This window comes from Cimex lectularius, unplaced genomic scaffold (assembly GCF_000648675.2).
Source record: "Cimex lectularius strain Harlan isolate CLEC.00 unplaced genomic scaffold, Clec_2.1 scaffold167, whole genome shotgun sequence".
NCBI classification, from domain to species: domain Eukaryota; kingdom Metazoa; phylum Arthropoda; class Insecta; order Hemiptera; family Cimicidae; genus Cimex; species Cimex lectularius.
The window spans coordinates 28,963-296,327 of record NW_019392811.1 but is presented as its reverse complement, the minus strand read 5'-3'; the positions used below and the strand labels follow the sequence as shown (position 1 = coordinate 296,327).

The 267,365-nt window shown below is 32.8% G+C and overlaps 16 protein-coding genes and 1 long non-coding RNA gene across 33 annotated transcripts; 9 read left to right on the top strand and 8 right to left on the bottom strand.

The window, feature by feature from the left end:
* Positions 1 to 2,215: 2,215 nt before the first annotated feature.
* On the top strand, positions 2,216 to 12,439 carry LOC106672410 (glycogen phosphorylase). Of its 2 annotated transcripts, XM_024228241.1 has the most exons (15): positions 2,222 to 2,680; positions 7,904 to 8,005; positions 8,066 to 8,248; positions 8,311 to 8,442; positions 8,592 to 8,703; positions 8,759 to 8,904; positions 8,968 to 9,141; positions 10,368 to 10,678; positions 10,741 to 10,855; positions 10,963 to 11,145; positions 11,205 to 11,330; positions 11,393 to 11,614; positions 11,679 to 11,941; positions 12,007 to 12,073; positions 12,162 to 12,439. In XM_024228241.1, exons 1-15 carry the CDS (start codon positions 2,438 to 2,440, stop codon positions 12,306 to 12,308), a joined length of 2,526 nt encoding a protein of 841 aa, XP_024084009.1. In that variant the 5' UTR covers positions 2,222 to 2,437; the 3' UTR covers positions 12,309 to 12,439. The 2 variants fall into 2 exon arrangements, with proteins under 2 accessions (XP_024084008.1, XP_024084009.1); XM_024228240.1 differs by having other exon boundaries at positions 2,216 to 2,680; positions 7,904 to 8,248.
* A 5,387-nt stretch (positions 12,440 to 17,826) lies between these two features.
* Positions 17,827 to 23,969, top strand: LOC106672442 (glycogen phosphorylase-like). Of its 2 annotated transcripts, none has more exons than XM_024228243.1 (15): positions 17,827 to 18,169; positions 19,355 to 19,456; positions 19,520 to 19,702; positions 19,767 to 19,898; positions 20,054 to 20,165; positions 20,249 to 20,394; positions 20,460 to 20,633; positions 20,722 to 21,032; positions 21,088 to 21,202; positions 21,298 to 21,488; positions 21,553 to 21,670; positions 21,750 to 21,971; positions 22,036 to 22,298; positions 22,364 to 22,430; positions 22,513 to 23,969. In XM_024228243.1, the coding sequence occupies exons 1-15, from the start codon at positions 17,897 to 17,899 to the stop codon at positions 22,657 to 22,659; spliced, it is 2,556 nt and encodes an 851-aa protein (XP_024084011.1). In that variant the 5' UTR covers positions 17,827 to 17,896; the 3' UTR covers positions 22,660 to 23,969. The 2 variants fall into 2 exon arrangements, with proteins under 2 accessions (XP_024084011.1, XP_024084010.1); XM_024228242.1 differs by having other exon boundaries at positions 17,828 to 18,169; positions 21,298 to 21,480; positions 21,545 to 21,670.
* Positions 23,970 to 24,714: 745 nt separating this feature from the next.
* LOC106672438 (galectin-5-like) lies at positions 24,715 to 34,633 on the bottom strand. Of its 4 annotated transcripts, XM_024228244.1 has the most exons (6): positions 32,195 to 32,528; positions 32,022 to 32,126; positions 31,712 to 31,800; positions 25,645 to 25,852; positions 25,285 to 25,482; positions 24,715 to 25,212 (listed from the first exon to the last, which is right to left on the bottom strand). In XM_024228244.1, the coding sequence occupies exons 2-6, from the start codon at positions 32,121 to 32,123 to the stop codon at positions 24,745 to 24,747; spliced, it is 1,065 nt and encodes a 354-aa protein (XP_024084012.1). In that variant the 5' UTR covers positions 32,124 to 32,126; positions 32,195 to 32,528; the 3' UTR covers positions 24,715 to 24,744. The 4 variants fall into 4 exon arrangements, with proteins under 4 accessions (XP_024084012.1, XP_024084013.1, XP_014259365.2 ...); XM_024228245.1 differs by lacking the exons at positions 32,022 to 32,126; positions 32,195 to 32,528 and adding an exon at positions 34,522 to 34,633; XM_014403879.2 differs by lacking the exons at positions 32,022 to 32,126; positions 32,195 to 32,528 and adding an exon at positions 31,867 to 31,973.
* A 791-nt stretch (positions 34,634 to 35,424) lies between these two features.
* On the bottom strand, positions 35,425 to 41,247 carry LOC106672465 (UDP-GalNAc:beta-1,3-N-acetylgalactosaminyltransferase 2-like). 2 transcript variants are annotated; one of them, XM_014403924.2, is made up of 7 exons: positions 40,819 to 41,247; positions 40,604 to 40,731; positions 37,085 to 37,303; positions 36,550 to 36,786; positions 36,271 to 36,489; positions 36,014 to 36,197; positions 35,425 to 35,953 (listed from the first exon to the last, which is right to left on the bottom strand). In XM_014403924.2, the coding sequence occupies exons 2-7, from the start codon at positions 40,728 to 40,730 to the stop codon at positions 35,491 to 35,493; spliced, it is 1,449 nt and encodes a 482-aa protein (XP_014259410.1). In that variant the 5' UTR covers position 40,731; positions 40,819 to 41,247; the 3' UTR covers positions 35,425 to 35,490. The 2 variants fall into 2 exon arrangements, with proteins under 2 accessions (XP_014259410.1, XP_014259411.1); XM_014403925.2 differs by lacking the exon at positions 37,085 to 37,303.
* Positions 41,248 to 41,344: 97 nt separating this feature from the next.
* On the top strand, positions 41,345 to 44,704 carry LOC106672466 (splicing factor U2af 38 kDa subunit). Its single transcript, XM_014403926.2, has 8 exons — positions 41,345 to 41,489; positions 41,551 to 41,638; positions 42,805 to 42,871; positions 43,668 to 43,750; positions 43,978 to 44,049; positions 44,129 to 44,262; positions 44,361 to 44,468; positions 44,531 to 44,704. The coding sequence occupies exons 1-8, from the start codon at positions 41,446 to 41,448 to the stop codon at positions 44,601 to 44,603; spliced, it is 669 nt and encodes a 222-aa protein (XP_014259412.1). The 5' UTR covers positions 41,345 to 41,445; the 3' UTR covers positions 44,604 to 44,704.
* Positions 44,705 to 45,203: 499 nt separating this feature from the next.
* LOC106672413 lies at positions 45,204 to 54,328 on the top strand. Of its 2 annotated transcripts, none has more exons than XM_024228235.1 (2): positions 45,204 to 45,493; positions 53,973 to 54,328. In XM_024228235.1, exons 1-2 carry the CDS (start codon positions 45,288 to 45,290, stop codon positions 54,001 to 54,003), a joined length of 237 nt encoding a protein of 78 aa, XP_024084003.1. In that variant the 5' UTR covers positions 45,204 to 45,287; the 3' UTR covers positions 54,004 to 54,328. The 2 variants fall into 2 exon arrangements, with proteins under 2 accessions (XP_024084003.1, XP_014259305.1); XM_014403819.2 differs by lacking the exon at positions 53,973 to 54,328 and adding an exon at positions 45,906 to 46,169 and having other exon boundaries at positions 45,215 to 45,842.
* On the bottom strand, positions 49,451 to 66,629 carry LOC106672449 (potential E3 ubiquitin-protein ligase ariadne-1). 6 transcript variants are annotated; one of them, XM_024228231.1, is made up of 12 exons: positions 66,310 to 66,629; positions 66,019 to 66,139; positions 60,322 to 60,533; positions 56,180 to 56,335; positions 56,012 to 56,077; positions 54,156 to 54,371; positions 53,523 to 53,744; positions 53,329 to 53,459; positions 53,059 to 53,263; positions 52,882 to 52,995; positions 52,693 to 52,805; positions 49,451 to 49,979 (listed from the first exon to the last, which is right to left on the bottom strand). In XM_024228231.1, exons 2-12 carry the CDS (start codon positions 66,035 to 66,037, stop codon positions 49,895 to 49,897), a joined length of 1,539 nt encoding a protein of 512 aa, XP_024083999.1. In that variant the 5' UTR covers positions 66,038 to 66,139; positions 66,310 to 66,629; the 3' UTR covers positions 49,451 to 49,894. The 6 variants fall into 6 exon arrangements, with proteins under 6 accessions (XP_024083999.1, XP_024084001.1, XP_014259379.1 ...); XM_024228233.1 differs by having other exon boundaries at positions 60,322 to 60,521; XM_014403893.2 differs by having other exon boundaries at positions 66,019 to 66,144; positions 66,310 to 66,403.
* Positions 60,878 to 69,873, top strand: LOC106672450 (serine/threonine-protein kinase ULK3). 3 transcript variants are annotated; one of them, XM_024228234.1, is made up of 10 exons: positions 61,032 to 61,116; positions 63,347 to 63,389; positions 64,880 to 65,031; positions 66,425 to 66,639; positions 68,287 to 68,513; positions 68,568 to 68,823; positions 68,896 to 69,087; positions 69,240 to 69,424; positions 69,484 to 69,562; positions 69,717 to 69,873. In XM_024228234.1, the coding sequence occupies exons 3-10, from the start codon at positions 64,970 to 64,972 to the stop codon at positions 69,734 to 69,736; spliced, it is 1,236 nt and encodes a 411-aa protein (XP_024084002.1). In that variant the 5' UTR covers positions 61,032 to 61,116; positions 63,347 to 63,389; positions 64,880 to 64,969; the 3' UTR covers positions 69,737 to 69,873. The 3 variants fall into 3 exon arrangements, with proteins under 3 accessions (XP_014259383.1, XP_024084002.1, XP_014259386.1); XM_014403897.2 differs by lacking the exon at positions 63,347 to 63,389 and having other exon boundaries at positions 60,878 to 61,116; XM_014403900.2 differs by lacking the exons at positions 61,032 to 61,116; positions 63,347 to 63,389; positions 64,880 to 65,031 and adding an exon at positions 66,255 to 66,332.
* Positions 69,874 to 72,719: 2,846 nt separating this feature from the next.
* Positions 72,720 to 81,050, top strand: LOC106672467 (ER membrane protein complex subunit 1). The gene is made up of 16 exons (XM_014403927.2): positions 72,720 to 72,900; positions 72,988 to 73,106; positions 75,490 to 75,670; positions 75,730 to 75,879; positions 75,938 to 76,226; positions 76,371 to 76,557; positions 76,621 to 76,737; positions 78,955 to 79,133; positions 79,197 to 79,361; positions 79,424 to 79,478; positions 79,538 to 79,767; positions 79,832 to 80,021; positions 80,080 to 80,277; positions 80,388 to 80,513; positions 80,574 to 80,807; positions 80,874 to 81,050. Exons 1-16 carry the CDS (start codon positions 72,758 to 72,760, stop codon positions 81,032 to 81,034), a joined length of 2,724 nt encoding a protein of 907 aa, XP_014259413.1. The 5' UTR covers positions 72,720 to 72,757; the 3' UTR covers positions 81,035 to 81,050.
* A 2,547-nt stretch (positions 81,051 to 83,597) lies between these two features.
* Positions 83,598 to 93,828, top strand: LOC106672463 (lipase member I-like). Of its 3 annotated transcripts, none has more exons than XM_014403922.2 (7): positions 83,598 to 83,758; positions 85,866 to 85,959; positions 86,021 to 86,169; positions 86,592 to 86,858; positions 86,914 to 87,096; positions 87,168 to 87,333; positions 93,521 to 93,828. In XM_014403922.2, exons 3-7 carry the CDS (start codon positions 86,154 to 86,156, stop codon positions 93,675 to 93,677), a joined length of 789 nt encoding a protein of 262 aa, XP_014259408.1. In that variant the 5' UTR covers positions 83,598 to 83,758; positions 85,866 to 85,959; positions 86,021 to 86,153; the 3' UTR covers positions 93,678 to 93,828. The 3 variants fall into 3 exon arrangements, with proteins under 3 accessions (XP_014259408.1, XP_014259405.1, XP_014259407.1); XM_014403919.2 differs by lacking the exon at positions 83,598 to 83,758 and adding an exon at positions 85,641 to 85,766; XM_014403921.2 differs by lacking the exons at positions 83,598 to 83,758; positions 93,521 to 93,828 and adding exons at positions 85,650 to 85,766; positions 87,756 to 87,986.
* Positions 91,374 to 99,201, bottom strand: LOC106672462 (ubiquilin-1). Its single transcript, XM_014403918.2, has 10 exons — positions 98,718 to 99,201; positions 95,029 to 95,227; positions 94,710 to 94,954; positions 94,512 to 94,650; positions 94,329 to 94,445; positions 93,837 to 94,198; positions 92,685 to 92,839; positions 92,502 to 92,616; positions 92,327 to 92,438; positions 91,374 to 92,245 (listed from the first exon to the last, which is right to left on the bottom strand). Exons 1-10 carry the CDS (start codon positions 98,820 to 98,822, stop codon positions 92,166 to 92,168), a joined length of 1,629 nt encoding a protein of 542 aa, XP_014259404.1. The 5' UTR covers positions 98,823 to 99,201; the 3' UTR covers positions 91,374 to 92,165.
* A 1,745-nt stretch (positions 99,202 to 100,946) lies between these two features.
* On the top strand, positions 100,947 to 115,442 carry LOC106672464 (ras GTPase-activating protein 1). Its single transcript, XM_014403923.2, has 18 exons — positions 100,947 to 101,607; positions 107,144 to 107,293; positions 107,355 to 107,561; positions 107,621 to 107,823; positions 107,901 to 108,121; positions 108,192 to 108,303; positions 108,361 to 108,482; positions 108,586 to 108,747; positions 108,830 to 108,942; positions 109,000 to 109,119; positions 109,176 to 109,296; positions 109,356 to 109,576; positions 109,635 to 109,839; positions 112,292 to 112,407; positions 112,511 to 112,665; positions 112,735 to 112,901; positions 113,878 to 114,003; positions 114,065 to 115,442. The coding sequence occupies exons 1-18, from the start codon at positions 101,417 to 101,419 to the stop codon at positions 114,140 to 114,142; spliced, it is 2,790 nt and encodes a 929-aa protein (XP_014259409.1). The 5' UTR covers positions 100,947 to 101,416; the 3' UTR covers positions 114,143 to 115,442.
* Positions 115,443 to 119,933: 4,491 nt separating this feature from the next.
* On the bottom strand, positions 119,934 to 120,577 carry LOC106672415 (protein kish-A). Its single transcript, XM_014403822.2, has 3 exons — positions 120,402 to 120,577; positions 120,159 to 120,268; positions 119,934 to 120,095 (listed from the first exon to the last, which is right to left on the bottom strand). The coding sequence occupies exons 1-3, from the start codon at positions 120,402 to 120,404 to the stop codon at positions 119,990 to 119,992; spliced, it is 219 nt and encodes a 72-aa protein (XP_014259308.1). The 5' UTR covers positions 120,405 to 120,577; the 3' UTR covers positions 119,934 to 119,989.
* A 2,248-nt stretch (positions 120,578 to 122,825) lies between these two features.
* On the top strand, positions 122,826 to 137,612 carry LOC106672458 (DNA-directed RNA polymerase, mitochondrial). Its single transcript, XM_014403916.2, has 24 exons — positions 122,826 to 123,134; positions 125,474 to 125,596; positions 125,673 to 125,958; positions 126,036 to 126,147; positions 126,215 to 126,334; positions 126,400 to 126,561; positions 126,617 to 126,781; positions 126,857 to 127,009; positions 127,078 to 127,257; positions 127,317 to 127,405; positions 127,471 to 127,633; positions 127,693 to 127,814; positions 127,885 to 128,100; positions 128,164 to 128,284; positions 134,157 to 134,375; positions 134,454 to 134,615; positions 134,671 to 134,784; positions 134,840 to 135,088; positions 135,225 to 135,384; positions 135,443 to 135,549; positions 135,620 to 135,795; positions 136,782 to 136,953; positions 137,012 to 137,103; positions 137,166 to 137,612. Exons 1-24 carry the CDS (start codon positions 123,023 to 123,025, stop codon positions 137,296 to 137,298), a joined length of 3,708 nt encoding a protein of 1,235 aa, XP_014259402.1. The 5' UTR covers positions 122,826 to 123,022; the 3' UTR covers positions 137,299 to 137,612.
* LOC106672459 lies at positions 130,492 to 131,963 on the bottom strand. The gene has a single exon (XM_014403917.2). The coding sequence runs from the start codon at positions 131,843 to 131,845 to the stop codon at positions 130,565 to 130,567; it is 1,281 nt and encodes a 426-aa protein (XP_014259403.1). The 5' UTR covers positions 131,846 to 131,963; the 3' UTR covers positions 130,492 to 130,564.
* LOC106672461 lies at positions 135,806 to 138,450 on the bottom strand. Its single transcript, XR_001341263.2, has 3 exons — positions 137,978 to 138,450; positions 136,423 to 136,639; positions 135,806 to 135,887 (listed from the first exon to the last, which is right to left on the bottom strand). It is a non-coding gene; the product is annotated as an uncharacterized LOC106672461 (long non-coding RNA).
* A 2,302-nt stretch (positions 138,451 to 140,752) lies between these two features.
* LOC106672412 (lachesin-like) lies at positions 140,753 to 243,598 on the bottom strand. Its single transcript, XM_014403817.2, has 10 exons — positions 243,445 to 243,598; positions 212,097 to 212,197; positions 201,463 to 201,670; positions 171,722 to 171,871; positions 160,792 to 160,920; positions 160,545 to 160,680; positions 148,762 to 148,913; positions 142,448 to 142,519; positions 141,614 to 141,661; positions 140,753 to 141,537 (listed from the first exon to the last, which is right to left on the bottom strand). The coding sequence occupies exons 1-10, from the start codon at positions 243,596 to 243,598 to the stop codon at positions 141,389 to 141,391; spliced, it is 1,299 nt and encodes a 432-aa protein (XP_014259303.2). The 3' UTR covers positions 140,753 to 141,388.
* Positions 243,599 to 267,365: the final 23,767 nt, after the last annotated feature.

Below are 267,365 nucleotides of genomic sequence, written 5' to 3'. Positions count from 1 at the left end.
ACTAAAATCATTTCATCAAAACCATTATTGTTGTAATCAAATCAATTATTTACTTGTTATTTCATAAAGTTGTGTAAAGTGAAAAACAATATGACAAAAGCTAAAGAAGAAATGAGTCAATTTGAAATTGTAATCTTGCTAGCCTTTCTCCATCGGTGCAAATTAACTTGTTGGCTACCAAAAAGAACGCATAATGTTCCAAACAACTATGAAAATAATTCCTCTTACGTTAAAAACATACAGCCTTGATTTTTTGTTTTACTTAAATGGTTGTTTCTTTTAAAGATCTTGTGTGATGCTTCACTTTTTGGAAAAGTTCTACTGGCAAAAGTGAATTGTCTACAGTATGCCTATATTAATCATATGTTTAGCAGTCATAATTGACCGTACTAATTATTTCAATCGATTATACTTTCTATCTAAGGTCTTGGTTGAGATAAAAAGTTAGTGTCATGAGCGGGATTCGAACCCACGACCTTCAGCTCAATACGTCACTGCTCTAACCACTTGAGCTATAGTGACTTGGGGTGTGCCTATATACATCTTATAAAAAAAGACAACCAGTTGTTACTGTTCTAAACAAAAAGTAATCTACAAAATACAATATTCATTGATCATATAACAATATGTGATTTTAACAAAATAAAACAAAATCAAGAATTTAAATTTTGTAATGCATGACAGTGTGCCGGTTTATTTTCTTTGAACCTTCTTACTGAAGGAAATCAAAACATTTCAGACTTGTCAGATATCCTGTCTCATTTAGTGCTGTGGTTTCATAGAGCCTGATGACGGGTGGATCTATCGTCTCACTCATTTGTAGATCTAAGACAACCTTGTCCTAGACTTCTAGAGTGAAGCCATGTTTCTCTGAAGTGCAGAAGAACCCTTCCTATTTTAGAGTGATTTACACTTTCTCCTGTCAATTCGTGCTTGCTGTATCCTTCCTCTAATTATTGTTATGCCCTATTACTATTATGACCCTGACATTAACTCAAATGACTGACTGGAGCCATTGAAAAACTTTAAGAATAAGAATAATATCAAAAGAAATCAATGAAGGAAAAAGAAAGAGATCCTTTGGATGTAGCAGAATGGAAGGGTATAATGCTACTTTTTATGCAAATGGTTTTAGTCAGTACAGAAGTAAACAAAGCATCATTTACTGTTTATTTCAACTACGATAGCTCTTAATTACCTGCAACTAATATAGAAAGATAATGGATTTAATTTTAAACTACATAAATTGAGTGGTGCATTAAATTTGTCCATCAGTGTATATTGAACAAGAAAAACAAGCGTAACACAAAATACTTAGACTAGTATGAGTACACAAATTTTGAACAATATTTGGGCATAATGGATATCAAAACACTGGCTTGAGATTTAAACCTGTAAATGGGCTTAATATCAAAATGCATCTAACTGACCTATACAGATGGGTCAGTCAGTATGAGAGCACAAATGAGCACTAGTATTTTTTGAAACGTACAAAAAACCACAAGCCACAAAGTTGTCTCGATGCAAAAATAACTCTAACGAACAGACTAAATATTTTGACCTACGTGAGCAAAAAGGGTTGGACAACTTTGTAAATTTTTGAAACATTGGGAAAGAAAAGCATCATTATTATGCTTCGAACTTATTTCAATACAAAAATAGCTCTAATGGACAGACACAAATGAAATACTTTGACCTTTGTGAGCAAGCGAAGGTTGAACCATTTTTGGGCGTATTGGACATTAAAAGGCTTGCCATTTAAACCAATAAGTGTAATTAATATCAAAATTCTCTAGCTTACCTACAAAGTTGAAAAGTGTGGGCCAGTATGAGAGGACAAATCAGTACTAATATTTTTTTATACATATTGGACAAGAAAAACTTCATAATTAAACCAAAAACTTAAATCAATACCAAACTAGATCTAAAAGAACACAAAAAATGTATCTAGCTGGCCAATACAGATGAAAAGGTGGGCTAGTGTGTGGGAGAAACGGCATACTTTTGAACATACACTTATAATTATTTACTTATAATTTATTTACTTATAATTCACTTATAATTAAATAAATAGTTTAACTCAATACATTTAGCAGCATATGGTGGTTCAGTATAAGTTGAAAAGGGTACTTTTCAACAAAAAAGAACACAAATTAACCGGAAAATAAGTTCTGAGTTAAATAAAGCATTTTCAGGCCGGAAGTTGTTGAATAACAGGTATAAACACCAGAAAAGATAACTTTAATAAATTCCACGCGTGCTAAGGACGTGATTGCCTGGTCTTTGAATGTGCCACGAGAGGGAGGCTCACTGGAGTATTTGTCCTCATAAATGAACTAGGTAGTAGCCAGTAGGTCGGTTGAAAGTGAAAGCCGGTGCAACCAAACCCTCTTCAGTCGTCGACGAGTGTCCGGTACGTCCGCGTCGTCTAAAAGTCATGTCTTCGCCGATAAACCCCAACGAGAAGAGGAAGCAGATCAGCGTCCGGGCCATCACAGATGTCGAGGATGTCACATCTATCAAAAAATCTTTCAACAGGCACGTCCACTACACGCTCGTCAAAGACAGAAACATAGCTACAACTAGGGACTACTACATTGCACTGGCACACACCGTTAGGGACAACCTTGTCTCGAGGTGGATAAAAACCCAGCAACACTACTACGAAAAAGATCCTAAGGTGAAACAAATAAATTATGTATATATTAAATATTTAGTAAATGATTGTACAGCGCAGAAATCTAGAATTAAAGAAAATAATTTCTTTTAATAAATTACTTTCAGAAAAACTTTTAAAAAGAATGTTCGTTGTTGCCACACAGGCTGAGGTAAAATGAGTTATGCAACCAAGACAAGATTTGTTAAACTTGAAGTCTCGTTTATGCAGATTACACTTTGTTTTTATGCTGCCGTCTCCTGCCGGAACAAAACAAAAAATAAAACTCGAGACAAAACTGTTGGGAAGGGACTTTTTGTAAAAATTTCAGAAAAAGAACGTTGTTTTTTTCCGAGGGCCGCGTTCTTTTCAAAATGGCTTCTGTACAGCATCCTTTCCCACTTTAACTTGTCACTATTTTAATTCGACCAAACATTCAATATATTTACAATATTTAACGTAGACTTTATATAATTTTATTATACGTAAATATTATTTAATCATCGAAGCAGCATTAAACAAAAGAAGAGGTTTAAAACAGGTTTTTACAATGAACACTTGACAAGGGTCAGACAGTGAAATATCACATCAAATCAAATTTAATAACGTACTTCATATATTAAATGAAACAATATTAAATAGATCTTCTCGACCGTAAATAGAAAAGAAGAAAGATAACACACGCAGATAAATGAAAAACACTTAACTGCCGAGCTTTCTGTGATTATACCACCTATCATCAATGCGTAATATAACCAAAATACGAAAAGTTGATCATTTATTTGAAATTTTTGGGTAGTTCGTATTCGAATTGTATTAACGTGTTAGAATGTTTATCACAGCCTTGATGTATTCAAGGAACCCAGTTCACTTTCTGTTTAGTCTATTAATAAATTCTCAAAACAAGTTTTTGATTATAAGTTATTAGCCCTCCAGACAACAAAATTATTTTTTCCTTGACCCTACCTTGTTTCAATTTTTGGTGGATAAAACTAGGCCTCCCCTTCTCTTGGTTGGTTGTGTGCATGTGTGTGTGTGTGAATGTATTTATTAGCATGAGTTGTAAAATGGATGGCTGAATGTTAATCAAGTACCCCACTGGCATTTAATTACGTAAGTCACTTATTAGCTGCACAGAGTCCTACATCGCCACTCTGAATTAATTAAGTATGCTTAGCTTTTAATTTAACCAGCAAGACAAGCATAACCTAAGTTTAATTAACCCATCCATAACTGCCAACACCATAGTATTTTCATTTCAACCAAAACCTTACATAAAAAGATTAATTAATTGAAAGAAGTAATTTAATCGATAGAACACTAAATATAATGGATTTAATAAGTATTAATAAAGTTGAATTTATAATTTCTTGACTCAACTCCATGTCCATGTTATGGAATGTGTTCTTTAATGATAAGGTGCGTCATTCATTTTTGTAAGAAGCTTTTTCCAGGCTACTTTATGCTTGCATGCCTTTTTTTGGTGGTTGTGGTTTTTCTTAAAGTTTAGAGTTGAAATCCCATTTACGAGTCTACACTAAGCAGGTTGTTCCCCTCTTATACAGAGGAGTGCTGCAAGTTCATTGGCTTGGAAGTCGGAAGCAATGCTGAAACAGTGATGACAGCTAGTGGAAAATAGTTAACTACAGGCAGTCATCACAAGATAAAAGTTTTCAGGTTTGAGCCAGTCAAAACTGTGTCTTGTGTTTCTTGTCCTCTGTGCTATGTGCTCTGCAACTTCATTTACATGTTTGTTTCTTTCAATCCACCTGGACTCCCTTTTTTTCTCACCCTTGAAGGTATATTAAGCATTGCCAGGACTCTAGACTATCTGAGATCTGTTCACCTTTTAGCCCCTTTCTAATCACATTGACCTCCATTGTACGAAGGACAGAATGTTTCATAAGGGTTTTGGTAAGGAAATATTAAGTTTAGGGTTGTAACTTGTGTAATTTCAAAAAGTCAAAGTTGATGGTGGTTGTTGGTCAGAGAGTCGGTGAACACATGTTGAACCGGCAGTTGGTTAATTGTAAGGTGTTACTCTTAGCACCATCTTCATTGAGGAACTGAGGCAAGAAAGTTACAACCCAAACTTAAATTAGGTTTTTAAATGTATAATGGACAAAACGTAGAGTGAAGTTGGCATTTCCAAATCCCTTAAGTACTTCAACATTCATTAACAAAAAATGCATTGACTTTTGCAAATTTGTACTGCAATCTAAAAATTGAAGATAGTGTTTGAACAATAAACTTACAAGTAATTGTATCGCCTCTTGTTAAAAAGAATTTTTTTTTACAATCTTTGCATTGCACAATACTGGCAGAAAGTGCATGTATTACAATGGTTTTGGATGTATAATATTTTTTTATATTCTGAAGATGAAGAAATGCTTTAATTTTCTATTGCTGATTTAATTTTTAACCTGGGTCATTTAGTGATTTATTTTAATTTATACTCTCCAAGGAAATACATGGAAGGTCATTACCATCAGTATAAGCTAGAAATAAGTGTGTCCTCACAATCATTACAAAATTCTCAAGTAATTTATAAAAATTATTAATACTTCTTGCTAAAGAAAAAAAAATCAATAAGATAAGATAGCCTGGATCCAAGATTAACATTGTCAACAAATCAATACAAAACATGTGGAAGAACGGGCGGAAAACGATCCCTGACTTAAAAAATCAAGTCCTGACTTGGTAGCAGGGAGAAATGAAAAACCAATAACATTGTACAAATCAAGACCAGAACCTGTATTGAACATTGGGAAATCTATGAAACAAATTGGGCGAGATATCACAAATACATAAATAAAAGGCAGGGGTTATAAAAAATTATCAAGTATCATTCCAAACTACTTTCAGTTAGTAGTAACTACAAATAGCGAATGTATTGCAGCTTTTGTTAAAAAATTAATCAATTTAAAAAAAACTTGTATAAATTAGGATCAGTTGGAATAAACAAATCTGAGTGGAATAACTAAAGAATCGTTTCATGAAACTATGAAGCATCAACTTATAATGTTCTTCTAGACTTTATAAAAAGATACAATTTAGAAAATTTCTGAAAACAAGAATTCTAGATATATAAGCTTGAAAGGCTGCTTTATCTGTGGTACTTGAAACCTATATAAACCCCCATGGTTAAATAAATAAACGTAATTAAAAACATGAAAACAGAAGACTATGATACTGACTTTTTGACCACTTAACTGAAATTAAAATGGGGAATCAAGGCTTACAATTGTTAGAAAGATCAATTGTAATTAAAGAGAATCTTTTAGTGATATTCAAAAATAACACAATTGGTTATTTTTTTTAACAGTTAGTCATCAGTTAACAGATGTAATTGAATATGAATTTAATCCAGTTTTATATTTTGCGTTAATAGAACGACTTGGTACTCTGAAATCATTTAGGGATTATCTCATTTTTTGTATTTATAATTGTGCAAGCTGGATATTATGAATTTATGGATTAGGTCTTATTTATATCGGATTTTAGCTAGAACAGTGCAGATGCAAGGTCCTCACAGAGCAGGAAGGATGCCCTCCTTCCTGGGTCATTTTCACTTTGATTTTAATTTGGAGATTTTTTCTTGGTAAACAGGCATCTAAAAAAAACTGTTATTAAATATGCAAAAAAAAATTGTACTGATTTAATTTCTATTAGAAAAAAATACAATGATTTTTTTATATTATACTATAAAATCATTACTATTGTGCATATTAAGCGTATATTTCGTTTCTCATTTTCATAAAGTACAAAAGTAGAAAATGAGCGAGGGTAAAAATTCTCAACTCATCCTTAACAGAATAGAATTAAGAGATGCCTAATTTAAAAAAAAAACTTGTAATTTTAGAAAGTCATTTAGCATAACCAAAGTTATAATTAATTAATCTATTCGAGGTACTAAATAGGGATAAATTCACTATGTTTCACATTCAGATCCGAAAGGAAACCGCGAACCAAATCTTGTCTGAACAACCTGAAACAATAACCTGGAGCTCCTCAAACTTATTTACTGCTTATAATGATTAAAAAAATTGAAAATCTTTTATTAACAAGTGCAAACAACGATAGTCATTAATATTCAGTTTCTTGATTTTTAGTATTTTACCAGAATTGAAATCCATCAGCCTCAAAACTTATAAGTATAAAGTTAAGAAAAGTACCATACACTGTACTCAATCTTTACTCTTAATCAATTTACCTTTTATTATAATAAAACCTTAATTTAGCTTTCTTAAATTGCAATATTTTAAATTTAATGAATCCGACATTTGGTTTTCTTTCAGTATCATTTTATGTTCCATTAACATCCATTTCTATACGTAACATCATGCAGATGCAACACTATTTTTTACAGCACAAAAATATTATATTAATAAGTAGGTTTTATAATTTTTAGCTCAATCATCAATCAAATCAATGTTTTGGAAAAATTAGTTCATTAATGAATTATGGTGGCATTTCTGTGTGGTATGATGTACCTAAAATTTGGTCGTTATGATGGCAAAATGCAGACCAAAATGATCCATTTATTTCATTTATTACGGCCAAATTTCATTTATTATATACTCAAAGACAAAAAACCAGACATTCATGTTTTGTTATTTATTGCAATCTATGTATTTTTATCGTTATATTAATTACAGCATACTTTAATGTAAACCAGGTTAAATGAGATCAGAAATTATGTGTTTTTTAATAAAAATTATTTAATAATAATTTAATTATGAATGTTTGAAAGAAAATTCACCAAAATACTGAAAATCATTTAGTGATAGAGTAAATTTAACTAACAATTTATTACCTGGTTTTGCTCTTAATAACGCATTTATAAATTTAAATTAAATTAATTCATTAAAATATTAAAATTAGTTTTCTTTAAAATAAAATTAATCATATGGCATGATTAGTTTTTTAATTACATTCTCTTTTAATTAATTATTTAGCTTATTAACAATAAAGTAAGAAAAATTTGGCCATTTAGCTTTTTAACAATAAAATAAGAAAAAAATTGGCCACTATTGGACTATAAGACAAAAGTATGCTTATAATTTTCACACATTGGTAAGAAAAAATATATAATTTAAAAAAATAATAATTCTGTTGCATAAATTTATAATCTGAATTAACCCATTCATTTTTGAATAATTCTTTTTACTATTTCATTACATTTCAATATTAAACCATCATTATTTTATTGAAAAAATGATTATAAATCATTGATTTTGTTTTCAGAGAGTATATTATTTATCTCTCGAATACTACATGGGTAGGTCATTGACCAATACAATGATCAATTTGGGTATACAAGGAACTTGTGACGAAGCTCTGTATCAAGTAAGAAGTATTAAATTGAAAAATTGGATGATTTTAAATCAAGAATTTTTCTATGTGCAGTTAGGTTTGGATATCGAACACCTAGAAAGCGTAGAAGAGGATGCAGGTCTTGGAAATGGAGGTTTGGGCAGATTAGCAGCATGTTTTCTTGATTCAATGGCAACTCTTGGCCTTGCTGCATACGGATATGGCATCAGATATGAATATGGAATCTTCGCACAAAGAATTATCAACGGTGAACAAGTAAGTCACAAGAATTTGCTTTATTTGTTTGACTAATAATTTTACAATTTTTTTTTTCTAAGGTTGAAGAACCCGATGATTGGTTGAGATTTGGCAATCCATGGGAAAAAGCGAGGCCTGAATACATGATACCAGTCAATTTCTATGGAAAAGTTGTTGATACACCTCAAGGGAAACAATGGGTCAATACACAGGTATAAATAAATCTATCACAGTAATTGTTTTGCTGTTTTTATTTAGCTTATGCTATATAAACTATATTTTAAAGCTAAATGGATTTAACTTTTCTTCGGAAGAAATCATTACAATAGCAAATTATTTTTTTTTATTTTTTTACTCTTAGGTAATACTGGCAATGCCATATGATACCCCAATACCAGGATATAGGAATAATGTCGTAAACACATTGAGGCTGTGGTCTGCCAAGTCACCGGTTGAGTTTAATCTCAAGTTTTGTAAGCATTCTTTTTTTCTTCTTCTTTTAGAAGTTTAAGACCAATATTTTTTTAGTCAATGATGGTGACTACATTCAAGCAGTAATTGACCGTAATTTGGCAGAGAACATTTCCAGGGTTCTTTATCCGAATGATAATTTTTTTGAAGGAAAAGAATTACGACTTAAACAAGAGTATTTCATGTGTGCGGCAACGTTAAAAGTAAATAATTAATAATCTTATTAAATAACTTTAATTTTTCTAATTTGTAAATTTTTCTTATAGGACATAATAAGAAGATTCAAAATGTCCAAATTTGGATCAAGAGAACCGGATAGGATGTCCTTTGATACATTTCCCGAAAAAGTAGCAATTCAACTGAATGACACCCATCCATCCCTTGCCATACCAGAATTGATGAGAATTCTGTTGGATGAAGAGCATCTCAGTTGGGATAAAGTATTAAATCCTTTCTACATTTCTTTAAAAAATGCAAGGCTATATTTTTTTGTCTCTTTCTATGGTTATAGAAGGGGCCTTTAATAACATGTTACACAGTTCTTTCACAAGATCATATTCAAGTGGGGATGTCTCTAGCTCAAATTGCCAATGGATCAGTGAAAGTCTAGAAAAAGGGTTATTGTATCCTTTCTGGACAACACGGTCAGGCAGAGGTAGCAAGGGGCTGACCATAGGGAGGTGACCTATCACCCATGTTATGGATGGTTGTAGTAGATGACTAGCTTGACTTGTCCAAAAAGAATTTCAATGCATTGGATACTCAGAATACGTTGTAATAATAATAATAAGAGATAAGTTTACTGCGTAATTTTGGAATGGGAATAACTAGCAACTTTATATGACTAGCAAGCAGAAAGAGCTGTCTATAAGACCACATTGTCCCACTTACAAAGAAAAGAAAAGTTGATGGTAAGTTAGGTATTCTTTTAGCAAAAGGTAAATACCTCTTTGACCAAATCAATGCCTAGGAAAAGGCTATACTCAAAGCCTAAATCGAACCTAGGCAAAAGGTTATGGCTGGGGTCTAAACCCAAAAGTGACCCTCTGGCTTTACCAAAGATTTGCCAGGACAGTAATAACAGAAGGCTAACAAAGAGGCTGATAGTGAAACTAGAGAAGTTTATTTAACAAAAGAAGAATGGAAAAATGTGCAGTAGCCTAATGAAAGTTAACAACTCATACCTAATGGATTATGGAACATCAGGACTGAGGTAGGCAAAAGACTTTTACATGCAATCTTGGCTAAACTTACAACAGACCAGTAAAGCCAGACAAAACTTAGTATCATTGCCAACTCAATAGGCATTTTAGAATTTTGAGATTGGCATAAGATAATGAAAGTTTTGCCAAGAAAAATAGGGGACCAAAGTACATATTACTGAGTAGGCTGTGGGGGCCCCAAAATGGGAAAGGTTTCTACTCATGGGCAAATAAAAATTCAGTCCAGCAAATGCTGAGCCAATATTGAGTCTATAAGGGCTAATAAAAAGCCCAAAGCTAGATAGTGAGCTACAACCTATTTGTTGGTCTCAATGCAAAGGCTTTGTAGCTACCTCAAACAAAACAAATTTATCACGTTTCTTCTTTCATTTTTTTGGTCATATTTTCCTTTTTATTTTATGAAAAACTAATTTAATCTAATCTAATCTACAATATATTTTCAGGCTTGGGATATTACAGTAAAAACTTGTGCTTATACTAATCATACAGTACTACCTGAAGCACTGGAAAGATGGCCTGTTCAAATGTTAGAATATATCCTTCCACGTCATTTGGAGATAATTTATCAAATAAACTTCTTACATCTTGAAAAAATAAAAAATCTCTATCCAACTGACATGGACCGACTGAGAAGGATGTCATTAATAGAGGAGGGACATGAGAAAAAAGTAAACATGGCTCATCTCTCAATTGTCGGATCACATGTAGTTAACGGTGTGGCTTGGCTTCATTCTGAAATTTTAAAAAAGGATATGTAGGTTTTTTTAGTTTTCTTCTAGTCTTACTATTTTAGCATTAAGTTATGTTTGATTTTAGTTTTAAAGACTTCCATGAAATTTGGCCTGAAAAATTTCAGAATAAGACTAACGGAATTACTCCTAGGAGATGGCTCATCCTTTGTAACCCATCTCTATCCGATTTGATTTCTGAGGTAATCCAATTTTATTATAACATATTACATTATAACATTTCCATGTTTTTTTGTTTTGTTTTTTTAACTAATAATTTAATTTATCTTTCCTTTATTCATGTTTTAAGAAACTTGGTGAAGATTGGACTGTACATTTAGACCAACTTGTGAAATTGAAACAATATTCAAAAGACCAACTGTTTCAAAATGCAGTTATGAAAGTAAAACAAGATAATAAAATGCGTTTGGCTCAATTTTTGGAAAAAGAATACAATGTCCCAATAAATGTAGCGTCCATGTTTGATATACAGGTAAAAATTATTAATTACATACGGTTAATTTTATTTATCTAACTGTATTTCACATTTAGGTAAAAAGAATACATGAGTACAAGCGTCAATTATTGAACTGCCTCCATATAATTACGATGTACAACAGAATAAAAAGGAATCCATCTGGAAACTTTGTACCTAGGACAGTGATGATTGGGGGGAAAGTATGTAAAATTATTAAAACAAAAAATTTATTTAATGACACATTAATTTTTAATATTTTCAGGCAGCGCCAGGATACTACATGGCTAAAAAAATAATTAAACTCATAAATTCGGTTGCATATGTTGTGAATAGTGATCCTGATGTTGGTGACCGACTAAAGGTCATTTATTTAGAGAATTACAGGGTTACACTTGCTGAACGGATTATTCCAGCTGCAGATCTCAGTGAACAAATATCAACGGCAGGTACTGAAGCATCTGGAACTGGAAACATGAAATTTATGGTATTTATTAGTAACAATGAAACAAAAATCAAGAGTAGTATGTATTAAAAAATATATATTCTAGCTGAACGGAGCACTTACAATTGGTACTATGGACGGTGCAAATGTTGAAATGGCTGAGGAAATGGGCGAAGAAAATATCTTCATATTTGGTATGAGAGTTGAAGACGTCGAAGCTCTTAAAATGAATGGATATGATGCTGAACGATACTACAACAGCAACAAAGAGCTCAAACAGTGTATCGATCAGATAAAAGATGGATATTTCAGTCCAAGTAATGTTGACGAGTTTAAAGATGTCGTCGACGTACTTTTGAAATATGACAGGTAAATCTAATCTCTAATAAATCGACTATCCACAAGTATTATAAAGTTTCTTCTTCTCCCATCAGATTTTATTTACTAGCTGACTATGAAGATTATATAAAATGCCAAGATAATGTCAACGAAGTTTATCTAGTGAGTTTATCAATTAGAAAATATTGTTATAACTACATTAAACTTCATTTTGATACAAAATTAACATAAATGTATTATTTATTTGTAGGATAATAAAAAATGGGCTGAGATGGCGATCAATAATATTGCCTCATCAGGAAAATTCTCTTCTGACAGGACTATTGCCGAGTATGCCAGTGAAATTTGGGGGATCGAACCCTCATGGGAAAAACTGCCCTCTCCACATGTCAAATAAATGGTTATATTTATTTTAATAATTTTACGCTGATTTCAAAGTATACATTTAAAATCCTGCTACATATAAATTTCGTTTTGTAAAATCATGTTTACAAAGAAATACATAAAGTGTATGTGTGTTTTTAAATATCTATTTTTTATATACCAATTTTTAAACATTTTTTTATGTTATTCATATCGATTTCTAGAAAACTAGTTTTATTTAAACTGAATTTTATTTAGATCAGAATTTGAACAAAATGAACATTTTATAATAAGTTTGTCAGTTTTTTCAAGAGTGGTACCATGATTTTTATCAAACTACTCAATTAAATTACTAGCACCACAAACAAATTTAAATTAATTACTTGAAGTTGAAATTGTTACCTTCTTTTGCGATAAAAGATTGTAGTAGATTTCTCAGGCCTGGAGTTACACCATTTAAATTTTGGAGGTGGCAAAAAAAAATGGCATGTGGTAATCCACTTCAGAAATTTAAAGAATAAAACTATAGATGATAAATTTGTAATGGCAAATATATTAAAGGTAATAAACAATGAAATACGTTTATGTCATCTATATAACATCATTGTTTTTAGTACTAAAGTGGCTAAAATAAGGACTTTATTTTGAAAATGAAATTTATGAACAATTCACAAGAACAATGTTGAAAAATTTTCATCCAAAAGAAAATTGACCATTAGAAAAAGATTTCATCGTACTCTTATAGCACACTTAAGATTATTAAACAATCAAGAAATTTACACAAATTCAATTAGATCAAAGGTAAAATATGCACTCATTGCATATAATAATAATATTCGCTCTGCTACAAAGTTACCCCATTTCAAATATTGAGCGGACACATTGAAAATGACCCATTGTTGGAAATAGACAAAGCACAATTAATAAACATTTATGTTATTGCCCACAAAGATAAGTTAAAAATATATTCCCAAATTAATAAATGGAGCAAAGTAAGTAAAGCCAAAATAATTCAAAATTTAAGTAAAAATAAGGAAGATTTAACAGAAATTCTATCAGTTATTTATGAAAAATAAACAAATACAAACAAAAAATACAAAAAGGAAATTTAAGGAAAATACATAAAGTCTATAAACAAATATTTAAAACTGCTGAAATCACCATAACACAGTAGAAAAAATCTTTTATCAAACATTAAAAGGTCAAGGAAACTAAAGGATGTTCATAACATAACAAGTTCTTTCACACTTGTCATCAACCATAGCATATTTGATATCATAAATGGTATTGGAATAATTCCGGTGAATTTGGGTTTGACAAAATTGGAAATTTCACAATACATATATCCACTATTTTAGATTAAGAGAATTTAACCAAGTAGATTATTTAGAAGAATTTTATAATTGTATATCAAAATTTGTTTACTCTAAAAATGATTTGTTAATCAGCAAAAACGTAGATTATACGACTGATAATGGTAGTAAAAGAGGATATATTGTAAATACTTTAAGATTAATTAATCACGCTGAACAAGTGATTACTGAAAATTTAGAAATAGTTTTTGCAGAAAATAAGAATGATATTAGAAATAAGAGTGATTTGTTTAATGGAGTAGGGCCTGTTGTAAAGATGCTAACTAGATACTTATATTCTTTCCATGGCAAAAAGTTCAAACAGTTGAGACAACGTCAAGAAAACATTGAGGCTCGATGTCAGATAGGATTGCACTACTCATTTAATATAAAAATTATAGAAGAATTTAATAAAACAATGTCCATAATTAATAAAATCTATATTGAATTAAAAACAAAAATTTTCACAATAAACGAAAAATTAAATAATTTTGCTGAATTAGTCATTACACATCATTTGAAATCACACATTAACTTGTACGAACAGCATTGAGCTTATGTAAATTAGTAAGAACTTGTAGTTAACATTATACTTTATTGTTTTTAATTTCATGGAATACGATACGGTTATTAAAAAACTTTTTGGTTAATACATGAAGTAAAAAAAATATTTTTCAAATTAGAAATTTTAATATTTATTATTCTTTTAACTTTTAAGAATTAGCTGGTCCATGTTATTTTTACTTGTTTTTCTTAGTTTCAAGTTCAAGTTAGTTTCAAGCTTTCAAGTTCGATAAAAGTGAATATTGTCATGTTTCATTCCTTTTTATGGACAATGTTCAAAAATTAATTCTGTAACGAGAAGAAAAAGAAACTGGCCTGCACCAGGCCATGTTTTTGATCAATCTATAATTTAATCAATCTATCTAACTTATTTGAGTAGTGATTTGCAAATATTTTATGGATAAAGTATCTTTTCCAACAAAGGATCTTTTTTTGGACAGATTTTATTCTTATAGTTAATCTCATTTCGAAATTCCAAAGCCCAAGATTTTGACTCAAACACTAGTAAAATACTAAATAAATAAATTCCATATTTTGGATGGAACAGTTTCCATAAATTGACATGGATTAATTATGGATACTCTTTGCTTATTGAATAATTACTCATGGATACTTATTGTAGAAAGTATAGGAAACATTTTTAAGGATCATGGGGCCCCATTCAAACAAGATTTGGTTTGCGACTTCTTGATGTCCAAGATAAATTGTTTTAAAAAATAGCAATTTCTTTTCTTTTGTGTAATTATATTTTGTGTTCAATTTAGCTTAATTATTTTAAAAATGTACTAATTTAAGTAGTAAAAAGATAGAAAAAATTTATATTGAAAGCAATTACATTTTCCTATTTGTATAGATTACAAAAACTGAATGAATGAAATGTATATGTCTCAAAGAAAATAGTACAATTTAAGTCCCAACATGAGAAAATTTATATAAAATTCTGTATTGTTTGTTCACTGCTTCGTAGTCACAAGTTTATGCAATACAATAATTTGTGGATTCAATAGGAAATTTTATAGAGTAATTTTGCATTTATATTTAGACCAGATTTCACTAAAGGTCATGATCAGTTTGGGCAAAATACAAAATTTTAATTAGGATAGATATGGATGAAATTGTTATTGACTTTAGATGTGTTTCAGAGATTGACTGCAAAAACAAGTGTATAATTATAAATATAATTATATGTTAATATAAATTGAAAAATAAGCATTTCAATTTTTTTTATAAATGTATATTTGTAGGACATTCTTGCAATTCAGTTGTATGAAAAGTGCTCATGTTTTTTGCCCCATGCCTCGAATTTGTATTGAGAAATAAAGGAATAATCAAAAATTAATTTGTTTAATATTAACCAAGGAGAAAATTTTATTGAAATGTTGATGCAATAAAAACGATTTATAAAATTGTTTAACAAATTTGAAAATTCGATTAAAAAACAAATTAAGGGACGTCGGTGCCGCAACGGTTCAGGCGTTGACACGGCGCTCATCACTATAAGGTAAAGGTCCTGGGTTCGAATCCAGCGGCACTGCATTCGAACCCGACATACTTACAAAAACACCGGGTTGATATGACCTCTGCTGTTGCGAACCCTCGTAAAAAAAAATCAAATTAAATCATTACAAACTTTTAATATTAATTGTATAATTTTGTTCTAAGAAATTAAAGAACAGGCTTTATAAAAAAAACGTGTGCTCACCTGTACTCGTGCTGCCCAGGAAAAAAAGAATTTTTCTCCTGTCTTTTAATAATTTCATTGAAATGATCTAAAATGTTAACAATGAGATATCCACGATAGAATGGACAGAATGTAATAAAATACGGCGGAGACCGAGAAAAACTTAAATACTGTCGCGATCCACACAAGTTTCAGTAATTAGCGGTATTCATAAAAATAAGTAAATAAATATTATTGGTCTATTAGCGTCCAAAACGTAAATGTCAACAAGGCAGAAAAATTACAATAATTTATTATAACTGATAGAAGATAGAATTTAAGGTACATGCAAGTAGGAGAAATAACATTTGGTACATTTTAGGACGAAAATTGTATCCAATTTATTTTATTGTACAATTTTTTAATACGTTTTAAATTTCCCAATAACATTGTAAATTTTAAAAAAGTCTTCGTAAAATATAATAAACATCTCTCTCTCTCTCTCTCTCTCTCTCTCTCTCTCTCTCTCTCACACACACACACACACACACACACACACACACATTCTCTCTCTCCTTTCTAGTTCGTTCTTTATTGATTTCCCACTCTATCTGTTTCTGCAGGCTTTATATGCTTTATTCTATAATTTCTGTTTTTATTTCTCTTCTTTTTACAACTTTCGCATTTGTTAATCGCTATTTGGGAAATTCCACTGCGCTTCACTTTTTATTTATTCTATTAATAGTCCATTGTGAAAATAACTTTCAATAAAATTATTTTCATTTCACTTTGGAAAGCCGTTTTATTTTTAAAATCGGGCACGATCTCAACTGGTAAAGATCTTGCAAGGGTCAGATCGAAAATCTATCAACCACCTTAGTGAAATTGTGCTTGTGTTAATGTTGTTGGCTAGCCTCGAATTTGGATTTTTGTATTCAGTAGAAATAGAATGGAGTGAAATCGATCATCTTCCCGGTGCGGAAGTTAAATCAAAATTTTCCTCTCATAATCAAATCAGACGGAAATGTACGCACAAAATTCGAAGAGACGTACAAATTTGTATTTAAATCTGAAAGTCTAATGTACGAGAGATATTTCGAAAATCAAACTTTTTTTTACTTATCTCTAAATTCATAACTAGGGACAAGTACAATTATCAAGAGAAAGTTATAAAAGTGCAGTCAAATACAAATCAACAGATACAGATAAAGTTTAACTTCTAAAACTTATCTGATACTTTCTTTCCATTGACTGTCAGAGTGAATAGTCTTCAAAATGACAAATATTTGTAGATTGTTAGTTCGTTGACTGTTTCAAACGATTTTTTTTTTTGTAGTTGTGTTAATAAATAAACATATATAATAGTACCTAGTAGTAGTAGTTTTATTATTTATTTGTTATATGTACTTGATAAAGTAAAAAATCAATTTTTATTTGATTTTCTCAGACTCCTCATTTTGTAATCAGCGTTCATTAATATTACGTCGAACGATGTAATAAATTTGTTCCAACGGTTAATTAATTTAATTATTTATACTGAAATTAACATTTGAATGTTTTAAACATAAAGTTATTTGACTTTTACGTAATTTTATTTTAGTTAACGAAATAAATTAGGTTTCATATAAATTTAAAGTGTATTCGTACTACCAAAGATGTGTATTATGTAGTCTTTGTAAACTTGACTAAGAAAAATGTGTTTTTATTGTTTTTTTTTTTTTTTTTCAATTAAAATTAATTTAAATCTATCGAAATTCAGTGTGCGTTATAATTAATTTAGTGGCAATCTGATGTCCTTTGAGATAAAAACGTGACAGAGTGTGGGGTTCACAATCAGTACTTCTCTGTTGTTCTAATCTCTTGAAAATAGGTGAATGACTATATTTTTGTTGAGGCACTAGATAAATTTACTATTCCACACGTGCAGAGAACGTGAACCCTTAGTCTCCGAATGTGCCACGAGAGGGAGACCCACTTGACTCGAACTCAATCAACGGAATAGATATAAATTGACCTGTCCTGTGCCGGCCTTCTTCAGTCGTTCTTATGATCCTTCTTAGTTTGTTGCTCAGAATCATGTCTTCTTTTAAAAATCATAACGAAAAGAGTAAGCAGATCAGCGTCCGGGCCATCACAGATGTCGAGGATGTCACATCTATCAAAAAATCTTTCAACAGGCACGTCCACTACACGCTCGTCAAAGACAGAAACATAGCTACAACTAGGGACTATTACATTGCACTGGCGCATACTGTCAGGGACAATCTTGTCTCAAGATGGATAAAAACCCAGCAACACTACTACGAAAAAGATCCTAAGGTAATTTGCTAAAAGCATTTTTCTTCTGTAACCCGAGAAAAACAAATTTTATACATAAATCAACGAAGAAATTTTTTTTAAATTAACAAATTCACTATTTGATTATAAACTAAACCATTAGAGATTATAATAGGAATTGGTTTTTAATAGTCTTTCGAATTAACTTTATAACGAAGCCTCCTTTTTTTATTTTTAACAATCTCAAAAATGCCACTTGTGGTCTGTAAAAGGGCAAATCTGATACCTGAAACCAGATTCTTGAACTGTCCTTTGTCAATATGTCAAACTATCGTACCTGACTTCCTTTTACATACTTTTCCATACTTTTCCAGTACTTGAGACGAAATAGCTAAAATAATTTATGTCGGATCTTTTCAAAATGGCCGTCCAGTAGTTCTGCTCTTTTTCAATAAAAAAGGAGTTGATTATAGTTTTATCGTTATACTTAAATTTTTAACATACATTTAATAAACTTAGTATATTTACAATGATTTACGATAGACGGCTTTAGGGCCTAATTTAGTTTTTTTTTCACTTTTTTTTCTTCTTTCTATTACATAGTCAAAGGGAACTAAACGTTTTTGTACCTTTTTAAGCCTGGAATTTTTTCTGGAATGTTAATTTTTAATCATTAATTTTTAAATTTTGTCTTCTTTTGTGACCTGGTTCCAATGCAACAAGTATTTTTGCTTTTGTACCTTTAATGGACGGCCATTTTTGGAATGTTCTAACATTACATCGGATTTCTTCCATGTACTATTTATATTTTATTTTTGAGAAAATTCCATAAGTTTTTATAAAATTCCCTCAGGAATCAACTTGACAATATATTCACAATATACGTTGCAAGCTTACAATTTTTCGTTTGCCAAAAATTAAACAGCAAAAATACTTGTTGCATTGGAACCAGGTCACAAAAGAAGACAAAATTTAAAAATTAATGATTAATCAACAAATATAATTAGTGATTTTAATAACAAAAGCCTTTTATTGGCCTGAGCCCTAAAGGAATTGAGGAAAATTATGCCACTACAAAATTGGTTTGACAATTTAAATGATTTTACAAAACTTTAATTTCAAGTTTAAACAGAAAATCAATTGATAGCGTGGATTCGTCCACAATATCCATTTTTGTGACTGTTTTAAATTTTGTCATAGACAAAAATTGATTTTTTTTTTTTACAGAGAGTATATTATTTATCTCTCGAATACTACATGGGCAGGTCATTAACTAACACGATGATCAATTTGGGTATACAAGGAACTTGTGACGAAGCTCTGTATCAGGTAAGAATCGTTAAATTTTAAAATGGACTACATACTTTAAACCAACTATTTTTCTATACGCAGTTAGGTTTAGATATCGAAAACTTAGAAAACGTAGAAGAGGATGCAGGTCTTGGAAACGGAGGTTTGGGCAGATTAGCAGCGTGTTTTCTTGATTCGATGGCAACTCTCGGCCTTGCTGCATATGGATACGGCATCAGATATGAGTATGGAATCTTTGTACAAAAAATTGTCAATGGTGAGCAAGTAAGTCACAAGAAAATTTTTTTGTTTGACTAATAGTTTTACTTATCTACTTTCTTCTCTAAAGGTTGAAGAACCCGATGACTGGTTGAGATTTGGCAACCCTTGGGAAAAGGCAAGGCCTGAATATACAATACCAGTCAATTTTTATGGAAGAGTTGAGGAAACCCCTCAAGGGAAAAAATGGGTCAACACAAAGGTATGGAAAAATAAAAACAATCACTGTAGTATCATTATTTTATTTATTTATTTTTATTTGATTTGATGCATTCATAAACGTTTTTATAGCTAAAACTACTATTTTCTTCAGAAAAAATTATTATAATAGTAGATAATAAATTTTTTTGGTCTTAGGTAATACTTGCAATGCCATATGATACCCCAATACCAGGATATGGGAATAATGTGGTAAACACATTGAGACTGTGGTCTGCCAAGTCACCAGTTCAATTTAATCTCAAGTTTTGTAAGTCTTTTTTAAATATATTTATTTTATTATTTATTTATTTTTTAAAGGAACTATTGTATAAGATCAATATTTTTTTGCAGTCAACAACGGAGACTACATTCAAGCCGTAATTGATGGTAATTTGGCAGAGAATATTTCCAGGGTTCTTTATCCAAATGATAATTTTTTTGAAGGAAAAGAACTACGTCTGAAACAAGAATATTTTTTGTGTGCTGCAACATTAAAAGTAAATAATTGGAATGGAATTTTTACATACAATTCTTACTAACTGTGTATCAACTTTTTCTTCAGGACATAATTAGGAGATTTAAAACATCGAAGTTCGGCTCAAGGGAACCAGACAGGTTGTCCTTTGATACCTTTCCTGAAAAGGTTGCTCTACAATTAAATGACACCCATCCATCCCTTGCCATACCAGAATTGATGAGAATTCTGTTGGATGAAGAGCATCTCACTTGGGAAAAAGTAAAAATGATAAACTTTTTTCCTTTAAATAAAAAAATAAATAAATAGTATAAATAGCTATGTTTCTAATTTTACTTTAATTTTACAGGCTTGGGATATTACAACACGCACATGTGCTTATACAAACCATACCATCCTACCCGAAGCACTAGAAAGATGGCCTGTATCTATGTTGGAATACATACTACCACGCCATTTACAGATTATTTATCAAATAAACTTCCTACATCTTGAACAAGTAAAAAATTTTTATCCAAATGATACAGACAGATTGCGTAGGATGTCACTAATTGAGGAGGATGGTGAGAAAAAAGTGAACATGGCTCATCTCTCGATTGTTGGATCTCATACAGTCAATGGCGTCGCCCAGCTTCACTCTGAAATTATAAAAACTGATATGTAGGTTTAAAGTTTTCTTGTAATGTATCTGTTATTAATTTGTTTTTGGTTTCAGTTTTAAAGACTTCTACGAAATTTGGCCTGAAAAATTCCAGAATAAGACTAATGGAATTACTCCAAGGCGATGGCTCGTCCTTTGTAATCCATCTCTATCCGATTTAATTTCTGAAGTAATTCATCCACTTTTATCCTACATTACATTATCACATAACACTTCATAAATTTACGTGAAATTTCTTTATCTTTGTTTTATTTTTGTTTTAAGGAAATTGGAGAAGATTGGATTGTTCATTTAGAAGAACTTTCCCAATTGAAACAGTATGCAAAAAATAGATCGTTTCAAAATGCTGTCATGAAAGTGAAGCAGGATAACAAAATGCGCTTGGCTCAATTTTTGGAAAAGGAATATAATGTTCCAATAAATGTTGCTTCTATATTTGACATACAGGTAAAAAGTTATTTTTATTAATAATAGAGTTAATTTGACTTATTTAATTGTATTTTACATTTAGGTAAAAAGAATACACGAGTACAAGCGCCAATTATTGAACTGTCTACACATCATCACAATGTACAACCGAATAAAAAAGAACCCAAATGGAGACTTTGTACCAAGAACGGTGATGATTGGAGGGAAAGTGTGTACAAATTTATGAAAGCAAATTTATCAATATGTACATATTTTAATATTTAATAATTAATTTTTAACATTTTCAGGCAGCGCCAGGATATTACATGGCTAAAAAAATAATTAAACTCATAAATTCGGTTGCATATGTTGTGAATAGTGATCCTGATGTTGGTGACCGACTAAAGGTCATTTATTTAGAGAATTACAGGGTTACACTTGCTGAACGGATTATTCCAGCTGCAGATCTCAGTGAACAAATATCAACGGCAGGTACTGAAGCATCTGGAACTGGAAACATGAAATTTATGGTATTTATTAGTAACAATGAAACAAAAATCAAGAGTAGTATGTATTAAAAAATATATATTCTAGCTGAACGGAGCACTTACAATTGGTACTATGGACGGTGCAAATGTTGAAATGGCTGAGGAAATGGGCGAAGAAAATATCTTCATATTTGGTATGAGAGTTGAAGACGTCGAAGCTCTTAAAATGAATGGATATGATGCTGAACGATACTACAACAGCAACAAAGAGCTCAAACAGTGTATCGATCAGATAAAAGATGGATACTTCAGTCCAAGTAATGTTGATGAGTTTAAAGATATCGTCAACGTACTTTTGAAATATGACAGGTAAATCTAATCTCTAATAAATCGACTATCCACAAGTATTATAAAGTTTCTTCTTCTCCCATCAGATTTTATTTACTAGCTGACTATGAAGATTATATAAAATGCCAAGATAATGTCAACACAGTTTATCTTGTAAGTGTAAATCCTCTTTAATTATAAAATACTTGGGGTTGTTATACAGTAATATTCATATATGTAAATTTTCTAATCTTAGAATAAGGAAAAATGGGCTCAGATGGCGATCAATAATATTGCCTCGTCAGGAAAATTCTCTTCCGACAGGACCATTGCAGAGTATGCCAGGGAAATTTGGGGGATTGAACCTTCATGGGAAAAATTGCCTTCCCCACACATTAAATGATTGATTGTTATTTGTAAATCATTTTATGCTTATTTTCCATGTAAAATAATATTGTAACGTCATGTAAAAAGTGTACCTGAATTTTTGTAAATTTTACTGTACTTTTGTATGTGTTTGTAGTAAGAAATACTTTCATTTTTAAATATGTATCATATTTTTTCCATCTACATAAACGCATAGTATTTGTTAATCACATATAAAATAGCATTATCAAATAAGAAAAATCATGTAATTTGATCCATACAAATATTATTCACTGAAGGTCGTGTTTGGAGTACAAAAGTTGTACGTTAACTATTGTTAGTTTGTGTATTTGAGTTTTTTAGTGTTGTGTTTGTATATTTTCAATGATTTAGAAATGTTCATTTACCAAATCTCATCTAACAGACCGATTTAACTAGGATTAGTAGACCAAGATGATTGGTAAGGGCCTGAGGATCTTGACCACCTTTAGCTGTAGGTAATGTCCATTAAACCATATCATGGGGTCTAATAATCACTGTGGAACATTTTAATTTGGAACATGAAATGTGAAATATATTGTTAATCGCAAAACAAAACACAATTATAGAAAAACAATTTATTGCAGCTGAATAAAATGGCTTAAAATCTGAACTACAATGGTACAAACGTTGAAATGACTAAGGAAATAGACCAAGGAAACATTGTATGAAAGGTTAAGAACTCTTAAAATTAAAGGGTAGATGTTGAGCAGTACAACAAAAGCAATAGAGCTCAAATTGTATTTATCAGATAAAATCTAGATACTTCTAAGTAATGTCGATGAGTTTAATAACATTATTATGTACTTTTGTTATAAGACAGGTAAATCTACTTACCAATAAATTAAATATAAAAAATTTAATATTGTCTTTTTTCTTAAATTGGTTCTATCTTGCTGAGTATGAAAATTGTGTAAAATACAGTAATCTCAATGAAGTTTGACATTTAACTTAAATGCATGCAGAAAAATATTAAAATAATTGATATCAGCCTTATATTATAATTTTGGATTAAAGAGGAATAAAGCCAATTTGAAAGAAAATCACTGTTCTTCACTCTTACAAAATAATAGCCTTTTTTAAATATTAGCCGGAGGGTGCTGATTGAATTGTATTTTTTGGGGGAAAGATAGCATGAAAGACAATGACATCGGAATCTACGAGACAAGTGATTGACACGCTACCATTTGGTTACCGAGATCCCCAATATTCTTTGATTTCAAATTGGTCTTATCCCTGATTTTATAATACAAAATTATGACATAATATTTCTTTTAGCAATAATAGTTTACATATTTCATTGGGCTATGTTGAATAATTTTCTAACAGGACTATTGGCATGATTATGCCAGGAATATATAAGGGACACTTCCTGGTAACAACTTCCTTCTCCTCTCGTCAAACAATTGATTGTATTTATAGAACACTTGTAAAATAATTTGATACTAATTTAAAAATATTCAAGTAGATTTTTTATAACATGAATTTGTATAATTATACAAAATTGACAATGCATATTTTTTATCAATGCATTGATTGCATTGCATTTGTCAATCAGAAGGAAGTTCTTTTTAAAATTTACATATTGCAATGATAATAATTATAAATATACATACATATAAAATCACATATTTTCATGACTAACATAACTGAATTTGGTAAATTGTCATGTTATCTAAATCTTGCAATTAAACATTATTATTCAAAAAACTTAATATCTACAAGTGTTTATGATTAATTTAATTAATTGTTTGTATCAGTGCTACAAAAACGGCTTTTTTTAAATATATTTTTTTATTCAAGACCAATCTAACAGAATTTTTTCAAGTTTATGTGCAAGCTTTAGATATAAAATTTAATTAAATTAAAGATATAATATATATTCAATATATTATACATATATTACATTCAATATATAATCAAACAAAAGTGTTAAAAACAAGAATGTTTTTAAATCTCTAAAACTATACAAAACAATTCTTACAAATATGACTATATTGTTTGTAATGTAATTAAAAGTTAAACAATTTATAAAAATTATATTTAAACTATATAAAATGAAAATAAATATTTATATTAATCATTATAAAAATTGTTGTCCATTATGTTCTGGTCTTACAGATTTTATATTGAAAATCTCTGCATCTCCTTCAATGTACAAAGTGTTTAAAAAATTTAAAACCGGTACATATTTAGACGTTAGCCTACATGGATAAAATGGTAAAGGAGTTGAATCGACTTTCAATTTAAAATACTCGCTTTTGATTGAAATCTGTAACTCAAATTTCCTCCCTGGACAAAACAAGAGTTCCATTGGTGTAACTATTTCTTGATTCCAGTTTTCATCTTTCGTATTAAATACAATTGTGTCATCACCCTTTCCATTCCACCTGACACTTAGGTGAAGTCCCACCAAAGGGCTTGGATAGACATGCGGACCTGACTGTAAGTTGAAGTTAATTCGGTGTGGTAACAGTTTCACTCTGCCATTAATCACTATCTTCCAACCAGGGCTTAAAATATCTTCAAATTTATAGTTCAAAGGTGTTAACTAAAGGAAAAAATATGTTTACATTATTATTAATAAATACATACAATATTGTTAATAATTAATTAAATTTACCCATGCAGTATTTGTAGAGTTTCTTAAATGTGTTCCCAATAAATTGTAATCATGAAATGATAAAATTGTAGGATATACGTCTCTTTTGGACAGCTCAACCCTTCTGAGCTTGACATCACCATAAATTTCTAATGAATCAATGTACAGGGGAGGCACTCTATGTACATACCTACAAAAATGAGTGCTGTTTACACTAATCTGAAAAAAAAAAAAAAAAACAATGATTCAAGACAAATTTATCTATTAATACAGGAAACCAACTATTGAAATCAGCTATCTAATTTTATTTCTACACTGGCATTTTAAAATATGGTTTAAAGTTTTGTTATTCATTATAAAATAAAATAATGTAATACTTGCAAGGAAATGTTCTTTAATGAGGAAAATTTCTATTATGAATCTCTCTCCTTTTTTAAAAGGGATCTTGCCCATGGAATACCCTTCTTCGGGTCCCCATAATCCTTTTAATAATGTATTCCTGGCTACATAATTCAAATTCAGTCTAACAGAGAAATGAAGTGCTACATTTTTTCCAGAGTCAGTGCTTTGGCAAAGATCTATATTAAATCTGCAATTCACAAGGAAACCACATTAAACAAAGTATACGTATGCATAAACAAATGTAATAGTGTAAAAGCATTTTTTCATATTGTTTATTCTGTACAATTTTGTAAAGATTAAGATAAAATGTAAATATTTATTAGCTCTTTGACAGTCATAACCAACAAAACATATGTCAAAAAGTATATTTTACAAAAAATTTAAGCAATTAATACATTACTTATTTTTTCAATTAATGGGAGTTTCAAGAGCAAAGCAGGAATTCAAACTTGAGTTCACTATATGAAAAATGTAAAAATCTCTCAAAAAAATTTTAAATGAGGGAAAATTGATGGAGTACAGAATTTTTTAGCAAGATTAAATTCATGCTATGCTTTATATCCAACTTCTTATTGAGTATAATGGGTATTTTGGACAAGTCATAAAAATTAATATGAATAGTTACAGTGTTAGATTCATATTTGCAATGTTAGTAGCCATTGTTAGGTTTAAATCACAGCATAACCTATTGAATTTTTATTGAGAATAATGTGCAAAAAGTGTTGTAAATAGATTTATCCCTCGTCCACAACATCTAGCCCCTCCTGTATGACTGGAATATTTGACCCTGTGATACAAGGCCATCCAAGTCACTTGTGTCCTTTTCCCTTCAATTGTATTTTTCCATTTTAAATGGGTAAACCTTCAGCAGCGTATGAATAAGTTTCTATACAAAACAATTGGTAAAAATAATAATTGACAATGTGTCACATATGAATGCCAGTTCGTTTTGTGGAAATCAGATGACCAGGACTGTGTGTGAAGACATGGAGAACGCTTTGCTTCATGTGCCATGTGTGAGTGCCTTTTCAAAGACAGTCAGTTATGCTATGGGGTGAAATCAACGTCCATACTCGAATCGAACTGATTTTTCATACAGAATGGATCTGTGACTGCACTAAGGTACATTGAGCTGTATCTGTGATTCTGGAAGCTGTACTCCCAGCTGTTCCATTAATGTTTAATGCATTACATGAAATGATATTTATTGCATACAATTTTTGATGTACAGTAGTTTACATAGTAGTATTGTTGCACCTTTTTCACTAGTCTGCATAAAATGTAAGAAACATTTTATCTCCAAATATAAATAAAGCGAAAAAAACAGGGAATACTGAAGAATATAGTAAAACCATAACAGAATACAATAGGGAGATTAAAAAGGAGAAACAGGAATCGTGGAGGAAATATTGCAAGGAAATTGAGGCAAGTAGACTCCACAAAATCCTTGCCAAAGACCCTATAAACCCCATCAGAACACTAAAAAAACCAGATGGAAAACACACACAAACCGGAAAGGAGACATTAGAAATCCTAATAAGTACAACTATTGCCAACCTGGAGATAAAGGAGAGCGCTGAACCCGCCAAAGGCCACAAAGCCAGAAGGGAAGATTGGCAAATAGCCAAAACAGTAATCACCTATGATAAAATTGAATGGGCTATAGGTAATTTTAGCCCATTCAAATCTCCAGGAACAGACGGAATATATCCAGTACTACTACAAAAGGGAAAAACTATACTAATCCCCCTACTTGTAAAAATATACAGAAGCTGCCTAGCAATGGGATACATCCCAAGCATATGGAGAACTGTAAAAGTAGTTTTCATTCCTAAAGCGGCTCGGAATAACTACACAGATGCAAAATCGTATAGACCGATTAGTCTAACATCCTTTCTACTCAAAACACTTGAAAGGCTAGTTGAAAAACATATAATGGGCAGTTCTTTAAAAGAAAAACCCCTTCACAAATATCAGCATGCCTATTAGAAAGGAAAATCATGTGAATCAGCACTACATCAATTGATGATACAAATAGAGGATTCACTGAACGACCAAGAAATAGCATTGGGAACCTTCTTGGACATTGAAGGAGCATTTGACAACACTCCTTTCGAATCAATGGTTACATCACTTAAACAGCAAGGAACAGACAAAACCTGCTGTAGATGGATAGAATCAATGCTAAAAAGCACGAAAGTACAGGCCTCCATGTTCCACAAAAAAGTAGAAGCAGTGGTGGCAAGGGGGTGTCCGCAAGGAGGAATACTCTCGCCTCTGCTGTGGAATGTGGTAATGGACGACCTCATATGCAAACTAAATGAAAGTGGAATTACACTCAAGGCTATGCAGATAACGTCATACTAGTCTGGGGAAAATTCGATCCAACATTAAAAGAGCTCACCCAAAGAGCACTAAACCTGGTGGAACAATGGTGTTTAAAACGGGGACTTAAAGTAAACCCCTCAAAAACCACCTTAATTGCTTTCATCAAGAAAAGAAATATAGAAATACAAGGATTCTATAACGAAATGCTGCTATTAAAAAATGAGGTCAAATATCTAGGAATAATCTTTGATAAGAAACTAACCTGGAATCCTCACCTGCAACATACTATAGCAAAAAGTAAAATATCTCTAATGACCACACAAAGGACCTTAGGATAATCTTGGGGACTAAAACCGAAAATGGCCTATTGGATATACACGGCAGTAATAAGACCCAGAATAACCTATGGATCACTAATCTGGTGGAACAAAGCTCAACAAAAAGTAACTACCCAAACATTAGGCAGCATACAAAGACTAGCAAACCTATATATCACAGGGGCAATGAGAACAACCCCTACAAATGCATTAGCAACTTTGCTAAACCTTCCTCCACTGGAAATATTCATAAAAAGAGAGGCTAGGAAAAGCTCACTTAGGCTCCAGAAACAATTAAATTGGAAAGGAACTAAACAATTCGGGCATACAACCATAATCAACAAAATCAGACACCCATTATTAGAAATGGGGACTAATTATATGATCCTGGAAACAATCTTCCTATAAAGTTTCAATGGACTATAAAGGAGAGGAAGAACACAGGAGAGCATCAGATCAATGATATGGTACACAGATGGCTCCAAAACAAATGAAGGAACCGGATCAGTCGTTTTCTGTACAAGGCCAAAACATGAGCAATCAAACTCATTAGGGAAGTACACTTCCGTCTTTCAAGCAGAAATACATGCCATCAATGCTTGTGCCCTGGAAAATCTTATAAGAGGTTACACTGACAAAAAAATCCTCATAAGATCAGATAGCTAAGCAGCCATTAAAGCATTAGCATGTAAAAGAATCACATCAAAATTAGTCAGTGAATGCATCCAAAATCTCCAAAACCTGGGGAAACACAACAATCTGATGATATCTTTGGTGCCAGGGCACAGGGGAATTCTGGGTAACGAGAAAGCAGACAGACTGGCCAGAGGAGGATCTGCAAGACCATACATAGGCCCCGAACCTATTCTTGGGATAACAAGAACAAATACAGAATCTTCCATTGCAGAATGGATCCAAGCAAAACAAAAGGAGAAGTGGACAAACTCTAGCGGTGCTAGACATAGTAAACTTATGATGAAACAACCCTCACCGAGACTGGCAAAAGCCCTGCTGCAATTGGAGAGGGCCAAACACAGAGGAGTGGTAGGACTACTAACCGGTCACTGCCATCTGAGAAAACATCTACACAACATGGGTATATACAGCGATGATGCCATTTGCAGATTACGTAATGAGGAGGAGGAAACAGACACTTACATCATATTCGAATGCGAAGCAACAGCTCAATGGAATTTAACGTACGGAAAAAACTTAGGAGAATTGCAGCAGTGACAGTCAATGACCTAATACTTCTAAGAAGAAGGATTGAGTCTATGTACTGAACTAAGGAACTAGGAAGGTACAATAAGTCAGAAGGCTGCAGTGCCTGGGGAGTGCAAACCCTGCTTCCTAGGATCCTTTTCTACCATACCATACTATCTCAAAATATAAATTAAGCATTAAGTTTAGGGGAAAAATATAAACAAAACCCTATACATTACACAAAACAATAAAATCATTGGTGATTGATCAGCCTTCTCAGTTTAAATATTTTTCTTTCTAAAAGGTAGATTGGGGATGAGGCCAGGAAGACAGAAACAACATTTATTTTCTTGTCGAGCTATCGGCAGAATATATTGCCTTCATCAGGACTTCAAAAAAATTGGTATACTATATGAACAGGTACATGTGTGGATAACGGAGAGCTGTAATCCACACATGTACCTGTTCATATAGTATAACGATTTTTTCAAAGTCCTGATGAACGCCTGTCCCAATCTACCTTTTGGAAAGAAAAATATTCAAAACAATAAAGGTATTAAACATAACATTAGATGCAGGTACATGAGTTCAATAAATTAATAAGACAATGTATACTCAAGTACATTCTATACACAATACATCAATCGACAGAGACTTAATATCTATTTACACATTATTTATTATTGCAAATAGTTCAACTCTATTGTTGGTGTTTTTTTGTTTTTTTATTTTATTTGTTTTGTTTTTTTGTTATTATTCAAATCTTTTTGTGCTTTATTATTAATTTAAAGTTGGGAAATAAATTTTGTGCAGGACAAAAAGTTGAATTACTAGATTAACCCCATTCTCCTTTTTCAGACCGTTACTAACCTTCTGAATTTTGGTTCAGCATAATTAAAGAAAAGAATAAGGAAGAAATTGTTATGAAATTTGCTCAGCTCTACCGTGACTTTTTCCTTCAAGATTGCAAATTTAGTTTTTTTTCTTCTTTTTTTTTACAAATTTTAAATTTAGTAGTTTTTGAAAGATTTGTTGTTTTGATTTTTACCAAAAATTAAATTAAAATTTCTAGAACGGTGACTTCTTAAAGGAAATTTAATGCTCTTTTCAATGCTATTTTTTGGACTTCCATAAAAATGAAGAGTTCAGAAGCTATGAGTAGATTTATGAAGAAAACCGTAGATAGTTGAAAAAAAGAAATAAAAGAAAGCTAAATAACTACAAAAGGATTGAGAATTGGACCATGGTTCCTACAAACTTTTATGCCATTCTGGAGGTGTGAAATTCACTCGCAAAGCTTGGGACTTGATTACCCTTATACCTCGTTTAATTACCCTATATAAGGAGGTAACATAAACAAACCATAAAACAAAAAGTTGAATTACTAGATTTGTCCCATTCCCCTTTTTCACACCATTTTTTTCCCATTTAACATAAAATTTCTGCACTTTGGTTCGACGTAATTAAAGAAAAGGGTACACTGCTAGAAAGCTTATTAAAGGAAGAAATTGTTATGTAATTTGCAAATTCAGTTTTCATTTACAAATTTTAAATTTAGTAGTTTTTGAAATATTTAGTTTTTTACCAAAAATTAATGTGTGGTGATTAGTGACCGTTAATCGATATTTATTTAGAAATCGTGAGGTGCGGTCTGGTGTGATATAGGTTTCAGAAAAACATTTTCTTTATCGTGCCAACGTTTTGATCTTCAGGGCTCAAAGTGTTTGTCTTCTGTGTAATTGTGCCATTCTTGCGTGTCGTCGGGCACTCTCGACTTTGACTTTGAGCCGACTTCGAGCCCTGAAGATGATCTCAATAAAGATCGAAACGTTGGCACAATAAAGAAAATGTTTTTCTGAAACCTACATCACACCAGACCGCACCTCACAATTTCTAAATAAATACCAAAAATTAAATTGAAAGTTCTAGAAGGAGGAATTTTAATGCTCTTTTCAATGCTTTTTTTTTGGATTTCCACAAATATGAATAGTTCAGCAGCTATGAGTAGATTTATGAAGAAAACTGTAGATAGTTTGAAAAATAAAAAAAGCTAAATAACTATGAAGGGGGTGAGAATCGGACCATGGTTCATACGAACTTTTTTTGTCACTGGAGGCATGAAATTTAATGCCAAAGTTTGGGCCACGAGTAGCCTGATACCCGGCATACTGAAATAAGTATATTGATATAAAATATACCTATCAGCATTATCAAGAATTTCCCCTTCGACCAACAAATCGCTCTTCAGTCCAAGAGGATATTTGAAGTGATGCAGGAATGGGACAACCTGAAACAATTGAAGCAAATATTAGATGAAAAAAAGAAAAACTGTTCTGGTTTAATGTACGATTACAGCACAAGATGTATTTCTTTCTTTGAATTTTCTTTGAATCTTATTCGATGTGAATCGAGACATCAATTTTGGTAATTATTATAATGTCCTAACTATTGCACTAATGGGGAAAATAAAACATATGATTTTTAAACGTGAAAAACATAATTCCTTACAGGATCGTCCAAATTAACAACATCCTCCTCGGACTCGAATAATTCGAAATCAAAGTCATAATTCAAAGCTTCCTCCGCACATTCGACCTCCTCTTCCGACATATCCTGAATTCAGAAAAAAAAATTATTTGACAGTTTGTTTCTGATGACGTGGGGAAACATAACGGACTCACTTCTAGGTATTTTTAATGAGATAAATCTCGGCAGCTTTGCCCCTGATTGGGTTAGAGGAAAACATTTTCTCCGGACGGAGGACAACGATTATAAGTACTATCAACGTTTGTTATTCCTATTTTCAATATCACGGGGATTATCAGTTATTCAATAAACACTAATACCTTACTAACTCAGGTTTGACAACAGATTTTATACGGTTGATTTTCCCGTTTATTTACACTATAAGTATACAAACCCTTTTACAAGACGTTGTATAGTTTTATATTTAATTTATTCCAGGATTTCAAGTGATTTCTAGAAGTAAAAAGAGCCAAATAAATTTTAAAGTTTCCAATGATATTAACAATTTCCTTTTATTTAAATATATGCGTTTCAGATCAAATTTTGTAAATTAAGTTGATAAAATACAGTCATCTTCCTCACCTATCTTTAAACAGTATACTTCATATCCTTTTTTCAAAGACCGGCAACGATTGATCCCTACAATGTTTAGACCTTTTCCTATAGACCACTGGAGAATAGTACAACCCATGACATATTCTCATCCTTTGAACTAAAGAGTACTGTATGGGTACTGCAGCAACTGCTACAGTATACCTCCAGTGATGTCAAGGAAATAAACTTTGGGTTTCACCATAACACTTGAATTCAGAAGATCCAGCTTTGTACAGTTGGTTTCTATAATAGTTTCAGAACTGTCCTGTAGTAGGTGTTCCTCCAGTAGGTGTGCTGGTTTAATTCTATCCACAGAGATTAACTTTTTGACCAAAAATTTGCAATTGGAGTGTTCTTTATTTCCTCTCAGCACCTGATACACACTGTTGAAAGGTGGAATCGTCATATCTCATCGTATGGTCCTGGAAAAATACAGGTTTCCAGATCCCTTGGTACAAAAACACTTTTCTGAAACTTGCAGTTTTGTTTGCTCATGGTTAACTGTAAACTTTGCATTAATGCTACATGGCTTAATGGTTTCTACAAATATACCATCTTAGCTACACTGACTTAGTCTCTTGCACGTGAACAAAGGCCTAGGAGTACTGTAAGCAACAAACAGCCAATTCTCAGTTGATAGGTGGGCCATGAGTACCGCTTTCAAACTCCAATGCCACCTTTCAACATACCCGTTAGATTGTGGGTGGTAATCTGAAGAGAATCTGTTAATTCATAGAAAATTGTCAGCCAGATGAAGTGGTTTACCTCAAATTGCCCACCTTGGTCTGTGGTAATGCGTGAAAGAATCCTCATATCCTTGTAATCATCGAGGTTTCCACTACTGATTCACGCGTGATCTCTTCAAGTGGATAAGCTTCCAGGCACCTGATGAACCTGTCAATGACTGTTAGGCAGTAGCACTTGCCATGTGATAGTGGTTATGACTCTACAGGATTCTTCATCATTTCCTGTATTGTTGCATCACATATTTGTTTTCCCCAAATGTTCGAAATTATATGTGCAACCTATTTCTTCTTTACTTGAAAGGTCACCAGTGACAATGCTGCCCATACAAATGCAATAAATCGGTAGAAAATTAGCTTATATAATCCACCCAACGAATATGTGGTTGACGTTCACTGCTTCTGCTAGAAGGAGAGTGGCTTGTGATTGAGATGCAAAAAGTCTTTCTTCAATTATTGGTCTGTAATGGTGTACAGACAAGTAAATAGCCAGAAGCGATTCCTGGATGGGTCAGAAGTGTTCAGTTGTTTGTGGCACGAGGGGCTCCTATACAAACTAAAGCATATCCTCCTTACCTAATCCTTTGCTCCAACCTCATAGATGAATTTTCAAGTTCACCTAGGTTTGGACTACTTCGACTATCGTCTTGTGGTCACAAGGCAGTGTGCTCAGACCAATCCTGCACTATTCTATTACTTTTTCTGAATTATTCTAGCACAGCATGTTTTCTCTTCTTAATAAAAACATTAATGGACAAAATATTGCGAAAGTATGTGATTTATTACACAATTTTTGCAAAAAACTTCAAATCCAGGAATGTGCGTCAATGTTTGAGAGGAGGTTCTTCTACTTCTGTGCTTAAATCGGCTGGACTGAACTGAAAAACACTAGTAACAATGTGAATGAATACTTGTGTGAATTGTGAATTTTGTATGCTATTTAGGGAATTCATTTTGTTGACAGATGCAGAGCGTTACACATTGGATCCATAATCACTTTTGGATCTAATCAGACTTCTATACAGGAAGGATATTCGACCCTTTGCAAAATAAATAAATATGTGAATAAAAAATGCACAATAATAATAATAGAACAAATAAAAAATGATATAAAATGTTTTTCATATTGCAAAATGAGAACTTACAGTTTTTTGGCACAGATGGGACAAACTTTTATACTCCCTCGTCATTTACATCTCATTGGGTTTATTTATCGGTTTTCATGCACAAATAAAATGTTTGATAGCTTTCAATGGGCTCTTTACTTTCGTTAATAAAGTGTGTTATCTGTATTTGTATTTGAACACTTGTGATAAAAGAATAGTATGACCTGACTCATTGTAAGGAAATTGGTAGAAGATTATTTACAATTTCGCTTCAATACAATTATACACCATGCTATATGTGGATGTTAATAAAATATGAATGAATCAGTTAAATGAAACTATTAAAATAGAACACAACAAATTTTCCATACTGTTTATACTATAAAAATCCCGTTTACGATAAGAATAATTTATTGAAAACAATTTTTACATATTTAAAGTAGATTACAATAATTTTTAAAAAACAACTTACAATTATCCTCAATGAAAATGATGATATGTACTGGCATTCACCAAATTTTCTAGAACATCTCATTTTAAAAACAACATTTAGGACAAGAATAATTTATTGAATATAATTTCACATAAAGATCACAGCCAGATTAAAAAACAAAAACTATATTTAAAGACATAAGACTTATAATAATAAAAAGACATAATTGGGAATGTATGAAGACACACAATTTTCCAAAATATTTCCCGTTAAAAATCCACATCAGGATAAGAAGAATTTCTTTCATACAAGATCACAGCCACATTAAACATAAGAAATACACTACAAAAAAGCAAATTTCAAAAAATATAAAATAGATTTACAATAATATAGTCATAATATCACTTATTCTTGATGGACATCAGTTTGGACTTTTGTAAGATGTTACTAGTTTAGGGACATATGGAAAATTATGTTACTTTTTTTCATTATAAAGTTATTCTTTGATATTTTATAACTTTGGTTACATTTATGTATAATTTTTTTCTGTCAGTTTAAGTTCTATGTTCAAACTATTAAGGAGAACAATTGCAAATTTCCCCGCATTTGTTGTAGTCTTTCCAAACGGTATACATTTCATCCACCTTGAGCTCTGGCATGTTACAAGGGTTCTTGTTACACTTACTGCTACATGCCCAGAAACACTGGGATTCAATGAGATCGAGCGGCGACTGTTCCAAAATCCAGAATCCCATCGATACGTCCTCTCCTACATTCATCGGCGGTTTGTTCAACACCTTCTTGGCAATGGAATTTTTCAAAACGTACCCAGAACCGGACGGGAATTTAGGGTATACGCTCTCATCGGTCAGTCGATCCCTCCACTTTCCGGAGTTAGGTGGTGGCCAACCGACTTTGAAACAACTCCACCAATCCCAGTCAGAGAGGCGACTGAACTGCAATTGTATCTTTTTAATATCTAAAAACACATCATCATCTGTTTTGATAATGTATTTGAATTTGTCTCCTGTTGTCGCCCTGCATATGAATATAACAATTATTATATAAAATTACAACTTACATTTTTTTTGCATTTACCATTGCATGAAATTACTTAATTTTATAGGTAAATTGGTGTAAACATCAATCGTATCAATTATTAACAAGTCAGAATACTTATTTTTTTCCTCCTTTAAACTATTTTCAATCCTGCCAACCTCTTCATCCCACAAAATTTGCCTCACTGAAGTTTCATTTATATGGTTTTGTAGTTTATCCACATCTGAAAGGCTTACATTTTAACATATATATGTTTCAATTAATATTTTTAAAACAAACAGATGAAAATGGCATACCCATTATTTGGTAAAGAAAACTTGCTATAGGACAATTGGGTGGTTCAAATTTGTAAAAAAATCCTTTAGTGTCCACAACTTCAAAAATGGTTACTATCCCATTTGTTAGAAATTTATGAGTACAGTTCAAGTTTGTATAGTCGTCATCAGAAATTATTTTGATCTCCCCTTCAAAACCTTCATTGAACACAATTTTTGGAACTTTTTTCCAAGTGAAACCTGTAAATTGATGTTATGGTTAAAGTACAGCACAGTTTGTGATAGATGTGTTAAATGTACCTGAAGGAGAGTCTGAACCAGATATTATAAAAGTCGCTGATACAACTTTTTCACCTCTCTGAGAGTCATGCAGCTCTACACGATACATCCTTTCCTTTCTCACTCTCCGAAGTGATGAGGATATTCCGAGCATCTCCAGTGACATGGTGTGTCTAACCATGAATGTAAATCCAACACAGATCCTGTGCCTTGAGCTTGTCTGTTCTGTCAAAGACAGTATTGTATTTGAATTTACACCTGGAACAATTTTTTTTTTATAAGATTTATAAATTTTCAGTTATGCACACAATTTAATGTAATTACACCAAGCAACACATATTACAAAAACAAACACAAATGAAAATGCGAACTTCATGAAATTAAAAAAAAAATTATACAGTGCAAACAAGATAAGATAAAACATTACAAATTAGTGATGTGGAGTATAATTTTATATATTAACTTTTACGAAGGAGAGAATAAAACTCACATTCCTATGGAAAACCATTGCTGCATGCAAAACTTCTAATTTTAACATAGGTGGACAATAACCCACTTGATGGCAACTGAGGAGACCAACGATGGCACGAATACGGCGATACCCTGTCATTTTTTGGCACATTGCATGAATGGGAGCCGATTAAAAATTTCACTTCTCCTGCGTTTGGGCTGACTAGTTTCATCCAAGTGTTACGTATTGATTGTCTCTCTTCGAAATTCTCCCTTGCGCTCATCACTCCGATGACAAACAATTTTTGACCGAAGAAAACTTGTCCTGAATAAAAGATTTTTTTAAATTGTAGTTTTTGCTGATGACAATCTACAAGATATATATGTATGATTTTTTTTTTTTTTTGTAAATTCATTGGGATTTTATTGTTCAAAATGTTCTATTTTTTTAACTGATCCTCAATTGATATAAATGAAAATTAATGAAACATGTATCTTGATCGTTTCCAATAATTTTGTCCCTTTACACTTCTGTCAGAAAGTGGTATCAGTTGTGCTCTTTTTTTAAATGAAATCAATTATTAAATATTGTGAAATGTGGCGGCAATGTTCTGCCAGGCAAAACCAAAATTATCAATGTAAATGATTATGAACATAGAATGAGCCTAACATATACAGTTTTCAATTTTAAATTTTGAAATTTCTCCATGTGGTCTGCAGACTGATATTTTGTTCTGCCTATCCTTGATGGTTTGGCCTGTCAGACCAACATTGAAAATGGTGCAATGCCAGTTCAGGATGTTCTAACCAACACTCAGCACCAACTCACAGACCAACACCCAGTACCCACCATTTTTTCTAGCTATGTGGGGCAATAGCATAAGACACATTCTGATGTGTCTCTTCTAGATATGATTGAAAATATATTAATAGACCCATTTTTTTAAAGAGGTACTTTACTGGTAGATTCATATATATTTTTCTCCTCTAAAACATTATTTAAAATAGAAACTTTTGAACTGCTTATAATTGGTAAATTGTTATAATAAACTGCTCAAAAATGAATAGGGATATTGCCAATTTTGTAGTATTTACTTTCCCTAGCATGTTTATTTTATTTTTACTATGAATTGCATAAATTTATTAGAAATTATTGTTTTTTACTGAAGGAAAATTTAATTAAAGGATTTTGAAAATAAGAATCTAAAAGGTTTTAATTCCATTATTTCACACATGATTTTTTAAGCAATTAATAATGTGTATAATGACCTCTGTTAGTAAAACCTATGTGCACCTGTTAGGCATGTTGTTAGTAAGGTCGTCACTAATTTCATAAGAAATTTCACTCCGTAGATGTTGCAACACTGCACTCAGTTGTTTCAGGTCAACTAGCTGCGGATGGCGATCGAAAAGCCTTTTATGCAATGCATCCCACATGTGCTCAATGGGATTGTGTTCTGGGGACAATTGGGGAAGGGGAACATGGGAAATTCCCAGGTTTTCTAAACATTGATGGACAACTCTGCCTCTATGTTACCTGGCATTGTCATCCAGAAATCGAAAATCCCTGCCAATGAGATCCCTAGTTTGAGGGATGTATTCCTCAACAAATTCTCGGACAGAACGTACTGTGGGGAGGTTGCCTTCAACAATACAGAGTCCAGTTCGCCCTCCAGTGTAAATCCCACCCCAGACCATTACACTGCCTACTCCAAACTGTACTGAAAGGAGTGCGAACTGGGGCATTGTACGCATCCTCTGTTCTTAATAAACTCTTTGACACCTGCTCTCACTATTCAGACAGAGACGGGACTCATCAATACATATAAAATCATTTCAAATGGTATTCCCTATGGTGGGCCTATTATATTATAATAGTATAATTTTATAATTCTCCTGAGTTGCATATAATGTGAGGCCAACTTCCCTTGCCAAAAGTTCTTGTACTTCATTTAGGATCTGGCCAGCACTATGGAAAGGATTCCATCTTACAGCACAGAAAAGACAATATTTCTGACCACCCTTAGTGTTGTAATGCGCTGATATCCACCACCAAGCCTCCTATTGGAACTTCCAGTCTCTCTGAATTGGGCTAAAGCCTGGGAGACCACACTCTTAGAGACACCAACTGCCGAAATGTGTTTGGAAGACCAAATAAATGAGGATACGCAAATCAAAATGATGAGAAAGACCAAACACAAGTATGCCACCCTGTCATTCAACAAAGAATTGTGTCAAGGGGTATTTTCATCAAGAGAATTTTCCTATTTCTGCTAATGAATTTCCTGGAAGTTTTTTGTTTCGTTAATGAAATACACGGGTTCTTCTCAGGGGAATGGTATCTAGTATATAGAACAGGAATGCCTTTGCCAAGTACCATAGTCTTTTCCGAACTATTGCAGGGCAGTGGCACTGAAAATGATCTGTTAGACATAGTCAACATCAATATCAATCAAAGTCAACATAGTCATCCAATGATAGCCCAATTTTTTTAGTATGATATTTTATTAGAGCATGTCCCATAAATATACTTGTTAGTGTTTTTAATTCCTTTCTGCTGAGTAGGATTTCTTCTTTCTCCCGTTAGGTCCTTATTGCAACTAGCTTTTTGCTTGCCTTATGTCTAGTTTGTGCTCCCAATATTTTTTTTTTTTTTTTTTTTTTGTACCCAAGGTTCCACGTCTTTTTTAATGCAGCTATATAGTTTAGACCACAAAATGGATTTGGACCTATATGTGGTTTCAAAGCTCCCTTTTTAGCAAATATATCTTCTGTCCCATTCCTCATGACCTGGGACCCACCTTATCACTAAACTATTTGTAGATCCCAGATTGTTAGGGCATTTAGGCAATCCAGGCAAGTTTTGAGTTGATCTCATAGACTTGGAGAGCCTTTAGACCTGCCGGGCTATCTGATATTATTATTGTTGAACCCTTAATTAATTATTCTAATGTGAGTTAGCACAATAGTTTTAGTATATACATTCAGATAATATTTTAAGTACGTTTTTATAAGCATAATTGAAAATTTGTCTATATTGTGTGATCTTGATATCTGATCAACCTCACTGGCCAATCTTTGCTGCGTTGGTTTTGCCATCGTCAGTGGCAACTAAATTATATGTTTTATTATCTAACACAAAAGCCAACTTTTAAAATACAAACAGCTAGGCAGTTACCTCAGTGTGTTGTCTGTTTGTATGGTATTGTTTGTTAAATAGTCAACCAGTCTTTTTATAAACAAGAAAAAAGGTAGATACACATCTAAAAGAAAGGAATATTTTAATTTCTAAGCTTTCAGTGATTAGATCACGATCATTACAGCTATACTACAATTATGCATAGCGATAATGTTTTAATTTAAAAAAAGTTGCTTCTGGCATTGTTTCAGACCAACCAACCTTAGTGCATTATTAACATCTTATAAATCCATCTATCCATACACAGTATTAAATAATAATTTTTATCTATTTATATACTCCTTAAATTCATTACCCTAAAGACACGAGAAATCCCACAATTTAAATAATAACTGCTTATTGGAAGTTCCCTCGCTTGCTGTTTAATAATGAAGAATTATTGTTATAATAATTAGTATTATTTAAAAAATATTTTTCTATACTTACTCGCCAAGTCCACAGTGAAACATACCAGAACTTTGAGGTTGTCCAAGTTCAAAATAATTGGCAGAACTAATAGAAGAATGAAAAATATTCTCAGCTTTTTTCTTATTTTGTATCTTCCAGAGTCCATGCTAAATTTTAAAAATAATTAACATAGTCAATTTTTGTTTTAAGACAACAGAGGGCGTTTTTTGTTCTCATAAATAATTTCTGGTTACCTTTGTCCTTTTGATTTATTTTTGTGAATAAATATTTCATTTTATGCTTTTAAAATAACAGGGAGCTTTCCGTGAGGGAAATTCCATTTTCCGGATTGTCTGCAAGAAAACATCCTTCAGGACGATGTACGCCATAGCACATATGGATTATGGAATAGGTTGGGGCTTTGAGCTTAAGTGCTTCAGAAGCAAAAGCCATATCGAAAACAGATTATCGATTGCTGAATAAATTAAAAAATCGGCAACAAATTTACTTTTATGTAGAACACAATTTACAGAGTGAGAGATATAAATTTACTCATCAAAACGGTTATTTTCCCTTGGTAGAATTATACCATATTTATTCAACCTAAGAAAGAAATTCAATTTTTTTAAAAATATGTGGTGTCATACACAGTTGAACAATTTTGTTTTAAATGATTAAACAGTGGAATATTATTATAAGCTATTATTATATAAAAATAATAATAAAGAAAGTTGTGCTTGTAATTGATGAGTAATCGACAGATCGGACTCGCTGCATCGATTCAGTGCGTCGGCGACATAGTGAAGCTTTCTTGTTTTGTACTTTTGTGAAACAGGGTGAGAATTCTGTGAGCGGACTGAATTGTCGTTGAGTTTTCGACGATGGCTGAGTACCTTGCTTCGATTTTCGGCACCGAAAAGGACAAGTAAGTTTATCGTTATTTGTTTGAAAAAAATCCTTCCCCTATCTTGGTGTTTTATTTTCAGGGTTAACTGTTCTTTTTACTTCAAAATCGGTGCTTGCCGGCACGGAGACCGATGCTCCAGGATTCACAACAAGCCGACTTTCAGTCAGGTAAAAGAATTTTACAATTTTTCATAACTGTGTGTGTAATATTTTGTAAAGAAATGCCCTTAGTACGAACTGACCTATTCCGTTTAATCTAATGATCTTGCACCCTTCAAATATGAAGACTTCAGATTTAAACCAAAATAACACATGTTTGATATACTGCATCTTCAATTCTTCTAAAATTTGAAAACTGCTGAGCAGTATGCTTTAAAGTGGCTATAGTTGATTGCCTGACCATTTTAACACAAATGAGATGCTATCAAAAATAAAGGAAAGGCTCAATTTCGGCCATGCCCTTCCATACAAGTTCAGATACAAATCGCTTTTAAAAATATTAAAATATACGGATATAAAATGGAATGGGAGTAATGGGTTTAGGGACCAAATTTTTCAGCATAAAGGCATGTCCTCATGATTCAACTTGAAAATTGCGGTTCACTTGTCTCTGTGGTTTATCTCCCTCTATAGGCACATATGCACTAAGTAAATCTCAGGCAACGAATACATCGGGCTGAATGTTAGTCACCAACGCCTGTACCATCCTCATCAAATCAAGGGGTTGGGGCCAAAGGATCTGGCCAGGTGGAATCACAGTCAACTACATCAACCTTTTGGTGTTACTGCCAAAGTTTGAATCACTGCCAACAAATCGGTTGGTTGTCTTTTGCTGGCCAAGATTTACTTAGTGTGCCTTATGGCATGGCTCACATAAGATTAAGAATAAACTTGAAAATTGAAATTAATTTAATGTTCACTAATTTCGTGGTTCGCTTGACCAATTAATATATTACAATTAATTAAAGTTTTTAGTTGAGATAAAAAGTCAATGGCATGAGCGGGATTCGAACCCACGATCTTCGGCTTGATACGCCGCTGCTCTACCACTTGAGCTATCGTGACTTCGATCCACTCGGACACCAACTTCCCATCTACAACCGCACCTTTTTGAATTTTCCCTCCTTTTTGCCATTTTCAAATGTCATGTAATCAGATTGGATTCTCGGCGACAAATGAAATGGCATTGCAAATCAGTAATTCACTTCTAAATTTACAAATGTCAAAAGTTAGCAGAAGACCACGTTAGGTGCATGTTCTTTCTAGCTGAAGAAAAGAATTGTTTTATTTATTTTAGAAATAAAATCCAAAAATAATACAAAGTTATTTTACAGACCGTTCTTCTACAGAACTTATATGTCAACCCTCAGAATTCAGCCAAATCTGCGGACGGTTCTCATTGTAAGTATTATTATTATTATTATTTTTTAATAAGTTAAACAATATTACCTTACCATGTAACATAAATTTCACTGATGTTCCTCTTGTATGTACAATGCATAAAATGAAACATAAGTTCACTCTTCATTATAGTCTGCCATTGACTCTGACACACTGTGTTTTAACTAATAAATATATTCACACACATTAAGCACAATATAGTTGAACTCCTATTTGTACTATGCCCAAAAAGTAAATAGAAGACAGAAAAACTTTCTTTCAAGTACATGCTGGATGCTTGCCTATTTGCTCCCTATACAGAGCTAAGGTTTGACACATTGACAGATTATGCAGAGGTAAGAAAGGTATATCTGGGCATATCAAAAATTACTATTGTTGGTGTGGTGGAATGCAAATTATAAAGCCAAATATTGATTTTTCATTGTTCTTAATTTTTAAACATTTTTATTTGTTCGTACATACTTTTCAGTCCTATACTGCAATTATTGATTATACTGCTTTATGGTGCCATATATATTCTATTATTAACCTTCTCAAATCATCCTTGCTATTAAATACATTCATTAACTCGAGCAGCTAGGCAGCAAGAAACTATTTTGCTTGTATTTTCTCACTAATGATTTGAGAAACTTCTTGCTTCTGTGCTTCTAAAGCAATTTTAATAATGTTCTTGGCTCCAAATAGGGAGTGTGCAGGCAGGCACCTTCCATTTTGTGAAACAATACAATTAAGATTGTTAACCATAGCAAATATACTTTCAGCACATAACTAATTTAAAAAAAAAACTGTATTTTAGTGGTCAGCAATGTATCAGATGAAGAAATGCAAGAGCACTATGACAACTTTTTTGAAGATGTCTTTGTCGAGTGTGAAGATAAGGTATATATGTATTTGTATTTTGTTATTTAATAGTACAGTTTATTTTTGTTAATAATAAATTATAAAAATTGGTACTGCTTTTCAATCCCTCAACTTGGTAGATTTTCTGGTTATTTCTCCAACAGAAATTTTTGATCGAGGAAAGATTGCAAAAATTGTAACTCATTGATTAGGTTTACTGATTTTTATCTTTAAATTTTTTATGCATAGCAATTTTTTTTTTCTAGTATGGAGAAATAGAAGAGATGAATGTTTGTGACAACCTTGGAGATCACCTTGTCGGAAATGTTTACATCAAAGTATGCACAAGATAAGATGTTTTATCAATGTTTGTTTTGGAAATTATAGCCTCTTTTTTTTCCAATTGTATTGAAATAGTTTCGCCGGGAAGAGGATGCCGAGAGGGCTGTTAACGATTTGAACAATAGATGGTTTGGAGGAAGGCCAGTTTATGCGGAGTTAAGCCCCGTCACTGACTTCAGAGAAGCTTGCTGTCGGCAGTACGAAATGGGGTAAGAAAACAGACCATCCTGAGCTGTTAGGGCATTTTTTTTCTTTTATTTATTCCAACACATAAATGTACTATAACTACTCCTGTACATAATTTCAGAGAATGTACTCGAAGTGGTTTTTGCAATTTTATGCATTTGAAACCAATTTCAAGGGAGCTCAGAAGGTACTTGTACAGCAGGAGGAGGAAAGGAAGCGGTGGCCGAAGGTAATTATTTTGAACGAATGAATTGTTTCTCGATTATTTTCTTTAAAATATTTATATTTCAGATCAAAAAGTAGAAGTAGAGGAAGATCCCGTTCACCAAGGAGATCTAGAGATAAAAGAAGATCAAGATATTAAATCAGAAAAACACAAAAAACATTCTCATCTTCAAGTTTATTCATTTTAATTATTTGTATTTGTATCTCTGAGAATTAAATATATGTGTATCAATCATTTTAGTTAAAGACTAATCAGTTGCTTTCATCTTAGCAACATTGTGTTTTTTATTGTATAAAAAAAATTTAAATCTTAACTTGATGATGGCACAGAACTTGTTTAATGAGAAAATGTCATGTTTGTTAGTATTTAAATTACATTTTCCCCTTCAAATTTACAGTATAAATTATGTGCTTTTTCATTCTTAACGTTTTAAATATCTGTTAATGTATTAATTACAAATATATATACCCCATCATTTAATTAAGAAGTTGGATTTTTGTCTTATTTACATGTCATTCCAATAATACATGATTTTATTCAATTATGATTGGCAGTGGGTCATTAAAATTTTGCCAAAACTAGTCACAACTCTGAAAATTTTGAAATTCATTTGTACTGTCATATAAATAAAAAATGTCTGTATATTGATATTTATCCTTTATTTTATTTATTTAATTTTTTATATAACTTTAATATATGATTTTATNTGACTTTGGTTGTTGAAAAAGTTTTTTGTTTTTGTTTGCACAGTATCTGTTTAATATTGCCATATGTTAACAAACAGTTATAAGTTATACTTTGTTGCTTGTTAAAAAAAGGAAAATGCATTTAAAAATTCCACAAATGTGTTATGCTGATAAGAAGAGTGAAGCGAAACGACGTGTAAACGCTCTAAATTGGAATTATTTGCTGACTGCTTTAAATGCCAAACATTCACAAAGCAAGGCTAAACAGATAACTTGGGATTTAACAGAACTGAAAAATTCGCTTGTCACCGATAGCAACATCCTGACAGATCAAGTGATCAGGTATTATTTTTACGATAAAACTGTTATGTCTGACAATTTCTTAAAGATCAATGAAGCAATCGAACAATACATTGCGAAAAGTAACGGTTTTCTTGATCGGATCGTCAAAAATGTTTGCGAACAAAATAACTTCACGTATCAGAGTTTTGTTAAAATTGCCAACAATCTTGTTTTTGACAAGGTAACATGGATCAAAATTTCCGGTTTGTTTGCATTTTATGCTAAACTTTCTGAATACTGTTACACCGTCGGTAAGAAAACCCTGGTAGCCTCGGCTGCAACCTACATTGGAAAATTCCTTTCACAAAATACAGACACTCTTAAATTTTTCTTGGAAAACGCCACAAAGGTAATTAGTAAAGCAAAACTACATTTTTTAAGGATTATCATTTCCCCTTCTTTTTTCTTTTAGGAAAATGTTTTCACAAACATGCTACCTGTCAAAAATGGTGATGTCATAATAAGAAAAACTAAAAAAAATTTAATCGGACTTTTCATGCTTGTCACGAGTTTCTCTTGGACTTACATATAGATTGCCAAGACGAGCTGGAGGATAAGGAAAATATGAGTACAAAACCATTTTTGCGAACTTAACGCATTAATTTGTTTTGTGAAGTAAAACACTGAAATATTATAATTGTTAAAATGTTGGTAGATATTGTTTATTACAAAATAAATACATTAAACTAATTGCAATTTATTGCCTAATGGTATTAAGGTAATAAGGGGCAACATTTAGAATATATTTCTTTTTCATGGCTTAGATTTTAATTTTTAACATTAAACTATGTATCTACGTTTATGTGGTTATTTACACATTAATAGTACAATTTTTAATTGTAGTTTTACTTTTCTATGATATCAATAGAATTATTGTAACAATCTTTTAAATTGCATTTTATTAATTTTGCTTGTTAATAAAATGTATCAGATGTTGAAAATGTTAACTGATGTTCCGTCATGACATAGTTTTTACTCAAATGTGTCAAACAAATGCAAAATCAAGGAATTTAATTTGCATGGGGGACCATGGTAGTTGAGTGGTTAGTGTGAAAGATTCAGCTTGTATACCCTACAGTTGTGGGTTCGGTTCCCTCTGTCACTCCTGCATTTTTTTTCAAGCTCTGCCCCCCCCCCCCCAATAAAGATTCATCAATATTTTTCCCTCTATGGAGGAAGTTATAAATAAAGAAATAAGTAAAAATTTTTTTTTTTAGGAGGGTATTTTATTATAGTATATACTATGAGGCTATATGAATCCTCGAAGTTTGATGTTTTTGAAAAAAAGCCCATTTGTATGTTGGGTTCAAATGCAGGGCTATTGGGTTTGGACCCGGGACCTTTACCTTACAGTTATGAGTGCCGTGTCAACCCCTAGAAAGGGGCTACCGACACCCCCAAAAAATGCTCAATATATGTATAAACGTGTGGTGTTTAGTGACTGTTATACCACATCTCATTATCTCCAAATAATATATGTATATTTACAATCGTTTATGATCCACGTCATTTTCCTTATAATCAAATAAATTGATAAAATAATCCAAAATTAATAATTTTATTGTTGATTTTCTTGCAATGAAGGTTGATTGATATCCAAGTATGATGGGGGCATTCCATCTCCATACCAATCCATCTCTGACAAACTAAAGCTGATATCGTGACTCAATTCTTTGTTTTCTGGAGTCACATGGGTGTCAACAGAAGGTCCCTCAGACATCGTCGATTCCTTAGATGATTCCTCACTGCATGATGAAAACAACGAACTTTCTGTGTAAGATGACAGTTCTTCAGCGACAAATTTTTCTTCTCCCGGCTTCCAACCCGATCTCATAAAATTTTCATAAGTGTATTTATCATGAGGCAGTTCTAAAGATGCTCTTCTTCTGTCATAGATTATCGGACATACATATTCATGGAACAAACAGTTTCTTTTTGTTTTGACGTAGAAATCACAAGGAAAGAGAGAAATTTCTTCAGGGGATATGACATTATTATGGATAGTGATTTCTTGTAGCATGCATTTTTTGTTTTGGATAAATTTCTTAAAATCTCTTTTGAATTCAGCACTGAGCTTCGGTGCCGGTTGTGATCCGAGCATTATTAAAGAGGATAAGCCTAATTTTTTTTTAAGCAACGATTTTATTTGGGACTTTGTTATTTTATCGTTATTGCATGGAATTAATCTCTCATCAGATCCTTCAAGGAAATATCTTACTGCACATTCTGAATTAGGGTCTACAAGCTTGTTTACTCCAAAGACGAAATAAATTGAAAATGTAGCCTGAACAACCGGATATGATATACGTGCCGGCCCATAGCAAATTTCAAAAATATGATATGAAATGTACTCACATAGTACGACTTCATTAATATATCTTAAAGAGTGGGGCCAAGATTCAAGCCAATTGTATTGTTTTGCCATGAAATCATCGATTTTAGGCATGGCGTTAAAAATTGTGAATTCACACATATTTGGCCAAAATTGCTTAAAAATATCCATGGAAGATAAGTGTCTTATATTGTAGTGTAAATTATTTTCTTCAATGTAATGCATCCTTGCTATTGCAATGGTTGTTGCTATGAACTTTGTAGCCGCTTGTTTTGCATCGGTACTACACACATCATCATTGTACTCATATAAATAAATACAATTTTTCAAAGCTTTACTTTGTGGATAAAAAACCATTTTTGATTGTGGTACTAAAACAAAATTTGGGCAATAAATTAAAAAATTGAAGTTGACAAAAAATTAAAACAGTTCTTCATTAAATGTTCTATCTACACTACACATGTTGCATTTTGTTCATCTGTTTTGCAACATTTTTTTTTTTTTTTCAGTGAAAACTGTAACTTTTAAGGACAAAATTGGAATGAAGTACATACTAATTATTTTATTGTAAAAAAACAAAAAATTTGTAAAATGTTACTTAACTTGCTTGGAAAAATTATGTAACATTTGAATTTAAAAGAAATATGTAATTTATTTAAAAAAAGTTAATTGGCTTTAACAATGATATTTTACACCATTGTTTTCCCTTTTTTTGCACCACAACCTTTTTTAAAATTAAAGACATAAAATAAATTAACATTCACAAACATTATAACAATAAAATACACAAGAAGAGATTTTCTATTGACAGAATCAGTTAGCAAATTTATTTTTTAATATGCCAGGAGTGTAGTGACAAAAATTAACAAAACAAATGAGACGAGCACACTTAAAGAAATTAATTTATTCAGAAAAATGAAGGCAAGTTTCTTGATAATTTCGTTAGTTTAACTAAATCAATAACAACATAAGAAATATACTAAAAACATTTATGACTAGTCAATAAAATAAATCTTTTTAAACCAACAATATTGTTTAGTGGCAATTTCAAATTTCCTTGCCAATGCCATTCAATTTCAGTTGTATTTTATATGAACAAAAAAAAAGTAATAAAAAATGAAAGAAAGTAAAATAAAATAAATTGTCCTCTACTTTTTATATCATTATTTTCAATAGCAATTGTGTCTTTTACTAAAGTTTTATTAAAAAATAAATTTCCTTTACAAAGCAAAATAAACGTAATTTTATCAGATCTTTTTTATTTATTATTATTTATTCTTAATATTAAAGGAAGAAAAAATGCAACAAGGCGATTCTTAATAATTATTTTAAAGGGTTACACAAGTGATAGCTAAATACTGAAAGAAAACATTGTATACATAATAATATATTATGTATTTTTTAAATCTGTAATACCCTGAGAATTAGAAAAATTAATAAAATAAAACTTGAATTCAATCAAATTATAACAATAACGACTCATTATTTTAAATTTAATAAAAAAATTGTATTCAGTTCAATAAAATTTGTTTTCTAACTACAACAGTACATAACCATTTTTATTTTACATACATCATTATATACAATTTTTTTTCTTTATTTCATCGATCATAAAATAATAACCGTCATTACCGCCAGTACAATTGCATACTGGTGACTACAATTTACATGAAGCGTGCTTTATTTATATTTATTTTTGTTAAATCGGCACTTTGAAAATATATGAGGAATTTCTGACTAACCATATAAAAAAAAAATTAATAATAATAAAATAATAATATATATAAATAAAAGGAAAAATGATCACAAGTTGTTATTAAAACACAATTACTTACATAGGTTTTAAAAATTTTCCAATTATTACATATAAAATATTTATATCTACTATACATGTATATTCAACATTATTTGTATGGAATATATATGTATATGTTATATAATATATAAATATATTCTTTTTAAACAGTTCTGTACACTTATTTTCTATCGGTAGGTATATATTTTAAATTAATGCTAAGTGTGTTAACGTCCACACTAGAATATCACACTTGTCTTTTAAAAACCTATAATCACTGTTCAGTGTAGTCCCACCAATCTTTCTCGTATCCTTCATGAACGTGCTCTAGTAATACTTTACGCCGACTTTCACAGTACCTGCAAAGATGAACAATGATAAAAGAAAAGTTATTTTCTTTATTACAACATTAACTAATTAATTAAATTTAAAAAATCTTATATTTTATTCAATATAAAAAGCCGAGGTCTGGTAAAGCAGAAAGGGATCCAGTGGTCATATTGGAGGTCTGTGATATAGAGCAGTCACATATACAGTGGAAACCTGTTTATCCGGACCCGTTTGTTAAAATATTATTTACAAATTTTTCATAATTATTCAGAACTCGTGAGATGCGGTCTGGTGTGATGTAGGTTTTAGAAAAACATTTTCTTTATCGTGCCAACGTTCGATCTTTATTGAGATCATCTTCAGGGCCTGGGATTTACAAACATTGTTTAAATTTAACAAAAACATGTAGGATGTGGAAAAAAGTGAATTTATACAATGCATATAAATATTTTTTTATATTCAATCATAGTGTTTCTACTCAGACAGTCAGCTTCACTCCTTATACAAAAATGTCTTTCTAAACCGACTTCCTTCCCCACCCCATCAAAATCCAATGTATATAAACATAAAACAGCAATATCTCACTGGCACTCTCAACACGACACACAAGAATGGCACAATTACACAGAAAACAAACACTTTGATTGAGTATAAAAAATATTTATTTGCATTGTATAAATTCACTTTTTTCCACATCCTACATGTTTTTGTTAAATTTAAACAATGTTTGTAAATCCCAGGCCCTGAAGATGATCTCGATAAAGATCGAAACGTTGGCACGATAAAGAAAATGTTTTTCTGAAACTTATATCACACCAGACAGCATATCACTTATCTTAATAATCATCGACAAACGGTCACTAACCACCACACATTTTTCATAATTCTTTATGTATGTATATTAATTTTTAAAAAAATCATAATTCAACTATGGGACCTTTAATTCGTTGTTCGAAATTCGTAAAGGCCACCAAATCGCCCTTCCACAAGTCACACAATTAGAAAGACCAATGTTCACGTTTTTGTTAAAAAATAAGATTTAAAAAAATATATTAAAAATAAAAAAAAGGTTTATCCTATTTTAAAAGACTAGAAATTGCTGTCATGTTGTTCATATGTTGGTTACTATCGAAGAGTTTTTTTTATTACATGTATTTTTATCAGGTATTTTTTTACATAGAAATTTTTTACGAAACGCGAGTCCGGACATAAACAACAATAAAAGACTATCTATTACTTTATTAAATGCAACTGATATATGTATGAATAAAAGAGTACACTTTTGTATGTTTTGTATGTTGTAAGTCCGATTTTATGACATCCTAATAAAATCTCAAATTTTTGGATTATCCAAACTTTTGATGCTGACAAGTCCCGGTCCCTTCAAGTCCAGATAAACGGACTTCTACTGTAGTAATTTTCACAACAGTATTTAACAAAAAAATGTATAATGTTGTTGAGTGTAAGTTGAACAAAAAATGGCCTCTATAAAATGTTTGTGAATTGCAACACAATTATTTTTCTAGAAAACGATTCAGTCACATCTACCTCTCATTGGGAATGTACTACTTTGTCTACCTCTTGCCCCTGCCCATCCCAATCCTCTTCCCTTCCCGACCATCTACCCTTTTGTCTTTCTGATTTTTTGCCTCTTGTCTGCCAAGTGAAATTTTGAATGGAATTGGTGCACTTCAAAAATGCTGAGAGCGATTTGATGTAAGTGCTTAATTTCAATGCAAAATGTAAAATAAGTTAGGCTAGGGGTCATATAGTGACCAAGAATAGGCAGGGGAATGCATTTTAGCATCTTAAAATCAGTCCTGAAAAGGTTACACATGCAACAGACAAAAATGTTGGGGGGAAAAAACATGCCATGAATGTGCACACAAGTAAATATGCACAGACACTCACACAAAAGGATGTGAAAGGCATGACCGGCGACTATAGTGTTGGGAGCTGTTAGTTCACCACCAGAGTAGAGATCGCATGGCAAATATCTGTTGTCGACGTTAAGCAACTAAATAGTTGCATGGCCACTGTCACTTCACAGTCTCTGATAAACTACTTATTTACTTAACTCTAAATGTACCTAAAGAGAACCAAAGGCAGTAAGATCGGTGCTATTGTACAGGCAATCTGTGATTTTATACAATCAGATTGCTTATCGTCACGACAAAATAAGAACAGAAACGATTGTGATCTGTCTGACAGGGTTTAAATGGGGGGGGGGGTAGAACAACTAGATTACCAGATCACATAGTTCAGAAATCGCTTTCCACCATGACTAATTTCATTCAGTTTCTACAAACATTTACTTCAAATAAATTATTGAATATAAACATTTTGATCACTGTGCTGATGACAGTTGTTCATTCATTATTGAATTGTCATTAAATATTTTTGGTTCAACAACAGAGTAAACTAAGAAGACTGTAGTGGCCGAGAGGTTAGGACCAGCAGTTTTGGGTTCAATTCCTGTCATAACCCATGACTTTTTAATTGATCTAATATTTAAAAAAAATGTGATTTTTGATTGTAAATAATGTGAAAAAGTATTGTGAAGTATACTCTTCGTTCACGACACTCAACAGTTATCTGAACATAAAGCTCCCCTGTTTGGCAGGAATTTCTTTACAATAGAGTGAACTAATAAATCAGTAAAAACTTCAACGCAATTTTCTTTTTAGGATTTTCAAAAATATCAATAAACAATAGAAAAAATAGTTACTTCAAGTTACATACCTGTATTTGTCTTGCACTTTTTGTTTAATATCAGCTAAATTTTCAGAAGTAATGTCCCTTTCTAAATATTCTGATAATGTTTCTGTTGCACTTTCCAAGTCTTTTTGGTTGTCCTGAAAGTATGGAATAAAGTAGAATTTTTTTAAAATTTTATAACAACAAAACATAATCAATTTTTATATTATTTACCTCAAAGAGAACTGACTGATTATTTTTCCTTAAGTAATAGGCAAACACGTAAGTGTACATAAGGGTTTGTCTACATTGGCATAATATATCGACAGCCCGTTTCAGAAACTGAACCTGAAGAAGGAAAACAAAAATTAAAACCTATCTCTTAACACTGTAAGAGAAGTGGAATCTCACTTCTATCCAGGACATATTGTGCTGTTGCATCTCTTCCATTTTTTCCTTAACGGATGCGTACAGCTTATGTTCAAATTTTAACGATTGCATATGGTTCATATAGCGATTGCAGTAAAATAGATACCGTTGAAGAGCGGCTCTAGATTTTTCTTGGGCATCCCTAGCAGCCTTGGCTTCCTCTTCATCATATCGATTGCAATTGTACCTTGAAAAAGGTAAAACAAATTGACGATGTTATCATTGTAGGGGTTTACATTTCAAAACATTTACCAGGAAGAACCGTGTGGCTCCCAGGGACCAAGGCAGACCCAACAGAAATCAGCCTTACAGTTCTGATTTTTGCACACCATATGGTTGCAACCTCCATCTTTCTCAATCGTGACATTGCATTTTGGACATTCCTAGAAAGACAAGAAAAATGAAAAACCCAGATTTATACCAAACCGTAAACATATATTCATTACTTTAGTATTGGCTGCAATCCAGTTTGAAGTTTCCGAGTCATCATCACACTTCTTAATCCATCTCTTCAAGAGATGGCATTTGACAGGATCGTGCCAGTTCTCTCCACATGCAAAGCAAAAAGTGTGCAAGCATTTGCACATTACCGGTCGTGCCTCAACGTAAGACACCTTTACTGCATTATTGCAGTCTGGTGATGGGCACCATCTCAATAACCTATTACACTAAAACAAAACAAAACAATACATTTAAGGACCAGCAGTCAAAAGATATGGGATAGGATAAATTTGTGAAGTTTTGAGGGTAATGAACATGAAGCTTGACCTTCCTTGATCAGTCTAGAATACTAGTTACGGTATTTCTCCACTTTTTTTTTTTTTGTCAGAAAAATACAATATTTAAGCTTAGTATTAATTTTTAAAATTTCATTTTTGTCATTTGTTTATATCTAGGAATCCGCCACAAGGGACTCAATTGAGGTAACACACAGCTCAGCAATTAAGATGCAGAAACACACCTGACAGACTAAAACTGTGAGAACTGGCAGAGCACAATGATCAAGGATTATCAAGTCAATAAACACATTTTAAATAAGTGATATTATAATCTGATTATTAAAAAAAATAAATATATACTTCAACAAAGCTGTTTGTGATGAGATGCTGGTATTTGAGCCTGACTTTGGAGTCTCGTACAAGGCGCATTACGGTGGCATCGTCAACAAGGATGTTGCAAGCATGAGCTGCGCAGGCAATAGTTTGGCCTACGCCCTCTTCCATGATCTTCGTGGTGAGGTATTCGCCCCAGCACTGAGTACAAAACCTGTGGCCACACTCCAGCCCAGTCATCATCTTGAAAGTTTAAACCTCTCAATTAGGGAACAATATGCCTTTTACTTCCATATTATAAAACTTTTTAAGAAAATTATTCAATATAGACTAATGATTATTCGATTTACTTGATATAATTGTATAAATTCTAAAAGATAAAAATGTTATATTTTGTATATCATATATAATATAACTGAATATCAGTATAAAAATGTTTTCACCAAATTGAAAAATAAACAATTGCTTTATAGGAATCATGCTTTTTGAAGATAGTGTATAATTTACACAAGTTACAAACCAAATTACAGATTTGTTTGTTTAATTTTTTTAAAACAATTACTGACTTTTCCCTGTAATTAGTTCAAAATTCACATTCTTTTTGTAAATTAACTTGCTTGATAACAGAGGCAATTTCTACAAGTCAGTAGATCTCTCGATTATTGCAAATGTAATCAATTGAAGGCTGTACATTGTAAAGTTTGACATATTTTAAGAAATCCAGGTCAAGGCTTTGATTGTTATTTTATTTTTAAATAATGTGATTTCACAATTAAAATTAGTAATTATTGTTAATTAGATTAAAAATAAGTTCATAAATGTATCTAGTAAATGTCAGCAGCAAGAACTTGGATTATAATTTCTATCCAATTATTACAGTGTAACTTCATCCCAACTTTTTGAGATAAAAGTGAAAAAAAATTAATATTACAAGATGGGCCACAATGGAGATTACAAGATATTGACACCTTCAATTTTTTAGATTTTTAGACCTGAAAATGCTTTAAAATCTATTTGCCTGAAATGTTTTGCAGCTTCTGAGACTTTTTCATGGATAAATGGAACAGACAGTGGCATTTTACAAGCATGGCAAGACCATTCAAATATACCCTTGTCCAGGCCAAACCAGATATTTTTGGGAAAAGACCAGTGGGATTGATCATTTCCACATTTATATAATTTATCTAAAAGTTCCTTTTTATTCTTTAGATTTTCACTGGCCTGGATCTTTCTGTTGGAAAACTTCTCAACCAAGTCTTGCACACTTAGTTTTTTTTTTTTTACTTTAATTATATTAATTTTTTTCTTAGTGTCAAACATGTTGAAGAAATACCTAACCATGTTTTTGGTATAATCTAAATATAGGAATATTAGGAAAATATTGGATGGCAAACAAAACACATAGGGCAAACAGCACCTTTATTTTCTGGAGGCTGTCGTCTGCTTTTGGGAGAGTTTTAAAGACAGATTGCAGATGTAAATAAACTGTCCAGGATTGGGAGTATCTACTTTTTAGAAGATTATATATAAAGAAACTAATGGAAAGACACCGAGGAATAAGAATTTGTCTGTTCAAGGGAGGTGTCAAAATGGAAGTTTCACTGCATATTGAATAACAGACATTTATTATTTTCTATTATGCAAATAATAATTAATATCATATAAATAATAAATTTATTAATTTGAACACTTGATAATTTATTTTCTTTCATCCTATTAATTTTGAAAATGTTGTTTTAATAAAATGCTATAGCACCTAGTGTTTATAATATATTAGTGGTTTAGTGATAATTAATATCCTTGTACATCTTTTCAGTTGTATATTTTTCAACTGAATCATCAAAGGATAGAGAAAAGTGACGAACTAAATTTAGAGAACTCACCGGAGCAGGCAGCACCATATAACATATTTCACAGTCTTCGGTTCCAGAGTTTGACTGTTTCAATACCTGAAAAAGTTAGGAACTTGAGTTCTTAATAACCAGCTTCAGCATTTCAAACGAAATGACTTTCAAAAATCGGTCAATGTCTAACAATCCTAAAAACATTACCTTTGGTTTTGTGATGACGGGTGGCTTTGTGAAAGGATTGACTACCCTCGCTTCGGAGAAAAGCTGTTCCTGGTTTCCATCATAGAATCTTTCCATCAGCTTTTCTTTGTCCCATTTGAAGTGATTTAGGAGAATGCGAGTAGTTGTTGCCGGGATCTTTGACAACAATAAAAAAGAAATAAATGTATACTCATAAAATTAAAATATCGACACAAATCTCTATTAAAAAAACAATAATAAATAAAATAATGAAGACATCGCTTTAAACTGTTACTTTAAAATATGCACATATTAATACACAAAAAGTAATATACTTTTATTAATTAACTTTTCTTAAACTATGACTGTTATTTTTTAATACTGAAAATTGACAAATAGCTATGTCCGTTGATCCTGGGTAAAAAGTGTTGTTTGGCCTAATTGTTTTACATATTAAAATGTGACTCAGTCAAGTTCCATTAGTATTTAGCATTACATGAGCAATAACTTTCAACCAAGATCTGGCAATCGTGATGAAAACAGGGGCTGTGTTAAACCAGGCAACAAGGGAACTAACAATAAATTTTGCATTTTTTCTGTTTTTTAAATTCTTGAGGGTATCAATGATGAACCCTTAACATTTAACTTCCATCTGACAATGAGACCAAACATTTCAGCCTACTGAATATAAGATGCTCCACATATAGCATTTTTTAATCTGTCAATCCAGACAGTTGTTAACTTTTTCAAGCACTATTTGAACATGTTTGACTGGGACTGAAATTAAATCGATTTCCAAACAAATTACTTCTATAGTGGTTGAAATATGTCTATATAACATACATATGTCAATATCCTAACCATCCCTAACCATATGTCAATATAAAATTCTGAACAACATAAAATGGACAGCATGAATCCTTCATTGATACACAAACGGAAAGAAAATGTTCTTCTGATTAACAAAAAGTCCTGAGAGTTAAAAAAATTACAAGAAAATGAAAGACCAGAGAGGTCAAAGTTGTCAAAGATCGTGAGAACATCTTTCACATTCCATTTGTCCAATTCCAGTCTTCAGCATACTTTGCAGTTTTCATCCTGTGAGCCAATTCCTCATACACATTAGATAAACATTCTATGATATGTGTCATGCATTCCCAGACGACTGTCAAACACATTATTTCTTAAGTGGTAACCTGTAACATTTCTCAACATTCTAAGTATATGACAATTAATTAAGGCTTTTAGTTGAGATGAAAAAAAGTTAATGGCACGAGCGGGATTCGAACCCACGATCTTATACGCCGCTGCTCTACCACTTGAGCTATCGTGACCTCGATCCACTCAGACATCAACTTCCTATCTCAACCCCACCTTATGAGTTTGATAGGTAGTTGATGTCTGAGTGGATCGAGGTCACGATAGCTCAAGTGGTAGAGCAGCGGCGTATCTAGCTGAAGATCGTGGGTTCGAATTCCGCTCGTGCCATTAACTTTTTTTCATCTCAACTAAAAGCCTTAATTAATTGTCATGTATTAATTGGTCACGCGGACCACGAAAGTAGTGAATTAATTCTAAGTATATTTGACAGTTTTAAAACATTTGTCGATCCTGACAATTTTCGCTAACTCTATTAAACAAGTTCAGCTGTGATTGAAATTGAACTGACCAATGAATGGAACAATGTTGATTGTTTTTAAAGATCTGTGAATCCTGGCAGTTTTCGATTTTTGCCAACCCTTTTTGAGCAAGTTTGGCTTTGACTGAAATTGAATGGATTACAAACTAAATTATATCATGAAGGGAAGGAATGTAAGAAAATTTTGGAAAATATGACAGAGAATTTTGTCATTCAAAAGGAAAGGAATGTATGAAGCTAAATTAATAAAATCTTCAAATTGACATATTAAATTTCAGCATGATGCCTCAGAAATTTAGAAAATGGTCCACAAAAAGAAATTGAATGGTCAATGTGTTGTCATAGCTTGTGCTTTCATCTTTCACAACCCATTTACCCATTCCCCCCATTCAGCATCCACTACAGTTTGGCTTTATAAGTTAGCTTAACTGAGTTGTTGTCTGGGAGTTTGGCTCATTGTTTTATTTGTTCCTTTCTTTTTAAAACCATCATTAGGATAACATGTTTTGGTAAACTACTATTGATGTGTTGTGCATTCCCAGACCTGCATGAAGCTAAAGACTGACCTACCTATTTCTTTACTTGAAGAGGAAGGGTAACATGGTTCAATACATAAAACTTCAAAAGCAAAACATCACAGAAATAATAGAACAAATCCACTGTGGTGACGCAAATGGATCCAAATTATTCACCCCATCCAAACGTAAACTGCTTATTCAGTCTTTTCTAAGTAAAAAATGGGAAAATGTCAACAACAATAAAGTGTAAATGGTCAGTGAATATCGAATTATGAGATATTCAACATTTGATATTTTTAAAACATCCATTGATTCTGGAAGATTTTAATTTTTGACCCCCTCCCTTTTTAATAAAAGGCAGCTAGGCATTGACTGAAACTGGATGGATTGCAAACCAAATTATATCTTGATTGGAAGGAATATTAAAAAACAAAGAAAAATGGACAATATGACCTATAATTTATTTAGATGAAGGGATGGTTACAAGTTTTAATACATAAACATCAAGAACAATACGCCACAAAAAACATAGCATGACTAAACCGTTCTGACACAACAAATTGTTCACCCCCATGAAAAAATATCCTGTTTATAGTCTCTTCTAAATAAAAATTTGGGAAAAGGTCTATAAAAACAGTGGAGGGTCAATGTTTTAATGTTTTTATTGTTAATGCTTAACTCTTTTACAACCCATTTGCCTATTTCCTCATTCAGCAAACATTGAGTTTGCTTTATACGGGTTTAATTGAGTTTCGGACCCTACGAGTATGTCTGGCACTGAGGAATATAAGAAAACATCGGAAAACCTGACCTAGAATTTCTTTAAATGAAGGGGAGGGGGTTACAAGTTTTAATATATAAACTTCATGACATTCAACTTCAGCATGACATTGTGACAAAAAATTGTTCGCCCCATGAAAAATTCCATAAATAAAATGGAGGGTCAATGTTTTTATAGTTCATACTTACATATTTCACAACCTATTTGCCCATTTCCACATTCAGCGTACAATGCAGTTTGCTTTATAAGGGCTTAATTGAGTTTTGAGCCCTGTGAGAGTATGTCTGGCACTTGGATGGAAGAAATATAAGAAAACATTGGAAAACCTGACATAGAATTTCTTTAATTGAAGGGAGAGGGGGGTACAAGTTTTAATACATAAACTTCAAGAGCAAAACACCACAGAAAACATAGCATGACTAAACCGTTCTGACACAACAAATTGTTCACCCCCATGAAAAAATATCCTGTTTATAGTCTCTTCTAAATAAAAATTTGGGAAAAGGTCTATAAAAACAGTGGAGGGTCAATGTTTTAATGTTTTTATTGTTAATGCTTAACTCTTTTACAACCCATTTGCCTATTTCCTCATTCAGCAAACATTGAGTTTGCTTTATACGGGTTTAATTGAGTTTCGGACCCTACGAGTATGTCTGGCACTGAGGAATATAAGAAAACATCGGAAAACCTGACCTAGAATTTCTTTAAATGAAGGGGAGGGGGTTACAAGTTTTAATATATAAACTTCCAAGAGCAAAACATCACAGAAAACATAGCATGACTACACCGTTCTGACACAACAAATTGTTCACCCCCATGAAAAAATAACCTGTTTACAGTCTCTTCTAAATAAAAATTTGGGAAAACGTCCAGAAAAGGAAAGACCAGAGGGGTCAGTGATGTCACAGGCTGTGTGTACATCTTTACTATGCATAACCTAATGCCTTGAATGAATCGGTTATCGCTTTAATCATATGTACACCTACCGATAGTGATATTTTATCATTTTTTATAAACAAAACATGATTAATAATAACAAAGGATTATAACACGAGGGAATCTGTAATAGAAAGTATATGAGGAGTCAAGGACTGTTTAGTCCCAATAATCAACCTTGGTGATCAAAATATAAAAATAGTATTATTAGCACTAGAAATAAAACTTGGATATGAGGAAGGTAACCTAGGAGGCGGTTGAAATTATAATAAATGAAAAAAGTGCTCACCTCGACGACCGTGTTGACTTCCTTAATGCAATCAATCATATGCTGGACGATCTCTTCCGTCGAGAGGACTTCAAACGGGTAGTCGTCGATCTCCGGCTGCCTCTCTCTCGCGTTATTGCTCTCTACTTCCATGGCAAAGTCAACGTCGTCTCCGCTGGATTCGTTCCCAGAGTCGACATCGTCGTAAAGAGTCTCCTCCTCTGAATCCATCACTTAAAATTAGAGCAGTTATATATTACGGGTATCGGTTTATAAAAACGCTAGACGGGGCTGCCTCGGGTGTTTTTGCACTCGGGGAGGGCGATTGACTTTCCGTCGACGTTCCTTGAAAAGTTTCCGTCGCACTCAAATAACATCAGAGGCACCTGTCTTAATCTCGACTGAATCCGACCCTTCTGCACCCCCACCACGGAGCGAGGCGCCCTTGACGTCACCCACGGACGCGGACCCCCTGCAGAAGGCACCGGCGGAAAATGTCATTTTTACCAGGATGAAAAAAAACTCGGAAGAAATCGGACAAAGTCGACGGATAAAACGGTCCGAATGAGATTTCTGTGAGATCCTCTTCGACGGACGCGAACCGTTTTCGGATAAAGGAGGTCGCGAGTCTAACAGTCGGGGAGGGTTTCAACTTTTGTCGACAACGGACAATTCCCTCTCGGGGCGACTCACAAACAAATGTCATTTAACTCTTCGAAAAGCATTTCCAGCTTCCGATTGGAACTCGATGGCTACAAGTACGTCGGTGAAATAGGCTACGGGAGCTACGCTCAAGTCGTTAAAGCCATCGATTTGGTAAATTTTCAACATACTTTACAACAAATTCAATCCTGTCAAATCAACCTTGATTAAAGTTGCTGTTGCGAAGGATGGAAAACTTTCACAACAATAACTTACAGTTTCTACAAACATTCGTAAAAAAAAAAAAAAAAAAAAAAAAACAGTTCAGCCTTCCCCGGACGAAATTTTTATCAGCTGTTTTATCATAGCTCCTAATCATTTCTTTTGTTGTACTTTCTTAAAAATAAAAATACAATATTTCCTTATCTCAATGTTCAGAGATTTTTAATATTTCAAGAAAGTAAATGACCAAGCTCATTGTATGACTTGTTTTTCTGAACACAAACAAAACACTCATCATCTGGGTACTTTTGGACGTTCCATTTATGGAGAAATGCTGTTAGGCATGACCAAAACTAATATGACATGATCTTTGATCATCTGAATACTCTTTGGATATTGCATTCATTAGAACAATGCTGAGTTTTCCATGACCAAAATGTGCATGAAGTAGACTGACATGATCAAACATTCACTAAAACAAAAATAATGAAAATCTGATACTTAAAAAAAAATCCTTCATCAACTAGGTATATCTGGATGTTCCATTTATTGTTGGAAAAATACTGCGTTGTGCATGACCAAAACTAATGTGATAAGATTAAAAAAAATTATAGGACATTTTAAAGACATGCTTATTTTTCTATTTTGATCTTCTTTGATCATCTGAGTATGTTTGGATGCTGTTTCAATGCTCAATCAATGCAGTGCTGTGCATGACCAAAATGTTTAACAAAAATTCAATAAAAAAAGGAATGAATAGATTTTGGAAGATGAGTCATGACTGTGATACTAATGTGACGATCTGATAGGTAAAAAAAATTTCTTCATTATCTGGATACTTTTGGACGTTCCATTCATTGTTGTAAAAATGCTGAGTTGTGCATGACCAAAACTAATGTGATATGATCTGATATTAAAAAAAAAAAATAATAATAATTCTAAAGTTGTACTTATTTTTCTATTTTCATCTTTGCTCATCTGAGTATTATTGGATGTTGTTTCTTATGATGAAGCAATGCAATGCTGTGCGTGACCAAAATGTCTAACTAAAGTTCAATAAAAAAAGGAATGAATAAATTTTGTAGAATGAATAATTTCATTTGACAATAATGACTGTGGTGCTAACTTTCCTTTGGATCCTATCCATTTCGACATAACATTCATTGATGTAAAAATGCTGAGCTGTGCATGACTAAAGCTGATGTAATATTATCTGACAGTTTAAAAAAATCTAAGGACATACTTTTTTTTTGTTTTGATCTTTTTTAATCACCTGAGTACTGTTAGATGCTGCATTTGTGTGTTAGATCAATGCTGAGTATGGCCAATATGCATTTCAAGGGGAGATTGAGATTACCAGAAATTCAATAAAATAAAATTAATGAATAAATTTAGTAATATCAAACTCTCCTTTGACTTGAACGACCACTGACTAACGTGACATAACACCTAAGTAATGTACATATATATTCGTTCATCGCCTGGGTACTTTTGAACATTCCTTTCAATGATTCTGCATGACCAAAATTAATGTGATATGAACTGACATAAAAAAAAATTGTTCAGAACATTTTAAGAGCATGAAAATGTTTCGATATCCATTGCTTACTTTAGCTTGAGTGACTGAACCGCTCAGAAATCTGACATGATTTGACAACTCAAAAAAAAAGTTAATTTTGTATGTTTAGTTTTTATTTACTTATTTTCCTTTTTCATTATCTACAATCATCTGAGTACTGTTGGATGCTGCAACTATATAATGGTGGAATGCTGAGTTGTGCATGAGCAAAATGTGCATGACAACTGTGGTAATCAAAATTTCAGTAAAATAAAATTAAAGTTAAAGCAAGAAAATTTTCACAACAGCAACTTCCAGTACAGACTGTATTTAAAAAAAAAAAGTTAAGTTAAAAAGTTAAAAGTTAAGCCTTCCTCAGACCAACTTTTTATCAGCTGTTTTACCAATGTTGATAATTATTTGTTTTGTTGTCTTTCGCTAATAGTATAAATCCAGTCGACATTAACTTACGATATTCAAAGAAGTTTAATGTTTCAAGAAAGTCAGACATTTTTCTGAACACAAGCAAAACACTCATCATCTGGGTACTTTTGGACTTTCCATTGATGGAGGAATGCTATTATCATGACCAAAACTAATATTATATGATCTTTGATCATCTAGGTACTTTTGGACATTCCATTCATTGAAGGAGAAAAGCTGAGATGTGAGTAACCAAAACTAATGTGACATGATATAACAGTTAATAAAAATATTATTCCTTCATCATCTGGGTACTTTTATACATTCCCTCCATTGATGGAGAAATGATGAGTTAGTATTATTTTCCTATTTCATCATCCTTGATCATCTTTATACCATGGATGGATTCCAGTGGTAAAATACCTAGTTGCACATGACCAAAATGTGATGATCAAAAGATTCAATAAAATAGTAACCAAGTTTATGAGTAAAATTAGAAGAAATTTAAGAATAACTAAATATAAATTTAAATTATTTGTTTCTCATTACTTATGTTTCTGAACCTAAGTGAACAAAGTATTTCATCCTCTTTGATCATCCTGTGTGTATATTTTGACATATTTGACATTTATGAAGAAATGTTAAGATGTGTATGACAAAAACACACAAGCAGACTGGAAATGTTCAATAAATAACCAACAAAATAAAATTAATGAATAAAATACGTGAGCATTGATAATTTACTTTGACTTGAATAACTGAACTGCTAACAAAAGTGACCCTGCTGATGGCTCAAAAAACCGAACATTTTTATTATATTATTTATTTTATTATAAACTCATTCTCATGAAATTTAGCTCCAACAGCTAGATTAGTTTTTAACCTAGGCACACTCATTTATTCTTAAATATTTATGTACTATTTACTCAATAGTTGGTTGTGAAGTAATTAATATTCCTCTGCCACCCCTACAGAACATTTTAATGACAATATCTTTGATTTTTTTGTACTTATTATCCTGAGCCCAAACAAAATATTTTTCTTTATCATCTGCGTCATAATAATCACTATTTATTTTGGCTTATTTGTCAGTATAAGAAGAAAGAAATGCATATTAGATAAACATCCAATGTGACTTGGATAGCCATTGGTTTATAGGAAAGATAAAAATTACTGGGAAAAATAATAAAGCATAAGCTACTCTTAGATCTTGATTTGAAATGCTGACAAATTGAAAAGAAGTTTCCCATGTAAAAAAATCTTTTCAAAACATTTTAATCCTTCTAAACAAGCAATAAGAATACAGTTGTTTAATTTACCTTTGCTTATCTAACATTGATAACAGAATTTTTCATTGTTACATTATCATCCAGTTAATTGTTGTCAGTCACAGTAACAAAGAAAAATATTTCCTTACAGAGCGCACATGCCGAAAGTAAATAAACTCAAGATAGTCAGTAATGACAATGTTCATTATTACTGCCAAAGTATTTACTTTGATTTGGAAATTGATTTTTGAAAATGGCTGGTTCAAATTTTTATTTAACTTTTCATGCACAAATATAAAAAATACAACTATGATTTTTTTCTTATTGTACTGTATCTGTCATATTAAAAAAAAATCACAAATAAAAACTAAAATAAGGTAACTGAGTTATTTTGTATTTTTACCTATAATAACCCTCCCCCAAATCAATTTTTTTTTCAACATGTCAATTAGTTTTTCTCTTTTAGAAATCCAACGAATACGTGGCAGTAAAATGCATAGAGAGAAGCAGGCTGTCGCAGTCAGGGAAAGAAAATGTTGTCAAGGAGATCAAGCTCATGAAGGAAGTTCTTCATAATGAATACATTGTTGAAATGAAAGATTTCCAATGGGATGAAAAGTATGTTTATTCTAGTTTATACCTTATACTCACACTCACAAAATAACAGCTTTTGAATAGAACGACAAATGGGTATTTCATGAAAGCAGAAATTTTATTTACTGTGAGTATTGTTCTTTGGCTAGCTTTTTAACTTGCAAGTTAGGGATGGTAAATTGATTAGAGAATTTGATTAATTTTTCAAGGAGTTAAGATGTCCGATCATATTTGCTGCACTTGATATTATGGGTTCGAATCCCGACGTAGCCCATGGCTTTGTAATTGATCATAATACAAAAGTATTATAAAATTTGACCCCTTGCCTACACCCTATTAAACCCTCATATGACAGGAATTACTTTTACATAATTTTTTCACAGTACAGCATGACATTAAAATAAAAATAATGTAATGGTCTTTGCCGTGTACAGTTTTTGCACAGCTCTCATTTATTTCATTATTATTATTTTAATTTTTAGTAATAAATCAATCTTATCCTAAACATTTTGAAAGTGTAAAGTAAATAATAAAATGTTATAATAAAAATCTATTGCTTTTTACCAATGATAAATAAATGTATAATATAAAAGGGAAGGTATAAAAAGAAACAATTTTACCTTTAATTTCTAAAAAATGAATTTTCATTTAATAAAGTAAATAAATTCTGTAACTGGTACTGAATTTATTATTCAATTAAATCTAGCCTTTTTTTTGAATTTTAACAAAACCAATCTAGGTTAATCAGTAATTAAACACACTGTGCACAGTAAATATAATTTGTATCAAATCATATTATTAGATGGGAAAAAAGACATATGTTATCATGGTAGATGAATAATTATAGAGTAATAAAAAAATTGATAAGGAAATGTTGAAAAGTACAAATTCCCATGAAAAGGTCCTTGACAATAAACGAAATTCAGTCGAGATCAAGTAACACCTCAAGGTGTCCCTGCGATGCAGGAAAGAGTCGTAGTAGAGGGAGGAAAACACATATTCTTACATTACCTTCATGGTGACGCTTCATTCCAGTAAGGGTTATGTGGGAAACCTCAGTAGACGCCAGGATGAACCAACAGTGTCGACCTTGTGTTTGACTCTGCCATATGTCCAATTTTTTTCTTCAAACCTAAACTGAAAATCATTGGAACTATCTTCCGGTGTTTTTTTAACGATCTCATTTAGTATGTTTTGGTTCTGCTTGTTTAGGGTCGAAATGTTATTGTGTAATTCATTGTTTCAGATTTGTATTGTTTATGTTGTGCTTGTTTAATGTGTTAAATCAATGTATTTACTTACCCCTATTTTTATAACAGACATATGTAATAATTTGTCATTTTTTCAATTTTTGTTGTTTTCTATCTTTACTTCCACTCTTCAATTTCAAAAGTTATAAAAAAAATTTTCATTCCAGGTACATCTATATTATACTAGAATTTTGTGATGGCGGCGACCTTTCCCAGTTCATACAAAAACGCCAGAGACTCCCGGAAAAAGTCTGTAAAAGATTTATGCAGCAACTGGCGTTGGGCCTTGAATTTCTTAGGTCAAAAAATGTTTGTCACTTTGATTTGAAACCATCTAACCTACTTTTGGTCACAAAACCAAACTTGAAACTCAAAATAGCAGGTTATAATAAATTATATTGAGACATTTATTTGTTTTCCAAAAAAAAGTTATTTTTAAAATTTTTATTTATATTTTGTAACATATGATCTTTTCAATGAAATTCAGTTCGTTTACTTGAACACTTGTCTTGGATCTACTGAATGATAATGCAGTTACATAGTTTATAATATAATCTTTGTTATTTATTAATATGACTTAAATTGACCAAAAATAGTGATTTGATACATTGATTCTAATCATACAAAATTGTTCAAAGTTCAAAATCAATACTCCAATCAAATATTTTTCAATTATTTTCAAATTTTATGAAACATATATGATTCAAAACTGCAAATAAACGTGAAAACATTGTTCAAGTTGCAACAATTGTTTATTATTTTATTACAATATTATTATTTTACACAATTCTTACAATCAATAGGGAAAAATGTTTTTACTCTCTCTACATATTTTTTTCATAATTATAAAAGTTTGACATAGTGAAATATTAAGCATTGGATATGATGAGCTGGCATGATAATCTTAGATCATCCTAGTGGTACATATTATCAAAACTTTCACATTTCGCCATCCAGTGAATGAAGTTTTTACCTCTTTTTTTTAAAATAAAGCATAAGAACTAACGAAACCTACTTTTGAATTTAAGCATAAAAACTAATAAAATCAACAAATACAATAATAAAACTTGTGAGGTGTCCAAACCTCTGAATATAACCACCATAATCCAATCCTCTTGCACTAACAGCACAATAACAAATATGATTAAAAGAGTGTCAGTGTAAGTGGGTTGGATCAACACAGGAGCTCTCACATATCATGATAGTAGTCCTCGGAGGATCTGACCATAAAAAAAGGGCCATCCTCACCTGATTAATGACACACAGACACTTTTGTCCAGCATGTAGAGAAAGGTTGCTCGATGTGTCCCATTTAATTGAACTTGCCACTCTTTGGCTCCATATAAAGAGTATTGGGTCTTCTGCTCCAAAGCAGAACTATTTTACTATATATAGTACTTCATAGATGTACACATTTCATCTTAAGTTTCTTGATGTATATTGAGAATGAATGTATTTATTAGCTTGAATTTGTAGTATGGAAGGGTTGACGAAAGAATATCAAGGATTCCACCACTCTGAGTGAACGGTATGTAAATAGGAAAGAATGTATTTAAGAGAAGTGAGAGTTGAATGGGTTTGCATTGAGAGACTGATTGCATTGGGGGCTGGAATGACAAGCGAGAAGTGATAGGCTCAGCTCTGTACACGTATGTATGTAAGTACATGCATATGTGTAGGAGTTTATATAAATCAGTAACTAACTAAAATTCATGAGTCAAAAGATTAATTTTAGATTTGTTGGCATTTTTCTATAAAAACAATAATATTAATAAAATTATGTCAGTGCTGACACACCTCTTTACTTTTAACCAATTTAAAAAAGGACACAATTGTCAAAACAATGAAATGCCTCACCAGGATGATTGAAAATTATCTATCTAAACAATGTCAAATTTGGTCAATCAGAACACTAAACATAATGGATTGTCAAATTTGTTATAATGATTACAGTTATCTTTGTTGGATGCTTATGTTTCAATAGTTTATTTATTTTTTTAATTTACATTTCGTTAAAACAATTTTACAGATTTCGGCTTTGCTGATTTTCTATCCGAAGAAACTTTGAAATGGACTTTAAGAGGATCACCTTTGTATATGGCACCAGAAATTCTCATATATCGATATTTTAACGAGAAATCTGATTTATGGTCTGTTGGTATAATTATGTATGAATGTTTGCTAGGGAGTGCACCTTTTGTCACGTTAACATGCAAGCAGCTAATAATTGACATAAAAAACCAAGTGCCGATCGAGGTAACTTCATTAAGAGTTTATTTCTTAACTAGTAATTAATGCATTAGAATTTAGGTGCGTCCTGGTTTATTGTCATCTGATTGCGAAGATCTTTTGAGGAGACTTCTGACTTATGATCACGAAAAAAGAATATCTTATGAACAGTTTTTCAAGCATCCATTTATAGATTTGAAGCACTTTCCTCATCAAGAGTCTTATCTAATAGCAGTCAAATTGGCCCGTGAAGCTGTGAAATTAGATTATGAGAAAAAATACATGGACGCCTTTAATAAATATTGTGAAGTTTTGAAATACTTATTGCCATTTTTAAGTGCGGAAATGAATTAAATTAATTTATATCTTCTATTTGTGGAATGATTATAATTTAAGAATTATTATTTAGATGAGTTCAATGTGGTTAAAAGAGAACAAATTCGCTTGAAGATATTTGAATACACCAAACGAGCAGATGCCCTCAAAGTCATACTTTACAGAGCTAAAGAGGCTTTTGTAGCAAGACCAAATACAAATGATGAATCTGCTGAAAAAGATCTAGCTCAGGGAGATAACCCACTCATGGATGTTAGATATCTCAGTTAGTATTTTATTTATTTTATATATTTTTTATAATTTAAAAACTTTTGTGTTAAGAACAGTAAGCAATTCATCAAACATTTAGCAAAGTTTTGTTCTTTTTCTATCTCAGCCCTTTACATATTTAAGTTTTAACTATAACTTTGATTGCAGAGACACTTTGCAGTTCTACACCTAAAATGTTAGACGGGATTGACATCGGATATGCTGCACAGATGTATTTGTTCGAAGGCAAATATGAAATCGCTTTAGAAAAACTGAAAGCGTGTTTTGCCATTCTCATCCCATTGCTTGATGAAGAGCCGCAAGGAGTCAGGAAAAAGTTGTTAACAATGCAGGTACAATAACAATTGAATTTACAATTATTTCTTTTGAACTTTTCAACTTTTATTTCAAGTTGGACGAGTGGATGAAAGAAGCAGAAAGTATAACATCACTTATTGATGCCAACGAAGCAGTTCATGATGTTCAAAATGGTAATTTGTTTAGTAGTATTTTGTAAATTTTATATTATCCTGTTAGTCAATTACAGTTGTATTACGTTTTATAGTTAAACTTAAATCTTAAAATTAGAGTTGTTATTGCTCCAATTCTCCCAATATTTTTTTAAATTCATAACATTTGTTTTAGATATATGTTCCATCCAGTAATAAGAATGTCGAAAAAATGTCCTGAGATTCTTCATTGTAAATTCTTTTCAATTTGATATTCGTACTTAAACTTCATGTTTTCCCCATTGTTATGAAATTTACTCGTGACAATAAATTATACACTTTTTATGACCTTTGATAATTTTTTTTCTTCCAATATAAATAATATCTATTTTTGTATTTGTCATACCTTCAGCACCAAACTACTGTTAGACATGGAGATGATATTTTACATACTTGTTATAACAAAGAGGTGTGAAATAACACATTTATTTATTTTCCTATTTCACAAAGATGACAAATATTTATAAAGTTTTTATTTGTTTAAAATTTTAAGTTTTTGTTGTGTAATTTGAATGTGTGATAAGCTGAAGTTTTGTTTTGTTAATAACATACTAATTATTGTTATGTTACCAAAATTGTGTTAAGTATTTGTAAGCATTATATCTTAGTTTCAAAACTATGTCACAAAATACCAAAAATAATTAAAAGTTTTGTTTATTTATTTTACCAATTATTTATTGCTTTACCCAGATTAAGTCACAGGCTGTTTGTTGAAAAAATGAACAATTTTTTTTAGTTATATAAAGCTACATTTTAGAATATTTCCCATGTTCAAATAAAACTAAATACTAATAATTACTTATCTATTTACTTTGTTTTTCATGGTTTACTAGCACAATGAATCTTTTCAGAAATGACCACATTCTGTCTTATTGAGCAAATAAATATAATATTAAAAATATCTAAAATATAAAGAACAGAATTTAAAAAAATATTATGGTCCTATGAGTATGAGCAGGTTGTTCAAACAAGAAAATGATAGAATCAAGATACTAAAAACAAGAAAATTAACACCTAACAATTTGTCTCTGACCCAATTTTAAAGGCCAAGATGCCCTGAAAATGATTTCAAATTAAAATTTGAAATTTGTATGTAATAAATAAATAAAACGAAGAAAAAAATTGTGTATTTATTGTGCTATTAAACCATTAAAAACAAAACATCATTATCTATTTAAAATTAGGTCTAGTGGGCTCTGTACTATATCTATCAATTTTCTCTATGAGCTGTTCCGTCGTTTCGATGGGTGTGCTATATGCTGCACTTTTCAGAGCTCCTCATGTATAAAAATCTAATGGGGTCAAATCAGGGCTCCTTGCTGGCCATGCCTAGAGAAGAATGTATCTAATAATTAGATAGACAATTATTGTTGTAACCAACTAATAAATGTTTTAATTAAAAATATGACATGTACAATGTTCTTGGGTTGATGCTCTCCTTGGGTTCGATATCAGGTTTTTCAACCTTGCAAAGGAGATTTCACTAATAAATGTTCTAAAAAATGTAAAATTGAGTATGTCCTTGGAATATTTATAAAATAAGGCAACTTTGGTGAAATCCCTGAAAATTTTGAAGGAAAAGTCATTACAAGAGCCATAATTGAGTAATTACAAAAAAAAGTCATTCTTTGAGCAGCCACCATTTATACGAAAGTGAGAATTTTTTAACAGAAATGTTATCTCGAGGAAAATTTAATGTTACAAAATAAATCTCAGATTTGTTTTTTTAATGACGCTAAAGTTGAGAAATTATGATTTTATGTTAAAAAATCTGCTTTTTGATTAAAATAACAAAAATGTTAATACCTCAGGAAAGAGTAAAAATAGAACCCTTCTTCTGTTGGCACTGAACTGGTTTTTTTTAGTGAATCCACCATGGCAGTATTGAAGTTTAATTCCTAGCAGAATTCAACTTATTTTTTGGATCATTTAGTGCTTAGTCAAATTATAAGAAAAACATAATATACATTAGATAGATAGATAGATGTAATAATTCAGGGTATGGTATACTGCGCCCTTTAAGAGCTATTGTATCCCCTGTGCTCTNGCTTTTTTCTTACCTTTTGGTTTCCCAAGAGGAGGTCTGTATCTTCTAGTGTCGCTACTTGAAGGTAGTGGACCTTTCGTTTGAGTGGTGTTTAATTTCCCACATATGGACATTCCCGCTCCTCATGTATAAAAATCTAATGGGGTCAAATCAGGGCTCCTTGCTGGCCATGCCTAGAGAAGAATGTATCTAATAATTAGATAGACAATTATTGTTGTAACCAACTAATAAATGTTTTAATTAAAAATATGACATGTACAATGTTCTTGGGTTGATGCTCTCCTTGGGTTCGATATCAGGTTTTTCAACCTTGCAAAGGAGATTTCACTAATAAATGTTCTAAAAAATGTAAAATTGAGTATGTCCTTGGAATATTTATAAAATAAGGCAACTTTGGTGAAATCCCTGAAAATTTTGAAGGAAAAGTCATTACAAGAGCCATAATTGAGTAATTACAAAAAAAAGTCATTCTTTGAGCAGCCACCATTTATACGAAAGTGAGAATTTTTTAACAGAAATGTTATCTCGAGGAAAATTTAATGTTACAAAATAAATCTCAGATTTGTTTTTTTAATGACGCTAAAGTTGAGAAATTATGATTTTATGTTAAAAAATCTGCTTTTTGATTAAAATAACAAAAATGTTAATACCTCAGGAAAGAGTAAAAATAGAACCCTTCTTCTGTTGGCACTGAACTGGTTTTTTTTAGTGAATCCACCATGGCAGTATTGAAGTTTAATTCCTAGCAGAATTCAACTTATTTTTTGGATCATTTAGTGCTTAGTCAAATTATAAGAAAAACATAATATACATTACTTACACATTGTATGCTACCATTTTATCTTTTACATAAGAAATAATATATTAATAAATATGCAGTAATATTATTGCTGCATAGGCATGAGCATGATCATAACAACAGCATGAAACCTGGAGAATGTGATCATGTCGAAGGACAGTTTGTGGTACTTCCCCACAAAAATTGAGAGAAATATTTAATTTTTCAAAGATTTTTTAAATTGTAAATCATCCGAAATCGATTTTTTTTTCAACGTTCGATGGGAGGCGATGCTGCTTCAACCTATCTGACATGAACGCATTCTTCTACACCTCTTGTTATCATCGTGCTCATGCACAAATATAGGAAGGTTTCTAAGTCCTACTCTTTTACCATGTTCACTTGCCGGAAAAGTATTGTATTTTTATCGAGCTTCTTGTTATTCTTCCGAGCATCTTTCGCCCTGTATGAAGACCAAGTCGGCAAGTTCGATTGGTAAGTTTCAATAAAAACAGGCCAAAATTAGAGGCCTTGTTGTGATGACTGTACACCCTAACTTTCCTCAATTCCAAACTATTTCAGGAAACAATCGTACGTCGGAAAAGTGAGGTATTCCTATGTGGACTTGGACCTGAAACAATTTCGAGTATTTGTCGCTACCGATAGCAATGTAGTTGCAGCATTTGGCCTAAAAGGAGATGGTAACTGTCTACCTAATTAGAAAAATAGCTTAAATTCTATGTTATAACTGTAAACAATGTTCATAAGTCCAAGCTGGCTGTTGTAATTTCAAAGTGAAAGATGATTTAGAAAACAAAACTGTTAGGCTGTAACTACACTCACCATGTTGCGGTATGCCTACAAGCTCCCTACATACAGCCAAGGCTCAATCTCAACACGGACCTTTAAGTATCTGACATTAGACAATCCTCAGCATTCATGGCACAATGTAATCCAATTAATCCATAAATGATAGTGGTCATAATTTACCATATTAACTATTTCAATTAATTATTCTATTTATCTAAGGTCTTAGTTAAGATGAAATTGATATTGCTGCTATGCTGAACAGTTTTAGACTTTCATTAGCATGTACGTACTGTTCAGCCAAGTACAATACTTGATATCCATCTCTTTATTAACAAAGATACAACAATAAAACAAAGCATGTAAATAAGCTGAGTTTGATTTGACGGAGTATTTAATATTCTATTATTAACCCTCACAATATACTAAATACCTTTACTCATAGTAACTGAGCAGCAAACTACTTACATTGTTATCGTATACAATAGAAAGCTATTTCTGCAAAGATAAAAAAATACCGGCTATTAGGCCAAGAAACTTGTTTCTGTTCTATAACACTCATTATTTATTTATATAATAACTTATATATAACTTGCATGTATAAACATTCAAACACATGTACAGAGTTGAGCCTGTCACTTCTCACAGCTTGCTGGCAATTCCAGCTTTTGTGTAATTTACAATACAGGAGATTCACCTACCTCGAGTGTTGACAGTTCAGGGTCAGATGTCGGTCTTATGTTCTTCTCCTGAGGTTGGGCTCTGGGAGCTATCAACAGTTAGGTCGTTTCAGCACCTAATGCAACCACTCTCTCAGTCCAAACCCATTCACATGCTCACTCACCCTTAAATACTTTCTTTCCTATGTATAAACCATTCACTCAGGGGGGATAGTGGTGTACTTGATACTTCCATCACCCTGTACATATATAACTACTCTAATTAAGGATTGATAAGGTATCGATATTCTGTCAATAAATTCATGCTAAAAAGTACATTCAGTTTCAATATACACTAATAACATAAGTTTTCAATGTTACAAGTATTGACCACTTTTTCACTCACAAACACTGAATCAAGGTATGGTCTTGAAGAAAAAAGCAAATTCAGTTGTTATTTCCAAGCATTCGACCTATTTTAAGATCATCATCAGGGTAAAACAGTCTTAAATATGTCTATAAATTGACATATTTATGTTTTATTTATTTATTTTTTTTTTTTTTAAGGGCAATCTCAAATTTCCTTATAGACCGACTCAGTCGTAACATTGCCAAGGACTGTCTTTTGTATACAGAGACATTAATTCTTTGAACTGTTTATGGACCGAAAGCCCATAAACTAGTGTAATATGACTTAAAATGGCTATGATGTTTGTGTTGTTACATTAATAACATACATAATACATTAATCCATTCACTTATTAAGTACATTTAAAACAAAACTACTTCTATGGTACTAATTCAATGGAAGGGTATCGTCTTATTTTTAGAGAAAAAATTGGCATGATTAGCAGTATTACTTTACCCATTCTTGCATTTTTTGCACGGTCATGAAAAACAAGGAAAGTTATTATATCCTACTCACCCTCTAAATGGAATATAAGCAGCCCTTAGATTGTGTGAGACAAATCCGAGAAATTTTTCTCTGCATGCTAGCATGATTGGCTTATAGGAAGATGTCCGAGTGTTAATTATGAGTGGTCAATTGGATGATGATAATCTTTTCATAACCGACTAAATTTCTCTAAAATCTAAAGATCTGATTCTTAATTATAATCATATTGATTGTGCTTGAGCTTGATTGCGGTTGTCAGTTGGAGGTTGGGTCAAATTGAATTGCATTTCTCATCAGCTTTTCATTTCTGTCCAGAACTCCGAGAACTATGTTCTTAGAGATCCCCAGCAACTACCAATGAAATTCTCCAACCTCTAAAAAATTTCATAACTAAAGGAAGTACATTTAGAATTGTGAATGATCATATATGGTAGACTGGTTCTGCTGAGCCTCATTTTGGTGGCTTTGTTTGTTGGATCTGCTTCTTACACAAGTGCGGTCATAACTTAAAGAATTTATACCATGATTCCTTGGAAATCACAGTTTTTTTAAAGAGTAATTTATAGGTCTAAAATGGCCTAACTTTAATGGATTATTGAATGTTGAGGGCTGATTTAAAAAGTCTCTGAACTTCATTGGTCTAAATAATGACTTCTTAGGTGTTTATTATGCTCAATATTTTCATGTCAATACCAATTGAATTTAAATGATAAATATTTTTAGGTAAAATATTATGGAGGCGGTTACTTGAAAAAGGAGAGTATGGAGATATAAAACAATTGTTTGTTGGGAGCGAGGTTGTATCAGTGTCTGGAAATGGGCCTTTTATGGTCAGGGGTTGGAACAAAACTACTGGCCTTCAGACGTTTGAGTGGAGCACACCTCACTCCTTGACTTATTCTAAGTAATTTATTCTTTTTTAGTAAGCCTGTTGATATATTTAAAAGTTTTTACTTTTTCAAGGTCTGAAAAATGGACTGTGGACCATTCTAAAGTGTACCAATTGGCCTTTGCCTCTCAGACGCTCGAAGTGACGGCGTTTCATTTGAAAAACGGCAATCCTGCTGGTTCGACTAAAACAATTTCTGCTCAGTGGTTATCTTCAGGAAACAAGTAAGAAGGATAATTTTTAAAAAAATAGTAAAATAAAACTAATTTTGGAAAATTGCAGATGTGCTGTTTCAAATGGTGTTGTGTCTTGTGTCAATTCACAAAATGTTCTGACATTCTTCAACTTGGGTGATTCATCGATGCGTTCTGCCCAGCTTGACTTTAACGTCGAAAATGTTGAACCATTAGAAAACGGTTGCTTGCTAAGACTTGATAAAAATAGACAAAAAGCTGCCGTTGTTAGTCACCAAGGAAAACTGACAACTGTTGACGTGCCTTTGGGAGCGAGTGTGTCTATTGGAAAGAAAGGAAATAATCATTACATTATAACAACAGCCCTTGCAAGTGGGGTAATTATTGAATTATTTTACATTTATATTTGCTCTAACAATAAATGTGTTTTTGTTTCTTCAAATTTAAAATAAAGGATATTTCTGTTTAAAACATTTTTATTTTTAATTATTCTTTAACTTAATCCTTTCTTGTTTTTAAAGAAATATGAGACAAGAACTATAAATGTAGAATCGAATGGTGAATACAAAGCTACTGCAAGCTACACTTATCCATTTTCCCTACCAGATTATACTTCCTCGAGTTGTACCATTGTCAGTAATAACAACGAGCTTGTCTGCTACACATTCATTTCTTCGGTAGACCACTCAGCCATCCTTTTACGTAAAGGTATAATTAATTTATCATTACTGATGGGTAAACTGTTATCATCCCATAATGATGTGATTGTAGGCAAACTATTTTGGGTCCGAGAAGAGGCATTGGCTAATGTTATCAACGTTGAAATGATAGACTTGCCTGTTTCGGAGGAGGAAGCTGCAATTGAAAAGGAATTTGCCAACAAAGGAGGTAATATTTTTTTATTTAGTTGTAATTTATTATTAATTTCTGTTTAAATGTTTATACTACACAAGACAATTTTAATCATTATTTTTCATTTAATAAATTAGTATTCAAAGGCAAAAGTTCCTACCAACTTAAGAAATTTATTTATTATTTTGGTTCTTATCTAAACTTTCTTCTGAAAAAATAAAAAAAAAGCAATGGAGCTAGTATTCCATAATAGTCCTGGCCTTGCTCCTTCAGACTACCCATTATCTAGGCAATGTCACACTTCCTTATGGGAAAAAAACATTTCATACATTAAAAAACTTAAAAACTGGAAATGACAATCAAAATCCAAGGAAATACTGCTAGGAAATTGATCAGATCCCTCTATATGGAAAAAATAACCATCAAGTTCATTTATTGAAAATAATTTCTTCCAAACAAAATTAATTTTATTTTAAATTTTTAAAACAGACTTGTTTTACTTGCCCATATTACTCTTGTCCTCGTGTACCAAAATAATAAATTCATTTTAATTGAAATATTACTTATATTACAAATATATCTATGTGTGTAAGAAGTACTTCCAGTTTTAATGAAAATACATATTAAATTTCCTGCAGCTGTGGACTGGGGATTGACAAGTAAGTTGTTTTTCTTTGAATGCTTTTGATTTGATCTGCATTCCGTTTTGCATTATACTTTTTTTTAGCTTGATCTCTGTTCTTTTAAAAGCAATTTTATTGAAGGACAAATTTATTTGGTTTTTGTAATGTTAGAATTAATATTTGCATTTCTATATGTATTTATAAATATCCTAAGCATGTTCTATTGATTAATTGTCATGATACCAGATGAACCAAAATTAGGTTCGCACATAATAAAAAAAAATATAGTGAAAACAAGAGAAGGGAAACAAAGTGGAAATTACTTTAAATGCAAAGAACAAAAGAGAAAAGAACAACTTTAAGAGAGAAAAGAGGAAACTAAAGATAAGTTTTTACTTTTTCAAGAGGAGAAATAAGTGGAAGATACCTGAGCATCCAGACCGGTCGACCCAAGAAGGAAAGCTTTCCAATTTGTTGCTTTTCTTCCAGACAGCTATGAAGTGAAGTTTGTCAAAAATTAAGAAGTAACATGTCAAGAAGGCAAGATTGTGAAGCAGAGGGTTGGCTGGAGTATTGTAAAAAATGAGTTTTTGGAGAGCTGTCAACAGTCTCCGGGCGACTGACAAGGTTTAGCGAAAAAGAGAGCCGAGTGGGGCAGGACGTGTAAGGCTTAGCATAAATTCGTGCACAAACATTACCGATTCTATCATAGAATTTGAACATGATGAAGTATGATTTACCATTATTATATTACAAAAGTTCCTTTGCGGAATCAGATTATTATTCAGTAGGTGATGATCTAATAAAAATTAACGAGAATGTTGAGAAATTGTGAGAGAAATGTTGTCTTCCTGTTTTTGCCAGTTGCAAATCGCTATCGAGTATAACGTTGCATGTCATTCATTAATATTCAATGGTGCAATACACTTTTTCGTTCATGATAAATATCAGAAACAGGCCTACATGTAGGCTGGAATCAGAGTTTTCTACAGGTAGACAGAAACTCCATCTTCTTGCACTCTTCAGTCGGTTTTTCTGTTTCTTTTGCAAGTTCCACCCATGCATCTTGTTTTTAATTTTCCATGAATACAAGAATGGTATCCTAATCCATTTTGAAAGACTTACTTTAAACAATGAGTAAACATTGAACCACACAATGATGGTAGGCAACAAAAGACAACACTGCGGTCGTCATGTGTGACTCACTCGTATCAATTTCTCTTGGTATGACAAGGAAAAACATCTAATTTGACAATCGATCCTGTTGTGTGTCATTTTGAGTAAAGTCATTTTGAGTCATTTGGAGTAAAGCAACACAGACAGTATCTATTAGATGAAGCTCATACGCAACAGGCAAAAAGTGGATACATTAAGTTGAGGTATAAATAAATAACCTATTATCTCTCTGATAGATCAATCACTACAAAATTAGAAATTGTCATGATAAAATTATTCGACATTTTTATTCAGTTTCAGTTGTGTGATTTAGATAGAAAGTGAGTCTACCTAATGTAGAAAGTGAGTCTGCCTAATATTTTTAATTTTATGACAGAAAAAGCAATAGGATAGCTTAGAGTGGCATATTGAAGATTTCACTAGTTATATTATAAAATTTAAACTTGACCAACAGGTGGAATTTTGGGTATGGTAACCAGGCGATTGAGCAGCCAGGTACTCCAAGCAAAAAACCTTTTTGTTACTGTCCTCGGTCTAAAGGATTCTACCATTGAGCCCGGAGTACGAAAAGATCTCGTCAGAGATTCTTTCGGATTTCATAAACTTATTCTGGTTGTAACAAGTGCCATGAAGGTTAGAGGCATTTTTTTTATAAAACATAATAATACATTTAATTAAATATATTTATTTTTTAAGATTTTTGGCATTGACAATGAAAATGGTGAAGTTATTTGGCAGTTTTACCTGAAAGACTTTACACCCTTGAATCAGTTGGAATCTCAGACTGTGCCATTATTTCTTCAGAGGACTTCACGACATTTACCAAATCCAACAATGATGACTTTACTCCTTAAAAGAAAAGTAATTTGTACTGTGTATTTATTTTTTTACAATTTGAAATGCAATTTTGCTTTTCTCTTTAGGACACAGGTGCATCAGCGTTGTTCATTTTTAATCCAATCACAGGACAATCATTAGGTATTTGAACAGTATCCATTGCTTCTATAATGAAAATTTAACGTGGTTTTGTCTTTTAGAAGGTTTTATCAATTTAAAACAACCAGTAGCACAGTGCCTTCTACTTCCGGAGACAAATGAGGAGTTTGTTCATGGAATTTTAATACTTTATGAGTCTGGTGATGTTGACATTTATCCCGAGAGCACAAAAGATGTTGCTGTTGAACATGCCAAGTCAATGTTTGTGTACACTATAGATTCCAAAAATAACGCCATGAGTGGAAGAACTTTTATTAAAAATTCTCAAGATGTAAGTGTTTTGTGCTAACAAATATTTGGCTTTAACAATTTATTTTAAAAATTTCTATTTTTAGGCTTCGTTAAAAAGTTACCCTGTGTGGTCGATACAGCTTACAGATAAAGTCATTGCAGTCACTGGGAAAAGAAGAGGTGAAAAGGTTCATTCTCAAGGTAGAGTCCTGGGTGATCGCAGTGTACTTTATAAATATATAAACCCTAATCTTGTTGCTGTCGCCACGCAGGCTTCTGATCCTGTTCACAAAAGTAAACTATGATAACTTTTTTTTTAAATAGATGTTTATTGTTTATTTATCCCCCCTAGGTATTATATCAGTTTACTTAGTTGATACCGTCAGTGGAGCTATAGTATTTTCAGTCGTTCACAAACGTGCTATGGAACCGGTCCATATTGTTCACTCTGAAAACTGGGTTGTTTACACATTTTTCAATGAAAAATCAAGACGTACAGAAATTGTAATGCTCGATCTTTATGAAGGCAAAACACAACGTAACACTACAGGTAACATGTAAATTTTTTATCTTTTTATTTTTTGCTAAGTCCAATTTTAATAGAATTTTAGCTAATAGTTGAAAGACAATCAAATTAAACATTAATCACAAAAATTTCAGCATTTTCATCATTGGATCCACCTTTAGAGCCATTGGTTGGTAGGCAGGCTTATATATTTCCTCACCATATAACAACAATGAAGGAAACTATAACTGAGAAGGGGATCACCAGCAAACATATTCTAGGTAAGATAATCTGCACATTTTTGATTTCTTCATAAATTAATATTTCCACCATTATTTCAGTCGGATTGGGAAGTGGAGGAGTAATGGAAGTTCCATGGAGTTTCTTAGATTCTAGAAGGGGGGTAACTCCAACCGCCGAAATGAGGGAGGAAGGTGTTTTGCCTTACATACCAGAATTGGCACTTCCTCCAGAAGCATTGATAACTTACAACCACACACTTATTAAAATTGAAGGGATTCATACATCACCAGCTGGTTTGGAATCGACATCTTTAGTATTTATTTATGGATTAGGTATTAAATTTACAAACATGATGATACCCAAAATTTGAATTTCATTTTTTTTAATACACTTTTTAGATTTATTTTATACCAGAGTTTCACCATCAAAGACTTTTGATGTGCTCAAGGATGACTTTGAATACTGGCTGATAACAGCAGTTCTCACGGGTCTAATTACAGCTGCATACGTTACTAAGAGGTTGGCCTCGAGAAAAGCACTGAAGCAGGCCTGGAAATAAATCACTTATGGTTTTATATCATTTGTTATCCTTTGAAGGAATGTTTTTGTTGAGATCTCATTACAAGAAATGTACTTTTTTAATTTATTTATTTGTGAGAGGAGGGGGAGGAACTCCAAAAGTATTGTGCGCGATGCCAAGGGTAAAAGACGATATGTTTATTAAGAACCCTTTTTACATTGTATCAGACAAAAGAGTTAGGAAATAAACCTACAAATTTCAATAATTTAAATTTATCATTTGATCATTTTATAATAAAAGTAAATTGTAATTAACTTTTTGTCAATAAGTAAGGAACTTATTTCTTCAATTCATAAAAAAGATATTTTAATTTTAAGCTCATTGAACTAGTACAAGCAAGCTATTGACATTTTGTCATCACAACCACCTTTCAAACTTCTGCAATAAGTTTAATTAAATTATAATTAGAAGATGAATTTTACTTTATTATAACTTTTTTTTAACATTCCAGTTTACCAGCTTTCTTATTAAGTGTTTGCCTATCTTTTGAATACATAACTATGCAGCTATGTGCATATAATGAATTATGTCCTTTCCACATTTCCTTATATTGAAAGATCATGAATTGTCAATAGGTAATAATATTGAACTTTACGAATGTAAATAAATTAATGTTATTTTGTAAAAATAATAAATAATTTTTTTGCTAAAATTTTCATTTTTTTACATTCCAATATCTTTTTATTCTTTAATTTTTATTGTATAATTAAATCAACAATTTAAATAAAAATAAAAGTCCTCAGTTTTATGGGAGCAAAAATTTCATCAAAGGGTCATCAGGGCAGAACTACTAAATCTATGATGTGTTAGGACTAGAATGATAGTAGAACTGTTGACTATAGACTTGGAGCAGCAGAAACAAACCTGTGCAAATACTGCCAGGAAGAAGAAGAAACAGAGGAATGTACTTGGAGGCTGAGGTTCTTACTCCTGATAGAGGACAAGCCAAAGCCTGAAGCTGAAGGGAACACCTGGGATCTGGTAAAAAGTCTTAAGATTAATGAAGAGCTCTAGACATTGATGCACAATAGACCAAAAGGGTGTAAGGCTGTAAAGAGAGACTCCTTTAACCTTTTTGTTTCTGGGTAAATAATATATATTTTTTTATATAATTTAGTTGTAACTCTGATCATTATGGTCTTCAAGTTTTTTCTTACAACCCAAAGCAACAGAGCAGTGTGTATCTTTCACTCAGCTCTAAAGTATCAGAGATTTGGACCGATCACTTCAGTTATTAAGGAAAGACAGATGAAAAGAAGTAAGTTTGTTGTTGAATTTTTTCCGTATTTTATTCATAAATAATTATTGTGTAGCTTGTACCCAAACCTCTAGCAGTCTGTGGCCATTGCTGTATGGCTTAAAATTTGATTTATTCTCATTATTTTATCTGTACATAATTTTAGTAACAATAAACTTTTTTTCTTGTTCTTTCTTCATCTTGGTCATTCTATTCTCAGCGGCTTAATCTGTCAGATGTGTTTTGGCATTTTACAATCTTCAGTGCTTTGTAAATTTAAAAAGAAAAAAGGACAAATGCAATCAAAGAAAAGCCAATTTCAGGATGGTCAGAGTACAAACTACAAGTTGTTTACATTGCAAACCTCAACTAAATAATACTCACAATAATATTTTTTTGTTATAACAGTAAATTTTTATAACAGTTTAACATTTATATAATGTTTTATATTTATTTTAGTATTACTTTTCCAATAATGAGCACGCAGTCCTTTTTATTTAAAATTCTATTTTTTCTCTTTTTTACAGTAGTGTCGACGTTTCGAACCGTTTGCTCATCTTCCCGAACTTTTGTTTTGTGCTATTTTCCTCATAGAATTTTGACGTCCAAGCCAGTGCTTGTATTGATAAAATAAAATTTATATAATGTTTTACTCCAACATTTTCCTTATTAAGATGGCGTGTAATAACAAAAGGCTTTTTTGACTATTCAAATAAAATGCTTTGTTTTAATAATCATGTTTTTGATAAAACCAAAATGAATGGTCTTGTTTTTATCTGTAAACAGGTATTGTTTCACACCCTCCAAACTATTCCTTAACGATGTTTTCTTATATTTCGACCTCTACAGTTAATCTTATGATTTTTCCTTAACAGTTTTATTTTCTACTAACTGTTAGCTTTATTCTATTTTCCCTTGCTGCGTAACTTATACAAAATTGAAAATTACAATGCCTGAACAATGGTTTAATAATTTGGAAACTGTATAAAATGGATGGTCCCTGTCAAAATATGCATAAATAACATTTGTAGGAAGACAGTGCCAAAGAAAATCATAGGATCACTTTTGTTTTTATAATAACAACACTTCTATTGCTCATTTATTTGCATAGCACAAAGTAATTCTTACCAAATAGAAAACTCTAATGTTCAGCTAGTTAGGTTTCGTGGATGAGGGGTCAAACCTATCTACACGAACTGTCTATACTGTTTACATATTATTCTCAAATAAAAAGCTATGGGATTTGCTAATCTGGCAAATACGAGTCAGAATATTTAAATTAATTGGCTATGTGTTCAATAAAAAAAAATGGTGGCTGAACAATGGACAAATCATAGTTTATACTGGGTGTCCCAGTTCCTTCTGACGAAACTCAGGGAATCGATTCTACTTTTCGTTTGGAGCAAAAAATGCCCAGGAGAAAATTTTCGGAAAGTGCTCTATTTTGAAGATATTCGTCAATTTAGGTTTTTTCAACTTTTTACTACCTTACCACATAAATACGCTTACAACTTCCAAAATGGTGAGACTACAACAAATCCAATTACACCATTTGAAAGAACGCTAAATTTGCTGTAAGATACTTCTTTGCAATAATCTGAATGACATAAAATGTTAGCCAATATCAGTTGGAACATGTCAAAATTACAAAACTTAAAATTTTGGTCATGATTGCACGTTCTACTGAGGTTACAACAAAATACCTACAACCTACTACAAAACGTGAGCTAAGGTAAATTTGAAGGGGAGTTAGAAATAAATCAATTATAATGGCTTTGTAAAATAAAAATGACACATCTGTAATCTCATCATATATAATATAGACACACACACACACACTTATTCAACATTAATACAGGGCTCTGACAGGGTGTTGTTCTGTCAACTCTACTGTTCAACCTTAGCTCAGAAAAAGTAATGGGAAATACTGAAATTAACTATAATGGTACAATTTTCAGTCGATCCAGACAATTCATGGTTTATGCCGATGATGTAGTTTCAATGGCAAGGACTGGTAAGTCATTAGAAGGGAGCTTTGAGCAGAAGAAAAAATGGCAAAGGTGTAGTTAGGGTTAAATTATGAGAAAACTAAGTTATACTAGCTTCAAGGTTTGAACAGAATATTTCTGTTGAAAGCTATTGAAAATGGGAAAAAATATTGAAAATGTAACAGATTTTAGTATTTTGGCGTCATATTCACAAAGTAGTGAGAGGTAAAAAATGAAGTAAAAGGAAGATTAGCTTAGCTGCAGGCAGCAGATGTCTCTTTTCATCAAATTGGTTTATGAAGTCCAAGTCCATTTCATAAGAATGTATGGTCCTCCGAATTTATAAAAGAGCTATCTGTTCTATAGTTTTGCACACGTGCGAAACACTGTTACTTAGCCAAAGCATCCCCCCCTTATAATTTGGGAGAGAAAAGTTTTGAAAAGAATATTTGGTTCCAAACTGTAAAATGGGGTCTGGAAAATAAGAGCAAATACTCATCGTGAGATTTAGTGGCAAAAATTAAGGGAAAAAGGCTCAACAAGTTGGTTCATTTGGAAAGAACGGATATGGACAGGAGTGTGAGCAAATTATATAGAAATAGAGTAGAAGGAAGGAAGAAAGTAGGTACCGAAGAGAAGATGGTCAGAGGAGGTGGAGTAAGATTTGAGGAAGGTAGTATAAAAAGTTGGAAAGCAGAGATAAATGGTGGAAAATTAAGTCAACCTTAACCAAGGTTTAAGTTAACCAACGGTCCTTCAAGGTCTATATGGGGAAAACAATAAAGCGTGTGACGTTTTTCACACACAGTGATTATTTTAGAAAAAAAGTTTTCATTCACATTTTTCTAGCTTTGTTTAAAAAGGGTGATGATTTCTAGAACTTCAAGAAATCCACAAAGTTATAACACAATCTCAAGTCAAAATATGGATAAAATTATGCCTATTAACAAAATATATCACAAGAAGTGGTAGTATAATATAAATTTTGTATTAACAAACAAATAGTGACAGTAAAAAAGCATAAAGTTTAATCAAAAATATTCCTATTATACAAACATAGAACCTAGAGGATAATTGTGCAAATCTTTCTTTATACCATGTTATTATTAGGAAATCAGCACAGAGAGGCAATCCAAAATTATCTGTAACGATAAAATTACAGCTTCCTCACCCCACAGACCCCAGAGAAATCTTACATTATTATTAATTAGTAAAAATATTCAACATTTTTCTACTACATAAAATTGACATATTAAATGAAATTTGTCTGGTTTTGGTCAGGACTGATGACAATTTTCAAAATATGTTATTTTTTAACTACTTCACTTGTGAATAAATGAGTTGTCAGTAAAAGATTATTAGTTATGAGTGTCACACTAATCTCTGGCCACTTGTATATATATATATTTGCATGCATAAGCATGTTGGCTGATTATAAACATTTTAGCCATAATGAGGAATGCCTTACTGTTTCTCTTGTTCCATGGTATACTTAACGATTACAGTTTACAAAAATTATACTCTTTTTTATGATTTTTCTATTCCTATTTTTATTATTATGACTGTTTACATTATTTATTTTTAGGTAATTCATGGTTAAACAGTGTTTTTAACAGGACCACCGATTGTATAATACTAAATGAAGATTGCAGAGGTGTCTCCTATTACCTATTCACAAGGTCTATAGCATTTTGTCTCCATTTTTACTGCTGAATTAGTAATTTTTATTTTTTATTTCAGCAATCTACAAAACAATCCGTATAAATTAGACCCAAAAGTTAAAAACTCATTTATAAAAGCTCCTTTGATAAGTAAAAAACCACTTGTAATAATACTCCACGGATATACTGGAAATGTAAATTACTCACCTAACATGGAACTTAGACCATGTAAGTTGTACGATACGCCTATAAAACACAATAAGAATAAAATGGTAATATTAGATAAATTATTTTATCTATCAAAAGAATGATTTTTTCAAACAATATTTTTTTCAGTTTATTTTATTATTTGTGTTGTAAGTAGGTTGTTGAACGAATACTACAGCATGAAATTTTATTTATTAACAGAACTTTTTGACCTCACACATCATTGGGAAGTCCACTGATTTTTTTATAGGATGGACAAATGTAATTAACAATGAAGAGAACTCATGTTATGAGATCGAAAACGTTCTGTTAATAAATAAAATTCCATGTTGCAATAATTTGTTCAACGACGTACAATAAAAATAATAAAAGAATAAAATGTTTATTTTAAACTAGAGTAAAAATTATTTTGATCTTAATTTTTACGAAAAGTTTCTTCATAGCCTATTTCAAAAAGGGGACGTACAATATAATTTCCGTGGACTATTCTGAATTGGTGAAGCAATGGTGTTATCCGAGTAGTGTGTACAATGCAGATTTAATTGGAAAGTGCATTGCCACAACCGTTAAAAATCTCCTTGACGAAAGGAGTGAAGATGTCAGCATTGAAACAACACATGTAGTAGGATTCAGTTTAGGAGCACAGATATCAGGTTCAGTCGGCAAATATTTCAATCAATATGAAAAAAGAAAGCTTCCACGCATAACTGGTAAGAATTTTGTTTCAAAGTTTTACAGATCAATTCAATATGTTCAGATTGATAGGCCTCGACCCTGCCATGCCAATATTCGATCCTTACGTGACTTCTGATTTGTATCGTTTGGACTCTAACGACGCTGAGTTCGTTCAGATAATACACAGCAGATTGATGACGAGAGGAATAATTCTCCCCTCGGGACATCTGGACTTTTACATCAATGGAGGCTTTCAAGCCGGATGCAACAGAAGTCAGTAGCTCTTAGGACAATTCTCTTGAAGAAATAAACATTCCATTACACAATAATAATTATTTTTTTAGATATTAGTTGTGAACATGTAAGAGCAGTCGAAGTGTACGCTGAATCACTGAATAGTAACAAAGGGTTTTGGGGTGTGCCTTGCGAGATAAATTTAATTAAATTGTACTGTGTCATGAGCAAAAAGGACAGCCCTAAAATTTTGTTGGGAGATGATGCAAATACCAAGTAAGTCAGCCTATAACAATGAAACAAGATTTTTTTTGTTGAAATGGTCACATACTGAGCTGCTTTTTTCTTTGTGACCTTGTGGTCATTTAGATCAAATTACATAAAAAATTAAGCAAATTCTATCAGTTGTGAAGAGTCAGAAGCGTGTCAAACGATTCATGCTACATGCTAATGCTTCATTTTGTTTATTTATTTATATTTTTTTAACAACTATCCAGTAATTAAAGCTATGAATTATCAATATCTAGAATAATCTATAGTCATAATTAAACTTTTCATTTTTACAACCAACTTTACGTTTCCAAAAAGCTTTTTAAAAGTTTTTAATGAGCTTTTAAAAATTCAAATGCTTAATAAAACTTATCAGAGCCTAATGCCAATTTGTAATTGAAAATCCAATGTTTTTGGCTATTTTTTAGCGCAAGAGGGATGTACTATGTGAGAACGAGACAAACTATGCCTTATGCACTTTAACATAAATTGATGTTAATAAAGCTGTCCTCATTATTTAAATGCTGATGTCATATTCAGGCACTTAAACACATATTTTAGAATGACAGATCTTATCCTGCAAAGCTTTTTCACTTTTAAAATTAGTTTGTTGTTATTATTATTTTGTCAGTTTTGTTTATTATTATTTTTATTATTATTTACAGTTATATATATTAATATATTACTATATTATGTTAGTTTGGATATTATTAATAATTATCTTTTTTAGTTGTTTTGTTTGTATTCATTAATTATGTTAACTGCATATATTTACAGCTGTTTTATTTAATAATTCATACTCCAATTATTTGTTATTGTATGGTAATTCTAGTTCAGTTGTTCCTTTAACTATTTGTGTTTTATAATGAATCTCTGTATTAGCTCTTCTAAGTTTTGAATTATTGTATATAGTATACTTTTAATAGGTTTTGCCTATAAAACAAATAAATAAAAATAGAGTTGGGCCTGTGAGTTCTTCCAATGTTCCTTTTTTTTAGCAAATATATCTGACCTTTGACCCAATTTGAAGATTCCAGTTTTTCAGGGAATTTAGACAGACTCAGATAATTTTTGAAGTTACATCGGAGGCTTGGAGAGCCTTTCAAGCTGCCTTGTCTAAATGAATTACTGCCGCACCTTTAAGTTGTTTATTATTTATTTTATGTGCATGTATTTCTATGGCTAGCAGTGTACTGAAGATGGTTGTGGTGCTCAAAGTTAGACCCCCATGCCCATACTATTTTCCCATCTTTGAGTCTCATTTTCCTTTATTTTTCCAATCAGCCCCTTTTTTTAAGTAATTGTTTTGAATTGTTTATCAAAGTCTAGTATTTTTTCTGATAGATCAGAGATGGTTTTAGCCATGTCTTTTATTTTAATTTTGACAAAGATTTTGGTATGGCTGGTAACCTGTTAATCCTTTCTTTTTACTGTCTGACAATTTTTTAGTTCCTCTATCGCCGCCATTCTTTTTTGCATATATAGGGTAGGGGTGGCAGCTTGCGGGGTGTTTTAGTGGCACCGATGATGCTAAGGCATACAATTTTTTGATTTTTTTTTAAATATTTCTTCTACCTTCCTTTGTGTTTTATCAATATATAAAATATTTGTAAAATTTTGGCTGCAGATTATCTGGTCAGACAGATTAGAAAAAATCTGATGAGTGTGTTTTCTATGAGTACAAATACTTTGATTAAATTCACTAATTTCGTGGTCTGCCTGACCAATTAATATATTACAATTAATTCAGGTTTTTAGTTGAGATAAAAAATTCAATGGCACGAGCAGGATTCGAACCCACAATCTTTGGCTTGTGGTTCCTCGATCCACTTGGACATCAACTTCCTATCTCAACCCCACCTTTTGAGTTTTCCCTCCTTTTTGCCATTTTCAAATGTCGTGTAATCGGATTGGATTCTCGACGACAAATGAAATGGCCACGGAGAGCTTTAGTGAAGTATACTTAATTTTTTAATTCATTAAATTCACTAATTTCGTAGTCCGCTTGACCAATTAGTATGTTACAATTAATTCAGGTTTTTAGTTGAGATAAAAAAGTCAAGGTCACGATACATCAAGTGGTAGAGCAGCGGCGTATCTAGCCGAAGATCGTGGGTTCAAATCCCGCTCGTGCCATTGACTTATCTCAACTAAAAACCTGTATTAATTGTAACTTTGATTAAACCTAAAAGTTCTATATTGTGCACATCATTGTATATATTCATATTATTATCTTATATGTATTTGTATAATTTAAACAATGTTTATAAATCCTAAGACCTGAAGATGATCTCAATAAAGATCGAAACCTTGGCCCCATTAAGAAAATATTTTTCTAACCTACATCACACCAGACCACAACTCATGATCTTCAATAATCAATATAGCAAATATTCAACATTAATTTGTACCTCAAAAAAGATTTTTTAATGACAATAGAAGTGATGGGAGTTACTTGAAGGAACTTAAAAAACTAAATTGTCAATTCCTTATAAAACAACTTTATTGTTTCCATTTTGGATAATTAGTTTCCTAATTCAGTCAATCTAGTGTTTTCGTCAATTGTATTTTTTCCTTAATTTCTCTTGTAATATAATTCCTGCATCATCAGGATTTTACTACCTAATTGTTGTTGCATTGAAAGGAAAAATCCAACCTGCTATTTTAGAAGTGAAGTTCCTACTTTAAGCTTTTTTTAGTGTTGAACTGTGTTGAAAATATGAAAGAGGACTGAGATGACTATGGTCTTTCAAATGTCACCCTTTTCCATATTTTTATTCATTTAAAAAGTAATCTTTCAGGAAAGGCAATACTGCACCTAGAAGTTTTGGAATAGGGGCTTCAAAAAAGATGTTGATTTTTTCAAAAGAATTCTATTGTTTATGTCATTGTTCCTAACAAGCTGAAATCCAAATTAATTTTAGGCTCTCGATTTTTGCCTCGTTCTTAGTTGCTTAATTCATTTTTTAAAAATAAATGTGCGATACCCTTCAAATATACAAATTTATAAAATATTCTTCAAATATGCAGAATAAAATTTGAATAATTGTACCATAGAGGTAAGATTCAGATATCGGATCACCATGGTCGAGTTGACAAAACAAAATTGCATACAAATCCAGTCTCAATCATGAGTTTACTGTTTCTGGTACCTCTGTAGTTGGTCCACTACTTTTGTGGACCTAACATGAGGAAGTATAAACTGATATGATCTATGAACAAATCAACCAAAATCATTGACAAAAAATTATTAAACCATGTAAATAAACTTATAAAACAGTAAGAACAGGTAGACCAAGCACTAGCGACATACAATTAGATAATGCAATTGGTAAAATTACATGGAACTATTTTATTTTCATTTGAAAAAATGTAATTTAAAAAATTTATTTATTTATATGTATTAACTTTTTTAATGTTAGTTAAACCTCAAAAGCGTTCAAGGGACCTATGATCAGAATCAAGCTTGATCAACAATTCATATTGAATTAACATTACATATCGTTATCAATGAGTTTTGCAATACATTATTTAAAAATTGATACGCCAAAATTGTATGCCACGCTTGCAGCATACTTTTCTTACTATATTCTTTTCATTTTTACAGTTATACAGATGTTCTGCTCGAATTGTACCTCTACCAATTTACCCACATATTTATACTTGTGAAAAAGATAATAGCACTAGAGTAATAAATACTAAGAGAAATAAGTACTGTTTTACTGATTTTTGTACACTAAAAATCAAATTTCAAAAAAGTCAGTTCTTTTCAATGTCCTTTTATATAATTTTGTAAATATGTTCAGGCTATTTTTTAATTGTATGTTCAAATTAACATATTTTATTGTCAATGTTGATATAAGAATCAAATTTATTAAGTTAAGTCGTTTTCCCAACATATACAACACTTCAAATACCAACAATCAAATAATATTCGCATTAATGTTTGTTAGCGAAAATGTTAGGATGAATTGACAGGAAATAAATGAAAACAAAATTGTGTAATAATGTATATGTACAAACAAATCAATATACCACTAGAACAATGACCATTACAGCATTATATATTATTGTATAACTCAATTTGGACAGCATTATATTTCAAAAATGGAATTTCTAGCTTTTACGATAGGTGGTCTATTGCATATTGTTATTACAGAGCATTATTCCAACACATAAAAATCCATAAATTCATTTTTCATGTGCTCAACAGATCTAAATACCTTGTTTCAACTGTTTACCTTTAAAATCATTAATCATTTTCCTAAAATGAGAACATTGAAAAAAAAAAGATGAAAGCATTTTCTTTAGAGGATTGTATCAAATAAATCTATTTACTAAATATTGTGAAAATATATGATAAAAATCTGTTTCTTTACTAGAGTTTCAGTTGAAAACAATATACCGACTTATACAATAGGGAGAATAATTTATTTGTCTCTAAATTTGTTTAAATATTTAATATTATCCATTCTCTTTTTATTTAAATAACAAGAACAGGAAAAAACAACACTAAAACACGTTTACTTGTTCTTTGTAAACAAAAAACAATACACCTCATGCCACCAGCTAGGCCCTTTAGCTGTGTCTTTATTACAGAGGGAAAATTATAAGAAAAAAAAAAGGAAATATACATAAAAGAAATTTGTACTGGGAGCAAATTTCACATTGTTACATATGTATGAAATGAATAGTTAAATAGTTATATATAATTTATGATATATAATTGTAAGGTGGTGAATAATTCCTGGAATATTGTGGCTAGTGGCACAAAACGTCCTTCCTCTTTTTCTTCACTTATCTCACAATTAAACAACAGTGTCACACACGGTGGAATGTTAACTTTGAGGTGTCAGTTGACCACTTCCCAGTAGCCTTTCGACCGCCGCATTCACGTCACCGAATGTAGCGATAAGTGCTGCAAAAACAAAAATTGATAATTATATTTTGCTTTTTCATTTTATGCATAAGATAAGATTGACAAATATAAATAAATCACCTTGTATGTTTGCTTCATGGTTGACAAATCCCATTGCTGTTAATTGTTCCAATTGTGATCTATACCTTTCTTCAGGAGGCTGGTTGCTGTTTTGGGCAGTCACTCTTGAAATCTAGAAAAAAACCAAATTGTTTTTGAAAAATTTCCAGTTTTCTATGAGTTTATGCGTACTTACAGAACTAGCAAGTTGGTTTAAATAAAACTGCTGTTGTTGTTGCTGAGTTTGGTTATTGGTCTCGTTTGTTCCAGCGGGTGGTGGAGTTGCTCCGATACCACCACTTAACCCCATTCTTTAAGATAATATAAAATTAAACTAAAAAATCCGCTTTAAATAATTATTTTACATTAATTGTCATACGAGTTTGCAAACTGTGGTGCAGCTGCTTGTAATTGTTCCATCCCTTGCTGAATTTGTTGTATAGCGCGAAGAGCTTGTGGATTTGAAAATAGATTCTGCACTTCAGGATTTTGCAGTTGATTCATAAGATGTGGCATCATATCCCTCATCCTCGCCTGAACAAAATAAACTCAAACTTAGCCATATTTAAATTTTGATTATTACTAAAAGTTAATTTAAAAAAAAGTTGCTAATATATAAAATAAATCTGGTATATCACCCCAATGACAACATGGGGAAATCCATAAATAAAATAAATCAGATAACTTTTGGGCTTGAATTTACCATTAACAATTAAACCAAAAAATCTACTTAATAAAGGGGCTTAATAAAGCAACAAATTTATGCTATTCTTGTTTTTCAGCAATTTATTTGTCACATCATGGTGAAATTATACAATATGATGCCATCAAAAAGCTGTATTGTTTGATTATCTATGATCATCCTTTGACAGCTTAGAGTGCCATAACAAAATGGCATCACCTTGTTGTTATTTGGCAAAGCTGTGACCAGCATATTTGTATTCTTCCTGCTTCCAAGTTCAATTCTGGAGTTCTCATTGCCGTTGGAACTGTAGCAATGGTGTATAAAATTGATGTTGAATTATTTATGCAATATATAAAAAATACCCCTAAAGTGTGGAACATTAAAAATTAAATTTTTAGATTTAAATATTTTTGATTGTATTTTTTTGTAAATATACTCTTTGCACATAAGGTGAGCAAAAATTCTATGTTTTCTATCGTAAGCATCCATTCCGTTTGGCGATCGTATGCATACTAGTGGTATTTTTGAAGTGTTTCAGGTGCTGCAGCCCAGAACGGAACTGCACGAAGGCGTGCATTGAACAGTTGTGGTACTGCAAGGAACCAGACAGCAAAAAACCATGTTTGTGCAATTCTGACTTTGACAGCCAGGCAAGTTTCAGCATTTTGTTTGTTACGATCTGCATAATACAGAAAATCACAGACTGGCAGATCAAAGACAATGCCCCTTGACATTTCAAATAATAAAGGAAACAAATGACAAAATAACACATGGATCAACATTTGCTAAGCTAGGGTGAATAAGCAAGCGATCGATTAAAAAAAATAAATAAATAAATAAACTTACTTGCAATTGAGGATTATTTGCAAACAGAGGATTTTGAGAGAATATATTTTGTGCTCTTGTTGGATCAGCCACCATAGACTGAATTATAGTCTGGATGTACGGGGATGACATTAGATCTTGCATTAGCTGGGGGTTATCCATCATTTGCTGCATAAGGGACTGCATCCCTGTAGATGTAAACAACCCAGCACCAGGAGGGTTGGCCCCTGACCCTGGTGTTGTGGTGCCTGTGCCGCCTGTCCCTGTAGTCCCAGAAGTATTTGTATTTGTGGTCCCTCCTCCTGAGTTCCTTGAATTTGTTGACCACGGATTTGGCAAAGGTTCCACATTCTCTTGTCCTTGTTGAGGATTATTGGCTGCATCTATGACATATAGTTTATTAATTTATTTACTCAATAATTTATTACTCAAAATTTACAAAAATATCATGGCTCTGGAGTTTTGTATTTTAATACAAAAAGATCACAGTTTAATATCAATTTCAAAACGAACCTGAGCTATTTCCTGTAACTAGACTCGCAAATGGGTTCGCCCCAAACTGTTCAGTTGCTGCATTAAGCATTGGTTCTTGAATATCTCTATACATCCTTTGCAATGCGTTGTAACCCCCTATTATTTTAAAAGTTAAAAATTTAAAACAATTGCCAAAAGGATTATAGCTTGTAAATTAATTACCTGGTATAGATTCCAAATTTGACATGGCCCGATCTTGAGTCCTCATCAGTTCTTGAAGCATTGAAGGGTTTCTAGCGAGCTCCATAGTTTGCCTCAACAATTCAGGGTTATTCAACATATGATTGACCTCAGGGTTTCTCTAAATAACACAATGTAATTAAATTTTAATTCAATTGGTTAACTTCTAACTTCACTTACCTCGATCAATTCCTGCATTTGTGGATTTGCCATAATAAGCTGTCGCATGTTGTTAGGATCACTCATAAGCTGTTGCACAAGTGGGTTGTTCATTATTTGCCTAAAGGTTTCTGGATTTGAATTGAATTCCCTCTGCATCCTTTGCTGCATTTCAAATAGACTCCCTGAATTTAAACCCATTCCAAACCCAGGGAGTCCTGCGAGCCCAGCCAAAAACGGGTTGTTTGCACTTTGATTTTCACTTTCTGCAGTAGGAAAACAAAATGTATATTTAAAATAGCCTTGAATGGAGAGAAATGTATATATTTCGTAATGATACCTGCAGGCCTGTTGGGTGTTGGTGAACTAGTTGGATTACTTTGTGACTGACTGGAAGTTCTTATGACTAAATGGACAACAACACCATCTTTTATATTATGAGTGGCTAATGTTTCATGATCTTTCATAATTTTCCCAGCGAATATCAGGCAAACTTGCTCTACTTGGGCTTTAAACACTTTGGATACAATTTCTTTAAACTGAAAATCAAATTGGTATAGATTAAGATATCAATAAATAAAAAGGTATTTCAATAAAAATTAATTATTACATAATAATTACTGTTATGATATATTAAGGTAATCAGAGGAAGCCGCTTATCACCATGATTTGCTTTAAAATCTTAGATTATAAAATAAAATTAATGGATTTATGGCAATTTGAGAATATAATATACACATTATTATTTTATTAATCACTAAGTAAGATTGGAATATTTGTATATTGTATTCCCTTGTGTATGTTGTATTCCCTTCAATAAATTATATTGATGTTCCCCACTGCACAATCATATCCGAAAGCAAACACAGACAATAAATATTTGGCGATAGCCTGATCGTCCCGTCGCACTGGCCAGAATGAATCAACCTCTGACAATAGTGAAATGCTAAGAGGTTTTTAACAAACAAAAATAGCGAGACTATCAAACCAGGATAACTGGTCACGACCGATCTTACTAGTCGTACACCAGATCCAATTTCACATACCAATAAGAATAAATGCATAATTTGATGTCTGATAAAACAACAAATAACAGAAATAATTTGAAAATCTAGATCTTGAATCTAAAATTCCTATCATTGTATAAATACATTTTTTCACATCTTGCATTTATTTGTATAATTTAAACAATGTTTATAAATCCCAGCCCTGAAGACATCATTTCAAAAAAGATCAAAATATTGGCACAGTAAAGAAAATGTTTTTCTAAATCTACATCACACCAGACCACATCTCACAATTACTAAATAATAATTAATTAATGGTCACAAATACTGCACAAAATAAATATAGCATCACACTGAATGGGTTTGGTTTTAAGAATTGATTACAGGCCTTACATGACCACACAACTTAAAATGAAAATAATTTAATGTCTTTTAATATCTGTTATACCTAACCATACCTAAAAATTTAACTACACTTAAAAGCATGGCCACACAAGCCGGCGTGACACATTTTTATCTTCATGACGTATACCCCCAAAAACCATTGTTGGGGGTATATTCGTCCTGTGTGATTCTTTCGTTTTCAAAAACAGGATTCTTCAATTTCAATGTTTTGTTAGATCCTCCAATTTTTCTGAAATTTTGAAGAAGACAATATGCACATAATTCTCGTCAGAAATTTTTCCAGTCTGTACTAGATCATCTACACATGTTAAGTTCATCGGTGGAATAATTTGTATTTGTGCATTATTTTGTCCACAAATACGAAGAAAAAAAAAAAAAAAACAGTATCAAACGGTAATATGCTTCCTTCTAACCATGTACTTTTCCTTATTCCTACAGCTACTCAACCTATTTTTCTATTGCATCTTTACCTGTTGTGTAATTTCACTTACACTTAACAGTCATTTCTGTCCATTAACAAAATAAAGTGAAATATGCAGAATACCTTTGTCACAATCCAGGGTAGCAGGGTAGACCGAGAAACAAGGAGGAATTCAAAAACCTTCCAACCCAATTGCCCAGGAAGGAGTAAGCGGGGGAGGAAGGGGACAGGTGTGCTCAAGCCATGAAACCGTTCATACATGATACTGTCCATTGAGTTAACGAGATTTGTGGAAAAAGTTTAACGACAAAAGAAATCATTTTTATTTAACTAATATTGTTTGTTTAATTGGTGAAAGGATTATTTATCTTTTGTTTGTTTTGTTTTCTGAGGGTATTTCAACCACGTCATCATATGAACCCTTAAGGTGCCAGGGTTTTTGGGAAAAAATATTTTTAAGTATGTGTAGAGATTAGTGACCGTTAATCGATAGTTATTCAGATATTGTGAGCTGCGGTCGGGTGTGATGTAGGTTTCAGAAAAACATTTTCTTTATCGTGGCACGATAAAGAAAATGTTTTTCTGAAACCTACATCACACCCGACCGCATCTCACGATATCTGAATAACTATTTCTAAGTATGTCGGGTTCGTATGCAGGGCTGCTGGATTCGAACCCGAGACCTTTACCTTACAGTGATGAGTGCAAACCAAACCAAACTATTGCAGTCACTGATGCCCCTGGGTTATTAATATTTAAATTTCAATTATAATATATTTTTAACTGAGGATTAGTCTTTTTTGCCCTTATTCATTATCTGGCATGCTCTACTGTACCTCCACCCTCCGCATCAGCGGTGAAAGGGTGACATCTTTATGACGCAAGAAATCAACAGCCTTTTAATTAAAGGAACTGTAAGTCAAACTCAGCTCAAGCTTGGCAACAACGACCTCATGGCTAAAGTTCAACTTCTAGTGCCAAAGTCCAGGTATGTCAAATATTATTACACACCTTATTACACAACATAAACCAAAAATGGTATTAAAAATAGGTTTAATAGTTTTAGTTGTGCAGTCATAGAACAGGAAAGTCACCTGATTGCGTTGGGGCCTGAAATGACCTAGCTGTTGATAGCCCCTGCAGCCCAACCTTGGCAGCTGGACGGATAAGACCGGGATCTGACCCCGGACTGCCAACACCAAAGCTGGGGGATTTTCAAGAACTGTGAGAAAGATAGTCTCATCTCTACACACATGTGTATAACAAGCATATGCATACTTGAGCTTATATAAGTCTGTAGTTAGTAAAGATGGCCACAGAAGCCAAACTGCGTCTGAGAATAAAATAATCAGAACGCTCATCTCTCCATTATTATTTAATAAATATACTAAAATATTGAGGTAAGGAGAGAGGAAAAATCATGTCTAATGAAGAAGTGGGAAGTCATGCAAGAAAGTCATACAATGAAGAATTTCTTATCAATCTGCGATATTATTTTCCCGCATAACTTTCTTTTTGTATTTTTAAGTTGACATATGTTGTAACTGGTAAGGTTTTGGAATGCACTTTAGTAAGAGGTAGTGGTTTCAAAGAGAGTGGAAAGATTCCAAAAGTTGAATACCAAAAAGCTGAGTCAGGGCTAAGAAAGTATTGAATTTGCTTTCACAATATTACTTCATTTCCATTGTTTAAATGGGAGAATGATAAATTCGTACTGGCGTTCTCTCGGAAAAGGGATTTAAAAAAACTGTTGATTATAGATTATGAAACAACCCCTTCGTCTGATTGACAGGGAAAACAGTTATATAAAAATGGAGTTTTCGTTATTTTAATATGCAGTAGACGGTGTCAGGACCAATAAACGTTGTCAAAATTAAAACAATAACAAGAAAACAATGATGAGAAAGTGCAACAAATTCTTGCACACCGACGTCAGAAAAAAGCACGTAAGTGTCTTTCGGGCTGATAATAAAAGTGGGATAAGTGGAAATGAAAATGAACCGTGGATAAAGGGACTAGAGGCGAGGAGTAATGTGAATTTAACCTCGGCGAGTAGAACGCGAAAAGGATTTTATCAATTAATTGACGAAACAGGGGAAGCGATTATCGGCATACGCCTATTTGTGAACGTGCCACTCGGGGTTAACTCGGAAGGTGAAAATATTATTTAAAAAAAAAAAAGAGGGTCCGACTCACGTCCATTATCGTAGCGTCCTCTTCAACCTCGAGAGCTTGTTTTTCCTTCGTGGTTTTGACTGTGATGTTAATTTTCTTTTTCTCGTTTTCCCGACCTTCTGCCATTTTGGCTGCGACTGGTTAGCCGTCGGTGCGAATGTGAATGACTCGACCGACTCGTTTGCCGTGGAGAGTGAAGTGAAACCAGGTTTGCCCGGCCCCGGCCCCGGCTCGCCTCCCAAAAAAGAAACGGGGAAGAAAATATGCTCGAGACGAATTATCCTGCGGAAACTAATTGAAATGACGGAACCAGAGTGGTTTTTATTTGAATGTTTTCTACTAACAAACTTTAATGGAAAAAACTCATCTGTCTTTATAATATAGAAGAAAATTCTGTCGAAAATATAAACGTATTTCACTTTCAAAAGAATTATATGTCCGTCTTTTTCTACAGCTCGACAACTACCAATCGAACAGCGCAAACTTTGTTTATATTGGTGAACAGAAGGAAATATTTATAATCTTGTAAAAAAAAATTGGTGGCCCTTCCGAAAATTACATATGAAAAAGTAAGCTAACTAGCCATCCAAGTTAAAAGTCTGTGTATTATAAAATCCCTCACATAATACTCACAATATTATATATAAATAAATAATTTTATGACAAAATCAAATACGACAACTGCAAACATATATATACTAAACATATATACTAAAACAGTAAGGATAACCAGACCAAAATTATCAGGAACTACTAAACTTCTGATTAGTTTGGGTGAATATAACTAGCTATCTAAATAAGTTTTTCCCCATTTTTGTAACACAAACTTTATACACCCATAAAACGGTAAAACATAATTTGACTAGTACTATTTGTTTGTGAGTCCTTCTGACACCAATACTATAGAATATGCTGAATAATAATAGTACATTACAAATCAATATAATGTACATTTGTTTGGTAGGAAAACGTTATCAAGAGAAATAAATTGAAGGTGGAGTAGGAAGTCAATGATTTTTTTTAATTTTTTTATTTTTATTAGATATATCACAAAGATAAACAAGAATAAAAAATAATTGTTTAATTAGATACCATCTTTTAAATGGATTAAATTAAATTTGCAGATAATATTGAACATACAAAAAAACATTTTCAAAAATTGTAATAAACTTATCCTATATATTACACTGGTTGTCCCTGAGTCTCTAGTACAATAGTAAAATTTGAGCCTTGTATTTTTTTTCGTTTTTTTTTTAAATTTTAGATTACAGTTAACTTTAGTTCAGACAGTTTTTATTTTTTTTTTTTTTTTTTCAATTTCTGATGTAACATTTACAAAATGCTTCTGTACATAACATTTGTTATGAAATACAAATAAAAAATATTTTTAAAAAATTCTTACATATCATACTTTATCTGTATTTTTAAAATTTGAAACGTTTGACAGGAGGAATATATTTTACAGATAATATTGTCTATATTTAAACTGTTTAAATTTATAATTTAATTTTATCTTATCATTCCTAACATCCAATAAATTTCTTATAAAAATGTAAGAACATTTATTCTCAAAATTTCTGAAATTAGAAATGATTGAACATTGATTTGTATGTATTTACTGATTTTTTTTCTACCTTGATACTGATTAAGAATTTTAAACATAATTTAAACATAAGAATAAAAGATTTTATTTTCGTTGTAATGTATACAAATGTTTGGATGTTTTGGGTTCTGTTACCCATCTTCAGTAATTCCAGCAAGATGTCCTTTTTCAGCATGAGTGGTTGTGTTTCTTTCCTGGGTAGAAAGTTTTTCCAGGTATATCCTTTTTTGGGGGGAATTTTTTCTTATAAAGGTGTTTTTCAGAACAGACATTTTTGAAACTAATTTATTTTTAAAAATTTTTGGTTCTTGTCAAAAAAAATTCCATGTGGTTAAAAAAAAAATTAAATTTTTTACGTTTTAAACATTTATTTTGTCATTTCGCATTTATTGCTCATCATCAGTAATTTTACCAAGATGTCTTTCTTCATTATGGATCATTGATATGTGTTTTTCCTGGGAAGAAAGTGTTTCCAGGATTAACCTTTTTTGGAGGAATATTGTAAAGAAGTTTTTAAGAATGGAAATTTTTAAGACTAATTTCTTTTTAAAAAATTTTTGGGTTTATGTTAAAAAAATTCTACGTGGTGTACAAAAATAAAATAAATTCTTTACTTTTTAAATATTTATTTAGACGTTAGGGTTTAGCACATGTCTTCGGCAATTCCAACAATATGAGTTGTTTAAGGGGTTTTCCTGGGTAAATGTTTTCCCAGCTAGATTGGATTTTTGGAGGAATTTTTTCTTTAAATGTGTTTTTCAGAACGGAATTTTATGAGACTAATTTGTCATTTTTAAAACAAAATAAATTGTTTTTTAACAAAAACTAAAATGTTTGAATTTGAAATGATCACTGTTTTGGTTTCACCACGGTGAATGTCGAAGCGTCATCGCCGTGATTGATGAGACCACTTCGCCCACCCCTGTTGGAACTAACCGGTGCTGGTCAGACTGCTCAAGGCTCAGCATATCGCCTATCACTGCTATCTAACGCTTCATCTGCCAAACTTAATCACTTGTTTCTGTTCGGAGCGAGCTGCGTCTCGCGAGACCCTTGACTCGAGACTCGGCGCTGGCTCGACGAGACTTCTTATCGCCATGTCTTTGTGATAAACGCGATGGCCGAATTCATCAGAGGCGGCTGCGGGACGGGCATCATAATGCCGAAGGAGAAGCTCCACGGTTCTCCGAGCACGGGAAGTGAAGAAGGACACGATGGTGGGATCGTCGACGATTTCGACCCCTTTACGGCCGACCAAGAAGAAATCGGTGCGGCGGAATCGCTGCCCAACGCCCCTCCAGAAACACAGTAATCAATCTTTTCTCCTTTCCCTACGGCTTGTTTGCACGTTTTCATTATTTATTTCCACTACGAACCGACGGCCTCTCGGATCTTCCATTCACAATATTCCGCCCTTCAATCTTTATTAATTTTAAAATTGAACGGCTCGATTCGACATTCACCACAGAACGCTAATAAACTGTCAATCTTTTTATAATAAATACTTAATATTCCAAACAATTTTGGCAAAACTTTTATTACAAACCCCTTAACGACCATAGACTAAGCATAAAAAAAGTAAACCACACAATCGCTGAAAAAAAGTTTGAACGAATTTCCTATCGTGAGTCATTCAAAATCCACAACTGTTCATTCATTTCTCCCAGCTGGCTACAATTGAATGAACGTGATATTCGACTTTTGTTACTTTGTTTTAAGGGGAATGGCTTACGAACTTTCATTTAAATATATTTTAAATTTAAACTGTGCGATAACAAAACAATGAAAGTAGTTCCTAGGAAAAAATAACGAAGAATTTCGTGTTGTGACTTTGTGAGTCATACAAATTCCAAAAACTTCATCATCTCCATGTTGGATTTCTACAAAATACACTTAAAAAACGCCCAATTTCTAATTATTTATAGCAATTACAATTGATTGACAGTTCATAACAACAAAATTGCTTTAGGAAAAACTACAATATCAATTATTTTAATTTCATGGTTTAGCCAAATTCTTCATCATCTCCATGTTGGTTTTCTACAAAATTTTATATAAATTATATTAAAAACAATTTTGTAGGAAACGATTCTCTACAAAATATACTTAAAAGCACTTACTATCTAACTATTTACAGCAATTACAATTGACTGACAGTTCATGACAACAAAATTGCTCTAGGAAAAAAACTACAACTGCCATAATTTTAATTTCATGGGTTATCCAAAATCTTCATTCATTACCTTCATGTTGGTTTTTTACAAAATTAAACATAAATTATCATAAAAACAGTTTTGTAGGAAACGAACTTCTCCACAAAATATACTTAAAAAACACTTACTCTCTAATTATTTATAACAATTACAATCAATTGATAGTTTATCTAAATCCCAAAATCTTCATAATTTCCATGTTGGTTTTCTACAAAATTATACATAAATTATGCAAAAAATAGTTTTATAGGAAACAAACTTCTCTACAAAATATACCCAAAAAACACTTAATATCTAATTATTTATTGTAATTCAATCGACTGACAGTTCATAACAGTAAAATTACTCTAGGAAAAAACTACTATTTCTATTATTTTAATTTTATGATTTTTCCAAAATCTTCATTATCTCCATGTTGGTTTTCTACTAAATTAAATATAAATGATCTAAAAACCACTCAAATGAACAAAATACTCTTCTATTTATTTGTTTATTTTACATAATAACTAGATATAAAGTTTAATAGTTGACTTAAAGCATAAACACAGCATTAATAAATTGTTTATGTTTGTAGAATTTTACTAATACTTTTACACTCTTTAGATTAAAACTATTAAAAAAGAGTTCAATTTAAACCTTTCCAGAGCCAACTTGTTGACTCAGTTTTTCAAATTATTTTCTTTGAAGAAACAATAAAGTGGGGGAAAAAAGTAATTTTTTTCCCCATAAAAACACGGTTTTAAGTCAAGATCTTGTCTGGGTAGATGCTTTGGGTCCATTACACTATCCAAGTCCTGTGTGTGGTATGGTCTTCCATACACGATGGTCTATAGTGGTTTATTATGGCCACTGGAAGACTCAACAATAGCTACCTTGATAGGTAGTCAACTCCAAACAGTCCAAAATGTAAGGGTGATTTAAAACAATCAACAGAGGGCTTCAAGAGAATAGCCTAGTCTCTAGACATCCCATGTCATGTTCTTCAGCAGTTGAGAGCATCAAGTAGAAAGGCGATTATTCACAAATAAGCATCTCACTTAATGGGGCTGTTCTCATCACAGACGAGTGCCAGTTTGGTTTGTGGCGGATGACTAGGCTCATGTGTGCAGATGAAGTGTAGAACGTTTTGCTACTTGTGTCATGTATTACTTTCAAAGTATGTTATGCTATGGGGTGGAATCAACGTCCATGCCTGTAATGAACTGATTATCATGCAGAATGGATCTTCAACTGCGCTAAGTTTGTGTTTTTCTGAAGGCTTTGGTCTCGTTCTCTCCATTTTTTCATGTTAAAGATGTTTTCTTTAATGGAACCAGAAACCAAAATTCTTATATTTTTAGTGTTTTTGTGTTTCAAAAATAAGCATAAAATAACAATAAATAAATAAGCATAATAATATTGCTCCTAGAAGAAACAGTTTGAAAGAAATTTTCTTATGACTAGTCCAAAATAACATAGATATAATTAGTCAAATTAAATTTTGTGTACATATTGAGATGGTTGAAAATAATATGTAATTGGTCCTCAAAGAATAGAATTTTAACAAAATTTTGTCATGAAGTTAAAAAAAAAAAAAATCATATATCTCTGTGTTGATTGTCTGCCAATTCCATTAAGTAAATTCTCTACAACTATTTATATAGAATGAACTTTTCAGAATATACCTTTTAAAAACAAAATGTTTATTTATTTGTGTGTAGTAATATATTCAATTGACCGGTCTTTGTTGATATTAATGTTATAACGTATAATGCATTATAATGTTTGAATTTATTATTATAACATTTACGGTTTCTTGCTTACAATGTTTGTTCCTTCTGTACTTCTTTCTTTTAGTTCTAATGTTGAACATACAAAAACAAACAAAACTACGCATTGTTCCTGGAAGAAACAGCCCCAAAGAAATTTTCTAATGACGCCCAAACTTTTATAAGATAAAAACTGGACATGTCACAAAAACACAACTTTTCAGGATGTCGGTATTAAAGTTTCAATTTTTTAGCAATTTGTTTTATTTATTTTTTATTGTGCTTACTCACATTTCATCAAATGCAATGTAGTTTTCCTAGTTTTTTAAAATATTTTTATTTATTTATTTAGTTATATGCCGACTTTTTCCCCTTGAAGGAGAACGTAAAAAAAAGTTTCATGCTTGCAATTTTTCCTCCAATAAAGGGGGTATCAGTGGCCGCAATGGTTAAGGCATTGAAACAGCACTCATCACAGTAAGGTGGTTCTGGGTTCAAATCCTGCTGCCCTGCATTTGAACCTGACATATTCAAATGGGCCTTTTTTCAAAAACACTGATACCCTGAGGGTTGATATGAACTCTGCTGTTGCAAACCCTTGTTTAAAAAAACAAGTAAAAGGATTATAAAATAAAACATAATTGGTCCTGGAAGAAACAGAATTTCCCTGCAAAATATTCTATTCAATTTGATGGCTTATTGATTATTTATAGCAACAGCACTACACTCTTATAAAAAGTAAACTGTTTTAGTAAATTAGTATTAGGAAATTAGTATCTAAAATTAAGACTTTCTCATTAACATCTATGAAATTCCTACCCTTACTCTATGTTACTAGCATCAAGGACTCAGGAACAAGCTTTTTTTTAATTACATCGATATCATTGTACAGTTTTTGAATTTAGATGGTTAATGGAGAAAGAAAAACCAGTTGTTTCATGCCATACAAAATCTTTTCTTTATTCTGTTTGTTTCGGCTCATTGGCTATCCTCAGCAGCCGCAATGGGTCATTCCCCAATTCTAGTCAATTTTAAATACCTAATAACAACCTATTATGGCTGCTGAGAATGCTAGAACATTCTCGTCATGCAAATTAAGGTTATTTATTCTCCCCTTTCTTCACCAACCTACCATTTAAATATTAACTTTTATAGTGAAGAAGTAATGCAAAAATTTAATCCATTGCCTACCAGTTGATCAATATAAAATGTCACCATTTTGATATAAAGCTTAATCTTGCAAGTTAGAAAAAATAAAATGAGTTACTGTTAATAGTGTCCCCACAAGTTTCCCTGCACTGAATGGCAAATCAAGATTGTAATAACTGTGTTTGTATTAACTGCTAGTTGAATCTCTTGGTAGTCAATTACATTTTGGATTGTCATTACAAATTTAAAAAAAAAATACAAGATTAAATTTTAAAAAAATTGTTACAAGAAGAAATTATTTTTAAAAATTTTTTTATCTACATAAATGAGCATAAAACGCACATTTGTTCCTAAGAGATATAACATTTCCGAGAAATCGTCTCAATAAATTATCATACCAAATCTACAACTTTCATTCCTTGCTCTATCTTAACTGAAAGATACAAGATTTCCCAACTATTTTCAAATGCACTGACTTCCTCTCATTTTGAAATAATTCTGGATTTAAAAAAATGTGTTTACGGTCTACAGATCTTTTGAATAAAAATTATTTGTACAGTGAACTGCATTAATTTACAAAGTTACAGCATATATTTTATAAATGCAACTCAGCTTATTTTTGTTTATTCTAGGGCTGATATTTTCAATTATTGTCTACATTTTTAGATTTTATTTTATGGAAATAAAGAAATCCTTTGTTATATTTTTTCTTTGAGTGTTTTTAACTTTAAAACAAAGGAAACCATGAGTAATCCACAATTCAAAACAACTCAACCATTTTCCACAGAATAAAATAGAAAATCTAGGATAGTGCAAATGTACCCATTCTAACTATAGATAAAAACAAGTGAAATTAAGCAAAATGAATAATTCTGAACATTCTCTGATTATAAATCTCTTTTTATATATTGGGAGATACTTGTAGATTATCGTCTTTAATTTTCTAGTTTAGTTTAGTTGACTTCATTTTCATATTATTTTCGGTAGTGGTCTGTGCTTTTTCTTGTGGTTTTGTCCTTTTTGAAATAAATTGGTATAAATAAAATTTTTGGTTCATATTTATGCAAATTTTCTTTTGAGGACAATTTTCGAGTATTTCTTGATTTGCCCTTCGGACAAAAATTAAATTTAAATAATCTCATCAGCTCATTCAAATATTATCTGAAATAAATATTTCTTGTGTGTAATAAAACAGTCCTAAATCCAAACAGAATTTTAGCAATTTCAGGAATATAAATTTATGATTCAAATTAGCAAGGAAACTATAAAATTCAGGTTTGTTTTCTTGAATTTACAAAATAAATAATTTCTAATTAGTGCCACATATTTGGCTTGGTTTATAAAGTCAAACATTCTCATAAAGATATGTCAATTATTTATTAAACAATTCGTTTTCTCTTTTTTTCCAAAGGTAATTGGCTTCTATGTAGGATATTTTTAATTATCCTTTCACTGACCCATTGCTGGGAATGTTTGCTTATTCCCATGCACTGGTGAATTCTTCACACATGCTTACAGGCAGGAGTTGAGTTAAGCAGTTTGTCTTTTATTTAAAACATATCTCTCTGCAATGTATCTATACAAAACCGATTGGTGTTGTCAGTCGCATTACAATTAATTTTTTTGTGTATGCAAATAATGAGTCATTTCTTAAATTTTATCCAAAGTGAATGTAATAGTGCAATTCAAATTAAAATGTTGGTAGTTTATTTAGTTGTTTTAATGTTTTTGTAGGTGGTATCATGGTAGATTAGACAGATACACTGCGGAAGAAAGATTATACCAAGCTGCCAAAATGGGCAGTTACTTGGTAAGAGAGAGCGACAGAAAACCTGGTTCTTATGTTTTATCATATTTTGGAAAAACTGGAATAAACCATTTTAGGTTCGTTAACAAACATTAATTGACGGATTTTTTTTGTTAATTTGCTCGATTCCCTGTCTAGAATAACAGCTGTGTGCGGAGATTTTTATATCGGAGGAAGACAATTTTATTCATTGTCTGATTTGATTGGTTATTATACAAACTGTTCAGACCTATTGAAAAGGGAACGTTTGGTCCATCCAGTTCCCCCGCCTGAACCAGTCAATGATAAGAAGAGAGTTGTCGCTATTCTACCTTATACAAAAATGCCAGACACAGACGAATTAAGGTGTGTATAACTAACATACTGATATAATTTTCCGTTAAAACATGCATTTTTTATTTTAGTTTCCAAAAAGGTGATATATTTTTTGTTCATAATGACATGGGAGATGGCTGGCTCTGGGTCACCGCTCATCGGACTGGTGAACAAGGCATGATTTTCAGAGATCTTGTTGATGACCTGGATGAAAATATCGATCCTAATACTGTTTTCAACTGGTTTCACCCAAATGTCACAAAAAGTGATGCAGTAGATATGCTCGTCAAATGTAATTACTGTTAATAACATTATTTAACTAATTAATTTTGCACAACTTTTTATTTTATTTATATTTTTTATTGAAAGGTGGGCCTGGAAGCTTTCTTGTAAGGCCAAGCGATAATTCTCCAGGCGATTACTCCCTATTTTTTCATATCAACAACCAAATCCAACGTTTTCGCATTGAAAAGAAAGGAGTGCGCTATTTGATGGGAGGAAGGACATTTGAATGTTTGGATGCTGTCATCAATCGTTATCGAAAAGAGCAGATTGTCGAAGGCCATACTTTAGTTCAGCCTGTTTGTAGGGTAAATATACATCTAATCACTTCCTATAACTTTAATTAAATTGCAATAATTTATCACAATATGTTGACAGACTCTTTCTGAAACTGATGGACCTGTTAAATCTAAAGAGGTTCAACACGCTGAGAAAATATATGCTACTTTAAGAGAATGCCGAGAACAAGTTGGTCTTAAGAAAATCAAAGGTAAATTTTTTTATTTTGTTGAAAATTCTTTTTAAATAATGCAGAGTTTATTCTTAGGTATTAAAATGCAAGGAAATTTAAGCAAAAAGAGCGAAAAGAACAAAAAGTGGAAGTCCATGTATTTTGTACTTATTGTGGATGGAACTGACACGCACTTGTGCTTTTATGACAATCCAAGGGTAATTTATGGTCAATTGTTATTACACCCTTAAAAAATTTAATTAACAAATGAATAAATGGTTAATTTTAAATTGCTAGTTAACATTTTTTTTTAATTTTTAGCGAACAAAGCCAAAAGGCCTAATAGATTTAAGTTGTGCCTATTTATATCAAGTTCATGACAGTGTGTTTGAGCGACCAAATTGTTTTCAACTTGTTGAAAGAGCTCTGCCATGTTTAGCAACGACAACATATCTTTCAGCTACTTCCGCAGATTCTGCTCAGGTTTGACACCTAATAAATAATGTTGATTTATATATATANTATATATATATATATAATTGTTGTTTTAATTAATAAAATCTAGGACTGGATATCAGCGATCAAACCTCTGTGTGTCACTCAAATGACACGGTCACCTAAAGTTCAGAAATTGAGAGAATTGAGATTTCTGCAATTACACATTCTTGATGCTCATAGGTCGGTATATTAAAATTACTAATGACTGCCATTTCATTGTTTATATTTTGGTTACAGATTACCGTTTAAATTGGTCCCAAATCCTTTTTGCATAATTTCACTCAATCAAGTTAAAGTAGCAAGAACTAAAGTCACTGGAGGGCCTGACCCTGTTTGGGATGAAGAATTTATTCTTGAGTATGTGGTGTATCTATAAATTTAGTTTTGTTTTATTAAAAAAAATTAATTTATAGTGATGTTCCACCTGATGTAATTTCATTCACCATTACATTATACAATAAAGGAAAGCGCTCAAAAGACACAGAAGTCGCCGAAGTTACTGTCGAGTTATCCAGTCTTACAAACGGAGATGAGGTACTAATTTTTAAAATTACATGGTGAAAATTTGATGGTTTAATTAACTCGTATTGTAGATTGAAGATTGGTATCATTTATCTGGTATAACACCAATTGGAGAGTGGGGAGCTTTAAGATTACGCTTAAGGTACCTACACGATCTTATTATGCCCCAAGAAGAATACTCTCCAATGCAGCAGTTAATTTTAGACCCATCATTAGAAGTAGTACGGGCACTTGCTGATATCTGCCACTTAGACAGAATGCCTCTTGCAAATTCATTACTAAGGATATTTAGGTTGGTTGCATATATTGCAAAAATATTCTATTATGCTTTTTTACGCAATTTATTCCAGACATGAAAAGAAGGAAGCCGATCTCTTGAAATCCCTTAATGATGCCGAAATTGAAAAAGAAGAAGAAACGTCGACACTTTTTAGAGCTGCTTCATTGACTACCACTTTAATGGACCTTTACATGAAGTCTGTTTGTACGGAGTTTTTACAGTCTGCTGTACAAGATATAATTTTCAAGCTTCTTGAAGCTAAACAGTCGTGTGAGGTGAGTTTCATAATTTTTATACTGGTTAGGTTTTATACATTCTGCTATGAATTTATTATATCTCCCATTACTATTTTTCCAAGAAAACAACATGCTTATTACAATCAAGTTGAAATTAAGTTCAAAGAAAATTGTTTCTCTTTATGTATTTGAAACATTTTATCATTTTTTCTAATTTAAGCCCATCAGTTTTGTAATAATGACAACTGAAATGATGAAGGGGATTAGTATGTATATTCACTTTTTGTAAAAGATGATTCTACTCATAGATTTTAATCTGTGAAAATAAAAAGATATATAATAAAATAATATATATTATAAAATTAAAATCTGTGAGTAGAACCATCTTTTACAAAAAATCATGACAATTATCAGACAACCTCTAGCTTGATCTCCCTGATATCTTGAACATGACTATTCTTACAAATATTGTTTGCCATGATGTGTCTGACACAAAACTCACGAGAATAGGCTGATCAGGATGATCAGGGATGATGGAGCTGTAGGTTAATTCATTAAGTTTACAATAAACTTATAAAGGATCAAGTTATACCCATTTGAACCTTGGATGCAATGTGGAACATAAATGCTATAAAAATTGTAAAACAATTAACATTCGGGCTGTAACATAAGCCTGTAGCATTTTTCAATAATTCAGTTTTTATCCCTCTTGTGTTATGAAGCATGTTTTTTGGTCATTATTGCTTATACATTCTGAAAAGGGATTTTATTTGTCAGTTTTGTTCAAGATCTTGCATTTTTATATGATGTTTTGTTAATTCAAAAATGGATGAAAAACTCAAATATTTTCTTTGTTTAATGGTTTTTTTATTATTGTAAAGGGAAAACCACAACTCAGACTGCTAATTTGTGATGTGTAATGGTTGAATCCACATTTTTCATTGACTCTGTTTCTTCCTTTTTTACTTCTCTTCTTGCAGAACAGCAGCACAAGAAGTGCTTCTGTTTTTTTGGGTTCTAACATCACGCTGAGCTCCCCATTGGGAAGAGAAGTTGATTCCACGAATTGCACGGTTTTAAATCAGCCAAGAAAAGTCTTCACATGGCAGTTAACTAATTGAGAGTTAACCAGGCAGTTGAAGCAGTTGAATCAATCAAACCGCCTTGCCTGAAAGACAAGCACTCTGGATTAAGGTATGGTCTTGAAGAAAAAAGCAAATTCAGTTGTTTCTGCCAAGCTTTCGATCTATTTTAAGGTCATCACCAGGGCAACACAATCTTATTAACATATTTAAGTTTTTTACAGGCAATCTCAAATTTTCTTGAAGATCGACTCAGTCATATTACCAAGGACTGTCACAGTCTGTCCTCACACTTCTTGTTCCAAATCTTGGGACTTAAATGAATTTCTTCAAAAAACTGTTTCACATTGAAACTTGCATTGCAAAGCTTTCTTTGGTGAACTCATAGATTCAACTAGGCAACTGGTGTGAAGGAAGAGGGCCACCACTCTGACAGTCCTTGGCAATCTTAGGACGCAGTTGGTATTCAAAGAAACTTGAGTTTGCCTGTAAAAAAACTTCATTATGTGATATTTAAGATTTTTTGCTCTGATGATGACCTTAAAATGGGTCGAAAGTTTAACAGTAACAACGGAATTTCCTTTTTTTTTCAAGACCATACCTTGATTTGATTTAGAGTGTTCGAGTGAACAAGTGTTGATACTTTTAACATTGTCTGAAAGGGGCTTAATTGCAAGGGGATTGTTTTCCACCAGAATAATGCTCACCCCCACATGACTTTGTAGACGTGCCAAAAATTTAGCTTGTCAATCCTTTTTAAAAAGATGGTTCCTACTCACAGTAAGTAAGTATTAACAAAATCAGTAGCATACTTACTGTGAGTAGGAACCATCTTTTTAAAAAGGATTGAACTCCACACCCACTCCATCATTCATAATTTTTATTGAGCTTGTCTGTGATGCACTACCCTATCCACCATTTGCCTGGCATGTCCTCTTCAAACTTATTCATGGCTCTGAAAAAACTATTAATAGGGAAAACTAGTTCATTTGAGGGCTGCACAAAACACACCGAGGAGTTCATAGCTCAAAAATTTGAGGAGTTCTAAGTGGACAGAATTTTACAAAATTATGAAAGATGGTAACAGGATAGAACAAAATGATTCAGGTATTGCTGATTAGATTTTGCCTGAAATTTTCATTGAATTTACCATAATAAAAAAAATGGTGTACTTATTTTACGACCCAGTATTTAAGCACTCAAGCTAATCGTGAAGATGCAAAAACTATTACAGAGAAATGTAGAGACATACTAACTCATTCAAGTCTAGGTGGGTGTTCCTCAAGGAATCATTCTTAGTCCCTTCCTTTTTACAATATACACAGTGATTTATATCCTTCATTAACAAATAATTTATATATTTGACTTGAAATTACCAGTTTTAAAATGTTTTCCTCCTCTTTTTTCAGTTAAATCCTTTAAAAATGGACTCACCTGATGATGCTTGTGCCAATGCTGAATTTTTGCTCCAAGTATTAGATGAAGTCACTTTATCTATATTCATGTCTGCTGAAGCTTGTCCTAAGTAAGACCTCTTTAAATAAAGTTATACAGTTGATTTCTTTATTTTGTTGTAATTTTGTTAAGTAGTATTAGTTTTAACCAATTTAATTGTTCTATTTTCAAAGGACTGTGAGATATATTTGTGGATGTTTACAAAAATCTGTCATGGGTAAATGGCCTCACGAGCGATTTGTAAGGACTAGAGTTGTAAGCGGGTTTATATTCTTAAGGCTGCTATGTCCTGCCATTCTCAATCCTAGACAATTCAATCTCATATCAGGTAATTACTTTCCTTCCTAATCATTTCACCATTAACATAACATAACATAGTTTCAAATGTAAATTTTAGAACCGCCGCCTTTAATGGCATCCAGATCTTTAATAATGGTTGCCAAATGTTTGCAAAATTTGGCGAATCTGATTGAATTCGGTGGAAAAGAACCCTATATGGAAGTTGTTAATCCTTTTATATTGAAAAATAAAGAACGAATGGTTGTCTTCCTTGACCAATTATCAGTAAGTATGAGTTGAAAATACAGTAAAAATCGTTTATAAGAATATCCAAGGGACTGTCTGAACTTGGTTCTTAAGCCCGATAGTTGCTATATCCGGCAATCAATTTTTTTCGGTTTAATTATTGATCAATTTTTAGAAAGTTGAAGGCTCTTTCAGTCATTCCTCTGGAACTACTTTTAAGGGGTTGAAATTAGCAATCCCATTTGGTAACAAGTTTGGAACTAAAAAGCGTTTGCAAATTTCAAGCCCTGTTTAATTATCATTGTTTAGGTTTTAAGATAAAAAAACAAAAAGATTAATCACAAAAATTTTATTTATTGCAAAACTGAAAAATAATCTGTAATATTTGTTAGTTTTTTTTTTTATTAATGTAAAAAGCATTTTCTGTAATGGTGACAAGTTCTTTCACTGTCATTTTCACAGATTCTTCTGCAAAATTGTCATTACTTGTTAAAAATTTATTTACCACATTTATAGCTGAGAACATTTCCTTCAAAGTGGGGCACAAAAATTCACTTGAATCATCTGTTATGGCATTGTCTTCTTCTAAATCATTTTCTTCTGCTTTGACCCCTGCAACAATTTCTTCATCTGTGATGATTCCATGGGTAGTAAGACTCAATCAAGTCTACGTCTTCATAGAATTTGAATCAAACTGTTTTCAGTGGGCAAATCTTGAGCCCAGTTTTGAAGTGTTTATTTTCTGCTGTGTGCTGTTATTTTCTCATGAAGTTCTTATAAAAGGTTGTTTTCTCAGAAATATAATAACTTTAGGTCACTAAAAGCAATATGTTCTTACTATTGATGTTCTTATAATCAGATATTTTATACATTAAGTTGCATTAAAGCTGGCCGGGAACTAGAAATTTCGTTCTTATAATCAATATGTTTTTACACCCGGTGTTCATTTAAACGATTTTTACTGTAAATGAAAAATCGGTCAGCCGATAGGTTGCTAATGTTATTTGAAATTTAGAATGTACCTGAAAAGCCAGAAAGTGAAGGCGAGAGGGGAAAGGGTGATCCTGCTAGGGATTTAGGGACTCTACACCACATATGTGTCTCACATCTAAAAGAGCTTCAAGTTCTCAGCAGAAACCAAGTAAGTATATTAAATGATGTAACATTTTGAAGCAGCCCATTTAATATTTTGTCCTTTTCAGTTGACGTTAAGAAAATTAGTGACTGTCACAGAAATGCTCAGTAAACATAAACAGAAATATCAAGAAATGATCCGGTAGTTTAGTCGTCTTCAACTACAAAGTTTGGGCATGTTTTATTTATAAGATTGCATTGCATTCTATTGCTGACATTATATACCACAAGTTCTGTTTAAACTAAACGAATAATTGCCAAACCTTTTAAATATAAACATTTATTTACAACAGACCATTTAGAATTGTATAAGTTTGGACACAAATGGGTATTTTTGTACTTTCAACCTACTGCTATCTGTAAATTGTTGCTCTCTAACATGTGCCATTAGTTTTATACAATTTTAATACACATGTTGATGTGGGTGAGGGTGTATGTGTCTGAATCTGTGTGGTATGCAAGCTAGTGTTGTACATATTTATTATTTTCATTTATTGAATTTTTTTAGTTCAACAAACTATTTTTATGGAATACTGCAAAACATTTTACTATTCCAATTTATTAAGCCTAAAAAGTAAACATTCCAAAGATGAGTTATATTTAAAAAAAAAAAGTTCAAGTATTATTGTTGTTTAGTAATGAAGACAATCTCATTTCTTTGTTGTTTGTACCAGTGTTGCTTTTTAATTCATTTGAGAACATTGGATTTAACAGAATTTAAGACTAAAATTAATAATTTTCATAATTTTATCTAATGACATTTAACAACTGCCAAACTAATGTTTAACTTGTTTTTGAATAAGTGTGTTTCACTTAGTTTGTAATCTAGTCTGTATCAAGTTGTGAGAATGATTGATATAACAATAATATAATATAACAAAATTTGCAGTAGTATATCAATTACAAAATGATAGTTTTTAGTTTTGTAAGAAAATTCATTTGGTGTTTCTAATAACAAGAAATAAGTTTAAAAAAACATCATCTTTATCTGCAAATACATTGGTCAGGTTTGAAAGGGACTCAAAACTTAAATGTTTTATATTAATAATTAATATAATTGTACAAAATAGAAAATCGTAGATATAACAGGCTAGTTAGTCGATAATATATTTGATAAAATTACTTAACACCAAATTTTTAAAAAATGTGAGGGAAAATTTTTAATAATGTTTTGTAGTATTGTATTAGATTACTGTTAGTTTTGTTGTACTATTACTAGATTTATATTTTCTAGATGTATTTAAGATTTATTGCTATAACCAGTTTACTGTTAAATTTATATTATATACTTACATTGTGATTCTATAATAAGACTTAAGTTTGTAAGATCAAAATTTCATTTAATGTTTTTTCTTCTTATAACTATTATATTAAAATCAATTTATTTAACAAATTCTTTTGAAATTGTATAGCCCATAGATTTATATCTTCAAAACATGCTGTATGAATTTGATTAAATTGTTATTTTTTGTCGTTAAATTTATTTAGCTTTATGTCAAATAAATTCCTTATTATGGTGTATTATAGATTTTGTAACTAAAAATTCATTTATGAAAGAAATGTAATTTCTTACATTTTTTTTCCATTTCACTGCCATCCCTTAATTCATTTGTGGTAAATTTTTATAAAACTCTACGGCTATGGTTGGAAATAAAATAATGATTAGCGTTTATTAACTAATTTAAGTAAAATGATCCTGCTCGACAGTAAAATGAAAATAGAAAACTTTATGGGTAATATGCCAGCATAAAGCCCCCCCCCCCCAAAAAAAAAAAAAAAAAAAAAAAGGTAAGTTGGCGTTTTAGCACTTGACACCAGCCTTGTAGCTTAGAAAAATAGAACAATTTTAAAAAATTATGTCTTAGACGTGACAAACGTTTAGCTTGATCGTCTTTTAACATTCAAGACTGTACATTTTCAATGGTCTCGTCTAAAACACAATTTTGGTTTTTGACAAATAAACATTTCTGGCAGAAGCTACAGTGTACAGAAGAAGTAATTAAAAGACTAATTAATTTAATATATAAACAATAAAGAAGATTAATATAATAAGAGTTAGGTTAAATCGTGACATTTGTTTTGAAGTCTACGAGATCATTGTTGATCAATGTAGCCCATTCTCAGAGGCCTGTCTATTAACAGAGGCTTAAGCATGATCGTTTTCAATAATTAAAAGAATGTATTTAGTTCAACTCGTCCCAATGAATTATTAAAAAGCAATAATTTCTGAACAAGTATATGTCATAAAATGTTGTTGACTGCTTGTATGCCGTACCATGTTGGTTGCCCATGTTGGAACCCAATTTACCTTGTAAAACAGCTCCAGGCCTCCAGTACCCCCCCTGCAGCGTTAAGTAAATAAAAGAGGCAACCTGCAGAATGTTTGTTCAATTGAGCATGTGTTTAATAAAAGTAATTTCTAAAATAATTTTATAAAAAATTGATTTTTTCATACTTATTGTTACAGAAAAACAAATTATGAGACAGAATAACTACAAAAAGCATTTCAAAAAATTATGTAGCGGGTGAAGTGGCGAAAGAATTGAAAAAGTATGAACAGGAAGCCACAGACTTCACAGCATACTGAAGTTGGCAAGATGCATATGCTGTGCCTTATCTAGTCAACGTGTTAAAAAATGATTTACCATAAATTTTTTGTTTTTTAAGAAATTTAGTAATAGATGAGAGAAAAAGGAGTCAGCCTCTTTACGACCTGCACACCATGATCAGTATTGGCTTATTGTGCACCCCCATGGTTGTTTAGACTCTAGAGCTCTCCATTAAACTTAAGGCCTCCCAAAGCTTGTTCATGGACTCCCATGTATATCCTTCCAGGCTGTGTTTTTTCCCTCTCACAAATTGGATTCTCAGGCTATATAAACACCAACAGAGATGTTCACTGTCACATCTTCTACCTGGTGATATCTGCTCTGGCTAGTTTACACCACTCCGAGTTTATAAATATACATCTAGACTCTGCAGTGTCCAGGCAGCAGTCCGACTATAATTCTAGCCCTAACATGCTCTAGGATTTAGTAGTTTTGCCGTTACAGTCGTTGATGAACTTTTTTATATGCCTCTGTCGTAGGCTACATCACATTGAACCGACATTTTTGATCCATTGTCTAATGCAGGGGTCGGCAACCTTTTTCGGACGGCGGGCCATTTTCAAAATAAAATTTTTTAAGCAGGCCGTACATTCAAATGTAACTTAAATGTGCTTTTATATCATATACGAGTATAAATATTATTAAAAATAAATATAGAAAAAATTTATTTTTTATTGACATGCTATAATAACAATAATGTCAGAGAACAAAAATTTTACAATTCTTAAAAGGGAAAAAAAAGAAAATACAATTCCAATTACATATGTATAAATATGTAAATATAAAATATTAAGGAAAATAGTTTATCTTTCATTTTATTCATTCATTAAAATTCAATGCGCTTTTTGTTCTTGAATATTGTTTGATAATTCATTTAAGTCCGGTTGTGTTTGGGATACTGAGATCCTCAACAAGTTTTGTAAATTTTCATCCGTCAACCACGTTCTATATTTTGGTTTTATAAAATTCATTCTTGAAAATGTTTGTTCGCATGAATAGGTGCTTGAAAAAATACAAATCATTGATTTTGCAAAATTTCTTAAATTGGGAAATTTGTTTTCAGGTATAGATTTGAATAAAATGCAATTAAATTATTTTCATCAAAATTATTTTTATATACATTGTTAGATTGCAAATAAACTAACTCTAGTTGTAAATTGTCTGGTGCTTTTACAATATCAAATTTTAAAGGATTTTCAAATACTAATATGTCCATTTCTTTTGCATAAAAATCTTGAAACCGACGACGAAAATTTTCATCCAGTACTTTTAGTGACTCAATAAAAATATTCGAAGGACACCGTTTGTTGTTTTTGGTTAAAAACGATTGCAAAGTAGGAAAATGACAATTATTCTTTTCAAGTTGAGAAATAAACAATTTTACTTTAAGCTGAAAACTTTTGATTTATGTAAATAGCTTGTTGATTAACTTTCCTTTGCCTTGTAGTGTTATATTTAATTTATTGAGGTAAGTTGTAATATCCACAAAAAAAGCTAACTCGCTTATCCATTTAAAATTTGATAATTCTGGTATATTATTTCCTTTTTCTATCAAAAACATTTCAATCTCGTCTATCAACTCGAAAAATCTTTTTAAAACTTTCCCACGGCTGAGCCATCTTACTTCAGAAAAATAAATGATACCTTCATATTCTACATCAATTTCATTTAAGAAATTCTGGAATGTTCGATGGTTCATACCGTTTTTGCGAATATAATTGATGGACTTTACTGCAATATTCATAACATTTTTCAAATTTACAACTTTTGCGCAAAGTGCATGTTGATGAATAATACAATGAAGTTGTAGAGGAGGCTGTGTAATATTTAATTCTTTCAATTTTTTATTAATCATGCCTACCAAACCAGTATTGTGTGACCAGTCATGTTCTTTGCACCGTCAGTTGTCACATTTTTTATTTTTTCCTACTTGAGATCGTACATATTGAAAACATCTAATAGTTGCAAAAATATATATTCACCTCTTGTATTCCCATGGAAGCTTTTTAATGCAGCAAGTTCTTCTGTTACACAAAATTGTTTATCAATTCCACGGATAAAAATCAACAATTGAGCGGTGCTAGTTATATCGTTGCTTTCATCAAGTGCTAGTGAAAAATACTCAAAATGTGAAGCATTTTCTTTTAATTTATTAAATATATTAGTTGATATATTTTCAATACGTCGAACTACTGTATGTGTAGACAAACTAATATGTTCAAATTTTTTAATTTTTTCCGGACAAATTTCGTTAACAGCAGCCAAAATACATTTTTTAATGAAATCTCCATCTGTAAATGGTTTGTTATGTTCAGCAATTAATTTCAAAATATGTAAGGACATTTTGACCAATGCTGAACAACCGGCCACATTTCGGCACGCTCACGCTCTAAGTTTGTTGATTTTTCCTAAAATTATATTGGGCTTTGGCGGGCCGCGCAAAAAGTTGCAAAGGGCTGCAGGTTGCCGACCCCTGGTCTAATGCATCCACATTTTGGCAGTTGTAGGGTAGTCAGGGCAGGTGTTATTGAATTTTTCTTGGCCAATTTATCAACCCCTATGTTGCAACTCTGCACTAGTTCATTTAGTGAATGTTGGTTTCCACTAGTGGCACAAATTTTACTACACGAATGTTTTAAAGCTTAAATGATTTAATTAGTAAATAATATCAAAATGTAATATCAAGGTATTTCTTACAATTAAGTTACCTACATGGCCAGTACCATCTGGAGGAGTCACACAAGGCTTAGAGATAGTTTTTATGTTCAAAACTCATTTTATGATGGGAAAAGATTCAGGCAATGAAATATTTTTTCAAACTGTAATGTTCCTATGTTTCGAGATTGAATTTTATTCCTTAATCCTGTTGCCGAGTCATTTTTTCCCTTTAGCGCCAGACCTTCTAAGAGGGAAACAAACTTTCTAAAAGCATTTGATATTTTGAATAATAGAATCAGTTTCATCACAAATATTTTTAGACAGACCAAATAATGACCAGTAACCACCAAATAATTTAAAAAAGTAAAATAATTCCAGTAAGTCTTCACATTTAACTACCCAGAGGGTGTTTGTTATAGACGAAGGATCAGACTTTATTTTTTATGAAAATTCTGAGGAGAATGTTGAGCTTCAAACTCAGAACCCTACCCTAATATGAGAATAGAATTATAATTAAATAAAATCAAATTAATATAGTTCTGAACAAGTATATTAAACAGGGCTCTTAAAAAAATTTGGACGTTGCAGTAACTCCTAACATTAATACAGGGATTTACCATCAATATTTGTAAAAATACAGGTCAATTAAGATTATTTTATACATATTAAGATTTTATTAACTTAAAATTGCAATTTTACAAAAAACCATCTATAAAAATATATATTTCAATTCCAAAATAGAGTATTGAGAGCCATCAAAATGCAACAAACTGCCACATAAGGACTTTTTCTTTCGCCGATTCTTGCACATTTCCAAAACGTTCCTAACAATCTGAAAAAAAAAATATTGAAAAACAAATTATTGAATTTAAATTAATGCTAAATAACACTTTACCCTGTTTTGTTCTTGTCGAGTAAACTTGGAAAAAGAGACCTAAGGTACGCGCAAGTGCAGATCAATAGCAATATGACTGTTAGTAAACTTTTGAAATTGAAAAATGCAGACTGAAACAAAATAATTATTTGAATAGATGCTATTCATAGCTGTCAGTACTGACAGTAAAAAAAGTTGTTCCTTTCGGTATTAAAAAATGTATAAAACACACTTAAGTTACAAGAATTATTCCAATAATCTTACCATCTTTTGAACTTTTTCCGTACGTAAAACATATAGTAAATTATTAAAGTAATTAAATTATAGAAAATTGTAAAAGTACAAACGTGGAAGAATCCTTCATCACTGGTAAAACTTAAGGAATTAAGAGATTATTGGATTGAACGAGGACAACTGAGAGGTTCCACAGTTCCAAGTGGATGATAATTGATGTCAATTACCAGGTCAGATTCGATGTGGCCTATCGATGTGACATAATAAATAGGGACCGGTTAAAAATAAAATTCCAAAGTATATTCTTCAATTACAAAATTGAACATAAAAGTTATTTAAAACATAAAAAAATCAGTTTTTTATAAATTTCAACAACATGACTGAAAAAAAAGTTGCATTTGAAATACGAACTATGGACTCACTAATCTGGAAGGATCAGAGTTCAGCAAAGACAATCTACCCATCATTAGACAGCATAAAAAGACTGGTAAACTTATGTAACATAGGGACAATGAAAAAAACAAACAAAAAAACCCACCAATTGCATTAGAAACACTGCTAAATTTACCTCCGTTGAAAATATTTATACAAGGAAAAGCTCATTTAGGTTCCAGAAACAATTAAACTGGATGGGAACTGAATGCTTCCATCACACTCCAATAATTAATAAAATTAGACTCCCATTCTTAAAAATGGAGACTGACTACATGAACCTAGAAACATTCTTTACAACATCCTTTAGAGTCTCAACAGACTACAAAGAAGAAGAAGAATTCAACAGAACATCAGTTGCAATGATATGATACACAGATGGCCCTAAAACAAATTAAGGGACCAGATCAGGCATTTTCTGTACAAGCTCAAAACATGACAAATCAAATTCATTGGGGAAGTACACATCGGTCTTTCAAGCTGAAATACATTTCGTCAATGCTTGTGCTTTGGAAAATCTTAAAAGGGGTTAAACTGATAAAAATATCCTCATAAGATTAGATAGTCAAGCAGGTATTAAAGTACAGTATGTAAAAAAATCACATCAAAATTAATTAATGGATCCAAAATCTCAAAACCTGGGGAAACATAACAACCTGGTGATATTTTAGGTACCAGGACACAAGCCTGGTGTAATGAAATTTCGGGTAATAAAAATTTCGGGGAATGAAAAAGCAGACACTGGCCAGAGGAGGATCTGCAATATCATGTATAAACCCTGAACCTATTCTTGGGATAATAAAAACAAACAGATTTTTCTATCACAGAATTGATTAAAAAAAAAAAAAAGGCAAAAGGAATAGATAAACTGTAGACATTGAACAAAGAGATACCCCTCCAATTTTCTCTACAGAGCTAAAAACAATTAGAAACCCCCTTAATTGCTATGTACTAAAAGACTACTCCGGGCAAAATCCCGTAGTGGTTAATCAACAAGTGCTTGCTGATCTTCACAAACTTTTCCCTAAGGACCACCTAACTGTTTACACCGATGGATCCCTCAAGTCTGGGAAGGTTGGATGTTCCTGGTTCTGCCCTAGCATCAATAAAGGAGAATCAATTCCTCTGCCGCCAGAGATATCAATTTATTCGGCTGAATTATTAGCAATTAAGGCAGCATTCACTTTAATATTATCCCCGACACTGCTTGTTCTTGCAGTCAGACATCACCTCGGACTGTGATGGAGGCTGCCAGGCTTCCGTTATTGCAACACATGATGACCAGGGGCTTACGTTGGCCGCCCCCAAAAAATCATGCTTTTTAGAGACCGGAAGTGCAACCGCATTTTATGAAGTTGGTGTTGGGAATAATGGCGTTCTTGTATAAGTACATTATTGTAAATAATATTGAAGTGTTAAAAAAATATTAAGTAATTTTTAATTATTATGAGGAGTTAATGTAATATTAAGAAAAGAGATTATAATTCCTTTACTTTTGTACTTATTGTAAATATGCTTTGTAATTTTCAATTATGTTATTTTTATTATGTTTAATTCATGTAATATCTAATGTAGTGGAGCATGATGTACAACAAAAATAAAAGAAAAAAATAGTATACTTGTATAGGAAAAGAGTTATTTTATTTTATACAGTACTACTAAATGTATTGTTTTGAAACCATAGTGTGTGTGTTAAGAGGGAAATGTATTTATTTTTTACTAACTATTAACAGAGTTATTTTTAATTTGATTTGTTTCGGTATAGATAAATTTTAGTCTGTGTTTGATGTTTTATAATTGTCTAAAGGTATTGAAATATTTTTAGTGTACTATGTTGTACTAACAATTAAGAGAGCAATTTCATAGTAATTAAGTTTGAATTTTATGTTCTTTTTTTTATTGTGTTGTGTGAGGGTTTTGAAATGTATTTCGATGCACCATAACTTCAAAAGTGATGCTTTTCTATGATATCAGTATCTTTGCGATTCTTGTATTCTATGGCCCTAAACATTTTCAAGGCTCCAGCCTCGTGCAGTCGGCACCTTGTGAAAAGAGGTTCCACTAGCTGTTTATATTTTCTATTTCGATTTCTTTGCTGAAATTTTTTTATCTATTTGTTCTTATTTTACGGATCGTCAACTGTCCTTTTCAGTAGGAAAAGGAAAAAGGGCGCATAAAAAATACATGACTGAATTTTGAGATGGTAGAAACTCATCGCGATGCTGAGGCTACTGAAATTAAGCGCAATTTCTGTTCACAATGCATTTCCAACTGTACAGCATTCCAGATTGAACTGCACCCTTTGCAATAGGAGATATGGATTCATACTAGGTGAGAAGTAAATTTAATAAAAGGAAAATTTATACAAATATTTTATACACCAAGGTCTATTTTTCAATTGAGTCTTCAATGTATTTAGATCATTTAAAACTTCTCAAAAGGTGATGCTTTGGGTTTGTTAAACTTTTTGAATCATTTTTGAGCAGTGTATCCATTTAGGCACAGTTCGCATGAAGGCGATCAGTATGAGAGAATGGTATCAACGGGATGGAGTTAACGTAGGGACAGACCTCATCATTCAGACTGGGAGACCGGAAGGCAATTGGAATGAAATACTGATTTTTAGTTGATTGGGATTTACTTATACTGATACCATCCTTGTACAAAAATATATAAATATATTACAAGTAGTTACGCATAAAAAGAGCTCATCATGCTAACAATAGTCATACTAATTTTCACAATGTTTACACATAATATTTACAGTAATATTCAATGGATAAAAGATAAGGACAATTTCAATTAATTGTTCTTTTTGTGTAAGGTCTTGGTTGAGATGAAAAAGTTAGTGTCACGAGCGGGATTCAAACCCACGACGTTCAGCTCAATATGTCTCAATACGGAGTTGGTGTCTGAGTGGGTCGAAGTGACGATAGCTCAAGTGGTTAGAGCAGCAGTGTATTTAGCCGAAGGTCGTGGGTTCAAATCCTGCTCGTGACACCAACTTTTTCATCTCAACCAAGACCTTACATAAAACGAATAATTAAATGAAAGAAGTATTTTGGTCAATTAGACCACTAAACATAAATGAATTAATATTTAATAAGTAAAAGAAGAAACACTTCATTAACAGCTCCCCCTGGCCACTTCATAAGTTGCTGAGAATTGAGTTCTGATTACACGACATTTGAACAATAGCAAAAAAGAGGGAAAATTCGAAAGATTGTAGGTTGAGAAGGAGAGTTGGTGTCCAAGTGGATCGAAGTCACGATAGCTTAAGTAGTTAGAGTAGAGTAGCGGTGTATTAGCCGAAGGTCATGGGTTCGAATCCTGCTCATGACACTAACTTTTTCATCTCAACCATAAAAAGAATAATTAATAGAAAGACGTAATTTGGCCAATTAGACCACTAAACATAAATGGATTAATATTTGATAAGGTAAATTTTTGTTAAAACGTAAATTCAATGAATATATATGTCTAGATTGTCAAGATTTGTTTAGCAAATTGTGTAGAGCACATTATTCTGTCTAGCGGTGTTTTTGTCATAGTTAATATTGTGGCGTAGAATATAAAAGGTCCTATGCTGATGAGGAGTAGAAGAGAAGTTAATATTGCTTAAAAATTTGTGGGCAGTCAATGCATCAGTTAATAATTTTAAAAAGGCTAAGATATAATATAAGTGTAATCGTATAAATATAAAATAATCATATATAAGTATAATTGGTTAGTTTTAGTCCCAGCTTAAAGGCAGCCATTCTTCAAGATTTATTTTGCACTCTATGAAGTTTCAGATTTGCATGAGCATCCAGCAGTGTATGGATTCCAGACAGGAGAACAATATTCTAGTAAAGATCTCACCAATAATGTCATAATGTTCGGTCACTTGATTCTCTTTCGCCTGACTGGACATTGCCTAGCATGGTGTCATTCACAGAGTTCATTCTATATCGAGCAGATCGCCCTGTCTGACTCTTTTCATTTACATTTCGTACCCTCTGTTACTTTAAAAAGATGGATAGAAATGGCATTTTTGATAATGACAAATTAATTTCAAACATATCCCACACTTTGGACAAGTGACCTTAATTACATGGACAATGATAAAAAAGAAAACATTTGCCAATGTATATACTATTATATTTCTATTTGTTTTTCACCTAATTAAATAACAAAGAGCTACAGCTTCTAACTTATCCATGATAAAAATATGGCAGAATCAAACATCTGGGTTTTTAAACCACTTGGAAGAGTGTGGAGAAAAGATTGAGGAGAGGCGACTGAATTTAATCGCCTGGATAGTCTTTGTATCTTATACCGATGTCACATATGCGACTCATCACCAAACACACATTTTATAAGCTGCCTCTGCCACCCTGGTACTGAGCTAAAATTCATACAATAATCACGCACAAATTAAAGGTTTTGAAGCCATGAGAAAGAAAATATTTTATTATTTACAGTGATAAATAACAAATGAATATATATAATACAATTTATAATATATGATGCCATATATAATGGCATATATAATATATATGGCTACATGGTATATTATCTATTTGCTTGTTGATTGTGTATTGCATGATCCTCATATACATCAACCCTTAAAATTCCAAAACGTCATAGTATAAAATACTTTTTTAATCTTAAGATCTTCATTATTCCAGGGTCCAAATCTCGATATCGTCGACAACAAAGGTACCTGTCATCGAGCTCAATAAGTTTCCAAAAGAACCTCTTACGCAAAAGGACTAGTGGCAGGGGAAACACATACTCTAAAATTTTAGGAGGTGATGAATTGACATGTCATAGTAGAGTTTAAAACAATTATTTATTTGGCGATTTTAATTTATTGTTTATTTTCAGTTTCTTCCAAAGGTCTGGGGGAGAGAGAAGCTAAAGTGACTACTTTTTGCTTAGAAGGTGCAACCAGTACAAGTGTCAATGATGTTAGGGCTGAACTTACCGAAAGGTTGGAAACAAACTCTTCATCTAATTCCGAAGCAAAGGAAATGCTGGAAGAACTCAAAGAAATGGAAGAAGAAGGTCAAAGAGGCCAAGAATTTCTGATCGAAGCGATGCCCATTAATGCTGAACTGGTTCAGACGTCCCTCATTGAAAACAATGTTAATACTAGTGTTAAAAATTCAAAGTCAGTGTATAAACTTTTTATTATTATTATTGTTGTTATGAAAATTTGATTACTTTTGATTTTATTTTGCAACATAGGAAACTGAAACTTATCCGTGATAAACTTAACAAAATCAAATATATGGAGTTAAACAAAGCTGGAAAAGAAACAAGTTTTAACTATTCTTTATTATCATACATAAATATGTGTGTAAGTATTAAATAGAAAAAAATTGTTTTACTGAGTTAAAAAAAAAAAATATATATTTTTTTTATAGATCAATTGTGGATTTATGAATAGATGTTGGTCAACGTTATCATACTATTTAGAGAAAAGTATTGTTCCCATAAATGATGTTCAAGTGATGAACATGTTAATGGAAGGCTATGCAAGAGGGGTTAGTTTTTCAACAATAGCTTCAAAGTTTTTGATCCTTGAAGTCATTTCAATCTTCAATTGTAGGGAAATCTTGATAAACTTATGGAGGTTTGGTCGATATTGGATTCAAAGAACATGAGACCATCGGAAATGTCCTTTGCCCATAGGTTTGAAGCCATTGCAAGATCAGCAAAACGGGATAAACATGAACTGTTGCTATCCTGCTTTAAAGACATGACCTCAATGGTACTACTGCTGTGTTTAATTTCATGCATTATCAATTAACTGATTTCATTTTTAGGGAATAACATTGGATAATATATTTAATAAATGTGTTTGGAAAAAGAATTCAAGAGAAGTTATATTACAAGCAATCAGGGTGATTCGTCCTAATTATTCACCTAATATCGAATTGCCTGATGTTTTTTATTCAAATACTCTCGTTAATGCTTTAAATGAATGTGATGTAAGCTAGAACAAAAAGTTTTGCCAATAAATCCCTTATGATTAAAAAAAAAATTAATATTTTGTTTTGTTTTAGACTTCTTTAATGAATTCTCCTGCTGAAGGGTTATTTACATTAAATGATGTAAATAATTTGTTTGATACACAAGTGAAAATGGAAACAAACACATTTGTTGAAATCAAGTCTATTGAAAAGGAGGCCGAACCATCAGAAACATTGACTTATTATGTGAGAGGATTTTTTGAATAAATACTTTTGAGTAAATAAATTAATTATTATTATTTTTTTTTGGCCAGAGGAAAAAATTGAATGAAATGACTGCACTGTGGGACAAGATTATAACTTCATCTTTAAAACGAGATTTAGCAACATTAAATACACAACACAAATTTATGCACAAGTCATTCAGACAATTAAACATTTACCCTTATTTAGTCTATTTGGACCAAAATCAATATAAAGAAATAATTTTGGAAGTAAGTATTATATTATGGATTTTTCAACCAATGCATTTACGTTTTATTTTTTAATTTAGGAAATTAGAAAATTAGCAGAAGGTTCTGAAACTTATAGTCCTTCATCTGTCCATCTTTATAGGGAATTGGGAAATAAAGTTCGTATAAGGTAACTAGAAGAATAACATTTTAAAATTGTTAAAAACTTTTTGTTAATGATAAAATCTATTTAAGGTGTGAAGTAAAACAGAAAAAGGCCGATGGAGTTTTGGAACAAACGAAACATTTGTACAACAAGTATTTCGATTGGTATATGAACCCTAGTAAATATAAATACGTAAATTCACGTATGTGCTGGCAGATGTTGAAATACAAGCATCAGGAAGGGCCGACTATTGTAAGATAGTAAAATATAAATGAAATTTTAATGTTACAAAACTGTTATTTTACATTCAGGATAAAGATGTTGACGCCTGGCCGGCAAGTGTTTTAATAGGAGTTGGCCAATTTCTATACAGTATTATATTGAAAGACATTAAAATTGATGTCAATGTCATGAAAATGAATTCAAATCAAGAGTATGTAAAATTACTTTGTATTAAAATAATCAGTTTATTTTCAAAATTATATTTTTTAATTTTAAAACAGGCATTTGTTACCTGCTTTTTACACTGTATTCCGATATCATGGTTTTGCAATAAAAGAAGAAGTGAAACCACACCCGATTCTTTCGAAAATTTTTAGGGCCGCTCGTCTTCCTTATTTAAAGTTCAGTGTGACAGATGTACCAATGATGGCACCACCGATTCCTTGGTCGACTCGTAGCAGCGGAGGATACATCATTCCTAAGACTTCATTGATAAGGTAATAAACTGCAGTACAAGGTTTATCTTTCCCCTGTTTATACTGTAACTATTTTTATTTTAGACTTCCTCACGAAGCGATACAACAATTGGATAGATTGAAGAATTCTCCACTGCCACAAATATATCCCTGCTTGGATGCACTTAATCAGTTGAGCATGGTGCCATGGAAAGTCAACACACCGGTAAATGACTTTTATTATTAAAAATTAACAATATCAGGAAAAAAGCATGCCAACAAATCAGTTTCTTCAAAACTATAGAGCTGTTTTGTTAACTCAATGTTACTCAATTGTCACATAACTCAATATAAATCATTGGGAATAGACTAAACCCACTCATTAAATCAGCAATGCATAGTTATAAATCTTTGTACAAAGCAATGGGTCAGCGTGTGCAGGTGATTCGAAGAGACACTGATTTTAAAAACACAAGGGCGATTTGCCGACTTTCCTACATCGTTTTCCAGAAAGAACATAAAGTTAAACATGAATGAGTGCCGGAAAATTTTTAATCTCTTGTTAACTTCACTTTTTCCTTCCATACTGGTTTAAGCTGGCCTCCATCTTAGAATAAGTTGTATTTGTTAAACTAAGAAAAAAAAAGTTTAATTGACCATATAAAAAAAAAGGCTTTAAATCAGAAAGGGCGATCACTCAGATGGGAACCATGAGACGTTCCTCACCATTCGGGGAAACATTACTCTGCAATAATTATGGAGTTGGTCAAAGGTATACAGCACAGGCAGGAGCGATGTGAAGTTCCTCGTAATCCTGTAATAATTACACAGTTGGTCAAATAAATAAGAACGCTGAAGGGTGTTGCAGATTCAGACGGGAGCCACCGGTTGTTTCCCAAGAACCTAGAAAACATGGTTGCAATGGTGGGACAACTGATCAAATAAATAACTAACGAGTAATTTAGTACTGAAGGGTTGTCACAAGCTGAAAAACATGTAGTGACATGGGACAGGTAAATTGGGGTTGTGTCAACCAGATCCACCCTTGGCGTAGGAACTCACCCGACTTTTGAGTTTTCTTTCCACCCCCTACTCCGGTAGAGAAACTGGTATAAAAAGGGATGATTTATAAATTGAAAGTGAGACCAGAACATGCTGTGGATGCTAATCGTGACGAGCGTTATTTGTTAACCCCCCCCCCCCAAGGGTCTCTTTGTTAATACATTCTTCCCAGATTTAAATTGTTTCTGATGTTTTAGACTGATTAAGATTTTGTGTTGTTTGGGTACATTTAAAAAAACGGAAGTGGGTTAAAATAAATGTTGAAGAATATACTCTTTGGTTCATTAAATTCTAAAACCTCACCTTCTCCTACACAAGAATAAGTAGCAATGCGCTTATGCCGACTAATCTCTTATTGCTTAGAGGCCAAATACCGTCGTGCCAACACTAACTGTTACCAAAACAATATTGGCAAGTGCATTTTGGCAAAATTGACAATTTTCGCTGCGAAGCATACGGTAAATGTAAATCCATCGTGTATTCTTATGAAATTGTGAAGGATATAACAGATTAAATTATGCCATTAAATTCAAGTGAATTTTCAAGAGATCTGTGGGAGTTAATAAAATTATTTGTGAAAATTAGGCACAACTATATTTTAATACACATACATTACACACCATTCATTATATGCAATATTTTCAATAAATATCTTCAATCAAAGATGATTTTGATAGATGTGCATATATTTCATTTTTGTACTCAAAAGTTTTAAATATCTTTTGCTGAAATTGGGACATATAATTTTTTTATAATTCTCAAAGTTAACTTTAACAACTTTAACTTATTTACATCTAGTACTTATCTAACTTTAACAAAATTAAAAAAAATCTTCTTTATTATATTTCATAGATGGAGACAATAAAAAACACAAATTTATAAAAATATTTTTTATTATTTTACATTGCTGAAAAACTCAATTAAATTTTCTTGTCTATGGAATATAATAAAGATGTAATATGATAAAAAATAAATTTAAAAACAACCTACTGAAGAAAAAATAATGATAAAAATATTATTTTTTATGATAATATGTTAATACAGTCTTTACAAACATTCTTGTTGCTATAAAACTTTATGCTAAAGTTTATCAGCTGTTATTGAAACAAATTTGTTCATAATAAACATTTTTTATGAAATCCTAATATGTTGCTTGTCATTTTGATAGATAAGAACATTCAATGTTTTCAAAGAAACACTTGGAAATATTTCTGTTATTCTGTTAATGATTCGTATTCCTGATTTTTAGTGGTCATGTTAGTCACAATCAGTTTAAAATTGGTACAATAGTTGATTTAGATAGATTTTTGGCTTATAATACAATAAAGATTTTTTTTAAATTAAAAAATAAATAAAAAAAACACGTTTTTAAAAATAAAATAATTGTACTGTGAAATTATTGGATACATTTACCCTTATGTCTCTTCACAGAATTGATGAATCCTTAAAAAAGGTTCGCCTTTTCGTTGAATAATTGATTTTTTAATGTGTGCAGAATATGAACTTGTGGCTCTATCAGTTGTTTGTTTTTGTTTGGAAGTATGTACGGACACTTGTTTTTGTTTCCTTTAGGTGCTTTCATGTGTATCAACTTCTCTGTGTTGTTTCGTAAAAGGTTGGTGTATTTTAATATTAGCTGGATAACTAAGGCAATAATAAAACCACAAAAGAATATTATGGTCGTGATGATGCTTCTTCGCATGAGACGGTCCAATGTCGAATCTTCTTGAAGTTTCGGCTCAAACTGAATACAGGATAAGTAAGCTCCGATGGCCGCGCAGATGCCGTGTATGCCTACAATTTTACAATAATCTTCGAAAATTGTGCAAAATATCAGTTTGGAATATATGAAGTGTAGCAATGGCCCTACTGGGGCTATCATCAACGTCTGATACGGCTTCATCATGTCTAATCCGGCACTTATTATTACCAAACTTGAAAGAGCTCCTTGAAAAGTGCATACAACTTGCCAGTAATTGAAGAAGTTTGAGTTCTGTCTGAACACAGAGTTTAAAATTGAAGTTGTCATCACTCCAATTGTTACCGCCAAAATATTGTTTACAAAAATAGTTGTTACATTTTTCTTTGCTATTAATGTAGGTTCAATTACCATTGATGTTATTATAAAAGCATATCCTATTATAGTTGTTGAATGCGAATTAAAGGAAATTGAACATAAATCTATATCAGATATCCTGATTACTCTTTTACCATATAATAGTATACAGCCCAAACAAAATGCACCTGGAAAGACATGCATTACAACTGTGTGTCCATAAGAGTAAAATATTAAGTTATCTCCTCCAGCATTGAAAAACCGTATCTTCCTCCAAAGGAAGTACATAATTGTTGGTTGAATGCAACCGGAAACCAGCATTGACATTAAAACTCCCCCTGCCATATGTGCCTTGCCACATATTGTTGTAGATATAATTGCATCTGATACAACTATGATTTTCCAGTTGAAAATAAGGTCATCCACATTGATCGATCCTTGCATAACTTTTGATACCTCAACCACTAGATTATCGTTACCAACAGCGATGGGAAATCCAATGACAAAGAAGACCAGTGTAGATACGGCCATATTAATCAAATGCTGCATCACAAGAAGATTAACACTGGAAGAAGGCACGCATCCAATATGCACCAACACAAATCCTATCCTCAGGATGAAAACCAAAACTACTTCAATGAACATAGAAGGCCAACTTTCGTAAAGCATTTTAACTCAAACAATTTTAAAACTTAAAATAAATCAAAACAATAATATTTATGTATTAGCATGTGGAAAATTTCGTTCTACTCGCTTCCCATGTGTTTGCTGGTTGAATTAAAAGCTTTAAAAAAATAATTTTTGAACAATTACATACTTTATGTTTATTTATCAAACTGTTAGGCAGGATTTGTAGCAGCTAAAATGGTTACAACATTTATAAAGTTGTCAGAGAAAGAAGACAATTCTTTGCATAACTTTTTTTTTTGCATTAGCCTAAATAGCCATAACTAAGTACCATTTTTATAATTTATGTTTTATTTTGTTATTTATATTTTATACTTGTCGTTTAATATCTCTCACAGGTTTTACAATTGATTGGTAAACTTGCAAATTATTTGAACTAAGGATAGTTTTATAACTGAGAGGTAGAGCTAGATGTTGAAATATGGAATTGAATAATCTTTCTCTTTCATTGATATGTTTGAGGCATAACAGAATAAGGTGTTTGCATGAAACTCTGAGACATAGTCACTCATATTTCAATTAATGATATTTTTGTTGAAATACTCATTGCTAATTGCATAGTTAGAGTGTAGCGTACATATAATTTTGCATATTTTTACTGGTTTGCCCTTAAACCAGCACTCACCATATAAGCTGAATGGATTTGTAGAACCTCCCTTTAATAGAATTCCTACACCTATTTGTTGTAAAACTGTATTTTTAATTTAACTGTTGAACTATAGTTGAGAGTAACAAACGATCTTTTACCCTGTGAAGCAGTTTCTTTTGCCAATTGATCCACTTTTTCATTACTTTGTTAAATCTGCATGAGCTCTTATCCAAGCTATAATGACTTTCTTATCTATTGTTTTAGGTAATTTATTTTTTTCAGGATTTCAAAAATTCGATGTAGTCAGAAGCATTTAAGTTCAGATTCTTTTACTTTATCAGGGAACTTAAACTATCGATGATTATTATGCATTTATTTCTCGTAGTAGAACTTAAGAAACTAAGAGAGTTTGATATGGTGTATAGCTCTGTTGAAAATACCTTGCAATCTTGAAGCAATTTACTCAAGCATTCATGATTGTTAACTGGATTATAAAATGCTCAACTGACTCCTCTTTCCGTCATCGAACTGTTGGTAAAAATATTATGCAAACCCGGCCATTCATCATTCAGCCCGAGCCATAAATGCTATTAACAGTTCCCATATTCAGATTTTGAAAGTCGGTGAAGAAGTATCAATTTCTTCAGTCAGGACATTGTATTCATTTTGTTACATGGGCAGGACATCTGAGTATCTTATAAATTTACACTGTTAACATTCCAAAAACTATCAACAATTACTATATTTGAGTTTTAAAGTTTGACATCTATAGCAGCCATATTGGCCAAATGTATTTATTTATTTGTTTTTTAAATGGTCTTATGTTTCTCATTCGCTTAGAGTGCATGATATGAACAGTATTTTTATTATGGGGGGTGGGGGAGAGGTCTCACAATTTTGAGATGACAGTGAAAATTGAACCAACGAAAGTGAGTTTTCGAGCTGGGAATTTGACAAGCTAACCACTCAGCTAGCCTGGTCCCCAACAAATCCATTAACATGAAAAATAAGTGAATCTTTACGTTTGTACTATAAATTTGAAAACTAAATTTGCAAGTGTTTTTGAATAAATAGTATTAATGAGCCATTAAATCCATTTAATACACTTCTTTAACATGTAAAGTGCCAGTGGTACTAAGTGTACCTCATTTCAATGAGTTATGGTCGTGTTCTGGCCGCAGTTTCATTTTTCCCATGCAATCAATACATGTTTTGGACCACTTTGTCCTGGAACAAAATCTCGAACATGTTAGCAAATGAGGTGAATTTTTTTGTATTTTTTTATTTTATGGCTAATTTATCTCGTCCAGATCCATTTGAGCACTTAATATCACTAGTAACGTACATATAGCCACTGTATTAGATTTTCTATTAAATTTCTATATCCTATACCTAGTGTCTACAACCTTTTTGCCAGGTGGACTGCCTCTTGACGCTTTAACCTTTTAAAAACCAGCCCCTCATGCCACAGCCGTCCCAGAGACTGCTAACTTTTTTTAAAAACAAATTTGAACTAAAAAAAATCAATGCTTGTGTACATTTATACCTTAAGGATATTAAAAAACCAAAAATCTCATTTTGGCCTGAAGGTGAGGTATGTAGGGTGTCCAAGTTAGGTGATGGATTTTAACAGTTAAACAGAAATTTTCAAAATTCTCTGCAGTTATATAAACCTGTGTATCACAGTTATATTTTATATTTTAGGTGCTTGATATTATCATAAATATATTCAATAATGGTGGGTCTTCGAAACTGGAAATTCCTGAACCACCTGCTGCACTACCGTTACCAAAACCAGTTTCATCTATTAATAGTACAGAACGGTTTCATGCGTTTAGGAAGAGGATGGTCGTGAGGCGTAAAAGAGCAGAAATGTATTCTCTTTGGTGTGATGCTTTGTACCGATTGTCTCTTGCTAACCATGTAAGTATAGTTTTGACTAAAAAAAACAAAAACTTATTATAATTTGTAACAAATAAAGTAACATTTTGAATTATACAGTTTAGAGACAAAGTTTTTTGGTTACCTCACAACATGGATTTCAGAGGAAGGGTTTACCCATGTCCACCACATTTAAACCACTTAGGTTCTGATTTGGCTCGTTCGATCCTTAAGTTTGCTAAAGGTGAACCGTTAGGTCCTGATGGTCTTGGCTGGTTGAAGGTATTACAAAGTGATATATTCAACCAAACTATTTCTACATTGCTGTTGTTTTAAGATACATCTTGTAAATTTAACTGGTTTGAAAAAGAGAGATTCAAATGCTGAACGATTGAAGTACGCCGACGAGATTTTACCCAAAATACTAGACAGTGCAAACAATCCTCTAGAGGTATTTCGTTAATAAAGTGACAAAGCTTATACTTAATTAATTGTTTCTTCTGAAGGGAGAGAAATGGTGGATGGACTCAGAAGAGCCTTGTCAAACCCTCGCATGCTGCATGGAAATTAGAAATGCCCTTGCCAATGAGACTGGCCCAGAAAACTATATTTCTCATTTTCCTGTGCATCAAGACGGCTCTTGTAACGGGCTTCAGCATTATGCCGCCCTCGGCAGGGATTCTGTCGGTGCATACAGTGTTAACTTATCACCTGCTGAAGTCCCTCAGGATGTGTACAGCTGTGTTGCTGCTATTGTAAGCATTTGTTTTGTATTTATAATTATTTAACGTACAGTAAAAGAAACAAAAAGGTTCTGATAATTTTCCAATTAACTTAATTTTCCAAATCTGCCAAGGCTTATCAAGTGATTGCTATTTATTTTTAATTTAGGTTGAAAGGGAAAGAATTAAAGATGCAAAAGAAGGTGTTCAAATTGCTCAAGTTTTAGAGGGGTATGTAAAGAGGAAAGTAATTAAACAGACAGTTATGACTACTGTCTATGGTGTGACGAGATTTGGTGCTCGTCTTCAAATTGCAAAACAGCTAAAAGGTAATTTACAAAAAATTGTATTTTTAGTGAATACCTATTGAACATTATTTCTTTATAGATATTGAAGAGTTTCCTAAAGAACATGTCTGGACTGCGTCAACTTACCTTGTTACAAAGACATTCATCAGTTTGAGAGAGATGTTCACTTCAGCAAGAGAGATACAGGTTGTTTTGATTTTTAAAATTTAATTCATAAGTTTTAATTTATTAACTTTCCATGTTTTCTTTGTTGAAGGATTGGCTTACTGAAACAGCAAAATATATATCACAATTTTGTGGTCAAAATGTTGAATACGTTACACCCCTTGGTTTACCTGTTGTTCAGCCTTATGCTAAGCATAAAGACAAGATACATCTGAAGAAGTCATCCTCATCAAACTTTCAGGAATATTTTCCGTTAGATATGTTTGAGTGAGTATTGTTTAATAGCTTAAGCTTTAAGATTACATTAACTATGGTCATCGAACACAACAGCATTTCTTTTATTATAACCATACTAAAATCTAAAACTCAAATATAGTACAGCAGATCATAATGCACACACAAACAAACAGAAATAAAATAGTGAAGCACATGAAAGGAACATTAACAATGAAAAAGTACAAAAATCCTAGCATACAACATGCAATTATGCATCTACTAAACAAAGGGCATAAAAAAGTAACATAATGAAATCTGAAAGCAGACATTCAGTGGCCATTACACACAAATGAAAAGAAATGCTTAAATAAGAAATAGTTGTTCAACAAATTTGGTGTAATGCTCTTATACCATAAGAGAACTTCTATGGCAAAACAAGCCTAACCAACTTGACTGACTTTGGGGATGGTGTAGGGTTTGTCTGGTGCAACTGTACCACAAAATGCGGTTCAGAAATCATAAATTCTAAAGTTTGCAATAAATTAGACACTTTAACGAACCACACTCAGTTATTATACATATTAATCACTTCATTTTTTCTAGGTAAATTGTGTAGAAAAATTGGAATTATGCTCTTTAACTAAAAACACTCATTACATACTCATATAGACTAATTACCTGTAACATATACACATAGGCTGCTCTCACATTGGAACCGACTACGTTCAATTTTTGAATGTCCCTATACACCCAGCTTTGCACAAACTTTTCTCACCCTGGAAATGTAATCAGTCCTCTCACACTGGAACCAAGTGGTATTTTTGCGTCCAATAGACAGAATTTTCATTCATTGAAACTTATGTAATCTTATGAGAAAGACATGACAACACATCACCTAGAACCATCATAACAACTTAGTCAAATTTGGTTAATTGATTGATTGAGTGATTAATTTAGTGAAGTGCAGTCACAGTACATTAAAAAAGAGGTATAAAATCAATCTAAAATTTTAGATTTATTTTGTAATTCAATTTTAGGAGACCAAATGTCATAAAGCAGAGAAATGCTTTTCCTCCAAATTTTATACATTCACTTGATTCTTGTCACATGATGTTGACTTCTTTGTTTTGTGAAAGAGCTGGCATTACTTTTGTTTCTGTTCATGACTGTTATTGGACCCATCCTAAAACACTACCTCAAATGAACAAGGTAATTTTATCAATTTTGCAAATGATCGAGTTTTGATATTAATACAATGTCATTTTAGATTTGCCGAGAGCAATTTGTTGCTCTTCATTCCCAACCTATTTTGAATAATCTATCTGAGTACATGTTACAAAAATTCAGATGCTTAGAGAAGTAAGTTGTAAACATTTTATATTATTATATTATTCATTATTATTACCATTTTTTTTCTTCAGGGATGAAATGTTTGAAGATCCATCATTAGTTAATTTAACACAAGAAAGACTGAATTCACTACTTAAACAGTTACCTAAGAAAGGTGATTTTGATCTAAATAATGTTTTAAACTCAGAATATTTTTTTAGTTAACAGGCTGAGTTATTGCAATATTAGCTGTGATAGATGTTTTTTTAGATAAAGACTACAGTATATTGGTTATAATTTTATCCAGTTTCAGTTTTTTTTGTATTTCTTTTCTACCAATTCTTTCTACTCACTTTCTGTTATTATTTACAAAACCAGGACCATAATAATACATAATTTGTAAATAGATCACTTATTTTTAAGTCTAGTCACCATTATTTTGTGTTGGTAATAAAGCCCAGTGAATTGTTAACACAATCCAATATTGTGCTCTATGTTCTTGTTCAAATTTTGTAAATAAATATTCTTTTGAACCTTAACTGTTTCATACTAATATTATCCGTCATTATTGATGTGTGGCAAGATGGAATTGATGTTAAAAGTAAGCAGTATAATGGAAATTCTTCCAGTATTATTAATCACCTTAAGATACAATACAAAAAGAATAATTAATTGGAATAATTAATATGGTCGATTATGAGCACTAAACAAACATGGATTAATCGATCAAGGTACAATTTTTGTCTGCTGTGTATTGCATACTTTTTGCCTTATGGTTAAGGCTTGTTTTCCGATAAAACTATAATATAACATGTTAATAACTTTCAAGGTAAGTTGTGTTAAATAAAATAATATAATTTGTTTAATAGAAAAAAAAAAAAAAAAATACAAATCCTTAAACTACCTTAACACACCCCAAGTGCCTTGTACATGATGGATTATTAATTCAGTTTTCCATTAAAAAAATAGGAAATAGCTCAAAATAAAAGAAACGTTACGAAACATTTTGACCCCTGATATTTTGAACTTGGAAAAATAAAAAGTAAACTGTGAAGGTGCTTTACACATTGCAGGCTGAGCTGAACTGAGCCAAAGAGGGTTTCTCTGATCAGGACAAGACCGAACTGAGTGTGCTATTTCACACAGCCAGTCGATGAAGAATGGGCCAAATGGTGATCAGGAAATCAGTTGGTCACTACCTTTCAAACTTAAATGATGGCTGTATTGTAACTAAATATTTTTATCCTTTTTGAAAGTTCCTGGTGGAAATTTTGAACATTTTGTGGTTGTGAGACGTGGCCACCTGAGTTTCCACCTTCAGAGGGTAACTAAACACACAGCACTCTACTCTACATAAGTGTAGTGCGCTATAAAGCTGCCAATGAGAAAGCATTAATCCACCTCTTATTTCGACGGTCTTTTTTTTTTCTTTTTTTTTTTCCATAGCTGCCTTAAAACATCCACCAATGCAGCCTCCCCACTGTGTGAACTGGAAGGGCCATGGCCCCAGAGGGTCAGCCGTTGGACAGTGCAGAAGAATGTGTTTTGTTGTAATAATCTCATTGCAACAAGGACAGACAGGGGGTGGTTCTGTAGCCATTAGATGACTTAGTAATCCTTCAGTGGCCAATTTGTAATCTTGGGAGAATCACCTCTCCCTACGGTAGTCCTGATTGAACTCGGCCAAGGTTTAACCGTTAGTTTTTATTTCTCTAAGCTTATTTTCCCCAATATCGTGCCAGTTTTTTCCCATCTAGACCAGATTTCTGATTTTATATTTGAAATAAAATCGTTGCCTGGAACTTCTCTTACTAACTGCTCTGATATAGCTGCCTCTCTGGCTGCCCTATCTGCAATCTCATTTCCAGCAATGCCACTGTGACCAGGAACCCACAAGAAAACAACCCCAATACCTCTCTGAGAAAGACCTTTTAATGCCATGGATCATTCAGTGATGACAAGTCAGAGAATGAGTGAGAACATATTAATAACATTTTAATTCTTGGGCAGATTATATTTATATATTTATGTATTGCCATTAGCTCAGCACTAAAATTGCTGCACATTGGAGAAAGAGAGAAAAGATATTTCCTATCATTGGGCATAAAAGCAGTTTCTACTCCATTTGAGCTTTCGACCCATCAGTAAATGCTAAGGTAGCATGTGGAAGGTTCACTAGGATTTCTAAAAATTTCTGTTTGTATACATACGGTGGGGTGTTTCTTTTTTGAGTTTAGCGAGTTGTAGCTGACAATTAGCTTTTGGTGAGAGCCAGGGAGGCGATGCAGAGACAGAGATAGTTTGTAATGCTGGAATGGTGTTGGTTTGACTGTGTAAAAATAAGGAAGTGCGTACAGTTTCTTTTTGCTATATCACAGTTTTCAAGGGAGATGATGTTTTTATTTGGAAATAAATCATTCAAAGGATGTAGTGGAGATGATATGATTTTAACAAAAAAATTAGTGTCAAGAAACTGTCGCCTGTACGCTAATGGCATTTCTCCAGCTTCAACCAGTAGGCTATTTATCGGCCCCTGTAGCCAATCGTAAACAAATGTTTTGGATTGGGTTTAAACAGTTGAGCTTATTTTCTGTTGCTGAACCATATGCATTGCAGCCATAATCGATTCTAGATCGTATTATACTTTTACATAATCTTAAAAGGCTCGCATGGTCAGCTCCCCATGAAGTTGAACTTATAGTCTTTAGCAAATTCATATTTTGAAGGCAATTTGCTCTAAAACTTTTAAGGTAAGCCAGCCAATTTACAGTCCTATCAAAAGTTAGACCTAGATATTGAGCAGTGTCAGCAAAATTAACTTTGTTTCCTAGAATGTGCAGGGCCGGTAATGTAGTAGGTCGTCTTTGGGCAAAAAAGACAGCTACAGTTTTCAACTTCGAAATTTTAAAGCCATTTTCTAATAACCACTTACATTATTTAATGCATTTTGCATATAGTGTTGAAGGGTTTCAATATTTTTACTGATACAAAATAAAACTGTCGTCAGCATACAACATTACTTCAACTAGGAAATTGACACACTGTAAGACTATTAATGGCAATGCAAAACAACATAGCACTTAATACTCAACCTTGCGGCACCCTGTTTTCTTGGGCAAAATCGCCTGAGAGAGTACCACTGCACCTGACTCTAAAACTTATATTTTTCAAGAAATTTTCTATGAATTTTATAATATTCCCTGTAAACTTGAATACTTTATATTATATAATTAATAATGAAACTAATTTATATATGAAATAATGTTTGTACTATTCAGATTTGTTTTTAAACATTGGAACCAATTTAATAATTTAATATAACTCCTATATTTTTACAGTCATTGTTTGATCATAAAGTCTGCTACATTGCCTTTATGTATGTATTTGTTTTTCTAATCAATTGTTTGTATTTCATTACAAAATAAATGCGCAATCTCTTTTGTTCGGAATCACCGGCTAAAGTGTGAAAAGGCAAAAATACACGTGTATTTTCACAGTGCAGAATTGATTTGGCCAGGACTTGCTCGGGTTGGCCTGCAGTCTTGAAATACCTAACTTTAATAGAAATGTATTTAGTGACTGTTAATTAATGATTATTTAGAGATCCGCATCTCACGATCTCTAAATAACCTTTAATAAAAACCTGTAACTATAGTAGAAGCCAACAGCAAAATTAATGTTAGATGAAATAACATTTTTTATTGGTGCTCAACATAGAAAATTCTTATAAACAGAATTTTACCTTACTAATTTGATCAACATTAATAACAATTTATTAAATTAACAGGTACATTTAGGTATAATGTAAATATGTTTGATATTTACTTGTATTCACATCGATCATGCACATTAATCTTTCATAAATCTAATTGTTTTTTTAATAAGTTATCTAACAACATTATTTTGTACTATAAATAACAAAAACTCTTAGAAATAGTTTTCCCTGGGAAAAGTATGAATCAGTTCTACTTAACATGAAAAGTAAGTAAAAATGATATTACAAGCGCCTAAGATACATAGTCATATTTAAATAGCTATAATTTCATTATTGTAACAATGCAATAATTATATACAATATATCTATACTAATTAGAAATGATTTTGTACATCATATAAACCATTTACTAAAATTTGGTAATCGGGTAATTTGTACATATATATTTTACAAACTATCTGAATTACATCTTAAACAAATAAAAAAATAATGTAATATTTTTATGCTAAAATGGAAAGGAAAAAGATGTTTATAATCCAATAGTATGATTTCTTTTCATCAGAGGATATTTCTTCTTTTTTTGTCTTTGTTTTATTTATGTCACCTAAAAAAATACGCCAGTAGGGAAATAATGAGAATTATTAATTTTGGCTGGAGGGAAACACTTTGAGAAATATGACTACTCCTGGCTCCAACTCCTTTTTCTTCAAGCTCATTTTCATAGTCGTCTATCTCTGCATTGGTATAGTCTGTAAATGAATATGGTTTGATTAAAATTTAAAATTCTATTTCTTAACAAGTTGAGTATCTTTTTCAAATAAATACCTTCATGTGGTGGATCATGTGATGTATAAACTGGCCAATGCGTCGTTTCTGAAAAAAAAAATTATGTATATAATTAATACTGTTGCTCTGAAAGTGAATTTTATTTTCTGAGATTAATACTGGGATGATTAATGAGTTCAAACGCTCAAAATATAATTAATTTATTATTTCCATTAATTATGGCTAAATGCCGATTATGGTGGGGGGATTGTTACTTATGAAAGCTAATTGTTCAATTCCCCGGGTAACTGGCATGGGCTGTAGCTCAATTGTTGACACAAAACACTTTTTATTCACAAAGCCAGTTGCATGATGTCAAACTTCACTTTAATTGCTCCAAATAAAACTCAGGATCTGCATAATGCGTTTTTGGAACGAATTCTGTCCAAAATACCTTGTGGAAATGATGACAAAGAGCATCTTGTTTTGCACATTTATTAAATTTTTCACCATGTCTACCTTGTTCTGTAAAAAGTTAGGTAATTTAAAAGTTTTAGCAATAACCATTTTTAGCAGTGAACAATTTAATATATATTTTTTTAATATATAAAAAGCATCTTTTCAGTAAGGACTCTTCAGTATTTTAATTTGAATTATAACAACCATTCACATTGACAAAAAATTTGACATAAATTTATTATTTATTGTATTTATTACTTGTATTAATAAAGTAATACTGGGAGGTATACATGTTTAGTTTTTGTTTTAGTATTTGCTCAGTAAGACACAACAAGTTTCAAAACAGGTTTTCTCTATTTTTTATTTTAAAAATTAACTGTAAAAACTTCAGATACAAAATTTATTAATATTTAATATTAGATACAATTGCTTTACCTATTGTTGTTGGCTCAGGTGGTTTAACTGTAGTCGTGGTAGTTGTAGTTGTTGTAGTGGACGTTTTGATTTCTGAAACAAAAAAAAACTTAAATTTTTAAAATTGAAATATACACACATAGACTGTTTCTGTAAATTTATTCCAAATGTTCACAATAAATTAAAATTTTCATTGTAATTTTCGATTTATTAGTGAATATTTCCAATTTGAAAGCAAAACAATTTAATGACAAGTAGATTTTACTTTGTCAGTCAAGACTTATCAAGGGAAACAGACTAATAGCCAGCAAACGTGTGTAAAGAAGCATAATTAATGACAAGACAATCAGTAGTATGTAAACAAAGGGTCTGACATTTACTCAAATAAAGTCTAATTGCTCTGCCTAATGCTGTTTTGGTTTGAAATTTGGGGGAGTGCTACTCAAGCATGAAAGGGGGAGGATTTGATGCCACAATGTCCAACTGATTTAATTAGTTAATTTATTAGCGAAATGATAATACATACACTTTTATATTAAACTTCATTTTATGAATGAATGAATACATTTTTATTTACAAGAATGTAGGTACATTATAACAATAATTATAATCAAGGTGAAATGATCATATCATCCATGAGCGAAACATTCAGTAAACATGGAATAACATGGGCGTTTGAAAATCTGTTTTCATCTTGAAAGGAAAAATGTAGAGCAAAATATACCAAAAACGATATACTAAGGAATCAAGGCTAATATGGAAGTAGATGTAGATGTAGATGTAGATGTAGATGTAAAATTTTAGGGTATGGTGCCCTTTAAGAGCTATTGTATCCCCTGTGCTCTGCCTAAAGCACATCGGTGAGTCCTATTTCATCAAGAAACTTGATTAATAGGCCCGGTTTCAGTGGTTGTAGTTCTTCTATGGTCACATTGTACATCCCAAAACACTTCCTCCTGCGGGCTAGTGTAGCTCCGCAGTTTGTTAGTAAGTGTGTTGGTGTCTCTTCTGCTTCTTTGCAGAATCTACATGTGCCATCTTGGATTATTCCAATTTTCTTTAGATGTCCATTTAATCTACAGTGTCCTGTCAGGAATCCTGTTAGGATTCGCAGTCTATTCCTGCTTTATGGAAGTAACATTAATTGGGAAGTAATAAGTATAGACAGATAAGTACAATTACATAAGTAAATATTTAGAGATAGCAACTAATGACAAATGTGAGCAATTCACTAATTTCGTGGTCTGCTTGACCAATTATTATATTACAATTAATTAAGGTTTTTAGTTGAGATAAAGAAATCAATGGCACGGGCGGGATTCGAACCCAAGATCTTCGGCTAGATACACCGCTGCTCTACCGCTTGAGCTATTGATAGCTATATATAGAAGTCAATAGCTCAAGCGGTAGAGCAGCGGCGTTTCTAGCCGAAGATCTTGGGTTCGAATTCCGCTCGTGCCATTGACTTTTTTATCTCCACTAAAAACCTTAATTAATTGTAATGTGAGCAATATCAACAGATTATGAATCAAGCTATAGACTAGAAATGTGTGACCTTTAGTGACCAGTTGTTCAACAATTTGTTGAAGTCGTGAAGAGCAGTCCAGAATGCATTGTGTGAAATTGTTATGAAACATGAATTTGTATTATACAGTTTTTATATGATTGTGACAGGGTGGGGGACACGGTAAATCTGCGTAACTTTCTTTGGTTTACTTTAACTCGAAGTCGAGAGTGGGGATTTTCTGGATTGGATTTGTGATTTGGGGTTTATTTAAAATTTTGGAAAGGAAGTTCAATGGTTTATTTGTTTTATAATGTTGGTGTAACAACCAATATGACACCACAAGAATAGCACCTCATTTTGTGTATGAAAAACTTGTTCAAAATTTATATTTACATCTGCATTGTATTTTATCATTCAATATATGTTTTGTAAGTCATCCAAGCCCTGAAGATGGCCTAAATAATGATTGAAATGGCAAAAAATTAAAAAGGTGTTTTTCTAAAATACTTCATTCTAGACCACTACTCACAACTTTAATAAAGTTTGGACTAGAATTGAAACCAAAACTTAAATTTTCAGGTATGTTTAAGTGTTCTATATGTTTGTGTATCCAGTAGGCTTATGTGAATAGACTCCAATGGACCTGCCGATTAAGTTTATGGACACTCCACAAAAATGTGTGACCTCTATGGATTGCCTCCTAAATCCAAGTTAGTAATTCTGTGTAATCCAGTAGTCTGAAATTACTAGCATATTTAATAGCAAGTTAAACAATTTATTTTAACCATTTGAATTTGACTGGCATGTGTAACACCTTGATGGACCATAGTAATAATGGTTTAACAAGACCTTGTACACTCATTCTAAAGCACAGGAAAAAGCACTCTTGTTGCAGCTTTACCTGTGATGACAAGATTTTTGATGTGTTCACTGAAATTTAATTTGGAGATGTGTTATGTTTAGTTGTTACCATGTTGACTAATCAACAGGTTTTCCATCAAGCAGCATTTTATGAGCGAACAAGGATCTATGCTTAGAGAGAGGAATGCTTAGAGAGAGGAATGCATCTAGTAGATATGCTAATTTTTAACTTCCACAGGGAGCAGAGATGTTTTATTCTATCAAATTTCCAGATCAATATTTTTGCACCACCATTCCTTCAGAAGAAGGGTTGGAAATAGAGAGGAGAGAGAAAAGGAGGGGCGGAGGAGAAAGATGAGAAGGAAAGAGAGAAAGAGAAAAATAGAAAGAAGAAGAGGGTGTCTGCCAATATAAAGGAGATGGTGACTCTAATATAGTACTAACAACGGCGAAAAGTTCTACAGTTTTGCAAGAGCTGCCGTTCATGATGGTATAGCATAATGAGAGCGCCGTTAAATTGTTTGAACATGAATTATAAGAAATACAGCCAACCTCATTACTACTCCCAGTTCTTAGAAGTACGATATTTTCGACCACTTTTGAGAGTAGAGAGAGAAAGAGAGAAAGAGAGAGAGAGAGAGAGAGAGATAGAAAGAGAGAGAGTGTGTGAGAAGGAGGGGCGAAGGAGAGAAATGAGCAAGAAAGAGAGAAGCAGAAAAATAGAAAGAAGGAGAGGTTGTGTATGGTGTGTGTGAATATCGGAGAGAGCGTGTTAGTAATATAATGGTATATAATCATATCACGGCGAACAGATCTATAGTTTTGCAAGAGCTGCCGTTCATGATGGTTTAGCATAATGAGATCGCCGTGAAATTGTGTGTTTAACATGACTGTCAACCTCATTACTAATTACTAGTGCTTAGAGATACGCTAATTTTGACCACTTTTGAGAGAGAGGGTGAGGGAGGGGGAGAGGGGAGAGAGAGAGAGAGAGTGAATTAGAAAGAGACTATTCTTAGAAATTAATTATTAATGTTTTTTAAAAATACTAAATTTTATCAGCTCCTATTAAATATATAAATACTCAATTAATTATACACAAATTTTTCGAAATGAAAAATTTGTGTCACAGGCGGGATTCGAACCCATGACTTTCGGCTCAATACGCCGCTGCTCTATTGCTTGAGCTACCGTGACATCGATCGCCCATGCCACAAACTTCTCATTTCGACTACCCGATTTTATTCTAATTATAAGCAAAGTCAGCAATTATAAGCAGCGAAGTCACGGCAGCTCAAGTGGTAGAGCAGCGGCGTATTGAGCCGAAAGTCGTGGGTTTGAATCCCGCCTGTGACACAAATTTTTCATTTCGAAAAAATTGTGTATAATTAATTGAGTGTTTTTTAAAAACTTTAATATTAACATATGTAACTATCAGAGCTCATAACGTAGCACAAGGAAGTCATGAAGGTTTAGCATAATGATAGCGCCGTGAAACTGGTTGAAGTTTTCTGTTTGCTTAACACAATTTCTTGACTGAGCCCATTGTTAATAATTTATTATTTATTAAATTTATATATATAAATTAATAAATAGAATAAATATATAAATATAAATTAATATACAATATAAATTAATATATAATATAAATTATATATTATTTATTATATCGTTTATTATTGTTTTATTCTCTTATGAAAATTAAGATTTTAATTTTTTTACAATACTTACTGTACGAATGTAAATTTGTAAAAGAAGTATTACAAATCACTTAAATTAATTAAAAATTGATCATTTATTTTTTTTAAATTTGTTACTTATAACATAGAGGCAACAACGGATTTACAAAAATAAATAAAAAATAATATTAAGCTGTGAGCATAATTGTAGATTAGATGGAGTCGGATGAATGTTTGTTCTCAACAAGTGCTTTTTCCAGATAAGAAGAGTGATTAACTTGGCAATTTAGATAACTTGTTTGCCAATTTTCAGATTTATACATTTTCTCACCGAATTCAATCTGGGCTTGCGGCTTCATTAATTTGGTTTACTCTTCATAGCTCATTTGCGGATGGCGGGTATGCAATAATCTGCAAAGTTTACTGACTCCTCTCTGAATTTCTAAATTGTTTTACTCCGAATTTGCTCATAAGAAATTGAGGACTTTGGAAAATAATACCTTCAATCAAGCTACTTTAGTTATACAACCAGGCTGTTTACATTCTCATTCTTGACAATATAAAGACTCAAGGGAGAAATTGTATTTATGCAAATATCCTTTTAATTTTACACCCAAAACCCAATCCAGAGAAATTTACAGTCCATTATAACTAGAGCCCGGATTTGTATGTGATTGTAAATTCTTTTTGTTAACACTTACGATCATGGTGATCATTATCCGAATCATACCTCCGTGGTTTAATTTTAATCTGCGTATTTTTGTACATTTGAAGTATATTTCAAATTTGAAAGATTTTCGATTGCTTAGAAAAATAAAAATTAACTAGACAACTAATAACGTGGGATGAAAAAGACAGGAGCGTAAAATTTTATTCGGATTTCAGTTAACTTTCCAGGAACGAAGACGTAAATAAAACGAACAAATAATTCATCGACATGTCATTTGAGCCCCCTCCATTTCCAGAACTTCTGGGTGCAGGTTTTCCCTTTCCAGAAAAATTAATTTTTCTGAAGTAATTGGGTATTGTCAGTCCTATTCACATTTTCAACCTAATAAACCTAAAAAAATGACAAAAGTGGAATTCTTTTTCTTAAAAAAGAAATTTTTTAAACAAAAATAGCAGATTGACCGGACAAGGGTAAATTAATGAAATCTTACTCGGAAACAATTAAGTTTTATGCAGGGAATCGACGATCCAATTATTTTGTTAAGTTCCTACAAGTATGCTACCTTCACCTATGTTGACATAGCAAAGTTCTTTTCGAAATACAAATATTTTTTGAGGGATAAACGCTTTAGTTTTTCAGAAACTAATTTTGAAATGTATTTCACAGTCAATTTTAATTCAAATCATGAACTTAATTAAGCTTTACTATTTATTGTGAATATTTTAAATTTATAATTTGTTGTTTAACTTAATTTTTATTGTTCTATTTTCTTTCAATATGAATATGTACTAGAAAAAAAATGTTTAGATTAAAAAAAAATAAATTATTAGTCGGGTGATGTCTCTAACATTCTTAATGTTTAATTAGTTTAATATTTTTAGTGCAAATGTTATGCATATTTAGGGTTTTTATTGCGTATAAATTCGGGCTTTAGTTATAACTTGCACATTAAATATGCTTATATAATATATGAGCCAACGTGATAATTAATTTTTAAACTTAATATACCTAAATGATTCATAGAGATTGAAGGCTATCATAAAAAAATTAATATATCGTAAAGAATTATTTTACTGAAAATTCAGCTTTACATCGAAAAGCGCCGGTAGCACACTACAGTTTGATATAAATCACGTCGTTTATATAGTGGGCGATGGTATATTGCTGAAGTTACCCTTTGTTCCGCAATACCTTTGTCTCTGAACACCTTTAGAGATCCAGTTAAAGTGCTCCACCAGCCTTGCCCACAATAAAACAAATCATTGATTTACTAATGGTCTGTCTTTAGCCTAACAAACAGTTGCCTTCTCCCTGCCACCTAATCAACCATTGACGTTGATAATGACTTCGAAAAGAAAGCCTTTGTAAAATGTAGTCTGCAAGAACAATAACTGTATAACTTAAAATTACGATTTAATTTCAATTTATTGACTTGATAATAGAACAATATATTATTAAAAAAACGAGATGAGATTTATTAAACATAAACAATAGTGTTGTAAATTTGTACGGCAGGTGTAAAAGGCGAAATTCTGCTACTGCCATATTTGCAAAAACACCAGGTTAATAGGTCGTAAGGAGGTTGTTATCAGCGTTTACAGATTGCAATTTCCCTTACCGTATAATCTGAAATAAGCCTGCGCCAGGCCTAAAGAGTTGTTAGACTGACAAGCATAAGGGCCGAAGTCTTCAGTCTCCACGTTAAATAAAGTCAAGCTCAAAGTTGTCGAATCCGGCCCTGTTTCTTCGCTGACGACCCTTTCTCGGCCGCTAAAACAAATAAATTTTTTATTAAAATATATACAAAATCGAATGAAAATACTCTCAAAGACAAAAACCGGACACTTGTATTTATTTATTTTCCTTAATAACTAGGTATAAAGATTAAGTTGGCTTAAAATTTAAAAACAATAATATGTGGAAGCGGAAAAGGGTGACTTACTGGGTCTGTCTCCAATCGCGGTCTTTTTTAAGTTTTTCAAACGCGTTTTTGCATTGCGCCGTCTTCAGTGAAGAACTCAGACCCAATAAGTGACCCTGAACCGCAACATGAGTTTACCGACTCGCAGACAAATCAACAACAACAATAATAACTTGCTGATCACTTTCGTGGAGTGTTACTATTCCTTTTAAACACTTTAGATTAAAAATAAAGAAAACCAGTCCAATTTCATATTTTGCAGAGCCAACTAGTGAATGAGTTAATTGTTGTTTCAAAATCGTTTTCTTTATTATCAATAAATTTAAGTAAAAATTTAATTATTAAGTTTTTCTCTAAAAAACAGTTTTAAGTCAAGATCGTTGGGGGCGTCTGTGGCCTCAATGGTTTAGGCGTTGACACGGCGCTCATCACTGTAAGGTGAAGGTCCTGGGTTCGAATCCAGCGGCCCTGCATTCGAACCCGACATACTTATAAATGGTTAGGGATGGTTACGGTAAAGGGGGTTAGACAAACTATGGATTGTGAACCATTATAAATATCTGGGTATATATCTCACTCCGGGGGTGATATAACTTCTGCTGTTGCGAACCCTCGTAAAAAAAGTCCTGTTTGTGCCGCGCTCTACTATCCGTGATGGTCTATATCATCACTTCCTCGATAGGCAGTCAATTCCAAACGGTCTGTAATGTAAGGGTCCGCTCTAAAACAGTCGAAGGCATCGTGAGAATAGCCTAGTCTCTAGATCTCCCACGTCTCTGCTAGTGGAGTGGAGAGGCATTGAGTAGAAAGGACTATTCGCAAATCGGTATCTCACATAGACACTCGAACAATGGGGGCTGTTCCCATCACAGACGAGCGCCAGTTTGGTTTGAGGGGGGTGACTAGGCCTATGTGTGGAGAAGAAGTGGAGAACGTTTTGCTACTTGTGCCATGCATTACTTTCAAAGTACGTTATTCTAAGGGATGGAATCAACGCCAATGGCCGTAACTAACTGATTATCATGCAGAACGGATCTTTGAGAGCACTAAGGTACATTGAGGAAGTTCTTCTGGAAGGCATGGCCCTATTCACTCCAATCATTGAAGACGACGTCGTCATAATGCACGATAATGCTCGACAGCATGTGGCTCGGTTGTCACCCATTATTTGGAGGAAATAGGGATTACACAATGAATTGGCCAACACGTTCTCCTGACCTTAATACTACAGAACACTTATGGGACATGAAAAAGATGGATTGATTAGACACCGTTCGCCGCCTCCAACAAACCACTCTTGATGAAAAATGGGGTTCTGTTTCTCAAGACAAAATTCGATCGCGATTTACTCGATACCTAGTAGGCTTAAAACTCTCCAGAAGCCAGATGAAGTAATTCTAGCAGGTTATTAGGAGCAAAATTAGGTAATAAATTGTTGGTTAAATTTTAATCTATCACTAAATGATTTTCCGGTGTTTTGATGAATTTTCTTTCAAACTAGAAGAATAAAATTAACTAAAAATTTATTATCTAGTTTTGCTTTTAATAACACATTAAGTTTTGCTGAATTTCCTTTCAAACTACCATAATTAAATAATTTTGATTAAAATTCATGAATTTCTGATCTTGTTTAATTTGGTTTACATTAAAATAAGGATATTGTAATTAATAACAATAAAAATATATATAGTTCCAAAGAAACTAGAAAGTACGAGTGTCTAGTGTTTTGTCTTTGAGTATATACAGTGTGTGACAACTTCTATAGTCGTCATTTAATTCGGAAACGATTAACTTTAGCAAAAAATGGTCTTATACAAACCCCAAGTTAATTTGGCTAGGAATCGCGTGGCGTAACAGATTTAACGTAACTTTCTCATCTAGGGCCATCTTGTTACAAAAAGCATACCCCATCACGCCTCTTCCGTCGGGCGTAACTCAGAAATAGTCGATCATGTCAAAATTTTCCTTTCAGTAACAGTGGCATAAAATATGCTCTACAAACGCAAAATTTACAATAAAAATGAGGGATTCTCATTTAAAATACCAGCCAGATGAGAAAGTTAAGTTAAATTTGTTACCACCACGCGATTCCTAGCCAAAATTAACTTGAGGTTTATATAAGACCATTTTTTGCTAAAGCTAATCGTTTCCGAATTAAATGCGTGGACTATAAAAATTGATTCACTGTATACTATGTATACATCATTTTTCTAAGTAACCTCCTGCAAAGGGAATTTTCTGTTTCCATTATTTTTGTGTTGCTAAAAATGAATGTATGACTATTATCATGGCAATGTTTTGAATGTGCAATACCAGTTATGTCCTTTTTTTGTAATCATATTTAAGCTGTCTTATCCTCTTACCCAGATATTGGTTGTTTTGGCAATACACTTTTTAACAATTGTTACACCTTATACCAAATATCCATTAGGTTAGATCTCATATCATTGTTTTTTAACCTCGAGAACACTGTTCCTCCAATTTTATTATTGAATTTAATTTTATACTATCACAGTTGGTTCAAATAAGTGCTTTAACTTTTTGCACTATTTCATAAGTTATGGCATAAAATTTAGTGCTTGTGTTTAAAATTGTATCTTCATGAGCCAAAGTTGTATAATTATTAATTCTTTGAGAAAAAAACACATTTTTAGAATTATATACCTCAATGTGATATTTAGAAGAAATGTAGGTTTACGAGATAAACGTTTTTACTGTATTGAGCGCCAATAAATTAATCATCATACGATTAATTATCCATAAATTATTTGGATGTTGGTGCTTTCAGGTTAAACCACATTGATTTTCCCGTTCATCAGATCCAGTTTGAGTTATGAAATTAAGATTGTATAACTTGCTAAATGGCCCTCTCTCCGGTTCGTGTTTGGCCATTCATGAATATGAATTCGGTTAAACATTCCTTACTCTCACGGTCTGCACAGCAACGTCGACCAGTTACTGATTATGAATGTTATATTCCATCAAACTTTCCCTAAAAAAACAAACAGTTGTAATGTGTGTGTTTGTTTTCTTTAGGTGTTGGACAATATCGGGAAACAAAAGTTTTTATGTATGCGGAGTACCAATACGCTTTATCATCCTCAAGTGTCATACCTATCACTACGTCAAACCACCTATAATTCTTTTCGGATGAAAAATGTTTTTGTCATTGTTACCCACACACTTTATAAGGCGCGACTCGCGATGAAAGTTTTTTTTAAAAGGAATAATTTATTATATCATGGACAAAAGTAAGTGGAGTTCAAAAGTTACTTTATTACAACGATGTAACTTTTTCGAACGTTTGACCATTATTTGTTATTTGCATAAATATAAACATTTTAAAAATAAACTTTTTTTATTTTATTCTGGCATTCTCATAAATAATAATAATAAATATGTATATATACTATATATTATTATAAAGGAAACATAAAAATATACTTTTTCTTTTTTATATTGTTTTCTTCGTTGTTTTCACATTTTTGTTATTTTGTAATTGTGTAACATTTATTGGAAATCAAATGGCTTATTTATTTAATCAACGTCTAGTATTGGGTTGTCCGGAAAATAATGCAGGATTTTAAGTTTTCATTAAAAAAAATCTATATAAAATATTCTGTTTACGTTTACAGGATTACTCATTTGTATGGTTTGTTTACCTCTGTAGCATTCCGCTACTTGGAAATAATTCAGTCATCCTTATAATGTCAAAGCGAGAATTTCGTACGATTTTCTTTTACGAGTTTAAACTCGGCCGAAGCGGAGCCCAAACGGCTAGAAACATTAACCAAGTCTGGGGCGAGGGTTGTGTTAATGAGTGCACTGTGCAAAGGTGGTTTAAAAAATTTCGGGAGGGAGATTTCAGCCTTGAAGATGAAGAAGGTCGTGGAAGGCCTTCCTCTCTTAATGATGATGTTCTGCGATCAGTGGTGGAAGAAAACCCCAAAACAACTGTTCGAGAACTTGCAGAGCAACTCAAAGTCAGTAAAACGACCGTCGCTGACCACCTCAAGGCGATTGGAAAAGTGAAAAAACTCGAAAATTGGGTTCCACACTCATTAAACGATCGCCAAAAAAATCAGCGCTTTGATGTTTGTGCATCACTTCTTTGTCGAAACAAAAATGACCCATTTCTGGCCAGAATTGTTACATGTGACGAAAAGTGGATTCTCTACGATAACACTAGACGTTCTGGACAGTGGCTCGACAAAGGAGAAGCTCCAATACATTTTCCAAAGCCCCCAACTCATCAAAAAAAGGTAATGGTTACGGTATGGTGGGCTTCATTTGGTTTAATACACTACAGCTTCTTAAATCCTGGCGAAACCATCAATGCTGAATCATACTGTAACCAAATTAATACCATGCATCAGAAATTGGCAGTAATGAAGCCCTCTTTGGTCAATCGGAAAGGGCCCATTTTGTTGCATGACAACGCTCGACCACATGTGTCACGTGTAACGTCACAAAAATTATTGGAGCTTGGCTATGAAACTTTGCCTCACCCACCCTACTCTCCGGACCTCTCGCCTACTGACTACCATTTTTTTAGACACCTGGACCACTACTTACAACACATAATATTCAAAAATCAAACGGAACTGGAAAATGCATTTATTGACTTTATCAATTCTAAAAATTCTGAATTCTACTCAGACGGAATTAATAAGTTACCAACACGTTGGGAGAAATGTATTGAGAGTATGGGAAATTATTTTGATTAAAGAACATTGCTTTAAAGTAACTAGTTTCTTTTTTTTTGTTTAATACCAAAATCCTGCATTATTTTCCGGACAACCCAATACTATTTTCCCTATTTTATCTAGAGTAAATAAAATGTTCTATAAATTTATTCCATTCTTTGCTAAATGAATTGTATAAGGCAGTGTTCTTTATTTTAATTTAAAAATCAACCTTACTTTGTTTTTGTATTTAAAATTTTAATATATCTGAATCTAAATTGTGCATATCTCATATTTTATTGTAGGCCCTTTGCAGATATGTCATCGGGCTTAATTTTTCATAATTAGTCATTAGTTCAATGCAATTTCGTATAAAAACTGCGAGGTCGACGACTTACCGTTTCCTTCTTTAAGAAAAGAGGCACACTCCCTTAACAAAAAATGTCAGGTTCACACACACACACACACACACACACACACACACACACACACACACACACACACACACACACACACACACGCGCGCGCGCGCACAATAATTATTTAATAACCATAAATCGGGTAACATGAGAAGTAAATGAACAAGCTGAATAATGATTTTATATTTGTCAACATTGAAAAAAGATTTATTCCTCAAACACGAAGAGGCAGACTTAATTCAAATCTTCCTGCTATCGCAAATTTCCTTCAGTATTATTGATGACATCAAACATCTTTATATTATCTGCCAACAGTAAAAATTATGCATAATTGAAAAAGGAGGTGGATACTTCATTGACGGATGAAGATTGATAAAATGAGTGCTCACTCCAAAAGTGGGAACACAAGGAGGTTGTACAGATCATACTCGACAATCTACGTTTAAACGTTGAGATTTCCATTGGAGAGAAAGAGAGATAGGACCGAATCCAAGCCAAAGACTCCCACCTAACCCAAAGGTTTAGGCAGAACAAATGACACATTTTTCAAGCCGACAAAACTAACCTGACTTCTTTTTGTCAATTTTTTTGTGTTTGTATTATTGTGTTATAGAACAATCAATAGAAGGAGAAGTAAAATCGACGGTTTTACTGTCACCAATGGAATGATAAACCCGATCAAAAAATTAAAAAACTTCATCATAGTGATATTCATCGCTTCTCAATATACCGTAGGGATTTTCGTTTTCCACGGATAAAAATTCAACGTACGTCCGTGTGCGCGCGCGCGTGCGTGTGTGTATGTGGAATCCATAACACACAAGGCTTATAAAGGCAATCAAAAAAGGGAGGAGAATGTAATTGTAGAGGTGTGAGGGTTAGTGGAGATAAGGTGGACAACACGAGCGAAGCTTTCATCCCTATCAGATTGAGCCCCTAGCTCGGGAACTGGCCTGCTTCCTCTCTGATTCGTCCTAAGTCCAAATCGCCGGCCTGATCAACCCTGAGACAAGCCCAGCTGGAATCCGAAGAAAATAAAAACGGAATGTTGCAAGAAATGAACAAAAAGACAAAAAATTGAAAAGTGTGTTTATCATAACTGTTTCACAGAGGATGTAAACAGTATCGATTAACCATTAAACTAGTAATTATTCTCTGTTTAATAACCGATATCAAATGTTAAATATACATATGTAATTAATTTCGCTTTGTAAAAATTTGAACTGTAAGGACAACTAGGAATAAAAGGAAAACTGAATCGTTATGTCAATAGCAGTGCACTCTTTTTGGCAGTACCAAGCAAAACTATATGCAATAAATTAAGAATTACACCTTCGAGAGGTAGTCTTAAATCTTTTGTTACGGTAGCATTTACTGTAGAGGTGAAATGGGTTCAGAGTAATAGAGGAAGTGATCTAGTTGCAATCCTATTTTATGTAGTGGGCAGGAGGAGGACTATAATGAAAAGCGCGAACTTCTGGCAAACAGCCACAATCCTGTCTAACTGCCCATTATCCGCGGAATATATGGCCGATCGCTTACCTCGTCATTCTTCTCGTATATCAAGAAAGTTATCGACTCGGTAAAACCTTGTATCTGTTTTCACTTTTCTTATCCTCCTACATGGCGTTTTTGCAGAAAAAAAATTGGAGAGGTAGATCATTTGTAAACTGTTTTTTGGACGTCACAAACGTTGGCATACATAACAACAACAACCAAGTTATTATATTATGTCAAATCAAGCTTGACATTTGATATGAAGGTTCTATTTTAAAATACTAGATGCTAGAAAAATTTTAAGCTTATAGTATTTTTATTATAAAAAATGAATTATACTTAAATATAAAAATTTTTAATTAGATTTAACCGTCAGACGGTTTTAAACCATGAGGAAGGTCTTTCATATTTTATAATACATATTTCCGAATTGTAAACTTATTATACATATTAAAATTAAACTTTTGGTCTACCCACGTTTTTTTAAATTAATTAAATTTTGGACGGTGTTAGTCGATTGAAGGTTTAAATAAAAATGTTCCACTCCGTTCAACTTAACTTGATTTGGTGGAAAAATGTTTTGATAAATCGCAAAAATACTTTTCCACTTCATCACAACACAAAGGCACGAATTTTACATCAGGCGAGGACAAATATTGATGAACTCGGAACTCCTCCCTCATACGGCAGATAAGCCCAACTCCAGTACATGGCTCATATTTTGCAAAAAACAAAATAATAGATAAAATGTAACATTTTTTATTATTTGACATGTAAACACTATTATATAACTACATTATGTAAACCCTCCTTAAAATATGTTAAAAAGGCCTGAGAATTTTTTAAATTTTTTATAAATATATAAGTTAAACTAAAATAAATACGCCTTTAATAGAGGTTTTTATTTAAGCCCTCCTAACTAATATTTGTTTTGTCTAGTAAGTGTATTCAAGAGTGGACTAATTTAAATTTGGGCAATTTAAATTGTACAGACGATACATTTAGAACTTCATATGGTATGATTACAATTTGTAAACTTTTCATTTCCTTAGCATACTGCCCCGACCTTGCACCTTCGGATTACCTTCTTCAAGGCTAGTTCAAGGTTTTTCTATTTGCTAGGCCAAACCAATTAATAGGGAATTATCATTATAATTTTTCAAACCCTAAACTCATTAAAACTGAGGGGAAAAAGTTCTTTTGAAAGATTACAATGGCTGTCTTCGAGGAATAGACATTGTTCAGTAAACACCTCAATTTAATATTTAAAGACATTTTTCACCTACACAAAACACGTGTCAGAGCGTTCTTGCCAATGATTATGGTCATTAATGATGTATTTCAATATTTGCGGTTCTTCTACTATGCCTAGCTAGCAAATAGAATTTTAACATAATGACCGTGAGAGGTAGCAGAGTAAATTACACTATTTTTTCTCGCAAGAAACAAAGTTATACCTGATTTTTGCACTCCAAACAAACCCTGAAGAGGAACCTTTGGGAAAATCAAAAACATTGTTTTCTCATATTTTTCGCCCTTCAAATCCACCGTTTTTTCGAAAATCACAAAAATGCCTGTAAGTTGAAATGACTCAACCAGGTTACGGATAGGGTTAGAGTTAGGGACAGGTTAGGTTAGGAAAGCTTATGGTTAGTGATATGTTAAATTAGGTAGGGCTAGGCACGGGTTATATCAGACAGGCTTAGGGTTAAGATTAGAGGTATTGACAGGTTAGATTAAACAACTGCCGAGAATTTTTCCTAATCGCTTTGAGGTCCTCCCTATCTATAGTCTTCGGACATATGGACAGAAAGCGAAGCGCCCGTCGATTCCGGCCGTTGAGCATATCAACCAACAATAACTTTATTGTAGCTGGGGTGCGGGGCGAAGTATGTTGTGGGAGACCACCCCCAAAAGAAGTGGACACTACCTAAGCCGGAAAAGGTTAATTTTTCAATCAGAAAAAATATAGAATTATGGACAAGTTAGGTTAGGTAGAGTTAGGGCTCAGGCGGGTTAATCTAAGTCTCTAATTAGTTCCAAATCGCCTCTTTTTTCGTAAATCACAAAAATGGATAATTTTGCAAAGACACCACCGACCAGTGTAAACTTCACACGCCCTTAGAAAACTATAAGCTACACGAAATGGTACAAACCTGGTCTCAGTAAATTAATCTGATTCGGAGACGTAAAATAACACGTCTGATGGGTTTTGCTAATTTAATCCATATTTTTCTCACTTATAATGACGTAAAATCTAAATATTGTTGACGTACATACTATGTATTTATAATATAATAATATGTTTCAGAAAAATAGAATTAGAAAGGGAAATACAAAGGAGAGAGAAAAGGGGGTGCAGAGGAGAGAGATGAGAAAGAAAGAAGTAGAAATATAGAAAGAAGGAGAGGGTGTGTATATGTCTGCCAATACAAAGGAGATAGTGACTCTAATATAGTACTAACAACGGTGAAAAGTTCTACAGTTTTGCAAGAGCTGCCGTTCATGATGGTATAGCATAATGAGAGCTCCGTTAAATTGTTTGAACATGAATTATAAGAAATACAGTCAACCTCATTACTACTCCCAGTTCTTAGAAGTACGATAATTTTGACCACTATTGAGAGTAGAGAGAGAAAGAGAGAAAGAGAGAAAGAGAGAGAGAGAGAGAGAGAGAGAGAGAGAGAGAAAGAGAGAGATAGAAAGAGAGAGAGAGTGTGAGAAGGAGGGGCGAAGGAGAGAAATGAGCAAGAAAGAGAGAAGCAGAAAAATAGAAAGAAGGAGAGGTTGTGTATGGTGTGTGTGAATATCGGAGAGAGCGTGTTAGTAATATAATGGTATATAATCATATCACGGCGAACAGATCTATAGTTTTGCAAGAGTTGCCTTTCATGATGGTTTAGCCTAATGGTAGCGCCGTGAAATTGTGTTTGTTTCAACATGAATTAAGAAATACTGTCAAACTCATAACTATTATTACCAGTTCTTTGAGATCCGCTAATTTTGAGCACTTTTGAGAGGAAAGAGAGAGAGAGAGAGAGAGAGAGAGAGAGAGAGAGAGAAAGAGAGAGAGAGAGAGAGAGATAAAGTTGTATAAGCAATCCCTAATATCTACAGGTCAGATAACTGCACTAATTCACTTGTTACCAACGAAACAAATTCTAACACAAATAGATAAAAAAAAGTACTAATTATGAACCTAGACAAATATTCATTAGAATAGTCCTTTCCTATTTTATCATATCCGTAATTCAAGTTAAAAAATAGACATGTATAATTTTTGAAATGTATTGGTTCAAACCCAAACACCAGTTTATTTATGTATAAAGCCAAATGTATTTCTTATGTAATTAATCCGCTAATTTTGAACACTTATAAGAGGAGGGAGAGACAGAAAAAGAAAGAGAGAGAGATAGATGAGAGAGATAGAGTGAGCGAGAGAGAAGTAGAAAGAAGGAGACGGTGTGTACTTGTGTGTGTGAATATGAAGAAGAGAGTGACACAATATAGTACTAATAACGGCGAAAAGTTCTATAGTTTTGCAAGAGTTGCCGTTCATGATAATTTAGCATAATGAGAACGCCGTGAAATTGTGTGTTTTAACATGACTGTCATCCTCATCACTATTATTACTAGTGCTTAGAGGTACGCTAATTTTGACCACTTTTGAGGGAAGAAAGAGAGAGAGAGGGAGAGGGAGAGGGAGAGAGAGAGAGNGAAAGAGAGAGAGAGAGAGAGAGAGAGAGAGAGAGAGAGAGAGAGAGAGAGATTTGCCTGGCCAACTGGCCAAAATGGAAAAAGGTAAGTTGTATAAACAACCCCTAAATTTTACAGGTGAGATAACTGCCTTAATTCACTTTTTAACAAACAAACAAGAAGGTAAAAAAAACAAAATACCAATTCTGCACCTAGATAAATATTCATTATAATAAACTTATTCTATTTTAATATATGAATTATTCAAGTTTAAATATAGACAAAACGAATTTTTGAAATGTTGACGTAAATTTTCAAGAGTCTAAAAAGTTACATTGTGTATAAATGGAAATGGATTCATTCTCGACTTAATAAATTACAGTCTGTAAGACCTTAAAGCCTGGAATATACACATATCATTTTGCAAAAATTTGACTTAGTTGGGCTCGCTCCGATCTTGCAGACATAATAGGCAATATACGATTTCGCCTACATTAAAATTTCTCATATTCACATTTTATATATGAACACTATGAATTTATAATATGAGAATATATTTCAGAAAAAGAGAATTAGAGAGTAGAGAGATAAGGAGGAGCGAAGGAGAGAGACGAGAAAGAAAGAGAGAAACAGTAAAATAGAAGTGAAGAAGAAGAGAGAGTGATAGTAATATAGTGGTAGGTATTAATCACATCACGGCAAACAGATCTACAGTTTTGCAAGAGCTGCTGTTCATGATGGTTTAGCATAATGGTAGCGCCTTGAAATTGTGTTTGTTTTAACCTGAATGTCAACCTCATTACTATTATTACTAGTTTTTAGAGATTGGATAATATTCAGAGGAGATATGCATTATTAAGTGAAACACAGATCAGAAAAAACAACATTGGCTATGAATGAATATATAAATATATAATATATATAATAAATGAATTAATCTTTCATTAACTAAAGGGGATTGGAAACGAATATGAATTTTTTTGTTATTGGAGCGTCTTTTCGTTTTTTGCAACTTTTTTTATGTTTAAGCTCATTGAATTTAATCCATGTTTCCAAAGAGAATTAGATTGAGGATCTTAACGAAAAACTTACATAACCAGATTCATTTTTTTTAACGACTTGAACTATTGTTCATTAAATAAAATTTATACAAGGCGGTAGAAAAGGGTATTTTGACTTTTACCTGTGGGGCAGCGTGTGATTGCTGAAAACCCACGAATTAACTGTAGCCGGGTAGCCTTTAACGTAGCAAAATATCCTGATGTCGCTACCAACCGGTGCCCCGACCACCTCGTGGGACACCCTAACTTCTGGAGGGTCTGAAACAATATTTCAAAAGATTACAATTAAGAATATAAGCTTAATTCAATATTGAAGGCAAAAAGTAAAAGTGAAAATTAACTACATAATTTTAATGATAGTTTTCTTACAATTAACGCTAAGTGCAATCCTCTTGCTCACTGCGGGAGGTACGTCGTTGCTCGCAATGCAGAGGTAGGCCCCGACGTGGCTTCTTTCAATGTTTGTTAATGTGAGAGCGTCTCCGAAAACAACTTCTTCTGAAATGTAATTAAAAGTTAATTTTTCACTTAGTTCAGTAATTATGATATGATGATAAGAAAAAGAGAGAGGAAAGTTTTTCCACTTTGTTGCTTATCATTTTGATGTTAGCTCAAAAAAAAATAAGATTACAAACAATTTGAGTTTAATGTTGGGCGAAACTGGCAAGTAACTTGGGAAAAAATTCACAGTGGTTTTTTGATTGAGACAAAATATTAAATGATGTACAACACTGTTTGTGTGTATAAGTACAATTTAATTATGTTTTGCTGCGATTTGACAATTTTAAAATTTTCACCAAAAGTCCTCTAAATCATGAAAAATAACTAAAAATAAAATTATATCGAAACTAAAGTGCAAACATACTTAAAACATTTGGATTTTCTTTGTTTCACATTCAAAACTTATAATTCTTGGAGCAAGGTTGAATTCTTCGAGCCCAAAAACATGATTTATGTACGGAAGCATAAACTGCGAATTGGACCGAGAAAGAAATATTAAAAGAAACCTGTCAGAGGTTATTAATGAAGAGTGAGAGTGTTTGAATAGTCTTGCTTTACATACAAACCCTTTTGTCCGGCTTAGTCACAAAGTCACATTTGCAATTCAAGAGTGAAGGGATTTACAAAAAATTATCAAAACATTATAATTAATAAATATACAATGAGATACTGTTCTTTTTGTTTGTTGCGAAGAGGCGCTTCAAAAACCTAATTACACATCGTTGAAAGAGCACGGCTAATTTGATTGCTAATTAATTTTGTAATTCTCTTTTCACTATTTATTCTACTAACTTGACTCAGATACATTTGTTTCTTCTGTATGTCGAGGAAAGGTTTATTTAACATAAATGTTTAAATTAGATTAATTTCGAAGAACACGTTTGTACTGAAATAAGTTGGATACTTTCATGTTCTCTTTATATAAATGTTATATTAGGTCAGATAACACACGCAAAGCGTGTAAAGTTAAATCCTTCTAATGTTCGGTGTAGGCCGTAACTCCTTGAATTGTGTAATTGTACGAAATATGCTCGTTATACAATGTGATATAAATAGTGTGCTTTGGGGATTTCACAAGGATGTCATAAATTTAATTAATCAGAAAGCAATTAGTAGGTAATAATGAAATTAAAAAATTGAAATTTTGTATTACATTTTCTCCTTTCCTCTTCCGCCCACAAACTCGAACATAACTGAACAATCAGAAAATTACAAATTTAAATTAATTAATCGAAGGGAGTATAATATAATTTATATTTTTGTCCATTTGAAGTTAATCGATACGGATAATCCAAATGGGAATGAATTTATAACTACTCAAATAAAAGTATCTATTTATTCAAGAGCTGAATCGGTTTGACAAAAAAGAAATCTCCCAATCGGGTAATTTTATAAATCGTCTTTCTTCTATATTTTCACATTCATCACGGTAGCCATTGTCTCTTAACTGCCCCGTATTCCCTCTTACAAGGATGCAGTGAATTACCCTAAGAAAGACGCAGCAATAAAATTTGAAAGAGGTCCTTGTAAACTGGCTTAAAACGGCCAAAGCAATTCTGTAGACGTTAGTTATTACTTCACCCATTTGCCTTCTTTAAGTGTTAAAACACTTCACATTACAGACTTGCACTAAAGCTGTACATAATTGCGAACAATTGGCCCAGCCAAGCGAAGATAGAAGGACCAGAAATCCAACAGCTGTGACAATTTATAAAACTATAACTTTCAATGAAAATTTTAATAATATAAAGAACAATTTTAATTCATTATAAAATCTAAAAGACCTCTCTAGGGTGTAACTTTTTATAATAACATATTCAACATAGGTAGCCAACAAACTTTACAACTTAAACAATAGTTGTATCTGGATCGATTTCCGTACATTAATTTAGGCAAGTTCGATGGAGTTAGGTCTCCTTAATAGTGAGAATGCCTAATGAACACGAGGATTGATTTCCGAGGCGATTCTCCTGGTTCATCCGTGTTCAATTAGTTTAGATCTGCTCAGGGGAGTATCAGCTCATCAGGAGTGGAACTAATAAGTTCTTTACTATTCTATTATAAATAGTAATTGAAAAGATGGAAAATAATCTACAAAAAACAATTATGTTTAATCAATTTAAATTATCTTTTACGCATGTATTCAAATATTTTGTGTTGCAATATGTTTTTAATTATCATTCTATTTCACCATTTAAATTTTTAAGGATGATTTCATCTGGGCAAAATTGAATAAGCCGAAAATCACATTTTAGGATCCGTTTGAAAAAGATAGTTCCTACTCACTGTAACTACTTTACTGTGAGTAGGAATTATCTTAAAAAAAAAATTGGATACCGCACTTACTCCACCATTATTATTTCTATATTTTAGGATTGTGATATTAAAGTTTAGACCATTGTACAAATTCAATTTTTGTAGTAAATTTTATTTTATTGTGCTGACTTTTTGGTTATTATGCACCAACACGTATCTACTTTTTGACAGAAATTTATGGCACATACCGATAATCGGACTACCACTTTTGCAGTTTTCACGTATATTTTTGATTTGTCTAACAAAACTGAAATAAGTCAAGTTGTATAAACAATCCCCAAATTTTACAGGTGAGATATCTGCCCTAATTCACCTTTTAACAAACAAACAAGTAGGTAACAAACAAAATACCATTTCTGTACCTAGACAAAAATTCTTTAGAATAAACGTATTCTATTTGAATATATGAGATATTCAGGTTTAAAAATAGACAACACGGATTTTTGAAATGTTGACTTAACTTTTCAGTATGTCTAAAACGTTACATTGAGGAAAAATGGAAATGGTTTCATTCACGATTTAATTATTATACAGTCTTAAGACCTTAAAGACTGGAATATACACATATCATTTGTCTAAAATTTGACTTACCCATTTTTCCTCGTTTATGCATAGTTCTCCGGAAATATACGATTTTGGTTACATTAAAAATTGTTACATTTTCATGAATAGTATGTATTTATAATATGATAATATGTTTCAGAAAAAGAGAATTAGAGAGGGAAATAGAGAGAAGAGAGAAAAGGAGAGGCGAAGGAGAGAGACGAGACTAGAAAGAAAGAAGCAGAAAAATAGAAAGAAAGAGAGGGTGTATATATGTGTAAGAATTTGAAAGTGAGAGTGATAGTAATATAGTGGTATATAATCACCTCACGGCGAACAGAACTATAGTTTTGCAAGAGCTGCCGTTCATGATGGTTTAGCCTAATGAGAGCGCCGTTAAATTGTTTGAACAAGAAATACCGTCAACCTCATTACTACTCCTAGTTCTTAGAAATACGATCATTTTGACCTCTTTTGAGAGAGAGAGAGAGAGAGAGAGAGAGAGAGAGAGAGAGAGAGAGAGAGAGAGATAGAGAGAGAGAGATCATATTTCAAACTTAACTATACAAATTTTGTCAGTTTTAGAACTTACTTAAAGAGCTTAAGTAATTTTTTGATGCACCCCAGGGTAAAAGCGTTAGTTGAGTTCAAAATGTGTGCTTCCTCTACGTAAAAATAGAGGTTGGTCAGATTTTGACGGATCATAGAAAAAAAAAATACATTGGTGTTTGTTTTTTTCTTTTGGTAAAAGCACTATTGATGTTTACAATTATGCCTACCTTTTATAAATTAATTTATTTAAAAAAAAGATTAATTAAATTTTAACATCAACAGATTCTTATTAAAAATTAATGTCAATAATGTAATTCAGTTGTAAATTTGAGTATTAATTGTATTCTCATGAATGTTACATTAAATTCCCTTCATTAGATTCATTATTGCGTAATGACTTTTTTAAACACGAAATAATTAATTAATGTTTAAAAATAATTCCATATTTGTTATAATTTTTAATTGTTTTATTCTATGTATCAATATTTTAAAGGTTTATTTCTGTTAGTTTTAAAAACTGGTTTTATTTAGAAATGGATTATCCACGAGAATATTATTTATCACCCTGTTTTTATTTTTTTACTTTTTTTTTTATAAATGCATTTAAAAGTAAGGCCACTCAAATTTATACAATTAATTCCAACTACTAGCAGAAAAAAACATAGTGGAGTTTTTATTTAAAAAAAAAGATCTATTTTACACTGGAAAAACACATGTGAATCAAATTTGAACGCAACTAATGCTTTTTCTCTACGATGCTTTCACAACTGGCTCACCCTGTTTATTCCCTATATTCCCTTAAGCAATATGTATAACAAATATGTTAATATACATAAAACATACTAACCAAACAACTAAAACAGAATAAAATTTCAAAGATAAATTTATTTTTGACTGGTTACCCATTACAAAAGTAGGCTTTATAGGTAACGTTACTGGGTATCTTTTTTATTTCCAAAGGGAGCGTAGATTTTATTGTGTGAAAAGCGAATTTTCCTTCAACAAGAGATCTTCTGGCCCGTAAGGCCCGATTTACAAAACAAGAGCTTTCAGAAATGAAGGAAATCCAACTTCCACCTCACCACTCTACAGTCCTTGCTTTACTTCTTCTGTCGGCCATATTCCTGTGAATGGCCCACATTGGACGAAAACTTTCCAGATTGGGTAAACAATAAGACCTTCCAGCTCTACTATCCAGATAATAATTAACTTATATGACATAGAACTTATATAACAGTTCATTATAATAAATGTTCATTTTTAAAATGGTAAATCGTGAATTTTCTACATCGATAGGTATTAACAGAAAAAGTTGTTTTAATTAGAAATACACTCTATTTATTCTGATAAGAAATGTTAAAATGAAAGAATTGATCATAGTTTAAAATTCAATTAATTAAGGTTTTTAGTTGAGATAAAAAAAAGTCAGTGTCACGAGCGGGATCCGAACCCACAACCTTCGGCTAGATACGCCGCTATTCTACCACTTGAGCTATCGTGACTTCGATCCACTAGGACACTAACTTCCCATCTCAACCCCACCTTTTGAATTTTCCCTCCTTTTTGCCTATCTCAACTAAAAACCTTAATTAATTGAAAGATATTAATTGCTCCAGCGGACCTCGAAAACTAGAGAATTTAATAAATTAGAATAAAGTACCTTCACTAAAGCTCTCCGTGTCCATTTCATTTGTCGCCGAGAATCAAATAGATTAAACGACATTAGAAAAAATGGCAAAAAGGAGGGAAAATTCAAAAGGTGGAGTTGAGATAGGAAGTTGGTGTCCGAGTGGATCGCGGTCACGATAGCTCAAGTGGTAGAGCAGCGGCGTATCTAGCCGAAGGTCGTGGGTTCGAATCCCGCTCGTGACACTGACTTTTTATCTCAACTAAAAACCTTAATTAATTGAAAGATATTAATTGGTCAAGCGGACCAGGAAAACTAGTGAATTTAATAGTTTAAAATCTTTTAACTAAGGTAGTTGTTTCCATAGAAAATCCTTGCACTGTACTTTTACTAATCGTCATAGTTGATATTGTGCTGTATAAAAATTTGATAAATAAATTAATCTTTACATGCCCGAAATGGGAAACTATTCAAAAGCTAATACACTAACCATATGTAAGAGTGTACCATGTGTTGATAACAATAAAAAGTAAGGTTTTTTTTACAAGGGTTCCCAACAGCAGAGGTTATAACAACCCTCGGGGTGCCGGTGTTTTTGAAAAAAAGCCCATTTATTATGTACAGCGGCCCTGCATTCGAACCCGGGACCTTTACCTTACAGTGATGAGCGCCGTGCCAACGCCTAAACCGTTGCGCCCCCCTCCCAAGTAAGGTTTACATAGCGGCTTTGTTTTAAACAATGAAATAATGAGGTTGAGAAAAGCTAGACTAATTCTGTTTAGTAGAAAGGCTGAGCCAACTTCTCACTCCGTTGCTGGCTCAGCACTCTTCAACTAGGCTGCAGGCTATTTCGGTTCGGAGTAGTTAAAAAACACGCATTGTATTCTTCCAACACTCTTAATTAACATTACGCTGATGAACCTCTTTTCAAAACAACCAAAATCGTTCAGTGAAACGGCAGAAAAAAGTAAAAAAAAACTATATGTAAAAACAAGAGTGTTTCATGCAAATTTAAAAATCATCGTTATTGCTGCCTGAAAGAGAGTTTGCTGTAAATTGAGTAAAGATATTATTTATGATCATCGATAATGAAGGATGAAATGACAGAAAGAGTTTACCTCTTTATTTTGTAACATTGGACTTAAATTTTAGAGTTAAAACGCAACAACATTACAGATAACACATGTAACGTAAAAGGTTCATTTCATTTCATTACAAAATTAATAATATTCACATCCTCTCACACTACTCTCTCATATCTCAGAAGTTTCATCATTGTTCATCACACATTGTTCATTCCACAGACAAGTCAAAAAACACGTTCATAACAATGGTTCGACTCTGCTGTATTAACGAATATTCTACAATCAATTTTACAAACAACTATTTGGCATAGCCATGGGTAGCAACCTAGGCCCGATACTTGCAAACATATTTATGACACATCTATTAAATACAGTCATACCACAACTTCCTTTCGCATTACCCTTCCTCACTAAATACGTAGATGATATATTGACAGCAGTCCCCACAGATCAAATTCAAACTTCATTAGATACATTTAATAGCTTTCACCCACGCCTACAATTTACACATGAAATCGAAAACAACAAAACAATACCATTTTTAGATACACTCGTAATAAAACAACCCGATGGCACATTAATCACAGATTGGTATCAAAAACCAAGAAACACAGATCGCTACCTCAACTTTACACCATCCTCTTCATACAATAATAAACACGGCCAAGGAGCTACTTCACAGAATTATTATTCTAAGCCATGAATCATTTCACCACAAGAACATAAAGATGTACAAATAAATCCTCCATAACAATCACTACCCTAAACACATAATCAACAGAATAATCGACAACCTCAACTCGACACTAACACCATCCACTATTACTAATAAATAATAATACAACATCAAATCTCTCAAATACAGACGAACCAGCATACATTTTCATGCCCTTCATTCACGGCCTATCACATAAATTAAACACACTTCTCTCTTCTGCCAACTTTAAAATAGCTTTCAAAAACTATAAAACAATTCACACACTTTTTTCCAAAATTAAAGATCCCACACCAATAACAAATAAATCTGACGTCATTTACAAAATCAATTGTTTAAATACTCCGGCAACTTACATCGGTATTACAATATCTGGATAAGGGAATAAAGCAACATATCTATGATTGCAAAAAACCAAAACAAAATCCTACAGCAGTGGCTACCCAGCATTTTGAACACAAACACAATTTCGACTTCAACAATCCAAAAATATTACACTTAGAACAAAACAAACATAAACGTAACTTTTTAGAAATGGTTTACATCAGCAGGGATAAACTCAGCATTAATTACAAAACAGACACATGTAAACTCAGTCACAGCCAATATCATTAATCAAATTCAATATCGATAACATACATATAACATCATCACATCACATAAAACGGATAATGTAACATAGAAAACAATCATCACATTCCACACATCAAACATTGATCTAATTAAATTCAGTCTAATTCTTCAACTATTTGGCTTTCCTTTCCCTAATTATCCCCTTCTACATAATCCTGAAAGGATAATCAGGCCGAACCATTACCCACGTTTTTTCCCATTGTCTCCTCATATAAAAATGTCTTTCTATCCCGACTTCCTTCCCCACCCCTTCAAAATCCAACGTATATAAACATAAAACATCAATATCTCACTGGCACTCTCAACACGACACACAAGAATGGCACATTTACACCGAAAACAAGCACTTTGAGTGAGTACAAATACTCTGATTGAATTTAAAATTTCTAGCACTGTATAAATACATTTTCTTTCAACATCCTATATATATTTGAAAAATTAAAACAATGTATATAAATCCGAGGCCCTGAGGATGATCTCAATGAAGATCGAAACGTTGGCGTGATAAAATGTTTTTCTGAAACCTACGTGACACCAGATCGCATCTCACGATCTATAAATAATCATTGGCTAACGGTCACTAAACACCACACACGTTATCACGGATGTTAATGTGATCACTCAGTTAAACATTGAAGTTACAGTGGTTTAGATGTACTCAATTTCCTTCTAGAGATTGCGATTGTGGATGCTTGCGCTTGTTTATTCTCGGCTCTTTATTTAAGATCTATTGTATCCCCTTTCTGTAGTTTGTAGTACACCGGTGCTTTTCCCGGCTCCAGCGGCATTACTTCCACCGCGGTGTGAGTAATGAGAAGAGGAGTGTTGTGAGAGTCTGTTAGAGAGTGTATCGGAGTTTTATTCTTCCCTTTTCTTGGATTTACATTTTACACCGTTTACATTCAATTGTCAGAGAATTCCATTAATGGTAAAAATAGAAAAAATGCACTTACGTACAACGAACGTTATAAACCAAGCAAGATTAGAAAAGTTTAAAATAAACTTAGATGAATAAATTGTAACAAGTTAATTAATTAAGAGTGTGGTGATTAGTGACCGTTAGTCGATGATTATTCAGAATTTGTGAGATACGGTCTGGTGTGACGTAGGTTTCAAAAAAACATTTTCTTTATCGTGCCAACGTTTCGATCTTTATTGAGACCATCTTCAGGGCCTGGGATTTACAAACATTGTTTACATTTAACAAATACATGTAGGATGTGGAAAAAAGTGAATTTATATATAACGCAAAAAAATATTTTTTATATTCAATCAAAATATTTCTACTCACTCAGTGTTTGTTTTCTGCGTAATTGTGCCATTCTTGTGTGTCGTGTTGAGAGTGCCAGAGAGATATTGCTGTTTTATGTTTATATACGTTGGATTTTGATGGGGTGGGGAAGGAATTTGACTAGAAGAAATTTGAATAGAAAGACGTTTTTGTCTTAGGAGACGGCTTCTTTCAGGTGAATAGCCGACGATGGGAAAAAACGTTTGTAATGGTTCGGCCAGATTATCCTTTCAGGATTACATAGACGGGGATAATTAGGGAAAGGAAAGCTAAAATGTTGAAAAATTAGACTATGTAGAAATGTTTGATGTGTGGAATGTGATGAATGTTTTGTGTGTTATATGTTTTGTGTGGTGTAATGATGATATATGTATGTTATCGATATTGAATTTGATTAATAATATTGGCGTAGCTGCGACTGAGTGTATATGTTCTGTTCTGAAATTTATGCTGTGTTTATCTCTGTTGATGGAAACCGTTTCTAAAAAGTTACTTTTATGTTTGTTTTGTTCTATGTGTAATAGTTTTAGATTGTTGAAGTCGAAATTGTGTTTGGGTTCAAAATGGTGGGTAGCGAGCTCTGTGGATTTTGCTTGGGTTTTTAGTTAATTAAGAAAATAATTATATTAAGTACCGATTAATTCCCTGAATTAAATTTAACAGTTTTACAATGAATGTACGGATATCGTATTATTTTAAAACAACCCCCCCCCCCAGTTTACATTTTTGCGTGTTAAAATGCAACAATTTTTTTCTTTCTGTAAAATAAAGTCTTACTCTTTGTCCTTCAGTCAAAGTAGAAGTTCTTGAATCGAATTACCCTTTAATTGGCCCTTTAGAACTTTAAGGGAAATCTAAATAGGTTACCAATATTAACTTTAGTCGAAAATATGGTTACAAAGGCTGGGAAAAATGAGTAACGAAGTCAACAAGTACAACAAGAAATATAATCTTAAGAAAGAATAAGGTACGACTTATAAGAACATGAAAATTGTTCATTGGTAAAAGCAAACTAAGAATATTGAAAGCTCTTACGATTAGTGAAATATTGGATGATTTAAGCAGTTTCGATATAAATTTGTAGAATAACATGGAACAAAAAAAATTTAATCAATTTGCCGTTAAATGCCATTACATACACTGGGGAGGAAAAAAAGAAAAAGTAAAATACCGTAAAAACAAAAATAAGGGCGTTTTAAACTGATAAGTTTCTTCTTTCTCTACTACCTCGAAATAAAGGGAAAGCTCGGGAATCCGAAAGTATAGGATTCTGATAAAACTTTTATTAAGCGGAAGGAGCTATTAGGCCACGGTAATAATTTTCCTTTTCGATTTGCTCAATGTAAATACAATTGAAAAGAAGTGAAAAGTTTTCCTTTTAGGTGAGACTTATAGTTGGAATTCAATTGTTTATATATCGATCAGGGAAGCACTTTTTGTTGAAAAGCTATAGCTAGAGGAGGGTTCACGTGATTCAATTGTGCTGAACTTCTACACAAAACGTTGTTGTATAGAACAAACCATTCTTCCAATTCGTAAACATTTACCACTTCAAAAATAAGACGTCGTTTAGGCTCTTACAAAATTTACATACGCGGCTGAATTATTTCTGAACGCAGAGAAACATATTGCAATGAAAATGAATGAACTAACTTAGTTTAATAAGCATTCTGATTTCTAATTGAATTTTATACGAGGGAAAAATGTTAAGTTTGTTAAACTGGAAACTCCAGTAGATTTTCATTCTTTTTATATTTTTTTTCGATTTCATTCACGTATATTGAATTTTCTAATTAATAACAATGATAAATTAATAACAAATAATTTTTCTTCAATTAGCTATTGTTTTATCACATTGGCATGGTTAAATTAATAACCAAGAAATTTTTTGTATCGGACTTGTTTTTTTTAACTTATCCTCGTGTATTTCATGAGATATTTCTTGTTTACTCCGAACACATAATATTTAATTAACGAACTCTCAACGCAATCCTTTGTTATAATTCAAATTATGCAAACAGAAATTCATACCATACCAGAAGTATTTGGGATGAAATTGTTATCTTCTCTCCTCCATTGGATTTTTGGCATCGGGTGCCCCTTGGCTTGGCAATATAAAGTTACGTTTCCGCCCTCGTCGACTGCAACATCCGAACTGGAACCCCGGTCAAGAATCTCAGGCGGAACTAGAACAATAAAATTAACAAATATTTAAAATGTTGAAAGTCCTTGAGAACAACTCGCCTGAAATAGTTTACTTGATTGATAGATGGAATTGGTTACTTTAAATGTTCAGCATAGAGGAAAAAGAAAGATACATGAATACAACCATAAAATAATATTGTTTTGTGTGTTTTATATAGATTTACTGTAATTTTAACGACAACAAACACAAGACGATTATTTAGTAATACTTTTAATGCCTCATAAACAATAATAATGATTAAACAGAATGTAAAGATTTCTGTTACGACAATGTATTATTGTATACGTCACCCCTGTTTTTCACATATTAGCAAAATTGTCTTATTGAATTAATTTTTTTTGTTAAGATTTAAGCATATATTTTATTGTGAAAAAGTTCAATTTTATGGAAGAAATCAATTTGGTATGAAAGAAATACAGTTTCATTTAGGTAGGTAAGTTCTTTGAGATTGGTGGAACGTTTAATTACTTAGACTGGGAGAATATGTATACATTCAATATCTAGTTATGTTTATATAACATTAGTTGTACATATTGCAAATGAGCGTTGTGCATACATGGATCTATGACCGAGTAAGGAGCAGAACATATACTTAAACCACAGCCATATATATATATATATATATATATATATATATAAATACACAGACAGCTTATACGGCTGTGGTTACGAGATTGACTAAAGTATGCTTTGCCAGGAAGATGAAAAGGCAGGGTATTACTTACAAAAGTATGTACATCTACTCGGACAGCTAGTACAAATGAATTGCCTCATCAGTAGTCAAGTTCAAAGCCGTTTGTGATCATCAAGGCGCTGTCAGACATTAAGGAAAACAATAACATTATCCTTGCTTAGGTATCAGGCATAAGGTCAGAGAAGCAGTCACGCCTTGGCAGCTTTGGGATTCAGTCGGATTCAGATGGTACGGAAGGTAATGAGGATACTAGGAAGCGGGTTTGCGCTCCCCAGGCACAGCAGCCTTCTAGCCTTCTATATTGTACCTTCCTATTTCCCTAGTTCAGTGCATTAGATGTCTTCTTAGAAGTATCAGGTCACTGACTGTCGCTGCTACAATTTCATTTCCTAGATTTTTTCGTACGTTAGGTTAAATCTCCATTGAGCTGTTGCTTCGCATTCGAAGATAATATGGGTGGCTGTTTCCTCCCCTTCATTACATAATCTGCAGTATATACCCATTTTGTGTAGACATTTTCACAGATGCCAGTGACCGGTTAGTAGTCCAACCTCTCCTTTGAGTCTAGCCCTCTCCAATTGTAGCAATGGGTTTGCCAGTCTTGAGGGTTGTTTCATTATAGGTTTACTGTGTCTAGCGCTGCTAGAGTTTATCCATTCTTTGTTTTGGATCCATTCTGCGATGGATGATTGTATATTTTTTTGTTATCCCAAGTATAGGTTCGGGGCCTATGGTCTTGCAGATCCTTCTCTGGCCAGTCTGTCTGCTTTCTCATTACCTAAAATTCCTAGGTCCCCTGGCACCCAAGATATCATCAAATTGTTGTGTTTCCCCACGTTTTGGAAATTTTAGATGTATTCACTGACTAATTTTCATGTGATGTTTTTACATGGTAATGCTTTAATGGCTGCTTGGCTATCAGATCTTATGGGATTTTTTGGCGAGTGTAACCTCTTTTTCTAGGGCACAAGCGTTGACGGCATGTATTTCTACTTGAAAGACCGAAGTGTACTTCCCTAATGTTTTGGGCTTGTACAGAAAATGCCCGATCCGGTTCCTTCATTTGTTTTGGAGCCATCTGTATACCATATTATTGTATCTGACGCTCTCCTGTGTTCTTCCTCTCCTTTAAAGTCCGTTGAGACTTTATAGGATGTTGTAAAGAATGTTTCCGGGAACATAAAGTCTCCATTTCTATGAATGGGTGTCTGATTGTGATAATTAAGGTTGTATGCACGAATCGTTTAGTTCCTATCCAATTTGCCTGTAAAAATCTTAAATATGTCAAACTGTAGACATATTTAAGATTATTTTGCACTGATGATGACCAATAGGTCGAAAGGCAGTAACAACTGAATTTGTTTCTTCTTCAAGGCCATACTTTCATCCAAGGGATGTTTGTTTTGAATCCATTTGTTTGCTGGCACACAATTTAATTTAAAATACCAAATGAGCTAAGTTCCTTAAAATGAGTCAAATTTGACAGGAGATCAGTTCACTCGTCAATTTTAAAATTGAAGTAGTTTTTCCCATCAGGGGCTTTCCTTTTTGCTTAAATAATAATCGGCACTTATTCGTATGAAATTTTTTAAAATAATGAATAATAAAATTTATTTATCTACAATAAATTCATTTCAAAATTGAACAATTATAATTATATGGTTCCTTATTCGAATGTAACTATAAACCCTATAAAGTTTATGGCGATAAAATCTCCTTATGAGCTGGCGGTACAGCGTTTAATGTTTTATCGAGTCCAAGAACATTTTTTTGTGAATAATAGAAGCGCAGTTTCGTAATGGCAATGCAATTACGAAGATACGGAGACATAGGACAAGCGAAAAAAGGACCTTCTGGAATTTTGATTGTTCCCTTGTGATTGATAGTCGATTGGAGGAAAGAGCCAATATTGAAACTGTGTACTTCACTCCTGTTTAAGTGAAAAGAATTTCCGTTCCGTAATAAACTTATCGAAACTAAGTTGGTACAGCCAAACTTTTACAACTTAAACAGCTTTTCCTACGGAAGATGGCAATTAATTTCGTAACGCTAACTTAGTAAGGATGGAATCTGCACTTCAAATATTTATAACACTATCGACAATACCACAGGAAGATATTTAGTATTGTAAGTACGTCTGAATTGAATTTTTTAATATATCGGGGATGTATTTTAGATTTTGAATAAATGCTTTATTTACACAAGAGTACATACAGTTACTTTAGATTAACTCTGACTACTGCTTATGCCACGATATGCCTTTATTTATTAAAACGTCGTCCAAAAACCGCGTCAGTCTGTCACGTGTGTGGTTCAGTACTTTTCTAATATATTTCAGTTGCAGGCTGAGAGTATAGCCGTAGAGTGGCGTGACCAAGCTCTCAATATAATATCATGTAGTCTGGGGTGCTACCTGGAAGGTAGAGAAGCTTCTTAATAAAATATTTCTGAACTTTTTCTATATCCTCCATGTATAAATATTTTAGATTGTAATTGCCAAACATGTCTGCTTAAAACAAAATAAAAAATGTTTAAACTAGAACTGTTCTATAGAGTTCGTCTTTATTTAAAGTAGGGCTAATCATTTACACTTTACACTAACTTCTTTTTCATTATTTGAAAGATAAAAAACATATCCTTTGTTTCATTGATACATATGTGAAAATAGATTAAGAAATTTGTTAGCGTCCTCTTTAGTTTGAGATATTCAAAAGGTTGAGATATAAAAAAAAAGTTTTAAGTTTAATAAGGCATCTTGTCGGAAAAATATCCAAGCAAAACAATGTATAATATATGGTATATATATATATATATATATATATATATACCATTAGGAAGGAACGTTTTGAAGGAAGCTCGACCGCATTTTCCGCTAAACGAAACCGTTTAAGTCCAGTTATCAGGCACTGTTATGATAAACAGTATGGCAGTGTTGAAAAGCTGTTTCGCCTTCCATTCTGGACCCCGACAGTGTTTGTATATTTGAAAACCGGATGAGAATGCCAAGTTACCGATGGCCAAAATTATAGCATTGTATGTAATGGAAAAGAACTTGTCATTGCCAGAGATCTCACTGTACTGTTGGCGACCTACGGTCAGGATCAAAAGCATTGTGTGTGTCGTTTTTTAACCGCAATAGGCATGTTGAGAATGTCTGCCAAAATTATAGCGTTTTTATAATTTCTTTCATCTACATGGGTCAGAAAATCCAAAATGGATGCACTTTAGCAGTAAAGATTAATATGGGCCGCTGAAGTACGCCCAATTTTGTAAAAACATTTGACGAATTCCTGCATACCGTAAAGAAAGACGGATTATATTCGGGACATATTCATGTAATACTCATAAGGGCACAGTTTGTGGCCTGAATATATGTCCCCCAAGGCATATTTTCTTAAGGCACATAAATTGAAAAAAAGTTAGTTGTTTGTTACTAGCGTTATGATTACCTTAAGGCGGCTGGTTTGACTCGTTTTGGATGACAGCCTTGATAACTGGGTGTGAATCACAGCCGTACGTTTGATATATTTTATTTATTATCATTATTAAAAGTATATAAATATTAAGGGAGGATATTTTGTTATATTACTGTTATTGTGTTACTTTATAAAAATTGCCTCGCAATTTTATCCCATTTATCTATAAGTATTTATAATAATTTAAAAATTAATATAAGATAATTAATATAAATATGACAATTCATTTTTCTGAAATGCTCTCGTTAAACTCAGATTTTCTTTTTGGTAATAATTATACGTGTGAAGAGAGGACAGAATCTCTAATTAAATAGATATGTTATTTTTAAACTTTATTAAGTACAAAATATAAATTAATTCAAAAATTGAAGTTTTCAAAATATTAAAGGCATTAAGGTATCAAATAAAACTTATCCTAGTATTATCAAAAGTGTATAATTATCTTTAGCTGTAAAATCTTTTACTGTAGTGTTGATAGATAGTCAAAATAATTTTATTTTTAGAGTTATCTATTGTGGAAGTACTAAATATTGGTTTTTTTTTCTTCGCCACAGCAGTTTTTCGGAAAGTACTCATCGATCTAAGACGTGCAGGCGAAATGGAAAAACTTCGGAGCACCAGTGATCTACTTTTGTACACACTCGTCTGACCCTTAACCCTCTCACCACACGCTCCCTATTCCTAATTTGAGCCGAAACTTTCTCCATTTAACCTCCACCGACGTTACTTGTGTAATTAACAGGACTGGGAACTGATAAAAACCAAGATCGAAAACCTCATCGTTCAAGTTTTTGGAAAGGCGAGGCATTATCTTAATTGAACATTTATGGTGACTCACTCTATTTATGGTACATTTCGCCGACGTAGCTATCGTCGGACAAAACACCGTCTGAATATTAATTCCCCTTGACTAGGTGGAAGTATGTTCTCTCAGCTTCACTTCAGAATTATTATAAATTCACAGAGAGCCTTGACATAAATTCCAAATAAACTCAATAACATATTTGAGCTCAAGAAGTTAAGTGAAATGCATGACATGTAAATGATCAAGTTGTAATAATGTTTCTCTAAGGGAAATTTTAGATGACTTACAAATTATTCGATCCAGTACAGCATTTACTAACATTAGTGTGTGTTCTTATGTTATTAATAAAACTAACTGATATCATTGATTATTTATTTACAAAACATAAAAAAGATCTAGATTGTGCCTGATTTTGTTTTTCCCCAGAATAATATATAAAATTGTGCCCTCATGGAAAAATCGCAGTTATCCGTTAAAAATGGTGATGGTCCACTCGTTACGGTAAGGAAGATTTGTATTAATAGAAGGTTGGACTAACAAATATATATCTACTTTCATTGTTCAGTTTTTTTATTTTTGTTATTGTGTATTACAACTACATGCATTTTGGTATCTGGTAATAGTGTATGAATAAGTAATTAAGAAAACAAGAGTGGAGAAACTACCCACTGGTAGTACTCCTGACTACTCTTTATTCAATTGTCACTGGATAGAAGATCCCGTGGCCAGTCTTTTTAGTCGGCGAAGAGGGTTGGAAGGAATACATCGGGATGAGAGGATTTGAATTTGAGGATTTATAGTGGTTGGGAGGTTTGTGTAAAATTTTTGGTAACTGGACTGGATTACATCTTGGACAAAAGAATATTTAGGTTTCTATGGGTAGTGTCGTTGGACATATAAAAGGGAGCATTAAGGATTTTTGTGAGGGTGATGGAGGGTGGCTCTTTGGATGCATAGGATATTGGAATGTTTGGCTGAACCCCACACGACCAGTCCATAAGTCCATATCGCTTCACTAGGGTGATATAAAGTAGTCTTTTGTTTAAGAGAGGTAGGTTAGAACGTCTGTCAAGAAGTCGTGAAAGTGCTCTGTAACGTTTCATAACTTCTTGTCTGTTTCATTCGTGTGTGGGGATTCCACGTCAGACGTTTGTCAATGTATAGTCCTAGGTAGCGCACCTTGTCCGCAATTGGGAGGGGTATTTGATCGAAGGAGACTTGAGGAGGGATCTTTTTTCGGAGGGTAAAGGTTATGCGGGTGGATTTTTCTGGGTTGAATTTGAGTCTTTTTTTTAAACCATGATTCCAGTAGTGTGAGGTGTTCTTGAAGGTTTCGAGTGGAAATGACTGGATCAGAATTGCTTGAAAGGATCGCTGTATCGTCTGCAGAGGTTAGAGTGTAGTTTGAGGATGGGATGGGAGGTCTGCCGTGTACACTTGGTACAGTAGTACGGGCGCCAGAACACTGCCCTGCGGAACACCGGTGGTTTGGGGAAGACGCCGATCCTTCAATGACTCGGAAGTACCGGTCAGTGAGGTAGCTTCGAAGGATAAGGTAGTAGGTTGAGGGAAGGATGTCCTTGAGCGAGAACAGCAAGCCCGGGTGCCATACTCGATCGAAGCCCTGGGCCACATCAAGAAAGGCCCCCGAACAATACTGTCCCACTCAAGAGAGCCAGAGATAACATCTACCACGCGGTGGCACTGTGGCAACTGTTCAATTGCGCCTTTTTTAAAATTAAAGCTAAAAAAATCGAGAGAATCGTAATTAACCCCGAGTTCTCTTGCCACTACAAAATAACGGAATTGCACTGTATTACACGTTGTGCATTTAACAAATTGACAATCAGGCAAATATTTGTGATCCAAATGCAATATATAAATTAAATAAAGCAATATTTAAAACATAGCTTTCTCTCTTATTCATCCAGGCTCATCTTTTCCAGCCAACGTACATTACTTTTAAATATCCCAGGTGATGTGAAATATGATCGGCAAATATTTCCAATCGAATCTCAAAGAGAAGGTCATCCAGGAAATTAAAAACCTACCTTGCAGATTGAAAAGGAGAACCGAACACAATGGTTTGTATATCAGAGTTTAAAAATGATTGATTCCATTGCAAAATCATCAGGCCATTAAAAGGCAGTTTTTAAATTGGACTTGAACGAAGGAATGCTGAAGTCGTAAGGAACCTTTTTAATTTTGTTATATCGATTTGTTTTTGTACAAGCTATTTCGGGAAACGTCGACAAAAGGCGCTTTAATTAACATTATCATCTCATTATTATTATCGTACACAAAACTTTTTTATATAGTTTATTCTTTACTAAATTTATTACTACCTTTTTACTCGTTTTTTGTTTCATACTTAATTTTCTACGATACTAGCAAATAATTATGTAATATTACAAATGTGTGGTGATTAGTGACCGTTAATCGATATTTATTTAGAAATCGTGAGATGCGGTCTGGTGGTCACGATTTCTAAATAAATATTACAAATATTTAAATAGTAGGAAAAATGATTGAGATGTTCGAAAGTAGAGCGCTAGGAACTCTTGCATATTTTTTTGCTTCACGGAAATACTTGAATCATGGATCTATGACCTAACCCGATCCTAACCATAACCGTACGATAACCTAACATAACCTAATCCTAATCGCATTTGATTTAACCTAACCCAATCTAAACTTAATCCTATCCATCCCTAAACCTGCGCAGATATTCCCTGGAAGAAAAATAAAGGGTAATATGTCGTCTGTTGGTGCAAAAGCCTATTTCGACTGAGCTCTTGACAAAGTTTTGAGATGTGATAAAAAGCTAGGTCTAGATAATAATGAAATTGTACAATAGACCAATTTGGTCGAGGTGCACTTCTTTTTACCTTAACCTTAACCAACTAAACACTAACTTTAACCATCCTAATCTAATCATTCACCTAATTTCATCCTTCCTAACTTAACCTAACCTAAGTTATGCTATGCTAACCTTAACCAAATCTCTACCTAATTTAACTCTAACCCTACCTTACTTTATTCATGCTGACGCTACGGTAACGCCATTCAAAAATAGTTGTGACTCTAGCCCAAAATCATTCTGGGTAAGAAAAAATGCTCTATGTTGGGATGGCACAAAACATGAAATACAAATTGCAATCCGTGGTACAGATTGCATAGCTCGACCGGACTCCCAATAAGTTTATCAACTAGTCAAAATTCAAAATATGAGCGATTTTTGATGGAACGTTATTAAAATTGTTGAAATGTAGATATTTTTGAAACAGCCTGTTAACCTTCTGAGAAAGGAATACTTCAAGGCGTGTTATCAGTATGAAACAAAATTGAATTAATTATGATGTTTTCAGAATGAAACTTTACGAAGTTTTCTATGAAAACTTTTTTTTTACTTTGTACTCTCACGTTACACAATCACCCCAGAGTACTCAATATTCCTCGGGGAGGGGTTAAACAACCCCATTCTTTCACGCTAATAAATTACGTTTGTTCCAATAAATTAATATAAACCCAACACTTGATACAAACATAGAAGTCTGGTCATATTCACTCCCTCAGAGTACTCGATATTCTTCGGGGTAGTGTTAAACAACCCCTTCCTTTCATTATCTATAAATCATTGTATTATTAAAATACATGTTGCATTAAATACCTACTGTATTGTCCAGCTTGTTTGGAAATTAATAAGTAAATCTTTCAAAGATTATATGTTTTATTTTACATTTTCAATTAGTGTTGCATACAATTTGACGGAATGATTAATCAGTTTGTAAAATTGACCAGAATCAATGAAAGACATATCGCGCACTGATTACGGTTAAAATTAACGAACACGATTTATGTTCTAACAATAATTCTGACAGAGTGTTCTCAATAAAATTGTCCTGTGTGCTAATTGCAGTTCTAAAAGGCGGATTTAGACTTTCAATTTGCATACGGGATAATTAGGGCCGAACCGAAATATCATATTAGATTTAGAGAACGGATTGTTAGCGTGTCCAGCAGGTCCAATTGTAGATCGTTGGAGTGGACTCATCGTTAATTGGTGCTGGAGGCGACTCCCTCTCTTCTATCAATTCAATGCTCTGCAACCCTTTTAACGGGCGGCCACTCCTCTTTAGCAAACTTTGCAATATTTTAACAATACCGGAGTGCGTTACAACAGCCCTTTGACCACCGGCTTTTCGTTAACGTAATAAACTGAAACGAATTTTCTTTTTTTTTTAATCATAAGATTTTGTTAAAACCCCTCGGTTTAATTGGTTTAACCAATATTCCTACTCTGTACATCATTCATACTGATTTATCGTTTATTCTAAAATTTATTATTGATTTACAGTTACAACAATATTTTTGTAAATATGGCACATATTTTACAAACGAGAAATAAAAGAGTCAACCTAAAAAGAACGTTACTATCCAATATCACATTGTACGTTGGTCACTAAGTCAAAATTATATTTGGCAGCTAGCCATAGTATGGGTATCGTAGATATCGAAATACATCACATGTAACTGAGCGTAGTAGGAAAGCAGGTTAATTTTCTAAAACAAGAAAAAAGTTGATATCAGTTTTTGTATGCACAGACAGCTTGTAAAAACACGTAATGATATAAACATGGTCTCTTTACATAAATTAGAACCAGAGGTACTACAGGTACTACTACTACAGAGGTACTCAGACTGAAATACAAAAAACCGGACACAAGTATTTTGTTGTTTATTATGTAAACCAAAAGCCGTTATTAACGTAAACCAAATTAAACGAGATCAGAAAATCATGAGTTTTAATAAAACTCGTTTAATTACGATGGCTTGAAAGCAAATTTACCAAAACACCTGAAAAGCATTTAGTAATAAAGTAAATTTAATTAAAAATTTTATTACTTGGTTTTGCTCTTAGTAACACATTAAATTTTGCTGAATTTTCTTCCAAACCATCATATTTAAACAAGTTTTGAAGTTAATTTTTTAAAATTATTTTTACTAAAATCTTTTTTAAAAAATCCTCTCAAAACCTAAAGGCAAGGTTGACAACTTGTCAAAAACTGGGGTTTACAAACTTACCTGTATGATTGTAAAATTAAATATATAGGACAAAGCGGAAGAAAAATTAAAACGGAATTTAAAAAGCACTTGCCTAAATTGAACAAATTTTCTGAATTTAAGGACCGTGTAAATGAAACAAAACACAATTTAAATTTAAACACAACAGTGGTGATTCTCTCTCTATTGCGAATAGGTCACATCAGGCTAATTCATAATAGGCTTTTAATAGGCAACAACCTTCCAACTTGTCCTCGATGTATGCGAAGTGAAGTACGTATCATTCTGACAGTAAAACATATTTTGGTCGACTGTCCCACTTTACAACCCTTTAGGCAAAGGCTCAACCTTTGGGGTGATTTACAGGAGGTACTGGGTCCCCAGTGTTTCTTTCGAAGAGCACTTTTCAGTTTTCTCAAATTTATTGAAATTTATAATTAGATTTAGGCCTTTTTCCAGATTGTTATACCATTCAATGTTTGCCTGCTAATGTTTGAATGAAAGTTGTGCGTGCAAGATTTCTTTTTTTTCAGACATTTTTGAGACTGCCGGAGCGGAAAAATGAAATGTAAGAAAATACAAATTGCGGGGTAATAAACTGCAATGCCCAAAATCGCAATTTAAATAGGAAGCCTTAAAAAAAAAGTTGTTTCTTATTATTGTTATGTAGAATTAGTTTATTTATCATATTTGAATGGAAGAATAAAATGATAACAATGAGCCTATACTCATGCTGAGACTGTTGCTAGTCTAACTCCGTTATTATTATTATTATTATTAGCCATACAATCCTATGGGAAATGTTTAAATTATGGAACAAAAATTCAGAATTCTAATGAAAAAAAAATAAAAAAAACAGAAATAAATTTTATATGTAATTTAAAATGGGATTTTTGCATAATTTGGCCTTCCAAATTAAGAATTTTAAAAGGATAAATTACAGCTTGGATGGCAATAGGATAAATTAGTTTACGAGTGAATGTTTGGAGTCAGAGCTTTATAGCACTCAGAAGGGATATAGCTAAACTAGATAGAAGGTTTGGGATGTGTACGGCGTGAAATGACCTTAGCCTTTAAAACGCCCTTAAAAATTAATAATAATAATAAATACAACAGTGTTACACAGATTCAACAAAGGGAGGGAACAAGAATGGTTTGAGAAATTACAGATTAAAACATATAAAATTCAATTTGGAGATAAACTTCTCAAAAATTAATATGGATATAGCCAATATTGTAATATTTACTTTCCCTAACACGTTAATTTTATTTTTATTATAAATTGCATCAAAATTTAATATAAATTATTATGCTTTTGACTGAAGGAAAAATTAATTAACATTGTTTTTAAACAATTAATATCGTGCATAATTTCCTCTGTTAGCTAAACATCTGTGCACCGGTTAGGCATACTGTTAATGAGGTTGCCACTAATTTCACAGGGAATTTCACTCCATAGATGTTGCAACGTTGCACTCAGTTGTTGCAGGTCAACTGGCTGCGGATGGAGATCGAAAAGCCTCTCTGCAACGCATCTCACATGTGCTCAATGGGATTGAGGTCTGGAGACAATGGAGGAAGGGGCAAATAGGAAATTTCCAGGTTTTGTAAACACTGATGAATAGCTCAGCCTCTAAAATGTCTTGCATTGCCAACCCTGCTAATGAGATCCTTGGTTTGAGGGATGTATTCCTCGATAATTTCTTGGACAAACGGACTGTGGTGAGGTTGCTTTCAATAATACGGACTCCAGTTCCTCCTGCAGTGTAAATCTCTGTCCAGATCATATAACACCGCCTCCTCCAAACTGCATTGAAGAAGGAAGCACGAACTGGGGCATTGTTCTCGGTAGACTCTTCTCATTGTTCTCTTAGAGTTGCTGGGAGCTGTAGCTGCAGGTCTTCTAAAAGGGGCATACGATGTGAGGCCAACTTCCCACAAACGATTCGTCGATTGTGTTGATTAATTCCTTGCCAAAGCATCATTTATGATATGGCCGGCACTGTGTAAAGAGATCCGTAGTGCAGCAATGACAATTTTTCTCTCCTCCCTTAGCGTCAAAATGCTGAGATCAACTACCCGGTCTCCTATGGGCACTTCTAGTTTCTTGGAATCGGTGGATTCCCTCCAGATCTCGGGAGACCACGCTCTGAGAAACGCCAACTGCCTCTGCGATATCCACTTGCCGGAGATCTCGATGACTCATTCTCACAACAATGTTAATAATGTTAAAAAAAAATTATAATTAAAATTCAAAATTATCACAGACACAAACACATACAGCATAATCAAATCAGACCCTACTCCTACTCTCATCAACAGACAAACACAATTCTCCAAGAAACATTTAAACGAAAAGAAATTGACATATACACCTACAAATCGCTTCAAAACAACTCACCTGCACCCCCGAAACTATATGGATCTGTAAAAACACATAAACCCGAACACCCTCTAAGACCCATAATTTCATTTGTAAACTCACCCACATATAACATGACAAAATACGTAACCAACATACTCAACATCACAGATCACACATATAATGTAAATGATTCATTTAATTTCAGAAACAAAATTAATAATATCCACAACCCCTCACACTATTCTCTCATATCCCTAGATGTTTCATCTCTGTTCACCAACATCCCAATAGACACAACACTGGACATTATTAAAGATAAATGGCCCAACATAACACCACACACAACTCTATCAAAGAACACGTTCATTACAATGATCTGACACTGCTGTGTTAACGGATATTTTACATATGACAATCAATTTTACAAACAACTATTTGGTATAGCCATGGGTAGCAACCTAGGCCCGATACTGGCATAATCATGATACATCTACTAAATGCAGTCATACCACAACTTCCTTTCGCATTACCCTTCCTCACTAAATAAGTAGATGATATATTGACAGCAGTCCCCACAGATCAAATTCAAACTATATTAGATACATTTAATAGCTTTCGCCCACGCCTCCAATTTACCCATGAAATCGAAAACAACAAAATAATACCATTTTTAGATACACTCGTAATAAAACAACCAGATGGCACATTAATCACAGATTGGTATCAAAAACCAAGAAACACAGATCGCTACCTCAACTTTACATCACACCATCCTCTTCATACAATAATAAACACGGCCAAGGAGCTACTTCACAGAATTATTATTCTAAGCCATGAATCATTTCACCACAAGAACATAAAGATGTACAAATAAATCCTCCATAACAATCACTACCCTAAACACATAATCAACAGAATAATCGACAACCTCAACTCGACACTAACACCATCCACTATTACTAATAAATAATAATACAACATCAAATCTCTCAAATACAGACGAACCAGCATACATTTTCATGCCCTTCATTCACGGTCTATCACGTAAATTAAACACACTTCTCTCTTCTGCCAACTTTAAAATAGCTTTCAAAAACTATAAAACAATTCACACACTTTTTTCCAAAATTAAAGATCCCACACCAATAACAAATAAATCTGACGTAATCTACAAGATCAACTGTCTAAACTGTCCGGCAACTTACATCGGTCTTACATCCCAATATCTGGACAAGAGAGTCAAGGAAACATATCTGTGATTGCAAAAAACCTAAGCAAAACCCTACAGCACCCGCTACCCACCATCTTGAACACCAACTCAATTTCGACTTCAAAAATCCAAAAGTATTACACACAGAACAAAACAAACATAAACGTAATTTCTTAGAAATGGTTTGTATCAACAGAGATAAACACAGCATCAATTACAGAACAGATACATGTAAACTCAGTCGCAGCTACGCCAATATCATTAATCAAATTCAATACAGATAACATACCTTTATCATCACATTACATTCCACACATCAAATATTTTTCACATAATCTAATTTCCCAACAATTTAGCTTTCATTTTCCAATTTATCCCTTTCTTTATAATCCTGAATGGAGGCTCTTTTCACCTCAAAGAAGCCTACGCCTTATACAAAAATGTCTTTTCTATACCGACTTCCTTCCCCACCCCTTCAAAATCGAACGTATATAAACACAAAATAGCAAAATCTCACTGGCACTCTCGACACGACACGCAAGAATGGCACAATTACACGGAAGACAAACACTTTGAGTGAGTAGAAATACTTTGATTGAATATATAAAAAAATATATTTTGCATGTATAAATTCACTTTTCCACATCCAAAATGTATTTATTATATGTAAACAATGTTTGTAAATCCCAGGCCCTGAAGATGATCTCAATAAAGATCGAAACGTTGGCACGATAAAGAAAATGTTTTTCTGAAACCTACATCCCTCCAGACCGCATCTCACGTTTCTAAATAAATGTTAATAATGTTGCGAACTTCTGGTTCAAGATGATGTCTTTCATTGGTTAATGAAAATAATGCTGGATTAAAATAGAGAAAAGATGTTTGTTTACAAAACGAGTAATCTTCATGTTTAATATTCTTAAGTAAATCCGTTATTAAAAAATGAGGATTACCATTTGTTTGTTTGTATTTTCTATTTTTCTTTATACAACTAACAGGAATATATCAGTTAATTTAATTGAAATTAATAGAATAAGACAAAATTACAAACATCCCTATCCATTTTGAGCATTTTATAATAGACTTTGATTTACCTCTTATTTTAAACATGTACCTATAATATTTGAGATACAAATTAATTACTAATTGTTTTAAATATTTTATTTTATTCATTGTCATCTGTACAAAATATACAATGAGCAAATAGTACAGTTATATTCAAATCTGACAGATTTGTCAAACAGTGTTGATGGGCAGTGGGGAGAGAAACCAACCAGTGTTGGAACTCTCCTTCATCTGAATGGATGAGTTAAGGTAGATTACGAGGCCCTCGGTTTTAATCGGTTGGTTATTTTAGAGGTGAGACGTTGAGGAAAGAGTTAGTGCTAGAGGAGTAGGATGGATTGGTAGTTTAGAGTGAAATTGAGTAAGTGTTCGGATAAGATGTTTCACGAAACGGATTTTAAGATCTTTATGGATCATTTGATTGCGGGGGGAAGGGAGCATTGAGGATACATTGGAAAACATTAAACTGGAAGGATTGAATTCGTTGAATGATTTACCCGCAAGTCCAAATATGTCTGATGAGTGTTTTGTAAGCGGTTAGTTTGTTATGTATGCTTAGTGTTGATCCCAGAACGTGTCTGAGTAGTTCATACCTTTTGTTAAGTTTTTAACGTTTTAATTTTGCATGTGGGTTCCCTGTAAGTCTACTATCTATGTAAAGCCCTTGGTAGCGGTCTTGGTTTGATGGTAGTATTTCTTTTTAACCATCGATCCGAGAGGAAGGACTTCAGGATAAGCAAGTAGGTATGAGGGAGAATACGCTTTAACTTATATAGGAGGCTATCACTAATTTACAATTATTTTCTTACAGTATTTATTAGAATAATATTTAGTTCACGTTTTTTGTTTTGTCGTTTTTCAATAATTCACGTTCAAAGCTGAGCAATATCTGTGGATTGGCAAGTCAATCTTACAATTCGCGTCGAGAAACTTATTTGTAATTTTTTCAACGTGACGGTGAGCGTTTATTGCCTGAAATCCTGATGGTTGTAAACAAGCAATCGGTGAGTAGAAGCATTATTTTTTATTTACAAAACGTGTTTGGACACACTCACGTAACCTTATTAGTTTTAAAAAATTAATATTTTAAAGGTTTTGGTAACGTTGAATTTAGCAAAAATATAGAGGAGTTCTGAACTTTGAACGTTGAATAGCGGGCCTTGGCAGAAAAAAAAATTCAGGCTTATTCAGCCCAAGAAGACTTATTATTTGATTGCTATAAATTATTGTTTAAAAAATTATTAGCCTACTTTTCTAGAAGTGTCTTTTGGCTTTTGTAACTTTTTATACATCTAATCTCATTTAACACAATCCAGAATAATATTTGTTCATTCTAAAAAAATATTTAAATTACTTAAAATATATATTTCTCGGTTCCTAGGGTCCATTGGCAACAACGGTCGGACACGTCTCGTCTATTTTTCGACCTCGTACTACCAAAAAAAGTTTAATTAAAATCCGTAGCTTACCCTCGTTAGACTTTACTACCACTAATGTAATTTGAGAGAAGAATATTTGTTTTAAATTAATGGATTGTTTTGTAAAAACTAAAGATTTATTTTTCCTTAGCCACTTCTTATAATTAGCCAGGTGTTAAAAAGTAGATTCATTTTTGTTGGGTTTTGGGATGAAAAGAAAAACACGAGACACACAAGTATCACTATATTGCGTCGTACAAACTTGCTCTACAGGACTAACTAAAACTGAGGTTACAAAAGGGTTGCAATAATTTACATTTCTAACAATTTTGAATTTCTGTATTTGTGATGTTTTTATCTCCATAATACTTTACAAAACCCTATGCTGTTTTATCATATATTCCGTTAAAACCTCCCGTCCTAATTTAATATTCAGACATGTTGCAAAATTTTTTTCGTACGGAGAGGAAATATTTATTAGTTCATTCAAAATTAATTTTTCTAAACCAAGTACAATAAACATTTTCATATGTATGATATTTTGAAATAAAAATAAGCCAACTGTAAAAAACCGCTCTGTGTTTTTAACATTAGGTTTTTGTTAAATCTCCTTGGTTAAAAAATATATAATATTCAAAACATTGTGTACGATTATTTTCGTTATTTTCACTTTCTACCACTAATGTAATTGATATACCTGGGAATATTGGTGTTAAATTTATTCATTTGTTTTGTTCAAACTTAATGTTTAATTTTTATAAGCCATCTCAAAATATCTACGTTTAAAATAGATTAGACTGACCAAGCAAGTTTATTTGTTTGGTATAGAAAGGAAATAAAATGTATTTGGCAGCTTGCCGTCGAATCGATATCATGGATATTGAAATACATTATTTTTGACCGAGTGACATAGCAAAATAGATTAAAATAGATTTTTTTACGCACAAGAAATGAAGTTGATATTGCGTTTTTGCAACACAACAAACCCACGATTACAAAAATTTTGGAAAACAAATTTTTTTTTCTTCAAATTTTTCGCCTCACAAACCGATCCAATGATTAACTTTACATAGGTATGGAACCGTAACAACTACACACATTGACACGAATTCAGTATAAAGTAAAACAAGAAATATAAAAGAAAACATTGAAAAGATTTTTCTCACTTGTTATAACAGACAATTTAAGCACAGTTTAAAACAAGATAAATACAGCTTTCAAATGATTGTAATACCGTGGATATGGGAAAAGGCCCTGAGAAAAAATGTCAGAGTAATCAGCCCAATGATGTTTATTTTTGATTGATATTAAAATTCTTATTTAAGAGCTTTAAAGGGTGCTTATCACCACTTTGGATACGAGAATTTTAAGATTTTGATAAAAATTGAATGAAACTTTTCAGTTAGTTTTTCTCAACAAATATAATATTTTAAGAATAGCGACCCTTGCTTATACAAATGTTTTTTTAAGTCATTAGGAATTAAATCAAAATAAAAACTAAAGTTCTTCGTTGAAGAATTATCAAATCAAACAGATTCTCCTAGATTCCCGTGGGGAACAAATAAACGACTTAAATCATAAACTTTTTCTTTATTTCCCTACAGGGCTTTTCGTCTTGATACAAAGTTGAAACGTTATACTGGTGGGAATGTTCACCTCGAAACTCTTTCTCCAGTTAGAAAGTTGAACTTAAATTTAAATTCGACAATTTACACAAACGTTCCAGATAATTGCATCCAATCGGTCCTCTTTGTTATACATCTAACTATATATCTGATGTGGGGAATGCTCAAAACGATAAAATTCTTGTTTCCAATGTAAACGAAACAATGGCAATAAATTGACGATGTTTAATTGCTGTAATACGACCACAACTCTTTACTACAGTTTAATTTTTATTTAATTAATACAGTATATTTTTTACCAAAGGAATTTTTTCATACACAAGCGTATATTGTTTTCTGTTTCATTAACAAAACCAAGTACAAAAATGAGAAAAGAATTTTTTTGTTAATTAATTAATAATAACAATTAAAAAACAATATACGTTTACTGAACGAATCAATTCGGGTAATTTATTTTTGCATAGAATTGCTGGTTTAATAAATAATAATTAATAAATATTCTTTTCAGTGTAGAGATTTCCTTTGCATAATTTAATAAACGTTAATTACTTTTCGAGTGCGCGGTTACTGAAGTTCTCTAAGACTTGTTAATTAGCAAAGAGTTTATTATTAAATCAATATTGATTAAATCGTCATAGTAGTGACGGCAAGAAATGTACATAATATGCGTTTCGCCCCACTCCCATATTTTGTAATTAATGAGGGATACGTGTATTGGGTGAACGGGAGATAGTTGATGTACCGTGAGAATCCTGTGGATCATCATGTATGCGAATTCTTATCGTTGAACATTTTTCGTTCCATTACCTAGAATTATTGCGCTCTGGTTATTAATATGTATTAGGCCAGGAGAGGGAGTGAGAGAAAGAGAGAGCTATAGTGAGAGTGGGCGGGAGAAAGGGAGAGAAAAACCCCGCCGACTGTATGACACAATTGATCCAATTCAGATTTGCTGGAAGTTTTTTTTATCGTTTCTCCTTGACTGTAAAAACGACAATCAAACAAATTTATTTACTCTAAACGTTATGTTATTCCATATCCACTTATCATTTACAGTGAGTTTGTAGGTATTAGTAATAATACCAAACAAAATGAATGAGAACGCTATAGTTGCACACCTTTAATTTTCAAAGAATACTGAAAATGAGGTAAAAACACCTTTTTTTAAAACTAAAGGATAAACAAAATTCAAGCTTTTTTCCTCACAACAGTCACCCTTTTAGGAGGGAACTAAACTAACACGTGTCACGTGCAGCATAACGTGTAGATAAACAGTTATTTAAATTATGACAAAATATAAAAAAATGCACCGAAATTGGGAGAAGATTAAAAATATTAGTGTTAAAACTATATATGTCTTAGTAACAAAAATAAAGGGGGCGTCGGTGGCCGCAACGGTTTAGACGTTGACACGGCGCTCATCAGTGTAAGGTGAAGGTCCCGGGTTCGAATCCAGCGGCCCTGCATTCGAACCCGACAAATGGGCTTTTTTTCAAATACACCGGCACCCTGAGGGTTTATATGATCTCTGCTCTTGCGAATCCTCGTTTAAAAAAAGAAAAGGTGAATATACAAAATTGTTAATAATCAAAATAAGAAAATATAACAAATTGTAGTGAATAATAAATTGACAACACTATTAATTAAATAATACACAAAACTACGAAAATGAAAAGTATTTTCGATGTAGTTGTTCAGTTAGTTGTAGTTTGTTAGTAGCATGTAAAATTCGAATTTACAATAAAGTGAAATCTGTTCAATAATATCTAGCGCTCCCATGTATCTGAGTTTGCATTTAGTTCAGATTTAAATTGTCCAGCTTCTTACTGTTATTTATTGTCGGAAAGATTTCTTTATCCCCCTTCCTTTAAGTGCTAGTGTACCAACTCTTTCCATTTCTTCCATAAAATATTACAGAAAGATGTTAGAAATCTATATAATGTGTATTTCTCGACCTGTTGTTTCATAATTTGTTGAAGTCGTGAGGAGAGGTCAAGAATAAGGTTGTTTAGAAAAACACCTATTTCATTTTTTTGCCGTCGCTTCCACCTTAATTCGGGCCATCTTCAGTTTGTGTGAAAGTGTTGTGAAATGTGAATATATGATGGTGACAAAGTGGGGGACGCGGTAAATCTGGGAAATTTTCTTTGAACATATTTAACTGAAAGAATGTCGAGAATGGGAATTTTCTGGATTGGATTCGGCATTCAATATTGGAAAGGAAGTTAATTATTAAGGATGTTAACGAAGAAAAGGGAAATATAAAATTCAGGTTTATTAGTTTATTTGCTTTATGATATTGGTTACGGCTGAGTTTGCATGTATCTGTTGTGTAATTAATGCTGTGTGGGTCTCTGTTAATGTAAACCATTTCCAGAAAGTTGCGTTTCTATTTGTTTTTCCGTGTTTAGTATTTTGTCGAAATTAAAGTTATGTTGTTTTTCAAAGTTGTGTTGGTCAATGCTTTGAGATTGGTTTTACAGTCATAGATGTGTTGTTTTTTCCGTTTTTGTTTTTAATGATCATTAATAATACTTTTAATAGTTACAGTTTCCCACGCCGACAAACCGAGATACAACAAATTCCACTCATCACTCGCTTGTTTTCCCCAATTTTTTAGTAACCCAACTTTTCTTAGCCACAGTCCTGACAGTCCACAGCACAGACTGAAACGTCGATGGCCCCGGTAGTAATAACGAACGACAAGTGAATGGTTAGGTTTGCTTATATCGGAGTGTCACTACTGAGTGGCTTTTCGGCTCAAGACAATACTAATCTATAGACAATACAAGACCACATTTCTCTCACCATTGTATTTGCTTGTAGTTAATTCCACAGTTGATTTCAAATAAAACGAAAAAAATCAGAACAAGCTCCAACCGCTTCAAGCTTTTTTCCGTTCACCATAACCTTATAGATCGCACTTTTTCTTGTGATTCCTCATTGAAAAATTGAAAGTATCCTTTATTAATGAGAATTATGATTGGGGACTAAAACTGGATCTTGTGCAATGTTGTTAAAAGACAGTGGTGAAATTATGCTCACTATTTGGTGGGATGGGAAGGGGCCGGTATTCACGAAGTCAACTCATAAATACTTCTACTTCAAATTAAGTCGATTGAAAACGACGATTGAAGAAAAACGTCACTGTGATGGTCCGGAAATTTGTGATATACTAACATGATAATACTACGTCTAAAGAAATTTATTTATTTTATTAAAATTTATTGTTCTTTTCTGTTTTTTTTAAGCACCGATAGTCTTATTTCTAGACAAAGCTGATGTACTATTACATTTTTCATACATTTCTAGAGAACTCGGAGAAGGAATTAAGTGTTTGTTTTTTAAATGATCTTAACCCTGATAGTTGTTTTAATGAGAAGAAAAACGTATAATATTAAAAATATTGTGTATTTGGTAATTGAGGTTTTTTTATGCTTACTTTGCACGTAATTTATACTTGATAATCTTAAAGTCAACCAAATTTGATTACAGGTTGATGTAATTTACATCTACCTATTCCTATTCAAATTTGTATAACGTTTTTTGTGAAGTAGAATAGCTTGTTTATTTAATCTATTTCTTTATTTTATTAGCCAATGTTTATTCAGTTTTTATTCAATATGTTTATAGAGAATTTATTTTTAGATCGAATTGAACATAATTTGTGTATGGCAATTAAATCAAATTTTCTAAAAGTTATTTATTTACAATTAATTAAGGTTTTTAGATGAGATGAAAAAAAGTTAATGGCACGAGCGGGATTCGAACCCACGATCTTCGGCTAGATACGCCGCTGCTCTACCACTTGAGCTATCGTGACCTCGATCCACTCGGACATCAACTCCCCATATCAACCCCACCTTATGAGTTTTCCCTCCTTTTGCCATTTTTCAAATGCCGTGTAATCGGTTGAAGTTATTTATTTGCTTTATCCTACAGTGTTGTGTTTGTTATTTCTTCGTTGTTCTATGTTTGTTACAAGCAATGCTGATAAAATATTGCCATTTTTTATTCAAAAAATCAATCGTGATATGCAATATTTATTATTATTTTGTTATTATTATTTATAAAATTATTATTATTTTTTATTTGTTTGAAAAATATACATTTTTTACGTTCAAAAGAATAATTTTCGCAGGGTAATTCTTAAAAAACTTATAAAATGAAATTAATATTTCGGATTAATGTCCGAGATGTTTTTTCGAATTATTGGGCGACTAACGCCTTGGCATCATGGGCAATGCACGATTAAATGGTTCCTAAATTTTTATTTTGGTGTAGGGATAGGGCTAAAAAAGTCGGCCACAGGCCTAGGTCATTAATCAGCCTCCGCAGCTTTGCCAGCGGTTCCTTAGTGCTGGATCTTGCTTGTGGCTTTTCTTGTCCAAGTTGCAAGAACCTGCGCCTACATAGGCCTTCACAGAAAGATAGAATGTGTTTGTATGTACTCCTATCCGGTGCATATGCCTTAAGTGAAAGTACCCTGTCAGGAGTTCAACCAGAATCCTGGTTTGGAGATTGCCTTCCAGTAATTCTTTTGTAAATTTTGCGGATGGTCCTCCTATGAATCTCTTCGCGTGCCTCCTACCTGTGGTATTGTTCCACCAGGTTTTGCACTCATTAAGGATCCATTTTAGAATGTACCATCTTTTGTGGCAGGCTGCTAAGCCAAAGTAAGGTTCACGACCTACAGAGTCAATGTTGGCTACTTCTTTGGCCAACAAGTCAACCTTTTCGTTGCCTCTATGCCCGGAATGTCCCCAGGGGGTAAGGTCATTAGTGTCGCTGACTTCCGTCAGGTCCTTCATGCAGTTCCAAACTCTCCTTGCCTTCACCTCGTATGAGGCTACGGCCATTAGTGCTGCCTGACTGTCAGTCTAAACTTCTTCCGGGAATGTATTCCTAGCTTGTTTTCAGACTGGAAAACTGTAGCATATTTACTTACGTCAATTCGGTCTTTGGGTTCATCCCGAAGACTCCAGCTCCCGTACCTTCGTCGGTTTTGGAGCCGTGATATTTTGGTGTAAAAAAAACGTTGTAATTTCATATAATTTTTAGTTGTTTGGTTTTCGATAAATGTCAAAACGACAAATATATTTAGTAGTAATTTAAGGCGCGATAAAGCGTTAATGCAGTTAACTAATTTTTTGTCTGTGGCTTAATTTTTGTGCAATCAGTTCTATGGGCCTAGAGAAATGTAAACCTTTTAAAACGATTCTATTATTTGTATGGATGAAATTGTATTTGGTTTTGGGTTATTTTAATTTAAAATAAGATTCTTTGTGTACGTATATACATTTGGAACACGAGAGTAAGAAAATCGTTCCTTTTCTGACTTCATCTTTTTTTTTTCCTCAGACAGTATCTCTTTTATTCAATTAGAAATATATGAATAACTTATTTTAACACTTTGAAATATCCCTGGTTTCCTTATGCCTAACAGTTTATGTTGTTGGAAAAGAATAATTTGAAAGAAGTGAATTTTCAGGAGAAGCATTTGTTTATAAAACCTCGAATTTATTTAGATTCCACATGAAGAATGATCGTTATTTGGTTCAGAGATGTATTGAACAAATAGTAAAGTAAACAAAACATAATTTAATAAAAATGTTGGTTCGTATCCCAATGACCCAGGGCAAATCTATTCCTATCCCCGGCTTAACTCTTTTCCGGATATGTTTTTTACTTAATTACCGTGCTAGGAGATAATTGCTAAAAGAGTGTTGAAAATCACAACAGTAATTATAATTTTAACACTACACTTCCAATTCAGTGAAAACTTTAGCGTGATCTATAACTCTACAAACTACACGTAAATACTTCGTTTCCATAAATAAATCGAAATTGGTTTATATAAAATTAAAAATACAAATTTTGTTGAAAACAGAAAAATTCTGCTTTTCAACCGTTGTAATACTGCGGGCGTTAGTTAAAATCCGAAGGAGTTATGAATTTTCAAATAGAACATTAGACGACGGTGAGAAAAAAATTTGTCTCCGGCTGATCCAGCCACAAAACGTCTAATTTACTTCTATAAAAATCAGTATTCATGAACTTTAATGAATCTTATAATGAATCCGATGAGTTTTTTTTTTACTTTACCAATCTCATTTAATACAGCATATTATTTTCTTATCCTATCTAAAACCAAAACCAAAACCCACACCAACTAATTATTAATAACATTGAAATACATGAAAAAAGGGCAGAAAACCATATTTAACAAAAGTTAGTTTAAATATTTTTCTTTCGGCTCGTTGAGCAGTAGTAGGGAGCTAGTATTTTTCGACCTAGTATTTTTAATTTAATTTAATTTTTTTTAACGAGGGTTCGCAACAGCAGAGATCATATAAACCCTCAGGGTGCCGGTGATTATGAAAAAAAGCCCATTTGTCGGGTTCGAATGCAGGGCGGCTGGATTCGAACCCGGGACCTTTACCTTACAGTGATGAGGGCCGTGTTAACGCCTAAACCGTTGCGGCCACCGACGCCCCTTCGACCTTGTATTATCCAAAATTGTATCATTAAAATCGGTGATCCAACGTATCTTCTTTCACTTGTGCAAGGTCTTATTTGTTGGTAAAATTTGTAATTCGTTCCCCAACAAACGAAGGTACGACATACCGTCAAAATGCTCATTACACATATCCGAAGAGCTGATTGATCCACAGTTATTGAAAACCTGAATACGGATCTTGCGATTATTTACTGAACTCATAAAAAATATTATTATTTACGAAATTTAACAGGGTAGACTAGAAGAATATTTTAAAACTTGTTAAACAATCGAACGAAATAGATCGTAAAATTAATTTTGACACATTTGTAAAACACAGCTGAAAATTCTCAAACATAATGATTTCATTCACTAGTTTTCGTGGTCCACTTGACCAATTAATGTCTTTCAATTAATTAAGGTTTTTAGTTGAGATAAAAAAGTCAGTGTCATAAGCGGGATTCGAACCCACGACCTTCGGCTAGATACGCCGCTACTCTACCACTTGAGCTGTCGTGACTTCGATCCACTCAGTCACTAACTTCCCATCTCAACCCCACCTTTTCGAATTTTCCCCCCTTTTTGCCATTTTTCAGCGGACCACGAAAACTAGTGAATTTAATAATTTAAAATAAAGTATATCTTCACTAAAGCCCTCCGTGGCCATTTCATTTGTCGCCGAGAATCAAATAGATTACACGACATTTGAAAAATGGCAAGAAGGAGGGAAAATTCAAAAAGGTGGAGTTGAGATGGGAAGTTAATGTCCGAGTGGATCGAAGTCACGATAGCTCAAGTGGTAGAGTAGAGGCGTATCTAGCCGAAGGTCGTGGGTTCTAATCCCGCTCGTGACACTGACTTTTTTATCTCAACTAAAAACCTAAATAATGATTTCAGTTAAACTACGATGTAAATTTATTGTAACAAAATGAATATTGAACTCTGATTTATGTACTTACTCATTTGTTTTAGATTCGGTGACAGTCTGAGAAAAATATTCATCAACTTATGACAGATCGAGACTGACAAAGTCTAACACGGTTACGAATAGCCAAGCAGTAAATTACAATGTACTATGTGCATCTTGATTACGATCGATATAAATCAGATGCCTTTGTTGCTTATCGTTACATATGCTAGGGGACAGAACAGTATCGCAACAATACATTAGCAGACATACTCCAACATTCCACTGATCACTCTTTTGCCGAATATGGCAGTTTTCAATGTGTAAAATGTGTTATTTAATAATCAAAAGACATGGTAATATTTCAATACAAATTTTGATATGATTCAAGTAAAAAAATTGTTTCAACCTCATTAGCCCGAATGATTGAACAAAAAAAGGCTAGCATTCTTATTTTATTTATTAGTGTTAAACATTTAAATATTATAAAAATAATTATTATTTCAAATCAAGCTGACGTTTTAAATTATTAATTTTTACCATTTAACGCAGAAAATTATATTTCAATTGTTATTTTACCCATTTCATCATTTTTTTAACTAAGTGGAACGAGTAATTTTTTTGAGTCATTAAACTTTGAATAAGAAAGTAGGAGGTTTCTGTTCGATTAGCCTCTCAAAGAAGTTTGGCGCTTTCTAAAAGTTCAGTAGTTTCTCCCTTGGGAAGAAAGAAAAAAAGGAAGAAAGTAAAAACTCGTTGCTTTGTACGTGATTTGCTTTCAGTTCTAGCTATGTACAAAAGCGTGGGGGTTAAATATTTACACCTAAGTTAGAAACTAATCTAAAACGTAGCAATATGGGCTAAGCTAAGAATTTTAGCTGTACAAAAATATATTTTTACCTTAATTACAGATTTAAATTGTAAAAAAATTGCAGTAACACGGACTTTGAATTTCGTTTAAGCTCAACTTCATGTTTTTTAATTTATTACGATTCGTGAGAATACAATATATCATACATACTAAACAGAATTAAAAGGTATTTTGAATATCGTCGTTTTCTTAAAAATTAATGATCAGTGGACTTCTGGTACGTTTTTTTACATTGTCCCCACACAGAATTCATTAGGTTAAAAGATTTTTTGTTGAAATAAATTCTGTACTGACCCGAAAAAAAGAGGTTAAATAGCATTTGTCCAATGAATACGTTAAGGTTGAACGTCCCATCGAAACCGTAACAATACTTGCTTGTCACTGGCGAAATGTCCAGTATAAAAGGATATTATGCACATTCTTGTAAAAACCTGTCAGAGTGAAGTTGATTTTGACTGTTAATTTTTTGTAATTATCCCTTTTCATTTAATGGCGATTTATTCAGGTCTCCATAATTAAATATTAACCAACTGTCTAACGCAGTATTAATCACTTTAAGGTCCACACGCAATTCATATGTCATGCTAATATGATTGATCCAATTAAGCTGTCGTAAAGCTTTAAATCACCACGTTTAAAATTTTTCATTAATGTTATTTACGCCAATAAAACAGATTTGTATTAACATTCGTATTTTTAAACATAGCAATTAAGTTAGTTTGTCTTTAATTCTGTTAAAAACATTGTTTTAATTTTAAAATGTACTAAATTAATAACAATATGGCTATTTGATACAAATTCTAATTCATAACTAGCAGTGCTAATATGAAGATGAATTTTGTTTGGTTTTCATAGTAAAAAATCAATTAAATCTGTCAGTTTTATTGTATTTAAAAAAAATTAATTGTTGTTTAAACATGCAAGTAAACCAATTGGAAGAAATTAATCAATTCGTTTGACCGAAATATAGATAGATTGGGAAAAAAGGAGTTCAGTTTTGTAGTTGGAAGTTGATGGACTTCAACAAATATTTGCTAACTACAATAACAGTTTGTTTGAGCTCATTTTTTTATATGCGAACGACAATAACAATAGGTAGCGCTCGCAACTGCTATGAGCCAACTATAATAACATTAGTTAGAATTCACAACTATTTTTTTCTACCCACAAAAATTGCAGTTGGAAGTTAAAAATACTACTTCCAACACGTAACATTATTTGTAGTTCACAACTATTTTTAGCTAACTACAATAGTAATAGTTGGAGTTTACAATTACCATTTGCCAAATTCAGTAAATGAAGTTTGAGTTCAGATGAATTCACATTTATTTTTAGCCAAATACAAAAACAGTAAATAAAACACCCAACAACTGTTTTCTAATTACCATCAACTATAATAACAGTAGTTGGAGTTCACGACTACGATTTCCCAACTACAATAACAGTGCTTGGAATTCTCAACTACAATACACAAACTACAATAATAGTACGAAGTAAGAGTTTACAACTACTATTTATCAACTACAATACCGTAGTATTTTGTTAACACGATGGAGTAGTTTTAAATCAATGTACTATTTAAAATACTAACCGCATTTGGATATATAAAGCAAGGGATGAAAATTAAAGATATATTAGAGGAAATTCGAAAAAAAATATTTTTCACCTACTCCCAACTACCTTTAATCAACTACAATAACATTAGTCAGAGTATACAACTACACACTATATGCCAGCTACAATAACAGTAATTGGAATTCGTAACTACTAATTTCCAATTATAATAACAATAGTTGAAATCCTGAAATAATTTCTATTTGTCAACTACAATAACAGTATGTATGCAGTATTTAGTGACCGTTAATTAATGACAATATAGAGATCACGAGATGCGTTCTGGTGTGATGAAGGTTTAGAAAAACATTTTCTTTGTCGTTCCAACGTTTCAAACTTTACTGAGATCATCTTCAGGGCTCAAAGTGTAGGTTTTCTGTGTAAATGTGTCACGTTTATGTGTTGTGTTGGGAATGTGACTTTGAGCTCTGAAGATGATTTCAATAAAGATCAAAAAGTTGTAACGATAAAATAAAGTTTCTCTAAACCTACACCACACCAGACCGCATCTCACAATCACTAAATACAATAACCGTAGTTGAAGTGCACAATTACTATTTGCCAACTACAGTAACATTTGTTGGAGTTCACACTCATTATTATCCGACTAAAAAAACCGTAAATGGAACTCACAACTACTAGTTTCTGACCACAAAACAGTAGTTGGAGTTCACAACGACAATTTCCTAACAGTAACAGTAGCTAGAGTACACACCTATTTGCTGACGACAACAACACTAGCCTAAGTTAGATAACAACGACTATTTACCTACTACAACAATAACCGTAAATAGTTGGCGTTCACAACTACATTTTCAAACTATAACAAGAGCAGTTAGAATTGAGAACAATTATTTACCAACTGTAATAACAGTAGTTTGAGTTCACAATTACTATTTATCACGTACTATAATATAAAATATTTGGAGTTAACAAGCAATATTCGCCAACTACAACAAAAATAGTTTGTGCTAAAACTTCTATAATTATTGGATTTGATCTGGCCAGAAGCCAACGAGGCCACCCTGAATTATTATTGTAGACATGAATAGAGATAAAAAACAACATTTTGAAAAACTGTTTAATTTGGCCAATATGATTGAATAAATTTAAAACAATGTAAAATGTTATTTTCCAAATTTATATATAACAAATATGTAAAACATGAGGATTGGGTGAAATTATAAAAGGTAACCAAAATTGGCGTAGTGACAATAACATTTAACTAGTTTTCGTATAATATTGATCAGGTAAAATTGATATCTTAATTGATAATATCTATCAATTACCAAATTCGAACGAAAACAGTGGCCGAAACGGTTTAGCTGTTGACTCGGCCCTCATCACTCTAAGGTAAAGGTTCAGGGTTCGAATCCAGCGGCCCTGGTCCGAAACGTATGGGCGGTTTTCAAAAAACCGAGGTTTCGTATAACTTTGTAGTTGAAGAACATCGCAAAAATAAGAAAAACAAAACACGAACCAACATATAGTCTTGAATTATACATTGCATGAAATTTAGTTGTACATCTGTAACTACATTTAGTTTCTATTAGTTGCCGAAGGACGTACCAACTACTTTTGTTAAGTAGTATTGAGTTGTAGCTTTGAATCACAACTGTAGTTGACAAATTGTAGTCGCAAGCTACTACTAACTACAAACGACTAACGATTATAAACAGGTTGTAAATTATTCCTTTTTTAATGTGCATACCTGTAAGTTAAAATAATTTTCTCAAGAGTTGGTAATGTTCTAATGTACTAAATTGTCATTCTCTTAAAAAATATATATATGAGAGATTCAGAATTCTAAGTGGTAATGTTATAAAAAAACGAATTTTTAGCAAAATACATAAAACTCAAGGGTAATAGCTATTCGAAATACAAAGACTCATCCTTAAAACCAATTTTTGTGTTACTGAATCTGAATTATTTAGTTTAATACGTGTTGTGAATCATACCATGTACATCTATACAGCCAGACTGTTTAATCATGCTGCTCGTGTTGATCTGGCAAGTGTAACAACCGCGGTCCGACTCTTTGACCTGTTTGATGTGCAGTTTCCAAATCGTGTCACCGTCGCTGCTGACGGTCACCCTGGAATTATGTGTGACGACTCTTTTATGAAGGCTTAGAACAGTCTGATCGTCCTCTCTAATCCAAGCGACCTAAAACCAAAAATTCAACGTATAAATAAAACAAAATCTGCTACAATTTAAACAATAAAAAACCCCTTTGCAGATTTCAATTTAAATAATTAATTTAATTTTTTTTGACATATTACGAATTTTACGATTGCTAATATTGGTGGCAATAAGCAAATTTCATAATTTGATATTATGGTAATTTAGTTTTTTTGGATAAAAATGGAAAATTGAATTATGAACTAGCTGTTTACGGCTTTAAACAAGTTGATTTATTATTATTTTTATTAGTAACTGTGTCTAAATCTTAAATGCCAACTTTTCCATTATAAAATATGGTAAAACTAAATTGATTTATTTGTTAATAAAAGAATGCTGGCAAAAATATAATATTAACTTTTCCTTTATTGATTTAAGTCTAAAACAGTTAGTTTTGTTTCTTGACTTTTCATGTGCGACGGTCTGCGCTGATGAGGATAAGATTACGTGAATTTCGTCAACAAAAGAACAAAGCCGGGAATAACGATCAAACTTTTTAAGCATGAAACAATCTTCTCAGTTTACTTTGCAAACCGAAAAAGAAACTTAGTTATCTCGATTCGCATAATTAAAAAAATTCAACAACACTTTTCTAATTAAATTTGTAATTCATATTAATGCCTTGGACGTTATTTAATAGAAGTTATAGTTCTTTTAAGTCTAGCTTGACAATTAAACCGGTCCGATTGTTCTTTGTGCAATGTCTTATAGGGATAAAGAGCCTTATGAGAAGTGGATCTTATTATATAAAATTTGTTTATAGATCGCCCTATTGCCCTCCTTGGTTATGAACTCTAAGAGCATTTTGCTTGGGTTTTACATGTTCTCTTTGTACACAGACCTTTGTTCCCGCCGTCCTTTGTGCGGGTCGCTTTGAGGATATGACTTTCATTTTTACTCTTCCGATCTTTTTTTTTAATTTATAACTTCCTGCTATATCTCTTTCTTTTTGCCCTTTGCTACACCTACTTCTTGGGCCACACAGAAATGGTCCTTAGAACAAAAAGACCCTTTGAGAAAACAAAAAAATAATATTGGTAAAATTTTCGAATTAAAAACCTGTTTAAAAAAAGATACACTTTTGCTGTTGTAATTTAAAAAAATGCCTAAAAAATGAATGAAAACCGCTTTATTGATAAAACTCAGCCGGAGTTTAATCTTTTAAATAGACGTTCAGTCTTAAAAGTAAAGAGAAAATTAAGAGAAAATAAAATGCTTTTTGCAATAATTATTTATTGCATTATTAATATGCAATTAGTTAATAATTATTATTAACTTACAATAAATTGCCGGCCGGCATCGAGAATTACCCATCTCCCGTGTTGGCAGTCTGGAAGCAGACCTCAATCTTAACTTTCCTCGAGGTTGGGCTCCGGGTGCTGTCAACAGCTAGGTCAATTTAAACGCCTACAATTCCTAGCACAATTACACTTTCAGTCATTCTTAAATGCATTTTCTCTTAGTTACATACCATTCACTCAATTGAGGGAAGGTGAAGTACTCGATATTCCTCCATCACCTTCTACACATATTAAGCAGGGTGTTACAAACTTTGCCAGTAGATTCTACATTCAAAATGTAACCAAAAAATCCTAATTCACTATGGTCTGAATTTCAACAGTTTCGGAGTTATTACAGGTTTTCTGATTTTTTAAGATTTCATTACCTTGTTTCAAATAATCAATGGTAACAACAAAACTAAAAGGTTTTGAACAAATCCGTTGATACCATTGAAAACTACAATTAATTAAGGTTTTTAGTTGATATAAAAAAGTCAATGGCACGAGCGGGATTCGAACACACGATCTTCGGCTAGATTCGCCGCTGCTCTACCACTTGAGCTATCGTGACTTCGATCCACTCGGACACTAACCTCCCATCTCAACCCAACCTTTTGAATTTTCCCTCCTTTTTGCCATTTTTCAAATGTCGCGTAATCGGATTGGATTCTCGACGACAAATGAAATGGCCACGGAGAGCTTTAGTGAAGTATACTTCATTTTAAATCATTAAATTCACTAATTTCGTGGTCCCCTTGACCAATTAAAATATTACAATTAATTAAGGTTTTTAGTTGAGATAAAAAAGTCTTATCGTTTATCGTCGAGAATTCGTAAGATAATTTTAATTGATTTTATTAAACTTTTTTTAAAATTTCAATTCGAATTGCTCTCCACCTTTTGCAATGTATTTTCGACGCGCTGCCCTCGCGTTAAACCCACAAAACCCATACATAAGATGAATATCATCGTATTCTTCATCAGAAAAAGTAGCTATAGTGTTAACACGATATTAAATAGAAAACTAAAAACGTTTTGAATCATAAAACTCTTTTATTCCGGAGAATAATAATACAATATTCTTTAATCAATGTTGCAGTCCTGTTGGTAAATAAGTAAACACTTGCAATATTTCGGTTTCGAACCCAAATTTTAAAACAAAGTTTAATAAAATCATTCAAAATTATCTTGTTTTTTTTTTTTTTTTTAAATTTCCACCTTATAAATCCGTCAACCACGGTATTTTCCTTTCCTTCATCTATTTCTTCATCTTTGAAAAAGTAATTAAAAAAGCAATTGCACAACTAAAAAGGATATTAAATGGAGTACGTTTTCTGAAATGCGCTGGTCTCTAGGGTTGGAAATAGTAGTTGAGAATCACTATAGTAAATTTTTCATCTTTGAAAAATAAAATCAACGTTCTGGCTACTAAAACGCCTCTTTCACGAATTCTTACAACTTTAGTATTGATCACATCTTATTGGAAATTGAACGTAGTTTTCAACGGTATCAACGGATTTGTCCAAAACCTTTTTTTTTTGGAGTTACCATTGTTTATATGAAGAAAGGTCGTGAAATTTAAAAAAATCAGAAAAAGTGGAATAACTTCGAAACTGTTGAGATTCGGACCATAGTTAATAAGGACTATTTGGTTCTATTTCGAATATAGAATATACTGGCAAAGTTTGTAACACGAGTAGTCGAACACCCTGTATAACTAACCTATTTAAGAGTCCATGGGTACACGATATTCCGCTATTTTCCCTCTCACACTACACATTCACACCAATAAATACATTAACTCTCAAAATTTTAAGCTATATGTATGAATTTTTATTGTTATATTTATTACAACATACTTTTGCTTTATATAACCAATTTGAATTTTCTTTCAAACCATCGTAATTAAATAATTTTTATTAAAACTCATGAATTGATTTTGTTTATTTTTTTATATAACAATAAGTTAATAAGTAATATTAAGCAATAAGTAATACATATCGTTTGAAATAAACGTCAAAATACTAGTGACTGGAGTTTTTAACTTTAAGTATATTTACCATAACAACTTTAAAATTTACTAGAAATGTAATACTCATTAAAACTTACTATTATGAGAAAGAAATGTAAATTTGGTTGTAGTTTAAAATATTTCATTAAAAAGTTTAAATGGATAATATGAAAAGTTATAATTAGATTTTGTTCGTATTTTTCACGTTGAATGTTTTCTATTTTTTATATAAATTATAGCCTTGAATTTTCCTCGCGTTAAATCAAAATCCATTTAATTAACGTTCTAATAAATTAATTTTCAATCCAATTACAACGATTATTTCGAATAAGTCCGGTAATATTAACTTTTTCAATTAAATATTTAAAATAAAAATTGGGATCTATTAGTGGCAAAGTTAATATCAAAGGTTCGTCGTTATGCAAACGCAAACAGTAACGATTAATTAGCATGAAATTTCTCCGTCTATTCAGTTGTTTTATTTATAATGTATACGTAAAGGACGGCGTTTATGTTTAGAATGGTATTCCGACCTAGTACGGTAGAGTGATTTAAATGAGATAATTTATATGGAAAGTTCTCAGTTTTCACAAACTTCGAACATTCCTTTTGAGCCATTAAACCGATTGAAAATTACCATCCAATTAGTTATGCCCAGAACAAGGCTATAAATTAACAGGGCATAAAAGAAAATAGCGCGTGTAACAATCGGCGCAGTTGAAATTAAAGTTGTCAATCGTCGAAAGAACTTTTTCGCTAGATACAAGGGAATAATACATTGGACAATATTAGTGACTACGCCAATGAAACTAACGTGCTAAACTACTAACGGCAGCTCGTTCTTTAAAGCTACTTTTCACCCTTTGAAAAAGCCACAGGTAATAAGTCTTCAAAGTAGGTGGAACACTGCCACAGTTGAAGAATGGGAAGGTTCTTTGTTAGGACTGAATTGTTCAGCGATAAAACAGGGAGTTTAAAACATTAGTTTTGATCTAAATTGTTAAAAACTATCTAAAAAAACATTAGAACAACGAGAAAAAAACTAAAAAAATAACATTTTAAACTAGTTAAATTCACTAATTTCGTGGTCCTTTTGACCAATTAATACATTACAATTGATTAAGGTTTTTAGTTGAGATGAAAAAAAGTTAATGGCACGAGCGGGATTCGAACCCACGATCTTCGGCTAGATACGCCGCTGCTCTTCCACTTGAGCTATCTTGACCTTGACCTCGATCCACTCGGACATCAACTTCCTATCTCAACCCCACCTTATGAGTGTTCCCTCCTTTTTGCCATTTTTCAAATGTCGTGTAATCGGATTGGATTCTCGACGACAAATGAAATGGCCACGGGGAGCTTTTTGTGAAGTGCTTCTCATGAGATGAAAAATGGCAAAAAGGAGGGAAAACCCATAAGGTGGGGTTGAGATAGGAAGTTGATGTCCGAGTGGATCGAGGTCACGATAGCTCAAGTGGTAGAGCAGTGGCGTATCTAGCCGAAGATCGTGGGTTCGAATCCCGCTCGTTCCCTTAACTTTTTTTCATCTCAACTAAAAACCTTAATTAATTGTAATTTTAAACTAGTTTTATACACAATTTGTCACGTCTATTACCCATTACAGGATAAAGGTTCGTTATAAGATATTTATAGCTAAGTAATATTTACAAATTTATAATTTGCTGAGTCAATTACCTGTCACTTACAGTCAGTATTTTATCTGAACTTTTAATTAACGTTTTATATTTGTTAATAAGAAATTAACTGGACATATAATCATTATATTATTAGTAATTAATAATATTAGTAAGAGCACTGAGAGTTTATTTATAGTATACTATATCAGGTCGTGTATTTATTGAGATTATGTAACAACCTCAAGTTGTATAGATTAAATTAGTTTTCCTCCGTGCCGGATTACGTACAAAATAGTGTGCTTAGTGTAAAGTCTATATTTATTAACTGATTAACCGCTAAACTTAACTCTGCAAACGTACGTACACGGCAAGCCGAGATATTTAATTGTGGGCCTATGCGGTACTCAGTATAAAGCTTTCAGTTCTCTCACTCCACATTTACACTAAAAAATATATTCAAGTAGAGATAAAAAACACTCAAAACAAGATATTTGTCAAGTGCTATAGTCAGAGGACCCAAATACTAGTTGTCATGCACAGGCACAATATTCTCGTATCGGGCGGCATTCTTACTCGCTCTCTATACGGAGCCAAGGAATTACACCCTTCAATTAAGTCACATCGAGCAACCTTTCTCTACACACCGGACATATACGCGAGATTTGGTCCAAAACTAAGTGTCCATGTGTATGGTATTTGTTTAGTCTATATAGTATGCATTGATACTATAATCCCTCTTCTTTAATTCAGATCCAAGGTCAGAGGACCGGATCACGGTGGTCAGGCCAGGTCGTTGGGACATCCCGGTCTTTTCTTTGTATTTATTTGTAAGATGTATCTTAAATATAATAAAATATAGTAGTTTAACAGAGAATATTATGCGTGCGCATAAAATTGTATATAATCAATGTATTGTTTCTCTCTCTCTCTCTCTCTCTCTCTCTCTCTCTCTCTCTATCTATCTATCTATCTACTTACCTATCATTTTTATTCTTTGTTCTTAAGCAAGACAAAATCTAAATATTATCGGCTTTTTGACTAATTACAGTAAGTTGTATAAACGCCTTGATCGTTTCGCTTTGTATACATTTTCATTTTATTAATTATATTATTTAGTCAGTTTCAATCTATTGTTTAAATGGAGAGGACACGATAAACAAAAAGTTCATTTTGTTTTTGTTTCAGAAATGAAAAAGTAAGTATAAAGAAAAAATATGGGCCATTTGATTATTTAATTGAAAAGGTCGATAATTTTAAAATTGTACAGACTAATTAGATTAAAGACCTTGCATTGCTATAATAAGTTTAATCTATTAAGAAACATAAATATAAATATGCAAAAACTGTTGTAAGTGTTTAAATTGGTATTTTATAATTGGCAAAAAATACATATTTAAAATATTCAAGATGCTAGTTTTCTTTGAGTTATTGGGTTGTCCGGAAAATAATGCAGGATTTTAAGTTTTCATTAAAAAAAATCTATATAAAATATTCTGTTTACGTTTACAGGATTACTCATTTGTATNTGGGAAATTATTTTGATTAAAGAACATTGCTTTAAAGTAACTAGTTTCTTTTTTTTTGTTTAATACCAAAATCCTGCATTATTTTCCGGACAACCCAATATTAATCACATTATCTCATAATACATTAGGTATTGTAACACACAGTCGTAATGTGCACATAAAAACGTTTATAAAATTAGGAATTAGCATTGGTATGAACTTGCAATAACACGGCAGCGTTCACAATTCATTCATTAAGCAGACAATTTCACGGCGCGACCATTATGCTAAACCATCATGACTCGGAGTTCTTGCAAGACTAATGAACTGAGCGCCGTGATGGTTTTGAAGTCCTATCAGCAAAAAAAAAACAAAAAAAACAACTAATAAATAAATAAAAAAAATAAAAAATAAAAATAAATTAATAAAAATATATTGCAAGCGTGCAAAGAAAAGAGAGGAAATAAGAAGAAATATTGACAGAAACAATTGTAGTTAAGGGGTACAATTTTTAAGTTTATCTTCCTCTAAATTATTTTTCTCAGCAAAAATTATATAAATTATAGCAAAGTACGAAAATAATTGAATATATTTTTTCAGAGCACAAAGAACACTTAGATGTCCAAACGGTATTTAATTGATTACTTCTAAGAAATAGACACGAGTTTTTGCCATTTATACTTGTCCATTTTCACTGTGTAAATTACTCGGTTGCCAGAAGTCATTAAGCGACAGAAATTTAATCTAGCATCCCTATTTCTCTTTTTACATAAACGGCAAAGGAGAAAATTAAAGTATTAACTATATAAATAATTAATCCTCAGCACTTGTGAGGTAGGAAAACAAAAACTTGTATGTTGTGTTTCATAATTTTAGGGGGCAGAATACCTGTTCGTGTTTTGCTTTGCAAAGATAACGAAACTTTCTGAACATTAGAGATGGGGGTTGGAATGTGGGCACCGAGTAACAATGATAGATTGGCAGCAATAACTGTGAAACCCAAATGTTGTAATTCACCCCGAGATGAGCTTGCATTTGGCGGGATTGGAATGGAATCGCTTTTATGTGAAAACGAATCGGCTAATCTCATTACATCAACTCGACCGATTCAATGCAACTGTGAAGGAAAAGTGGTTTGTGTTAGTGCAATTGGAGTAGTTTTCATTCAGGCTAAAAGTGTTCAATGCGGCGGAAAAAATATTTGCATTTTTATTTGAGACGTTTTGACCTTTCACCAAATAAGCACAAGTAAGCACTGCTTCACGCTAACAATAAAAACTGACGTTAAAACAGGAAAGGATTTTTGTCTTCGGTGAACAAATGAAGCTTTTATCAAACTAAAATAAATTCGTTTTGGAGATTTCGGGCAGGGTTATGCAAGGTGATGAGACTAGTTTGATCGTTACATAATATCAAAGAGCATACTACCTGACAAAATATCACACAGGCTCAGCTCGAAAATGTCGGGAAGCTGAAACGAGTATGACCAAAACAACCGAAAATAGGAAAGAAAAAACCAAATTGATAGATAACTACCACAGAAATATTTCCGGTTGCAAATATGTTAAATAGCTTTTTTAAATTAGAACAAATAATTTCATTAATAAACTGTTTTTCAGGTGACGAGTTGCGTTTTTTGGGTTGTAGCTTGAATTTCAAACATTTTGATGATATTATAAAGAATAAAAAGTATTCGTTATTGCCTGTCTTCGATGACACACTCAATCTCGTCATCTCTTTTTTTCATGCGGTACATTGAGTTAGGCAATAATCTTTAGAAATGATATTGCATAGTGAATAAAGTTGATATGAATAATGAGTGACAGGTTTCCATTCTGCAAATATAAATTGACTCAATCCCGTTATTTTTATCTACCGTGTTACATTTTTCTGTTGTAATTTATTTATATTGTGTTTTCGTAATACTGCCATTGTTTTGACTATGTAACTTTAATATTTTCAAAGCGCATTAATTGTGGCTTTTCTATTTATCAAAGAAATTTCAAGTCATTTTCATTTAAAAGCAATATAAAGAAAACAAAATTGCATTTACATATTTATCATATTATTTATGTGTGTCTGTTTTTGCTGGAAAACCCTTTATCAAATTAGTTACGGGTTTAATCCCATTTTCTAAAGATTTGGATTCTGGAGAATAATGACTATTCCTGGTGGTCGTGATGAAGGTTCTCCTGACACCTGCCATGTGCCATTTGCTCTAAACCATCTTGTTCTTGTTTGTTAAATTAGATCTACAAGGTAGTTGGTTTAACTTGTCATGTTTTCCTTTTTGCACCTGTTTATATGAAACATGTAATTATTTAAATAAATAAGTAAAATCCAACTCGCGATGCCCCGTTAGCAATGTATTAAGGAATGTTTGCATTTACATTCACGAAATTACATTTGAAATTCACAAGGGTGAACGGCTTATATTTACATTTCACAAATTGGTGAATCTGGTTTTGAACTGACAGAAAGTTTTCGAAAACGCAATTTATCTAATGAACTGTTACAATCATAGCTGTTAATAACAAAGTTTACTGTTTTTAGCTAAATTTTTTCAGATAAAAGTTATTTCCAGATTAATTTTATTTTCTGTTTACTTTTTTCTCGTCAGCAGCGCGGTTTGCTATAAAAAATATTTGAAATCATGACAATAAATTTTTTATTGTTGGAAGAGAGTTAAAAATTGGTCTTGCAATATTTTAAAATATGGCAAGCACTTTTTCTATTCCAGAATTACTTGTTAAACATGGAAAAGGGCTCGTTCGAATATATTATGAATAGAATTCAATTGCAAATTTCTTAACTCAGACCTGCCTTTGAGCGTCTGATGAGCCGAGTCTCTTTCTTGAGAGTTCTAATAATGTAAATAAGAAGAAAGTTGCAGAGAAACTTCCTCTCAGTTTTCTCAAGTTAAAATTACTAGTATTGTCATCGCCTTGATCTTACAAATTCAATTCAAATTGCGTGAGGGAGTCGTGAATAATATTTTATACATTTATGTAAGTTTACTTTCTATCACTTTGCCTTCTCTTCCAGTTAGGCTTGTGTACCGAAATATTTTTCGCTTGTTTAACATCGGGCAACGATATTAACGAGTTCAAACTTCTCGCCTTGTCGACAATTATTTTAATCATTTTGCATTTTTGAAGTTATTACATCGATGTTGCGTTAATTCGACATGGGTAGCCCAATTACTTGTTTCAACATACTGCTGGGCGACACCTGTTTCACATTGTCGGCTTGCATGCATTCAGGTCTGATTAATATTCCAAAGCATGAGACGGCCTGGATGTAACTTGAATTACGAGTAGTAACTTCCATGATGTACGGGGCTTCACCCCTCACTCCATATCGCTGATTAGTGGGGTGAGGTTCGACTGTAGATCTTCCATCTTTGATGGAAAGCCATTCTGTTCGTCTGAAAGATTCCGATTCCTAATCGCAACGATTTGGCCGGCCATTATTCTCATTATGTTCAACTCTACTCCATCACAAGTTTAGAACCATATTTTTTCCAGACTGTTATTACGAGAGTGGAATATTTGTTAGGATAGCGTATAATCTATTTTTTCATACACAAAATGATATATAAGTCTTGTATCAGATGGATGAAACTTTACTCATGATTTTTCTTCATTTTCTTATGTAACAGTATCCAAAAGTAAATTAGGAATAAAGTACAATACTAACTGTATTATTGAATATTATTTTATTGCACGTTGTCATTTTAAAAACCCGTCAATTCTCGCGATGACTTTTTTCAGGTGATAAATATCCAAGAATTTAGCAGATTAAGAGATCTCATCTGTAAATTGGAATTATGTCGAGATGGATCTCACAAAGAACATGCCTACTAGATATAATCAATTTTGATCTTCCTGTGATCAAATATTTATGTAATAACATTAATACATGTATATAAGGTAAATTATTAATCAGAAATAGTAGATCAATTTCGAAAAAAATTACCCTGTATGTATCCAAACTGGCAGTTGAGCAGGTAAGAATTGCTTCTCTTCCCAAAGCAACAGTAACGTTGGCAATGGACGAAATGAAGTAGGGTTCTTTATCTGAAAAAACAAAACAAAAACATTCTTTATTAATATTTATTATTCATTTGTATTGAAACAATTTTATAACAAATATGTATATNTAAATATATATATTTCAACAGTGTATTGTTGACAGAGTAGAAAGGAGAAATGTACCAGTACACATTTTTATTGGTTGATATGTACATTAGAATTAATATTTTTCATTATAACGTGTTTCGTGTGGAATAACCCGAAACAAGTTTTATTAAGAAAGAATTTAAACAAAATATTTGAATGAAACGTTATAAAGGCTGCTCAACCTTGACTGAAAAGCAAACAGAGTTATTAATAAAATTTAGGTTTACTTTAATTTCCCTTTCAAAGTTGATTTATCAGCAAAATTTCTTAATGGTGAGATTGCTTTTTTATCCAGGCAAGTGAGGGTATTGTACAATTTAGGAAGTACGCCGGCATTTGTAATCATACAAAGGACATGTGACCGACTTCCTCATTAAATTGGGCTGAGTCTATTTATTCAACAAACAATTTTCGTACGGTATATCTCAGAGAAGTTCTAAGAATGCTGACAATGTAAGCAGCTTACCTGGCTCCCACAGAAATAAATTATTCATAAGAATGCGAAACAGAATAGCAAAACAAAAAGAAGAACGTTTTGCATCAACCGAGAAACTTCTCATAAGGTCCGGGAGAAAAGGATAGCGAGATATTTGAAATTCCTTCCAATCGTAATTGATTTCTTCATGTCTGCATAATTCTACTTGGACAATTCCAAAGAATTTAAATTTTGACAAGATAAAGAACAACAATTTTCAGTATAAATTTTCAACGCTTTATTTTATTACAGTTGATTATTTTGAAAGTGTGATCAGTTTTAATAGTGAATCAATATGTATTATTTTCCTCATTCATAAATTCATAGAGCCTACTTATTTCCATAGGGAAAAAATAGAAGTACTAGAACAAGATAACCTTACGGCTTTATTATTTACCGATAAAATTGTGAACGCAAAAAGGAATTGTGTTATGCTTCAGAAAGTCAATACACAATTTTTATTGTTTTTAATTATATCACCAAAACATCTTAAATTTATGACTTTTTACAAGCAAAAGCGCATGCATTTCAGAGATTTTTTGATGCGCTGGGCTGTGTTCTGCCTCTTTTCAATATTTGCATCTGTTTTTTTGGTAAATGCCAATTTTTCTCATGTGCTCATTTAGTCCACTGTGTCCCATCAATGATCTTATTTCAGATTTTTTACTGCTTTCTTTGATGCATTCTATAGTTTCCTTAGCAATATCACAAAAAAGTTGTTGGATTATTTGCGTCCAGCAAGGGTTTCTATTGGTTCATCACTTTCACAATATCATTTTTCATAATATGCTCGTTATAAAGGAATTACAAAATTTGTGGGTTCAATTAACGGCGACGTAGGATCTTTTCTTGCTAGGTCAGCGTATCCTGGGACACAAGTAGTGATTGATGAGCTGATGGTATTTGAGATTAATGCTCCGATGGTTAGCTGGCTATCGTATATGTTATATATGTCTTTTTTTATCCTTTCCAGCTGAATGGAGTACATTTTTCTATTGCGTGGATTTCGAGTTGAAAGATATCGCAACCAAAGCTAACCCTCACCATGGCTCTGTGGCGTGCATAGCTGCGGGGCAAATTTTTGTGCTGACTGGCAGGACGAACGCTATAACAGACGGGATTGAAGAAGCGGATACGACCCTGCTGGGGTATATGCTTACTATATTGCACAAGGATCTAGGTATCAGCTGAATACATAACCATGGGTTTCGTCTGGCTTGCTGCGAATGAGAAATTTGAAAAACTGGGGGTTGCAGGACATCTTCATTGTTTGCTGTGATGCCCTGAATGGTTTCCTTGATATCATTGGAGCTGTTTATCCTCAGACCCTAGGACAACTTTGTATTGTACATTAGGTGCATAACTCGCTGCGCCATGTAGGGTGGAAAGAGACAAAGCAATTTGCAGTAGCCTGCGTAGCATTTACGATGCTACTTTGGAACCCCACCCTCTAAATCAAGGTATTGTACATATGGCTGGTTTTGTAGGCACATAGTCCTGCTCATGGACCTTACTGTAAATCTTCCTCGACTGAAGGTTTTCATTTTTTGGAGATTTTTATTGAATCCAATTATATTGTTCATGTCGTCTCTTAGAGCTCTGATTATCGGATATTCTCTCAATAGGATTAGGATAAAAACTTTTATTACGTAAAAACACTTACTCGATAAAATTAGTCGTATTGTTGTCCGTGTTCGTGTTCTAGTCATTTCACATTTCGCTTTCTTTTTAGTCAAACTACGCATTTTTACATTTACTCCTTTAATTCTAGAGTTGTTTAAAGGCAGAATAATGTCCTGAGTTTGTAGAGGATTCGACCTCAAAGTAAGACTTGTAAAAAAAAATAGTTTAATCCTTTCTTCTCGGTAATGCAATATTCTTAAACACGAGGCACATACCATTGAAAGAGCTCCTATGTCGCATTAAATCAAACACGAGCTTTTAACCGCCTGAGGCACTCGGGCCAGATTTACAGCAATAATTAAATAATACAAGTTACCTCAGTTCGCCTTTGCGTACAAAGAGCGGCAAGAAATCAAATGAAGGCCTTAATTAAAATATATGAATTTACAAACCATGATATATCAAATATTTTTGGCTTTAAATTTGACAAAGGTTCGGCTAGAGCCAAATGTAGGGTAGCAATAAACGGAATAATTTAATTTTCGAAGAAAGCAATCAAATTTGACTAATTATTGTTAATTTGTTCGTGAAGAACCCAACACTTTAACATGTCTACTGCGTCCGACGATGGAATATATCCTCACAGTAAAATATAAACCTTTTTAATACTTGTTGAACTGAACAACATTAATTATCTTTCTTAGTCCGATAATGTTCCTTGAAATAGTTGAAAACAGTTCTATACATAAACCTCTTACCATTAAAAAACAAAACAATGAGTATTAACAAACCTTTGTCGATAGATTGGTAGTAGAAAGACAAAAAATTAGCCTTAAAAGAAGCAAAAATTAAACTAGGCCACCCCACACCAAATGAAATAGGTTTTCGTTCTTGGTCACATTGGTTGAAAAAAAAACGAGGAGGATTCAAAGTAGCTTATAGAGGTGCCTGCACAATTAAAAACGTACTTTTGAAAGTCTTCCAATTTCTGAGAAGAACCGTTCTTTTGAATTATTGAATGATATACTCACACCAACATAAACATTTCTACTTTCATGGTGTCTTCTATATTTTATCTTGTTGAATGACAGTTTTTCAAAAGTTTTGTTTTTTGTGTTTATATCTTGAATCTTATGCTGGGTTAAATTGCTAGTAAAGCTTTTATTGTTCGCATTGCTGTTTTTAGTATTGCTTAGAAAAGCAGACACACTGGCCAGACGTCGAATTGCAAGACCATATATAAGCCCAAAACCTATTATTTGGATAACATAAACACACAGAATCCTTCATCACAGAATGGATCCAAAAATGACAAAAGGAAACGTCTAGACGCAGCATATTCTAAAAAATCCTCAGCAAGACTCAACAACACACTGCTGAAGTTAGGGAGGGCTAAACTCAGACAAGTGAAAGGCCTATTTACCGGTCTAGTCTGAGAAAACATTTTTACTACATAGGAATATTCAATGGTGATCTCATTTGTAACTTATGGAATGGTATGGAAGAAACTGCCACCCAATCATCTTCGAATACGAAGCAACCGTTCAAGAAGACATAAACTGGGATATGGTATATTAAATCGACAATGGTCATTTTCTGGATCCGTATCAATGTGGATTATTTTCCTGATTCGTAACTTCATAGAGCCTAGTTATTTTCATAGGGAAAATAGACGTAAGAGCAAGATTACCTTATGGCTTTACTATACACCGATAAAGTGGTGAACGCAAAAAGGAATTTTGTATTATGCTTCAGAAAGTCAATATACAATTTTAATTGGTTTATGCGATTGGCTATGTTCTGATGAACCACGCATAGCTGAAACGTTTGTCTGCGGAAAAATACTGGCAATAGCTTCTGGAAAGACCTTTAATCCGTCAACACAAGCGATTAAAATATCTTGCACATAGAGGTTATGTAGGGATGGTTAGGAGTTAATTTAAAGTGGTAAATGCCAATTTTTAATGGTAAATGTCATCAATGATTGTTTCGGATTTTCTTACTGCTTTTTGATGCATTTTATAATTTTCTTAGCAATATCACAAGAAAGGCTGCTGGATTATTTGCATCTGGCGAGGGTTTCCATTGGTTCATCACATTCACAATGACATTTTTCCTAAAATTCCTTTTCCTATATACAGAAAAGCTAAATAAACTACCCAAAATCCTCGTTATACAAAAATAACAAACTTTTTGGGTTCCATTAACGAAATTGTAACATGGCGTTTGATGAGGGCTGACTTTGTCGAACTTACTTGAGAACTTATTTGCCGAAACTTTCCATTTAAAATCAAGTCAGCGAGATCCAGAAAAATGATAGTGTTGATCAATAAATTCCACTGATTTTATATTATTATTAACTTTTAAAATGCTCATAATAAAAATAAGTGTTTTTATTATGTCAGTAAATAAAATAAACAGCAACAACCCAGTATAATTTTTCTCCAAAAAAGGGTAAATATTTGAGACTAGACTAAAAAATAGTACACAAGGAAAAAAGGACACCCTGTAGATGAGCCGAGATATGTGATCATCGTCGATCAGTCTCGCATTCTTCCATTCCAGACCAACCATCATCACCAACGTTCAGGACAGTTGATATGTAACATTAGCCAATATTAAATTGATACCAATCTATTGGTACCACCAAATTATAAATGCAAGGAATAATTTTTATTTAACAATGTCCTCTTCTTATTTAGAAAAACACTGTGGAAAAGCGACACATTAAAGCTCCCCGGGGTACCCTTTGTAATACTCAGTAACAATGATTTCTTTTGAAACGTGAAAATAAATCGTTCATTACGATTTAATATTATAAAGCTTGGCTGCCTCTGACATCTTCCTTTGCTTAAAAAATAATTTTCCAGATTGGTTATCCGGCTAAGTTGACGGATGCTCGGAATAAGAACGATAATCGTTTTAACAAAAGGAAATTCCTTTGTAATTTTTGTTTTAACAATGAACTGTGTTTAATGAAATAACAAAAGTTGGTTTATTTATTAAACAATACGATATGTTTTTTATTGTGAAAATACATTAAAATATTAAAACGTACTAACGTTAAGGAAGAATTGCAAGAAGAAGCTTTTATCAGTCTCTTTTGTTTTCAGCTGTTTATTTCTAGCTAACAAGTTCGATTTCTTCAGTTATGAAAATGTGTGAAAAGATAAAAAAAATAGATTTATTAAAAACCTAAAGTATTTCGCTACGGCAATCATGGGAAAAGGCAAATGAACCCTCATAAACATTTTCTAAGACACATTTATCCCAAAGAAGATCATGTATTTGAATAGGCAGGGAATCCTTCGAAAGAGGACAAAACTGTCAATTCCATCAAATGCTGTTTCCCGCTGTGCCGACTGAGAACGTAGCTTTCAAGGAAACGGGGTTTGCATTAGTGAATATAAATGGAGTTGTTTTCTTGCATGACAACATAAGGCCTCGTATTTCATTAGTGATGCGACACAAATTATTGCCCTCGAGCGGAAATATAACGCCTCCAGATGAGCCATTATTTAAGCAAAAATAGTTCCAGATGATAAAAAACTGCATTGTGGACATATTCCTACCAGAAGCGTAACCGGGTTTCGTTGGATGATGTAATTAAATTGTTTATAATGTCCGCTGTGGGTTACAAAAAAATATCTGAAGGAAATGCATAATAAAACTGAAACTTACCTTAACTCTATTTTTGATTATGCAAAATACTCTCAATCCGGATAATTCAAATTTTCAAAATATTTTTTATAACGACATTCACTTTTGTTTCTTTGTTCAATAAATGTTTATAAACTGCAATAACAAATGTAACAAATGTTTATTTCAAATTCGTAAATTATGAGAGAAATTAATTCAAATGAAATGTTTAGCTGCCATGTCAGACTTCAAACTTAACGAGCATTCCAACTCTTGATTCTCACAACTGTTCGTGTTTTGGATTTTCCTGTAACTTTTTATACATTTTAAATAAGTAGATATTATTCATCTTTCACTTTCTCATGTTTATTTTTTCTCTCAATTAAAAGGATGAATACCAAGAGATGATGTCGAAGAGCATGCAAAAATTGTTCGCGTGCTTATAATCAAAGCCCACCTCGCTCTATTCCATGATTACAATTTTAAATTATTTATTATATCGTAATGTTGAATACGTTCTATTATTCAAACGGTTTCAACATTGTTTATGCAATATAAATAAATAATTCGCTATCACCCCACCCCGAAGAATATCGAGTACTCTGGGGGAGTGAATGTGATCAGACTTCTATGTTTTGTATCGAGTGTTGTGTTTGTGTTAATTTATTTGAAAGAATGTAATTTATCAGCGTGATAGGAAGGGGTTACTTATACTCGTTGGTCGAAAATTTTAGGACGTGTTTCTACGCACCATATGCAACAAAAAACTTCCTCTAAACCACTGTCAAAATTTCAACGGGAAAGAAGTAAATTCAGGTTTTGGGTGTTTTTTATTTTTCGACTTAGGCCCACTGAATTGCTTATAAACTTCAGAATTACTGACTGTAGAAAAATCTGGTTTGTGCCACCTAAAAGAACGTTAAATTTTTTGTAAGGCAACCTATTTACATTGCAGAATTGATGAAAAAATTATTCACGAAAAATTCAGAAAAAACAAAAATGTTGAAACTACAGGAGCTTTGCAAATCACCTCAAAATTCTCCATTCAAGCTTCCCGGTATACCCAACTTTTTGTATTTCGTTTCTGTATGGCCCAAAAATGTTGCGTTTTGTTAAAGAAAACTGGGGTCGACGAAGGGGCACGTTCAATTTTTCCAGGAAATCCTTGCTCTTGAATTTTGTATCAGTTCTTTAATGTTCAATTCAATCAGTTTGCTTTATGTTATCAGCTGACAACTTCCTCAGGTTGGTGATTTAATTTCCTAATGCACATCTTGCTGATATGTATTTCATTTACGGTTACTGCTGCAAGGGGAGAATACAAGCTCGTTTTCCATATTGAGACGTTCCACCAGATCGCACCTTCCAACGACTTTATCAGAGGTTGAGGGAAACTGGTTCTTTCACACTTTTACGAGGGTGCAAAGTTTGGAACGAAATGGCCACCAGCAGTGAGTTGATTTTTTCCTCATCTACATCAATCACCCTCGTAAAATGGTAAGGGTACAATCCTTCCGACGGAAGGTATTCCAACTTCTCCACTGTGAAACACCAAGGACTATACATAACGCACGTGTACTGGTTTCGGGATCACGATTAACAGAATGCAAAATTTCCTCATCCACATCAATTCACTGATGTCTTCCCTCTTTTTTCGAGTGACCTAAGCTGTTTGTCGGCCCATAAACTTCTCATTTAATTATTATTAATTATCTGAGTCTTTCCCTCACCTCACACACATACACACACACTCTCTCTCGCACACATCAGTTTCTATCTATGTATTTGTTTCTCACTCCACTCTCTCTCGTTTTCTGTATTTATCCACGCGCGTATATATTTTACTTGGTTTTGTCTGCCGTTATAGAAAGTTTAAATAAGGTAAATGTGTTTTAAACCACATTTTTACAAATGCACTGTTTATAAATCACTTCATTATGCAATTGATATTGCATATACCACATTATAACTTTTCTCTCTTTATGTTGTTATATTTATATTTATAAAAAATCTAACTCAACCAAGTTTTCCCAATAACTTCAAGGTTTTGGGACGTCAATTTGGACATTGGTGCCATTTGTCACGTCAAGCCCGACGTACTCTCCTTAACACAGCCTTTAATGTCAGACCTGGATGAACACATCTGGTTCCCCTCACGAATAATTCACGGCTGCTCATCCAGAAAAAAAGATGTTGTTTATCAATATGCGCAATCCGAATATCTTTACAATATCTGTATCTTTCGTCAATATTTTCATTTTTTCAATTAGATTCGAGTCGAAATTTATCCGGAAGGACCTATCCTGCGGTTTTTCCAAAGGGAGGAATAATTGTACCTTATTTTGTAGCCGTTAGTTTACGAGAGATTTGAAAAGTGTAACTGGCCAAAGGTTGAAAGGCTAGTTGGTTCATCCTCTTAACAATGATGGCATCTGTCCAAAAGCCTTCCAATTTCTTCCGAGTTAATTGCCCCTGCCGAAGAGCTAGTAATTATTGGCATTGTAAAAACAACCCTTTTTCTTTCTATCCGGTGATAAAAGGAGACGCCTTGACAATAAATGGTTTCGGGGTGTTTGGTCAACTATAGCGCTCGAGGGATGTGCCCAGGGGAGCCCCAGAATGCGCCCAGCTGTAAATCTCAAACCACCACTTACTCGACCCGCACAACATTTATCTCGCGGAAAGGAATAAAAACATTTCCATTCTTAAGGCGGGTTAGATGTCAAGAACAAAGTATAATAGCTTAATATTATGATTAACAGTGTCGAGGGTCGTACGTTTTGTTTAAAATTGTATGACTCTCGCTACACAGTTTGCCTTGGTTCTAGCAGAAATGTTTGTTGGTTTTCACAACAGCGGTAACGCGCTGTTCTAATAGTGACAATTAATTAAGGTTTTTTAGTTGAGATGAAAAAAAGTTAATGGCACGAGAGGGATTCGAACCCACGACCTTCGGCTAGATACGCCGCTGCTCTACCACCTGAGCTATCGTGACCTCGATCCACTCGGACATCNGACAAAACAAAATTTAATAATTTACAATTAATTAAGGTTTTTAGTCGAGATGAAAAAAAGTAAAGGCACGAGAGGGATTCGAACCCACGACCTTCGGCTAGATACGCCGCTGCTCTACCACCTGAGCTATCGTGACCTCGATCCACTCGGACATCAACTCCCCATCTCAACCCCACCTTTTGAGTTTTCCCTCCTTTTGCCATTTTTCAAATGTCGTGTAATCGGTTTGGATTCTCGATGACAATTGAAATGGCGACAGAGAGCTTTAGTGAAGTGTACTTCATTTTTAAATCATTAATTCACTACTTTCGTCGTCCGCTTGACCAATTCGTGCCATTAACTTTTTTTCATCTCAACTAAAAAACCTTAATTAATTGTCATGTATTAATTGGTCAAGCGGACCACGAAAGTAGTGAATTAATGTTCTAATTACTTCTGACCTGTCATGATATCTAGGAAATTGTACAAACTGAACATAAGGTTAAAAATGTAAAGAAAGGTCAAATAGATCTAGATTTGAGCGTGCTAAATTTTAGTTAAATTGTGAAATTTTTCTCTTGGGTACTGCCAAGCGATTAACCTGTAATTTGGTTTCCAATCATTTTTGCCTGCCTTCCTCGTAGTTTAGCTCTTACAGTACAAATCCGTTCATCCGGACTTGAAGGGAACGAGACTTGTTCCAATGATCAAAATTCCGGATAATCCGAAAATTTGTGATTTTATTAGTAACGTGTCATAAAAACGGAAAAAAATATACATACGAAAGTGAATACTTTCATTCGTATATCAAATAATAATAAGTAATTTCTATTAGTTTTAATTATTTTTTTTTTATGGATAGCCGGGAACGAAGCAGGACAGGGCGGCCAAAGAAGCAGCCAGAGGACCCCACGACGCTTCCCAACAAATACGCCCAGCGGATCTCAAGTTATTAATTTCAAATACATTAAAAGAAGAATGGAAAAACCGCTGGGCTCGGCAAAATAGGAATAACCCTGCCAAACTGTGGCAGGTTAAGAAAGACGTCGCTCCCTGGTTCACGGAAAATGGGTCAAAAAGGGAAAAGGTCATACTGACAAGACTACGCATAGGTCATACAAGGATTACACACGGGCACCTTCTAGCAGGAAAGCGACCGCAAAGGTGCCCATTATGCAAAGATAGAGTAACAGTCGAGCACCTTTTCAATTGTAGAAGGCTCGACGTTTATAGGCAATATTTTGGAATATCGTCGGACCTGTGCGTAGTCTTGGGGCACGGCAGCGGGCACAAATCGCTGTACCGGTACCTCAGGGCTATAGGGATCTTCAAATGTATATAGTTTATGTGTGTTTGTTCTGTGCTTGTGTTGTGTCTGAAGTGTTTGTGTCGTGTTTGTGTGGTGTTTATGTTATTACATTAGGATGAACGTAATTTATTTGCGTGAAAAATAGGGGTTATTTACCCCGCCCTGAGGAATATCGAGTACTCTGGGGTGAGTGTGTGATGTCTGGGGAGCAAAAGTAAGTTATTAGCGCGAATGGAGTGGGTTCGGCCCCGCCCCGAGGAATATCGAGTACTCTGGGGGAGTGAATGTGACCAGACTTTTATGTTAGTATTGTATGTTGTTTATATTTTACTCTGTTGGAATGAATGTAATTTAAGCATGAAAGGAAGGGGTTATTTACCCCGCCCCGAGGAATATCGAGTACTCTGGGGGAGTGAATGGGACCAGACTTCTATGTTTGTGGCGATATATATGTTATGTATTGTATGTTGTGTATCTATTCTTAAATTGACAACCTGAGGTACTAACAAGAGGCTAGCTTTTTAAAATAACGACGTAATATACAAGTAAAAGCAGAGGGTCAGTAACCAGATCGAGATGCTCAAATGGCTGCAGTTCAGTACAAAATACGCGAGAAAGACAGGAAAGAGAAGGAATACATGCGGAGGGCCGGCGATGACCTCAGCTGTTTGTCGGCCCATAAACCTTCCACTTTATATATATATTAGTTTTAATTTTGTTAAGTCCGGATACTCGTATCTCAAAAAATGTATACGTAAAAAACACCTAATAAAAATATACGTAATAAAAAAACCTTTTCAATATAAGCCAATGTACGAACAACACGAGAAAAAAATGTCTAGTGTTTCAAAATAGTATACAGCTTTTATTTATTTATTTATTTTTTAATTTTATTTATTTATTTTAAACTAAAGCATTCCTCACCGGCCTCTTCGATCTTGTGACTAGTGGCAGGGCGATTTGGTGGACTTCACGAATTTCGAACGACGAATGAAAGGTCCCATAGTTGAATTATGAATTTAAAAAAATTAATATATCTACATTGAAAATTAGGAAAAATTTATAAAAATTGTGTGGTGTTTGGTAACCGTTAATTAATGATTATTTGGAGATCGTGGGACTATACCACTGTACACTACTATACCAGACCGCAACTCACGATCTCCAAATAATTTATAAAAAATATGTTAACAAACGGATCCAGATAATCCGGAAGTCCGGATAAACAGGTTTCCACTGTAGTTAGTTCCTAGTATTTTAAAAAGATTTGGTCAAAGTTAATGCATTCAATTAATGCCAATTATTAAAGATGGAGAAGCCGAAACACATTTGATAAAATCGAAAAGATCGAACTACCAATTTTAATTATTTGAAGGGAGTTTCTTGCTATTGTTATAAATTATTGTGATTGTTATTCTTCTACTGAGTAATTAAATTGACTAAAACATAAAAATTTTTATTGGACCGTTATTTTCAGAAATGGATTTTAAAAAGATCAGGCTATTATTTAAAAAAGTTGCTAAAGAGGAATCGTTGGAGAAAAGTCGGGTTTTTAAGGTGTTTTTGTGCCCTCTCAATCTGCAAGAAAAGAGGGTTTCCAGAAAATGGATTTGATTGAAAATGGATGGTTGCCCTTCAACATCCACTAGTGTTTTTAAAGTGTAATCTATCTTTATTGAAGAACACAATTTACACAATCTTGCCATTAATTTAACCGCTGTGAAACGATTTGTATCGCATTAAGCATAATGGTTTTCTGTTTAGTGCTTTTTAGACTAAAAATAAAATTGGCAAAAATAAAAGAGTACAGATTTGTTCATACCCTTAGACGTAAAATGATCGATGTCATATAGTTTACTGAAAAGGTCCTTGGGCCCACATAACATTCACAATCTTGCAGTTACTTATTAATAATGGTTTTGTTTTAAACTTTATTGCATGATAATAGTATTTTACTTTGAGCAAGATATTAGAAATTGTTAAAATCAAGTACAACCGTGGTAAGGAAGTTACATGTAACTCAGCCATATTAAAAGTTAGGTGAAAGGAGGAAAAAATCTTTCTTAATAATCTTAAGCTAAACAGGTGTAAGGTTTATTAATTTCGATGGTCATTATAATGGGATAAAGCGTGTAAGCTGTACTAGTTTTAAGAACTCACAGTTTAATAAATAAATAAATCAATAAATAAATTTTTATTCCGTTACTTGAGTGCAGGGTAGGTAGCACATTACCTATAAAGTAGCTTCAGCCAACTTGAATAAAAGAGCAATTAAAAGAAGTAACAACCATAAGCTTATAAGAATGCAGAGATTGATTAATTAAGTTTTTCAGAACAGTATTTTTATATTATAGAAAAATTACAATTAGAAGAAATGCAATGCAGTATATGAAAGCGGTTTTCAGAATCAGGAGCCCATAAACACTTCTCAGAAAATTCCTCTTGTTTGTCGTCCCACTGAACAAGAACAATTTCCGTCTATTTACAGGAAATGAAACCAAGTTAAACGATTCATTGTGCTATATTCTGTGTAAAATAGCAGCCATTCTAAGCTAAAAAGTGCTATTGAATCGATCTGATTTGCCGGCTTGCAGGCCAACATGAAAACAATATAACTATTAATTCGCAAAGATTAATTTGATTTGATGATAAAAAAATATTACGAAAATAAGTCACCATTGGTGGAGTTGATGAGTACTCATTGTTTGTGGCATGAGAGGGGTGTTGTGTGCTTTTGTTAGATCAAGACTCAGGGTAACCGAACTGCTGACGAGCTGGCAAAAAAGGCTTTAATGAAAAGTTACTCCAGCCTAACTAGAAGTTACGTAAAGGCCTGTCCAAAAAGTCTCTTGATATTTGGTAAACCATTTAGGACAACAAAACAAAAGCAAGTCGTACGAAAACGTTATTTTCAGAAAGGACTGCCCAACTATTTTGGCTGACTCAATTTTCACTAGATATAAGTATTAAAATTATATGCAAAAATTCTAGAGGATTTCAAATTTTATAGTATATGATAATTATAATTTGTGTAAATAATGATCACTGGGAGGGGTGTCGGTGGCCGCAACGGTTAGGCGTTGACACGGCGCTCATCACAGTAAGGTAAATGTTCCCGGTTTGCATCTAGCGACTCTGCATTCGAACCGATATACTTACAAATGGGCTTTTTTTTTCAAAAACACCGGCACCCTGAGGGTTTATACGACCTTCGCTGTTGCAAACCCTCGTAAAAAAAATTAATAAATAAAAAATAATCATTGGAGTCCTCCAAAGTGGTTTTAATAATTTTAAATGCAATGCAAATGTTTCGGCCTATTTGTTTACCTATTTTAGTTTATATAGATTTATTCAAACATTCAGTTTACAAATGATTAAAAATCTTTGGTATATGACATGAAATAGTTTATATCTTTACCTTCCTATTGCATTTTACTTCTTAGCTTAGAGTTTTAAAGTATAATTATTCATTGTTTGAGTATTATATAGACAATTTACCTCGCCTTCACATAATTGAAATATGTGGTGATTAGTGACCGTTAATCGATATTTATTTAGAAATCGTGAGATGCGGTCTGGGGTGATGTAGGTTTCAGAAAAACATTTTCTTTATCGTGCCAATGTTTCGATCTTTATTGAGATCATCTTCAGGGCTCGACACGACACGCAAGAATGGCACAATTACACAGAAGACAAACACTTTGAGCCCTGAAGATGATATCAATAAAGATCGAAACGTTGGCACGATAAAGAAAATGTTTTTCAGAAACCTACATCACACCAAACCGCATCTCACGATTTCTAAATAAATAATTGAAATAGTATGAAAACTAGCCAAATTTAAAAATAATACCAAAGAGCAAACCGACGTGCAGCTAATTTTAAATAGTGAAATTATTATGCTATTGTCAAGAAAAAAGGAGGGAGAGGGAGAAGGAGAGGGAGTGGGAGAGGGAGAGATTGAGATTGAGATTGAGATTGAGATTGAGAAGAGAGAGAGAGAGAGAGAGAGAGAGAGAGAGAGAGAGAGAGCGAGAAAAAAAACAGAAAAAGGAACGTATGACACACAGAAGGACAAAGTGAGGAAATACCGTCAACCTCATTACTACTCCTAGTTCTTAGAAATACGATCATTTTGACCTCTTTTGAGAGTAAAGAGAGAGAGAGAGAGAGAGAGAGNGTTGAGAATCGGACCATGGACAATATGAACTTTTTTGTTCATTTTAGGGTGAAGAATCTACTGGAGAAGTTTGTAGCACGAGTAGCAATTCACCCTGTATAATGGCGCTAAGTTTGATAGTTTTGCATGAACATTGGACATTAACGCTGTATAGAGCAATAAAATAAATTAAGCTTACTTTAGTAATGGAAAAAAAATTGTAATTATTCATTTTGGAATCAGTTTTTTGATAAAGACATAAAGATTTGCTTTGTATCGATATCCTTATCACATGTAACTGTTTAAATAAAGTTTACTATTAGTAATGTGCGGTAGTTAGCGACCGTTAATCGATAATTATTCACAAATTGTGAGATGCGGTCTGGTGTGATGTAGGTTTCCCAAAAACATTTTCTTTATTGTGCCAACGTTTCGATCTTTATTGAGATCATCTTCAGGGCCTGAGATTTACAAACATTGTTTACATTTAACAAATACATATAGAATGTGGAAAAAAGGTGAATTTATACAATGCAAAATATATTTTTTATATTCAATCAAAACAATAAAGATCGAAACGTTTTTCTGAAACCTACATCACACCAGACCGCATCTCACGATTTCTGAATAATTATTAGTAATATTATTGTAAAATTGTAATAAATTAAACACTTTGAAAGAATAACAAACTAATGATTTAAAAAAAATATATGGTTTTGTATAATTAAAAACTGTTTCTATCTTGTTTTCTCTTTAAAAAAATAAAAAAATAAAAAATACCTCTTATATCATTTACCTTGTACATTTTTAATTGTCGGAGTAGGAACTGGCAATTGTAAGATCAAAAATAAATTTTAATCTCTGGAAAGAGGCTTATACCAATCCGGTTTGTGAAAAAGGAAGGAAGAACAAAGCCACTTGCTGGTTATTTTGCTGACGGAGTTCAAGTGCAGGCCTCGTTAAGGGTTATTTCTGTCCAAACGTGGCTACCCGAGCGAATTAGCTGACACTTAAAAAAATAATTCTGCCTAATTATAATACAATGTTGAAATGACTTGGTAATGTATTTTAAATTAACAGGAACAAACAATTAACAAGCTTAAATAAACGTTTTTAGGAGAGGAAGTAGGGAAAAGCAATTTCGCTGGCGTTATAGGCGATGATCGTTGGTGGCCTGATTGAATATTACACGAAAACAGAGCATGCTGGCTTCTTTTTTTTTTTTAATTTAAGCTTTACCACGACCTGCCATAGTTCTAAATTAACAAACTGTATTCTATTCGAGGAAATTATTATTTTTTCTCGGAAATACTACTCAACAACTGTCCATTTCCACTGCTAATTAGGTCCTAAATATCTGAAAATATAGAAAGTTCTTCATCAGATTGCACGTATATATTTCGGACAGATCGTGACTTCGTATTCTGTATTTTTAAGGATTATTTGGAGATCGTGATATGCGTTCTGGTGAGTCGTAGCTTTAGAAAAATATTTTCTCCATCGTGCCAACGTTTCGATCTTTATTGAGATCATCTTCAGGGCTCAAAGTGTTTGTTTTTTGTGAAGATCTGTCATTATTGTGTGTCGTGTTGAGAGTGCCCCAACACGAATAATTAATTCATCTACAATATTGAACCGAAATCAAACCAGTTCATGCTGTCCTCCCAGAGATATATGGTGATCAAATGCAACGAATTAGATTTGAAAATGATCAGTACAAGCAGTAACTCCCTGTTGTAATATATTCAATTTCGAAAGCGTACTTAAGAAAATTCACTCCCAGGAAGCAGGCAAAGGAAAATTTTATACCCGAAGCGCATGAAAATATGAGGCCACAATTTTTGGCATATAGATCAAAATTTCAGAATATTATCCCTATTATCGAAACATGGAATGATGATAAATCATACAGAGTGTATCAATATCTATAATCCACCCATTCAATTCGGAAATGATTAACTTTAGCAAAAAAAGATCATGTACAAACCCCAAATTAATTTTGGCAAGAAATTGCGCCATGGTAACTGATTCAACATAACTTTCTCCCAAGCCCAATTTTTTATTGTACAATTCGATTCTAGAGCTTATTTTATGTCACTTTTACTAAAAGGAAATTTTTGATAAGATCTATCATGGTGGACAGTGCCTTTTGTAATTTCAAACCAACTCTGGATCGGAAATTTTAATCTTTGGCTGAGTCCCTTGTTATTTATTTTAGTATGTTATAGTAACAGTTTGTCTTCAATGCCTAATTTTGTCTGAGAATCGTGCAGTTTTCTAAACTAATTTGTCTGCTTGTTTCTTGTCTTTTCAGTTTTGTGTGTGGATTCCATGAAGTCGTTCGTCCATGAAAAGTACATGGTAGTTAATGGGGTTCCAACTATGCTTACAGGAGGACAAATAAATTTACTCAAGGTAAAATTCAGGTTTATTAATTATTAAGTTAGGTTTATTTTCATTTTGTGAATGAAATGAATGAATGAAAAAATGAACCATGCTTCCGATTCATGTTGTAATTATTGACTGTTTATGGAGGGGCACAAATTAAGCGTAACAATCGCGTAACAAACAGTTCAGGAATATCTTCCGTGTATATTGAAAAAAGAAATGGGCCAACAATGCTTTCCTGAGGAAAACCCGTCCTTCTGCCTATAAGTGAAAGGTGAAAATTCAGTTCACTCGCTGACTATTCTGTCAAGTCTGATATTAGTAAAAAGTAATAAGTATGATTGTCTTTAGTTTTTACAGCTAGCCTGAATGCCAGAAAAGATCGAAGGTCTGTTTTAAATCAAGAAAGGCGCCTAGCTGTTTTTGTTCAAGGGGAGATGGAAATTTGTTTGCAACACGGTACGGTTAAATTCGAGATCAGGAATGCGGTCATCAAAAACAAGTAAGTTTTGTAACTTATGCCACGCTTTCAACCATTATTGAGGTCTTCATCAGGTCTCTATAAGTAATAACAACGTCCATAATTAATAAATAATAAGTAACACAATAATTCTCAGATAACAATGGATAACTTACTCGTTTGAGAGCCATCTAAATAATTCAAAGTTGTTTTTAAATATACCAATAAGGGTAAGAAAATTTTCACAAAAATAAAGTGTGTTGATCGGCCTTTGAGATAGTCTAACTTGGTTTACTCTATCCCGTGTAGATTGCCCCTTGGTTTACTATGGTCAGACCAAACAATATCTGGATACCAAGTTGGCAGAGCACAGATATGATTGTTCTGACAACAGCAGGCCAGCAACAGCTTTGTCAAAGCATCATCATGAAACCAAACTTTGATGATGTGGTTGTGGTTGACAGGGAGAAACCCATGAACAGAAGATTTAAAAAAAAGTTACATATTAAATGTGATGTTAATTTACTAAATTTGAGAAGTGATATCAATAATGTTAGCACCCTCTATAGTTGTCTAATTTAGTCCTATATGTCTGTGTTGTGTCATTCTCTGTCTATAACCACAATTAGTTACTTCTTATTTGGTTATATATATTACTTTTAATATTATGATGAGTAAGTTATGAATTATTATCTGAGAATTATTGTGTTACTTATTATTTATTAATTGTAAACGTTGTTATTACATGTACAATCTTGATGAAGACCTCAATAAAGGTCGAAAGCTTGGCATAAGTTACAAAACTTATTGGTTTTGATGACCTCATCCCTGATCTCGAACTTGCTAGTGATATCCTGACGGTCGATTGATCCTTCCTTCGTTATATAGTTGAGTTGTAGAGTGAAATGAGGGGGACCCAAACTGGTGATCGGAAATAATATTTTAATGTTCAATTATTGGAATCTTCGGAGGAGTTTTTCAATATTTGCCAAAGAGATAGATGACTAATGGACTGTTTGAGCCAGGAATATTTATTTCGTGTGTATTTGATGAGATTTCCGGTAAAAACCCATGCTTCCCCTGAAGAACACCGCCCCTATGCGCAGTTAGCTGACTTTCGCGGCAAAATAGGTTCATATATATGAGTTCACTATGAGATAAGACGCATTATAGACGATTTTTACCTTTTTTTTTGTCTTTTTAGTAATAATTAAAATCTAGTTTGGTTCTAGTAGTACAGTATGTTGGTATTATTGACTAACAGTTTTTTCATTTATTTAGGATGAACAGTGAATCACGATTGTGATCAGTTATCTGTGAGTCACTCTTGCTCTGTAAAACTTTTATTCACTATTCATTGTAACTTAAAATGACATTTAATAAATTAGTTTAAATTAAAAATTTGTGTTAATTGTTAAGATAATTTAAAAAATTGGCTGTAGTGGGTGTACGATTTGAGTAGTAATTTTAAGCATGAGCTTTAGTCTAAATTCCTATTTATGTTTTTTTTGTTTGGTGACGTTGAGAACGGTATTTATAGTTTATTTGATCTTTTGATTTTCTCTTAATGGGTTTCCATCCGATCGCACGAAATTCTTGATTTTCTTTGGTTGAGGCTTGTTTTGTTTACAACTTTTCACCTATCATACAAATCTTACTAAAAATAGATTATACGGGTGCTCTGAAAGTTAACGATAAGCTGTACGTGGCCAATAAAAAAATCTCTTCCGTCACTTGGCTTACATTTGAAAAAGAAATCATACGCTACACCTAAGAATCTAGGGTCAATTTACAGGACGTTTTAGACAATTTTTCTATATGAATGTAAAAATTTATAACTTAAAAAAATTTCACAAATTCAAAAGGTTGTCTTTTTTCTTATATTTAAGGTGAACAATAGTTTATGGTATGGTATAGATTATATAGGCCGTTAAGGGAAAATGTATGTCCAATGTTTCAGTAAAGATAGACAGAACAGTGCAACAACAAATTGACAATAGGAATAAGTAACGGTTTTTAAATAAAAATAACATTTATTTAATCTATTATAGTTGTACAAAAGAAACCGTTTTTCCTTGCCAATCTCCTAATATTTGCAAGTAAACAAAATTATCCACCATTGATTCAAAAATGAACAAATCTCTTAACAACATTTTCACAGATATTTGTCTCACTTATTTCCTTGACCACCCTTGCTTGTGACAACTTTTAGTTTCTAACCCGATTAAGAATAGGCCATGCGAGGTTTACACACCCCTACTCTTTAGTTCAATTTCACGAATGGGTTTGGTATGTAGACAAAATGCTCGATGTGTTCCACTTAATTGAAAGGTGTAGGAATGCCACCCGATATGAGAAGTTTTCACAGCAGCGAGTGGTTAGGTTCCCTGCTCCGATTTTGAAGCAAATTGGGAAGATAATATACTGCTTAATATATCATTGAACGGGAATGTATTTATTAGAGTGAATGATTTGAGTGAAAGGATCGATGACCTATTTAATTACTGGATTAGTTATACAGGGTGTTGCAGTGTTAAATGTAAATCTATCTTGGTGGATTTACCAAATAAAGCGTAGTTTGCGTGCCACCAGAACGAGGTTTCTATCTTGACTTTTTCCTGAGATATTAAAGATAAAATACTTATTTTAATAAAAACGTAATAAAAAACGTAAAACTTAAATATGTCGTAATTTCTTTAAATATTTATACTTTATGAGAAGGATGTATTTAATTTTTGTTAGGAATTAATAAACATTTTTATTAAAAATGTGGCATGTACGATGTTCTTTTGCTGCTGCTCTCCATGGGTTCGATATCATGTTTTTCAACCTTGCAAAGGAGATTTCACTAACAAAAATTCTAACAATGGAAAAGTCAGTATTTCGTTGGATTAGTTATGAAATAAGACAGGTTTTGTGAAATCTCCGAATATTTTTGATGAAAAAGTCATTGCACAAACCACAAGAGACTATTTCCAAAAAACATGGGTTTTGACATTTGTTACTTTTTGAGCGGCTATGGTGAATTCGAAAGTGGGAATTTTTCAAACCAAAATGTTGTTATCTTGTGGAAAATTTAATCTGGTTTGTGAAATAAATTTCAGATTTGTATTTCAATGACGCTAAAGTTGATAAATTACGATTTTATGTTTAAAAAATCTGATTTTAGAGTAAAGTCACAAAAATATGTCACGGCAAATCAAGTTAGAAAACTCGTTTTGATAGAAGTTTCAACATCTTAATGACTTACTTAAAACTATTTGTAATCGAAAAATCAAGTTCTTAGCAATTAATCTAATTAATTTTATAGTGTTGGTAATTGAATTTTGAAAAATTACGTACATGTGTTTAAAGCTAGTAGGGACAACATTTCTATAAGCACCATACTTTTCAGTATTGACAGAACCATAAAAATTTTACTTAAACATAAGACAATAACTTTGGAGACTCGTGAAAGTTTAAATATATAGTAGTATTAATATTTTACGAGTACAGGGTTTTATGGGAAAAAGTCGTGAAAGTGAAATAAAACAAAAAATGAAATATCTTGAATAAAATTGAGAATCAGACTATGGAAAATAGAGACGTTTTAGTCCCATTTGACATGCAAAATAACCTCCTAAAGTATTAACGTCTTTTCACGGGACACCCTTTATAAAAGATTAAAGTAAGTAATCCCTTTCATATAGGATGGCTTAACGTCCAACTACCCGTCAAACGTAATATATTTTTTCACAGCATGAAAAAGGTATGAATTAAAATGAAATGGGCTCTGCCGGGATTCGAACCAAGAACCGCTAGCATGGCAAATATGAGTCGGCCACCGCGGCACCCGTTAAAGGTCATGTACGTATAAAAAGTTTGTTCAATTATTATACGATTTAGGATCATGTATTTTATGTAACTAATGACTTATGTACATGTAGATATCACACACCAAACAATATCTTTATAAATACATTGTAATAAACGATGATTTGCTATGAATAAATAGACAGTGTTTGACTTTCGCTTTGCAATTTAAAAATAATAAAAGTGCAACAAAACGATAGAAGTTTCAACTGGTATTCCCAGGTTAGCATTTATTTATTACCCGCGGCTTCGGATTAATTTATGAGTCTCAGTTGTAAAACATTTAATTCACGCAAAAATACAGACGGAGAACCCTTTTATTATTCCTTTTTTCTTAACAAATTGGAGAGTGTAATCATTTAAATGCAAAAGAGGCTGAGAAACCTTGTTTATAAATAGTTTACTCATTTTAGCCAACAAACTAACGCTATGAAAAGGGCAGTTGCAATATAGGAAAAATTATCTTGAATTACAGGACTATCCAGTAATTTCGAGCCCAGTCCGAATATCGTTTTACGTTGATTACGTCATATGGGCTTGTTTTAATTTAATTCAGCCAGCGTTCGGAATGGCATGACGATTTTAGCCAAGTGCACAGATGGCGCATCGGCTAACCAGCAAGACCTCCCGGCTCCACAATTCATTAATCACTTTAAAATAAAGGAAAACGAGGTGTGCAATATATATTTTTGGCGTAACACGAACACCCTTTAGATTCAATCTCAGTTTAAAAGAATCAGAAAAACCATTAGAACACATTAAATAGAAAATTTGTAACAACTAGTACATTAATACAACATATCTAGACACTTTCAAATTTCAACTTAGTCCCATTTAGAAAATAGCGGTGAATTTTAACTGAAATAAAAGTAGAAAATGTTTTGTTAACTTAATTGTGTATTAAATAGAGTGCTGCTTTTGCTGTTTATTGAAGTGCGAAAGGCAACGGTCCTATGCAATCTTCATAAGAGTTTCTATTTACATTTTTGCTATTTATAACATTCTCAAGCGAGCAGCTGGCCTGTTAACTTTTCTTTTCTGTGTTCCATGTTCAAATAATTTTTTCAGTTATCATAAACAAATTTTTAATTTATTTTTTACTAGTGTAATTCAGTAATATATAGTTTTTAATATTTTCCATAGTAATTATTTTTTTTCCGTGCAGTGCAACCTAGCAACAATGTAACTACAATACAGTAAGTAAGAACAATTTAATGGGGATATCCCTACAATTCACGAGCTTAAACACTTACCAGCGATGAATAAGTCGTTCGCCAAAGAAAATCCTACAGCACTACACAGCACTTTTTTCAACTAAATAGTCTTTTTTTTGTAAGGTTTTGGTTGAGATAAAAAAGTCAATGGCACGAGCGGGATTCGAACCCCCGATCTCCGGCTAGATACGCCGCTGCTCTACCACTTGAGCTATCGTGACATGGATCCACGCGGACATCAACTCAACCAACCAACAACACTATACAACCTTTCGAATTTTCTCTTGTTGCCATTTTTTTCAGGTCATAGGTTCGAATCCCGCTCGTGGCACTAACTTTTTCATTTCAATCAAACCTTACAAAAAAAGATTAATTAATTGAAAGAATTAATTTGGTCAATAGACCACTAAATATAAAGGACTTTTCTCAATCTTCAGCACCAATATACTATGACATAATCTTTGAAACGGACACCTCTGACACAGCCTCACAATTAACACGTTACCCTCTGTAAAGGAACACATTAAAAAAAATAATTTAAAAAAAACCCAGAGCAAGTCACTACCACCGAAATACAAAAGGAAAATAAAAGGACATCACAAAGATAGATATCGATTTGAAAATCGCTAAACCCCAACAAACAAACAATGCTACTCAACAGAATGCTCAATCGCTGAAACCACCTCCTATTGTTTAAAATGATTTGTTTTGGTGTTCGCTATCTGCATAAAATATTCTTTGAGCAAATAGTATATTTTCATAGAAATCTGACAAATCTGGGTAGAGAAACCGACCAGTGCTGGAACTCTCTTTTATTTAATTAGGTTGGTAAAGACAGAAGGTCCGGAGGCTACTTAAACACCTATTATTTAAAATAATATAAACAACTACACTGATTTTTTTTTAAACATCGCTAGTATCATTCCAACTAATAGATTCGATTGCCGCACTCGTACCAACGACGTGGATAAATGGAAAACAATACGATTTTTGTTGCTTGCAATTAACGAAGATAAATCTTACAGAACTGTCATACGAGGACTACACCCCCATGAAATGAAAACTGAAATATCCAAACTAGGATTTGGTGTCAAAAGGGTACACCAAGTACACCACCCCATCTCCCGGACTTCCTTACCACTATTTTTGTCCATCTTGTACAGAATAAAAAGAATCAGACTTTTTAAACTACAATATCTATACTAAAATAAATATATATATNATATATAAATAAAAAAACAACATCCCACAGTGCACGAAATGACAAAAGTACCCAGGCAGTGCGCACGACCTCACCCTTCTTCCTTTCCACTATCAAGGATATGCAACTCATAAAAAAATTACAGTACATACTCGCTTCCTTGGGCTTTGTTTATATAACAGACTTACATGGAACCCACATACAAAATTAATACGAACTCTTTCCTCAACGTCCAACACTTACAGTCCTCCACACCGCTTAATACGACGATGGCCTCCTGGCCTTCAATCTTTACCAACCCAATTAAATAAAAGAGGCGTCCAGCACTGGTTGGTATCTCTACTCATTGTCTTCCTGGTCTGATAGACCTGTCAGATTTCTATGTAACTATACTATTTGCTCAAAGTATATATACAGATAGCGATAAATAAAATAAATTACGTAAAACAATTACTAGACTTAAATTTACGGGGAAAATCGTTGACACTTTGTTTTACATATTAGTTATGATGAATAAAGTTAAAATAATAAACAGCTATATAGTAATTAAGTAATATAGATATATAAAAAAATATTATAAGTATGACTGATGTCAAAAATTCTGAAATTTAATAACAATAACGATCCAATCGACATTCTTAGTAGATTATATCTGTCCATAAACACATTTCTTTCTTCTGATAACATTAAAATAGCCTTTACAAACTATAAAACTATAGAAATTCACACACTGTTTTCCAAAAGTAAAGATCCCACTCCAGTAACAAATAAGTCTGATGTAATTTACAAAATCAATTGTTTAAACTGTCCCGCAACTAACATCGGAATTATATCCCAATATGTGGACAAGAGAGAGTAAAGCAACATATCTATGATTGCAAAAACCCCAAACAAAATCCTACAGCAATGACTACCCACCATTTTGAACACCAACACAACTTCAATTTGAACAATCCAAAAATATTAAACAGAACAAAACAAAAAAGCGTAACTTTTTAAAAATAGTTTACATCAACAGAGATAAACACAGCATCAATTACAGAACAGACACGTGTAAACTCAGCCGCAGCTACGCTAATATCATAAATCAAATTCGATATCAATAGCATACGTACAACACACATATAAAATAATCATCACATTCCACATTTCCACACATCAAACATTTCTACATATTCTTATTCTTCAACAATTTAGCTTTCCTTTCCCTAATTATCCCCGTCGATATAATCCTAAAAGGACAATCAGGCCGAACCATTGCCCGTTTTTCCTATTGTCCTTCACCTCAAAAAAGCCGGCTCTCTAATATAAAAATGTCTTTCCAACCCGACTTCCTTCCGCACCCTTTCAAATTCCAACGTATATAAACATAAAACAGCAATATCTCACTGGCATTCTCAATACGACACCCAACGACACATCTCCACAGAAAAAAAACACTTTGAGTGAGTACAAATACTTTGATTGAGTCTAAAATTTCTAGCATTGTATAAATTCACTTTTTTCACATCGTACAGGTATTTGTATAATTTAAACAATGTTTATAAATCCCAGGCCCTGAAGATGATCTCAACAAAACGTTGGCACGATAAAGAAAATGTTTTTCTAAAACCTACGTCACACCAGACCGCATCTCATGATCTCCAAATAATCTGTCAATTAACTTATAATTGTTTTCATCCTGTTATCTTTTTTTATGGAACATCAATCTACTGATCTGCAAACGGAATTTGCTCTTGAAGAAAACGTGCGGTAAAAAAATGTTTTTTCAATTTTACTGGTTCATATATTCAAAGTGCTCAGCTTTCACATGCAAACGCACTGTTCTGATCCCTCGGCGGGCCGGGGAGAAATCTATGTGTTGAAGTTTCTCAAAATTAGTTCTGCAGGTGAGACCCCAAACGGAACTCTCTTATAACAACATAGGCTTTATTAAAACATTGCAAGCAAGGAATTTGTTAAAGTGGGCATTGAATCTAGAGAAAAGGAGAGAGTACTTAAATAGAAAGAATCCCTTTATCAATTCTGTTATTTATGCGAAGACAAAAATTTAGTTCTTATCAATAAGGTATATTTTGTTTGAGACTACGGTGTAGGGTTTCCATTAATATCTATAATATCTTTTATTTGGGATCGTCTCTTTGTGAACAGGATTGCTTTGCTGTAGGGGTCATTAATATTTAATTTCCATCAGAAACAAAAACCATCCATTTTATATAGTTGGCTGCTTTATTAAACTTCTCTAATCAATTCATTTTTTGTAATTGTTTCATCTGACAGCTGAACCCCATAATGATAGGCCCAAAGGATACGGTCGAGTTAGATGGAGATTAAGGTTAGGTTAGGTAAGTTAGGTTAAGGTTTGTTTAAGTTAGGATTGATAGGGTTATGATTAAGTTAGGTATTGTTAATGTTAGCGTTAGTTTAAATAATTATACTTTTTACCTAAGGTCTTGTTTGAGACGGAAAACCTAGTTCCACGAGCGGGATTCGAACTCACGACTTTCAGCTGAATACGCCGCAAGTTTCTTTTGAGCGATTCTCATTATTTCTTTACTTTAACTTTGCCTTACCTTTTAAGATCTTCTCTGATAGTATGAATACCGTGTAATAAAATGGTTCAATTTCTTATCGCCAATTCAACCACTTAAGAATCAAAATGCATACATGTTCATCCTCCTACCAACTTTAAAAAGAAATCACACAATAATATTTCACTACCTAATTGAATTTAAATATAATTTTTATGTTTAAATGTTAAATTAAGAACAAAGCATAGATTCTCATACAAAGAGATATAAAAATAAAAATCAATTAAATAAATACTTTGAAACAATAACAAGTCGTTATTTTAAGAAATGTCATTTTATAATAGTCCATTGTTATTTTCTATCAAAACAGTTCTGTAAGTTTTATCTGTCAGGGAAACTTCATTGGGTACTATTTGAAGTTTGTTGACGGCCAATAAATGTCACAGAATTCCAAATCAAAGGTTAGACAGTGGTTTTTTTACAAAATTTTTGTTTGTTTGTTATCACTTCGAAAATAGATAGTTTTCGTATGATCAAATTAAATTTTGCTCAGGAGACGAGTCTGTTACATAGAAAGTGTATTATTTGAATAATCTGATGAGTCTAAATGGCCAATTTTACAACTAGTCTCTATACAAAACTTTTCATTGATTCAATTAAATTTAATCTTTAATAAGCAAAGGGTAGTTTTCGATGTACTTAACAACTTATTTACAAACGAATAACAAATATTTGTGCAACATCTGAAAGCTCTTTAAAGATCGTGCAAACAGAGGGAACAAATTCAATTAAACGTCCGGAAAAAGATCGAATAAACTGACGAGTTCAATTCATTTTTCTGAATAAAACAGCGTTTTTGCGCCAAGGCACTTGGGATTTCCATTTAATTAAACGAAGATACTGCAGGGAATTAGTAATCAAAATAACCGGGCTGCGAGTTCCGCTAAATTGGAAGTGGCGACTGTATTGCAAGATTAGCATCCAACGCACTTTTCTCAACAAATAAAGATGATTTATTCCTCTTAAACTCGACCACACTTCACCGGATCTCACCGCTTCTTTATTGGAAATAGGATTTCAGTTTGATATTACCTTATATTTAAAAGTTCAGCATTGATTTTGAATACATCATTGTGCTTCTTCAAGGCTTACATCAAAACCCTTTCAAGGTCCATCCAAGTGGCACTTTGTATGTATTCAGCCAAGTTTAAATAAACATTTCAACCTATCGTAAATAGTCGAACTAGCATTTTATAAACCTATTTATAAATGGGTTAAACAGTAAAATCTTAGCAATAACAAAAAAAGAAAGAATTAATTATTTTACAGCTGTAAATTGTGAACAATTCGCCAAAAAAACCTTTTTTATTTAAACGATTCTTAAATACACTAAGATATTTGTAGATCATTCTGCTTATTTTACCACTAACTACTATACTAAATTCGGGATATAATTAGAGAAAATGGACGTATATCAATCAACTAAGGATAAAAACTGATTAGACTGAGATCGTGAGATACGGTCTGGTGTGACGTAGGTTTTAGAAAAACATTTTTTTTTTATCGTGTCACCGTTTCGATCTTTATTGAGATCATCTTCAGGGCCTAGGATTTATAAACATTGTTTAAATTTTACAAATACATGTAGGACGTGGAAAAAATGAATTTACACAATGCTAGAAAATTTTAGATTAAAAAAAAAGTTATACAATGCTAGAAAAGTTTTAGATAGAAAAAAATGAATTTATACAATGCTAGAAAATTTGCGATTCAATCAAAATATTTGTACTCACTCAAAGTGTTTGTTTTCCGTGTACATGTGTCATTCTTGTGTGTCGTGTTGAGAGTGCCATATAAACATAAAACATCAATATCTCACTGGATTTTATATCTAAATTTTTTTCTACCATGGTATAAATTAATTTTTTTCTATCTAAAATTTTTTAGCATTGTATAAATTAATTTTTTTTAAATCTAAAATTTTCTAGCATTGTATAAATTATTATTTTTTGCATCCTACATGTATTTGTAAAATTAAAACAATGTTTATAAATCCCAGGGCCTGAAGGTGATCTCAATAGAGATCGAAACGTTGGCACGATAAAGAAAATGTTTTTCGAAAACCATACCACACCGAATCTCACGATCTCCGTATAATCATTAACTAACGGTCACTAAACCACGTAAAGATAAAAACGTGCTTTTATTTCTTAAATTGTTTTATTTATTGTTATTGTTAACAAGTTTGGAAGCTTTAAGACAAGGTTTATCATGTGGGTAGTTGTATCAACCACCCTTGTGAATGGTTATGTGCAAACTGAAGCAAGTGCATTGAGTAGAATCAAGATGGAAACTTAGTTTAGAATTTGACTGATTAAGAAGGTTCCAAGTTGTTTTCCCGCAATTTACACAATAGATCATTTCATTGTTCTTATTATAATGATTCATTCATTCTTCCTGTAATTCCTTAACTCAAACAATAAGTGAAATTGGAATTGTAATACAGATAAATCTATGTCAATAAATACAAAAAACAAAAACAAAAATCACTCTGCAAATAAAAGAAGATATTAAATAATTGATGAAAAAGGATGAACAATGAAAGAATTAAAACATTTATAAATTCTCCATGGCGTACAGAAAAATACATATTTATATTTTCTACACAAAGAGACCTAGAGATCTCAGTGGTCGATGTTTGAAAATAATCCCTATACAAGATAAAAGGCGACAACGTAACAAAGACTTGGATAAGTACAAAATATTCCAAGACCGATATCCGTTTTTAACGTAAAAACCTTCATAAAAAGCTTTATTTTGACCATCCAATATTCAGATCAATCTTACTATTGTCAGGTTTCGACAAGCCATCTATCTATTTATATTTGCATTTGCATCTATGTATGCACAATGTATCTATGTATCTCATTATTCTCAACGACGTGAATATTCCTTGATCAGTTTTCTGTTTTCATTCCAACTTATCGTTCCATCTTAACTTTCTGCTTTGCGCTTTCTACACTTTCCAACCGGAAAACCCTTCAAATCTCCTAAACGACGATGGCCTAAAGACTCCCATCCCTAAACTGGTTTTTCAATCATTGATCTTTGCAGAACAGGATAGTAGACTGATGTGTAATCTCTTCATAAGACAAGAGACGACAACGTAACAGAAGACAATTATAAAGAATTGAACAAATGAAACCTATATTGACAGTAAAAACCGAACTACCTTTGAACAAAACTTTACTTTGGCCATCCAATATCCAGATTAACCTGCTGTAGGCATTATAAAATTTTGCCCGAAAGCCCATGTCCCGCTTACGAAATCTTTAAGGAAAAATGCACGTATTGTTTGTTGGAATTAATAGAACACTCGTCGTAAGCACGGTCTGGAACCTGTTAACTATGTAAAAGTGGTATTTTCGTAATATACTTGCTTCAGTTACCACGTGTTACTTCCTTAAAATGAAAGTTTTCACAAAAGAACCAGGAAAAAAGGAACAAATTAGATTGAGAAAGAAAGGATCAATAAGGTAGTCAAAGTAGGATAAAATTAAATTTCATCTAACAATTTTAGACATTTTAAAACAGATAACAAATCTGTCTTTTCAGAAGTTTGTTAACATTGGTTTTGATATAGGCTAACCTTGAGGCAGAAGTTATCTAGTTACGAAGTTGCTTGATAGAAACATCTCTTCTTGAAAAACTTTGTCTTAAAGCCGAAATACTCGTGAACAGGTGTTTATTATGCTTTTTTGTCATAATGACATGAGAATATGTATTTTCTTTAAGTCTCTCTCAAATTTGTCAATGTTGTTTGGCAAATTAACGAGGTCAAGAAGATCGGAAATATAGGATGAAAACTTTACAAGAGCTTGTATTTGGTGAATTTTGTTGTTAAGAAAAAATTAACTAATTTATTTACTAGAAATTTGACATAAAACCTAGTACGTTGAAGGCAGCAATCGCTCTTCTAAACGGAGACTATTAAACACACAGATTTCATCTCTTTGAATATTTAATTCACTCAATCCTTTAACAATGCCTTTTGTGAGAGGATGCCTCGTTTAAATCGCATCCTTTTTATAGGTGTGAGTCCCACCCAGTTGGAAGTGAAAATCGCCCATAAACGAAGCACTAAACCTCAACCGCTTCACGCTTCAAGAATGCAGCAATTTATTTTCTTCGTTTCTTGTCTTGAATATATTAAAATTATTTATGTCCAACTCTTGATCAACAGAATAATTCGGTTTAATTCTCTTATCGTGTCAATATCATTGTACTGTTTTGACTCTGGGCGCCCAATTACTCCGACTTAATAGAAAAAGTGTAACAGAAGTTTAAAAAAATATTTATTTCATATCTCATGAGAACCTCTGACTAAGGTGTCCGTTGAGAAAGAAATTGTCTCAACCTGAAAACACGGATTTTTGGATAGATCTTAAACTGGGAAACGCAGAATGCAAACGTTCTTAATGTACATGTAGACAATCTCATTGAGAAATGCAATAACCACCGTCACTCTCTACATATTGAGGAAGCAATCAATTCTAAACAGAATAAATATTTTGGGCACATTAGCGATATGGGAGGAGAGAGAATTACCTTAATTACATTCGTATTAATTGTGCTCGTATTATGTTCCAATTGCGGATGTTCAACCCTAAAAGACCAGTGTTATATATCAATGGATTTAGGTATTCCTTTGCCTCGAAGAAATTGTCTATTCTGCCTGGACTCAAAGCCAGACACTGTAGAACGCTTTATATTGGAATGTTCATTTCACATTGAAATTCGTTTTAAGAATTTAAAAGATTTTCCCAGCATTTTGAAAAGATTTTGTGCACAAAAAATAATAGTTTATTTCGTAGTATACACTGACATGCAAAAAATTCCGCCCACTTGTAATATAATTTGATTTGTATTTTAACGTTTAATAATTGAGTCTTTGTCTAAAAAAGTAAAAAATGTAAATTGCTAAGAAAAACGAAAAAAAAGACTGACAGATAAAATTTGTCTAAGATTTTCAATCTTAAAAAATCTCAAATGCTTCGGCATACTTTCTACTAGTCTAGAAATGACTCTTGGAGGTTAGCCCATTCTTCACGGATAGTCCTTTCAAGATCATGGAGTTATCAGGAAGTAATGGACGTGCTTTTGATTTGAGTCCAAGTGATTCGTCATTTGAGGTTATCCCATAAATGTTCGATGGAGTTCAAGTCTGGAGAACGGGCTGGCCAGGCCAAGACCCTGTTGAAGGTACATTCGTACTATGTGGTCATGTGGTCGGGCATTACTGTGCATTATAATAGGCTTGTCGCTGATTTCATCGAGGATAGGCAACGCATGATGTTTCAAAAATTCGTCTACATAGCGAGGTGCTATCAAAGACCCTCCACGAAAAACAACCAACTCTGTGAGACTCTCCATTGGAGTTCCTGCCCACACCATCACTGTGCTACGTTGAAAAGGTTGGCTCTGGAAAAATTACAGGCTTCGTACTTTTCATTTCGCCTTCTCCACACTCTTTCACGCCCATCTGGAGATCGTAGAGCAAATCTACACGCATCTGTAAAAAGTACAGCGGACCAATCGTCCAAAGACCAATGGCTGTGTTCTCGAGTAAAGTGCCTTGCCACTCCATGTGTTCCGGTCAATTCTAGGGGCTTATGGGGACAAAAGCCATCAGACCATACGATTTAATCTTCTTTGAGCAGTGCGTTCAGAGATTTGGACATCTCAAACTTCCTGGAGCTGATGAAAGCTTGAAAACGGTAAGGTGCCGGTTTCGCAAAATTCTCAAAGTAAAAATCGGTGGTTCTGTTATCGTAGGACGTCTGGAACCGGGCCTTCTATGGTAGGACCCAGTTTCTCGTAAACGTCTAACGGCGTCGTTTAGAGTTTCGTAGGAAACTCCGATGGCAATATTGAACGTCTAACATCAATAAGTGCCACATCCTCAACACTAAGTGGCATTTTTATGTTTAAAATGATTATTTGGAGGTCGTGAGATGCGGTCTGGTGTGACGAAGGTTTTAGAAAAACATTTCCTTTATCGTGCCAACGTTTCGATCTTTATCGAGATCATCTTTAGGGTTCAAAGTGTTTTCCGTGCAGATGTGTCATTTTTGTCTGTCGTGTTGAGAGTGTTTTTGTTTAAAAATTGAAATTAAGAAAACCAAGATGAAAACTAAACAGCTTATTCCTTCAGATTTCAAATGAGACTAAATAAACATTTTAAATGCCGTAATAAGTAAACATTGAAAAATCCCTTCTTTGTTTTAGATTAAGGATTAAGTTTGTTTAACCAATTGAACCAATTTAAATTTTAACCAATTGAAATACAAAGGGAGGAGAGAAATAGGTTATAATATTTAAAAGTTCATTGTATTTACCATCTTTACAATTTTAATACTATTACTATATTATTACTTTTCTTTTCACAGTTTTGTAATTTTATTTTCTTAATGTTAAAAATATAATGCAATGTTTCTGAGGTTCGCTTTGAATTGATGCACAGATGGCAATTCTTAATTTATTATATATGAAGACTATTCGTATGTATGTATGGTGGAAAGGGTACTATGAAGCGGGGTTTGTATTCCCCAGGCATTGCAGCCTTCTGGCTTATTGTACCTTCTTCTTAGAAGTATCAGGTCATTGACTGTTGTTGCTGCAATTTGATTCCCTAAGTCTTTTCCGTACGTTAGGTTAAACCTCCTTTGAGCTGTTGCTTCTCATTCGAAGATGATATGAGTGGCTGTTTCCTCCTCCTCATTACATAATCTGCAGATGGGATCATCGCTGAATATACCCATGTTGTGTAGATGTTTTCTCAGATGCCAGTGACCGGTTAGTAGTCCTACCACTCCTCTGGGTTTTGCCCTCTCCGATTGTAGGAGTGTTTTTGCCAATCTTGGTGAGGGTTGTTTCATAATAAGTTTACTATGTCTAGCACCGCTAGAGTTTATCCACTTCTCTTTTTGTTTTGCTTGGATCCATTCTGCGATAGAGGATTCTATATTTGTTTTTGTTATCCCAAGGATAGGTTCGGGGCCTATGTATGGTCTTGCAGATCCTACTGTGGCCAGTCTGTCTGCTTTCTCGTTACCCAAAATTCCCCTGTGTCCTGGCACCCAAGATATCATCAGGTTGTTGTGTTTCCCCAGGTTTTGGAGATTTTGGATGTATTCACTGACTAATTTTGATGTGATTCTTTTACATGCTAATGCTATCTGATCTTATGGGGATTTTTTTGTCAGTGTAACCTCTTATAAGATTTTCCAGGCCCAAGCATTGATGGCATGTATTTGTGCTTGAAAAACCGAAGTGTACTTCGATGTGTACTAATGAGTTTGATTGGTCATATTTTGGCTTTGTACAGAAAATGCCTGATCCGGTTCTTTCGTTTGTTTTGGAGCCATCTGTGTACCATATCATTGTATCTGATGCTCTCCTGTGTTCTTCCTCTCCTTTATAGTCTGTTGAGACTTTATAGGAAGTTGTGAAGATTGTTTCCGGGACCATGTAGTCAGTCCCCATTTCTAATAATGGGGTCTGATTAAGACTATTCGTAATTTTCGTTGTAATTCTGTATCCAGATTATCTTGTTCGTTGTGTTTTATTTGGTTCATCACCTATTTTACTTTTTGTAACAATCTAACTGCATTGAACAGAATATTGCTTTCTAGACAATAAATTAAAAAAAAAAAAAAGCGACACTATTTTCTCCGTTTCATCAGACGAAAATAGAAAAGGTATATTCAGTCTTATAACTTAGCCTTTGTTTTATGAATAAATTGTTAATGCTGGACATTCACCGATTACGACGATATCCTCCAATTTCTGTAATGAGTTTCAAATAGTATTGAGTTGTAATATTGATATGCATTTATGTATATTTTAGTTAAATTGAATATACGATTTTAAACACAAATAGATGAATCTTTTATAAATTTGTATAACAACTCAAAGGATTTATTATGATCAGTAAGTTCGTTTTCTTGTGGGAATGTCAAACGTACCAGGTATTGTATCTTCCATCAAAATGTCGAGCAGAGATGTCGAATTGCCTTCATTGGGGGAGCGGACTTTTTCCAGCACTTACATTGATGAAAGTCTTATCCTCTGTACCATTATTACTATTTGCAGTAAATTAAAAAAAAAATAGAATCTCTAACAACAAAGCTATTGTTTCTACAAATTAACAACCACGGTTCGATGTTTCTGCCACCTTTCATAATTGAGAAAGTTTCGTACTAGGGAGTAATTGAGGTTTAATAGTTTCATGCGGTGGCCAGATGAACTGCTAAGATTTCATATAGGGAAGTACCAAGTGTTGCAAAGCAAAGATGAAAAACAATATTAGTTTAGTTTAAACAAAACTTCTATTTTAATTGCTTCAGTCTCAACCTCAGTGTTCAATTTACAGATAAAACGTTTGCAAAGTACATGATAATTAAATACTTTCAATATTTCAAAATTACACATTATCTAGTATGAAAAAGACAATCTGTAAAATAGATATATTTTATGTTAAGGTTCTTTGATATCTTTATTTATTATTATTTGGATCTTTAATATTTGGCTTAAATTCAGATTTGATAAATCGGCAGGCCATGAATCATTCGGAATTTTTTTGATAGAGCTGTAAGAGATTTAATGTTAGGATAAGAATGATTTTCACCTCCAAGATTCGCGTTTTAAGCTGGAAAGGGGGCTTTCCCGCGGTAGTATCTAATGACACGGTACATTAGGTTGATTCTTCACTCAAGGATTCGCATCTGACGATTTAAAAGGCAAAGAAAGGGTGCAGCTTAGGAAAAAAATAGAAAACAAAAACAAATTTTACAATGAAGTATAAGCTTTTTTTGTACAATGTACGTATTTATGCATATAGAAATACCAATGTTATTTTCTTATGTTCATAACACTCATCAGCTGACGCAAAGACTCAATGTGTGAGGCTAAAGAAGGCTAAAAAGGCCTTGAGGACTTCATGTTTATGGATGGGAAATTGTAGAGAGTTAGGTACATAGGATGGAATTGATCTTTAAAAATCTGTAATGGTCAGGTCATCCACCAAAGTTATGTAGTAGATGAACTCGATAGTTCGTTAGTAGTTTTAATGAAAAAAATGGGATACAACTGGGATACTGTAGGTCCTATTGGAGATATCGCCTTGGCAACCCTTCGATTCCTCTCCAAGAATATCCAAAATAGTCAAAATAACGTTTTGTTCAAAGGTATTTCTGTGTTTACTGTCAAACAAAATTTTCAAGTCTTCTCTTGTCATGTGTATCGATTCTACTTCAATCTGCTATCCTTAGTATCCAAACATGTTATGAAAAATTAGACAGCGCTGGCACTTAGGGATTTAGATGTAAGAACGTCTCCAGGCCATCGTCGCTTAGGAGACCTGGTGGGTCTTCCGGATGTAAGGTTTTGAAAAGAGAGGTTGGAATGGAACTTTAAAAAGCCGAAACTGATCAAAGAATGTTCAGGTCCTTGAGTATAATGAGGTCAGTAATACATAGTTAAGCTCTTTCGAATGAGGACTTGATTGGCAGGATGTGCCAGATACGGAGAGCTTGTTGACAGTATGTCCAACGTGGTCAAAGAAATTTCTTGTACAAAGTTAGTTTAGTTTTTCCGACATTAAAGATTTTGATCCTTGAATTTTTTGGAGTTGCTCAAGTCTTCGGCTCATTCGTCGTCTCTTGTCTAGTGTATTGATTTCACGTCAGACCGATGTCCAGAAGGAAACATGTGAAAAATCCGTTAATGCTAGTACTCAATGTTAGGGATTAAAGTGTGGTGAGTCTTGTAGGTCATCGTCGTTGGAAGACAATGGGGGAAAGACGTTGAGTAATATTGACACGGCATTAGTAGTAGAGCCAGGATGGAGCGAGTGGTTGGAATGGACCTTTAAGAATCGGGAACGGTTTAGTTCATTGGCAAAACAAATGTTCAGATTGCTGAGTGAGGTGAGGTAAGTGACATAAAAGGGGATTTTCGTGTGAGTAATTTTGATTGGAAGGATTGGTGTGCAAGATATTGAATGGCTTAACAGAACTTCACAGTATGTTTGGAGTGGTTAGAGTTAATATACCAATTAATATCTTTTAATTAATTAAGGTTTTTTGTTCAGATAAAAAGTCCGAGTGGATCGAAGTCACGATAGCTCAAGTGGTAGAGTAGGGGCCTATCTAGCCGAAGGTCGTGGGTTCGAATCCCGCTCGTGACACTGACTTTTTTATCTCAACTAAAAACCTTAATTAACTGAAAGATATTAATTGGTAGCGGACCACGAAAACTAGTGAATTTAATAAGTTAAAATGAAGTATATCTTCACTAAAGCTCTCCGTGGCCATTTCATTGGTCGCCGAGAATCAAATAGATTACACGACATTTGAAAAATGTCAAAAAGGAAGGAAAATTCAAAAGGCGGGGATGAGATGGGAAGTTAGTGTCCGAGTGGATCGAAGTCACGGTAGCTCAAGTGGTAGAGTAGCGGCGTATCTAGCCGAAGGTCGTGGGTTCGAATCCCGCTCGTGACACTGACTTTTTTATCTCAACTAAAAACCTTAATTAGTTTTGTACAAAGTTAGTTAGGCTAGATCGGTCACAACTGAATTTTGTTTTAGATTTGTTTGTAGTTGGTACGTAAACCAACCAAACAAGCACTCAGTATAAAATTAAGCGGCGAGGAGGTCTCGAGGCCATAGTCCCTTAAAGCAGCGTGGGGGGGGGGGTTCTCGGGCGGGACACTGTAGGTAGGGCTTGGGCATTAGGGTTAGGGTGGATCGAGAGTTTGGTAAGAAACGTCTGGACGGGGGATCGGATTGACAAAGGAATACTGAGGTCGTTGTGAATAGTGAGGTTAATAGCGTAGTAATGAGCCTTTGACGACAATTTTTCCTAGACTTTTAATTGGAAAAATTGGATGTACTAGATATTGGATGGCTTAGTGTAAACGATGCGCAAAGTGGACAAAATTGGTTGAGTTTTGACGGTCAAAAGTCTTCTATTATTGTCTCTACTTGAATCTAGATATGTAAATACTTAAATTATTGTAGGTGAATGGAGTTACTTATTTGGTAGCTCCTTGTTATTGATGTACAGTGGAAGACAAGATTCATTGTGTACATTTTTCTCATTCCTGTCTCTTTCTAATTTTTTGTATCATTCTTTGATAATCTTAAGGTGTTATAGAACGTAAGAGGTTTGTAGAGGAAGAATTGCGATATTGTTGTTGGCTGTTTATTGGGTTGCATAAATGAGTCAACCGTATAAATGGTATATAGGATGTAAGTAAGAATGCGCTAATTTTGAACGCATGGATTATACGATATAGTTTACCAGGGTTATACGATGGGATAACAAGGAGTGAGAAGAAAGTGTTTAAATTTATAGATGATGCCACGGTGCCGGACCGAAAGCCTGGACCACATCAAGAACTCAGCAAACACTCCTTAAGAGAAATTGGCGTCAACTAACTTGAAACCTTATTAAATTGTGAAATTGACGAAAGCCGAATGTAAGAATGTTATGTGAATCAAGCATGAATACAAAATGTTAAGAAGGATTTTTTCGAGGATATCACAAGAAGAAGGCTGGGGGAGGGTTTTGCGACCATGGGAATGAGACCGATTGCGGAAAAATCCCAAAGGAGAAAAACCGGACAGTTGTACATAAATTGAAGTTAAAAATCAAATCCAAGGAAGGAAGAAAATAATGTTACGTGTTTATTAAATTCAAGTTTTAGTTTTTTAAATTAAAAGAATTGTTGTTTATAATACTCGGTGTTTATATTTATTAGGGTTATAACATTTATTGTTACATGGTTTATTGTTATTGTTATACCCTTCAATGGTCAGCAAGTAAGAGGAAATTGTTTTTATTGTTGGCTAGATGATTTTTATCTGGGTAAAAGGAAAAATACTTAAGGAATAAGATGTTAGTGGGTTGCCAAGTTTTGAAAATTGCTGCTAAGTCGAGTGTTTTGCATGAATAAATTGACTTCGATTTTTTTGCTATTATTTATTTATTTATTTTATTTTAAGGTCTTGTCCAGAATATTTTTTTTATACCAGTTGTAACTGGTCAACAATTTACTATAAAATACAACTGGTCTCACAAGTGTCACTTTTTATCGATGTTTTAAACGATGGAAACGGCTGAATAACTTGAGGCCATAATTTTCACCAGTGAAACAAGGCGCGGGTGGGAAATAAATTATCAACGTGTAAAGAGAGGAAAGGCATTAATAAAATAGATAAAATGTATACACACGAAACCCATTTCTCAAACACATATTGACGATGGGCACCGCTGGAAGTTTTGACCCGGCCTGTGGTTTCCTGGCAATTACGATAAATAAGGAAAACCTTTCCTCGAAAAGAAAAAAAAAGAAGAGCAATTCCATTATTCCATGGCAAATATTTTCTGGCCGTCAAAATTATTACTACTGGCCCGACACAAGGGGAAGAAAATGATTGGTATCCCTCCTTTTCATCCACGCCAGAAAAATCGTTCGGAAGAGTACAAACGGCTTTTATGGCAGGACATACTCTTAACAAAAAGCGGGCGAAACATTTATTCGAGCCGTGTTGCATAATTTCGTTGGTTTTCTTCAGCCGAGATATATAGCTTTTTAAAGATTGACACATACGTGCTCAACGTCCACAAGCCAACTTTAATCTCTCATTCGATCATGATAGTAGAATCATAATATACTTCGGGCTTTAGAACATATCCTTATGAAGAAATTTCAATTTTTAAATTAAGTTCTAGGAAGTTGCAAAATTGAAAATATCCCACAAACGAGGAGTCACTCCCTGGATTTCAAGTCATGCCTGAATTTATGCCCTGAGTTCTGAAATGGACCAGTCAATTTTCGCTTGCTTGAGTTGTGCTACGCACGGTTAGAGATCAAATTGGGGTAATAAAGTGAAACTTGATGTGCGTTTATGTAGGTCAACTGTAAGAGGAAGCCTATTAATACTGAAGAAAGTCAAACCAAGGGAGACCCCTGGGCTGCATCGATCAAAAAGTGTTAGTTCCTGACGTTTACAAAGACAGAACATTCATTACATTTAACATAAAGCCAACCATCAAAACTAAATTATAATATATGAAATAAATCTAATCTTAGTACACATTACATTGTACAACTGCAAAATTATTAAAGGAATAAATAAATTTTTAAGACAATAAAAAACTGCAGACATAATTGACAAATCAAGTCAGTATACCAATATAATGAATATTCGAGTAAAATTCGGCGAATATTAAAAGCTCTAATTAAAAATTATGTAATTGTGAAGTTCTTAATAAATACATCGCCACAAATCACAGAAGAAAAGTAAAAAAATAACAACATTAAATAATAAATATGACATTTGGTAAAACCTATTGATAATTGAGGATGGTTACATAATCTTCATTGACGGAACAGCGGGAATAAGCCGATCATGATGATATGGAGGATCAAGCTGCGATTAAATTTCTAATTGAATTAACATTACACATGTTGTACATATTCGCAGTGACATAGGATATTATTATTGCAATATTGGTTATTGCTGGTTTTTATTTTTAGTTAGGATTTACCTTATTGAGCTCTAGAAATAATACAATAAAAAGAAATTGATAAACAGTAAACGTAAAAAGTAATTTCGATTAATTTTGTATCACGTTTAGTTCATCACTCATGTTCTTGCAGTTTTATGAAATTTGTTCGCTTCCAATTTATGTACAGTCAACTTTAATGGACGTTTTAATTGAATTATTTTGTAAAATATCGAACCGTCGGAAGTAAACACAGTTTGTTTACACTTAGTTAATTCGTTCTTGTGACCTATTTTTTTTCATCACCCCGGCCCTCAGTTTCCAGTTCAGCCATCTTCATCCCGTCTCGTTTTCAGCCATCATCTATACGGACGATCATATGAGCATTGACCCGCTCCCACGCACATACGACCCAGATCGTCTGAAATCATGATCGGCCAGACGTTGTCTTCTTACATCCGGGCCCAGGATATAATCAGCCGTTCAATGCTTGACGTCAGACTGATGGTGTTTAGCGAGAATTCGGCAAACTTAATAACAGTTTTAATGCTTTCATTTAATTAATCTTATAGTAATTTCTTCCGGGCTTATTAAGTTTTATTTGGTTTGACGACGTTTAAAATCTAGCCACAGTGAAAAGATTTACACTTTTTGTCATATTATAATTTTATTATATATATACAGGGTGGCTCCAAAATTCACAACTTGAACTGTTTTCTGATGGATACCCTCTACTGATTGAAATAATGTACGAAAAATTTGAACGGCTAACTGAAGTTGTGAATTTTCGATAAAAATGTCAGAAATGGTGAATTTTGTGTACCCCTTCACTTCCTAACTTCGAAAAATCGCCAAAAATGAAATATTTTTAATCTCATTCGACCCAGAAATTAATCCTCTACGGATGTTGTTTCGAGCTGTTTTACGGTCAGGCTAACGGTTTACTAAAAATTTCACGAATAAAGTCTCAAAACGTGGTTTTTCATGGTTTTTTACCTTTAGCTCGAAACTGAAGGGTTTGCGGACACAGGTTCATAAGACCTTTTTTACTCAGCGTTCAATTTCCTATAAGATCTGGAAGTGTGGCTGAATCGATTGGGGCCACCCTGTATATATATATATTTTTTTTATGGTCTTATATACTAAGTATATTAGCCAATTCCAGACAGTATATTATGCGTAATCATATTATGGGGGAATATGATAATTGAATGTTATTACTTGCATTCATAGTCAAAACAAAAGAAATGGTACTGTCAACAGTCAAAAGACGATTTTAACTTTTCAAGAGATATCAGGGTCTTTATCTTTTAATTAAAATCTTGAAATCTTCACGTTTAAAAAAATAAAGTCTTGATTCTTTATCTGATAAGGTTGAAATTTAAAATAACATGAAATTCATCATGACCTTAGGATAAAGAAATTTAATTTGGATTTAAAAAGCCTTTTCTTATACAAAGTAAATTTATTACAGTGGTAAATTTTTTCTTTTCCGTTAACGGGGTAAAAAATATATTTAAACAGGAAGTTATTGCAGGTGAAAAGCAGAAAATTTCGTTTATTCGCCATTTAAAATTCGATTTATTTTAATTTGCGTACGACGGTTAGACAGAATTATTTATATTTCTTACAACTCCTCTTACGCTGTGGCGTAACTTAATTTCCGAAAAGGATGCGGGGAGGGTAACATAAATGCGGCTAAAGGATGTTGAAGGTGGTAAATCAGTGTAAAGGGACCACGAAAGGTAAGTCTTGTAGCACCGGACTCATAAACGTCTTTCCAGCTCCGGGAGAATTCCAAACGGGTCCCGTAACGCCCGTTTCATCCTGGAATGGGCCCCGTCTTAATAATAATGGGGCATTCAGGCCCCGGATGGGAAAAAGTTGTCGGAAAGGAAAGTTGTGAAATTAGCCATCCGCCACCTCTTGTTGATTTTCTATATAGTACGACCGCTTTAGAAATTTTTTCGCCTCCCTTCGACAACCCTATATCCCACATTCCTCTAAATCCTTTTAATATCCTACGGAAATTTGCTCCATTTTTAAACTCGACAAAACTTTTAAAGCTCGACATGTACATTTTCAAAACTTTATTCTCATGATTAAACGTTAAAAAAGTTTGTTTAATTTGAGTTTTATTTGCTGTAATAATTTCAACATATTTCCCCCAATAGAACACTGACCACATCAAGTTCTGTTAGTTCGTTTATGAATGAAAAAAATAACTTATTTACAAAAAGAAGATACATTTTCCTAAGCTATATAACACAAAAATACGTTCTTATACAGCATTGATTACAAAACCGGTCCGTCGATATAGTGGCCGGGGGAAATTCACTCCCTCATTTATTTTATTATTTATGATTGAATAAAAAGAACTCATTTCCTAGCTAGTATAACACAAAAAAATTCCTATACAGCATTTTTTACAAAAACCGTCTGTCGATATGGTAACCTATGGGAGGAAATTCACTAGAAAAAAATATTATCAACAATAAAAAATCAATTAAAAACTAAGTGCGCTTGTCAGCATAAAATTTTCAAAAAATTAAACTGCGCCACAAGCCCTCTGCGTTACTCCAGGGCTTTGGAGACCAACCAGATCAGAACAACAAGGGGAATAAATTTTGGCAATAAAATTCGCTCACGAAAAATCTCAATTTCTAAAAAGATAACCCGAAACTTAAAGAACGAAATATTTAGCCAAAAGAAATGAAAGTGATCCTGTCAGGAGTATCAGTTACACAATGAGCACAGCTCAATAAAATCGTCTCTCATAGGCTAGTAATTAATTAAATAAATGTTTAGAGAATTATTTAGAGTAAGTAATTATTATATAAATACGCATCTTAGCTTGAAGGACTATAAATTATTAAGGGAATGATTATTATGTGCTATGCCGAAAAATGCCTTACAAAGATCGACTTGTCTGTAGAGCAGAAATCTATTGGATAAATGTGCCCATTCAGTGCAATTTTGCAAAATGCCTGGAACGAATAGAGCAATCAAAAGACAAGTATTTAGAAAACCAGTCTCCATGGTGGTCGGGGGAGAATACAAAGCCAATATTCAATAGACCAGTGAATTGAGCGGTTTGAACCAGGACATACTGACATTTGTTACTTCAACCGTAATTTTGGGCCTGTATTCAGACAACGAGAGTGTTCTGCTTCAAAGAAAAGGTCAGTTGATATCTCGAAGTAGGGCATGTCGTTCGAGAAACAACATAATTTTCCAATAAAAACAATTCTGAAACGATCTGGTTAGATCAATATGCTGCGCCGGTAGCCTAAAACGAGTGACACACAGCCTTAACAACTTTGAACTTAATATTAGGTAGAATAGAACGGTTTGACAGAAGGTTGGATCAGATCGAAATAATTTCGAATCTTGATGTATAAATTTTCATGTTTTGTTGTCCTTAGTATAAAACTGAATTTTGCATAATTATTCCAATGGTAATTAATGGAGAAGGTTATTTGACTTCTGAAATGTTGAGATGGAAAATGAACGTTAATTCGTTTAAGCAACAACGAACAATCAATTAAGGAATTAATCATTTATATAACAATAAGTAAATGATTTACCTTTTGATTTTTATTATTTATATTATTTTGTTTCTATGACCCACCACATGTCATACAACCTATAAGAAACCTCGGATGAATGAATAATCTAAAATTTAGAAAACCAGTCTCCTTGTTTGATAAGGGAGAACGCAAATCCAATTTTAAGCCAATATCAAATAAGGGTCAGTGAATTGAATGCTTTCAACCCGGTCAAGTTAGCATTTATTACATCAACCGCGTATCAAGGTAATTTTACGTTTAAGTAATTAATTAGTTACTTAATTTTTGACGTTTCTAAGTAGAGTTTGCCATGTCAAATTTGGGAGATGACATATTTATCGAATAAAAACCTGGGAAGTATAGCACAACACACTGCCTTTAAAACTTTGGTATTAGGTAAAATAGAAGGGTTTGAAAAAAATTAGCACGACCCAATTAACTACGAATTCTATATTTCTTAGTAAAAAACTGAATTTTGCATAGTAAGTTCTATGGCAACCAAAGATGAATGCTGAATCATTTCTAGAATGATAACGTGAAACATGAAAATTAATTAGGTTAGGCCAATAAATGAAAGAAAGTAATATATTTTATAATAATAAATAAAGAGTTAATTCCGTGTGTAAAAACATTCGTCAATTTCAGATTCGACTGTGTGTAAGATAGCAAAAAAGGTGTATAGTTTGTTCGGTTTAGGGATCACTTTCTTGGTCGAAAATTTTATATTGATTTTCTATAATACAATAAAATCGTTCGTTGCTAGCGGAAACTCATAGGAGCTGGGAGCTTGTAATTTTTGAAAGCCTTCTCGGCTCGCAGCGCATCCCACCAAGTCAATAGATCATGAAGTCCTCCAGTGATTGATGAACAATTCTAGCCCGGTAAGGCCACTTCCACCGCCGATCGGAAAATCGGAGTTAGCAGGAGATATTCTTCAATGATTCGACGAAACGTGCAGCTTCCATCATTGATGAGCAGAAATACAGCTCGCCCAGGCCATAACACTATGTTCTCCAAAGTGCTTTTTTTAGAAAGTACAAACTTAGAAGCGTGTTCCGATGTTTTTTATAGGTTGTACGCCGAATGAAAAAGGTGCGGGTCATAGAAGCAAAATCGTATAAATAATAATAAATCAAAAAGTAAATGATTTACTTATTATTACATAAATTATTACAATCCTTAATTGATTGCCCGTTGTTGCTTAACTGAATTAACTTTCATTTTCCATCTAAACAATTCAAAAATCAAATAACATTAATTGCAATAGAACTAATTATGCAAAATTCAGTTTTATACCAGGGACAACAAATGTAAAAATTTATACCAGCCTAATTCGATCTGCTCCAGCTTTCTCTCAAACCTTTCTATTCTATTTAATATTAAGTGCAAGTTATTAAGGTAGTCTGTTGCTTAATATTGCGTTATGCTGTCCAGGTTTTTGGTTACCTGCGGAACATTCTGATCTAACCAAATCGTTTTAGAATTTTTTTATTCGAAAGTTATTGCATTTCCCGAACGACAGGCTATATTTAGCCTGACCTTTTGCTTAGAAGTAGAATAGCTTGATTACAGACCAAATATTACGGTTGAGGTAATAAATGCTAATTTGTCCTGGCTAAAATACGCTTGGTTTTCTGGTCCATATTTTTAATATTGGCTTTGTGTTCTCCCTTAACCACCATGGAGACTTATTCTCTAAATACTCGGCTCTTGCTACGTCAATTTGTTCCAGGCCTTTTGAAAGTTGTACCTAATTATCCTTAGTAAATATATAATAATCGTATAAGTTGTCCCGTCATAATGGATTAGTTTTACTGATCTGAAAAAAGCGTATGACAATGTTTTTAGATCTAAATGTCGCAAATCTTAATGGATACTGGAATAAGCTTGATATAAAAAGTCAGGTAGGTCTTTATCAGATCCTGTCGAGTTTTTTTTAACCTTGCCTTTCAATATTTGTACAGCATTAGTATGGGGACATTTTTTAACAACTTTTTGTTTAAAATATTAACCAGAGAACAGTAGTGTTTGTTGCACGAATATCAAATAATTTTGGGGAGAAGTGCAGCATCAAGAAAGTCCAGGGGCGACCATGGGAATCGAACCTATGACCGCGGGGTCTTCGAGTCGAGGATCCAAACATTCGGCCTCGCGGGCCCTTAATATATAGTAGAATTCTAAATTTCTATTTTACATTTGTACATAAATTTTAATATCTCGCAGTACACTTCGAGCTTTTAGGTGTAATAGCATTACACAATTAAACGACTTATCAATAAACTACAGTTTATATAATTTACAAAGCATTTCTTCCCTTTCTTGCTTGTACATCGAGCACCAAAATTCAACGTTCCCCAGGTTTGGTTGGTGTTTTATAGGTATCATGATTTGTGTGGAGCCGAATCATATGACGCCATTTCTCTGTATAATGTCAGGACTGAAAGAATTCTTAAGTTTTTTTTTTTCAAGGATAGTAAAGGATTTAAACAAGAATGCTATATTGGCTATCATATTTAAAATAACTTTGGCCAGAGTTACCAAGGGTTTGTTCAAGCGAGATTGAAGCGAAAGATAGGCATTACAGTTGACTTCCACCATCGCACAAGTTTCTTTTGCGATTAAGTGGTTCTAGCGCAAAACAATAGGGTCTTCATGCTGGAAAGATTAAACAAACCGTATAAAAAATGGAGGATGAGGATGTAAAAAGGAAATAATTGATGGAGCGATAATGATAACATGGTATGGTAACATATCATAGCCAAATCTACAAGGTGGTAAAAAGTTTCAAGTACTTGGTCTCTAGGTTGGTTGTCGGGGGCGACGAGGAAACACGTCATTCTTGAATTTGGAATGAAAATGGCTTTCAAAAGAAAACCAAAAGGAAATCTTCTCAATTATAGAATGCAACCTTATTTATCCGGCGGAAATTGTCCAGCAAAATATTTGTGAGAATTGGGGTTTTTGATACGGACTTTTTCTAAAGGTTCATTATAAAGAAAAGGCGGGAAATGGGAATAGACGAAACCGTTGGAGAAAGTATCATTAGACAAAAAAAATTAAGGTGGTGCCCACATGAGACGTATGTCCCCTGTTAGATGGCCGGAGAACGTGGGAGGTAAATGAGGAAGAAATGGCATTGCTTTTTTTACAAGTTGACCTCTCACGATTAAACTTTCCTTGAGCTGTTTTCACGAAAACTCATAAAAAATGTAACGTCCAAAATTTTTATTCTTTCACCAAGGGTCAGAACGGTTTTTCCCCTTTTGGATAAAGTGGCATTTTGCGACAAACTCCACCAGAGAAAACAATTAACTGAAAGAAAGAAGGAACAGTATGTTGAAAGCAGGCAAAAATTTTCTGAGAATCAGTTTATAGCCTCCAATCCGTTTTTTAAAGAATTATTTTCGCTACGAAAATAAAATTGTTTGCGGAACTGTTTTTTTCGCGAATAAATAAATCGGACTTCCGCAAATGTCAAAACTTTCCTCATTTTTTCATATGTGAATAGCGAAAACCGCAAATGTCAAAACCCCGAGGGTTAAGGATTTACTGTACAGGTGAAATATTAACAATTCACTTAATAAAATAAAGAATTTAATAACAACTGTTACAATCATATTGTAATAAATATTCTATAGCATAGTACCCATAGCATTAAATGCTGCCAATTCAATTTTCTTTTATTGCTTGCCATCGTAAACTAGCAGTGACCCTATGGTTGAATAAATAAAAAAACTTTAAATTAAATCTCTACATATACTTTTATTTTTTATTTCGACTTTCATTAAAATTATTTCACAGATTTACACTGAACTGAAATTGTATTCAAATATTGGTTTCATTATTTAATAAAGGCCGATTTCGGTCTAAAAACCTGTCATCGTTTATGTTAACCTTCTGAAACTAATCAACAACAAATTACAATTGTGACATCCACAAAACAGAGTATCGCCTCAATCGTTGTTTCAATCTTCTTGGGCACTGTCAACGCCAGGGCTTAATTTAGTAGGAACTCGACAACATTTGTGAATAACAGTTTACCGGGTTGTCGGTTTTAGAAGTTACGTCGATCTTACGTTAATAATTAATTAACAAGCAAAAGACATGGGAGTTAGGAAATAAATTTGCCTTGTTGGACAAATACGAATAGGTAGATGGCTAATCAACTTGTTTTGATTTTCTTTTTTTAAATTTATTAATCTTTATGTAAGGTTTTTGTTGAAATGAAAAAGCTAGTGAAACGAGCGGGATTCGAACCCACGACCTTCAGCTCAATACGCCGCTGCTCTACCACTTGAGCTATCAAGACTTCGATACTCTCGGACACAAACTCCCCATTTCATTACCTTACGAATTTTCCTTCCTTTTTGCCATTTTTCAAATGTCGTGTAATAAGGATTCGATTCTTGGCGACAAATAGAGGAAATATTCGAATGGTAGGTTGAGATGGGGAATTGGTGTCCGAGTGGATGGAAGTCAAGATAGCAACTGGTTGGAGCAGCGGCGTATTGAGCCGACGGTCGTAGGTTCGAATCCCGCTCGTTTCACTAGCTTTTCCATTTCAACCAATACCTTACATAAAGATTAATTAATTGAAAGAAGTTATTTGGTCAATCGGACCACGAAATATAATGGATTTTTATTAAAGTTAGTTTTAGGAGGTCCTAAACGGTGATCCTTTTTGTTAAATAAAGCCACCCACGTTCTAAAATTGGCCTAATACCTATAAAAATAGATAATCCTTGATGGAATATATAAGAAGGAGAGCAAAACGAAAAGAAGAATAAACTTAGCTTGTCCCTTTTTTTTAATACAATGGTTGATCCCGTCTTCCTAACATGAAAGGGTTTATACCTAGAATAGAATTGGAACATCTTAGAGAGAATTCAGTGGGCAGCCAACGTTCAAGAGAATAAGCTGTAAATGGGGGTCTGTAGTTCGGCGCGCTGAATTACTTTCGAGGCTTTTGTTTTTCCCTTTCTGAAAGTATCTCAGAGTGAGTACACTGTGAAGGATATTAAGCAGACTTCGTACAACGTTTTTGAAGTGCAAATGTAATAGTTTATATTCGTGATATAATTTCGGATATTGTACAATTTATATTTTGTTGAAAAGTCAATTTATACAAAAATAACGTTGGCTCAACGCATAGCGAAATAACTGTTTAGCTGAATATAAGGTCCTAAAATTCTAATTAATTTAAAACCGTCTGTCAATTAAAACTTTGTTTGTAAATAAGATTGAAGTTTGGATCAAAATTAATTATAAACGTTGCAAATCGTTTCATCCACTTTTCAACAGAACATCCTATTTTATTAAAATCTATTTATGCCCTATGCTTCATCAATGGCTATTGTAAAATATTCATCAAACCGTGTAATACTACAAATTCGCGTCCTGAATACTAGGTCGAGGCGATATTTCGAAAACCAGAAATTTTCCGTATTGAAGATAGGAATTTGTGCCGTTCATTGTTAACAGAGGAAAGACCACACTGCATGGATGTGGTTTATCATTCACAACAAAAGAGGGGAATCAATTTACATTCTATATGAAAGGGCTTATACGAGGGCAATAACCGATCACCCGCGGGCGACAAAGGACGTTCCAATCAATTAAAAACTACGACAACCCTGCGGCCGAGGGTATGCAGATTGGATTCATGGACAGTTGATTTCTAAATATGGATGTCATAAATTAATACGGACCACTACAAATCAATCGAATTTTTATATTTATCTTTCCCAATGGAAAGACTTTAGGAACCGACAGTTTAAATGGACATATGAACGGTTATCTTCTGCTAAGGGAAATCAGAATAATTGCAATTTCACTCATTGTGAGAACAATTCAGTAATTCGTCATTCTGTTTTGAATAAATGAAATTTCCAGACGGCAGCATTGGATAATTAGGCCAAAGGGAACGATTGAGCCTAATTAGTTTCTTTTATTGAATATGTATAAATTATTAGATCACAAATAGAATGAATTTTTCCATGATTTTGTAACTCTGTAGGTATGTCTTGCAAAATAATGTTGTATATTTGCCAACCTTACGGCTTTTTATTAAGCCTACTTCAATACTAAGGGCTTATGATTGTGGCTTATAATAAATAAATGCAAAATTTTCCTTATCAATAATTTTTTACTTAAATAATTTGTTGTTTGTTGCTTTTCGTTCAGTGAAAGTCAAGTAGGGTTTAAGAAAAGTTAATTCTCAGCTGACAGCATTTTTATATTAACCAATATAATTAAAATGCGACTGAAAAATAATGGCAAAACGTTATATGCGCCATTTTGTGGCATGTTAAGGCTGCATTTGATACTTTTCACCTACAGGTACCTGACTATCGAAAACTGAACGAAAGCTGGAATATTTTAGAATTTGTCTTTGTTTAAAAATTGTAATCAGGTTTTATATTTTCCGTCTGGACGTCGTTTTAGAGAGAAAAGAATCGTATAATGAAGACAGAGGAGTTAGGCAAGGATGCTTATTGTGTCCTACTTTGTTTGCGCTTTGTATTAATGATTTAGAAGAAGAGTGATGCGGAAATAACACCGGGCGGAAAGGACAAAAAATAAAAGACAGATACAAAGAATATATAAAATCATTTGGGACCTAAATGGGCGGAAAGTCATCACAATAATACCAACAAGCATAAGCGGACCAAAATATCGAAAAATGAACATACTCAAAAACAATGGATGGATGAATGTAAAAACACAACAAATTTAACATTAAAATACATCTAGATTAATGTTTTTGAGGATCACATTCATCGTTTTCACCATTGAAAACACTATACCAATTATGTAAAACAAAAAGGCGGACCGAAGAAAACAAAAAACAAACAGACTTAATTCGCCAAAGGCACAAAAAACCAAAGAAAACCACCCATCTTAAGTCTTAAAGACTTATTTTAACAGAATTACAAAGAATGACAGAAGATGGCAAAATGTCGAGCGCGTCTGACAGAGCAATCCAGCGACCAAAATGATCGGTTACGGTCAAATTATAGGTGCATTACCTCGAAATCCACAGGAGGAAATCCCATAAAATATTTTTCCCCCTAAATATTATATCAGCTCTGTTTAATGGTTCAGATTGGACCCCATTAATTACGCAAGAGACCCTTGATACTATCGTAAACTAATTAATAATGAATTCAATGTTTGACTTTTCATAAACATAAAGTTTTATCTCAATTGATTTAGGGGATTTTTATCTCAAACAGGGCCTGTTTCATACAACAGAAAATACATTATAACAATTTAATAGGATTAATCTTATGTTAATCAGTTTTTATTATTTATAGAGTAATTTCAGTAGAAATCAAGTTCAATTTTTAATTAATTGTATATTTTATTAACTTTTACGTTATTGCATACATATTTTTTTATTGGTCATTTTTCTTCTGGTTTTGTTCTGTTTTATTTTTATTTTCGACCAAACTTAATTGGTTGTATAATCATTCCGATGAAAGTTAATAAAGTTTGTAAAATTTTTTTAAAAATTTAATTATTACTATTATTATAAATAATTTGTGAAATTTTTCCATGTTGTCTGTGGGATAATAAACCCGAAATTTGGTCGTTACCAATCATACTGGTTTGTCTATTCTTGGTGGGTTGGTACGTCAAATGCGTTTTGCAATTTAGACATCTTCGCGATTTTATTAAGTTAAAAAAAACTGTTTACATAATTGCTTTTCTAAAATATTTTGAAATCATAAAACGTTTTCGGTCAATCAAATATATAACGATAATAACAAACCCATTTATTTCCTAAGACATTGATTCTATTTCATTAAAAAATAGTACATTTGTTATTTCTCTAATGTTTTGATATAATAGCCAACACGGAATGTGAAAGATAGTTGAAAGGTCGTGCAATAAATTTAGAATAAGGAAAAAAGCTTTTTTGTATGCGATTTCGATCGATCGTACTTCAAGATAGGGTGATTAACAGAAAGAAAATGTAAATTTTGTACAACGGACAGATACTAAAGCAAGTGGCATGTAATGATGAGTAAAGAGAAACTTTTAACAAAATGGAAACAAATCGTAACTGGTACCAATTGTTTAACAGTGTGATGCTGAACAGAAATGAGCGTCTGTTCAAGTGCTTATTGAGGCTTAGCGCGATATCTGAGATATATCATATGTCCCACTTGAAAGATAACTGCCGGGATCAACATATATTTCTTAGAATTTTATCGTCTTGAGATTCTCTTGTAATATCAATGCTAAACTTTGATATACGATCGGACCAACATTTCAGACAGATTTATCTATTAACTATTTTGCCATGAAATAACACTTAATATTTAAGTACCTTTTATCAAATTGTAACACATTGTTCTGAAACTTCTTTTTTCTTTTTCTTTTAATTAAACGTTTTTATTTTCTCGAAAGACATGTTGACAACGCCTAATTATTTTACGAGCTGAATGAAACGGTTTGTAATTTCCCTTGCCTTATGAGACTTCTCCAAATTTCATCAAGGCAAAGATTCTTGCTAAATAATAATCCAGGCTTTCTTCTTTTCACCCGATTACCCCTTCAGAAACCGCTTCAAGATGAAACACGTTTGTTACAGACGTTCCGTTGGATAAATATTCATATATAAATATGACGAGGTCTCATGCTATGTACCCAGGAACATTCTATGGAGTTACATTCCGTCTTTATGTTTCTGACGGGGTCGTGTTGAATCTACTAAAATGAAATTGAGAGAATTAAAAAGAAAATATCTCAGACATTATTATTATAGATGTTGAAAGAATGAGAAAGAACAGATTTAACGCAAAAGATTAAAGAATTTATGATAATTATTTTTCATTTGTTAAAATTTTGTTGTAAAAAGTTTTTATATTTGAGCACGGAAGCGTCTAATTTGGGGCACACAAAATGCAAAACAATTTTTGTTTGCCACGTAAAACTCAAGTGCAATACAGCCTGATTAAGAACGGATTCAAGTGCTTAATGCTGTTCTCTTTTTTAATACAGAAAAAATTAAGATGAACGTATAGATAGTACATACTCAACCTTGTTTAAGCAAATTTTTATTACTTAAAATTATACAGTCAATGGGCGGTAAAGGAGCTCGCCCCCTCCCCCCCTCCCAGGATCAAAAAGGAAACTTTTTATTAGAGAAAGAATACAAAAAGACTGCCATTTCCTCTCAAAACATCGTGATAATTGATAATACCCCTCCATTGAACACTTCCAGTGCTGACTTTACGGGATTACGGGTTTACCGCTTTATTGACTTTCACCAGTTTCTTGAGGACGATTACAATAACCCTCTACAAATACATTGTACATTGTATACATTGATTTAGGAAATCTAGTCCTAATCCTCCTTGATCACTTATTTCATGGTCGTTGGTGATGCTCCGAAAATGATGGAACTTGGATTACAATTAGAAGGTTAGGAAGGAATGAAGAAGAGTTTAAATTTAAAGGAAGAAGTAGTTATTTTTAGAAAATTTTCATAATGTTCATAACGCTGAGTTTAAACAAAAAATTAAATAAAAAATAATTTTGTAAGTTTTCCGCTCGGTGATCAACAGATGGAATTCCTTCCAGGGACAAGCTATTAGGTTAAGTGTAAAAAAGGTCGATACGTGAATCGCGACCATTTGGTACAATAAGCTGCAATCGCTTAATGTTACTTTCCGGTGAAATTTTCCCAAGTTTCAGCTCGCCTTAACGATTCTCTGTTTCAATTAATGAATGCCCTAAGTGACCCGAAAACTGGTAGCAGAATGCCGAGACTTTATTGCCCAGGTTGCTTTATTTACATTCCCTCCTCGCGCCCAAACTTCAGCAATTCATTGGGGTTTGTTTGAAAGTTAGGCGCCAAACAGGTTATTAAGCGGACGTCAATGGAAAGCACTCGAACTTTTCATTATTTACGATCGTTAAAGGACCCCGGCCAAAAGGGAAAACATCGAAATTGAGAATTTCCACGGATTTAAAAGTGATTGGCCATTTTGTGAATGGGTTGCGACGAGATAAGAGTCCAAACTTGATACAACTTTAGATCCAAAAAGTTCTGTTCGAAATAAAAGTTAAAGCAGATAAATTTGTTGTGAAAGCTCTACCTTCGATCTGGATGCATTGGAACTGCATGCCAAATTATTTAGTCATTTAAATAAAATGGAAATTAATCAGGCTGTATTGCACTTTAATTTTTCTATTATTTCAAATAAACAGTTTAAACTTGTTGAAACGATGGAGATGGTTGACTTTTATCACTTATCGACATTACAAGGACAGAGTAGGGTTCTCACTGAAAATTGCGATAAGCCTAAACGCGTTTTAGTAAAACGTAAACCATAGATATTAGACCCATACATAAAATTATAAATTGTCTCATACACTTAACAGACCAAGACCATGTTATTTATTGCACAGTCCAGTCAAATTAATGTGACCACTACCTACTTTCTACGTCAACGTGCAGTAACCAATCACAGAAGATAGGTGGCAGGGTGTTGATGGTTCAGCGAACGTTGCTGAGTACGGGCTTCCTCAGTAGAAGTAATTAATGCACTTATACTGACTCCTGATCATCGGTGACCAAGGCTGGAATTTGTACACCAGTACCGCAACTGGACGATCACTGAGACGCGATTGGTATATTTGCCCGATGAATCACGTTTTATGCTTCATCGCACAGATGGAGGTTGGCATAAACTACGTGAAACGACTGAAAACAAACACTCGGCTACAATTGAAGGCTCCAAGCTGGAGGAGGGAGTATTTTCTGAGCGTGTTCGTGGAATTTTCTGAGCGCACTCATCATTGTGTAGGCACGATGGTTCAACACAAGTACGCTTCGGCCTTTGCAGACTATGTCCACCCCTGCATGCGGATTGTTTTCCCTCAGGATAATGCGATGTCATACAGCTCGCACTTGCGTGGTTCGAAAAGCACCAGGATGAGTTTACCGTACTCCCCTGGACACCAAACTCCCCGACTTAAACCCAATCTAGAATCGGTGGGACCACCTCGATCAGATTGTTAGCGCCATGGATCCTCTACCGCGCAACGTAGCGCAGCTACCTAGCAGCTCCAAGGCACTGGAGTTGGCAGGGTTTCACATCCCTGTGAGCACCTTCCATACAATTCCATATAATTCCAGCGGTCCACGCTGCCAGAAGTACAGGATGAGAGTCAAGGTGGTTATTTACCACACCTAACAGGATTAACGCGATTAGTACAGTTTACGTAAATTGATTACTTAATAGAGTTAGTTAGACCTAAACTTGAAATAAGTGAAATTATTATATTTTTCCGTGATCGAAAGTGTTGGTAGATCGAAAAACAAGCTTGAAAGGCAATAAGTTGATCGAAACATAAAAAGGTAGATTCATTATACACCAAAAACTTAAATGTTCTGTTAAAAGGGGTTTCAAACTCTGAATATTGTAATTAAACATGGCAATTTTGAGTGTGCGATTTCCAATAGGTTTTCCCTTTATTATATCCATTTCAGGAATTGATTTTACGGGGAATTACCTACAACCGCTACCTTTCGTGTTAGTTGATTATCGAAGGATTAACTCCAAGATAATTCGGTTTATCGAATATTAAATACGTGTAAAAAGTCTCGATATTCATATATTTAACACCGAAAACATACAACGGTAAAAAAATGTAATTAAAATATTAATTAGCCCTGTCAAAAGCCTCAAACCATGTTGATATTTTGTGTGATTACAGTTTTTTAGTATTGTAGTCGGTCAAGTTAAAAATAGCCTTGAACGTTTGTTTGATTTGAGCTTAAAAAATGTTCCTTACATAACAATGCACCATGGTACTTAAGGAATAATGGCTCACATGGGCTGGCTCTTAAGATCCCAGAACACCAAATTGGATTTGGTCTATTCAACAATAGAACAAATTACCGAGTAACGGTCGTAATAAAAACAATTTGTGCAACTATGTTCCTTGATGTCTTACATAATCTAGCCAGAAGGAGTCAACGATAAACGAACAGAACGCTACCAAAGCCGTATGAATATTTTATGAAAATAAAGTTCCTTACATAACATGACCATGCATAT

Excerpts from the sequence above, each read along its gene's own strand:
- LOC106672410 (XM_024228240.1), top strand. The coding sequence starts at position 2,438 with ATGTCTTCGCCGATAAACCCCAACGAGAAGAGGAAGCAGATCAGCGTC. Across the intron at positions 8,443-8,591 it reads AACAATGGGTCAATACACAG|GTAATACTGGCAATGCCATA; the intron begins GTATAAATAAAT and ends TTTTACTCTTAG. Across the intron at positions 8,704-8,758 it reads TGAGTTTAATCTCAAGTTTT|TCAATGATGGTGACTACATT; the intron begins GTAAGCATTCTT and ends ATATTTTTTTAG.
- LOC106672442 (XM_024228243.1), top strand. The coding sequence starts at position 17,897 with ATGATCCTTCTTAGTTTGTTGCTCAGAATCATGTCTTCTTTTAAAAAT. Across the intron at positions 21,671-21,749 it reads CGGTGATGATTGGAGGGAAA|GCAGCGCCAGGATATTACAT; the intron begins GTGTGTACAAAT and ends TAACATTTTCAG. Across the intron at positions 22,431-22,512 it reads ATGTCAACACAGTTTATCTT|AATAAGGAAAAATGGGCTCA; the intron begins GTAAGTGTAAAT and ends TTCTAATCTTAG.
- LOC106672438 (XM_024228244.1), bottom strand. The coding sequence starts at position 32,123 with ATGTCGGAAGAGGAGGTCGAATGTGCGGAGGAAGCTTTGAATTATGAC. Across the intron at positions 31,801-32,021 it reads TTGTTAATTTGGACGATCCT|GTTGTCCCATTCCTGCATCA; the intron begins GTAAGGAATTAT and ends CAATTGTTTCAG. Across the intron at positions 25,213-25,284 it reads ACTCTACAAATACTGCATGG|TTAACACCTTTGAACTATAA; the intron begins GTAAATTTAATT and ends TTTTTCCTTTAG.
- LOC106672465 (XM_014403924.2), bottom strand. The coding sequence starts at position 40,730 with ATGGACTCTGGAAGATACAAAATAAGAAAAAAGCTGAGAATATTTTTC. Across the intron at positions 37,304-40,603 it reads TTTCACTGTGGACTTGGCGA|GACAAGTTTTCTTCGGTCAA; the intron begins GTAAGTATAGAA and ends TCTTTTATTCAG. Across the intron at positions 36,198-36,270 it reads TTTTCTTTACCAAATAATGG|ATGTGGATAAACTACAAAAC; the intron begins GTATGCCATTTT and ends TAAGCCTTTCAG.
- LOC106672466 (XM_014403926.2), top strand. The coding sequence starts at position 41,446 with ATGGCTGAGTACCTTGCTTCGATTTTCGGCACCGAAAAGGACAA. Across the intron at positions 43,751-43,977 it reads TTGTCGAGTGTGAAGATAAG|TATGGAGAAATAGAAGAGAT; the intron begins GTATATATGTAT and ends TTTTTTTTCTAG. Across the intron at positions 44,050-44,128 it reads TCGGAAATGTTTACATCAAA|TTTCGCCGGGAAGAGGATGC; the intron begins GTATGCACAAGA and ends GTATTGAAATAG.
- LOC106672413 (XM_014403819.2), top strand. The coding sequence starts at position 45,288 with ATGCATTTAAAAATTCCACAAATGTGTTATGCTGATAAGAAGAGTGAA. Across the intron at positions 45,843-45,905 it reads TCTTGGAAAACGCCACAAAG|GAAAATGTTTTCACAAACAT; the intron begins GTAATTAGTAAA and ends TTTTTCTTTTAG.
- LOC106672450 (XM_014403897.2), top strand. The coding sequence starts at position 61,000 with ATGTCATTTAACTCTTCGAAAAGCATTTCCAGCTTCCGATTGGAACTC. Across the intron at positions 65,032-66,424 it reads GATTTCCAATGGGATGAAAA|GTACATCTATATTATACTAG; the intron begins GTATGTTTATTC and ends TTTTCATTCCAG. Across the intron at positions 69,563-69,716 it reads AGTTCATGATGTTCAAAATG|ATATATGTTCCATCCAGTAA; the intron begins GTAATTTGTTTA and ends CATTTGTTTTAG.
- LOC106672449 (XM_024228231.1), bottom strand. Across the intron at positions 56,336-60,321 it reads AAGTCAACACGGTCGTCGAG|ATCCCGGCAACAACTACTCG; the intron begins GTGAGCACTTTT and ends TTGTTGTCAAAG. Across the intron at positions 53,264-53,328 it reads GAGCCACACGGTTCTTCCTG|GTACAATTGCAATCGATATG; the intron begins GTAAATGTTTTG and ends ACCTTTTTCAAG.
- LOC106672467 (XM_014403927.2), top strand. The coding sequence starts at position 72,758 with ATGCACAAATATAGGAAGGTTTCTAAGTCCTACTCTTTTACCATGTTC. Across the intron at positions 72,901-72,987 it reads CAAGTCGGCAAGTTCGATTG|GAAACAATCGTACGTCGGAA; the intron begins GTAAGTTTCAAT and ends AAACTATTTCAG. Across the intron at positions 76,558-76,620 it reads AGCCATCCTTTTACGTAAAG|GCAAACTATTTTGGGTCCGA; the intron begins GTATAATTAATT and ends ATGTGATTGTAG.
- LOC106672463 (XM_014403919.2), top strand. The coding sequence starts at position 85,733 with ATGAGGAATGCCTTACTGTTTCTCTTGTTCCATG. Across the intron at positions 85,960-86,020 it reads TCCTATTACCTATTCACAAG|CAATCTACAAAACAATCCGT; the intron begins GTCTATAGCATT and ends TTTTTATTTCAG. Across the intron at positions 86,170-86,591 it reads TAACATGGAACTTAGACCAT|CCTATTTCAAAAAGGGGACG; the intron begins GTAAGTTGTACG and ends GTTTCTTCATAG.
- LOC106672462 (XM_014403918.2), bottom strand. The coding sequence starts at position 98,822 with ATGGCAGAAGGTCGGGAAAACGAGAAAAAGAAAATTAACATCACAGTC. Across the intron at positions 95,228-98,717 it reads AGGACGCTACGATAATGGAC|TTTAAAGAAATTGTATCCAA; the intron begins GTGAGTCGGACC and ends TTTGATTTTCAG. Across the intron at positions 92,617-92,684 it reads GCACCACAGTTTGCAAACTC|AATGGGGTTAAGTGGTGGTA; the intron begins GTATGACAATTA and ends ATTATCTTAAAG.
- LOC106672464 (XM_014403923.2), top strand. The coding sequence starts at position 101,417 with ATGGCCGAATTCATCAGAGGCGGCTGCGGGACGGGCATCATAATGCCG. Across the intron at positions 108,943-108,999 it reads CACATTCTTGATGCTCATAG|ATTACCGTTTAAATTGGTCC; the intron begins GTCGGTATATTA and ends TTTTGGTTACAG. Across the intron at positions 109,297-109,355 it reads GTCTTACAAACGGAGATGAG|ATTGAAGATTGGTATCATTT; the intron begins GTACTAATTTTT and ends CTCGTATTGTAG.
- LOC106672415 (XM_014403822.2), bottom strand. Across the intron at positions 120,096-120,158 it reads CTCGACAAGAACAAAACAGG|ATTGTTAGGAACGTTTTGGA; the intron begins GTAAAGTGTTAT and ends TTTTTTTTTCAG.
- LOC106672458 (XM_014403916.2), top strand. The coding sequence starts at position 123,023 with ATGCTGAGGCTACTGAAATTAAGCGCAATTTCTGTTCACAATGCATTT. Across the intron at positions 135,550-135,619 it reads CTTCAGCAAGAGAGATACAG|GATTGGCTTACTGAAACAGC; the intron begins GTTGTTTTGATT and ends TCTTTGTTGAAG. Across the intron at positions 137,104-137,165 it reads AAATTCAGATGCTTAGAGAA|GGATGAAATGTTTGAAGATC; the intron begins GTAAGTTGTAAA and ends TTTTTTCTTCAG.
- LOC106672459 (XM_014403917.2), bottom strand. The coding sequence starts at position 131,845 with ATGCTTTACGAAAGTTGGCCTTCTATGTTCATTGAAGTAGTTTTGGTT.
- LOC106672412 (XM_014403817.2), bottom strand. The coding sequence starts at position 243,598 with ATGGTGTGGGCAGGAACTCCAATGGAGAGTCTCACAGAGTTGGTTGTT. Across the intron at positions 201,671-212,096 it reads CCAGTTTGGATACATACAGG|GTCGCTTGGATTAGAGAGGA; the intron begins GTAATTTTTTTC and ends TTTTGGTTTTAG. Across the intron at positions 141,538-141,613 it reads ACATGATCCACCACATGAAG|ACTATACCAATGCAGAGATA; the intron begins GTATTTATTTGA and ends ATTCATTTACAG.